This window comes from Vanellus vanellus (assembly GCF_965231255.1).
Source record: "Vanellus vanellus genome assembly, chromosome: 8".
In the NCBI taxonomy this organism is placed as follows: domain Eukaryota; kingdom Metazoa; phylum Chordata; class Aves; order Charadriiformes; family Charadriidae; genus Vanellus; species Vanellus vanellus.
This window is the reverse complement of record NC_138913.1, coordinates 29,786,379-30,042,958: the sequence shown is the minus strand read 5'-3', so window position 1 is coordinate 30,042,958 and position 256,580 is coordinate 29,786,379. Positions and strand designations below refer to the sequence as shown.

At 54.4% G+C, this 256,580-nt stretch overlaps 11 protein-coding genes across 17 annotated transcripts; 6 read left to right on the top strand and 5 right to left on the bottom strand.

Annotated features, from left to right (window-relative positions):
- The first annotated feature begins 15,552 nt into the window (after positions 1-15,552).
- Positions 15,553-34,956, top strand: BOK (BCL2 family apoptosis regulator BOK). Its single transcript, XM_082487454.1, has 5 exons — positions 15,553-15,776; positions 16,661-17,036; positions 21,044-21,172; positions 28,789-28,952; positions 33,829-34,956. Exons 2-5 carry the CDS (start codon positions 16,814-16,816, stop codon positions 33,952-33,954), a joined length of 642 nt encoding a protein of 213 aa, XP_082343580.1. The 5' UTR covers positions 15,553-15,776; positions 16,661-16,813; the 3' UTR covers positions 33,955-34,956.
- Positions 34,957-59,270: 24,314 nt separating this feature from the next.
- Positions 59,271-72,439, bottom strand: ETV5 (ETS variant transcription factor 5). Its single transcript, XM_082487432.1, has 13 exons — positions 72,359-72,439; positions 71,604-71,747; positions 71,383-71,470; positions 71,166-71,213; positions 70,990-71,040; positions 65,849-65,978; positions 65,438-65,689; positions 63,255-63,514; positions 62,426-62,485; positions 61,876-61,944; positions 61,391-61,560; positions 60,454-60,555; positions 59,271-60,293 (listed from the first exon to the last, which is right to left on the bottom strand). The coding sequence occupies exons 2-13, from the start codon at positions 71,646-71,648 to the stop codon at positions 60,072-60,074; spliced, it is 1,497 nt and encodes a 498-aa protein (XP_082343558.1). The 5' UTR covers positions 71,649-71,747; positions 72,359-72,439; the 3' UTR covers positions 59,271-60,071.
- Positions 72,440-77,566: 5,127 nt separating this feature from the next.
- On the bottom strand, positions 77,567-95,697 carry LOC309674728 (diacylglycerol kinase beta-like; the record flags this gene model as incomplete). 3 transcript variants are annotated; one of them, XM_082486842.1, is made up of 25 exons in its annotated part: positions 77,567-77,730; positions 78,032-78,092; positions 78,175-78,295; positions 79,734-79,935; positions 82,677-82,767; positions 83,672-83,736; positions 85,417-85,577; positions 85,867-85,956; positions 86,163-86,248; positions 86,337-86,411; positions 86,551-86,624; positions 86,722-86,835; positions 86,959-87,057; positions 87,177-87,293; positions 87,713-87,801; positions 87,987-88,104; positions 89,009-89,128; positions 89,233-89,307; positions 89,910-89,959; positions 90,069-90,239; positions 90,926-91,165; positions 91,614-91,676; positions 91,941-92,142; positions 93,418-93,494; positions 95,631-95,697. In XM_082486842.1, the coding sequence occupies 25 exons, from the start codon at positions 95,695-95,697 to the stop codon at positions 77,644-77,646; spliced, it is 2,715 nt and encodes a 904-aa protein (XP_082342968.1). In that variant the 3' UTR covers positions 77,567-77,643. The 3 variants fall into 3 exon arrangements, with proteins under 3 accessions (XP_082342968.1, XP_082342969.1, XP_082342970.1); XM_082486843.1 differs by having other exon boundaries at positions 91,941-92,106; XM_082486844.1 differs by lacking the exon at positions 91,614-91,676 and having other exon boundaries at positions 91,941-92,106.
- A 20,316-nt stretch (positions 95,698-116,013) lies between these two features.
- On the top strand, positions 116,014-126,383 carry PTTG1IP (PTTG1 interacting protein; the record flags this gene model as incomplete). Its single annotated transcript, XM_082487352.1, has 7 exons — positions 116,014-116,089; positions 118,486-118,538; positions 119,483-119,591; positions 123,391-123,529; positions 123,604-123,669; positions 124,044-124,090; positions 125,610-126,383. 7 exons carry the CDS (start codon positions 116,014-116,016, stop codon positions 125,651-125,653), a joined length of 534 nt encoding a protein of 177 aa, XP_082343478.1. The 3' UTR covers positions 125,654-126,383.
- Positions 126,384-130,770: 4,387 nt separating this feature from the next.
- Positions 130,771-135,189, top strand: SUMO3 (small ubiquitin like modifier 3). Its single transcript, XM_082487433.1, has 4 exons — positions 130,771-130,890; positions 131,214-131,342; positions 132,908-132,979; positions 133,658-135,189. The coding sequence occupies exons 1-4, from the start codon at positions 130,870-130,872 to the stop codon at positions 133,718-133,720; spliced, it is 285 nt and encodes a 94-aa protein (XP_082343559.1). The 5' UTR covers positions 130,771-130,869; the 3' UTR covers positions 133,721-135,189.
- A 483-nt stretch (positions 135,190-135,672) lies between these two features.
- Positions 135,673-157,661, top strand: UBE2G2 (ubiquitin conjugating enzyme E2 G2). Of its 2 annotated transcripts, XR_014269434.1 has the most exons (7): positions 135,673-135,737; positions 143,844-143,879; positions 143,974-144,019; positions 149,602-149,720; positions 153,514-153,654; positions 155,551-157,135; positions 157,582-157,661. XR_014269434.1 is itself a non-coding variant. In XM_082487075.1 (6 exons), the coding sequence occupies exons 1-6, from the start codon at positions 135,695-135,697 to the stop codon at positions 155,661-155,663; spliced, it is 498 nt and encodes a 165-aa protein (XP_082343201.1). In that variant the 5' UTR covers positions 135,673-135,694; the 3' UTR covers positions 155,664-157,578. The 2 variants fall into 2 exon arrangements, 1 of the variants encoding a protein (XP_082343201.1); XM_082487075.1 differs by lacking the exon at positions 157,582-157,661 and having other exon boundaries at positions 155,551-157,578.
- Positions 157,662-166,917: 9,256 nt separating this feature from the next.
- Positions 166,918-180,427, top strand: TSPEAR (thrombospondin type laminin G domain and EAR repeats; the record flags this gene model as incomplete). The annotated part of the gene is made up of 12 exons (XM_082486872.1): positions 166,918-167,011; positions 169,570-169,790; positions 169,877-170,115; positions 170,790-170,880; positions 171,479-171,635; positions 172,038-172,169; positions 173,701-173,933; positions 176,315-176,501; positions 178,800-179,029; positions 179,322-179,509; positions 179,854-179,955; positions 180,274-180,427. The coding sequence occupies 12 exons, from the start codon at positions 166,918-166,920 to the stop codon at positions 180,425-180,427; spliced, it is 2,028 nt and encodes a 675-aa protein (XP_082342998.1).
- Positions 180,428-182,629: 2,202 nt separating this feature from the next.
- On the bottom strand, positions 182,630-183,535 carry LOC309675189 (leucine-rich repeat-containing protein 3-like; the record flags this gene model as incomplete). Its single annotated transcript, XM_082487415.1, has 1 exon — positions 182,630-183,535. One exon carries the CDS (start codon positions 183,533-183,535, stop codon positions 182,630-182,632), a length of 906 nt encoding a protein of 301 aa, XP_082343541.1.
- Positions 183,536-186,988: 3,453 nt separating this feature from the next.
- TRPM2 (transient receptor potential cation channel subfamily M member 2) lies at positions 186,989-204,106 on the bottom strand (the record flags this gene model as incomplete). 2 transcript variants are annotated; one of them, XM_082487351.1, is made up of 32 exons in its annotated part: positions 186,989-187,114; positions 187,384-187,500; positions 187,936-188,037; positions 188,582-188,687; positions 188,874-188,960; positions 189,281-189,382; positions 189,476-189,552; positions 189,913-190,064; positions 190,483-190,570; positions 191,609-191,696; positions 191,816-191,948; positions 192,099-192,280; positions 192,566-192,749; positions 193,205-193,376; positions 193,519-193,651; positions 193,970-194,088; positions 194,662-194,875; positions 194,981-195,093; positions 195,253-195,398; positions 195,701-195,830; positions 196,457-196,594; positions 197,442-197,792; positions 199,137-199,258; positions 199,498-199,600; positions 199,986-200,186; positions 200,417-200,478; positions 200,998-201,178; positions 201,607-201,773; positions 202,161-202,341; positions 202,824-202,992; positions 203,467-203,552; positions 203,912-204,106. In XM_082487351.1, 32 exons carry the CDS (start codon positions 204,104-204,106, stop codon positions 186,989-186,991), a joined length of 4,527 nt encoding a protein of 1,508 aa, XP_082343477.1. The 2 variants fall into 2 exon arrangements, with proteins under 2 accessions (XP_082343477.1, XP_082343476.1); XM_082487350.1 differs by having other exon boundaries at positions 194,662-195,093.
- A 6,718-nt stretch (positions 204,107-210,824) lies between these two features.
- Positions 210,825-230,977, bottom strand: THAP4 (THAP domain containing 4). Of its 2 annotated transcripts, XM_082487261.1 has the most exons (6): positions 230,867-230,977; positions 228,925-230,081; positions 219,887-220,046; positions 216,826-216,935; positions 215,385-215,488; positions 210,825-211,153 (listed from the first exon to the last, which is right to left on the bottom strand). In XM_082487261.1, exons 1-6 carry the CDS (start codon positions 230,941-230,943, stop codon positions 211,034-211,036), a joined length of 1,728 nt encoding a protein of 575 aa, XP_082343387.1. In that variant the 5' UTR covers positions 230,944-230,977; the 3' UTR covers positions 210,825-211,033. The 2 variants fall into 2 exon arrangements, with proteins under 2 accessions (XP_082343387.1, XP_082343388.1); XM_082487262.1 differs by lacking the exons at positions 228,925-230,081; positions 230,867-230,977 and adding an exon at positions 225,679-225,761.
- A 725-nt stretch (positions 230,978-231,702) lies between these two features.
- On the top strand, positions 231,703-255,809 carry ATG4B (autophagy related 4B cysteine peptidase). Of its 2 annotated transcripts, XM_082486943.1 has the most exons (13): positions 231,703-231,757; positions 237,777-237,875; positions 238,402-238,473; positions 240,557-240,655; positions 242,358-242,459; positions 243,430-243,502; positions 244,556-244,635; positions 247,914-248,110; positions 249,117-249,195; positions 249,954-250,099; positions 250,746-250,802; positions 251,092-251,185; positions 253,953-255,809. In XM_082486943.1, exons 1-13 carry the CDS (start codon positions 231,748-231,750, stop codon positions 254,024-254,026), a joined length of 1,182 nt encoding a protein of 393 aa, XP_082343069.1. In that variant the 5' UTR covers positions 231,703-231,747; the 3' UTR covers positions 254,027-255,809. The 2 variants fall into 2 exon arrangements, with proteins under 2 accessions (XP_082343069.1, XP_082343070.1); XM_082486944.1 differs by lacking the exons at positions 247,914-248,110; positions 249,117-249,195.
- Positions 255,810-256,580: the final 771 nt, after the last annotated feature.

Here is a 256,580-nt window from a genome sequence, read left to right as displayed (position 1 = left end):
ATCATGGCCTCCTCAGAGCGCCCCACGCCAGCCCCCTCCACAGCCCCCTCAGGGCCCCTCTGTGGCGGATCCCCGCCCCGCACGGCCCCGGGGGGCCCTCCCGGCACCTACCCGGGCAGCCCGTCGCACCTACGGCCAACGGTCCCCGCGCGAAGGGCAGCGCGGTGCCATGCCGGGCCCTGGCATACGGAGCCGCCGCCGTCCCGGGCTGCCCTGGGACACCGAGCGCCGGGAGCGGGGCGGAGAGGGCCGGGCCGGGCCGGACCGGGCGCAACAACACGGCGCGGCGGGGGAGGCCGCGCCACGCTGCCTGCCGGGAGTTGTAGTTCTCGGCGCGGTGCCGGCGGCCAGCGGGTCCCCCTGTGGACTACAAGGCCCGGCATGCCGCGCGCGGGGGCGCGGCGGGAGGGGCGGGCGGGGCGCCGGCGCGGGGGATGCTGGGACGGCGAGTCCCGCGGCGGTGGGGCGGTGCGGGCGGCGCCGCAGTGAGGGGACTACACATCCCATGAGCCCCCGCGGCGGCACCTCCCCTCAGGCGGGCGGTGCCTCTCCGTAGCCCTGACGGGGCGCGGCGGGGGGCTCCGCATCCCGCGGGTCTCCTGTCCGCTGTCTGCCCACCGTGAGGGCGAGGGGTCGTCCGAGAGCCTGCTGGGGCCTCCCCACCACCACCGCCCCCGGCGCGGCGGGGAGCCAGGCCCTGCGCCGGCTCGCCGGGAGCGGGGGAGGCGAGAGCTATTCGGTCGCCAACCCCGGGGTTGGCTTTTTGTCTTTTGGGGCACTTGAGTGAAACCATCAATTAGCTAGAGGGCTGGTATGAAATACCCCTGTGAAACCGGCTATTAGGTATGAAACAGGCCTGCAATGAGAGGTTAGCTTTGTATTTAAATGAACGGTATCTCAGCTGGAAGGGTTTCGGCAGAGGCCGGACCTCTGGGTGGTGTGAGTTTATACCTGCAGGACCAGTCTTCTAGCCCCACGTCACCTGTCTTAGAACCCCCCTGTTCCAGCACAACGCCTTGCCTTTGGAGATCCAGGAACAGACACAGGAGTCCAAGCTTCCTTGTGGAGTGGGGAAGGAAGGAGAAGGGAGTTCTGCTCCAGCCCAGGACCAAGGGGTGACCTGCTCCCCATTGGCACGTGCAGTTGTGAGTCCCTCTGTACGTTGCACAGGGATCGTTTCACCCCGACAGCTCAGCTTTCCACCTTGTGTCATGGGGACTCGTGAATCTGGCCGTGTAGTTCCGTTCTTGGCATCAAGCAAGAGGGCAAAAGTCTCACAAAAAAATGTTCATGGTAACTAATGTGACAGGTGTGAACATACACCAAAAAGCTGCCCTGCTAACCTCACCCATAGACCTCAGGGTGGTACAGTGTCAGGATAATACTGACATGGAGCTGCTAATGACTGCAGGGAGGAGCAACAATTAACTTGTTTTGTCAGCTTAATTTAGGGTAAATCTTTAATAAGGGTGATCAGCATGTGGGATTAGCATTGCAGGTCCATCTTAAATTGCAAAAGCTGGCCAGCTGTTTAAGAGCTGGCCCAGAAGCATAGGAGGCTGAGAGGGGATTCAAATATAGGCTGACGTGCCTCCTTGTTTGGGACCTGAGGGTTGTTTGCCTCGTAGCAACAGGATCCACAGATGGGCAGGAGACGTTGTGTGGGAATTGTCCTCTGATGGCCACCCAGAAGAAACCGTATACGGGTCAGTAGCTGATCACTTTGGTTTAGACAAGTCACACAGGGCTGGAGGCAATTGCTCCCTCGTAGGGCAGTTATTTCTGTGACTTTCTTGTGTGAGGAGAGGATTGCTAATGTGCTCAAAAGAGTGTAAAAACAAATCACCAACCCCAGAGAAGCAGGCTTCCCTGACTTCTCCATGGCTGTCAATGGTACATTTGTGTCCATCACCAACTCCATTTCATCCCCAAAATATATCAACTGCACCAAAAGGAAAATAAAAGTGTCTTCTTACACTCCTTGCTCCCCTCTTTTTCAGTCGGTGCTGCATTCCTAGCAGTCTAGCTTTTTTTTTTTTTTTTAATGTTAGCAATTGTGATTACAGAACAATCATATCGGTGTTGTGTGTATATATATATATATAATTGTTGTTTCAGCACCCAGAAGCTACCTGTGCACTGTGCTAAGAACTGGACCTCCACAGAATGAAACCTAGCCCCTGCCTCCAAGAGATCTATGCTTAAAAAAGCCAGCTTAGTAAGTGCAAAAAAGGAAATATTTCTGCTAGAGGAAAGAAACAGAGTTAATTACATTCCAGAGTGCCCAGGCCTACCAAATGTCTGTCACTTGCTATTTAGGGTTAAAGCTTTCAGCTGGTGCTGGGCAGCAGGACTTGTTTTTTTCCTGACTCTGGGCATCAGCAGAAGCAGGCAGCTCCTTTTGGGTCTCTTAGGGTCATGCGGAGGATTACCTTGATCCTGAAGCAGGTAGGTATGAAAGTGGGTATTGCTGATGGAGCAGGCAGCTCCAGGAGCTTGAGCCAGCCTTGCTGCCGTCCCTTCTATGCCAGTTCTGACACTGCTGGTTAGCCTTTTCCCTTGTTTTATTGGTAAGTTCTTACCTCTTCTTACATTTCGCTTCACAAAATTGTAGGACCTTCGTGTTTTGGGGATTCCTACTCCTTTTCCTAAGCTAATTAAAATTGGTAAAAAACTATGAGCAGGAAAGAGTCAAATACATATGCATGTAAGCATGCAGATTTGGTATCCGCGTGTGCTGTGTGGCTGCTCAAGCCTGGATGCTGTGGGGACATAAGGCTGTGTATGTTGCTGGGGTTTCTTCTCACAATAGAGGAAAAAATAACTTTTTTTAAACTAGCACCTTCAAAGGGATAAGCTGGTTTAGTTAATTTTTTTCCTTCTCCCTTTTCTAGCTCTTTCTGTTAAAGCAGAGGGATAAACGTCCAGAATAAAGAAAAATTAGAGTAAAAACTGGTGACAAAAAAAAATGTAGTATTTAAACAAGTCTTCTGCTCAACACCATTTACCCCCAAACCCCACCTGAAAATTCTGAAAGCCACTTAAAAATAAGCTGTGCTGCAGTCCCTGTTCCCAGTTCAAGTGTTGCCCGACTGTGAAGCCAGCCCTGTTCCTGCCCACAGAACTGGAGCCTTTGTCGGAGATAAGTGGGTCAAAATTGCTTAACTTTCTTTCTCTAAAAAAAGTAATTATTGCAGAAAACTTATATTCTGCTGGTGGGGTGGCACAGTTCTGCTTGAGATAACCCATATAATCTTCTCATAACAGAGAAATCTTGAAGGAGGCATTTACAACTTTTGCCCGATAAGCTGATACACCTGGCTACATTTCTCTGAAGTCCAAAGAAAAGCGTGAATAGTTGTTACAAGAAGCTTCGACTGATGTGTTCTTAAATGTTCCACTAAAGTAACACAGCCTTTACTTTTTGCTAGGAAGCGTTGAGTGAATCACGAGGAGTCCTGTAGCCTGCTCTCCTGCCGTTTGCTGCCCTTCGCCAGATACTTCTGAGAACAAGAAACTCTTCAGTGACACCTCTCAAAGTTGCTTCTCCATGTGCAGGTAAGAGTGCTGCAGCTGGATTACCCTATCCCCACCTGTGGCATACTTACTTGGGTCAGACAGAAAGGGGGGGAGGTGTTAAAAAGTGTGATAAGACACCTTAAGGAGGGTCAGCCTGGAGCCCAGTCTACTGATAAAAGCAAAGAATGCCGCACTAGACAGCATCTAGTGCCTCTGCAGGCTTGCCTGGAGCTGTAACTGTTTATGGCCAAAACAAATCATGAAGAAAAGACCTCAAGAGCTATTGTTCTACATCTTAGAACTACATCTTGCTGCTCTACATCTGCTCTGGCTTATTAAAGTCTTGGAAGTGGCAGTTTGTGTTGGTTCAAGCTCTGATTTATGTTGTTCTGTACTTCTTGAGAAACTTGTTGCGACGCTGCTGTCGGAGAGGCGTCCCTTGGAGAGCTGAGCAGGGCAGTATGGTGTGGCCTGCTCTAGTCCCTGGGGCATGTGGCAGCTAGTCAGTGTTTGAGATGGGGGCACATGCTATTGTCCAAGTCCTGGGGCTGGCTCAGTCAGGGCTTTCCACCCAGTTCTCCCACGTGTGCCGGGGGTCTGGAGAGCCCTTCCAGCGCCTTCGCCAGACAGGACGTGCTTTTATGGTCCTTTGGTGGTCCAGGAGGAGCTTTTACGGTTCTCGGGGCTGGTTAAATGGTTTTTAGAAGCAAACCTGGTTTACTCTTTGTTGGTGCCACCAGGTGGCAACAGCGCATTGCAGCTCCGCGCAGGAAGGCAGCACACGGCAGCACCCACTCCTGCCAAATGCCCCTTACTTTGCTGCTCTCCCCTTTCCTGCGTGGGTCACGCCATCTGCCTCCCGCAGCTCTTGGTGGCGGTTCATGGAGTGATGTTCTAAGCCAGTAACTCCATGCTGCGCGCTCAGCTTTAAAGCCCCCATCTCTGGCTTGCCAAGGAGAAGGAAGCGGCTTGCTGGGGAGCAGGGGAGGTGCTGGCCGGTAGCTACATCTCCACCCTGCCACTCGGAGGTTTCCTGCCGCATGGCCCAGGCCAAACCTGCTTCAGTTTCTCACGTCTACCTCACGTACAATAATAGCGATTCGGGCACAGTGAGGGTAGAACGGCAGAGGACGTGTGTGTCATGCAGGGTGACAACAGCTGTGCGTACAGACGGAGACGGCTGCTAAGTGACTGGGTTACATGGTGGGTGGGTGACATCAAGTCAACCTTTTCTGTACTGCTCTGTGGGGTCATTATGGGACATTATTTGCAGCCGCGGCTTAGGTACCTTGAGCCTGGAGAGCCCTGAGAAGTGGTAGTACTTTCCTACCGTAAAGAGAGCTGTGGAGCACAGCAGTTAGCCTTAGAGGGTATGGTAGGTGTTAAGTGCTCTCCCCGAAGGTGGAGTGACTTAGCAGGATAGATGGGTTAAAACTTTAGTGTAAAAAGTGCAACAGAATAACTCTCCCAATGCTGCAGTGCTTGTTTGGAGAGGAGCTATTTCTAGCTCCATTAGTACGCCGAGAGGCTGAAGTGGTTCTCTGTATTGTACTTCTGGAGATCAGTGATGGGGAAGAGCGCTATTGCTGTGTTATGCAGTTAAGCAGTAATACTACAAGAATAGAAGAAAAGTTCTCTTCCTCACAAGAAGATCCTTTTGAATTTGTCACCTTCCCAAGCTGTATGCTTTTGCTCAGAGCGAAGTGGAGCTTTCAAGCTTTCCTTTTCAAGCCCTAGGAAAGAATGCACTTGTACAGAGAGGAGCAAGAGTTGGACTTCACCTGCAGTTTTCCTCTTTGCTGTGGTTTATAGTTGGCGTCTGGACTTGGCCACTGAGCTTCTGTATACGAGATGCTGCTCAAACTCATGCCAGAACTTGCAAGCTCCACTGACAGTTTTAAATGGAGATGTTCTTCCCACTCACCTGCTCCAGGCCTTAAACCTTGCTCCTTGTAGGAATGCAAGGGGGAATTCAAAAAGGAATCCGTACCTTACAAGATAGATCAGACTGAGGTGGTACTGTAGAAATCCACTTGCTTTGATGATAGCTCTTTGTCAGATCCCTGCTTGTATGGAGACTGCAGCAGACTGTTAAAGCTAAAGTAGTCTCGTTCCTGCTTTCAGACTGTATCGCTACAAATCTGGCAATACTGACTGCATGGGGCTTGCTTTCTGCTGATATTGTGGCTTTTAAGGCTGTCTTGAGCTTTCAGCAAAGAAAAGAGCCTTTATCTCCCAATTCTGCTGGCAAAGTGGAATAAGCGAGAGAGTGACGCTTGCAGCTGTAAAGCTCAGAGTGCAGCTGACTCTCTTGTTGGCTCAGCATCCCTTTGCTTCCCACAGTGATTAATCCCTAAATTAAACTAGGGTTCTTCCAAGCCGAGAGCATGGTGTACTTGTTCTTTCGAGCCATGTTCCTGTCTAGTGGCAGAAGACAGTTTAAGATGATGAAGCTGAATCCTCGGCTCTTGCAGACCTCTGCTCTGCCAAGGCAGGAATGGATGTGGCTAATGTAATACCTGGAGAGATTTTCACTTTCCTGCTGGTCTCTTCTGACTAGCCTAGAAACTGTATGCAGGTGAGTGGGTGGACCCCCGTTTAACGGAGTGACAAAGGATAGGTGCTGGCATACAGTTTATCTGAAGGATGGACCTGGCACTCGCTGAACACTTAGAGAGTGCGGTCTGGAACCATGGAGGATCTATGGAAATTAGTGTAAATGCTCCTTAAAACAGAGAAGAAAAAGCTCTGCTGGAACTGATGGTATGGCATTGTGCTTCAGTACCTACTGCTTTTAGGAGCCACTAAATGTGGTTGAATCCATTTGGAGTTACTCACCCAGGAAAATGAGGAGAAAAAGATGGCACTATCCAGAACCGCTGGAGGAAAGAAGCTTGTTTTAATTGCCTGTGCAGATTGGCCAAACATCTGCTTTTTCACCCGTGTCCAAACTGGGAACAGTACTACTCGCTTGCAACTCTGATAAAACCAGTGTGGTTATACTTGGGTTTACAAAGATCTCTGCAGTTAAAAACAATTGCCTAACTCGCTCTTCTGAGAGGCTTCTGACCCCTCACTCTGTGAAACTTCCACTGCTTTTGCTGTCTGAGCTGACCTGCTTTGTGAGGACAGCTCTGATGCCTGGGAACCATTTGGTGACTCCTTGGAAAGGAAACTCATGGTTTCATTTGTGTGCTGAGAACTAGAGTTTCTCCAGTGGAGTAAACCCACTGTAATGCTGATCTCTGCATCTGAGTTCAATATGCAAGGTCTTATGGAGAAAAACCCTTCTTTCTCTCCCCAGGTGACTTGACAGCTGCTACTCCCCTTGCTGAAATTTTTTCTTATCAGTGCATGTTTTTCATGCCATTGAACTAAAATATAACACTAAATAAAACTGATCGCTAGGATGCACGTACTTCAGAGAAAAGAACTCCCATACTGTGCATCTGAGACACCTTGTGGAAGGGAAAACTAGCAACCTATGTTTTGTTAAGGAAAGAGTCCTCTTTGCTCGTATTTGTTCAGAAACATTTTTAAATAGGAAGATCCAGAGTTACCTGATTGAGTGCATAGTTGCTAGAATTAGGATTCTGAAAAACCTTTCCTGTCCTCTTGTAAAACAAGAAGGTGCAAAGCTACCTGCTCTTTTATGTCTCTTTCTGATGACGCGTAAACTAGTTTGCTAGCATCAAACTTCTGTTTATTAACGAACACTTGCTTGGCCTCTGCTGTCCGGACCAATGCTACCATTAATAGCTCTATCATGTGAGTTTCGGCAAAGTTCCGTGATAATTTATGTGAGTCACTTTGTCAGTCTCACACTGCAGTAGCCTGATCTCATGGCTGCTTCTGGAACTGAAATTCTCCTTAAATCACAAAGATTGTATTTCTCCTAACACAATGCTGTATGTATGTTAGTGCCAGCAAGAAATTTTGTGCTGCTTTGGCTTCTATCCAGAGAAACTGGTCTGTGGTTACCAGGAAATGAGAAATCAGACCTTAAGTGAAAATACGCTTTGGGAGTGCGCAAGAAAAATAGGACATAGACCCTGTGCAGGTCTGTGTGAAGCTGATTTTGATCTGATAACTCACGATGAGCAGCATCTACTACTTTTAAATCAAGAAGCTATGTCTGTTAAATGACTTAGGCCATACATTTACCCAACTTTGTGACTTCTGCGAGAGGGGCACGTCTGTCCCTTAAAGAACAAATGTTAAGCAGGGAGCATGCAAGATGGGACAGTGGCTGCCTGTCTTCATCACAGAGGGCTGCGAGAGGAGCTGTGCTTAACTGCTCCCCGTGTCTTGGCTGTAGCAGAAAGCTCACTACCTGGGAGGCTTTCTCACATTGCTCGCTCCTCTCCAATGCAGCTGCTCTTAAATGTGTGATCTGATTGCGCATGTGTTATTTCTCACTGTCACCACACAGAATGATGCTGAACAACACCGACTCCCTCCCTTACAACCACCAGCCCTTCACTTACAATTACTGAAGGGACTCTGTGTGTCAGCTGAAGCTAGTCACTTGAATGAGATTCTCTTCCCAGAACTGTAGTTTTATGTATTTCTACTTTGTTCTTTGAAAATACTTCCCCTAATTCTGGTTTCACAGATTTCTCCTTGCTTGCTGAGTGACTTCAAATTTAAGATGGTGTTTCTTCTCTGTAGGAGCTGTGAGATAGTGCACTCTTACTGCCAGTCCACATGCACCTTCCTCTCGGATGAAATTTCTGGAATGTTAAAGGAACTTTTAGGGCAAGTTTTCCTTTAGCGTTTATTCATGTAGGTAAGCAAATATTTCATAGAATCGTTTAGGTTGGAAAACATCCCTAAGATCATAGAGTCCAATTTAAGCCCTTTTTTTATGTAAAACAAAAATATTAGATCTGTGAGCATCTGTTGAAATTCTGAAGTGATACACAGCACAGCGGAGTGATATGTGAGTGTCTTGCAAAATACAGGCAACCAGCACTGCTTATGTAGAGGTTATTCTTCAGGCTTTTTGTGAAAATTATTTAGTCTTGCCCAATGATTTTTTTTTTTATTTTACTCCCCCCCCCCCCCCCCCCTCTCTGGCTCCTCATAATCAAATTACAAATGGAAGTAGATCAATGAAAAAGACTTCTCTGAGATTGCAACTTCTCTGAAGTTTTGACTTCATCCCCAGAAAAGGCTATTGGTCTCAAGCTGCTTATTCATTTCAACAGTTGACTCATTTCAGTAGTTGAGTAAGAAGTGTACTGTGTTGTTGTGTTGTGTTTTTTTTTTTGTCTTGGGTGATTTTCTGCATTCTAAAAACCTTTTCAACTTCATGTTTGCTAGTTTAATTTATCACAAAAAGACATCATTTTATTTCTATCTTTTTAATTACATTTGTATGACCGTTCAAGGGGACAAACATTAGCAACAAGAAGTAAAAGTAGCCTACTAAGTAGAAACCACCCCGGACACATTCAGATTTCTGATTTGTATCAGCTGTAGAATTGCTTAAATACACATCACTTTCCTCCTTTATAGCTGAGGAGAAGAAACCCATAGCGTTTAGCTGTATTCACATGCAAATAAACACGTCTTAATTCCTGCAAGTCTGAGACTCACCCTCTTAGCAACAAATATAAACCCAGATTAAAATCAGTGACCTCAAACAAGATTTCCTGCTTGCTGATTCTTAAATATGATTAAAATTGACTTGAGTCACTTGGACTGAAGTGGGTCCACCCTGAGCATCTTTGGCAATACCTTTTAATACCTGGCCAGATGTTTACTGCTGTCACGCCAACGTGCAGCGCTAGAGCCTGATGCACTGGAGGAGATGTGAAGGCTGGGCAAGAAGCAGAGCACTGAGAGCTTCCTGGCTCTTGCTGAACTGATGGTCCAGGACCTGTAGCAGATCTTTCCTGAGAGCCCAGAAAAATAACCAGGGGTGTGCTGTGGAGCCTGGGAAGGGATGAGTAACGATGATGGTGGGGTTTTCCTTCTTCCCTGAGCAGGGGTGGGCATGTGTATCACCTCATCCCAAACTTTTAGAGTAGCTGCTGCACCCAACTGCCTTTCAGAGTCATGTAAACTCTCTGGCCCAAAGGTTTGCAGTCAAAGTAAGGGAGATAATGGAATTCAAAGTCAAAAACGTTAACCCTGCTTTGGACACCTACTTGATCAAGCTCATGTTTCAGCCAGAAGGAAGGAATTGCTTTTGTCCTGGTTATCGTACGTGCTTGATTCCGATATCTCAACGTCAGGTAACAAAAAGTTGCCAACTCTTTTATAACCACCCCACCCCCATTAGTTAAAGTCTCTTCTATCAGAACCCATGAAAGCTGTCATCTTAAAAGCGCTGGGAAAGCCAGACATGCTGAGCAATCATTGCTCTTGCAGAAGGATCTGTTGATTACCTTCTGTCAACATTTCTCCGTCTTCTACAGTGGACTAGGAAGCTCCAGATCACCACAGCTGCATTTTATATGCAGGAAAAAAAATACTAGTGCTGTAGTTTCATGGTCATTTGTCTTGATGTCAAACCTGAAATTGTTTCCTTCTGCTTGTAGCTACCTTGGCTGTACTAATACAACTCTGGATGTGCTTTGGATGAAAGGTTGATTGCATCCTGATTAAAAAACAACCAGCCAGCTCCCCGAACCAGTCCACAGTGCCAGCAAAGACAGAATTATAGCAGTGCAATTAGGAAGGACAATTTGGAAATGGGTATGAGCAGCTGGATGTGAAGGTTGCTTTAGCTAACCCTGCTGCTGAAAAAAACAGCCCTATACTGCCCCATCGAGTAAGAGGGGTAAACCTTGTTAACCAAAGGAGTCTTGAAGAAAATTTTTGTCAATGCAAAGTTCCACAAAGCCTTGAGGTGCATTGCGTGTGTAGAAACGCTTTGCTGGCAATCGGGGTGAAACAGCATCCTAATGGCCGAAGTTCTGTAAGGTATAATCAACTGTGTATGAAGCAATCGCACGCTCCGAATCTGATCTGTGCAGACTAGAGACATCAGCCTGCCCTCCTTGTCTGACAACTTCAAAAGACAGATATTTTTTTTATTTTTTTTTTTAAAGCATAGTTGCTGCCTTGCCCAGCACTACAGGTTAAGACTGAAGAGCCTCTCTGAAAGTCATTAAGGGTTTAATTAAACGTAGGGCTACAATCTGGATATATAAAATTTGAGTCTAAATCCCTTGGAGCGTGTTTTAGGGCATCGAGATGTGTGCAGGGTAAAGAGTCCTGCCTTGTGGTTATCAGATTCAGCAACACATTTGCCTGTGTAGGATGTATCCATGCACCAGCACGTGTCTCGAAGAAACAGATAAGTGTGTCAGAGCTCATAAACGCTGTTCAGCCAGTGCAGAAGTGCCTGCACCTACTTCAGGCTCTTGAGATTCCAGGATTGTTGCAGGCAGAGGCACCTGCCCAAACCTCGTGGGTGATCAGTCGCTAGAATGAGATGAAGGCTTATCCTCTGCCTTTGTGGGTTAGAGCTTGAAAGGGAAGAGTCCTCTTTGCTCTCTTGGGGATAGTGACCTCATTAGTGTTTTCTGCCTTTTCTATTTTGGTGGTACGGTATGTAAATATTTTATTTGTGTTTCAAAACAAAGCTATAGCTGTTGAACAACTTAAAACTTCTTATTTCTTCTCTGTGTCTGCCACCTTCTTGGCTTATGAGATGATCCGTGCAGTAAAATGTGTCATTTTGAAGCAAATCGTGGGATAGGAAACAACCAAAACAGTTGTGTTTATTCAATTTGGTTCTGAAGCTGATGACGCAGCCTCATCAAAATCCTAGATTTAGCTAGGAGCTGCTCTTTTACAGTGGGCAGCTGTTGGCTGGACACCTGAGAAGCAATGGTTGGTTAAACGCTTCTCAGGCAACATTTCCAGAATAAGATTCAGGAATACAGGTAGAGATGTTCTATGATTCAACTCAGAGGACCACGTGCTAACATTAAATTCATGCTACAGTTTCCCCTTCCCCGTGTACATCAGTTCTGGAGTACACCATAACAAGGAAGTTGTGGCTACAGTGGTAGTGACCCATGGCAGTGAGTTAAGAGAAGAAAACATTGGTTATGAGTGCTAATCTGTGTCAGAAACCTAAGCGATGGATCAGTTGCTAAACTTGATGCATTTAAGTCACTAGACCCATATGCTCATTAAGGAGAACTGTCTAAAGGCTGTGGAAGGTCAGTTCACTGTCTCACATCCCCTTTGGTCTGGCATGTGACACTTGGCACTGCAAAATCCTGCTCCAGGAAAGGTGCTCCAGGGTGATCCCATCACGCAAGTAATGCAAAAAACTGCTTGGCTTTCAAGGAGGCTTTGAATCAAGCCCTTCAGAAATGAGAGAAAGTTTCAAAAAGCCTCAGTGTTTTGCTTGGGTCTCATTTAAGCTGCTACTTCCATGTATTATTTTGCTGTTGCAGCTGGCAAAATATTTCTGTTTAAAAAGCAGTGTTTCTTCTAGCCTCCCTGCTCCTCCTGTGTGGCTTCGCAACCTAAAGCCTGACACTGTAGGTCTTTTCACTGTGGTAAGTGATAACTTCACAAACACCAAATTGAAGTATTGCTGCAAAAATCGGGCAGGAAGAGGCAGTGGGGAGAAGACAGTATGTTAAAACTGAGTGAGATAACGCAGAAGGTGGTCCAGGGATGGTTTGGGAGAAGGTTTTGGTCTGGTTACAGTGCCAATGTTTTGCCACAGCATCTTCTCTCTGAAGGGAAACTTCTTGCAGCAGGCAGGGGCTGGTTCCCAGGCTGTCTGACTATTAACTGTGTGTCTCTGGCATCCCTCTGCTTCTCTGCAGGTGTTTGAGAACATTGGATCTATGTGCTACAGTGTGTAGTTCCTGCTGGAACTGTTGTAGGCTACGTGAAACGGCTGGGATTGGCACTGTGAGGTGAAACAAAACAATACCTCTGATAGAAACCAGGCCGTGTGAACATAAGGCTGGAAATGACCTCCTAGGGCACTCGGAGTTATTCTCCTGCTATTGCAGGAAACCGTCTCATGCAGATCCTTTCATAAGCTTCGCGCGCTCACAATTAGCTAGCTATTTTGCTTCCACTGCAACTGTTAAAAGGCCCTTCCGGAGACTTGCTTCTCTAATGGTTAGACTATTTAATATTGAGCATAAGCTGTCCACATTTAGACTATTGCCGTGTTCTCGCTGGTGTGGTTTCTCCAGGGTTTGCTTCCACTTGATTATAAAATGTAGTCATATCTCTGTGGTCCCCTGGTTTTGCTAAATAAATGCTCCAAGCTCTTTTGGTCACCCTGTTGGAGATAGGCAGGAGCTGTGGTGTGGAGTCTGTTGTTCCAGCCAGAACACTCTCATGCCAGTAATAGCTAGGCTGGGAAGAGTGGGTTTGGGCGATAGAAGCTGCTTCTGCACTGTTTCCTGATACTCCTTTGCCACAAGGGTTTTTCCAGTGTAGATCTCGCCTCTACGCATTGTAGCCTAAACATACTATGGAAAAAGGGGTTCAGATTACACTGGCAGCTCCTTGGATTGTAACACCCTGTTCTTTTGCGGTCAGTTGAGCACTGTATGCTGTGGTTTCATCTATTTTTCCTTATAGAGGTATCTTTCAGTGTGAAGCTCTGTTTTTAGTATGTAAATAATATAGGTAGAATACAATGCGCCGTTGGGGGGGGGTATACAAATTTTTGTTTATTATACACAGCCTTAATGTTTCTAGTTTTTGTGCCTTTGCTAGAGGGTGGAAGTTGAGGGGGTGCTGCATGCTGTGACAGTCAGGCAGGGAACACGTGGGATGGGTTTGGCATCCGTGGAGAGCTGGGAAGCAGTGTGGCGCTTGCATATTTGCCAGAATTCTGGGCAACATTATCATTAGTTGAGCAATACTGATATTTAAGCACTCATCTTTGTTTCAGAGCTCTACTGAATAGGCACAGTTTAAATAGGACTACTGTTTCAAGCTGTCGGCTGCTGCAGGAAGCTAAACCATAAATTTGAAATTATTTTTCAGCCATCAGAGTTGCAAAGGCAGAAGTTATGATTTTCCAAGAGACGGTCAGGAGCAGTCTGCAGAGAGGGCGTGTGTTAGGGATGGGCAGTGGCACAGGATTTCTGGAGTCTTGATTCGGGGGCGGGCCTTTGTCTATAGCGACTATATCTAAATTTGAGAAAGGCTAGTGGATAAAAACAAATATCTGAGAGAATCGTTGAGCAAATACTTAGAATCATAGGATGGTTTAGTTTGGAAGCGACCTTAAAGATCATCTCATTCTAACGCCCCTGCCATCGACAGGGACACCTCCCCCCAGCCCAGGTTGCTCCAAGCCCCGTCCAACCTGGCCTTGAACACCTCCAGGGATGGGGCAGCCACAGCTTCTCTGGGCAACCTGCGCCAGGGGCTCACCGCCCTCAGAGTGAAAAATTTCTTCCCAATATCTCATCTAATCCCCCTCTTCCAGTTTGAAGCCATTCCCCCTCATCCTATCACTCCACGCCCTTGTAAAAATTCCCTCTCCAGCTTTCTTGTAGCCCCCTTCAGATACTGGGAAGCTGCTATAAGGTCTCCCTGGAGCCTACTCTCCTCCAGGCTGAACGACCCCAACTCTCTCAGCCTGTCTTCATAGGATATACTCCGGGTGCTGGAGGTGCGCAGTCGCTATTGCCGTCTCAACATGACCATAACGAGCTAAGCCAGGGGTCTCTGGCTGACTACTGCTGCATACCCATACCTCTCCTTGACCCCGCTTATCTGCCAGAAGAAGCCAGGTCAAAACCAGGATCTGTCGCCGGAGGGAGATCAGGCTTTCCCACGGCCCCCTTCTCAAGGCAGCAAAGCTGTCTCCAGCAATCCAGTTAATGGCAGACCAAACTATACGCTCTGTGCTAAGCCTGTGCGTGAGTTGCGTGTTGGATGCTGGCCAGAGTACTTGATGCGTCATATAATAAGGCTTTTTCATGCAGTTTGTTTGTTCCTTTTTTATTCCTCAGTTTTGAAACCAGCAGTGGTGCAGGTTGTGCTTGGGTGGGTTTTTTTTTGTGATCAACACCTTGGAGAGGTGTACTTGCCTCTGTCTTTTCTGAAAGACGACAAGCAAGAGATGGCAACCTCTTGCTTCTGGCCTGCTTTTGGACAGGCTGTATTTTGAACCTGCCACATACCCAGCAGTTGATCTACAAATTGTTATTTGTTGGGGAGTATTTGTGTTCGGGCTGGTAGAATTTCTTGTCTGCAGGAAACTTTTATTTCTAAAGCTTCTTTTGTTTCAAATCATAACACAAAAAAGCCAACGTTTGTATGTGGTCTATTGAGTTGAAATGGTATCACACACACGGAAACAAAGTTGAGCATTATGGCATCAATACAATAATGTTGCAACAAGAAGTTGATGCAGAAATTAATTTCTAAGTATGTTGGAACTAATTGAAATGTTTTCCTTAAACTTTGTATGTTAGTTTTCTTGACACACTGAGATGAAACAGACACGTTCCTGCAGAACTCTTCATTCTGGACAAAATATTTCCGATCAGCAAACCCACTGCATTTTTTTTTTTTTTTTTAACCAGAGTACTCATAGTTTGGGGGGAATGCAAGCACCACTTGCTTTCACCCCGAGCTGGTTCATCACCTCCATAGTTTTGATGGCGCCGGTATGACTAGCCCACCGCTGAAGTATGACCACCTGCAGTTCCCCAACAGTGCTGCCCTATGAAAATGACTGGCCAACATCAACTCTGCGAAAGCTGCCACAGGAATTCGCCAAGAGCCATTCCCGTTTCAGCAGCGCATTCGTCGCTGTCTGTTACACGGGGGTAACCTGGGCCAGGAATTCTGCTCCTGCCCTCGCCCTCAAGATGAGTCCTTGAAGGAAGCCCTGGGCGCTCGCAGAACAACAACAGAGAACCTCCTTAAGAGAGAAGAAAGGGGAGGAGAAAGCGTTGCTCTCCGGCTATAGCAACCCCACCTCCCGGTTATTTCATCTTCCTTACAAGGCTAAAGCTAGGAGCTTTCCTCTGCCGCTGGGTCCCTTAAAAGCAGCAGAGCAAGCCCCGAGGATCCCGGTGGAGCAGCCGGGATGGGAGGCTGACAGAGATGGGGAAGGATGCACTGGCGTGAGCCGTGCGGAGAGCAGGGCAGAGAAGGCTGGTGCTCTCCGGAGGAGAAGTGTGACAGTATCCTATGAATCCTAAACCAGGTGTTCACTGATGCAGCTCTTCCAAAGCAACACGAAACCAAACCCAAAAAGAAATCACTGAGGGGGGAAAAGTGCAACAAGAGAGGTAAATATGTTTTTCCTTGGGAAAACCAAAAGTAACTGGCTTCATTTCATTTGAAAATCATTATTGTAAGTAAATGTCTAAAACTGGGGACTGAAAAAATACATTTACTAACATCTGAATAAAGACTTTGGTCTGACTGAATTCAAAAGCAATACTGTGTTAAAAAGTCAGATCAACAAATGAATTCAGGTGTGTCTGAAGAAATTCTGAATTTTCTCTTTAGGCATTCACACCTGAAAACTTTTTTTTAAATATGCTTTTCTGTTTTGCTCTCTCTGCTATTGCTAAAGGTTTTTGAGAAGTAGTGTGCACGTTGCTTTGGAGGGGGGGCAAAAAAAAAAAGAAAGAGAAAATGTGGCAGAACCAAAACCTAAACTGAGAATGTGGTAAACTGTCTCCGGTGAGACATTTCAAATGCTCCCGTACTCCTGTTCTTGCAGTAGTGCTGTTTCTTCAGAAAGATCCATGACCTACTGAGCTGGAATGTCTGTTGACATCTGGTTGAGGTTACTGTAGCTGGTATTTGGGATTCAGGGTTTTTTTCCAGTTTAATTGAAACAAGCTGAGATCGTCTACGCATTCTATGAATTGTTTCCACGCTCTGACCATCTAGTCTCTCTGATGGGTAATTCTGGGACTGCTGAATCTGAACTGGAAAAGAGGAAACACCTTGATAGTTCAAAACTACAGCCCTTCTGTGGGTGATGCTGCCAGGGAAAGTCATAGTGGCTGAAGACTTTGCCCCTTGTCTGTAAGATGCACCGAGACAAATGTTTTGCAAATATGATACTGCTAACTTTAGCATAACTGTAAGTTATGATGCTTGGGCTTCTGATTTACATCTTTGCAATGCTAGAGGACTTACAGATGCTTTTATTCACCAGGTAAAATGAAAAACTGGCCTTTTGACAATAACTGCTGGGAGCTGTAACAAACCAAGAGACCAGAGGACTACACAGCTCCTGCAGATTCTCACCTAAGGCATCTGATCAGCCTTCCGGCAAGTGTATGCTGAAACGTGGGTTCAGCAGCCAAGGATGGAAGTGCTACGCCGTTCCTCAGTCTTTGCTGCAGAGGTGATGGAGGTTTTTGATAGGTCTCCCACTGACAAGGAGCTTGTGTCCCAGGCCAAGGCTCTCTGCAGAGACTACATAAATTCGAGGCTCGTTCGAGCGGGTGTCAGCTGGAGCAAACCCGAGCACAATGTACCAGTGCCTGGCGGTAAGCTGGCTGAGGTGTCCACCATACTGCTGCGACTAGGTAAGTCCCTGCAGGTATGGGTGTGGGAACTGAAACTATATGGGGCAATTCAGACCAGACTAAGGTTTCTGGAACTGATGAGCGCCAAGAGGCTTTGCATGTCATGATACAGAGGTTTTTCTTCTCTGCTTTGGGCATTTAGATTTGGGTTTGGTGATCTTCCCAAAACAGCTCCTTTACTTGCATTTCCTCAGTCCCTTGGAGCGCTGCTCAGCATAGTATTTCTGCAGAGCTACTTTTTTCTGAGTACTTGCTACAACTTAAAAGCATGTTGCAGTCCAAGAAGGCCCAACAGCAAACTAATTTGGTCTGCATAAGTCTCCAGCAGATTAACAGTTTTCACAGTAGTTTCAGTAGTCTTTCTCAACTTGGCATTTTAACAGGTATTGCAGTGTTTTCTCCAGACACAGGTGACTTTGCTGCTGTGACGCAACCCAAGCTGGCATCTGGGGCTACCTCTAGACGTGGGCTTTATCAGTTGCTTGCCCGGCTGCAAGGACATTTAATTTGGGAGTAGTGGCTTAGACCATGTGTGTTGGAGATTTTAGAAAAGCCACTTCTCAGGGTGTTTGATTTTCCTTTGCCTACCTTAATCATTCAGCAAGACATGAGTTTGTGTGCTTTTTGTTGGAGCAAGGAGGAGTTGGCTGATTTTGCCTGGCACATGCTGCCATTCAGTGCCTAAACTAGCCAGCCCCCGCCGTGGCCAGGTGACTGCCGGGGCTGCAGGGAGAGCGATTTGAAGGTTATGCCTGTAGGATGCTACATGAAGACATGCTCTGCAGTTGTGCTTGTACCAGGAGCACCCTCTAAATGCTGACAGTTGCCTGGCCTTTTGCTTTAGGTTTTAGCCTCCTGCGTGCTTAAGTCAAGCTGTTTGTCTTTTGGGATCTTGACACCCTCGTTCTTGGAAGTTGCTTCCAACATCCCTCTTTGCCTGCAGGCTGGTATATTAGTTCACATCTGGCTTGGAAACTACCACTAGCATTTGCATCTGATTTAATTACACCAAAGTTCAAATAAGTCTGGTGAAGTAACCTTTAGCTGGGCCTAACAAACTCAGATCAGGCTGGTCTCCCAGCTTTCTCCCCTTTCTTTCTATTTCTGTTTGATATTATGTCAAATTTCTTTGTAAGGCATAGCTGTTTATCTTTTGACTGACTTTTTTTTTTCATTCGTTCTTTTTCACTTTTTCTCTCCTATGCTGACTTTACTTCTATTTTTGTTTTCAGTTGTTGTTTGGTTTGGGGGGTTTTTTTTTCTTCTGTCAATCTTGCTGCCTTTTTGTCCTCCATTTCTTCTCTGCCTGGGTTTGGGGTTGAGATTTGTTTGCTTTCAACCAGATTTTTGTGGGTGGCCAGGAGCATGTTAAAGGGCAAACAGGTGGCAGACTGGATCTGAAGGCGTCTCCTGGATGACTTTCCTGTTACTTATTTGTGTCCAGATGGAAAGATTTGGCTGATAGTCGCAGGAACTTGGCGCCTTCTCTGAGCAAATCTGTTTGGAGAGAGCCATGTGGTACCCATGCAACAAGAACGGTGAGCAGTCCTCCTTATTAGGATGAAGAGCTGTTTCTGAACGGTTTGTTCAGAAATGTCGCCTGCCACATGGCCTGTCTCTTTCTTTTCCCCTTTTCAGCTATAAACCAGTACAAGGCTGAGTGGTATCCAGCCACCTGCCAGGAACAGTAGTCCTTAGCTGTTTACTAAGCAGTGCAACAAGCCAGACCAGTTTTTTTTTTTTTTCTCCACGATAGTGCTGACAAGCCTGTGGAAATGAGAAGTCAGAGTATTTCCTAGCCCTCTTGCACGTGCCAAGGCAGTAGAGAGTCTGATGAACTGGCTGGTGGGCTAGCAGTGGTGCCGGGCACAGGTGGTGCAGTTGCAAAGTCTTGGGGAGGGAGAGCCCATCAGCTCAGTGATGCTTAGCGGCTAATTAATGCAATTAACAAGTCAGAGGTGGTAAAACCTAATGGTATGGCCAAGTGAGACACCCCAGACCAACCTGCCATGTGTGTCAGAGGTCTGGTTTATCTGAACTTGTCTCTCTTCTGGCTAAGGCCCAGGGAAGTGCTGTTTCACTGCTGCACTGAGCTTCTGCATGTGGGAACTGTCACTGCTGCCCTACGTGTTCCTCCGTGATTACTGGAGGAAGGAGGAGAAATGCAGAAATTGCTCTTAAATGTTGCTAGGTGTGCAGCCGGGTGTCAGAACGTGGACACTGAAGACTGCCACCAGTGTAACTTGCTGCTGGAAGAGTCCTGGGGCCGCTGGGGCAGGGAGTCTCTGTGAGCCTGGGACTGCTTTCCTGTGCTTTTCTTCCTCCGCTGCCCTTGTCTGTGCTGTGTGTTTCTGCAGGGCAGGGCCCTCTTTAGCAGTACATGTGCCTCCAACCAAAACCTGATCTCATCTGGGGCCTTCAGGCACTGCTTGTTAAAAGCTGTAACAGTGGCAGGCTACCAAGTGCTGATCCCAACCTCCCATGCCTCTCTCTCAGCTAGCCACGGGCAGGGCTATCCCCGTTTCCGCACATTTGCAGGGAAGCCTGTGTGCTCCCTGCAAGGAGAAAACAGCTGTTGAGTAGTGCAAGTAATGTTTCCTCTTATCAGGGCTGACCATGTGTTGGCAGGGTTTCCTCTTGCCATCAGATTGTGTGGGACAATCCCACGCGCACAAAGGGCCTGGAGAGCTTATCTGTTGAATTCTGTAGATCTGAGTTTTGCCTGTGCTGTGCTGAGTGCCAGTGACCAGTTAGATGAATTAAGATCCAGTAGCTAATGACTCTATAACAAGCTTCTGACTGGGGTGTCATTTTCTTTTTCAGTTCCCATCTAAATGAAATTTTCAGGAGGACCAGTTGCCCTCTGACTAGGGGAAGTCATCTGGGTCTTGCAGTGGGATGTAAAGCTGTTGTGACAGCTCTCCTCTTCCCCTGGATGCTCCAGAGCACCCCTGTGCAGGAGAAGGATGCAGAGCAGTGTCCTTCTAAATCTAAACCAAATAGGACTCTCCATGCACAAAGGGCCTTGGTCCCATGCAATGTTTGTGTTGTGTAATGCTCCTACAGCAGCTGTGCACCCCTCGTTGACTATTTGTGAACCCCTATAGAGAGAGAAATCCATTGGAAACTGGGCATTATTAATCCGACTGCTCAAAAATATTTTGGTTTGCTATAGAGGAAAAGCCTTACTGCTGTTGCCCAAGCTCCATAGCACAAACACGTGGGAGGTTCTCTGCCTGTGTTTGGTATTTCCATCTTGGTCTTCAAGCTAGCCTAACACCTCCAGCTATATCCCAGCTGGGGAGAAAACAACCTGGAGGTTAAAGCACGTGTCTGTGTGTGTATGTGGAGAACCTTGTTGCTGAGGAGTCAGCGAGACAAATGAACATCTCTTTAACCCTTTGGAGGAGAGAAAGAACTCCAGATCGTCACTCTGTGCCTGTGTGAGCACAAAATAGCTGAGCTGATAGTCTCTTTGCTCAATGTTGTGCAGCTCTGGGTGGATCCCTGGCTTTCATCAGCCTCCAGCATTCTTGAGTCGCTCTCATCTCGAGGCTTTTTTGTACAAGTCCGATGGGGTGTTGAGAAAGGGCGTATCTCTCAAAAGCTTATGTCGATGTACATGATTCCTTTTCGCTTCTGAAGGAAAGTGAGATGGCCTTGCTTATCTGAGTCCCGTCTCCTGTTGGAGGAAAGGCAGGCATGCAGCCTGCGAACATCGTTTATATCGGAGACCACTGCAGCCACACCACTGGTAGAGGACCATTGCCTGTCCCCACTCCCTTTGGAAGTCCCGGGCACAGGGGATATTAGGAAAGCAGGGTGCAGGTGGCAGGAGGTTGCATCTAAATGACCCTAAGCACTCTGCTGCCTGGTTAAAATAAGGTGGAGCTGGGGTGAAGTCTCTTCAGCTGGAGGAATATGTGGGGTGGCCCCAGCTGCAATTCCTACACGGTGAGAGCAGGACTCAGTGTTCTGTGTGCTGACTCCTGACTGTTTGTTTCCAGGGGATGAGCTGGAATACATTCGTCCCAACGTCTACCGGAATATCGCCCGCCAATTGAACATCTCACTGCACTCGGAGACGGTGGTGACGGACGCCTTCCTGGCAGTAGCTGCGCAGATTTTCACTGCAGGTACTGTGCCCTGACAGATACGCAGACAGGGCTGGGCGGAAGAGAACAGGATGGAGCCACCTCTCTCTTGGAGCAGGCATGTTTCTGGGATGGCCTGCAAGGTGGGGCATGGTTTCTGAAAGGGCTGTGGGCAGTTTGGCAGTGTGCCCTGCTGTAATGATTTAATGAGAGCTCCTCTATGCTCTGTTGTTCTGGCAGGGAAACGCTCTGTTTTATTATATCCTCCTGGCAGGTTCTCGCTCATTCTAGAAGTCATCTCCTGCCCTTCCTCGTTAGGAGGTAGTGTTACCTCATTAGACAGGGAGTTCACTCATTCCAAGCTCCTTTGCTCACCATTGGCAACTGGAGAAGATTCATTACATGGGAGTCTCCCTTGTTCCAGCTCACGCTGCTGATGTTTGGAGCCAGAACCAACTCATCACAAGGGAGTTCCTCTCTTTCTGGCTTCCTTTTCCCCGGTAACAGCCGGATCTGCAATGGAGCCTGCTGGTTCCAGTTGCTGCTTCTCCGTTCTCAGAGAGACGGGAGCCCCGGCCCTCGCAGCTAGCTGTTCCAGACAAGCAGGTGCTTTGAGCTTTCTCACTGTTTAGGCGTGAATGTTCTGCTTCTGTCTGACTGGTCCCAGAGATGATTGTCAAAAGCAAAGGTACACTCTGTGCTGTGTTCCTGCAAGGGAACCTCAGGCTGCCTGAAAACAGTCCCTGCCTGTGACTGGGAACGCAGTCTGGGGCAATCGAGGGAAGAGAAGTGTTTTACATGGAGACTTATGTCAGGCAAGTCTTGACATGGTCCTGCAGTGTTTCATTGTGTTGTTCGTGGAAGGGAAGGTAGATGTTAGAGACTGGAAACAAACAAACAAACAAAAAAACCACAAAAAAACCCACAAACCAAAGACAGCTACTTGCTAGCAGCATAGTACTGTGAAAACACTGAATCCAGTGACATTGACATGGGAAGTGTCACAGGAAGCAGTGTTTCTTGTTACTTTGGGAGTAATTGGTATGGAACAGAAGTCCAGGTTTCTGTTGTACTTTCAGATAGGCTTCCTCACTCAAAACCTTTTTATCTTCACAATCGGCTATGCATCTTTATGCATGTGCACTGCACGGGAACCACTGACACCCAGAGGAGCCCTGTGTTGACATCTTGGATTTCAGATCTGAAGCGTGTTGTGGAGAACACAGATCCTCTCCAGAATCGCAACAGAAGACAAAATAGATCTCTGAGAGATACTGCAAAAGCATGGCTCCCAGCAGGTCTGGTAGGGCAGATTTACTCCACAGAAAACTGAAGCTGTGCTATAAGAAATGGATGTAACTGGATTCCACAGCAGCCCTCGGCATCCTTTCAGAGCATGCCTGGAATGCAGATTGCTTTTGCACTGGGCTGGCTTGGGAGGCAGTATGGACTCAGAAAGCAAGAGCTGGGCAAGTATGGCAGGAATGTCTGAGGGTGGCTGTGTTCAAAGTGCGGGTGCCCTGTCTTGTCACTTAGTGCTGAGCTTTACTTGCCTCAAGGCTTACAGAAAAACGAAGGTCAAGTTTGCGGGCACAGGTATTTGTATTGCAGATAAGTAGGTTATCTTCTTAGATGACTATAGCTGACTACATCAGAACTGGCGCACCTCCAAAACTGAAGTGACACAGGAAATTAAGCCAGAAAGGTGGATGGCTGCAGGTGGAGCAGACTGTGCGTGCTGCTATGCTACGTAAACATGATGCTGGGGAGAAAGCCCTACTGGCTTCTGGGGGTCCTGCACTCACCAATGTATATTGACAGATTCATTGAGAGCTGCATTTTTTGGTGTTTTTCAACTTCTTAGCTCAGGACTCAAGTGAAAAGTGTGGATCGCTTAAAATGTTTTTCATGAAAGTAAAGCTGGAAATTGTAACCCTTGGTTCTAAACTTGGGGTTTTCAGGGTATTAATAACGGGATCTGGACTTAGCCGGTTGAGGCTGTCAATTCTAGAGATTTTGGGAACATGGTAGAAGCCCAGGATCAAGCTGTGCTGCTAGCGCTGCCCCTCATCTGGGGACGTGATACTGAATAAGCGGCTGGCAGTTGGCTGGCAGCACAGGGGGCGGGTTCAAACCTTCCCAGTGTTCTGTATGCTCCCTTTTTCTTTCTTTCTCATCTCTGCCTCAGAGCAACTAACAGGATAACCTGTGAGCGTGAAGCTGGGGTTGTGTATTCTATTGCATTTATCAGTTCATTATTGTAATTTCCCTTGTTACGATGCTGCTGAGTGGCAGAAGGGGAAGAGTTTGCTGATTTTTAACATTCCTGGATCTCAACTGCAGTCTCAAGACTCGGCATTTAATGCTAAATCCAGTAAATCAGAGTTGGCTGTGGCAGCCAGACACTCATTCCTATTTTTTTTTCATAGTTCAGCGGAAAGAGGCTCTTATTGAGCAAAGGAAACCAGAGACTCAAGTGCAGTCTGAGTTTTTGTGCCAATTACCAAGAACTAAAGCATCTCAGCCTGTTTTTCACTGTCCAGTTTGTTAAGAAAACAGCTACAGCCTGGGCCTGCAGTGCCTAGACAGTCTGGGGAGCCCCATTAGTCACTCACAATGCCTTTCCAGCAAGGGAGTGGGGGATTGTGACCCTATCTTGCGGGAGAGGTTTTCTCCGTAATCTTTTACGTGATTCTCTTCCACACTCTGGTTTTGAGTCTTCACGCTGTAGCTCTGGCTGTGCTCGCTTCCTGTCCATGCTGTCTACAAGTCTTGATTAAGTACAAGCCCTAGATGGACCTCTGAAGAAGGCAAGACTGAGGACATCTGGCGTCCTTGTTGGTCCCACTGCATGGGTACATTGTGCTATGTTTGACTTTACAGCATTCTCCATTCAATTTGTCTCAGGTTTGGCTTTTCTCTAGTGTAGCGAGGACGGCTTGAATCCTAATTACAGCGATGTTAACAGCTGAGAATATAGGCAGAAGGTGAGCCGGTCACAGCGCATGGTAAGGCTCAAGCTGTATTTTGCTTCCCTGTTTCCATACAACCTGTTAGTTATTCAGGGTGAGGAGAGCCCATCTGTGTGGAGACTGGCACCTCAGAGCCCTGACCTGCTTTGGATGTTGAAGGATCTGCAGCAGCATCACCTCTGTGACAATACCGCTGGTTGTGGTGTGCGGTCCAAAGCTGCTCTGCGGCCAGCAGGAGACTTTCCACTGACTTTAACAGGCTTTGGATTGGGGCTTGGCTGAGCTGGTATTTACATTAGCTGTTTAAATAAATCCCAGAAGGAAAGGGTCACTTGGTGGAAAAATGGAACTAGAAAAGAGAGATGCATTTTCCTTTCCTAAAGGAAAGAGTTTCCTCCAGTTGGTAAGAGCTACTAGGCATGAGGGCTCTCTAAAAGCTTTCATCGTGGTTTTGTATTGGTTTAGGTGCTCGTCAGTTTTTAATCAAGAATGCTTGGGCTGAAGTGAACCCTGTACAACATGGTTTATGGGTTCTCAGGAGAAAATACTTCCCCCTGCAGGAGTAAATGCTGCTAGACATGCTTCCCATTGCTTCCTCATCCCTTAGGCCTTACGAGTTGAGCTTCCTGCCTTGCGCACATCCTTCTTGGCTTCCTTCTCTCCACCAGAGGAAAGTATATTGTGTCTGCTGTAGTCTCCCAGCTGTTGAAATGTAGCACTTGATCATGTTTCTCTTAGTTTGATTTGCAAGTTGGGCTTTGGTGCTGAGTGGAGCAGAGGGAAGTTTATTTGAGTAACCTTGGATAGTGTGGTGCTCTGAGACTCCGCACAGTTGTGTCTCATGGCTTCTTGAGCTCTCCCCTGGGGCAGGCGAGCTGATATGCAGTGGGAACGCTTTCAAGAGCGGTCCTCTCCTGCTAATTCATTTTCCCCTGGGCTCGCCAGTGTTTACATACCTTCAGCTCTATGACTGGCCTTGAGTCTGCAACTTGTATTTCTTATTTTTTTTAAAATGCCTTCTAAGCAGCTTTTCACTTTTTCCGTGTCCTTTTGTTCCATCTCTGTGAGCAGAAGTTTCAGAGAGGAGAGCCTCTGTTTTGATCACTCCTGTCTGGACCAGTTTTCCATTCCCTCTTACTGTTAGCTCCTGTGGATGCTAGTCTGCACAGTGGGAAGCTGTGAATAGATTCTCTCTCTTGGTGATGAGTGCCCGTCTCGCCCAATGTGGATGGCAGCCAGACCTTTAGAGGAATTTGGAGCAAGACAATGAGTCTTCTCTGCTCATGTGCACTGGCCAGATGCAAATCCAGCTTATGCCAAGGGATGCATCAAGCTAGTGTCACCCTGGCCTGGACATCACAGGGGGCAGAGGCAGTGCCCTCCCAGTAGATTGTGCTCCTCTGCCGCTGTCAAGGGAACCCTTGAGAGAGAAAAGTTAATGTAGTAGATGTTCTGGAAAGGTGCAGATGAGGGCTGCTGTGGCCTGTTCCCCTGCCCTGCCTGGGGCTAGGTGGCTGCTGGAGCCCTCCTGGGGCAGAGGGACTGGCCACAGCCATGGCCCAGCTTTGGTCTCGAGCTGCTGTTAGAGGTGTCTGCTCTTCCCTTGCTTCAGGGCTCCCCTACAAAGTCCTGTGCCAACAAGAGCAGAAGCTGTGCCCTGCTGTCTCGGGTGAGGAGACCAGCCTGGGTTCTCCATCTTCTGCCTCCAGCAGTGGCAACAGGAGTTTCCATGCAGAGAAATCAGGAGGGGACTTCCTCCTCTCCCCTCCCCAAGGCCAGCTCTGCTCGTAACAGGAAAAGCAGACTGAAAGATTGTTTTGACCCTTATAGGCATGCTCTGTAAAGAGGAAGGTAATGGGAAGTGACCACTGAGCCCTTCGCATCCATCACCACGACAAGCATTGGCCAACAGCTTGTCCTCCTTCTGCTGTCTGTGTGAGAGAGAGAGGGGCTCCGTCCCTGTGCTGGGGAAGCGTTCATCTCGTGCAAGTCCTGCAGCAAGCACTGCTATGTAGCAACCTTGGCAGAGAAGCCAGTGCTTTCTCTCCATCCTCCCTGGGAGGAGACCCCTGAACTGACACATCTGTAGAGCAAACTGCTTTCCTGGGTATTAGGGAAATCAGGGGTCTATTGAGCCTTTATCTTTCATAGGTTGTGGATACGCTTTTCTGTTGGAAAGAGAAACTTGGGTTTAAAACCAAGTTAAATCAAGACTGCAGCTGTCTTCCTCCACCAGGGCGGCCTTGGCCCCCTGTCAGTCTTAGTTACTGCCATGTAAATATCTGAAAGCTAATGAGCTTGCTTCAGATACTTAAGAAAGAGCACTGTCAGTAAAAGCTTGGGAATAAGCCAGTGAACTCTTCCCTGGAATTTTGGGTAACTTTGGTTCATGTAACTCAAAATGCAAGGAGCCATGCTTCTGCAGGCATGGAGAACTGTAAAAACTGACTTAGACTAAAGCTGAGCATAAGCCAGCTGAGGCTCTGGTCCAGGAGATTGCGGTCAGCAAGAGGTAACCCCTGAAAGGCTCTTTCACTGGGTGGAGAGGTATTGACCTGCAGCATGACAGCCTCTTTCTTGCCAGGAGAAGCCCTCTGTCTAATATTTTCTCAGGTGGTTTCATAGCCTCTTCCTGGCTCATTCTGCTGGCTGTCATGGTGACACGCAGTGTGAGAAAGACAGATAAATAGTGTGAATACCACACAGACGGTGAACTTCCTGAGTGGCAGCTCTGGGGAAGGCACACCGCAGGGCCTACTCAGAAAATAAAATCAGAATAAGAATAACAGCCAATTGAGCTATATTAATAACTTCCTCTGATCTTGGAGATAGTGCTGGTGAAGCACACAGTGTCACAGGAGAGACTGAGCTACTGCTGTTACTGTTGCTACAGAGACTCACAAAAGGATCATGTGTAGATCTTCATCTTACATCAGTCATGAGTGAAAAAAAATGGCTTTTTTTGAAAACTGAATGGATTTTCTTCAGTCTGACAAACCATTCCAGTGGCTGACATCTGAGAAGTTTCTCTAAAGAGTAGTATTTTTTCTTTTCTTTTCTTTTTTTTTTTTTTAAAAAGCAAGCAATTCCTAAAAGCATTAGTGTGATTGTCCCTTTTGAGGCCCTAAGTGGAAGGATTGTGGAAATGCCCTGAAACCTGCACATATTGTGAAGGAACGTGGGGAGCTCTGCTATGGTGTGAAGAGGTGTGAGGAGTAGGGAGCTCTGTCCCAGAGGGATGGGTCGGGGTGCCTGGGGACCTGGGAGTGCAATAAAGGAAAGAGGGAGACTCTTCACTTAATTTGAATCGTATTTAAGGGTTTGCTGTCACAGCTGATAGATTGCTAAGCGCATCCAGTTTTCTGATCACGTGTTTAACCCCTTCTGGTCCTTAGGTCTAGTGACTGAACTAATCTTTCCTTTCTCTTACCTGTTTTCTTTCTTGTTGCAACCCAGCAAGAATGGCTTTGTGTGGTTTTTCAATACTGAAACTTCCCCTGGCTTCTGGCTACATTTGGGAGAGACCTCGGACAGATTCCATAGAGACCTAACACTGTAAAATATTTCACAGTATGCTTGTCAAATACTGCTATTCCAGATAATAATGTAAGGGGAACAATTCAACTTCCTAGCAGGTGCAAAGAAAATCCACGTGCCATTGTGCTGTGGTAGTTCTGCGTGGCTGCAGAAGGGTTGCATTTCCAGGTCACTGGTCTTGATAAAAGCCTGATGAGGGACTGCTGGTCGCAGTGTTTAAGCGTGGAGGATTTATGCCCAGTGGTGTTGGCAAAACGTGGGGGAGACCCAGGAAGGTTGGCTGGGACCCAAAACTGGGCTCAAGTGCTTATCGCTAGCACTAACAGGAAGATGACTGCTGCTGGGAGAACTTCCATGGGGCATTTGCTGCTGGCAGGTCAGCCCAGCAGGAAGGCTGTTTTCTGGGAGATTAGATAACCAGCTGACACTCCATCCCTGCACTGCCTTCGGTGGGATAGGATATGCAATGTTAAGTATTGAAGGCAGAGTGGCAAAACTCTTGAAGTTACCTGGTTTTCAGGTGGAGACTGGGGTGTGCTCCTTACATCAAGGACACCAACCCTCTTGGCCCTGTAGCTTTACCTTGCTTTTTTGCTCTTGTGTTATGGTAGAACTAGCTGAAGATGCTTATCTCACGTGTGCTTTGTGTGTCACACTGGAATTCTCCTCTGATCTAGAAAAAAAAAAAAAAAAGATGCTTTGTATTAAGGGTGTTTAAGAGTTGTGCTGGTGACAAAATTCCCAGGTTGTTCAAACTCTTTGAATTCAATCGCCTCCTGTGCAGCATGTGCATGGCTGAGAGTTAATGGCAATATAAACCATGGTGGTGCTCATCTTCCCTGTTTTGATGATGCCTTTGGGCTGCTTTCTCCAAAGCCGGGCACTTAGTGCTGAGAGGGGGTGAAAGCATGCCCAGGTCAGAGCATTTAATTCTGCTTCTCCAGGTGGAAAGTTTTCCCCGATCCTCATCCCCTAGTATTTCTTTTCCCCCACGGTGAAGAGCACGCAGAGCTGTCACTGCACCTGAACTCTGAGCTGCACACAGGCAGCGTGGGTGCATGTAATGAAGGAGAGCTGTTTCCTTTGAGTATTCAAGACTGAGTTATGCGTGCATGTGTAGATCTGAATTGACCTTTCTTCTTTTCATAGGCATAACGTGGGGCAAGGTGGTGTCTCTCTATGCTGTGGCAGCTGGGCTGGCAGTGGACTGTGTGCGACATGCGCAGCCAGCCATGGTTCACACCATCGTAGACTGCCTGGGAGAGTTTGTCCGCAAGACCTTGGTGACATGGCTGAAAAGGAGAGGAGGCTGGGTAAGAGATGCTGTCTGATCAAGCTTGCCTCCACACACGTGGAGCAGAAAATAGCCCGGTTACTGAAAGTGCGAGTGCCCCCACTGCAGCTTTATACAGAAAAACATTGAATGAGACTCTCTTCCGCAGCCCTGTGGCCACCACCATCCTACTTACACCTGTGCTAGACTCCATATAGCTCTCTTACTGCCTCATGGTCCTATCCTCGACAACATCAGCTATTCTGGTCCTCACCTTCCTGCGTAGCTGTGCCAGACTAACTCAATCCTGACCTGCCAGGGCCTCTTCTGTTCCTGATGCGAACATCTCTGGAGCTGCCAGCCACTCATAGCAGGAGAATGTAAACAGGGGTCGTTGTCTTGGGCAGCTGTTTTCTAGAAACTGAAAAAAATGAGGCCTGCCAATTAATTCCCCTTTCACACGCCCCACAGTTCCCCAAGTCAAAGCTTAGTATCTTAAGGTGACTTGCCACTCTAAGGAATTTGAAGGATATTAAAACCTGGCAGTTTGTGCCATCTCCTGACCTGACCCTGATGATGCTCCATGAATAATTTCTTCTCATGTATAATTTCTTCTCAAATTGTAGCCTGCTTATGCTTTTAAGGGCACTCATAACACACATCAACAGTGGGAGGGCTCATGGCTCTGTCACTGGCCTGCTCAGACTGGGTAAGGCTGCTCTGTGTTGGAGTGTGGCTCCATATCCTATGGCTTTAAGCATCTGATTTCTTTGGTTCTCTCTATACCCAATGGGAAATAAAATGCTCCTGTGGAGGATGGCTCGCAGTAAGAACTTTGGTGCTGTGGAATAGCCAGACACCTTTCTAGTGACCTCCCCAGGAGACTGAGATGACTGGTTGGCTGTGTTTGTGGTTGGCAGCTGGGTGATGTACGTATGTACCAGGGTCTCTGTGCCCATCTGGCAGGGATATAGACAATCCTTGAGGCGATACAGCCAAAAACACTTTGGTGTACTGCCTGGCAGATGCTGCCTGGAGCTAAATATTGCCATATGACACCACTGAGCTCATGGGACATCTTGTTCCCAACGCGTGCACTCTTTCCAGACTGAGCCACAGTGGCAGAGTCCCTCCTTTCCAAGAGGTGATATTTATTCCTGAGCGTCAGGAGATGATGAGGCTCCCCCACCCTGCACAGACCCGGAGAGAGGGGGATGACGTTTGACGTTTTTCCAAACTGAGCATTGCTCCTCTGTGCTGAGACTTCCCAAGTGTGCCTCGTAGCTGATTCAGTCACCTAGTTTTCTCCAGGAGCGAAGGCACCTTTTTGATGAATGGCAACCAGAAAAGTAGCATTGGTCTGATTTTTGGATCCCTTGCATTTACTAAGTGTTGTTGCCACCTTAAATCATCCCTGCCCTCTCTAAAACTGTGACCTTAAGGCCAACTGAGTCAGGGAACTCTTTGGTTGGGCTAAAAAGAAACCTTTGATCTGAATGCCCTGGTCTGTTTCATTTTGAGTCCTAAGAAATAATTGTGCCAAGGTAGGTGAAGAGGATATCCTGGGAAAGCGACCAATTAAACAGCACTGTTCCTGCCTGTGAAACTGGGTACCTGTAGAGCTGGTTGAATTGTATTCCCTACAACAATTTTTCCTTTGGAAAAAATCCAGTTTCATTAAAGTTGAAATGTTGCATAGGAATGTGTCTTCTCCTAGTCTCCAACTAATTTTTTTCTTTGTTTTGGTAAAACATGCACGTTCCAATAAGTTAGCATCTTGTTTTAATTTTTGTGTTAGAGTTCAAAAGAGAGTGTTTTGATAGTTCCAAAAGGATATTTTTGGAAAGTTTGTTGCATTGCAAACAAGATGCAAAACCCCTTCCCTGACCAGAAGCGGTTCTTTGCAGCCGAGGAGATAAGTCCTGCCCACTACTGGCTCCTTCTGCTGATCATCCCTCTTTGGCTGGCCAGCGCGTTTCTATTGGAGTTGCTGAACCTATGCTTCTTGCTGTCGGGATCTAGCCCTAAGGAAGGGAAGCCAATCTCACTGCCCCAAACAAAACGACTGCAAAAGTTGCTGGGTTGTGCTGGTTACAGCCTATCTCCAGTACCCTTATCAGCAATTTTGGGCTGCAACAAGGAGATATTTTCCCTCTAGAAACGAGTGGGTTCCTTCAGTCTGGGGAAAGGCTGCTAAATCCTCTTGCCATTCTGTGCTGTGCTTCCCTGAATGTTCTTCCTCTTGATCTAGGCACTGCAGAGTGAAATTTCCCAGCCTCGTTCGCTAATGGGCCAGATGAAACACCTCTGTAGTGGGGACCCTTTCATCTGCTGCCTGACCTAGCTGGTTATTCGTTTGACTTGGCATGGAGTCCTTGTTTCCCTTGTGCACATGGCCCCCGTCTCTCACGCATCGGCTCAGGTTGAGGCTGCCAAGAGGAACCACTGTGCTCCAAGCTGTTTCAGAACAGCCACTGTGGAAACCTTGGAAAGGCATTTGAAAGCCTCCACTCAGCAGCAGGTTCCCATACTCCTTCCATAGGGTGGAGAAAGACCCTGCTCCCCGAAGCCCAACCCAAAACAAACCTCTTAGGAGAAGCAAGAAATGTTTAACCCTTTGAGGCATCATCTCTCCCTGGGGAGAGTTTGCGGGCTCAGTAATGGCTTTACAGGAGAACAGACAGATATATTATTTATTTTTTTTTAGCAACTGTTACATAGATTTGCTACAAGGAAGAACATGCAAGTGGAACTTATTTGAATAATTAACAGGCGAAGATCAAACCACTCTTGCAACAGTTTATCAGTGCCTCACAAGGCTCAAAGACCCATTTTATTAAGTAGCTTTGAAATTTTCAATTCCAGTGCCTTATCAGGTATGCTTTATTTGGATAACAATAGCTAGGGCAATTGTTAAACAGCAGAGCAATTTTGTTTATCTAAGCAAGCACCATACAAATTTGTGTTTCTGACTGCAGCTCCTCTTGATTAGCTGCCTTTGGGAGGGCATAGCACAGCTTTAAGGAGTTCGCACTTTCTCATGTGGAAGCTAAGTTAACCCTCTGCAGCTATAAATGTTTGGGCCTTGTTCACATGGGGCACTAAAGCCCTTCAGAGCTTAGGTTTCTTAGGATCAGCTACCCTAACATCTGAATACATGTTCGGACAGGTACCTGCATGTCTCAACTAAAGAGACAGCTTGACACAACTGTGTTTTAGGGATGTGCTGGTCCCTAAAATTGGACAGGACCTTTTGAAAATGCAAACAGGCTAAGTTTGCTAAGCCATCACTGAAAGCATTTAGGCAGACCCATTTTACTTTTCTCCACAATACAGATAAAGCACCTTATAACCACCAGTGCTACATTGCAGCATCTTCTGTTATGTGCTATCTTGGCTGCTTGCTGCGTTTTGCTTGTGCTTTTGCTGATTCAGCTTCCTCCTGTCACCCTGTTTCTTCCCATCCTTGAGTGCCTGTATTCATTCCTCCTGCGGTCTCTACTTGTCAGTTATTCGTGGGCTCAGCGTCTCCTAAGGCTTCCCGGAGAACAGCGGTGCAGGGTGATTCAGCATGCCAGCTTTTCAGACTTCCTCGTGAGGCTGGAACTGCATGGGAGGCTGTTGATGCTGCTGTCGATCGACCTTTGGTCGGTAGATGACGGTGGAGTCAGTTAGTGTGGCTGTACTCACTAACCGGACGCGGGGTTTTGTCCCTTCAGTCCTTCTTTTGTTTTCTTCTAATTATTACCAGGGTTGGTCGGGCGAGGCTCACCCATGTCTTGAACACAGGCGGAAATACTGGAAAAGATTATCAGAGTATTCAGCAGCTCTCATGTCCCGTCTTGGGGTTGAGAGTCTGACTTCCTTCTGCTTGGTCCATGAGAGACTTCCGTCAGAAGGAAACTTGGAAGACTGCTGAGCTAAGCTTGTAAAGAAAAAGCTTTTGGGGCTGATGAATATTTGCCCTCCTTGTGACCCAATTCTTCTTCACATTTGCCACCCAAAAGCTGTTTCTGAAAACCACATCGAGTTGATGTGCTAATGGTGCTCCCTCTGTAACAGAATCTCCCTGTGCTAGGCTGAAGTTTAACTACAAACTCAATTATATTGCTGGCAGAACTTTAATTTGTTTCCCCCCACCAGAAGAGGCAATTTTCTATCTACCTCTGTCCTGTTTGCTTTACCCTCCAGATATTTTCCACCTTCTCTTCCCAATGCCAGCTGAGATCCTGTCTTCATGAATTTGCCGGATTGTTGTTATTTTTTATTCATTGCAGGCCAGCTTCTATTCTTGTTAATACTTGAAACCAGCTGCCCAAGCGATCTTTAAATCAGGCCCACGCGTCTGGGAGGCATCTCTGCCAGCACACATATTTCCACAAACAAAGCTTGCATTGCTTTAGATTTAAATTGGGGGTTGGCTTGCTTGAATGAGTTCCAAAGAAAACATTAAGGCAAGAGAAAAAGTGCAAGCAACTTGAGCTGATATTAAACAGGACAACCTCTGGGAAGCATCTTGCTTTACAGAAAAGGATGAGAATGCTGATATTGCCAAGGCTTCCTAGCTCTTTTGAAAAGGGGAAGAAAGTTTCTTTTATTTAGCCATTCAAAATGGAGAATGCTTGCCAATCTTCCTGTAGCATTTCTTTCCCCAGGGGTGGCTGAAAAGGGGGATACTTCACCTTGTTGATCCAGAATGAAGACAGTGTATTCCGCAGAGCTCTTAAACCTGATTTAACATCTTGCAGTCTCTGGAAGCGTCGGAGCAAGCATTTGTGGCTGTTGACGGTGTGGCAAAGTGGTGCTGCAGCAGTGGGGGCACTGTGCCGCGGGTTGTGGGGCCAGGGGAGTCCGCAGCGGTGGCTGACGTGGTTCTGGGCATCTCTCTCTGATGATCTCTGTTCCCTCCTCATTAGGCGGACATCACAAAATGCGTGGTGAACACCGACCCCAGCCTTCGCTCCCACTGGCTCGTGGCCGCTGTTTGCAGCTTTGGTCACTTCCTCAAGGCTATTTTCTTCGTCCTGCTGCCCGAGAGATGAATCCGAGTCACCAAGCGCATCCCCCCCTTACCCCATCTCTTCCCCGGCTCCAGAAGCAGTGGTAATGGCAATCGCTGACGAGGAGGAGGAGAAGAATCGGGACAAACAAAAGGCTTGTTCTCCTCTCCCTTCAGCTGGGAGCAGATGATCAACCACAGTCTCCTTTTTGCAGCCACAGGAGCCTCTCTCACCATTAATCCTTTCAAGAGTCTTGTTTCCCTGGGTGACTTGTGCATGCAGCCTGGCCGTTGCCAGTCCCTGGGCACGCTGATTGCAGCTGCACGCAGCGTGGACTGTCAGATATCTGTTCCTTACGGCTGTGTTGCATGCTTATGCTAGTGCCAGGCAGAGGGGCAGAGGAAGGGGCTATTATTTGAAATGGAATAGAAAATAGGAGAGGGGGAGAGTCCCTTCTTTGCTCCCTGTTATTCTCCTTTCGGTCCTCGAACTTGCCTCGCGTCCGTTCTTCTTGTTACGTTTGTGCTTAAACTCCATCTCCTCCTTTATACCTAACTGACTTGCTGGGCTCTGCCCACAGCACAGTGGAGAAGATAACGCAGCTGTGGGACAACACACTGTTGTCGGAAGCTTCTCTCTGACATATCTTGGAAGTGAGACTGAGTGGCTGTGTGAAGGGCATGACTGGAGGGCAGTTGCACGTGCTGCAGTTTGCAAGTGTATTTTGTTGACTCCTCTTACTGTGCTCACGCGCCGTTTCGAACAGGAGAGCGAGGGGCAACGCCTTCAAGCAACAGCTTGGGATTGAATTTCATAATGAGGAAAAATGTTTTCTCCACTGAGATTTCGTCAGAGCTATAAGCGTGTAAGTAGGAAAGGCTGGGGGGCATGGGCAGGAATTAGGGAAACAGTAAGTGAACCGTCTGGTGTTGTGAAAGGGGAAAGCTGCGTCGAATGTAGCTGATTTATGTTTCTCCTGTAATGTCTTTGGACGTACGACTCTCAGTCGTCTTTGTGGCAAACAATAAAAGAAAATAGGTGGTGTTTCACTATTGCAAAGGGTATTGTATTTGTTTCCAGAGTTAAAAATTCCAAAAAAGGCCAGAACAGTGCAGAGACAAACACTCAGCCCATGCTAAAAATACTTTAGCTTTTCCCATGGTAGGACATGTTAATGTGTTAAACCTACAACTCAGCCAGTTCATGCTAGGAGTTTAACCCATGTTGTTATCATGTCAGAAACATGTGGTTTTCACGGACAGACGTGGGGCCTCACTGCCGTCTGCAGGGTAAGGCCATGGAGCATCTTCTCTGCCAAAGCCTCGCAGGAGACACCCTGCTCGCTGCCTTCCTCCCAAGAGCGTGGCATCGCAGAAAATGCTGTTCTGGGTTAAGAACATGTGGCGTTATAGGAGTTTTTGCTCTTTGGTTTTGTTGTTTGGTTTTGGTTTTTTTTTTTTCCCCTAATTTCCCTCCCACACCCTGTGTTTAGAGGGGCTTTACTGTTTCCATCCAGAAGTTACAAATGGGTTTGAGAATGAAGCAAAGCCTTTACTTTCAGGTTATATCTGTGCAACAGGTTTCTGCTAGGAGTTAGTAATCTTAAAAGACAACCCCCCAATCCCCCAACAAAAACACTCACTGCAAAGGAGAAAGCCTCCTGTTCCATATCAAAGCTGCGTGCTGCCTTTGACAGTGTCTAGGCAGACTTTGGCTACGCTATTAAAATTTGGGGGAGGGTTATACCGACAAAGTTCCCGGTGTGGATGCAGCTGATGGTGCCCTGAGGTTGGTGCATTTTTACGTGTGCAAAATTTCCCCAAATAAAACCAAATTACCAAAGAGTAATTTTTTTATGTTTGTTTTTTTTTTTTTTCTTCCTGACATAATTATATCGGTATTAGGGGTTTTGCTGGCACCTCTCCCACTTGGGGTTTTCTTCTTTAGATTCCTTATAGGTCTTAGACCGGGTAGAGTGTACGTGGTGAACTAAAGCAAGCGCGCTTTGAGCAGCACGGAGGGGGTCCCCTCTGCTCTGCAACGGAGGCAGCGAAAGCCCTATGGTTCATTGCAGGGGGCTGCAGCTTCCTTGTCTTCAAGGAGCTTATGGAAAAAGTAGAGGTTGGATTTCTGGAAATGCGCAGGCTTTGACTTGGACAGTTTCGCAGCTCATAAAGTCCAGCTTGCCTTATCGTGCTTAGTGTTTTATGAAGTGTACGTGAGTTAATGGAGCTCACGTGGCGGAACACTGGGACTGTCAAGACCTTTCTCAATTTAGATGCTGTTTTGAAATGTAATACTTAAGGCTACGACTGTTCTTTCAGTAAACAAGTGATATCAGAGGGATTATTAAGGAGCATAAAGAGTTAAATGCACCAATTAAGTGGCTTTAACAAAAAGATAATGATAAGCCAAATAAAGCAGCATTGCTGGAAAGGAATGTGTGTGGGTGGGAAGGGGGTTACGCAGGCAGGCAGACAAAGAGCCAGTCTGGAATCTGCTGATAATGAAGAGGTGGTGGAACTCCCCACAAATAGGTTTCAGACTTCTCTGGCTTTTGTCTTTCACGTAGGGTTTGCTAGTCCCCGCAATGTACGTACCCGAGCCGAACAGTGTCCTGCTCGTCTTGCACTTCATGTTAAACCAGGATGATACTTCTACCCTTCTCACTCCTCCTGCTATAATCACAGCAGCACCGGTCTTGCTACCAAAATAAACAGCAAACAGAATTGTGCACACCGCTGTGCGTTTGGGAAGCAACAGCCTTGAGCCTGATTTGGCCAGGTGTTTATGTTGCGTTCCGTTTTAGTTGTAATATTTAGGCATTTCAGAGTACTTCCAGAGGCTCTTTACAGTCTCAACAATTCTGTGACTCTGATTTTTTTTTTTTCTTTTCCCTCTTCTCTTTTGGCCAGTCCTACCTGATGGGAGACATCAGGGTTGGCTGTTTATCACCCCAATAAACACTTTCCTTTTATATGATTGGTGAAGGTCCTAGGAGTGCATCTAACTTATTTAGCTGTTAAAGAAAACCAAGAATAAGTACCAAGAATGTTAGGACTATTATGCGGCTTCATCTTGAAAACCTGTCTGTTGTTCCTCTTCCAGCATCAAAACCTGAAAACCCTCGAACAAGCTGTCTCACACTTTTTTTTCCCAGTGTTTCCAATTGCCTGAGAAAATGTCTTGTAGTGAAAGTTGCCTTTTTTTTTTTTTTTTTTTTTGAAGCTGTTTTGCTCACATAGAATGCTCTAAGTGAGACTCAGCTATGCGCAAACTGTCTTGGGGGGATGCTCCCCGTCTCCAGTTACCTTTCATGCCCAATTTCATCCCCTTTTGCTAAAAGACAGCTGTCACCACAGGGGCAGGGGACAGACCTCCTTTTCACGCCAGGAGGGGTGGCTGCTGGTTCACTCCGTCAGGCAGCAGTCACTGGGCGCAGGTAAAATCCAACCAAGCTTTTGCTGCCTCCTGCCTTGCTGTCACACCAGAACAGGCTGGGGGCACTGGGAGAAGGTGAGGCTGTTGCAGTGGGGGCCGGGTAGAAGTGTGGGAGGAGGGATGAAAGGTTTGGAGGGGGGAAATGACATCTGAAGTATTTTAGTAGTTGCAGAGTATTTTGCAGAGGAGAGTGGCCTGTGTGTTACTACAGCGGTGAATGTCAAGGTCAGAGAGTTGAGCCTGGAGGGACCTGAGCTTCAGCACTCATTTTTTCACAGAAGAACTTGCTTCAGTAAGAATTATCTTCCCCTCTGGCCCCAGTGCCGTCTTCATTCTCTGTTTCTTTGTAATAGACCTACATTCAGTCGTTGGAAATATTTGCTTTATCAAAAAGGTAGGGAGCAGAAAAGCTGTCTCAGCTTGGGTATTTCAATGACAGGTATTTGAGCACTGGTTATCGTGTCCTAGACCTGACATTGCTTCAACCACAGCATTACTTCTACTTCTCCCTTGTCAAACATCGGCAGTAGGTTCACCTTCTTCAAAGCAACTACAGAAACTGAAGTGGTCTCAGTCTTGCAGCACGTCACTTGTGTTCCTGCACTGCCTTTTCTCCTGTAAATGGAAAGAAAACAACTTGTGAAGCCCTTAATTTATCAGATGTGCATCTGTGTTATATACTGAAGTACGGAACAATAGCATCAGGGAGCGACACGCAGGTTTCCTGAAGAACCGCAATACCAAACTTCCTCATTTTCAAACTTGTTTAGATCCTGAGAAAAAGCTCTGCCTGTTATTTTTTTTTAATTTGTTCTCCTTTTAATGTGCAAAGTCTGCAAGTAGGGGTTTTTTTTGTGCACAATTAAACTGAATATGAAGCAGGTTTCCAGTCCCTTACATGGCTTTCTGAAAAGATCAGGCCCCAAAGGCATTCCAACGGCTTTGCCAAGAGCCTTCTTGATGTGGCTCTCATCAACATGTGGCTCCTTGAATTTCTTTGCTGCTGTTGTTTTTTTTTTTTTAAAATCTAGTATTTATCATTTTTATAGGCATAACTTTGCCACAGATTAATTATTCTCTTAGGGCAACATGAAAACAATGCACGCTAAATGAAAGACAAGAAAAGAGCAGTTTAATATACTGCTGGCAGAGTCTATAAATTTCTTCTATGCAAATGGTTTGACAGAGAGAGTTTAAATACTCCCTCAGAAAAGCCTCTAACCTCTTTAACTCTAAACATTTTGACCCACTGGGATTACAAGCCCCTAGCACAGCTAAACAGACTCATCCTTGGTTGAACTTTACACTGTCACCCAGGACCTGGAAGTGCATTGCACGTTCAAACAGAGTCTGTGGGAAATAAGGGTGCTCCTGGGTCAATCACACAACATGCAGTCCGTGGCCAGACAAGGTCAGATGGGAAAAAAAAAAAGCTTCCCCTCCCATAGGAGAAAAAAAAAACAGTGTTGGGAAGGGAATTTCCAGCTTCCTTACAAGCATATTTCAGAGCTTTAGCTCAGAAGAAACTTCATCACTTTTCTCTGCCTGTAGACCAGCTTAGAATCATAGAATGGTTTGGGTTGGAAGGGACCTTAAAGACCATCTAGTTTCACCCCACTACCATGGGCAGGGACACCTCCCCCCAGCCCAGGTTGCTCCAAGCCCCGTCCAACCTGGCCTTGAACACCTCCAGGGATGGGGCAGCCACAGCTTCTCTGGGCAACCTGTGCCAGGGTCCCACCACCCTCAGAGTGAAAAATTTCTTCCCAATATCTCATCGAATCCCCCTCTTCCATTTTGAAGCTATTCCCCCTCATCCTATCACTCCATGCCCTTGTAAAAATTCCCTCTCCAGCTTTCTTGTAGGCGCCCTTCAGATACTGGAAGGCTGCTATGAGGTCTCCCCAGATCCTTCTGCTGAACACCCCCAACTCTCTCAGCCTGTCCTTACAGCAGAGGTGCTCCAGCCCTCTGATCATCTTCATGGCCTCCTCTGTACCTGCTCCAACAGGTCCATGTCCTTCTGATGTTGAGGGCTCCAGAGCTGGACACGATATTCCAGGTGGGGTTTCATAAGAGCAGAGCAGAGGGGCAGAATCCCCTCCCTCGCCCTGCTGGCCACACTGCTGGGGCTGCAGCCCGGGATGCGGGAGGCTTTCTGGGCTGTGAGCGCACGTTGCTGGCTCACGCTGAGCTGCTCATCAACCAGCACCCCCAAGTCCTTCTGCTCAGGGCTGCTCTCCATCCTTCTCCACTCAGCCTTTATTTGTGCCTGTACTTAGCCTAGAGCCTGTCCTCTCCATCACTGTGGGAAGACTTGATGATATATCGCTATTTATGTCAAATACTGAATTGTGAAGCTAAGCTTAGAAAAAAAAGCACTGATGAGATCAATACCCTGTTGTTTAGAATTTCCACTTCTGGCCCTATCTCACGACCTTCGCTCATGCTTTTGTTAAGCTCTGCATTCAAGCGAGATAAGGTGTGATTTCTACCTCCAGAGGAGCCCCAGCCACTGCTGGAACATGACTTGCACTGGGCATCGGTCAACTGAAGAGAACTGGTTTGGACTTTGGAGGACTATGGGCAGTACTGAGGACCTCCATCTTTGCTACCCTGATGGGAGCCGAGAGGACTGGCCCCTCGGCAGGATCAGGCCCTGCAGTAGCTCTCCGTCCCGCAGCGCAAGGTGACCCCCCTGCAGTATGTCGCCTGACCTGCATTAGGCAGCAGCTGGAGATCCCACAGCTGAACCACTCTCCTGATGTGACACCGTCCAGGTAACATCAAGTGACCCAAAAGTTGAACCTGAAGCCCTCTCAGCATCGGGGTGTCACCTTTTTGCTCCTAACAGGGAGGTGTGAGTCGGGAGCTCCGCAGTGGCTGCCACAGGGACAGTTTGTTCTTGTTTCCCACCAGAACTGAGCGTGGATTTTCTGGTAATCTAAGAAGAGGATTAAAAAAAAAAAAAAAAACAATGACAAAACACCACGAGCCTTTTATTTTGATCCCCCTGGTACTTCAAAAGAAAAATTAAATCACCGGTACGCTGCTAGGACATACTGTGCTCCCAGTTCCTCAGCCAGGAGGTGGCCGGACTGCCCTTCTCTAAGCCCGACAAGCTTCTGCCAGTGAAAGCCCTTGGCTGTACTGTCAGGCTTTCCCTCTCGGCGCTTTCAGTGGAGGTCTGCTGCCAGAGACACCTTCCCCAGAAAGGTGTCTGACCCCTGTGGCCAGCTGAGCCAGCAGGTTGTCTTCTCTCCTGGAGAAGGCGACCCTTTCCAAACCGTCTGGTGCTAGGGCAGAGTTGGGTGCTACCCCGAACAGCGCGGTACCGGCAGTGCTGGCCGCATCGCCCCGTTTTGTTAGAGGTGACGGCACCCATTTATACAGGGGTGGCAAAGGAGAAAGCGCAAGTGGCGTTTGAAAGGGAGCAAACAACCCCAAAAGCCTCTCCCACCCACTGAAAGGGTTCGGGTACGTGCCGTTGGTAGTCACCAGGCGGACGCGTGCTGCGAGCCTGCGATTTGCAGCTAATGGTAGGTTACTTGAAGCTGGGAAAAGATGCTTTGAATATCTGTGCCCTTGGTTTTCGTGCCATAACTGGAGAAGGAGAACAGCACCACTAAAAATACTTAGGCGTTCAAGCTAACGTTTTGTCTCTGAGGGAGAGCGAAGGAGTCACAAAGTGGAGCCAAGGCTGTGTATTATCGCAAGCAATAAACCTACTGGAGTCTGTACCTAGCTAAATCTAAATTAGGAGGTGCACTTCCCAAACCCTGCAGCAAGCACATCAGCGGGAAGACTGGAAAAATTGCACAGCAGCTTTGCTTAAATCTGAGCGGTTTAATTAAAGAAAAAAAAAATAGTAGAACGCCCTGTGTTATTTTGACATTGCGTTCACAGACTTGAGGTTTTCTGTAGGGGTAGTGACTGATTGGAGTGAGGAAGCTGCATGGGGTAGCCAAGTGGGATGACTCTATGTTAGGCACATGAATTTCTGCTACAGTGAGCTGCTGTGAAATAGTTATACATCTGGTGCTGTGAAGGGGAGGTAAAAGTCACGGTAATATTGTTGCTGCCGTTGGCAGGACAGCCTGGCATCCAAAGGGACCGGTTCGGGGAGATGTTCTGTACTAGGTGACGTTTTCAAGGCTGCCTTCAAAACCAGCCAGGCTCTCTGCAAGCCGCCAAGCTGCACCAGGGTAAGGCGGCGTGGTAAGAGCATCTGGCAAGAGTGGGCTTGAACGTGAAGCTGTGCAAGCCGGCAGGAGAGATTCAGCCCCGGAGCGGGAGGGAAGAGCACCGCCATCCACCGAGGGGGCTCGGCAAGGTGACGTTGTCCCCATCCCTCCACGCGGGCAGGCTGCCAGTCCGTCTGTGCTGCACGAGGACTCAGGGTGGCGTGAACTTGTCCTCTTAGCTTGGAAAATGTTGAACCTGCGTGAGTGAATGCTCAAGTCGAGTTTCTAACAACTTCCAAAGCGGAGGAGAGCTGGGCTGGGGTTCCTGCGGTTCAGTCCTGAGCTTAGCGCACGTTGTAAGCTTGCCCTTAGCCGACCAGCAGAGCTGGCAGAAAGGTTGCCCTGTCAATTTTAGGCTTCAGCTCTTGTTTCAGAGCTAGAGAAGAAGGAGCGTACAACCGTCTGGGTGATGGGTAAGGGCCCGACGGCTCCCCGAGTGGCCGCAGCGGTGAGAAGGCAGCTTGGCACCCACCTCGGGGCTTTGGCCCCTGGGGTCGGTGCTGCCTGTGATGCCAAGGGGCTGTTTGTATTTGCCGTCTCCTGGGGCACACGCGGCACCAGGGCTGAGCAGAAACCAAGTCTTGGGGACAGCAGGAGCCTGAACGGACAGCGTGCTAAGATTAATTCGCTGTGACTTGAATCAGCCCGTTGAGGAGCACTGAAGGAAAGGAGAAGGAAAGGCTGTAAGGAGAGCAGTGTGGTCCAGGAGTGTCCCGTGGATTCAGTGTATTTTCCAAAATCCAGTTATCTTGTGCAGATAGCTTCTCGCTAAGAAGCATTTGTTGACTGCAGATATTTATGTCTGCAGACAAAAATTTCAATCAGCCCCTCTTTTGAAAGGGAAGAAGAGCAGCTGAGAAAACATTTGGCCTTTTTCAAAGAGCTTTATTTACGTTGGGATCAGAGTGATTCAGCACGGAGGCACCAGCCGGGGCTGGAGGCAATGCTGCATTTCCCTTGAAGATGGGGTCAAGGATTATAACAAGAGTGGAATTTAATCCTGCTATATTTCACTTAAAAGATTTAGCAAAGTGCCTCCAATTTACTTCAGCGACTTCTCCAAGGACAGTGATGGCCTCAGGCTTTGAAGGAGTGAAATACTGGGTAGTACGTGTGAAGGGAATATTTTGAGAGGTAGTTGTGGTCAGCCAGAGAATGGGAGAGATCTTCCCGTCCTTGCAATCTTTTCCCCGGTTGCCCCTGGCTGGGGCTGGTGTCTCGGCGTGGCTGCAAGGCAACGCTGTGCCTCTCGCCGGTAGCCGTAGGACTGCCAGCGTGCCAGCCTGAGCCCGAGCAGCCGAGGCTGTGTGGGCGTGCGGAGGACCGGAGGCGGGGGTAAAGCAGCAGGAAGAAGAGCAGGACCACATGCGAATGCTGTTTTCTGCAGGGTTTCCTGGCGTTTTCAGTGACTAGCGATGAACTCGCTGCACAGGAAAAGGCACGTTAAAAAGAACACCCAATTCGCCACGGTGGCTGGCTGCCACGTGGATGCCAATGAGGGGGCAACAACCTCTAAGCACAAGGCAGTTGCTTTCTGTCCCCCCCCCCTTATCTGACTTGAAGTTTAGCCTACAGAACACAGCGCTGGCTTTAAATGCTTGGGAAAAAATTATGAATATCCACCCCAGGCTGTCAGTGCCAGGCTGCATGGCTCCATCCGGCTTTGCACGTCCCTTGGGTGGCCGGGAGCCTCAGGCTGAGGGGTCGGACCAGGCATGGGGCGAAGCTGCTCAGAAGAGAATGAGAAGATGCTGGTGGCACTGGGAGACAACCGAAAGACAACTGAGCCAAAGCTGGCAAAATAAAAACCAAAAAAAAAAAAAACAACCACAAACCAACCCTCAGGAATTTCGCAGCAACCAGGGAACAATTTCCAGCAGAGAAACTATCCTCACCCTGCGGTTATGCGGTGTGCTGAGGACTAGGTGAAGCTGCGGCTGTGGTGAGTCTGTGGCAGGCACAGAGCTGCGGGGAGGAGTCAGGGTTCAGCAACGACGCCACACGTGAGCCTTAAAATGCTGGGGAGCATCACACAAGGCACCGGTGCAGCAATCCCACACAACAAGGATAGCACGACGTGGCCTTTCAGATTAATCCCGGGTGTAAATGTGTGTCGGCTCTTCCACGCCGATTTACCACCCCTGCCTTCTACAGAAAACCGACTTCCCTGGGTGCTGTGCAGAGGAGGCGCGGGGCTCTCGACAAGGTGGGACGTGGCTGTGTTAAGCCTTTGGGGGATGCTGAAAAACCAGCTCTTCCGCCTTCCTCCTGCCCAGCACCGCGCGCCGAGTTTGCTGAGTACCTCGAACTCGAAGGCAAGCAAAGGGCTCTCTGATGAGGGATGGGTACTTTGGGAATAATCACCTTGTGCTGTGCTGTTAAACCAACTGAATCTGGATTGGGTTTTGAATGGGATGAGACCAAGCAGCGAGGAGTCCTTAATCACGTTTTGCCTGGCTGACAGCTCCTGAGCGTGGATTTTGCTGGAGCACCAGAGGCAGAGAGAGCAGAGCAGGGTTTAACCCTCCCCTTTAAAATGGGCAGGTTTAAGGGGGCAGTACTACCTGCCTGCCCCTGCCCTGAAAGCCTGATAAAGAGCAGCAGAATCTCCTGGGAAGGCTGTGGGTAGCCTCCAATGAAGCTTCTCACAGCCGGAGGAGCCGGGGGAGAGCCCAGGGCCATGTCCCTGCAGACTTCTCACACATACCACTGTCCTGCCACCATTGGGCTGGAGAAGGCAGCGGCATCAACGCGTGTCGGGGGAGCACTCTGTCCCCGGCGGAGGTGTATATACATGGCACAGACAAATGGGATTTACAGGCGCCAGCTTCCTGCCCCTACTTTCCAAGAGCAGGAGCATCAAGAGTGCACAGAAGACTGAGAAAAACAGCTCGAAAGAATAAAAACATTTGCAAACCTGCCTGTTGTCCAGGCACTCCTGGGAGAACATAAACAGAGTGTTTGGAAAAAAACCCCGACACCTTCCTCTCCTCCTTTAGAAACAGTTCAGCCTGCTGAAAATATGTTATTTGACTTAAAAAGCAGTCTGGGAACCTAAACATTGCCCTCATCTGTGCAGCTCCGGTATCTCCCAGCCAGTCCTAAAGTCCGCAAGCAGTTGTCTGTCTTCGCTTCCCAGGCAGCAGCAGTGATGCTGCATAGACCCACCCGCCACAAGACGGTCCGTTTTCTTTTACGATGTTTATAATTAAGAGCGGCGGTTCCCTGGTGGTGTGTCTCCTATAAAGCATTAAAAATAAAGCCATTAAATAAAGAAGGCACCGTCACCGCTCTTGAAAAACAAACCAAACCAGCAAAAAACCCTGTGCGCTAGAAGGAAGCAGAGTTTGGGCTGCCTTTCCAGGCTCGGGATGCTGCTTCTGCAGATACAAACATTTCTGGGCGTGCGTTTGCGAACGCAATCGAAGCCGCGGAGTGGAGATACCACCCTGACATTATCCACCCAAACTCGAACCCTCAATTAAAGCTGGGGTTTGTGGCCTTCGGACGGCAGCCCCTCCCCCCCCCCCCCCCCCCCCTCGCTGGCCCAGCCAGCGCCAACGCTCAAGGAAGCAAAGCAGATGCAAGCACGGACTTGTGTCTGCTTTCGGTAATGCCCCTCTAGATTTTCTTCCTGCTTTTCTCCGCTGCCGCTCAGCCAGTGGCTCCAGCTCAGTGCTCCCTCCAGCTGTGCCCTCCAGCTGTGCCCTCCAGCCCAGTGTGCGGATGCTGGTGGTGGAGTTGTGGTGGCAGCCGGCTCTGCTTGCCACGAGCAGCCGGGCTGGTGCAAGCCTCCATGCACAGGCACCGTTATAGTTAGGAAACAGTTATGCTGTGCATTCAGTAGGTGTGACTCCACGCTGCCCTGAAGAAATGGGTCCAGAAGCGCTTGTCTACTTGCTTCTTACTCTTCCTTAGTCTCCCTTAAATGTGCCTGTAAAATCCCCGTGATGGGGCAGCACGGCCAGTCTGCGGGAGAGAAGAGCAGAGCTTTGGGACCCTCCGCCCGTGACCCTTGCTGTCAGACATCCTACAGGCTACTACGGAAACACGAAGCTCTTGCTCCAAAGAAGCTTGATATGACTCATCCCGGTGATTAGCTGGGGGAGAGGAATCCTGAGGGCAGATTTGCTCCTGCTGTGTGGGGTTATGCAGGCGTAGGAGAGCTGCTCCTCCCGCCTTTCCAACAGACCCCCTCGGTGGCTGCGTTTCAAGAGGAGAGAAACCACCAGCGGCGAGACCTGGGGCAGCCTCCCCCGAGGAGAGGAGCGCAGGCAGAGCCCGGCTGCCCTGAAGGCCCTTGGTGGAGCTCCGTAGTATGATCCATTTAAAACCAACCCAGAGAAACCTTCTTCACAGCCGTTTTGTTCACAAACAAGGCTCAACCATCATAGATTCTCTAATACATTTCATTCATAAAGCACCAAACCCCCATAATTTAAAGACGTAACTTATTTTATTGTCTTTTGCCTTGACCGGGATAGAACATTTCTCAACCCAGCTGATGCAAAGGGAATTTAGGACCCTCAACTCGAAGTTAGCAGAGCTTTGAGCCTCAAAGGAACTGCTGGTTCTTCCACCCCTTCTTTCCCAGACCTTTCTTCAGACACACAGACAATTCAAGGCAAATTGTCTGCAATGCCTCCAAACTGGCTTTGCTGTGTCCCCCCCGGCCCGAGCTGCTCTTGCATAAGAAGAAATAACAGGGACGGCCGGCACGGATCAGAGCTGGGAGCAAGATCAGAGCTGACAGCCCGGACCAGCCGCCACCGGTGGGACCAGAGCCAGGAGCAACATGTGAATGCCCTGGAAAGTCAAGCAGCTGCCAAAGCTTTCCAAGGCTCGGGGACCTCAGTGTGAGGGGAGCGAGCAGGAGGCAAGCACAAGATAATCCCGCTGATCAACCATGGGAAACTGCAAGAAAAGTCGAAGAATGAGAATCTCTGAAATTCGGGATATTTTTTTTTTTTTTAAGGTCTGCCAGACTTGTGCGGGAGCAGCTGTGATTGCCTTCGGAGGTCAGATCCAAAGTCCCAGAAAAAGCTAACCAAAGTTTAAAAATCCATACCAAATAATAAAAAATAAAATACACACCCATAAAAGCGTGACTACATTCGTGTAGCTATGAGATCAGACCAGGGGTCAGAGCTTGTTCTTGGACTTGTGAGGCTCCCGTGTGTCCTAAAGGAAAGCAATCTGCGGGGAGTTTTGCTATTTTCATTTTTCCAGAGACGCAACTTGTTCAAAAAATACAATAACCCTCAAAAGTTGCTTATTAAGTGGAAGGACTTATTTGCAGAGCAGAAGTGGAAGAGCCGGGAGACAGCTGGCGCTCCAAATGAAGAGAGAAACAACTGACACATGGAAGTCCACATCTCCTGCCCACCAAGCAGCTAAACCTCCTGGCACATGGGCAGATGACCGCGGGAGTGTTCCAGGGAGAGCTGCTGCTGGACACCCCGACCATGCTTCAACTCTGAGTCCTTTCAGAAGACCAGCACTGACAAATGCACTCAACTGCTGTATGAGGGTATTGAGGTAAGAGTTTCTGATTCTCTTCCTGAAGGATCATCCACTGACCACTGCTGGAGACGGGGTCTGGGCTGGACAGCTCTTTGGCCTGGCTCAGCATGGCAACTCTTGCTTTAATGATCCTTCCTCATCTTGTAATTTACGAAATAGCTTCTGAAGACAGTTACGGAGAAGATAAGCAAGGAGGCTATGCAATATTTCCAAGAGCTCCTGAAGGCAACGTGTAATAAGATCCAAACTTGGGCGTCAGCTGGACCTGAACGTTCTTTCATGTGCAGTAACTCGAATGAAATCCTTACCTTCATTCAAGGCACCGCTTCCAGACAGTGGGAGATTCTCCTAGTTTAGGAGACAAAAAAGAGGACCACAATGAGGTTAGGTTGTTCTTCGATCTTGCCAAGGCTGCAGCAGAAGAAACCACCCACCACGGCAGCCCCACCTTGGCAAGGCCACAAGCTCTACCATGCACCGTAGAATCAAATAGGATGAGTGTTGACAACAGTGGGATGTTAAATCTGACCCTGCTTAGAAGGAGCAGCTGGCCAAATATGACCGAAGCAATAGAAGAAGGACATCAGACAGAGGAGCTCATGAATCAAGGCATGCACCTCTGTTTCTACCACAGGGTCAACTGTGGTCAACTCATGGGAGCAGTGGGAAGATGCAGTGCTCTCTCCATCCATGTCCCTCCCAGGAAAGCAGAGTAGGGTACAATGAAGGTGGTGTGCATGTCACCAACCATCTGCCGTCTTGAAGACTCCAGCCTCTATTTGACTGAAATTCCTGCTACACGCTCAGGTGGGCTTTTTTGGTTTACAAACTATTTCTGGAAATACCAACCGATCATTTCAGGAGAGGACACCCCCCTCGTGTCTCCCGCAAGTGGTATTCTGATGTATTGTGACCAGAGAGCTACTGAGCCAAATGCTCCGGGCAAAGGCATGCAGCCAGTCCTGGAAACGTGGGGCTTTGGACATTAGCGCCAGAAAGGGCACACTGAACCCGCTGACGAGATACAGGGATGAACCCTTTCGAGCAGCCCAGTAATTTTCTGTATCACGTTGAAAACGGCACTAGAGAACAATGATCACCCTGCTCCTCCCACGGCACCCGTGGGTGAGGAGGACACCGGGCTACTCGCTGGGCGCTGGGCACCTACGGTGGCCACCTTACTCGTTTCAGGTTTGACGTGGATCAATCTACGCTTTTGGTGCTTTGCTTTGCTGGTTGCATGGAATCAGGGTACAAAAAATGCTGTAGTGCTGCAAAAAAAAAAAACCAACAACCCACAGTGCTTAGCCTGGTCTTGTCTCAGCGGAAATGCTTTTTTATTTAAACACGTGATCGTGCATAGTACTTAGATAATGAATGCAGGATTACAAGAAAAGTCTCCGTGTCTGGATACACCAGTGCTTTAGGCAACAGGAGAATAATATTTCAAGGTTGGAAGACATAAAAGTGAAAAAAAAGAAGTCCCCTTTTTTTTGCACAGCTAGTGCTTGTCGCCAGCCGTAGTTATTTATGTCCAGGCTCGGGATACTCCATGGCTCCTGAGCCTCTGGAGCAGCTGAGGAACCCCCCTGGGCAGCCTGACCTTTCACTGACGCCGGGGCTGCACTCTGTCCCAAATACTCCCTTTTCTCAATGCCTTATTTTTTTTAATTTTTATTTTATTTTATTTTTTTTAGCAGCAAGGCTGGCCTTTTTCATCTGTCACTTGCTGGAGGCAATTAGCCAAACAGATTTCTTTCTTTCCCGTCAAAACCAAAGGCTTTTGGCTCAAATATTTGAGCGTTCCACAGCAGCCCTTACGGCTGGGTGTTCCATCACCCATACCACGGCTGATAAATGTCACGTGTGAGTAAAAATGACGTTATAGTGCTACAGCACTATATGTCCAGGTCTCCGTTAATGAGGGCCAGGCTTAAATGCCCTGATGGGGACTGGATGCCTCCATACCCTACTGGCCTGGGCTTCCTCTACTACTATACCATTGTTATTTGCTTATTCAAGAATATTTTTGCTTTTCATCTCATTCCTCTTAGCGTTTCCATCTCTGCGTCCTTCTGCTAAATCTGTGCCCGTGACTCCCTTGTGCGATGGCAGTTTCCCCACGTGCCACTGGGACGTGCCTGCTGGAAGCGGCCGACACCAGTCCCTTTGGCCACGGTGACCTGCCCCGGGACTGGGGATACGCCGTAGCATCAGCTGCCGCCCCAATGGCAGTAAATGTGCAACGGACCCAAGAAGGGCTTGTCCAGGCACTGCCACGTGGCAAACTGGGTGAAATTACCCATTACTGAAACGTTCGGAGCTGAAAAACGGAGAGAATATGTTTCCTGTGTGAACTAAGGTATAATAATCCTCCAAAAACAATGTCTCCTAAAGGTTGACAGCTCAGGTCTGGCACAAAACGTCTCTGCGAGCAGTTTGTTCGCTTGGGAAACTGGAAACACGGTGGGGGAAAGCACCGTGAAGACATGCTGTTAAGGAGGAGTTTGGGTGCCTGTGGCCACTGCAGGCTCCCCTGGGGGAAAATACCCACATGACTCCTCCTGTTTGGCTTTGCCCATACACGAAGGATGTCTCCTCCTAACTGTGGCCACCCAGTTGTGCCAAGGGAGGGGAAGACTCCATCCCAGCCTGGGAGCTCCACAGCTGGTGAAGCCAAGCGTCCAGTGTCGTGGTGGGACTGTCCTGACTCCAACATGGGATGAACGTCCACAAGGCTTCTACAGCACGGGGGTTTTGGAGGGTGGCGGTGCCTGGCAGTGAGGTGGAAGCATCTCCATGGCTTTGGGAGGAGAGGGGTTTCTACCTCTTCACCGTCGCCTGTTTTCCTGACGCTTAAAGGCGGTTGATGTTTTGGAGCCGCATCTTCCCCCCCCCCCCCCCCCAAAAAAAAAGGTCTTTAAAAGTAGCCACCATTCAAACGTTGAAGGGGGGAACTGGCAGACAGAGGACGGTTGCTGGAGCTTTGTTTCCTTTGGAAACCATGCTAAAAATATCCCATTCCCAGCTGACAGCTCCCTCACAAGCAGCGGCGCGCAGCGGGAACGCAGGGCATCTCCTCCGCAGCCTGTCCTTCGGCTGATCCCTGCAACGGTGCACACCAGATCACAGCTGAAGAACCGCTGAACTTTCAAAGACTGTTTCCTGACCGTATTTGCTCAAGCGATAGCCAAGGCCATGCTCTGATACTTGGCTCCTGCTTTGTGCACCAAGGAAGCCCATGTGATGCCATTCTTGGTGGTGATGCCATTCTTGGAGGTGATGCCATTCTTGGCGGCGATGCCATTCTTGGTGGCGATGCTGTTCTGGCAGCTTTGGGGCTGCTGTAAGATACAGGTGGTGCCCGCAGAGCTCCACTTCTCAGCTGCCTTTCCACCACGTAACGCCCGAGGCTTCAAATTATGATCACCTTGCCGATCCTGTCCATTTGCGTCTCTTCCACCGCAAAGGTATGAAATCATTTTGAAAAGCTGAGATACGTGGGCATGCTTTTCGGCTAGCTGCCTGCAGGTGTGCAGCCTAAGACATGTTTCAACGCTGCTGCGAACAATCAGCAGTTTTAAAGAAAAATCAACTTATCAGGCCAGTTCTTGTCAAATCCTCTCACCCGGTGGATGAAATCTGTTTACTTTATTGCTTTAAAAAAAGAGACGTGAGCTTCTTCCAGGTGCTGGAAGGGCTTTGTTGTAGGGAAGGTCTGAGCGCCGGGTGCCCAGCATCCAGGCCAGGGGTTCCATCGGAGCGTTCAGCTGGGAACTCTCTGCGAGGAGAGGAAAGAAAGGAAGGGAGGAAGAAAATTCAGGGCTCTGTGCTCTGCAGCTTGCTGTGAGCTGCTTACAGCTGGGTGGAGGTGCACAAGAGGCACCTCAGAAATGTTTTTTGGGGGGTTATGTCAGCTCCAGACTACGAAGGGAGCTAAGAGCAGTCGTGGAAGTAGGTCTAGTTTCACGTGTGCTCTTGGTCTCGCACTAGACGCATGAGACAAGCTTCCAAAAGACCCGTGTCTGACTCCTGTCTCTGGTAGTGATTTAAGAAGAAAAGCTCGTGCGTGCTGGGGAGGAGCCGTACAAAACTGTACGTAGTGCATAAATCTAGTGGCCTTCACAGGCTCAAAAGTTTGGCTGTGATTTTTTGCAATGTCTCCCAATAGCTGGTGTGGACGCAGCGCCAGCCGTGAAGGGGTGTTATTTCTGCTCCTTCCTTCCACAGCCTCTCCTCTCCCCCAGTACCAGCAGGGAAGGAGCGATGGGTGGGAGAGGCATCGCTGAGTTGGCTGAACGGTTTTCTGAAGAAAAGATCTGTTTTGCAGGAGCGCTGGCCTCAGCGGTAGCTCCCCAAACAAGCTGCTGGCCTGCTACAAAGCATGGCATGACCACAGCGTTACCACACCTGCAAGCGTTGGGCACCATCGCATTCATCAGTTCACCAGCTTCAAGTTCGGTAGCTCACAGAGGCTTTCCCAGTACACACAACGGGACGTGTGGATCTCCTTAGCACCTCCCCGCCACGATTGAACGTGCTTCAAGCCATAAAGAAACACAGGAGTTCCTGGTCGGGTGCGCACGGAGCGGAATCAGAGATATGTGGGGGCTTCATACCAAAATGGGGTGAAAAGGGCCGGTCATCCCAAGAGGTGGGAATAATGCTGGAGTTACTCTGCCCAGGCTGGGGCTGGAGGCTGGCTGGCACCCGGGGCGCAGGCAGGGCGAAGCCCCGTCGGAGCAGCAATCTGTTCTCCGGCGTCATTACATTTAGAGAAACAACCAGGCTGCGTCTGGCAGAGTGACAAGGCTCCTTCTTTAATGACTCATTTCAGAAGAACAGCTTTGGTAAGCAACAATTTTGCACTTCGCTGTGATTTCAGAGGGTGTGAACTAAAAAAAAAAAAAAAAATAAAAATTTTAAAAAAATTAAAAAAGAACCAATTGAGCTCGACTGAGAACAGGGGCCTCATGGCTGCGGGCTCAGCCTCATGCCGCAAGCCAGGAGAGGGACACGCTGCCGCCCGCGTGCCACCGGGAAGACCGACACAGGCAGAGATGGAAGTGCCTGCAGCAAAAGCCAGGTTGGCTGCGTAAGGTGTCGTCAAAGCGGCAGCTGGGATTTCGGAGCGGCTGGGATTTCGGAGCGGCTGGAAGGATGTCCTGCTCCCACTCACCTGCTGCGTGACTCATCCCGGTGATCTCATTCCATAAAACCCAGGAGGGTGCTGCCAGCCCGGCGGGGCTGAAAGGCAGGGCGGCAGCTGCACGGGGAGGGGGGATGCTCACCTAAAAAAAAGTGATGCTGCGGGGGAAAAGGTGCAGTATGAGTTTCACAGCAATCAGTTGTGACCATCAGAGCGGGCTGGGAGGGAGCCCACGTTTGGGGTACCAAGGTGGAGAAGTAGAAACTTCCTCCATTTCCAACCTCCCCTTTTCAGGGGCGGCAAGCTCAGCGAGGGAAAGGCAGCCGGCGTGCCCGTGAAGCGCTGGTAATCATGTTTCATTATCCTGAAGTACTCTAATTGAAGCCACAAGAGCTGCAGAGCAAGATCTCATGGGCTTTTAGCCTCTCTGCAGCAGCATGAAGTGCACGTGCTGCGTGTTGTTGCCTGCACTTACCTTCCACCTCGACTGGGAACACCCCCAGCATCCCCACCTTATTGTCTGGTGCTGTGAAAAGCATCCGTACAGTGATCACCGATATGGAAAGAATAAAAGACTGCTATGGAAAGCGCTGACACTCTGGTTTGTTTTCAAAGAAAGACCAGTTTCTTTCCACTTCCACCTTGAAAGCAAACGTTTTTGAGGCCCCAGAGAGTACCGCCAGCCTACCCGCTGGGTTTGGGGCTTTTTGCTTGCGCCCTCCCTACATTGCTTTTCTTTCTGAGCTTTCTCTGAGCGGCTTAGGAGGTGAAGGCGAGCTTCAGAACGGGTAGCTGAGGCTGCAGCCTGGGCTGCTGCTGCCCTCTCCTGGGTCCGAGGCAGCCAAAAAGCCAAGAGATGATTTTTACTTTTTGTGGTTTTTTTTTTTTATTTGTTTTTTTTTTTTTTTTTTTTTAAAGAGATTCCTGTAAGCCTGGGTGCAGGTCACCCTCGGCACATCTTCTTGCAACATTGCCGGGGAAAGCATTGGGGTGGCAGGAGGGGACCGTCTCTCTGAGGGTGCCGGGCCCAGGGATGGTGCCCGGGCTGGTACCAGGGTTGTCCTGGCTGTGCCATTTGTAGACCGTCGATTGCTTTATCCCCTCATGACACCTAGAAAAGTTCGTGGCAGGAAGGTGGCCGGGCAGCTTGGCCACCCCTTGCAGGGGTAGCAGCAATACTGGGGGCGTTCATGGTTTCTGGCCTCAGTTGCTACCTGTTCTCTTCAGGATGGTATTATTTATCTTAAAAAGCCTTGAAAGAAGATGCTACAGCTGATTACTTGACAGGCTGAGAGAGTTGGGAGAGAAGGCTCTGGGGAGACCTTATAGCGGCCTTCCAGTATCTGAAGGGGGCCTACAAGAAAGCTGGAGAGGGAATTTCTACAAGGGCATGGAGTGATAGGATGAGGGGGAATGGCTTCAAACTGGAAGAGGGGGATTCGATGAGATATTGGGAAGAAATTTGTCACTGTGAGGGTGGTGAGGCGCTGGAACAAATTGCCCAGAGAAGCTGTGGCTGCCCCATCCCTGGAGGTGTTCAAGGCCAGGTTGGACGAGGCTTGGAGCAACCTGGGCTGGGGGGAGGTGTCCCTGCCCAGGGCAGGGGGGTTGGAAAGAGATGGTCTTTAAGGTCCCTTCTAACCCAAACCATTCTATGACTTGTACGCCAGACAAGTCCCCGGCTCCCTCGTCCAGTCCCTCGCCCTGATTTCATTGCCAGCTGAAAAAAACCCTCCCACTTGAACCTTTAGCTCTGCCTTGCCCACACTGTGGCTCTCACCCAGCCAGGAGCCAGTGCTGGCCGGAGGACTGTGCACCCAGCCGGGTGAGCACCCGGCCCTCCGACACGGGAGGGACCTCAGCCTGGCTTGCTCCTGCTGCAGCGAGGCGGGGGCATCCCCATCCTCCCCGCCTGAGCCTCTGGGAAGCTTCTTGTGGCTGCCTCTCCAAAAAGGGGTCGAGGAATGACGGAGCCTCCCCCATGGCACCAAAAGCATTTAATGCAGCAGTTGGCTAATGCTTTCAAAAGCCACTTAGTGGCTTATTACGGTATTATTGCCTTGTGAGTGGCCGGAAACTCGGCGCTGGAGGACTCAGACACTGCGAGGGATTTGTGCAGCCCCTGCTTTCTTTTCAAGGGGAGCACGGGAGAAGGTGGTTTCAGTGGTGTCCCTCTACCTGCCGCCTGCCCAGGAGTGGGAGACTCGGACTTGGTGATCAGTCTCCCATGAACGTCAGCCCGCCTGTAGCCTAAATGAGAATAAAGCCCCAGGACAGAGGCTGGAGCTGCAACGTTAGTGCTGCAGCCTGTAGGTCTAAACATTTTGCATACCAAAGGTCTTTCCAGCTGGGCTACCACCTTGTGCTCCAGGGCCCCAGAACACCATGGTGGCCGGCAGCAGAAGGTGGACACCCACAAGGTGGTGCCAGACCGATGCGAAGGGAGCTGAGCGCCCTGCACACCCCTGGGTGATAGCACGGCGCCTGCTGGGTGGACCATCCTCACCTTTTAATTACTCTCCAGCCCCAAATTTTTCCTTTTTTTTCTTTTTTTTTTTTTTTCTGGAGCCCACCCATACTGAAGTTGACTTCACACGTGCAGCCACTCATGTCACTCCAGGTATTTAAAAGCCAAATGAACCCACTGCTTGAAAAAATATCAAGTGTTTGAAGAGCTCGGAAAGAGAGTAGTTGCTGCGATGTGATGTACCTCCCTGGACGGAGCAGCCACACTCACAAGCTGCAAAGCCCAGGCATGAGGCCACCATGAAGGACAAAGGGACCTTGGCCAGGCGGGAGCTGTGTCTCGCTGCTCGTGCAGAGGCCCCGGCTGACCGCACGGCACCTCTGGTCCGGGGAGCCACGCCGGGCTTGCCGGTCCTGCCGGCTGCCCTAAGAACAAGCCGTGTAGGCAGGAATACTTCCCATAAGTGCTCTTCCAGTCAGGGATGGAAAACTCCATCATGGGCTATTAAATATGAAGTCCCCGAGTCACAAATCCTGCCCTAGATGGAAGTGCTAGACTATTTATACACTCTCGTATAAGAGCCACCGCAGACCTTTGGCTATCATCTCTGGTGCTTTTTGAGCGTTTTCCAGTCCAGCTCTATCCTTGTGAGAGGGGGAGAGCGGAAATGCACTCAGTGAATTATGGATGTGCAGAGCGCTGTCATGATGTTCTCCCTTTTACAGGCCCTGCTTTGCCGAATAATTTTTAACGCGCGCCTCGCATTTGAACAGCTTTCGGACTAGGTGGTAAAGCTGAGCTCTTATTCCAGGCAGGGAATAGCTTGGTGCACATTATAAGAGGGTAAAGAGAAGAAAATAGGAAAAAAACCCACATATATCCCCGTTGAATACCAGCTGCCATTTTATTATCTGCTCCCACAGGATCACAAATTGTTCTTCTCCCTAAATGACCGCTGGGCTTGTTACCCCACAACCTGAATGGGAGGTGGAAGCTATGATGCAGAGGGTTGGAGAAGCCAACACCAGCACCAGGGTCCTCCTGGTCCTCCCCAGCAGCCGGTGGGGAGCGAGAGGAAGGCAGGAGGTGTGCAAGGAGAGGACCGAGGCGGCTGGTCCTGGGGATGGAGCGGTGGTGAGCCTGGCCATTCCTGATCCCGGAGGGAAGTGGTGGTGGCCGCAGCGGTGCTCCCTGGCCTGGCTCCCCATCCCACTGCACGCCGGAGCGTGGCCGAGGAGGGCTCAGCCCATGCCCTGGAGAGGCGGTTGATTGGGCAGGAGGTGTGCAGGGAGCAGGGATGCTTTTCCACCTGCTTCCCCTCCATCTCCCCTATCCTGGCAAATGCTAGCCCAGGCTCTAGGCTGCCTGGGAACGCTTGTCCCCTTCCCCGGGAGCTGCAGGGCGGATGTTGGGCAGCTGTGGCTTGTCCCTCACCCTCGGGAAGGGATAAGTGGGACACGCACCCAAGGCAGCTCCATCCCCTCTGCACGGAGCAAAAGCCTCTTGTGTGCAGCAGAGGGAGGCGAGATGTGCTGCAGGATCAACCGAGGAGCAAATTAGAATCACAGAATCGTGGCGGTTGGAAAGGACCTTTAAGATCATCAAGACCAACCACCCACCTAACACTGCCCAAACCACCACTAACCCATGTCCCTCAGCACCACGTCTGCCCGTCTGTTAAATGCCTCCAGGGATGGTGACTCCACCGCTCCCCTGGACAGCCTGTTCCAGTGCTTGAGAACCCTTTCAGTGAACAGATTTTTTTCCTAATATCCACCCTAAACCTCCCCTGGTGCAACTTGAGGCCGTTTCTTCTTGCCCTATCGCCTGTTCCCTGGGAGAAGAGAATGACCCCCACTCGCTACCCCCTCCTTTCAGGTGGTTGTAGAGAGTGAGAAGGTCTCCCCTCAGCCTCCTTTTCTCCGGGCTGAACACCCCCAGGTCCCTCAGCCGCTCCTCATCAGACATGTGCTCCAGATCCCTCACCAGCTCCGTTGCCCTTCTCTGGACATGCTCCAGAGAAGTACCAGAAGAAATTCTTGATGCCCTGAGTACTTAAAAGCCAGTGTGATATCAAACCCTCTGGGGGTCTGAACCCTTTTGTCCTACATGTTCCCGGCGCCACCGGGTTGAGGTCCCGCCGTGCCGGGCCATCTGCCTGCCGGCAGCGCTGCCGGTGGCCTCATTTTCCCCTTGCTCTGTCCTGAGCACCAGGACTCAACCTGCTGCCGTCCCCATTGAGGGAGGGATTACTGGGCACTGTCACCTGGAGCTCCGATCGCCAACAACGTTTTTCGCATCCCCTCTCATTCAACTTGATTTTTGCGGTCTTTCGGCAGATGACAAAGCTTTGCAGAAAATAAAAATGGGATGGGGTCGGGAGGCCGGCACAAGCTACGGGTGTGTGCCCAGGTTTTGGGGGCAGAATTCACCGTACCGAGAGCCCCATGTGGGTGCAAAGTCCCTGCGCCTCCTTCCCACCTGAACATCTCCCTGCAGGTTTGCCCACGCAGGAGAATCAGGTAGAGCACCAGTTAGAGGCTCACTTGCCAAAAACACCAAGGCTTGGTGCCACGGAGCTCCCTTGGGAGCTGGAGGAGATGCCATCAGGGGCTGAGCAGCTGATTTAACTCCTGGAAGGCTTCACGCCGGGGTAGATTGGTTTCGCTAGGTATTTGGGACACTGCTTTGCCATGCCCGGGCTAGGAGACAGCCGCCCTTCTCCACTCAGCCTAATACCTCGGGCACGCTGAAAGAAGAGCAGCTCAAGGACCTCTTAGCAACGTGGCTGGCGGCCAGGAATGGATTGAGGTGAGGTGCGGTGTATAAAGAGCATCACGGCATGTAAGGACCTTCCATCTCTCCGCTGCCGCATCTAGGGATGGAGTTGGGCTGGGCTGTGAAAACAACCTGCGAGAGAAGAGCCGGCGGTGCCTCCAGCAGCGCCACCCCACCGCCCTGCCCTGCGATGGGGCTGGCAGCCGGTGGCCACCCCAGCTCTCAGCCTGCGTTGACCAGCTGAAGTAGAGGCCAACATTCTCCGGCGTTTGAGCATTTCTCCGGCCCGTCAGCAGAAACACAGACCCTCCACCAGGGTCAAGTCCTCCTGGAGCCGCCCTTGCCCTCCACCCACCTCCTGCAGCCTTTTGCAGCCCCCGTTGCTCCGTGGGGGTTTTGCCCAGCCTAGAAATGGGGCTGGGAAGCGGAGGGGGGGAACTGTTGCCAGGAGCTCCCAGAGGGGCTTTCCAGCTTTAGTCCTCACCGGCTTTAACCCGGCTTGATGGCAGGGGGCTTGAGGCTTCCAGGGGAGGGGGAAGGGGACAGAGGCAGCTGGACCCACTAGCCGAGAAACCCTTGGGAAGAGGCAATATTAAAGCGCAGCTCCCTGGGGAGAAGCCGCCCTGGTTTCAAGCGCATCCTCTCGCTGGACATGGTTTTGGGAAAGCCACGGCAGCACCCAGACCTGGGAGCGACAGCCCCAGGGCTGGGGCAAGGGGGGGGGGGGGAGAGGGAGGGGGGGCAGCCCCCACCTGCTGAAGCTCTGATGAAGGATACATGGCTCCCACCAGTCCCAAGCCCTACCCTGGACCATTTCTGCCCCCACCATCCCCATCCCCATCCCAGCCCGGGGCAGCACCGCAGGGAAAGAAGGGGCCCAGGCAGCCAGGGAGGAACAGAAAGCAAGATCCTTTATTGTACACAGTACAGAATGTAATGCAGCTTTGCAGGAGATACACAGCCCTGCTCGAGTAAAGGTTATTTCAAATCAGTCCTCAGATTAACCCCTTAAGCACTGCCACACCAGTTAAAACCACAGGGTTCAAACCCTGGCCCCACAGTGGGGTCCCTGCAACCAGTGGCTCCCCCTGGGGAAGAAGCCACCATGGGGCGAGCCACCGGCTCTACCCAGAGTTAATCTTCATACTTCTCCAAAAATAGAATGAATCAGTCGAAAAAAAAAAAACCAAAACCAAACAAACAATCAAAAAAAATTCAACCAAAGCTAACTAAAGAAGAGAAAAATTTTCCTATACAGCATTTACAACAAAAACATGTAGCCGGTTGGGGGGGGGGGGAGGAGGAGGCAGGTATGGATATATGAGTGGTGGAGGAGTGTTAGGAGGTGCAGTGGGGAGGGGGGGGGAAGCTGGAGGGAAGGGGGGTGGGGGACCCTGGCATCCCTGCCCACCCCGGCCTTACAGCCCAGCTCCGAGGCCGTGCCGAGCAGGGGATGGGATGGGGGGAGCGCAGCTGAGCCGGCACTGGGGTTCAGCCCCGGCTCCCCGGGGAAAAGAGAACTCGAGCGGTGAAATGGAGTGGACCAGATACTTCAGCAGCTGTCCCCGGTGAGCCCTGGGGGCAGCCGAGGGCTCCCCCGCCGCAAACGTGCCCCGGAGAAAAGCATCCCCGGGGGCTGCGGGAACAGCAGCCAGGCTGGGAAAAAATAGCTCTGCCTTAAAATACAAAAAATCTACAAAAATCAGTTTAGAAACCTTTTTTTTTTTTTTTCTCTCCTAAAACATCAAAAAAAAAAAAAAAAAAAAAAAGATATAAGTGTCAGGGTCTCCTCCCCTGAAACGCAACCCCACGGCACGCAGCCGGAGCTGGGGAGGAGGAGCGCGAGGGGCACGGAGAGGAGCCGGGGTGGGGGCTGGGAAACTGTTATATCAGGTTATATCACAAGGAAAAGGGGGGGCGGTTCGGGAAGAAGGCAGAAGGCTCCTCGGGGTTGGGGGGTAGGATGCTGCGCCCATCAGCCCCCGGGGTGCTGGCCCCGGGGGCAGCCCCCCCCCCCTGCATCCCTCCTCTGTGCAAATCAAAGCCCTTTCCACCACACAAGGCAGCTACGCGGATCGCGCTCGATGCAAAGCAGATTGTCGTGACAATTTGGCCAGGCGGCCACGCGGGCTCAGCCCAGTCCCGGGGCGCTGCTGGAGCTCGTCGGCCCCCGCCATGCTGGCGAGGAAAGGGGGGGGTGGGGGTGGGGGCCTGGGTCAGAGACTGCGGCTTTAGCTCCCGTCGCCCCCCAAAAAAACCAAACCAAAACAAAACCCCATGTCGCCGATGCTTGGCGGGAGGGGGCAGCCACGGGCAGTCCATGCACTAGCCCTTGGACAGAATTGGGCAGTGCCACACACCAGGCATTTTAGATTCCTCCAATTTGTGTGTGTATGTGTGTGCCCGCGTGCGGTTTGTTGTCATTTTGTTGTTTTTGATTTTTTTTTTTTTTTTCCTCCTTAAGAACAGCAAAAAAAAAAAAAAAAAGTATTCTTTACAAAACCGTGTTTGCCCAAAGCGGATGCGCTAGCGCTCGTGGCTCTGGCGGCCGGCCGAGTCAGTAGGCGAAGCCCTCCGCGTAGGGAAGGCTGCCGCAGGGATCCATCTCCAGGAGGTACGCCGGGCTGTCCTCGAAGTGCGTCAGCGGCACCGTCTCCTCCTCGGCCACCGGGCAGTCGGGCTCCGTCTTCAGGAATGGACGCTGGTTGTCGGGGTAAGCCATGGAAAAGAGGGCGTCGGGGTCACAGACGAACTTATAGACGTACCGCTCGCCGGCCACCTGCGAGGAAGAGGAGGAGGGATGAGAGGTGCCCTGCACTTTCCCCCGCTGGGGAGTAACACACCCGGTGCGACCGGTCCTGCGCCGTGCCCCGGGATGGTGGGGTGATGCCGTGGGACAGCCACATCCCCCCTTCCCCCCGTGACAGCGGCTCACTCGCCTTCTGCATGATGCCCTTCTCGTAGTAGTAGCGCAGGGAGCGGCTGAGCTTGTCATAGTTCATGGCCGGCCGGTTCTTCTGGATGCCCCAGCGCCGCGCCACCTGCGGGGAAAGAGAGGCGGCAGCCGTGAAGGCTCCAGCCGGGGCCGCGAGCCGGATCCTCGAAGGAAATGGCAACCCAAAGGTTAGGGTCGGGGTTCGGTTCTGGGGGTTGGAGCAGCCAGGGGTGAAAGCGTCACCGCGGTCCCGGAGCGATTCGCCGCCTGCTGCGATAAATGCTCCGGCTCCGAGCGCCAGCTGCCACAACGCCGCCACCACCGCCAAACCGGGGGCCGAATTCAAAAGACATTTGATTAGGGGAGCCTGCCAAAAAAGCCGCTTCAAAAAACCACAATTTCCATGCACGGCCTAAGAGATATTATGGGTAATTACCCACAATGCGCAGCTCGGCGCTACAGCTGCTTTCAATTACTCCCCAAACAGCTTCTTCCTCTGTGTCACCCTCCTGCAGAGCCACACGGCTCCGGCATGGCACCGCGCCGCCGCCGGAGACCGGCGGCAAAGGATCGGAGCGGTTTGGGAGGGACGGAGCCGCGGCCGAGCAGCAGGTCTCCGCCAGGCACCCAAGGTGCGGCACAGCGGCAACGCCACCGCGGCTGGTGATGGCCGGTGGCTCTGGGAGCAAAGCGCCCGCCGTGCGGAGGAGATTAGAGGCAAATTTCTACGGCTGCTGAGCGCAGACGGGAGGATGGCTTTTCCCTCCCCCCATCACACCCTCAAAAGCTGCCCGGGGAGTAAAGACACGTGTCTCGCTCCAAACATGAAGCACTGCGCCGCATGGGAAGGATCCGGCCACCCCCGCCCCGCGCATCCCCGGGGCTGCAGCCCCCGGCTCCGGCACGTTGGGCGCTGGGGTGGGACAACCCCTCTCCCGTACCTCCTCTGGCTCGATCAGCTTGAACTCCATGCCCCGGCCGGTCCAGGCGATGAAGTGTGCGTTGGCGGGGTCGTCCAGGAGGGTGACCAGGAACTGCCAGAGCTGCAGGGACCCGCGCCGCTGGTAGGGAGGGCCCTCGCGGTACAGGGTGGGCTCCTGCTTCACTTTACCTGCCCGCACCGAGACACGGCGGCTTAAACACCCCGGCTCTGCCCCTCTCCCGGGCTCTGCCCCCCCTGCAGGGGACACGAACAGGGATACTGGGCTCCCCCCCTTGCCCCGCACAGGCAGGCGAGGCATGGGGTGGGTGGCAGGGACGGGGACGAGGCATGGCAGCGATGCCGAGCAGCCGCAGGGGACGATGCTCGGCAGCTCGGCCAAGCACAGCTTGGCCTTAAAAGCTGGCTGCTGTGTAGCCCGGCCCCGAGTCTCCCTCCACGAGCCCCAGTCACCCCCCCAGCCCTCCTCTGGGGCCGGATTCTTACCCTCCAGCCTCTCTGGTACCACGCACGTGTCATCAAAATACAATCGTGTGTCCTTTTCATATGAAAATCCTACGGGGAAAAAAGATGCTCCGTCAGCACAGGGCACCTCCACCACCCCAGCCGGACCCGAAAACCCCCCAAGTTTGGCCCGTTCCAGCACCAAGACCCCATCCCCAGTTATTTTGGCGGCACCACAGCGGCTAAGCGCCACGCAGCTCTGTCGCCCCCCTCGCCCCGGGGAGCTGGGAGAACCAAAACCCTCTTAGCGGCTATATCGGGCACGTTAGCCCGGATTACACTGTGCCACCGTGCCCTCGCGGCACGCTCGCAGGGGCCGGCGGCTACGTGGCACCGGCCCTATTTTTAGCAGCAGTGCCGGTGCTGCTCGCATGCAGGCTCTCCCGGGCGCCACGGTGCTCTCACGGGTGTTTTTTGGGGTGCCTGGCAGCTCCGCCAGCCTTGAGGGGGGGGTCTGCCCGCCCCAAGGGAGGGATGGGATGGGACCCGCCGGGGATGCCGGTGAGTGGGAGAGGGCCGAGGGCGCACCCACCGTCATGGCTGCTGGGGAAGACGCCCCCCCGCAGGTACGAGGACTGGCAGTTAGGCACTTCTGCGAGGGAGAGGAAGGCGGTGTTAAGGATGTACATCCCGCGGATGCCACCGATGGCTTAGCGGCATCTTCCCCACCCACCCCCAAGCGTGCCCAAGCCTGGGCACCTGCACCCCCAGCACACCCCGGGTCACTGCGCCCACCCACCGCCTCCCCCCTGCCATTTTGGGGGAAAACCAGTATGATTTATGAGGAGGGGGGGGGACACACACTACATGAGCGCTGGGAGCAAGGTTTAAGTCAGCTTGGGTTTTCAGCATGTTATTCGGGCCCGGCGGGAAGGGAGGCATCACCGCACCTCCCCTGCCATCTGCTCGGCCGTGCCACCCTCCATCCCGAGGTCGGGGTATTTTTAGGTCCTAAGGCGATTAGAGGATTTTTTCCGTGATGCTGGTGGGGTCCAGCAGCCAGAAATCAGAGCTGGCTCCAGGCCAGGGCTTGGGGCAGGGGTTGGGGGGGGGGGGGGGGGACACACACACACCCACCGGGTGCCACAGGGCACCCCAGCCCATGGCTATGGCACAGACCACACCGCGCGGCATCTGGTGAATGCCTCCTCCATCCCCCCCCCCCCCCCCAGCTTTGGAAATGAAAGGGGGGTGGGGGTGGGGGGAGAAAGAAAAGAGACCATCTACCAGGTGAAGCAGCATCCCGGCACCGTGGGAGCCCCGGGGGGGTGACATAGCACCCGCTGGCCGAGGCTCAACCCTGCGCCCGCCGTGCTGCCCCCTGTGTAACCCACACCGCCCCGAGCACCACGAGCGCCCACCTGAGTCGATGCAGTAGTCCCGGGGCTCCTGCTTGATGCCCATGGGGGGCTGGAAGCCGTGGCCGGGGGGGCCGGGCAGGCTGGGGCCACCGTGCTCGTAGAGCGGGTCATGGTACTCCTGCTTGAATCCCTGAGGGGGGCGGGGGGTGGCGGGGCCGAGGGGCTCCGAAAGCTGCCGGTGGTAGACGGGGCGGCTGTCCCCCGGGACCGCGGGCTGCGGCGGGAAGGGGTGGCAGGGCTCAGACAGCTGCCTCTGAAACCTGGGGGGGGGGGGGGGCGATGGGGGGGAAAAGAGAGGGATGCGGCGTTACGGAGGGGTGTAGGGGGTTCAGCCCCACCGGCACACCGCCGGCTTCCACCCCAGACCAGGACCGCGTGCCAGCTCGGTGCCCTCAGCCCAGGGGGGTGCGGGTGGCCTTGCGTCCCACCCGCAGCAGGCCACGACCGGTCCTCAGGAGCACGGCCACCACATGGGCAACCCAGAGGGCTGCTGGCGAGCCCCGTCCAAACGCTGGGGACACCCCGGCGGGGAGCAGGACAGCGCGTGGGCCGTCAGTGCCAAGCGCCGCAGCGTGACGGCAGAGGGGATGTTGGGGTAAGAGGGGGGGAAAAAAAAAAACAAACACAAAACCAAACCCACCCCGTAACAGCAAATTCTCTGTCAAGTGGTACAAATTTCCCCCCCAGGGTGGGGGGCAGAGCCATGAGGCCCCGGGGATGCTACACCCGGGCCGGTGCTTACACAAAGCCAAATCCACTCCGCAGCCCCAGCTGGCCGCTAATCCGCCTGCGCCGCTGGGATTAAACCTTGAACTCGGTGGCAGGGAGCACTATTTTCGGCTCCGGGGTGCCGCCACCACCGGCTCAAGCCCCAGCGGAGTCTGTCCTGGCTGTGGCGGATCGGGGACCATCGCGAGGGGGTGCTGCCGCATCCCCTCACCCTCCGGCACCTTGAAAGGTGATCTCAGCTCCCGGCTCCTCTCGGCCGGCCGTGCGCCATTTGGCTTGGTAACCGGAGCCCTCCCAGCTGCCGGGCTGGGATTACTCCATTTCCGAGCCGTGTCCCTCTGCCCTTCCTGAGTGAAACCCAAGCTCTGCGCTGGCACGGCACTTCCCGAGGGGTCGTGGCCAGCCTCCCCCCCCCCCCAACCCACCCCCCCCCCGCATAGCTCAAAGGTCGCCCGGAGCCAAGCCCCGCTTTGCCAGGGAGGGATGCTCGCCCGCTGCGGGCACGTCCCAGGGTTTTCCATGGTCCCACCGCATGGCTTTTGCCGGGCTGCCTCATCCAGCCCCGTGCCCATAGGGGACACCCTACCGCCAGTGACACGGCAGCCATCACCGCAGCAAAGGGCATCCAGGAGGCCACGAGCAAAGCCAGAGTCGACTGTGACCTGCCCCATGCCACCTACAGATAGCGCGAGCAAACCCAGGGCGAGGGACCAGCAAAGCCGCCAGGGACGTGGGGGTGATGGGGGACAAAGCCACAGCTCGCAGAGGATGCGGGGAGCAGGGTCTCTCCCCACCACAGCCCCAGAATCACAGGGATGCTGCGCGATGCACGGGGGAGCTAAGGACCCACGCTCAGGCTGGGGGTGCTCGGGGGCAGGACGGGGATGCCCACAGCTCCCCAGCCCGGCAGGGCTCAGCTCGCATGGCAGAGAGCAGAAAGCAAGAGCCCTGACTCAGCACCATCTCCCGCCGCCGCAGGGACGGATGCAGCCGGCAGCCTCTGCCGCCCTCCCCTTCCCCCGAGGGGGAGGCAAAGGGACTGCCCGGCATCCCGGGGGCTGGAAGGAGCAGGTCCCCATTTCGCAGGGAGCTGCTCGGTGGGGAGAAAGAGCCACAAAACCCCAGCTTGATCTTTGCCGGAGGTGGGGCGTGCAGGACCACTGCAAAGACACAGGGGAGGATACAGGCTCACCCGCGCGGGAGGAGGTGATGGAGGACGTCACCCCTGGGAACATCCCTTTGGGTGCTCTTTGCTTGGGAACCAGGTCCCAAGTTCTGCCCCACTGGCTCCCAGGCAGCAACGTCTGGCCCATGGTCAGCAACGGCAGCAAGGGGACAGGCATCCCCCTTCCCATTCCCACACTTTGAAGCCGCCCATCCGTCCCACGAGGGCCAAAGTCCCCGTAAAGCCCCGGGAGACGCCGGCGCTCGCTTGGGCCAGGGGGAAGCCTTACCTGTGCTCTGCGGGGTATTGGTTTTCGGACATCATCTTTGGCATGTGCATGGGCGGGTGAGGCGGCCGCGGCACGGCGAAGGTCTGCTGCCTCTGCTCCTGCAGCGGGTGCGGGGCCGGGGCCGCCCCATGGGCAGCTGCCTGCACGGCCGGGGCCGGCGGCGGCAGGGCCGATCCCTGGTGCGCAGGGGACACCGGCGTGGCAGGCGGCGTTAATGGCTTGAACCCGGCGGGGGGCTTCCTGTCGTAGGCACTGCGGAGAGGAGAGGGGGCTGACTGCGATGCTAACGAAGACGCCGCCGCGCAGCGGAGGCTGACAAAGCGAGATGAGTCCCCGTGCCACGACCCGTGTTCCCGTGCCACGACCGGAGCCAGGGGTCTGTTGGGCAGCATCCGCCCTCCCGCTACCTACCAGCAGTTGTAGAGGCACTTGTCCCCATAGCCGGCGCAGAGAGCCTGCTCGTGGCTGCAGGACGACAGCTCCGAGGAAGGGCTGTGCAGCTCCCGCTTGATCTTTGCCGGAGGTGGGGCGTGCAGGACCACTGCAACGAGACAGGGGAGGATACAGGCTCACCCGCGCGGGAGGAAGCGATGGGGGACATCACCCCTGGGAACGTCCCCTTGGGTGCTCTTTGCTTGGGAACCAGGTCCCAAAATACCCCCCTCCAGGAGCATCAGGCAACCAAACCACAGCAGGACGATGCCCCGGCGGACCCTGACGTGGCGACGGACAGAGATGGGGTGGCAGAGGTGACTTCTGCAAGGGAGGGCAGAGCTGCCAGGGCTGGGACAGTCCCTCCCACCCCGGACATCGCTCATGGAGTGGGACTCGTTCCCCACTGGGATGCCAGAGGGGAACAGCACAGGGCGAGGGGGGCAGAGCAAGGGTTGCGAGAGGGGAACCGGCAACTCGACAACAGCCACGCACGAGACACGTGCTCAAACTGTGCCGAAAGCCCCACGGCGAGGGCAGACGAGCCCAGGCACCGCAGGCAGCGGCCGCCTCCCTGAGCCACGGGGCGAGGAACAGCCTTAGGGCTCCGAGAGCTTGTAAGCAGGACACAGTGACCCGCTGGCCCTGGCCGGGGCATACCCAGCTCCCAATTAGGTGGCCAGAGTCGGCAAGCAACTAAACGGGATCCACCTCCCCCCAGCTCCGAGGGGAGCCAGTCCCAGGGTCCTACAATCGTACCGGTCCGAGCGGCAAATGTCCCATTCAACCCAAATCCTTCCCAGCCGCCACCCCCCCCCCCCTTTCTGAGCCCACTGGCTGTATATAATTTTAAACGGAGTAATGTGTGCTTAACCTAATTAATTTCTCAAAGCAGGCGCTCCAGGAAAGGGAAAGCGCCTCGGAGAGCTTCAACCTAAACAGAGCCCGCAGAGGAGAGCCAAGACTAATCGGAAGTGGAGTATTAGCTTCACGCAAAGCCTAAACACAGCCCAGCTACAGCGGAGAGGAGCGTATAGCTCCAGGACAACTGTTCACAGCTTGCCAGGTAATTAGCTGCTCCCCTAATTTGTCAAAACCTTTAAAGAGCTGCTGACTTCCCCCCCCCCCGCCTCCCCTTGTACCCCCTCCCCATAACGGCCCAGCACAGCTGGTATCAAGGGCGCAAAACCCCACCGAGGAGGATTTGAAACACGAAGCCCAGCGCTGAGCCAACACAGCCTTCCACCCGCTCCCCAGCCGGATTTAGCCCCCTCCTCTTTCTCCCCCCTTCCCCCCCCCCCCCCATCCTCCCAGCGAGGTTTTGCCGCTCTCAGCATTTCTGGCCTTAACGGGGGGCCGGCGCGGCGGCGGCAAAGCCCGGGCGCCCCGCGAGCCGCGGGAAAGCGAAGAGGAACGGGCTTTGGAAGGGCTCCAGCTGCCTATCGCGGGCATGTTTCTCCCTAACAGGCTCCGTGTTGTTGGAGCGGGTTGTTTTTCCGCCAGCCGTACAATGGGGTCTGGTTATTCATTGAAAAAAAAAAAAAAAAAAAAAAAGAAGAAGAAAAAAATAAATAAAAAAAAAATCTCCGAGCAGGCACCACCCTCCATTCACAAACAATTCGGAGCGCTCCATTCATGCGGCCGGGGAGGGGAAAAAAAAAAAAAAAAAAAAAAAAAAAAAGAAAAGAAAAATTTCCCCCGAGCTTAGTGCTGCCATTCAAGAAAAGGGAAACGAGCCTTAAGATCCTAACAGAGACCAGCTGGCCAAGCCTGGACTTTGTGCAACGTTTGAATTCCTTACACAAACACCACGGGGCCGGCCGGCGCTGCTCGGCAAGCGCCGCCAAGCTCATGGCTGGCCGGGGCGGCGAGGCCGGAGCACCCGGCGGTGGGAGCCGAGGTTGGCGGTGGGCTCTCGGGGGGTTTTGGGTCCCCGGCAGGGAGTGGGGAAGGCTGCAGGAGGGTTCCCAGGGAAGGGGATGCTCTGCCCCAGCACCCAACGCTGCAAAGGCATGTTCGAAGCGCTCACGCACCCAAACCTTTCCGGTCCTGCGCTTGGCACTATAATTAAAAGCTAAAAAAAATTATAAAAATAGGCAGAGGGAGCAGCTTAACTATAGCCGGAGACGGAGAATACGCCTCGGCACACCCGCACCGGGACCAAGCCATGGGAGCGGCGAGAGCACCCGTGGGTGGTGAGAGCACCCGTGGGCGGCTGGCAGCCCCTCTCTGGGGGGCTTTAGCCCCTGGGAATGGATGGACCCCCTCCCCCCGCGGAGCCTGGGCAAGGGGACCGGCTACGCGTGGCACTGCTGTGCCCGGCCGGCAAGGTGGCACAACTGGGAGGGGGGCTCAGGGGTACCCCCTCCCCCAAGCCGGAGATGCCCCAAACATCGACCTTCAACCAAGAGGTCTCCTAACGAGAAAGGTGACACCCCAAAACCATTTGGGGCTTCGAATCGCCGGTGAATCCCTTAGTGGGGGACAGGGCAGGTTGTTCCCAACCACCAGCACGACAGGACCTCTAAGAGGCCGAGGCTGGAGGAGGCTGGCGTTGCCGGTGGCACCCGCTGCCCAAGCCACATGAAAGGTGACCAAACCACCATTTCCAGCCCCGCCACCGGCTGGGGACCTTGGCACCCGCTCAAGCCACCGTCACCTGGGAGCCGAGCTCCCCGCCTGCCCTTCCATCCCCCGGCGCTACAGGACGCACCCAAGGTCACGCCAGGAGAAGAGCCAGAAATAGAAGCCGGGCTCCTGCTTCCCTTTGTTTAAACAACCCCTTCCTCAGAAACAAACCTCCCTGCTCTCATTTCGGTGCGTAAGAAACCCCGCTCCGCGCCCTGCCCGTGGCTTTAGCCACGTGCCGCCCGTGCGGGGACCCACAAGTCCCCCCCCCCCCGGGAGCAAAACCCCTGCGAAAGATAAAAGCTTCTCGTGGTGTTAACTCTTAAGCCCGTGTCCGCCGGGGACCTCGGCTACAAAAATCAGGAGCAGCCAGCGGGCATCAGCCCAGCCGCAGGCAGCTGCTGTGCCATGAGGGCTTTTTAAGCAAGGCGAGAACGATGCCGCAGTTCGGAGCGACTCCGAGCCGGCACACGTGGCGGCGTTCCCCACGGCAACGGGGTCAGAAATGAGCCCGGTTTGTCCCTTTTCGCCGGCGGCGGCGGGGAAGCTTGGGCCGCTGGGAACGCCGAGGCCGCAGAACGGGAGAAGGTTTGCTCGGGAATAAAAAGAGAGCAGCAGCTTCCTCGGAGAAAAGGCAGGGAGCTCCGCAACTGCGGGAAGCGAGTCCAAGGCATGCCCGCAAACGTCCAGACAGACTAAAGAAGGATTTTCCTTCTCCCGGGAGCTAACGGGCACCGAACCCCAACGGGACCCCCCAGGCTGGGAAAGGACCAGGTCCCCGCGAGCGAAACCCGGGGGGGGTGGGGGAGGCTGCACCAGATTCATCCCTCTCTTTCTTCCTACCCCACACACGGTTCAAAACGAGAGTGAAATGAGAAGATGGGGCCGGAAAGCTGTAAGAGAGAGACCCTCTCTTCTTTAAACACTCTTCAGCGCTGGTACGGAACCCCTGCCCCCTCCACCCCGGGGTGAGCCCCCCCCCGAGCCGGCACAGCCCTCTGCATGACAGCGAGGGGAAACCTTCGCTTTCTCTCCCCAGGGAAGTTAAGGAAGGTTGTTACAGCGGGGAGTCACGCAGGGAGAGCTCTTTTCAAGTGACAAAGTCGTTTTGACGCCGGGTCTGCAGAGGCCGAGCAGGTCAGGAGAATGTTAAAAAGTCTCGACCAAAAAAAAAAATTAAAAAAAAAAAAAAAAAAAAAAGAGTGTCTTTCTCTCCCTGCATCGCCCAGAAAAGTTTGTCCCTTCTCTCCGAGCTCTTCAGGTTACAAGGAAACGAGAGACTGCCAAAAGGCACTGGAAACGGCTTCAGCTCTAAGAGCCACCCTCCCACGCACGCTGCAGTTTCTACCGCTCCAAGCGAGAGCTGCCGGGCTGCGCTAGGATGTCGACAGCCAGTTGTGTTTCTGACTCCGGGCTCGCCTTTTATCTCAGGGGAGACAAGGGGATAAAAAAAAAAAAAAAAAAAAAAAAAACCCAACCCAAAAAAAAGAAGTGCATCTGAAACTGGGGCTGTCTGGAATAGTTTAATGGCAAGCTTCCCACTCAGAAGTAATCAAAGAGCAATAATTAACACGCGTTTACTGTAGGAGAAGATACCCTTGCTGCATGCTGTGACAAAGCTGGAATGAAAAAATCTGTTCGACTGCAGGCTAAATTTGATTTCCTTTAAGTTCTCTAGCTGCCTGGCTCGGCAGCAAAACCCAGCCACCAACACCGAGTCACTACTTCGGTTTGCCAGATAACGACTCCAAACATCCCGATCCCCCCCCTCCTCCTCCTCCTCCTCCTCTCCTCCCTCTCCCCTCCAACCGAGCCTTCAACGCCAGGAGAGGCCAACGCCTGAGCGCCGCGCAACCACCACGCGCCATTGCCCAGCCCCTGCCCTCGCCGCTAACCCGTTCCGGCAAAGGAACCCCGGCTCAGAACCAACTCTCGCTCTTATGCAATTCAAGAGGGACTGCATTTTCACTGGCCTCCTTTTAAACACGCTTGCTTGCCAGTGATTAATGCTGCTTAAAGCGGCTCAAGTTTCACCGCTCAGGTCCGCTCTTGCCAACAGCGTTGGGCCAGGACTGTAAAAAAGCTCCAGAAAGTGCCGAGATTGTGGCTAACCGAGGAGCCCAGCACGGGTTCTCGCATCCACTTGAAAAGGAAAAGGAGCATTTATAACCAAATCAACATTACTACGAACAAGCAGCGAGTCTCAGAGGAGCCCAGAGATCAGTTCGAGCTATTTCCACGCCTTTGGCTCTCGTTTTCCCCCGGTTCAGACAGGACATTGCAAGTCTCATCCTGATGAACCCAAACCACACGTGCTTTCCCCCCCACAAAGTCCACGATTTCACGGTTTCAGCCCCGGCAACAACCGCTTTCCCAAGGCGGCGGCTCCAAACCCGGCGCCAGGTTCCACACAGGCACCCAAACGCTTCCCCCCCCCCCCCCCCCCCCACCCCCCCCCTCCCCGGAGAACAAAACCCAGAACAATCACTTACAGTTGTCAGATTGGAAATCTGGGACAAATTGTTCGTCATCGGGGACCTGAGCTAAAAAAAAAAAAAAAAAAAAAAGAAAAAAATAAAGAAAGCGGTTTTATGGCGTTTTCGGTTCTCAAAACAACATTCTCAACAGTGAGATTTTTACACAGCAAAAGGCGGAGGTGAAGACTTGCCTTCAGCTAGCCAGGCCTCTTGGAGCTGGCTGAGATCCTGGAAGAGCTCTGGAAGAGAGTGAAAGACTTATGCGCTCCGCAGAAGAATAAATAAAACTGCCATTATTCGTGGGATTATTTCTAAAGCGACGAAGGCGAGGAGAGAGAGAGAGAGAGAGAGCGGGGTCTCGCGGGGGCCGCAGCGAGGGCACGGCCACCCCGGGCCAGCCCTGCCTACCTTCCGAGTCGTGGGCCAGGTCGGTCTCCAAAAATTTCCTTTTCCTATCGGACCCCGGCCGACCTCGGCCCTCTTCTGCGCAGGACTTCTGCAACGAGAGGGACGAGAGCGGGTCTGGAGGGTGGCAGCCCCCAAGGACGGGGTGTCCCCAGCGCTGGGGTGACCCCCGAGGGGGGGGTGACCCCCGAGGACAGGGGAAGGGGAGCGCAGGGCAAACTTACCCCGGGGCCCATGAAGGGAACCTGCTGGTCGTAGAAGCCGTCCATGGTGCGGGGGAGGCGGGCAGTGCCCCCGGCCCGCTCAGCATCGACACCGGCCCGGGGAAAGGGGGGGTGGTCCCCGCCTGGGCTCCGGCAGGTGCGCGGCTGTAAAGGAGGGGGGGGTGTAGGGGAGGAGGAGGGGGGGGGGGGGGGGGGGGGTCAGGATCAGGCCCTGGCTCCTGCCGCGGCGGGTCGCAGCCCCCCTGCCTCGTAATGTCACCCAATTTCTATAGAAACGGCCGTGACATCACGCGCCGTGGGAGCGGGAGGAGGGAGAACGGCAGGTCGGGCCGGCGCCGCGCACGCCTCGCTGGTGGGGTGGCCGTGTGTGTGTGTCCCGTGTCCCGTGTCCCCCGTCCCCCTTCCTCCTCCTCCTCCTCCTCCTCCTCCTGGCCCCGCCTCCCTCCGCCCCTGCCGGTGCTCGGCGCTGCAGGGCCGCGCCGCCGCCGGGCCCGTTCCCACGCCGCCCCGCGCGCCCCATTCATAAACTCCGCCTTCCCCCCCTCCGTCCTCCTCCTCCTCCTCCCCCGCGCGCGCGCTCGCGCTGTTGCTGCGCTGCCCCCCCCCCCCCCTTCTCCTCCCCCTCCTCCTCCTCCTCCTCTCGCCATTCACACCGCGCGGCCCGCGCCATTCATAAACACCGCCCCCGCCCCGGGCCGCCCCGCTGCCAAAGCCCCCGCGTACCCAGCCGGGGAGCCGCGGGCTCAGCCGCCTACCGGAGGGGAGCCGGGGGGAGCCGGGGAAGGTGCCGCTCCGCGCACCGGGCACCGCGCTGCCGCCCTGCACCCACCGAGCGGCCCGCAACCCCCGAGCCAACGGCCTCCGCCAGACCCCGCCCCGCGCCGCTTGTTTACCCTCCGCGCCGCCCAATGGGAAGCCGTCGCCCGGCCGCCCGCGCCGTCTGATTGGCTGCAGCGCGGCGGCGCGCCCGCCCGTCCTCCTCTCCGCCGAGCACCATTGAGGCCGGTTTGGTGGGCGGGGTCGGCGGCAGCCAATGGGCGCGGCGAGATTTGCATGGCTCCGCCGAGAACGTTTTTCATTCATAAAAAAATAGAAGGGGGAAGAGGCTGGCGGGTGGGGCAGGGGCAGCGCAGGATTTAAAGGGGCCGCGGCCCTCTCCAGGAGGGGGGTTGGGGAGGGGGTTAACGGGCGGCCTTGGGGAGTTAGTGGGACAGCCCGAGGGATCGGGATCGGGATCGGGATCGGGATCGGGATCGGGGCGGGGGGGGAGGGGTACCTGCTCCCTGCATGCCGTGCCCAAGAACCTGCCGCACGGCAAGCTCTGTGGGTGGGATGGACTCCCGGCCTCGCACGCCATGGGGGTCCCCACTGCAAAGACCGTGGGGGTCCCCCCGGCTCTCTCAGGAGGTGGTTTGGCACCAGCAGGGTGGTGTCACACGGGTCGCCCTGCGAGCCCCGGGCTAACCCAAACCTGAGCGCTGCCTTTGGCTGCCTGTTCCCTGCAGGCACCCTGACGGCCGGTTTGCCTTGGGGAAGGGCTACTGTGGAGAAGGCCATAGGGGAAATAGTTCCCACGTGCAGGGGTTTTGGGGCTGCCCTGGCCACGGGTCCCCCCCCGAGCTGGTTCACGATCACAAGCCCTTGCAGGACTGCAAATAGCTCAGAGGATCGGGAATGAGCTTAGGATAAAGCCACACTGCTGGGGACCTGCCAGGCCCCCCACCCCGGCGGTGCTCTGCCCAGTGCCTCAGTTTCCCCATCCGTAACTGAAAGCGGGGAGACCCACCACAGAGACCCACCGCTCGTAGGGGACGCAGCAGGTTACACAGGGTAAACAAACTGTGCGGAGGCCCTCGCGGGTGTTGCGGAGCGAGACCAGGAAATTATTGCTGGAGAAGGGAAAGGCAAAGGAGAGCGCTCAGTTAAATGTTGCTCTTCTCAGCTTGGGAAGGAGAGGAGCCTTCTGCTCAGGCCCTGGGAAGATGCCCAGGGGTTAGGAAGCCGGTTGGGACGGGGTTGTCCTCACCGGTTTGAAATGCTTAGCCTCAGGTTGTGGGCTTGCAGGTGACCTGGGCGACCTGCCCAGTAGGGCTCTGGGCTGCTGGTGAGAATTTCTCTGTCGATGTTGGGGGGGGGAGAGGGGAGCTGATGAGCTTCCAGAGTCTGCCAGGGCCACCACCATCCTCCAGGGATGAGACTGGTAATGTCAGGTAGCTTTTCTCCCATCGTGTCCTGGGTGAAATGGGGGGGCGGGGGGCTGCCAGGATACACCACCTGGCGAGTGCCTGTGTGCTGGAGGGGGGGGGGGGGCTGGGAGAAGCACTCAGAGGGCACAGGGTGTCCTTGCCACCCGGGGAGCGCTCCCGGGGGGCTCTGCGGGCGCTGGCGCTCTCACTTCCCCTCTGCCATCATGATTAAATCACCGCTGGTAAAATTAGCAGATGACACACAAATGGGGGGGTGGGGGGGTGGCAAAACTCGGGCCGGGGAGCAAGGCGGGCTGCTGGGGACGGAGCAGGGTCATCGCAGAGCTGGGCACAACCAGCCACCCAAGGCGGCCGTGGGCTCACACCGTCCCGGGGCTGCTCAGCACCCCTGGGCCTCTTGCTGCCACCCGGCGCAGGGAGAGGTGATGGGGACAAGCGGGTGGGAGGCCGCAGGGGTGCCCTGGGAAGAGCCGAAGCCCCCGGAGAGACAGTGCTGGGCGGGGGGATGGTGATCGGCGCCTGCTAAATTTAGAACCCACTAAGGAGGAGAAAAAAAAAAAAAAAAAAAAAAAAATCGCAGGCTCCAAATTTAGTCGGTTGCAGCTCCCGCTCCATCGCGCTGCTGCTGACAACGCCCCTTCAGCTCCGGTGCCCCAAATCGGGCACCTCCCGTTGGAGTCCCTGAAGATGGGCACCCCATGCCTGGCTGGATATCGGGGAACCCCAGCGCACCCCAGGACCAGCCGGGTATTTCATCACCATCTTTATTGGAGGCAAGCCCACAGCAGTCCAGGTGTACACGGCAACACGCGCTACGCTACGGACACCATTTCCATGCAGGCAACCACGGCGACGCACACAGGGGGAGGATGGGGCTGGAGCTCCCACGGGAATGGGGTACCCCAGCTCTCGGGGATCTCGCACACCGGCCCTGGGGCTGGGGTGTGTGTATTTTGGGGGTCCCGCTCCATCCTACGGCCTTTTGGGGGACAAACAGGGCTGAGCTGGGGGACAGCGAGGGGGATGGGGGTCAGAGCGTTGTGTGCCCTTCAGCTGGGTGGCGTGTTCCTCCCCGGAGCCGGGGACAGCCGTGCTGGCAGCCCACCCCCTGTGGGTCCCCTCCGGGGCCGGAGACCTTTGCACCGTTGGACTAAGGAGGTCGTTAGCTGCCAGTCCCGTTGAACCATGGCTTTGGCACGGAGGGAGCGGATCGACGCTGCGTCCCCCCCCGGGGGGAGGTGGCAAGGACCGTCTCACTGATGATCACAAGGGGATGTCTCCATGGGAGCCAGTCGCTCTTGGTAGGGTGGTGCTGGTGTGTCCTGTTGGCCCGGGGTGGTGGCCCTGGGCTCCCCGTGCTCTGCAGGACACGTGTCTGTGTGTCTGCTCCCAGACCCTCACCTGGCTTGGAGCTCTAACCCGGGGCTGGGGGCTCTGCTGGCGGGGTGGGCACGGGCACGGACACGGCGTGGGTGCCCGCTTGCTTCCCCCAGCTCCGCCAGCGAACACCAGCAGAGACCTCAGCGCTGCTCTTTGCCCGGAGCCCAGCAAGCCGTGACCGGGTACAAGGAGCAGGGCTGTGGTGAAAACCGTTGCTGATTCCACACGGGCACTTTCTGACCGGAGCCCTGGGATAACACACTGGATGGATGGAGGCCGAGCGGGCGGGGAAACGGAGCCAAACCTGCTGCTGTAAACACCTCTGACCTCGTGTGTGTTGTCACCAAACCCACCACCGCACCTCCAGGCAAAGCTCTGGAGATGGCTGAGACTTTTTTTCCTTCCCCCCTCCCCAAACGCAGGGGCTGCAGGGCACGACTGCCAGCGGGGAGGGAACGGAGGCCACTGGCCCGCGGGCCCCGGGGGTTTATTTAGCTATTTAGCGTAGCTCCCGTACGCTTTCACCTGGCTACTCATTAACGGCCGCCCCGGGGTGACGCGGCGGGTGGATTTATACGCCATAGGTGGAGCGTGCCCGTGTACGCGGGTCACGGCTTCGGCGAGCTGTGGCGATCTCCGTGTGTGATCACCCCCTGCGCCCCGGCTGAGGGGGACGCGTGGGCTGGACCCCAACCGGGGCTGCCCCGGGGCACCGCCGCCGCCTCCTCCCGTGTCAGCAGGACCCCACGGCCGCTGCCAGAAATGGCCCTGAGCTCGAGCTTGAACAGGCACACAACAGTACCGTCCCTGCCTGGGGAGGGCGACCAATGGCTCCTTTTCACCTCACTGTTCACTCTGAAACATAATGATGGCAGCACCCTCTGCGCTGCCAGGGGGATGCTGTTGAATGGGGACCGGCAGCACGAGGAGGGACCAGGTGCTGGGTCACCGGGGAGGAGGGGGTGGCTTGTCCCAGCTGGGGGTCCCTGCCCTGGGACAGGGGCGTAGTGGGGGCACACAGAAGTTTTCCTCCCTGCAGCAACATCCAGCTCCCAGCTTGCCCCCGGTGCCACAGGGGCCTCCGCCAGACCGCAGGGAGCTGTCTGGGAGCGGGGGCTGATTCGGTAGCCAGCGTCCCCCCACGCAGGGCCACCGCTGGAGGCAGCGGGTGCCTGCAGAAGTAACCAGCAGCCCTTTCCATGGGCCGGTTCTGCCAACTCCCGGCTCCTGGGAGTGCTGTGAAGTGGGGCACACATCCAGACCACCACCTCCGCTGGGCATTTGTCCATTTTCTGGTCCCCGTCGCATCCTGGGGGGAAGCTGCGTCTGGTCTGGTGGGTGCCACATGGGTGATGTGTCCACTGATGCCACCAAAACCTGCCCATGCATATCGGAGGCAGCACCGGACGCCACGGTGAGAGCATGGGATTGGTGAAGCACATGAAGAGACGTGTAAAAAGGCGGGGGGGGGGACGGGCGACACACTTCCAGGTGAGAAAAGCTTTCGGATGTCTGTCCCCAGGGTCCCCAGCCCCTGGCGCAGGCTGGCAGGCTTTAGGAGAGAGGAAAGTCCGCGTGGAAGGAGGTGCCGTGGGGTACAGCCAGCAGAGAAGGGAGGTGGAGTTAGCGTCCAACCTGGGCTCCTAAAAAGAAGGTGACCCCCAAAGTCCTCTAAATAAATACATAAATATGACCACGCAGCCCAGAGCCGGGGCGTGGGGGGGGGAGGGGGTTCCAGGGTCGTCGGCAGCTCCTTCCCAAATCCCATTTTTGCCATTTGCATGTCAAAATACGGTCTCCTTCCGTCCACCCCTGCGCTTGCACCCACGGCCCAGGTACCGTCTGTCCCCAGCCCGTCCCACGCCTCGCAGCTCCCGGTGCCGGCGGCGAAGGCTTCAAACCCGTCCCAGAAACGTTGGCCGAAGGCACGGCAAAGACCGTCCCCTCTAGGCTTAAGAAAATAAATAACTTCTCCAATGCGCTAGGGTTGGTGGACAGAAAGCCAGTGCAGCGAAACATCGAGTGTCCTTCAAGAGGATTAAAAATAAATAAGTGAAGCTTGGCGTTTTCTCGGGAGCACGTTCGTTTGCAGCTCTGCCGGGGCGGGTTGGGGGGGGGGGGAGGTTATTTAAATAAAGGGAAAAAAAAAAAAAAAACAAAACAACAAAACAACCCAGTTCTAGCGCTGCTCCGGCAAACGTGCTCCCCGTGCGTCCGCCTGCCTTCGCCCACCGCTTCCGTCCCGGCTGGAGAAGATGCTTGTGGTGGTTGGGAAGGAGCCTCCAACACCTTCCTAGGACAAATCATCCCCGCCAGGCTTGGGTGGGGGGAGGTGGGTTTTTTCTTTCCCCACCGCAGAGCGGGGATTTGGGGACCCCCCCGGCAGCGGGCGGCTGTCCAGGACACCGGCTGCCTCTGCGCCGCGGTTCCTTCAACGCTGTTTAATCTCGAGTTCAGTTTCTCCTCTTCAGGAAGAAGAAGCTGCTCTTCTGGGGGGGGCCCAGCAGCATCGGCACTTGGCTTTTATGCGTAATTTTGACCTAAAAAGAAGCAAAGAACCCAGCTCAGTAAGGGGTTCCCAAGCTTTGAGCCCCCCTGGGCATCCCCCAGCCCGGAGAGTGATCCGAGCAAGCCAGCAGCAGCTCAGCACCGGGGCGAGGAGCTGCTGCCATCCCCCCCCTCCCCCCCCAGCCGGGTCGTTAAAGGCTTTGCTGCGTAGGAGTACCAGCTCTGGAATCACGTCCAGATTTCTCCTCCAGGCAAGAAGTCTGCGGGATGGTGGGGGACACCGCTGCCCGCCCCGTCCCACCGTGCTGCCACCCCCTGCCCGCAGGGACTCACGGTGCAGGACGGCTGCATCCAGGGCTCCCCGTCCACCTGCATGGGCAGCAGCTTGGATGTCCTGCAAGGCACAAAGAGAGGGAACGCAGGGTGACACAGCTTTCACCGTTGGTCAGGTGCTCAGCCAGGATGGGGACAAATACCTGATGGTGACGGATGAACACTGGGCCAGTCTCTTCCCAGCGCTCTTCAGCCCCGTGTAGATCTGCCCCATCTCCATCGCGCCCTCCAGCCCCACCACCTCCAGGAGGTGGTCGCTGAGGTCTGAAAGAGAGAGGGAGCTGAGTCGGTGTCCCCCCCGCAATCCCCGGGGATCCCCCGCCCGCCTTCTGCTGTCATCCCAAACGTCAAGGCCAGCACAGCGGTGGCAGCCTGGGTCCCCACCAGCCCCTCGACCGCTTGTTTGCAGTGCTGTATGAAATGGTGACAGGTCCCTCCCTCCCCACCCTGGGGTGCTGTGTCCCCCGCCCCCCACCAGAAGCCAGGATATATGTGGGAATCGTCCCCAAGAGGGATCTGTTCAAAGCCCAGGGCATCACCCCTTTTTCCAGCTCCTCCTGCTGCCAGCAAAGGCACCCGACACCGGGGCAACGCGTTCCATCTCTCCTTCCCTTCAGGGTCCTGGTTTCACCAACAGTGGACACCACCCACAGCAGAAGCCCCCCAACCCCCTCCCACGCCCTTTTGCCCACCGACCCCACTCCCTGTTCCCATGGGCTTGCCCAGTGAGGGACAGCCGGTGACAACCCGGGGTGGCCAGTGACACCACCGTCCTGGCAGCCACGCAGCAGAGGGGCTGTTTCCCACCCCAGCCCTGGGCTGCGGCGGGAGGGGAGTGGGAAAATAGGGGCGCTTGCCTTATTTTGCTGGCCGCTTTCTAACCCACCGCTCTCTGCTGGGGAACCCTGCCAGCCTTTTTGGCTGCCTGCTCTCTGCCCGCGCCCGCCGGGACGGCTGCGGTGGCCGCAGCAACGGGTACAAGATGCCAGGCGGGGCACAGCATGGGTACCGTGCTGTTCCCGAAGTCCCCAGCCGGGCTGGCAGCACTGCGGCGCAGCCTGGGAGGATGCTCGCGACAGCCCTCGGTGCCAACTCTGCAGCTCTGCTTCCAGCTCCTCCTCTGCAGCAGCGGGCGGCCAGCCCTGCCGCGGCTGCCTGCCAGCCCCGAGGGGCACGGGGGCTGCCCAGCCTCACGCCCGCAGGTGACGGGTCCCATCCGGGCACCTCCTGAGCCGTCAGCCCCAGAGGGTGGGGGGAGAGATGGGTGGCGGGGCGCGGGAGCCACGTCCTCTGCGGCCACCGTCCTCCTTCACCAGCTTGGCCAGGTTGGGGTCACCCCGGCACCCCAAAAGGCAGCGAGCTGATAGCAACCCCTTCCAGTGCTATTCGTAGAATCACAGAATGGTTTGGGTTGGAAGGGACCTCAAAGATCATCTAGTCCAACCCGCCTGCCATAGGCAGAGGACACCTCCCCCCAGCCCAGGTTGCTCCAAGCCCCGTCCAACCTGGCCTTGACCACCTCCAGGGATGGGGCAGCCACAGCTTCTCGGGGTGACCTGCGCCAGGGGCTCACCGCCCTCCCAGGAAAGAATTTCTTCCTGATACCTCATCTAAATCTCCCCTCTACTGCTCCTGCTGCCCCGCTCCCCTATGCTAACCCCGCACGCCCCCCCAAACCCCCCGTCGTGGTCCCGCCGCTCACCCTGCACGCAGAACTTGAGCTCCTTGGCATCGGTGACCACCGTGGCGTGCAGCTTCTCCGGCGCTTTCTTGCCCAGCCGGTTGTAACCGCGCTGTTTCTTGGTCTCGCCCCAGAGGTTGGAGCCGCCGTACATGCTGGGGATGTTGAGGACGGCGATACCCTCCAGGGAGGTGTTGCTCAGGTCGAGCAGGGTCCCGTCACACTGCCGGGCACACGGGCAGCGTCAGGCCACGGGGCCTGGGGGAGCTGCTGCTCGGCACCGTGGATCTCAGCCTCCTCTCCCCACCTGCCCGCCGAAGGAGCGGGGACATCAAGCGTGGCATGCCACCGGACGGTCCCCAGGGGCAAACCCGCCCCAGGGTGGCACGGGCAGCCCCGGGGCTGGAGGTTCGAACAAATACCGCTCCCTCCCCCCCAGCTCCGGTTTTGCTTTTCTGGGGCTGACAACCACCCTCTCCCCTTCCTTGTGCTGCCTTCCCCTTTATTTCAACCCGAATTTTACTACACGTCCCGCGACGGCAGTTTCAAAAAGCAACTTCCTACGGGAGCACATCGAACCTTGGCTCCTCTTGGTGCTGGGACCCAAAACAGGAGGCAATACCACCTCGGCCCTGGAGCGACCTCCAGCCGAGCACCTCCAGCGGGTGCTCCCCCACCTCCCCTCCTTCAAATTGACCCAAAAGAATCAGAAAGCCCAAAAACTAACTCAGGCCGGTTTGTCTTCAAGTGCAATTTGGAAAGGAGAAACGAGGCCGGAAGGAAATGATAGGAAAGGCGTCAAAGGAAAAATGGCAGGTTTGGAGTGAAAACCACTAGCCAGCACGCAGAACTGCTGGCCCGGGGTTTGCTGGCGTACAGCAGGACTGCCCCAGCTGAAAATCCCCCGTAAAAGGTAAAATTATCTGTCGCCTGTGGCTTTCCCCACGTGACTGGGAGCAGCAGCCGTGGAAATGGGTTTTTTAACTTCAGGTCTTCCCACTCTCGCGATACCCAGACGATGCTGGATCCTCTTTTTTAGGTACCTCCGGAGGAAGCAGCCGCTTTCCCATTCAACTGCATTTTCTCTAGAGCATCTGTATTTTCCTTTACGCGTCTGCTGTCTACCTGCCGTGCACCAGCACGTTATTGCCGTACATTTTGGTGATGCCAGGGCGTTTCTGCCCTCTCTCGCTTTGCCGAGAGGAATGCGAAGGGGCTGATGACCCCCTGCTGCTGCCTTGACTCCGGTTGCTTTTCCCCCAGCGTAGAGTGACGGTCTTGAGCTTATTCTTAATACACCGTCGGTAGGCGCTGAGCCCACCGGCCGCACGGCCGCGGCGCTGGGCGCGTGCACAAGCGAGCGTCTCTGTATGTTCGGATCCGCTCTGCCTCCCTTAGCACTCCGAGATCTTATTTTTAGCCTCGCGTTGAAAGCAAAAGGCAGGAATCCGCTGGTTTGGGAGTGAAAAGCTGCCTCTCTGAGGCTTGTAAAGGATGTCAATCCTTTCGTTCTCAATACATCTTAAGGATATTATGATTCGTGGGAACAGAGCCTAACGCTCTGAGCAGCGGATACCGAGCGAGAGGGCTCCGGTTCCTGGCGGGATGGACAACACATCCCACGCCCGGTCCGGCCGAGCATCACCCCCGACTGCAGGCATCTTTCCCGCCCGCCCGCGAGGCGGCGGGTACCGACTTGGCGGCGGTGGGATGGGAGCGAGTCGGCTGCCCGGGGCCGCCAGATTTCCAGGGATACCACGGGAGCCCGTTCCTGCCCCGGGGCCGTGCGGGGCGGGCAGGACCACGCTGCCCACGCACACACGCGTGCAAGGAGCGATTTCTCCCCGCGTTAGCCCTCCCCCGTTAGCGTGCCAGCGAGCTACAATGGGCTCTTTGAGCAGGGGCAGCTGACGGCGCGCTGGCAGCGATGCTGGAAGTAGAAATTTGCAGCTGGGGAAAAAGCAAATTCATTTCCAGGAGCTGTAGGGGAAGGAGTGCCAATTTCCAAAACAAAACTGCCATTTCTCCGCAAGGCTGACAGTTGCCTGGGAGCCGGAGGGAGGACAGGCTGCCGCTTTCAACTTCAAATACTGCGGGTTTAACGCTTTCCTGCCGGCGTGGCGCAGCCGGCGCTGACACGCGCCGCCCGGGGCCACCTCGCGAGGAGCAGGAGGGCACCTCGCCCCCATCTCCGGCAGCGTCGAGCCCCCGCGCACACGGAATTACCCCACCGCCGGCACGTTGGCGCGTGGCGGGGGGTGAGGTGGCCGTACCCCCTGCTCCCACCCCTTCCCACCAGCTGCCAAGGGCACCAGCTACCCACTTTGGGATGGGCTGGAATATCCCATGGAGAAGCGAGCTTCAAAAGTCCCTCTGCCCACGGCTGCGCCGCCGCCGTCCCTGCGCCCAGCGCGGCTCACACCAGCCCTTCGCAGCGAGCCCCCACCCCCCACCGCCTCCCCTCGCCCGCGAGCCTAAGTTATAAAAGGGTCGTTTATCCAGAAATAAAGGAGAGGCGGAAGTTTACAGCAAAGCACGGCCCAAACTCCCCCCTCCTCAGCAGCGCGAGCGGAGAAATGACAGCGCTCTTAGCAACACCGGGCCCTCTCCTCCCCGCTCTAATTAAAGGCTGTTTCCATGTCATCCAACGAGGGCCGGGAGCAGGCGCGGAGTTTACAGAGAGAATATTCCAGGCACGCTCTCAAATACAGCTGGAAAGGGGGGAAAAATAGAGGGCTATTCTTCTGCCTGCAGCTGGCCGGCTTCGCAGCGAGCAGCGCGGGGTGGAAGAGCGGGTCCCGCCAGCCACCGCGTCCTCCTGCCATCCTACGGGGTCGAAAGCTGCCCCACGGCACCCTCTCCCTGAACAGCCAAAAGCCCTGCCCGAGGGACCCGTGGGTGACAATCTCCCGAAAAGCCTTTTCGTGCCACAACCGGAGGCAGGGACCATCCCGGGAAACCCACCTCCACCTCGACGTAGTCGTGGAGCTTCTTGCAGGTGGCAGCAAAGGTCTCCGATGTCCCGAATTCAAAGTACCACAGCTTGTTCTTCATCCTGGGGCACAGAGCAGCATCAGCATCCCGCTCGGAAGCGGCAGCGGCATCGCGCTCGGGAGGATGCCGGAGGCAGGATGGGCTGCCAGAGCCTTTCTGGAGCCATTGCGATGGGGACACAAGCCATGGATGGGGACATCGACTGGGGAAGGACCACCAGTGGCACGGCCCCAGGGGGTGGCCCAGGCGGACCCCGCTCTGACGCCCTGCGGAGGGGCAGGGTGGGGGTGCTGGGTGGTCTCTCGACAGGGCTGCCAGGGACGGGGTACCCCACAGAGGGGATGTCCCCCACCTCAGCACCCTGCCAGGCAGCCCCGGACCACCCGTCATCCCCCGCATCCCTCGCTGCGCCGGGCTTCCAGGGGGAGCCATGAGCCCAGGGGAGCTGAATTTCAGAGCAGAGGCGGACACTTTGGGTCCGCTCGGGATTTTTCTCGCAGGTATTTCCGAACACGGGGGCCAGGGGTGGCAAGCCACAGCTCCCGCTGCCGTCGCGCCGTTTCCACGCACCCCGAGCAGGGGCGGGAGCGAGCTGCGACCTGCTGCCTGCCCTGCCCTCGCTGCCTGGCCTGCTCCTGCCGCTCCTGGAATTCGGTGCTAATTACAAAGCACAAACGAACGGAATTGGGCGCGTGGCCACCTCGGATGCCCACCGTGCCTGGCCCCTGTCCCCTTCCCAGGCCATGGCTGGCGTGTCCCCAGCCTGTCTCCTAAGGTTGGCCGAACACCGTGCTGCCTCCTCGAGGCCGCTGCCGGTCCCATTGGGAGAGGAGCGAGAGCGGAGCAGGCTCTGGCACATCCCCTCAGGGCGGCGCATGGCAGTGGCGGGGCGTCCCCCTGCACCCAGCTTTTGGGGACGCCAGGCAGCCCCGCGGCAGTGGCAGGGGACCACGGGCAGCCCTTACCTGCTGTTGAATTTCTCGGGGTGCTTTTCTCGCATGACGTGGAAGCGGTGGGCGATGGAGGCGTCCTGCGGGGAGAAGGAACGCAGGGACATCGGTGGTGTGGCAGGGAAATAGAAGCCCCCCCCCCGCCCCCCCCGGCTCTTCACCCCACCGGCACACTCCAGGATAAGGGGGCTCAGCTCTTCACCGTCGCCGCCAGCCCCCGTGGGACCGGGACGCAGCATGGGGGCCATGCCGAGGTGACGGAGGCTGCTCACAGAGCGTTGAACGGGCTCGTTAAGCGAGACATAATTAGTGCACTTGGCCTCCTTCCCTCATTATAGGGGCTCCGCATGGAGGTGATGCTGAGAGAGGGAGGAAGGGCTACTGGCGGGACTCCGGGGACACCCCAGGACCCTGCACCCCCACAACTCCCCTGGCAGGGTGGCACCTCTCCTGGAAACCCATCGCAACCCCTCCTGTGCAGGTTGGGGGGTGGTTAAGCCCAACTCGGAAGCTGTCACCAAATGCCACCAGCAGTGACACCCCCTGAGCTGATGTGACACTAGAAGCATCCCACAGCGCTGCCACGTGGTTGACCCACGTCGGATACACCGCTCAGGCACCCGTGGCCCAGGACGAAACCACTGCTAGCCCCCGGGAAGAGAAGCGCGTTCCACTCTGCTGCTCCCAGGATAGACCCCCAGGGCTGGGGATAGCCCCTGTGCCACTGGGCCACCATCCTCCCCGGGCTCCCTAACCTCCCAGGGTAAGGAAAACATGGGGGAACGCAGGTCTGAGCACCAAAGCGCGGCTTTGCCGATGGGTGCCATCTCAGCAAAAGCTTCAGGTGGGCTGTCCCATGGATCTCAACCCGTCCCCGGGACCCCAAACTTCCCTGAACCTCATTTAAGCTCCTCACACACTTCCTCTTGCAACATTCCCAGCTGGGAAGAGAGAGATTCCATGCCTCTTTACGCATTTAAGTGCTGCCATTACAAATGAGAATAGAATCATAGAATGGTTTAGGTTGGAAGGGACCTTGAAGATCATCTCGTTCCAATCCCCCTGCCATGGGCAGAGACACCTCCCACCAGCCCCGGTTGCCCAAGGCCGCGTCCAGCCTGGCCTTGAACACCTCCAGGGTCCAGAGAAGGTCTTCTCTGGTTCCAGAGAAGCCACAGTTTCTCTGGGCAACCTGTTAGAAGCAGAAGAACAATGCCAGGAGGCAGAGGAAGGTTGGGAACATGAACAAGGAAGAGCAGGGAGGGAGAATCCCTGGTTGGGGAGACTCAAGCTCAAATGTAGAGTTCCAGCAAACACTGCGGAAGGCTTTTGTGGTCCCGGAGGAATGTCACCACAAACCAGCCCCTGCCCCCGGGAATTAACTCCTGGCTGGCTCAGAAGAGGGCCAAGGATGAGTCTAGGAGGAGACGGGGAGGGCAGGGTGGGGGGCCGGCATCCCTCGAGTGCACCCACCGGGCTGGATGGCTTCACGACACCGCCTGTGTGGGAAACGCCACTGGGAATCCACTGATCCAGGTGGGTTTGAGGCTGTGGCTGTGCTGGGGCGACAGCTCCCATGCTCCGCTGGCCTCCAGAGTTCTTCCCTCTGCTTTGCCGTGGCCGGGTGGCTCCGGTGGGCATGGCAACGCTCCGGCCACCGATTACTAGCCCTGTGCTGTGCCCTTCTCTCTGGCTAAAACGCGCGTGTTCTGCGCTCTGGGCTGCCCTCCGGACCCATCCCTGCCCCGTGCGGTACTCACCACCCCGATGGAGAAGTAGTTGTTGATGATGGTGGAGGGGACAGGGTCTCCGTTGGCCTCTCTGTCACTGGGAATGACATCTATCTGCCAGCGGTCCAGCATCACCTCCGTGCTGTGCTCGATGTCTTTCAGGACCTTCATCAGGTTGCCTCCTTCATAGCCTGTAAGGCACAGAAGGTGGGCGTCTGAGGAGGATGAAGGAGGATGAAGCATGGGGTCAGTTGGGCGCCGAGTGCCCGGGGCGGCCTGGGGCTGCCGCTATGGCACCAGCGAAACACCTGGCTCGTCCTTGCAGCAGCAGAAGATTTCAGCTAACGGCACGGCTCTCCCAGATGAAATGAGATGCAGCCCCGAAAGCCCCGGGGGGTCCCCCAGGACAGCACCCGCCCAGCCGCACTGGGTGGTCCCCACGGGCCAGCCGCCCCTCGGGTGACGCTCGCCTGGGCTTACCTCCTCCCCAGCGCAGGCACCGGGCCAGGTCATTGCCTGTACCCAAGGGCAGGACAGCCACCGGCGGGTGCTTCACCAAATTCGCTTTGTCTGCAAGTCAAAAGAAAGAGAGGTTTGGGGCTGAAAGGGCTCATTCCCTTCTCCTCTCCATGTCCCTCCTCGGCTGGCGCCCCAGGCCGGGGGAGCCCGGGGGCGATGCTGTTGGCCCCGTTCTTGCCGGGGCAATATTGGGAACCCAGGGTAGATTGCCGAGGACGCGGGTGGCTGATGCTCTGCTGGAGCCGCTCCTCGCTCACCGATGCAGTCCAGGATCCAGCCCACCGTGCCGTCCCCTCCGCAGGCCAGGACGCGGAAATCCGGAGTGTCCCGAAAGAAGCTCAGCCTGGAGAAAGGCAGGAGAGGCAAGGGGTGACGTGGGGGAGCGGGGACCGGCGGGAGGGGGTAGAGGATCGGCAGCAGCATCTCCGTACCCTGGCGCGGGCCCGCCGCGGTCCAGGTTGTACACTTGGCGTGGATTGAGCAGGTAGTGAAATTTCCGGAGGACCCTGGGGAAAGAGAGGAGTGAGGGATGCCACGGGGACAAGTCCCTCTCTGGGAGTGATGCTGGGGCAGCCGGAGGGACCAGCAACCCCCGATCCCGGCGGGGGGCGGGGGGATGCTCTTCCCTGGCGTGACCCCACCTACCGCTCCCCTTGCCTTCCTCCGCTTTTGGGGTTCACAAGCACCAGGAGGGGGTGCGTCCCGGGCCGGGGGCTGATCTGGAGGGCAGAAAGGGCGGCTGCGAATATCCGGCCGCTGCGGGGCTCAGCGCGCACCCAAGGCAGAGCTTCCCGGCAGCCCGCCGCGGGATCTTACCTGCAGACCTTGCCCGTCCACCGTGGTGGAGTTGAACTTGAAGCCCTGGTTGTCCTCGGGGCTGGTGCTGGCAGGGGAGTCGCTCTCCGATCTCCGGCAGTGGGACTGCCTGTCCTTTGGGGAACAGAGGTGCGGATGCGCGCGACGCCCCAAGAAAGCAGTGCCGGGGGAGGCAGGTCAGCGGTGGCCATGCCCCGCTGGGACCCTGCACCCCGGCGGCGAGGAGGGGGCGCTTACCAGCACGACGGGGCAGATGGAGGAGGGCAGCAAGATGTGGTCCCGCAGCGGGCCCCCGTCGCACTCCGGCTTCACGTGGGAGGCACATTTGTTGTGGAGCTGGAGGGGAACGGGAGGAAAGGACGTCGGGCAGGGGACGGAGCCTCGCCTCCCCCGGGGCCGGCCATGACGGGTGCGCGGCTGGCTGCAGCCCGGGCTCCCCGCACCCACGGACTCACAGTGACTTGGCACCAGACGCAGTGCAGGCCGGTGATGCCCTGGTAGCACTTGATGCTCTTGTGGCATCTGTCGCACTTGACGGGGGAATTGCCCTCAATCCAGGTGTGCTGCATCCCCTGCAAGGCATTGGGGAGGGGGGGGGGAAAGAGGGCACTGCAGGCGCAGCACGCACCGACCCACTGCCATCCCCTCTCCGCTAAGGGCTGCCGCCGTGATTTTCGCCGCGCAGGGATGCTGCCTGCTCCGAATCAGCCCCTCGCAGGGCCGCCTTCCCTCCCTGCCGCTCCACACGGCACATCGGGGCCACCCGTCCCCCACCCGCAGCTGCGGCAAACCTCGCATCCCCCAGGGGATGGAGGGACCCTGCTCTGCTGGGCTCCGGATGCCGGGAATGCCCATGAGCTGCTACCCAGGGGAAAATCCAGGGCAAAACGCCATGGAGGACCAGGAGACCGAGGGGCCAACTGCTGCCGGTGGCACTGCCTCCAGGAGGGCAGACCCACCAGCTCAGAACCGTCGCCGGCCGCCTACTCACGCTCGTGTTTCTCTTGGATTTCACGTAGGTGCTGATGCAGGAGGCGATATCTTTGGACACGCACCTCTCGTGGACAGTGTACTTGCAGACTGGCAGGAGAGAAGAAGGTGGTGAGCGTCACCCCTCGGCACGGTCGCTGCCCCGTCCCCGCTCGCCCCAGGCACCCGCAGGGCTCGGCACCAAGGGGGACCAGTCCCCGCTCCCCGGGGCACTGGGATGGGGCCGGAGCTGATGGCTTGGGGGTGCGACGGTCCGGCAAGGGTCCACGACTCACAGGAGCAGCAGAGGCCCTGCTTGCGGACCCCCAGCAGCATGGTGCGGCAGAAGTTGCAGTAGGCGGGTTTCTTGAAGTGCTTCAGCCTCCAGGCGTGCTGCCCATCATCCTTCACGTTCTGCAGGGCAGGAGAGCGGAGGGCCAGGGGGGGTCACTCCCCTGCCGGGGGTCCTAACCCGCCACTTTTATCAGCTCTTCATCCCATAAAAGCCCACCAACTCGTCTGCGGGAGTTCGGTCCCGGCAGGACCACCAGCTGCCCCTGCTCCCCGCTGTTTCCCCGAGCATCCCTGCCGCCACGTCCTCCCGCTCCCTGGGCACGTCCAGCTCCGGGCACCAAGCTCCGGCTCCCCACGGCCCCTCGGCACAGCCTGGCTTGCCAGGGATGCTCTGCCAGTGGCCAACGGGAAGGAGGTGACTCCATATCTGGGGCCAGGTCACTGCCATCACAGGGTGACAGAAGCAAGGTGCTTGCATCTGGGTCTGGGCACGAGCCACTTAAAATCGCCCGTTTTCTTGAATCTTCCTGCCAGAAAATCTGTTCCCCTCTCTCGCCACCTCTCCGTGGGAAGCAAAAAAACCCACAGGGAAATAAGGGGGGGACGGGGGGTATCCCAAACCACCCCACCTCTGCTCCTTGAAGCTCACCCCAGGAGAGGCACTGGCATTTTAGGTGCTCAATCTCGTTTTTTGATTAAATATTCATCGAACCGGGGCACGCTAGGATCCCAAGGAGCGAGCCCAGCCTGCTCGGGCACAGCGGCTGGCAACGACCGCGGAGCTTGTGAAGATTTGGGAAGGGGGGGGGGGGGTGCAAAGGCCGGTCAGCAGATGCAGGGTGGGGGTGTCTGGAGGCTGGCGTGGGGCTGTGCGGTGCCGGACGGGTGTGCGGTGCGTTGCCGGGGGTAGGGTGCCCTCCCGTGGTCCCTGTGCACCTTCCAGCGCTGCCAGCACCGGGCTTTCCTCCAGGAGCGGGCACGGCAGCTGGATGCGGCCAAAGGAGGTCCCCGCGCGGGCACTCACCGTCTCCATCCCCAGGAGGACCAGTAAGGGGATGGTGGTCATGCCGCCCCGGATCCACTCCTCCAGCGTCACCGTCCCGTCGTGGTCGTAATCTATCTCCTCCATCATTGCCTTCAAGATCTGGAGGAGGTGCGGTGAGACGGCGATGCCGCCCGTGAACTCCAGCTGCCAAGACCCCCCGCGGTCCGCCCCCCCTCCCCGGCTGCCCCAGCCCTGGCACTCACGGGCTTCAGCTCGGTGGAGTCCCACTCCAGGTACTCGGCCACGTGCACCATCTGGTTGATGATACGATCCAGCTCCTGAGCACAGAAAGGTGATGGCGCCTGGCACTTAGGGACGCTTCGGGCACGGGCGGAGCATCCAGCCTCAAGCCCCCAAACCGGGGATGTGTGAGGTCTATGACCCCGATACACCCAAGGTGGCCCCGGTCCCCCACCCGCACAGGGGCCAGCGACACCCCGCTTCTCGGTGGGTGCTGGGTGCTGCTTTCTCCTCTGCCACAAAACCTGCAGTGGGTTTTCCCTCGGAAAAACTGCTCTGATAAAACAGATTTTTTTACCGGCAATGGGTTTCAAGTGAGATACCCAAAGAACAAAGAGAAGAATATCACGGCGGGGGGGGGGGGGGGGAGGGGATGTTGTGCACGATTTTTTCCTTCTCTGAAACGCCATGACCTGATGTAGAGCTACAATTACTGGTGGGTGGATGTTCTGGAGCTGCTACTGGATGCTGCTACTGGATGCTGCAGGGCCGCTGTGCCGCTGCCTTCCTCCTCCTCCTCCCTTCCCATAGCCCTGTTTAGCTCGGAGTGCCTCGCCGGGGTGGCGGGCACCCCAAAAGGGCCCCGCGTGTCTCCAGCCCCCCCAGTGGCCTTGGCTTTCTCTCCAGAGGGAAGGCTCACCGAGCTGTCCAGGAGGCCGTTTCCATCGGTATCGTAGAGGCGAAACATAACTGGAGGGAGAAGAGAAGCCGGTGGCCGGTTAGATCCCACCACTGGGGCACCCCGTGCTCGGTGCTGGGGATGTGGAATGGAGGTCCTCAGCCCCACGGTCCCACTTACACTCCAGCTTGTCCTCTGCCCGTCCCCTCTCCAGCAGGGACAGGTAGCAGACGATGTCCTTCAGATGGACCACCTGGGCCAGGGGGGCAGGGGACGGCGGCGGGGCGGCTTTCAGGGAGCTGTGGCTCTTCCGTAGGCTGAAGGGTAACCTCTTCTCCGTGCTCCGTGTGCCTGCAGGCAGGGAGTGGGGCGTGAGGGCCACGCACAGGGGGACAAGGAGCCGTCCCCAGCTGGGACACGGGGCCGGGTGCCATGGCAGGAGCAGGGCTGGGCACACGATGGGGCCACGGGGCCACGTGCCATGGCTGGAGCAGCGCTGGGCATTGCCAGTTGGGCGCAGACCCCCGCACCTCCGGCACTGTGGATGCGGGTGGGATGAATGCTGGGACCCCGCGGAGATGTCCCCTGCCGGGGCCAAGCACCCAGCCGGAAGGAGCGAGAAGCTCGGCTGGCGGCGGGGCGGCTCGCCGGGATGCCGGGACAGCCCACGCTGCCGGCGGCAGCCTTCGGCAGATGGCTGCTCCTGGCAGAGGGGCCCTTCCCAGCGCTCCCCTCCTCGGTGGCTGGCAGGAGCGGGGCTGGAGGCAGCCGTGACTCACCGCTCCGATCCCCCCTCGCTAGAAGCTTCTGCCAGGTAATTAAGACATTGCCCGGCTCTGCGGGATGGGACCGGCGGCTTAAGTTTGCAAAGCAAAGGTGTCAAGATGCCAGGAACCCATTGAGTTTGGAAGGTCACCGTCACCACACCGAGGACCCGACCGGCCACACTGCCGAGGCAAAGTGCAGTTCCACGGGTTGGAAAACCGGGGAGGGCTTGTCACTGCCGGTGTCCCCTGTGGAGCCCCAGCCAAGCTCACCTGGCGACTGAGGGCTGAGCAGCGACCCGGAGGAGATCTTCGAAGAGCCCGAGGAGTTGTGAGCAGAAGGGGTGCCGGTGGTGGACTTCTGGGAGGACGACCTGGACCAGCTGGGGGAGGCATTGGGGATCGACGCCGGGGTGAGGGATGCCGGCTGCGGCTCAGCCGCATTGCTGTGGCAGCTCTTGGGCTCAGGAGTGTGTCGTCCCAGGGCACTTAGGAGCGTTTTCCCGTTGATCCCTGCAAAGCCGACAGACGCCGGTGGGCAGTGTGACAGCAGGGCGCCCGTGCCTGGCAAACCCCTTCCTCCAGGAACCCTGCCTGCCTGTCCGTCGCTTGCCCTGGGTCTTCTTTGCTAGCCCCAAAGCAGGCTAGCATTCCAACCCCAGGGCTCTCCGAGTGGCCCTTCACCCTCCTGCCTGGCCCAGTGGCTCCCAGTAGCGCTCCCACCCCCAGGTGCTGGCCACCACGCTGCTTGGGACCAAGCAGGGAGGACGTGGTCCCCCACCACCGTGCCCCACCATGGCAGCTGAGCACCCGGGGAGGGTTCTCCCTGTTCTTTTGCAGTTTATAGTCCTTTTAGCAGATGTCTCCACGTGCTGCGAATCCACCCGGGCAGGGGCTGGGGGTGGCACGTGTCCCCTGCTCCGGGTGCAGCCACCCGCTCGGTGGCTGCCAGCACCGGTACCTGTGGCAGGGGCGCAGGCCACCTCGGTCTGGATGGAGATGCCGGCGTTGAGTGACATGGGCTCTGAACACGCGGAGGAAAGGGAGGAATCAGTGCCATGGCACCCTGGGCGTCCCCCACCCTGGGGAAAGCCTTCTCCTCCCCGGAGCAGCGCAGGGGTGCCGGGACCCCATCCATGGGATGCTGGGCTGGGTGCTGGCTCCGATGCCACCCACTGCGGGTGTCCCCCAGCAACCTTGGTCCCCCGTGGGGCAGCGTGGGAGAGAGCCCACCATGCCGCGGTGCCGCGGCGTGCCCGGCTGGGCGGCAGGGATGGGACTGGCTCACCGAGGGTGGTGAGCTGCGAGACGCCGGGGCTCTGGCGCTGGGTCTCGGGGGAGGCTTGGCATATCTTCCGCTTGAAGGAGGTGAAGAGGTGTTGGCAAAGCTCTTCGGGCACATCCGCCTCCAGGTAGGTCTTCATGAAGAGGCGAAAGCCCTCGTAGTCGATGGGCTGGGGAGAGGGACAGAGGAGGATGGTGGAGGTGACCTGGGCACGCCATGGGGGTGCAGAGCTGTCGGCGGGGGGGTGGGGTGGGGTGTCTGTGCCCTGGGTCCCCCTCACCGGGCGCATCAACTTCCCGAAACCACTCGGCTTCCCAAATCCCAGCGGTGGGATATAACCTAAAGGGACCCAGAGGCAGCAGGACCAGAAATCCCCGGTGCCAGCTGGCTGCCGGGGGCGGCTGAGCCGGGCCAGCGGCGATGGGAGCAGGGACGGGAGCCGGGGTAGGAGCCGGTGGGAGGGCAGAACCGGGGTGGGACGGCACTTACGGGCGGTGGGGCAGCAGCCGGCTCACCTGCCCGGGGGTCTGCAGCCAGCGGACCCCCTCAGATGGCTGCGGGGGCAGGAGGTTCTGCCAGAGCCGGGTGCTCAGCAAACGATTGAGGAATTAAACACAGCCCTTCCAGCACAGCCAAAGGAGGCTGGGGCGGCTGGAGGTAGAGGGGTGTAAGGAGCTGTGCTCTGAAAGCCTCCCGGTTCCCCCCCGGGGCAGGACACTGAGCAGCGGGACCCTCCTGCCCACCCCCAGCCCCTGGAGGGGGTCTATCATCCCCCCGAGGGCTCCTCGCCTCCTCCTTCCCCGCTGGGCATCCCCGTGGCATCAGGACGTTGCCTTCCCGATGGCGTTCGTGGCCCCAGCTGGAGCCGGGGTCCCGTGGTGCCCTTGAATAGCGGCGGCGTTTCGCTGCCCCTCCTCGCCGCGTTCAGCCCACCCATTTTATTTTTGTGTGTGTGTGTGTTTCGCCTCGTTTCTTAGTGATTACATCCCCCGTGCAGGGCTCCGTCCTGCTGGCACGCTAATAGGTCTCGCTGAAAGCACCGCTTGGAAAAAATAACCCCAACCTTCCCCAGGCGAGAGCGAGAAGGCACAGGGCCTTCCCCGCTGGCAACACCAAAATCATTTGCTTTTGGGGGAAAAGAGAGTAAATCCTTCCCGGCTTCTGCCTGGCAAGGAGCCGCCCCAATCGCTGTAGCCAGCACGGGACGGCAGCATCCCGACAGCATCGGTGGGATGGGGTGGGATGGTCCCCTGGCAAGCCTGCTCCCCGGGATGGCCAGAAGCCGGGAAGGATGCTCGCCACGTGTGGGAACACCTTTCCCGGTCCTGGGAGCACGGTCGTGGGGAGAGACGGGGGGCAGAGAGACAGACCTGCCTCCTCCCGGCTGCGTTTAGCTGGGGAAACTGGGCTGGGGGAGCTGGTGGGGGGGCGGGAGCTGCCAGCAGCGTGGGGGGAAAGCTTGGAGGGGACAGGGCCATACCTGTTCGGGGTTGTACCTCGAGAGGACGCCGTCCCCGTGGAACTCCTCCAGGACATCCTTGAGCTTCTTGGTGGAGTCTGGGGGGGGGACAAGGGCATCGCACTGAGCACGGCGCCGGCGAGCCCCCTTCACCCTTACACCACCAGGAGCGTGGTGCAGATGGGTTTATCTGCTGGATATACAACTCCTGGTCCTCTCCAAGGGCCACCCATGCCCTGCTTCTACACCCCCTCCCCCCCCCCCCCCGCTTTGAAGGTCAGGGCATATATGTAAATTTGGCTGGCAGGGATGGGTCCTCTTCCTCCGACCTGTACGTAAATAAATGCAGAGCCAGAATAAAGCTACACCACCAGGCAAGGACAGCCTGGAGCACCCCCCCGGTGGGATGCTGAGCACAAAGCCTCCCACAACCCCTCCGCACGGGTTTTGGGGGGCTGCCCCTACCCTAAGACACCGCTGGCACCCCGTCGGCAGCCCGAGCCGTCCCCGGAGCCGTCCCCGGAGCCGTCCCCGGAGCCTGCCCTGGGCTGCCCATCTGCATCTCCAGGACGTGCCGGGAGGGAGAGGACTGGGAGGCAAAGGGGACCTCATGAGCCCCCCCGGGCTGTCCTAGGGGCTGCTGAGCATCACAGGGCGAGGTGAAGCGGGTCAGGACATAGAACAGAATTGCCCCGTGCAAACTTCCACACAAATGGTAAACGGCCCACGAGTTTCCTTGGCTGGGCATCCTCGGGGCTGGAGGGACATCGGTCCTTCCGAAATAGAGAAATAAGGGAAAAACGGAAAAAAAGATCAAGGGGAGGGAACGTTAAACCCTGACCTTCAGACACATATCTCCAGGCACATCCATTTAAAGGGCTCTGGGACACGCCAGCCCTGTTAATTACTGTGAAATCCTCTCTCCGCGCGGGGGGGGCTGCGCTGGCTCCTGCTCCCCCCAGATTTCCGCTGGGGATGGAGCTCGGCACTGGACCACGACTCTCCGGGATGCCTGGGGCAGATCGGGGGGGTCACAGAGCCCGACCAGGGGGCCAGCGTGCACTCAAGGAGGTGGTTCTTGGCCCCAGGGCTAGGGGGGAGCCTGTGGGTAGACCCCCCCAGCCCGGTGCCAGGCCACCCTCCCGGGGAGGAGGCAGCTGCCCGCACTGCAGCCTTGCCCGCCAAACTTTCATCAACGGAACCAAGACACCGTACGTGCTCTGAGCTCAGCGTTGCAGATGGCATTTTGCGGTCCGTGATTCCGGCAAGCAGCGCCCGATCTGGGGCGAGGCAGGAGGAGACGCAGGCAGCGATGCTGCGCGCACACCTCTGCCCGCCCCTGCCTGGCGTATCTGGCAGCCCTGACCCGGTTCACATCGCCCCTACGATGCGATGCGCAGCGGCCCCCAGGACAGCCCCCGGGGGTGGGGGGTCCCCTTTGCCTCCCAGTCCTCTCCTGAGCAGCCGCAGGAGCCCGCTCACCCCCCGGGGCCGTGCCGCCCCTGCAAAGCAACACCCCTGAGATTTTACACCCCTTCTCCCTTCATCCCTCAGCACCTCCCCGGGCTGCGCCGCTTCTCCATCGCATGCCGCGCACCCGCACGCCGGCTCGCCGGCAGGCGGGGGGGACCTTGAGGACCTGGTTTCGGACCCCTGGGTTTTGCTGAGGGTCCCTCCCCAGCCGCTGGCAGCCCCAGGGACCCCACGGCGGTGGCGGCGGTGGCGGCAGCGCCAGCGCCGACCTCCTCTCCTCGGCGGGAGCGGCGGGAGAGGGCTGCTCTGCAAAAGCGCTGAGTGAAATTACCGCAGCGGGTTGGCAACCCGAAGCGAGCCGTGGAGCAGCTCCGCTTGTTTAAGGAAAAGCCAGTCTGCTTTCCTCGTTGGCATTTCGCTTCGTTAACGAACGTGGGAGCCGGCCGCCTTCGGAGGGACCGAGCCGTGCTCACGTGTGCGTCCCCTAAAGCAGCGGGGTTTGTGCTCAGCTAAATCCTCCCAGGCGCCCAGGCACGGCCGTGCCCCCCCCAGCCACTGCGGGGGGGTGGGGGGGGGGAGTCGGGGACCTTCCCAGCCTCCCCATCCAAACCCTAAAAAGTCATCTAGTTCTCCAGGAGGAGACCAAGGACGCGCAGGCCACCAATCCGGCACAGATCCACAGGACTTTTAAAACCCCTCTCCCTATCCCAGGCGGGGGGGTGGGATGCGCATGGGGGGGGGGGGGGGCACGGGGTACTCACAGTCCGTGTACTGCTGGAGCTGGGCAAACTCAGTGGGGCTGAGCGAGATCCACCCGCCGTCGCTCATCTTTGGGCGGCGGGGCCCCAAAGCAGGGGCCACGAGCCACTGCGCTCCCCGTGCCGGGTTTGGTGCCGAAGGTCCCGGCCCGGCCGCTTGGTCACATCGGCACCGTGAGGGGCTCGGGGGGCTTTCGGCCGGCTGGCACCATCCCACTTGAGCCCGTGGGCAGCGAACCCCGGAGCTTCGGAGCAGCCGGTCAGCACCTTCCTCCCTAGAGAGGGGATGGAAAGAGAGGAGGGGGTCAGCGGGGGGCTGGCAGGACGGGGCAGGAATTGGGGAACTCCCAGCTCACGCCTCCACCTCCGAAGCCGGTGCTGACCTTTAAGCCGGCGGCTCGGCCGCCGCCAAGAAGCGTTGGTAAATGAAAATCTGCCTTCGAAATTGGATGAGAGGGGAAAAACCCGCGCCGCGGAGGAAGCGTCAGAGGACCTCCAACCAAGCGGCCCTCTCCCGCCCATCCATTCGCGGGCTTCAGCATTTATTAGCTTTTCCACTTAAGTGAATGGGTCACCGGGGAATGGGCAGCATCCCGAGGAGGCGGTTGCTCTTCGAGGAGCAGATGAGAGCAATCTGATCTCCATTTTAGGGCCTTCACCCCGCCGAATGTTGCCTCCCGGTTTCCACCAGCCTGAGCTGACGGGCCGGAGAAAGCGGAGCGCGGGTGAGCTGGGAAGGGACACGCGAAGCTGTGGCTGCCCACGGCGCCTCTCCGTTTGTGGGAAAAGGCATTTGATTAAGGCGAGCAAGTCATTTTGGGGAGCTGCCGGGTCCCACGTGCTACGCCACCCCCGGCCGGTGTCCCTCGGGAGGGTCGGTCACGCATGGGGTGCAGCAGGGGCAGGCACTTAACCCCTCACCTTCAGGATTTCCCCCCACGGTTGTCTCTGGGGTAGACCTTCTCCTTCACCCCAGCCGCCGAGGGCAGCCCCGGTGTCGGCAAGGAGATGGGACCACCTTCACGGGGTTTTTGGGGATGCAGTCAGGGGAGCATCGCTGCCGGGTCCTCAGCAAAACTAATTTTCTTCACTCGTGTTATTTTGGCTTCAACTGCAAGTTCTCCAGGGTGAGACCACCACTCAAGGGCACCTGTGTTGGTGGAGGGGGGAGCACTGCAAACCCCTCCTCAGGGCTACGGGGAGGACAGCAAATTTTGCCAGGTGTGAAGCCGTGCCCTGCCGGGGATGCTGCTGCCAGGGGATGCTCTCCGAGATCCGGGCAGATATTGCTGCCTGGAAAAGCTCCTGACCTTCTCCCTTCGCCTCTGCCAGCAGGGACAGCCCCAGGGGTGGGGGGGGGGGACACAGCCGTCCTCGTCCCACGGAGGGGGACTTCTTGGCTCCAGCGCAATGCGGCTCCGAGGCTGCCGGGAGCGCAGCGGGGGCTGAGCTGGCAGGGGCTTGGGGACCTCCCCCCAAGGTCATTCTGCTGCCCGGGGTGGCAGGGGGACAGTTGCCCCAGGGCTGGGGGGGGGTGGGACACGATGCCACATGCCTTCACTGCTCTGCCCTGAGGGCACTCGTGTAGGGGACAACGCACAACCCCAAGGGAAATGTCCCCCCCGTGGCAACTTGCCTCGGCCCCACAGCCGTACCAGCTCATCCCAGTGGCTCTTTGTCCCCATGCCACCCACTGGGGACAGGCTGGACGCAACGCTTTTAAGGGCTAGAAAGAAAACTAGCCAACGTCTTGCCATCAGTTTCCTGGGGATCTTCACCTCGGGGACAGGACAAGCAGGAATACGGTGTTTGCACCTCTCCAGGATGACAGCTTTGTCCCGAGGTCTCTCCGAGGTCGCTCCAGAAGAACTCAAACCCTCCAGGAGCGCACACAGGCTTTCTGATTCCTGGCAAATTAGCTGTTTGGTTTGACCAGAACCTGTTTTTTTTTTTATCCTAAATTTATACAAGGAGAGGCTGAGAGAGCAGAGCTAGCACAGCCTTGCAGAAGAAAAGGCGAAGGAGGGGACGCGGCCGGCTCCAGCTGCCCGAAGGAGTTGGGGTGCGTCGAGCCCTCCCGCGACGGAAGGCAGCAAAAAACATCCCTCGCTTCTTTTAGCAGCGGGTTACGGGGCGGCATGAAGCAATGGAAGGAAAGCAAAGCGGAGCTAATTGGGCCATCCCAAGGGGCTTTCCCCCCGCAATTGCTGGAATAACAAATGCCACTTCTGGCACGTCAGCCTTGGATTTCAGGAAGGGCAGGAAAAAGCCTCCTTAGGAATCCAGCTGCTGCTCGTTTGGCCGCCCTCTGAATTGTCAGCGGCAAATTATGTTCTATTAAATCAAATTTGCCTCTCTCTAAAAATAGCTCCCCTACTAGTGTTACAAATAACACCGGATTGCCCTGCCTGAAAGCGCTTACTGGGACGCAGCCCCTCTCCCCCTCCTCGCTCCGTGCCCGCCAGCCGCGCGCGTGGGCTTTGCCGCTCTGCCGGCAACCGGTGGCGCGCCGTGACTCAGGGCGGCTGAAGTGGCCGGGGGAGGATGGAGAAGAGGGAGCCGGGAGGGTTCCAAGCACTTCCCAAACCCTCCTGGGGGGATTAGCTAGCGGCGGAGCCCTCGGGGAAGCCCCCCCGGAACCGAGCATCCTGCCAGCCCCGGGGCCGGGCGAGGGAGCTGAGGGTTGGGCGAGGGGTGATGAAGGAGAAGCATCGGCGGGTGCGGGCAGAGGTGCAGCTCGGCGGGAGCCAGGGCCCGGCCATGTAGGGCCTGAAACGCTCACGTCAACAAGGGAGATGCCAGGCTGAAGCTGGCGATGGGCCAGTCCCCGGCCGGCCAAGCCACAGGCAGCGGGCACGGCTCGGTAGCCACGAGAAAGGGCGGCCCACGGGCACCCCCCGTGTGCAGGGCTGGGGGGGGAAGCTCCCGGGAGCAGCGACGGGACGGCAGAGGAGCTGTGTTTCCAACTAGCCACCCCCGGCCACGAGCCTCCCAGCCATCCTCCGGCCACCCCAGGATGGAGGACCCGGCTCCTGGGCTGCTCCCCGGGCACGCAGCACAGTGCCATGGGAGAGTTTGTTCCTCCAGCACCCGCCTGCCCTCGCCGGGACCGGCGTTAGCGATGGGGACCTCATTCTGCCCAAGCTCGGGCAGAAAAAGCGTGAGTGGTGGGACGGCAGCCGCCGGGTGCTGGCAGAAGAGCGGCCGCTCTCGCAGAGCCTCCGGCTTTTGACCGGCTCCGCAGGGACGGGGCTGCAGGGGCATGCCCTGCCCGCGGGAGATTTCTGCTTCAGAGGCCCTTTGGGAAGGAAAAACGTCGGCTCCTCGAGCTTCGGGAGACGGCGTGAGGAGGGAAAGCTCCTGCTGTGCATACACACACTTGCACGCGCAAAGGCTGCGGCTTTCCGATGGCAGCGGGGTACGGCACGGCTGGGACAAAGCCGGACTCTTCCCTGCATCCCTGCCCGGGTCTGACGGAAGCCACAGTCACTCGCGACATCTTCTCCCGGGGGTAGAAGCGCGGTGGGTCCCTGCAGGAGAGGCATTTTCCAGCCCACCCGCCCCATCTTTCGGAAAGAGCAGCCTATTTTTGCGTTGGGCTGAGGAGAGGCCCCTGAGGCGGTGGGTGGAGTGTAAATCCCTCCTGTCCCACTGCAGCAAACAAACCCCAACCGAGTCACGCTCAAACTATTTTCTGCGGTGACAGGAGAACGCGCTTTTCTGCCTTGCACCAGCCTGAGAAGACACTCGGGATCTGCTTTTTCCATTCTCCCTGCCTGTTGCTCTCTACGCATTCCCCCGGCCCTTCGCCCACCCACCCACGCAGAGCCAGACACGCTATCCGGGTACCTTGCACCAACTTTGCCGTGGGTGCCGAGCACCCTCGCGGCACCGGAGCAATAAAAGGCGCTGGCAGGGTTGCCCGGAGCACCCGGGCAGGCAGCTGCCTGTCAGCCCGTGTCCGCCGGCTCCGAGCAGCTCTCATGGGAGGAGAAGTGCTCCTTCCCACCTGCTTTTCCGTGTGTTGTGCCGGCTGCCCGCTGCCCTGCCTTCGGCAGTGGTCCAGCAAACACAGAGGGGTGCTCATCCCCGAACCCCGCGTGCGTGCGCACGCACACATCTGCCAGGAGCACCTTGCCAGGCCTCCGTGCCCGCTCCCGGCTGCGGGGCATCCTTCCCCGGCAGCTTTCGAGCAAGCGAGCAGCGTTTCACTAAGAGATGCTCCCCTCTCCCTGACTGCTGTGTCAGAGGAGTGGCGAAGCCGAAAGGAAGAGACATCTGCCACCGCCATGCCCAGCGGGTGCTCTGTCCCGCACAGGCGGGCAGTGACACGGGAAGGGGAGGGTGGCCATGGCTGACCCTCTGGCCCCAGCATCGGGCTGCGGATGTATGGATTCCCAACCGGGAGCTGGGAGAGCTGGGCTCAGCTCAGCTGCGTGGGGACAGCGGGGACACAGCACAGCCCCCCAGGAGCTCACAACCCACCCACCCCCCCCCCCCCCACGTCAGCCTGCCAGGGCCAGGGCAGCTCGGCTCACACCCTGGGGACACCAACAACTTCCCGACATACTACTGTTGCCTTTTTAGAGAATAATTTTGCTGGCTGAGTTCGGAGCGGGCTGGATCCAAGCTAGGACGCTTTTTGAGCAAGACCCATCCCCTCGCCACCTCCCCTGCTGGTCCCAGTCACACCGGAGCTTGTCTGGCAGAAAAGCCCCTTCGCACAGCAGACGAGGAGGCAGTCAGCGACTGGTCCCACAGCCCCGGGGGGCTGGGATCCTCCCCGGGATCCTCCCCGGGATCCTCCCCGGGGCTCCCGGCTCCATCACCTCACACCTACAAACACACCCAGGGTTTTCCTGCTGCAGGCACGGGGAATCCCGTGTCAGCGAGTCCTACGGGTTAACAGCACCTTGTGTGGGACAACGCTTCTTTCCAGTAGCTTTGAAATATGTTCTTCTCCCCTTTCAATCCCCTGAAACAACCTGAAGAACAAGTTGCAGACAGCCTCTTTCCGCCAGCCCGGAGTACCGAACACCTCCTCGGTCCTCCTGCCCTCCAAAGCAAACGGCCCCAGCAATTTTTACTTAACAAGAAAGACACTAACGAGCTTTTCCGGCCTGGCAACGCCGGGGAACGGCTGACTCGGGCTGTTTCTCTGCCCGTGGAAAGGCTGTGCGGTTTTAGAGCCAAGCTGAGAACCAACACACGTCGAGACACCGGTGAAGATTGCATAGCCTCCCCAGGCTGCCTTAAAGGCTCGGTGGCAGCCATCTTCTCCACCCTGGGGGGACAAGGGGACGCTGCCCTGTCCTTTCCGACCCTTAGGGTCCCTTTTCCCGGGAGCCGAGCCCCCCACCCGGTCACCTGGGCCCCCCCCGGCTCCTGCGTCCCGGTGCTGCCCCGCTCCTTCAGCGCCTCTCCCCGCTCCCCAAACCGCTTCGAACCCAGTCCAAAACCCTCGGGATGGGATATGGGGGGGTCGCGGACTCCGAAAGCGACGTGCGGGATTGGGGGAGCGGGTGGCAGCGAGGGTCGCCAAATCGGTCGCGGCCGGGGCGGGAGGTGGCGACTGGGCGAGCGGCGGTCCCGCGCGGGTCGGTCCACGGCTGGAAACGAGCGAGAGCCCACGCTGGGTCCCCGGTGTGTGTCGTCGTGTGTCTCCCCCTCCCCCCCTCCCCCCCACCTTGCCGCAGCCCCGTGTCCCCACTCCGATGTCCCCTTACTTGGAGGTGGCAGCGCGGTGCCATGGGCGGCGGGACCGCTCGGGTCGCTCCGGCGGCGGCGGCGGCGGCGGCGGCTCCGGGGCTGCCGGTTACCGGCCTGGCTGGGCAGCCCGGCAGCTCCCCCCGCTCCCTCGGTGAGGCGGAGCCCGGAGCCGGAGCCGGGCGGGGGGATGCGGGGGGATGCGGGGGGATGCGAGCGGGCCCTGCCCGCGCCGCGCCGCGCCGCTCCGCTCCGCTCCGCCCGCCTCCACCGGCACCGGCGGGCGGCCGGGGAAGGGAAGGGGGGGGGGCTGGGGGCTGGGGGGACGAGGAGGAGGAGGAGGAAGAAAAGGAGGAGGAGGAGTTGGAGGGAAGAGCCCGGCGGCCCCGACCGCGCCCCCGCCCCTCCCCGGGTCCGGGGCAGCGTGGCGGGGAGCAGCCGACCTGCGGGGAGGACCGGGAGCCGCGTTTCCATCATAAAACTCTTTTATTATCAATTCCCACCACCCCACCACCCCCCCGTCCTACAGAGGCAGGACTTTCCCCGTCTCCTGCCGGCCCGGCAGCTCCACCACTCCCCATCCCCATCCCCATCCCCATCCCCATCCCCATCCCCATCCCCATCCCCATCCCCATCCCTATCCCCATCCTCATCCTCATCCCCATCCCCATCCCCATCCTCATTCTCATCCCCCTCCCCATCCTCACCCCCATCCCCATCCCCATTCTCATCCCCCTCCCCATCCTCACCCCCATCTCCCTCCCCATCCCCATCCCCATCCCCATCCCCATCCCCATCCCCATTCTCATCCCCCTCCTCATCCTCACCCCCATCCCCATCCTCACCCCCATCCCCATCCCCATCCCCATCCCTATCCCCATCCTCATCCTCATCCCCATCCCCATCCCCATCCTCATTCTCATCCCCCTCCCCATCCTCACCCCCATCCCCATCCCCATTCTCATCCCCCTCCCCATCCTCACCCCCATCTCCCTCCCCATCCCCATCCCCATCCCTATCCCCATCCTCATCCTCATCCCCATCCCCATCCCCATCCCCATCCCCATCCCCATTCTCATCCCCCTCCTCATCCTCACCCCCATCCCCATCCTCACCCCCATCCCCATCCCCATTCTCATCCCCCTCCTCATCCTCACCCCCATCCCCATCCTCACCCCCATCCCCATCCCCATCCCCATCCCATCCCCATCCTCATCCCCATCCCCATCCCATCCCATGCCATCCCATCCCCATCCCCATCCCCATCCCCATCCCCATCCCCATCCCCATCCCCATCCCCATCCCCATCCCATCCCCATCCCCATCCCCATCCCCATCCCCATCCCCATCCCCATGCCTGTCCCACTCTCTTCCCTAGTTTTTTTTTTTACCCCTCCCTTGCACCTCGGTCTCTCCTGCTCTTGAGCGCTTTCACCCATGGCAAAGGTTGCTCTTTCCTAAGGAACGGAACAAACCGCCGAAAACAAACAAACAAAAATTGCCAAAACAGATAAAAAGCATTTTTATTTTCTTTCCATGACGCGTACGCCTGCCTGCTCGGGGGTGACACTATTTCAGGCATGTCTATTATTTATGTTTCACTATATTTATATTAATTAGAGACGCCATCCATGTACGTAGTTCTCCAGCTTGAAAAAAAAAAAAAAAAAAAAAACAACACAGGAGAAGGGGACTGACAGCTGAGACTGAACTTTCTCGAGAGAAACAGGCAGAGAGGAGCAGAAGACACAGCTACAGCTGCACTCTGCGTGCCAGTCCCGCGTGACGTCCCTGCTCTCCGCCTGGGATCTCGCCAGTCCCAGCCCCGCTTTCCCTCCTTCCCTCCTGGCTGGGACCCCAGAGAGATGGGTCGGGGCTCCTGGTTGGGATGCTGAGGATGACAGAGTCCCCCGAGTCACGCCAGTTTTAGGGGAGACAGTGGCACTCGTGTCATCTGTGCCCGGGCAAGAGGAGCATCCCTTCAAAGCCCCCACCCGTCCCCTGGTGATGAGCTGCGGCGAAGCAGAGAGGAGTCTCACCTTGCGGAGCAGTGGAAAACGGGCCCTGAGCTCAGCAGCTCCCACCTACGCCAACTGCCCCCCTCGGGAGTCGTAACCTGTGCCCACACCTAGCCAAAGCCTCTCCCCCGAGATGAGCGTCCCAGCCCTGTCCTCGTCCTCTCTGATGGCTCCGGGTCACTTCTCCTCCATCCCGGGGAGGTCTCTCCACAGGGAGGAGGAGGAGAACGGGGAAGGCTCCTGCCTGGACACCCGCTGTTGCCTTCGCCCAGGGTACCAAGCTCCGGGTTGGGAAGGCAGAGACGCGACCGGAGCTGCTGAAATACCTCCTGCAAAGGCTCAGCTGGCAGACAGAGAGTCCTTTTCCCAGAAAGAAGCCTCGCCTGGCTCAGGGCTGACCCCGGCCCCTGCGGGAGCGATGCACTTGGGATGCGCTATTACCTCCAGCAGCGCTCCCTGGCCGGCAACGTCCCCCTGGCGCTTTCCAGATGGCTGAGAGTTCCCGCGGCTTTTGCCAGAGGCTGGAAATGGCCCTACCCGAGTGGTGCAAGAATATTTTTTTCAGGCAGAGGAGTCCCCCCCCCTGACCAGGAGGAGCCGATGGCCCAGCCGAGACGCTGGTACTCCCCCACTCGGCGGCGGGTTTGCGACCGTTCCGCCCCGGCTACGGGTAAAACACTCCCAGCACAGCCAGATGAGAGTTTCATTCTTTCCCCGCGTCCAAGTAGTTATTCCTTCCAGGGATTAATTAGTAAATTAAAACGGTAGAAAGACAAAGTAGTTATGATTAGGCACAAACCTCAGCGACAATGCCTCTCTCTTGCAGATCCGCGTGCTGCGTCCCAGCACATTCCCACCTCCCTCGAAGGGCTGCGGGCAGCGGATCCACCCCCCCCAGACTCATTCTCTTAGTGGGAAAGATGCCGGGGTGGGGGGCTGGGTGGATGAGAGCTACTTTTGAGTGCCTTAAACACCCATCCCCGGGCTCGAAAGCTCTGACCATGGGACCCACAGTGCTCTGCACCCGCGGGAGAAGGAGGGTCCCTTTACTGGGGCAGCAGCAACCGCCATCTGGGAGTGCTGGGGGCAGCTGCGAAGCCTTTGCCGGCGTGGGGACGCTGCCCAGTTTCGCAATCTCCCCTTCTCTGGGGATTCTTCATTTCTCCTCAGTCCCCATCATTTTACCTATACTCTCCCTGCCGTGGGTCAGTGATGACCCACCACCCAGTGGAGACCCCGCGGCCGCCCGCGCCGCCTCGGCACAGCCCTCCTGGCCAAGCCCTGCGCCTCCAGAGCGGGGCTGGCTGAGCCTCCCTCTCCAGATTAATGCGAGCGACGCGCCGAAAGCTGCATCGATTAGAGCCGCGGCCCCGTTTTCTAGCCCCGTCCAAAAAGGCCATCACGTTTCGCCTGGCAAAAACTGTCCTTCTCAAACTAAGCCGCTCGTTCTCACGCTCGGGAATTTCTTCATTTTCCCCGCTTCCCCCCTGGCCGGGGTCCAAACCCCGGCGGGGATCAGCAGGCAAAAAGGTGGGCAAAGCCCACGGCTTTTGGGGTGAAATCCCATCCCTGCCTGCTCTGCCCGGCACCCACGGGACTCGGGTACCCGAGGAGATGGTTGCTCCGTTCAAGGCGGGCACGGAAGCAGGGCAAGCCTTATTTTGGGGCCGCCCGAAGGGAAGAGGATGCTTTTCTTGGCGCAACAAACAAAGGAGACGTGAAAAGTGACTTTTCATCGTCTGGGCAGATTCAGGGGATTTTTATCAGCTCTCTTCTTGTTTTAACTCCGGTTAATTTGCCGGGGGACCGGTGACCCAAGGCAATGCCGAGGTTTGCTGCTAACTCAGTCGGAGTGCCGCCTTCCCCGCCTGCGCTCTGTTACGTAGGGGAGAAGGAATCCCTAGCAATTACAGCTTGATTATTTTACTGAACGTGTGTGATTACAAATGGGAACCGCAGAGAGCCCGTTAGGGCTCTGAGTAATGAGCACCGCAGTCAAAGACACAATTAAAACGAGCCCAGGAAGCCGTTCGCCCGCCCTTCACCCCCCACCAGTTATTTCTCAGTGGCCGAAGGAAAGATGGTAAAATTTAAAAAAAAAAAAAAAAAAAAAAAAAGATCCACCCCAAAAAACACTTGAGAAATTTCCAGGCTGGTTTTTTTTATTATTATTATTATTATTTTATTTTTTTTTACAGCTTTCGTCCTGCGTGGCGGCAGTGCCCAGGGCACGGGCAGGGAGAAGGACGAGCTCTCCCGCTCCTGCCCATGGGTGGTCGCCAGCGTTATATTAAGTGGCGGTGAACCTGGGGAGCAGCAGATTAGGCTGGAAATTAGAAAATGCAGCGGGAATGGGATGTCCCCCGAGAGGCACTCAGCCGCAGAGCTGGGAGACGCCAGCGTGACCGAAATGGCCCCTTCTCAGCCGCCGGGCATGGGACGTGGGGTGCTCCGGGGCATCGTGCCGGCGGTCCTGCGCCCAGCGAGCCGAGACCACGGCCGGACAACCATCCGCTCGGCCGCTTTCATTGCCGTGCGTTCTCCCAGAGAACTTGGGGGTCACCCCAGCAGGCTTTTCCCAGCCTGGAGGTGCTGCGTGCGGCAGGGGAAAGAAACGGCAGCGTCTCCATCCCCGCATCCCGCGCAAGCAGAGCAAACAGCCCGGCTCTGCCCCGCAGCGCGATTTTTCAGCAGGACGGCATTCTGGAGGGTGAAATATTTCTACTCGTGGAATCTCTGGGGCTGGCGTGCCGGGGGAAGCGCTGGCAGGCAGGGAGCGAGAGCTGCAGCGATGCAGTCGGGGAGGGGGGGGGGGGGGAGATGTGCAGCAGTGCCAGCAGCAGCTCTCCAAGGCTGCGCAGCTCTCGCCCGAGCCCGGCTCCCGCACGGAGCCAGCCTGCTGTCGGGGAAAGATGGTGCGAGTGAGTCAGGGATTTGGGCGAAGCGGCGTTCTCCCTGAGGCTGGAGGAGGACCTCACGTCCAGCGGCACGGAGCCGGCGAGTCACCAGCTCCCTCTGAGGTGGGGTGCTCAGCGTGGGCTGGGGAAACTCAGGTGGGAGGGAGCTGGGCGACCAAGAGCGGTGCTATGGGCTGAGCGGTAGCACCCATGGGTGCTCTGCTAAACATTAGCCCTGCCCTGTTTCCCCTTGGGTGACCTCGAGTCTGCAGAAGGCGATGAGGACGGTGACAACACAAGGGCTCAGAAAGGGACGGCATCCACAGTGCGTCACGGACGGCGTCAGAAGCTGTCAGCAGCGAGCGCCAGGGATGGCCGCGCACCCGAAATGCGCCTTCCCCTCTGTGTCCCAACCACGCTGCCCCCCCCCCAAATTACATCTTGGCAGCGTAAATGCAGAGCGAAGGCATGAGGGATGCTTCGGTCCAGCCGTGCAGGAGGCGCCCTGCCTCTGTCTGCTAATGTTGGTGCGATATCGTGTTATTAAAACATGTAGGAAAGTGTGCTGCAGACTGCCGGATCTGCGCTCCCGGCGGTTATTTTAACTCGAGCAGACAGCAGGATGAAAAATAAAATAAAATAAAAAAAAAAATAAAAAAAACCTATCACACATTCAAGGAAATATATGGAAAAACCCTCTGGGAGGGAGATATCGACGGACCCATCTGCAACCTGAAGCGGCCGCCGCTGCGGGTTCACGGCACACACCTTGGGTGCAGCTGGGTGCCTCCAGCAGGGAAAGGGCGGTGGGAGGAGGAGGGCAGGTTGGGGGCAGGAAGCAAATCCGGGGCGCAGGAGCCCATGCGGAGGCAGAGCCCCGGCTCCGCGCTCTCGGGGCAGGCGTGGGAACAGCGGGCTCCCGCCTCCCCTCGGCTCTCGGCTCAGGCTGCCGCCTTGCTCGGAGCAGAGCAGGGAAGGGAGTCAAAGAGCTGTCAGGTGTTGTTAGCGGTGTGACATCTCTTAATAAGACCCATCTGGTTGGAAGGCAGCGGATCCGGCAGGATTTCTGCAAACCTGATGGCGGATGCTTTTGCCAAGGTTTTACAATCAGCGTTAATAAACACGCCGGGGCGGCATTTGGCACCGCACGCTCAAACTTCCCAAGCTGAGACGGAGAAAAACCAGAATTACAGCAAAAATCCTCGCCGCGCAGCAGAGCGACTCATTCCACCTTTTTGGGATGCGCGGATCCCGCGCAGCCTGCAAACACCCACGCAGCTGGGGGGGTCATATCTGGGGGGGGGAGGGGGGGGGGGGGATAGCTGGTTCCCACGGGTGCCCCGTCGTGCTGGGAGTGCGTGCACGGATCCTGCGTCCTTAACCAAGGGGCTGGCTGGGCTGCCCGGCTTTTCCACCAGCCTTTCATCCCCCCCGCAGAGCCATCCGAATCTCCATCCCGCTCGTCCCGCGTCGCCGCACCCCAAGGGACACGAGCGGCTGCGTGGGGCGACAACCACCGGCGTGGAAAAACCCTGTCCTCCGGGAAGAGGGATTGAGGGGAGACTGCGGGGATCAAACCCGCCGTGACGAACCTGCCTGTCACCAGCAGGCACATGTCGCGCAGGCAGCGGGCGCTTTTTAAGGCACGATGGGACTGTATCGAAAGCGTCTGGGAGGGAACAGCTGGACCCGTAGGTGTGTAATAGCGGCAGAAAAAGCCCATGTGATTTAGGGAAATGCCGCATTCGGGGACGATGAAAGGGTAGAGCCGAACCGAGTGGCTGCCGATGAATCACAGGGCTTTAGGGAACGTGCTAGCGGGTGTTGAAACTACTCTGTAGAGCTCGGCTCGGTTCTGGCAGACGTTTGGGCGTTGCGGGAACGGGCTCTGCCGCCCATTCCCGGCTTCTCCCACCCGAGCCAGGGAAATGGCGCAGGGCAGAGAGGGGAAGCCCCCGACCACCACGGTGCCCGCGGGGGACCCCACGCGCTGCCGCCCCCCAGGCAGGGGAAGGGGCCAGGGGATGCGTACCTGTGGCCGGAGCACCAAAGCACGCGGTCCCAGGGCGGCGTTCTGGCGTGAGCCGAGCTTTGCCGGGCGCGGGGGGCCGCGGAGCCGGTGGGGAAGCACGGAGGAGACAGCTGCCGTCGCGTGGGGTCAGAAGGAGCTGGCGGTTCTTCGTTTGGTGCCGCCTTTTCTGCTCCCGGCTGTGCCCGCCAGACCTCCAGCCTCGGCACGGTGCGGCAGCGCTTACGGCACAAGGAAGGCGAGGGGCGGCAAGGCTGGGGTGCCGCGAGACACCCGTACCCCCAAAGCACCCCAAAGCATCCCTCTGCTCCTGCCTGCGCTCCCGGGCCCTGCGGAGCCATCATCCCTCGGGTGCTTTGGCCTCCCTTAATGAGCTGGATTAAATCAGCCTCGTTAGAAACTCTATCAGGCTGAGCCCCCGGCTGCAGGGGACACCGAGTCTCCCCGTGGCAGGCCTCGAAGGCGCTGATCCCGCGCGTCCCCGCGGATGCCCATCCCCTTATTCCCGCAGCCGGTCCAGACCGCGGTGGCTGCTCGTCCCTGGGGTGGCGGTGCTGGGCTGTGGGGCTCTCCCCAGAGCCTGCCCCAGTGTCCCCGAGGGCCGGCCGGAGCGCTCCTCGCTGGGCGCGATAAGAATCACCGCTCTAGAGTATATACTTCCTTAAATGCCTTGAACTCCTGAATTAAAATAAGGATGTGGGATTCTAAGTCGGAAGGGTTTGAAGCAGATATTTTTGTTATACATCATCATGCATGTCACGAGTCTAAAATATTTGGAAGGGCTGTATAAATAGCCGTTTGATCACCTTTTCTCAGCTGGCTCCCGCTTCCCTCTATCTCACAGCTGCCACGGAGCAGGGAAACGCGCGTGGCACGCGGGAACCTGCGGTTTTACTTTCGGTTACTTTCTGTGTTTCCATGCGAGATGCTGTCACAAGCCTTGTTTCATCCAAAATAGAAGAGAGGAGAGGGGAGGGGAGGAGAGGACCAGGACACATGAGGATGCTGCTTCCCCGAGCATCACTCGGACACCCGCAGACCGTCAGGATAAAATTGTTGGCACCGAAACGCCGTCGCGTTACTGGGAACTACGCCACGCTCTGGGCGATCGTTGTGTCAACCCCAGAACTCCCGGCGTGTGAAACGGGGGGAATTTTTTGTGACATTTTCAGTGGAGAGCTTGACAGCTGAACCAGGCGGGAACAGTTTGGGGTACCCTACGTCTCCCCCCCCATCGCCCCACTCCCAGGCATCACCCCAGGCCAGTGCCTGATAGAGGTGCCCTGAGGTTTGCGCCCCGAAAACGCCCACCAGGCACTGGGGACCGGAGGCAGCTCTGACGCTCTCGTTTTGTCGGTTAATTGTTTTTGGTTTGTTTTTCTGGTTTTTTTTTTTATTATTTTTAAAGCTATGTCAAGAAGATGTTTCCATTAAAAGACCTTCTGGGTCGAAGATACGAATCCACAACCGCAGCCAGCCAGCTTGTCTCGGTTTCAGCTTAAAACCCTCCGCTGCCGGGCTGCCGGGGCCAGCGCCGCAGCCACCGGGAGATGAGAAACATTTGCCATATGCTGAGGGATTACTGTATAAAACCGAGATGCTTGGCTGCACGCCAAGGTACAGGGTTTCCAAATAGAGTCTGAATCCTGGACAGAAAAGTTCCAACTAAATATAGCCATGACAGCCTCGGAGTTGACTTCTTCTTTTTTTTTTTTTTTTTTTTTTTTTTTTTGGGTTGAGTTCACTGAAAATAGGCTGGGTTTGTTTTTTTGGTTTGGTTTTTTTTTTTTTTTGGAGGGGGCAGGTAGAGGTGTGTTTACAAACAGAATTACAAACCCAAGGAGATAGCGGGGAGAGGGAACGTTGTGCTTCCTCCCGCCCGCCCTGGGATGCCCCTTAGGGATGGAGGGGATGCGGGTGCAGAGCCCCCGGGCTGCCTCCAGCCCCTCCGAGGAGGAGGAGGAACGAGGGGAGGCAGCTCTGGCCTCCTCTTCCTCGCACCCTGGGCTCTCTGCCTAAAAAACCATTGCAGGGAACCAAAAAACCTGGAGGGACAAGAGACCAGCCGGTGGTCCTGGAGAAAGGCGGGCGCCTGCGGGGGCTCTCTTGCACGTCGCTCAGCAAGAAGGAACTTTGCCGGGTGGTTTCGGCAGAGCTGGTTGCGCTGCCGGGAGCCGGGAGCGATGGGAGGCCGAAAAAATTTTGGCGAGGAGATGGCGCTTTTCGCTTGAAAAAGGCGATTTGGATTTTCTAGGCTGCCAGCTCCCTTGCTCACGCCTTTCTGAGACGTGGGCTGGATTACTCAGCCGCAGACCCACGGACGAACGCAGAAACAAACTCGAAGCCCCGCAGCGGGATGGAGCAAGGGGCCGGGATTTCAGCGGTGCCGCGCACCGGCCGAGCCAGCCCTCGGCTTTGGGATGGAGCAGCTCTGGCTGCGATAAGCAAAATAGTTTCGCAAAAGCCCATAGAAAAAGAAAAAAAGAAAAAAAAAAAAAAAAAAAGCCTAAATATATGGGATGGGAAAGCAGGAGTCGAATGCGCTCCTCACACCGAGCACAGCGTGTTGGAAGGAAGTGTCGGAGAGAAGGCGGAGCGAACTCATCCTCGGGAACACAAGCAGCATCGCTCCTGCTCACGAGCCGGCCACGTGTGCTCGAGGCAGCGGGATGCTGAAACTCGTTAAAGGGCTGGGGGAGAAAACTCACAGAAAGCCATAAGCCGTTTTGCTATATAATAGACATATAATATATGCAATATCATAAGATACTGTTAATAAGCTTGATGAGAAAAAGGGGGCGAGACAAGGACCTACATGCGCGTTGGTATCCGCAAGAGCCTTCCCATGCCTTTGCATTGCGGGCAGTATTTTATGTACGGGTTCACAGCTCTGAGGACAGCTGATGGGAATATAATTTAAGCAGATGCCCGAGACAGGTCTTAAAGGAGGGCAGCCCTGGAAAACACGGGACGTCTGAGATGGGCGAGTATTGAATAATCAGAAGTTGTCCAAAAGAAAAACAAAAAAACAAAACAAAACAAAAAAAAAACAACACAAAAAACACCCTGGGTTTGTAAATTCTTAGGAAAAAGCAGGAAAGCAGCCCGAGGTGTGATCCCGCTGCGGCGGAGGAGCATCCCGCAGGGAGAAGTCTGGCTCTGCAAAATTCATGTTCCTAAACAACGGCGTTGGGGAGGTCGGTGGCATGGGGGAGGTACGGCTAATAATAACAAATACCGCCGGAGTTATACCTTACATAGATAAAACTGCCACTGGAACCAGCTTTCTGAGAGCCCTGTGAAAAGCTTTTGTTTAATTTATGGGGCTCAGGCTATATTTAGCCGGCAGATCCTTGGGGTTTTATCTGGGATCGCTGCTCCGAGCCAACAGCTGGAACATTTTAATTGTTTGCTCCGGGTTTGGGTTTTGGGTTTGGGTTTGTTTGGTTTTGGGGTTGGTTTTTTTTTTTGGCCAAATGGCGAAAAAAGAAAGCAGGTTCCAAAGTCTGACCCCGCCGGCCTCCCGACGCCCTTGGCAGCACCCCTCGGGGCAGGGAGGGCAAACGGGGCCTCGGGAAGACTCTCTGCCTCCCCGGGGGGATTTTCCGGGAAGGTGCTGAGGGGCTTCACAGGGCGAACCCTGTCCTCCAGCCCGGCCGGGACCCCCGCGTTCATCCCCCGCCCCTGCCAAAGGGCAGCGCCCAACAGGCGAGAGCGCAGGATGGAGGGACGGACAGGCAGACACACACATCACCGCGGTGTCTCCCCATCCTCGGGTTGCTACGGCGATTTAAAAATAGCCCGGGCCATCCGGCGTGGAGAGAGCATCCCCTTTTTCCAGGAAAGTGAGAAGTGCTTGCTCCAGGCCTGGGAACGTGCCTGCGTTCGGTGGCGGGGGGGAGGGTTGTTTTATTTGTTAGGAAAACCCTTTCGGTGTCCGCCTGGAGCGTGGATGTGAGAGGAGCCATCTGCTCGGGGACAGGCGGTGTTTATGCCGCCGCGCCAGCCCGGGCAGAGCTCTGCGGACGCCTGGTCCCCAGCTCCCATCGCTCGGCCCCGCTGATGGATGCAGCCGTCTCTGTTTAGGAAAACACCCGCTCCGCCGCGCCGGGATCTCCCACGGCAGCTCAGGAATATCCCCCCCCCCCCCTCCCGACGGGATGGCAGCGGGGACAGCCGTGTGGCGGGGATGTCCCTGCCGTGCGGGGCACTGGGCACACCGGCAAGCCCCTCTCCGGAGACGTGCCCCGTTTTGGGGGATGCTGCAGCACAGTGGGTGTTTTGGGGGTTCCTGCTCCACCGCCGGCGCTTGCAGCCGCAGAGACCGCTCGCTGGGCTCAAGCGAAGGTATTGGCGAGTTGATGAGCCCGAAAGGAGGTAATTAAAAGCAAAACGAAGCACCTCGGCCAGGCACACGCTCACGGAGGGGGGGGCTCAGGCATCTTTGGCCCAGCACTCAGGGTGCTCCTGTGCTGACCAGAGGGGACGCGGGGTTGGGAATAAAGGGAGAACTTTGGAGAAGGACAAGAAAAAAGAACTATTTCAACCTCACTTTCCCCCCCACACCTTTTTTTTTTTCTTTTTCTCCCTACAGAGTAAATCTTTTTTGTTTGGACCCCGCTGACATAAACAAACTCAGGTTTTGCGCCGAAACGCTGGCAATTGCCCCTTTCCATCGGCGGCCAGCGTGGCGAGCTAATTTTATCCTCCCTGGCCCCCCTTTGCCCCCCCCCCCATCTCCTGGAGATTGTCCTGTTGCAGCCAGGGAGTGCTAGAAAATAGCACATCGCCCACTCATCCAGCCTCCTTCAAGGGAAATATTTATATTATGCCAAAGAGAGGGTTTCCATGGCAGTGATGACTTTAGCACCGTCGCCTTGGAAACCACTTGAGGCCATCTTGAAGGGCTTCAAAATACCCTTCAGAGACAAATAAGGAGCGGGAGCGGAAAGGCCGGCGGGATTAGAGCGGTGTTTTGGTCTCCCCCCTGGCTTGCCCGTGGGCACCGTGCCCACCCGGGGGGTGTCACCCTGGGTCCCTGCCCGTGCCGCCCACCGGGATGCTCCGTAGCCCAAGCGTTGCTTCATGAATGAACGCGGGACAAACGAACCAGGCACTTTGCAAACAGGAACGGTTGGGGGTGACCGCTGCCTCCGGCCTCCCAAGCCATCCGGCAGCGGCTCTGGTGCCGGGGAGTTGCTCAGCAAGTGTGGAGGACCTGCCTCCAGCCCAGGCGGTGGCTTTGGGGACACCTCCCTGGGCCCGCTAACACTGGGGCGATGCCAGTGCCCACCCAGCCTCGGGCGCCAGCTGCTTTTGGAGGAACAAAGCTCCGGGGTCCCATATCTTTTTGGCACCCCCCGAGTCCCCGTCACACGCAAAAAGCCCCGCGTTTCTCCCGAGGAGCTGCCGAAATCTGCACCACCTGCTTGAGGCTTCTGCTGGCGTCAGAGCGCTCGCCTGCGCTGGCCAAATCCAGAGAGGTCTGTTCCCTCCTCCGCATCACGAGTCTCCCCCGCGGTTCGGCCCCCCACCATCCCACGGTTCGGCCGACCTAACGCTATCGGCCATTTACTCTCCCAGCCTGCAGGAGCCCTGTCACCAGCGGCCAGCCCATCTGGCTCTCAAGGACACCGGGAACACGGCAGAGGAGAGCGAAACTTTCCGAGCAGATGGACGATGAGCTCCACGACAAAGCCGGTGGCGGCAGGGGCGGCCAGCGATGCTGCCCGCTCAACCTACGGGATGGCTTTCTTCAGGTTTTGTTCTCCGTTTTGCCGAAAAACATTAGTCGCCTTCTTAATTTTAGTTTTGGGCAATCCAAAATATATTTCCTTCCATGCCGAGGAGTCAGTTATTCACCAAGCCAGAGCTCTGCCCTCGGCACCCGTGCTCAGCTCTGCAGTGCATCCCCAGCGCTGCCGGCTGCCTCCCACCCACGGGCACCTTCACGCTGCCCCACGGCCAAAACCGGTCAGGCACCTGACTCATCCCGTTTTCCCGCAGAGAAACAGCCACACCGTCTTTCCACAGGATCCCAAGAGTGAACCCGACCGTGGCACCGGCGCAGGGCTAGTTTGTACCTCCCCATCCCTGCTCCTGCCTGCATCCGCCCAAGGAGGGGCACGGTGCTTTTCGGGGGCGCAACAGGGATGGGCTGCCGGCGTCAGGGCGCGATGCCCTCTGAGGATGTGCAGCCCCGTGTCTGCCTGAAAAAAACAGGGTCTTGTTCTGAATCAGCCTGGCCTGAGCGTGCCTTTACGCCGGAGCCCGATGCCCACCCAGCTTCAAGGGACGGTGGCTTCAGCCATCACTGCGGGGCAGGGAAGGGGGGGACCAGTGGGGACACAGCACCCAGCGGTCCCCACACAGGCCCAGATTGCAAACCGGGATGGGTGCGCTCAGAGGAACGGTGGTTTTGCCCTGCTGCTGCCAAGAAGCCCACGTGCAGGTAGTGATCCCTTCCCGAGGGATCTGGGGCAGAACTCAAGAGCAGTCCCACGCAGGCAGCATCGCAACCCTCCTCGCGGTGACCGTCAGGGACCCGTTTCTTTGGGGCTGTCTGCAGCGCTGGGCATGAATGAAGCAGCGCGGAGCTCTTTGGCTCCAGCGCAGGAAAGCACTCAGCGTGGGAAAATCCCCATTTATATCCACGGAGTTTCTCACGTCTCCAACGTCAAACGTGCGGACTTGAGGCCAGCAAACGTCTTGCTTCGCCCAGGAGGGAGACCCCAGCACCCCGTGTGGCACGAAAATTCACGCCTGACCCGTGCCGACCGGGGCACGAGGCTGGGATGCACGGCACGGAATTACACGGGTAACTATTTCTTCCTGCGTATGAGGCGTCGCAGCCAAATCAGGGGCACCCGAAGGGGGTTTTACAGGGGGTTCTCACACACCCTTCAAGCAGCCAGGTACAACACGACTCGACTAATCGCGAACGCCCACGGGCGTAATTGCTAATCACCGCGAAACTCTTCGAAGTCGCTCGATTTCTGCAGTGGTCAGTCTCAAGGCAGTCCGGGTTTCCCAGACGGGTAAGAGGGCCCCGGTGCGGGCGTTACCGTGGTTTTCCTGGGGTATCCTTTATCCGTCAGGGAGAGCTCTGAGCTTCCCAAGTCCTTCTTTCCAGGGCCGGGCTGTCCTTTAGTTTGTTTTACTTAAGCATGAACAATACCAGAGTCCCCAGTAAAATTCCACTAACTGGTTACACCGCGGCGTAACGTGCCAATTAGTATCGTAACAGAGCTCATGCGATGGGGGCTGATGTAGCCGCCAGGGAAGGGGATTTGGGGACCCTTTGGGGTGGGGTTGGGGGCCACGGGAAGGGTCTCCTTTTTTCGGGCTCACCACCACCCGAACCCGGGAGGATTTCCCGGGAGGGCGGGTACCTCCTCCGCCCGGTCCTCCTCCCGCAGGGGTCTGGCCCCCTCCTGCGGCCGGGCCCGGGGCTGCGCTGGGGGGTGGGTGTCCGTGTCCGCCCCCCCCCCCCCGGTGGGCTCCGGTAGCCCCGGGGGAAGGGGAAGGGGGGGGGGGAAATCTCTCCGGGAAGGGATAACCGGGCGGGCAGAGCGCTTCCAGACCCGCCCCGTTCTTCCTTCCCCTCCCGCCGGTGCTCGCTCCGGCCCCGGGACCCGCCACCGAGGGGCCGCCCCCGGCCCGCCCCCCTTCATAGGCGGCGGCGCCCGGTGCCGTCCCGTCCCGTCCCGTCCCGTCCCGTCCCGCCCGGCTCCGCCATGGCCCCGGCGATGCGGCTCTGCGCCGCCCTGGCCCTGCTCCTGCTGCCCGCCGCCGCGCTGGACGTGGCGGGAGGTAAGTCCCGTCCCGGTCCCGGTCCCCGCGGGGTGACACCGTGGCACCCCGGAGGCTCCCGCCTCCGGCCCGGGGGGCTCTGAGCCCAGCGAGGTGCTCCCCCTCCCCCCGCAGGGGATGGGGATGGGGAGCAATGCTGGCAGAGCACCCCAAAATCAGGACTTTGGACCCCACGTGGGAAGCGGGTTGTCACTCCAGACGTGCGCCGGGTGGCCACTGGCCAGGGGGCCCTGTGGCCACTCGGGATGGGGACGGGCAGTGGGAGCCGGGAGGGCAAGTCCGGGACGGCAGGACGGACGGCACCCTGAGGTCCTTCTGAGGTCTGGAAGATGCGGTGCTGGAGGAGGGGCGTCACTTGCTGCTTTTGCAGCAGCCACTGCAATGTCACCGTACGTTGAGTGATGCCATCGGCTCGGCCGGGTCTCAGGTGGCAGTTCAGTACATGTCCTGGGCAGGGGGGGGACACTCGCGGGGCAGATCCTCCTTCAGGACAGGTGAGACTACCCGGGAGAGCCTCAGGCTGAGAGCTTCAGACCAGGAAGAAGAAAGATGGGTGCCATCAGATCTGGGTGAGGAGCAACGGGTGGCCGATGGCTCCTCCTTGGTGGGTGGAGGATGTAGCGTAGCCCCGTGGGTGCCATGCCAGGTAGAGGAGATGCTCTAGCAAAGGGTGGAGACACCCCCCTTCAGGGGTGTCCCAAGAAGCCTGCCCACTCTTCCGGGAGAGGAACTGTTCTCCACGTGATGACCAGTCCTCTGACGGCTGCACAGTGGCTCTGGCTGGGAGGAGAGTGAGAACCAGCGTGTATTTTGCTGTCTTCTTTCCGCCCCAGGCCATTCACTTCACTTCTCTTGTTGCCAAGTGGCAAAAGGATTATGCAGGAGGTTTCTAGCACAGCTCTCCCACCCCTGTCCCCAAGGACTGCGGTGCTTCCCGGGCCGTCCTGTGCCAGTGGGATGATCCCCTGAGATCACACATTCGGACAAAACCCCCAATCCTGAAGGGCCGCGAGGTCCGGGAAGCGACCCGTTCCCCTACAGCTGTGAGAGGGTGGCTTTGACTTAACAGCTCTGAGGGTGAAATCAATCCCACGTGTGCCAGAAGAGGGGACACCCCCCGGGGGAAGCAGAGTGTCCATAGGAAGCCCAGTTAAAACCACAGGCTCTCCTTTTGCCCGCCGGTGGCCTCCTGCGGTGTGAGAGGGCTGTTTCGGTGACTCCTCATAAGCAAAGAGTCTCGGGGGCAGCACAGGCGCTGTGATGCTTTTCCGGCCTGGGCTGGAGAAACGGGGAAGATGCGGCTTCCTAGAGTGTTTCAAATCTGCAATCTCGGCCTCTCCGGGCGGTGTGTAAACACCCTTATCTGAGCTATGTTAATAAATTGCCCGGTTGTTTGGAGGGCTGCGCGGAGCATGTGACTGTTGACAGTGGGTCACAGCTGAGGGTTCCTGCCAGCAGGAGGGAGAAAATGCAGCTTTGCTGCTTGTGAGCGTGGAAAACAAGCACCTCCGGGACTGATTTCTCTTCCTGATTAAGGTGCCGTGAAGCGGTGATCCTTCTTCCAGCGGTTACTGAGTAGTCAGGCAAACTGGGTTTGTGTTTTGGGCTTTGAACCATAGTCAAACAAGCTGACACGTGGACTCTTCAGGCGGGGGTGAGGTTTAAATGGCTGATCCTCGAGGGCTGGCAAACCACCTCCCCAGGAGCTGGGGGAGCACACCAGCGAAATGGCAGGCGACTATCCTGCAGGAGGACTTTCCCGAAGAGCTAGCGCTTGTCGGGAGCTACAGGCAAGCCCGGGAAGGTGGTTGGACTTGGGCCACCTTGTCCTGTGTTCAGATCTGCTCCGTTCCCCCCACCCAGCTGACCTGCATCCTTTGGGGACGCCATCATCCACAGCGGCACTGGTGCCGAGGGAGGGTGCGGGCTCCCACGGGGACCGGAGCTGCGTGTGTCCACCCCCCCCCTTGTGCTCCTCTACTTCTGCTTTTCCTGGTGGCAACTTCCTTGTCTGGGGCTTGTTTGCTTGAGCTGCTCCGTCATCCGGTGATATGGGACTGCACCGCCTGCCCGATGCTTGTCCTTGTCCTCACAGGGTCCCTCTGGACCGACCCCAGCTGTGTCCTCCAGCCGTCCCGCTGCCTGCCGGCCACAGCAGATGGCTTTTAGGAAAATAAGACCTGGGGAGAGGATCTCACAGCTCGGGGCTTCGGGTCGGTGTGGGCAAGGCAGGTGACTTCCATTAGCATTTGGGCTTCCCGCTGTGCCACCACGTGTGCGTTTTGAAGCTGGCAGCTCTTGCAGCAGCATTACGCTGGTCCCACGGGAGCCACAGTAAACCCAAAGTTTTAAACCAAAGTACTGAGGTGTCTTTTTATTTTCCCCCCTTCCTGTAGGTTGTCACCAATATACGAACAAGAGCTGTGAGGAGTGTCTGAAAAATGTCACCGTAAGTAGCAGCAGTTAAAACTCCCAACTTCTTGCAACGCCTGGAAAGGTAGCGTGGGCTTTGCCGGGCTCTTATGGAGCATCGTCCCTCCTGGCAGGGGGGCAGCTCCCCTGCCCTTGTCGTGAGCGCACTGCAAATGCCACCCACCCATGATGGTGACATGGCACAACCCCCCTCAGTGCTCTGGGAAGAGATTGCTAAAAACCGCTTGGGCTTTCTTGTCCGTTTTTCGAGTCAAGTAATGGAACTGCCGAGCTCCTCCTCGCGGATGGGAGATGGTCTCAGGGGGACAGTGGGGTGAAGGAGCTGAGCGGGCTGGACGGGCTGGTCCTGCTGCCCTTCCACCGGTCTGTGGGTGCCACGGCACTGGGCGGATGTGGGATGCCTACCTGTGTCCTGCCAACCTCCTCCACCGCCTTTATCTGCGCTATCAGCAAACTTGAACCAGTTTGACCGAACCCAGCCGAACGCTGGCACTGGGGGTGGGAGCCACCAGGAGAGGAGGGTGCAAAGCTGCCATGGGTAGCCTGGCTGGGAAGGACTGGTGAGGGTACCCACCAACCTCTCCCGCTCAGCAGCTCTGTGTTGGGCACCTGGTCTCAAAGGCTTTCTTCTTGTCCCAACAATGCCACATGTAATAAACACGAAGGATTCGGTGATTACTGCTGTCACGCAAGCCAGGAGAAGGGTTCTTGGCATCTTTCCTTGCCCTAGAAACCTGCGCTCTCCTCGCCTGCCTCTCCCGGTGCAGGCGAGCCAGACACAGCCCCGTGTTGACCGAACGCCGCCGTTCCTCCCGAGCATCCCATCGCTGCTGGGTGGTACCTGGCTCGCGGGAGCAGGCGGCGGTGGCCCCGTTGCCGCAGCTAACCAAGCAGAGCGCGGGTAACCGGCAGCGCTGCCGTGCACCAGTAACGCCGTGCTGCCTGGTTCCTGTGTCCCAGTGCCTGTGGTGTGCCAGCAGTGGGAGGTGTGTGGAGTACCCCGTCCGGAGAATCCTCCCCCCGGCTGACCTCTGTGAGCTCCGCTCTGCGCGCTGGGGAGTCTGCTGGGGTAAGTGGACCGTGCTCAACCGATGACCGCCCTTGGCGCCCGCGCTGGTGGTAACGGGAGGTTTCCCTTACCTCCCGTTCTCGCTCCCTGTGTAGCAACAGTGGGCTGAAGTCTCTCAGGGTTCTGCAAACTTCCTGACGCGTGGGCGAGAAAGCAGAGCGTGAGCAGCTCCCTACCTTCTGGCAAGAAGGACCCGTGGGGTTTTCGCTACTCTAAATACATTCCTCATGCTTTGGTGCGATCACAGAATCGTTATGGCTGGAAAAGATCGTTAAGATCATCAAGTCCAACCGTTGTCTAACTCTACAGGCCCCACTTCTAAACCATGTCCCTGAGCACCATATCTAGATGGCTTTTAAATACATCCGAGGATGGCAATTCAACCCCTTCCCTGGGCAGCCTGTGCCAGTCTTTGATAACCCTTTCAGCATAGAAGTTTTTCCAAATGTCTAACCTAAACCTCCCCTGGCGCAACTTGATGCCATTTCCTCTTGTCCTGTTGGTTGTAACTTGTGAGAAGAGACCACCACCCACCTCTCTACAGGCTCCTGTCAGATAGTTGTAGAGAGTGAGAAGGTCTCCCCTCAGCCTCCTTTTCTCCAGGCTGAACAACCCCAGTTCTCTCAGCCGCTCCTCATCAGACTTATTCTCAAGACCCTTCACCAACTTCGTTGTCCTTCTCTGGACCCTCTCCAGTACCTCAACGTCCTCCTTATACTGTGGCGCCCAAAACTGAAGACAGTACTCAAGGTGGGGCCTCACCAGTGGGAGTACAGTGGGACAATCACTTCCCTAGCCCTGCTGGCCACACTGATCCTGATATAGGCCAGGATGCCCTTGGCCTTCTTGGCCACCTGGGCACACTGCTGGCTCGTATTCAGCCAGCCGTCCACCAACACCCCCAGGTCCTTTTCTGTCTGGCAGCTTTCCAGCCACTCTGCCCCAAGCCCGTAGCGCTGCGTGGGATTGTTGTGGCCCAAGTGCAGGACCCGGCACTTGGCCTTGGTGAACCTCACACCATTGCCCTTGGCCCATCGATCCAGCCTGTCCGCGTCCCTCTGAAGAGCCTTCCTACCCTCAAGCAGATCAACGCTCCCACCTAACTTGGTGTCATCTGCAAACTTACTGAGGGTGCTCTCAATCCCCTTGTGGAGGGGATGTTAATAAAGATGGAGGCTTCCACACGTGGCCAGTGCCGAGGAACAAGAGTCGAAGGTGCTGGGCAGGCAGCTGCCTGCGCAACCCTTCCTGGGGCTCAAAGGGTGCACACCAGGGGCTGACTCTTCACCGGCTCTCTCCTCTGCACCCCGTGCATCGTTCCTTGCACGGCTTCTGGCTCTTCCACCTTTAGCACTGCGGCTGCTGTCCTCTTAAAAATTCACGGGGGCTCTTGGAACCAGAAGCGAGGTGACTTCTCCAGAGGCCTGCGTGGGTTTCTTCTAGTGTTGAGCGTGCTGCAGTCCTGCTCAGGACCCACCTGAGAAAAATACCCTCTTCCTTCTTCAGGACCCACCTGAGAAAAATGTGCCCAGTGTGCCCAGCTGGCTGCCCACAGCCAGGTTACCTCCGGGAGCGTTGTGTGACTGTTGGCTGCCTTTCCTCCTCGGCTTCTCTGTTTCCTGGTGGGTTTCTGGAGAGATGAGCGTCTTTGTTTAGACCAAGCACGCTCGTGCTCAGGCGGGACCCAGCTTTTGGGGGCTGAGGCAGCTGGGAAGCAAGCTGGGGCTTGGTTTCTCTCACCCGTCCCCTTGATGGGGAACTTGGAGTTGAATTGTGGTCGCCTGACATCTGTTGTGCTCGCGGCTGGGCTCTCTTCTCTACCCACGAGAGTCAAAGCCGCTCCCATACCTTTGGGGAGGAAGAACCTCCTCTTTGTGAGCACTCCAGTATGCTTTTCCGAAACTTGTGTAAGACCTTGAAATACTAGTTTGTTGGTTTTTTTTTTTTTTTATGTGAGTAGCTTCACAAAAGGTTTCATTATAGAAGAACGCATTCCTTAGCTTGTAAAACTCGCTTTAGAGGAGATTAGTCCTGCTGGAGATTAGCTCTTAAATGAGTCTGCATTTTGTTTGTGTGTGTGTGTGTGTGTGATTTAAGCCTTCGTCATCAGGCGGAGGAGTGCCCGGTGCTCTGCCACGCACCTCTCTCTGTGGGAAGGGGTGATCCGAACCCCAGGCTCACCCCGAAAGCCAAGCTTTCAGAAGCACCAGTACAGACGTGCTGGTGGAGAAAGTCGCTTTTGAGCTGAAGAGCCCGGGTGGGTTTGTCTCCCCTCCGTTGACTTCTGACCTTCGGCCTTTGGGCTGTCGCCTGCGTGACTCCGTGGGTCTGCAGCGGCGCAGCCAGGGAAAGCTTCACGTTGCTCCGAGGCAAGACAGTGCCGTGGACGGTCAGGTCTCAAATACCATCTTTCTCAAAGCCTTACTGGGAAGGTGGACCTGCAGCCCTCTCTGCTGCTGGGCGACTGCTGGGGAGGCTGTCCGAGCCACCCCATGGGGACAAACGCAAGTGCCTTGCTGACTTCTGGCCTCACTGGTGACCTGCAAGGCCATGGCAGCTGTCTGTGGTCGGTACCTGGAACCACATTCCTCCCGTGGTGCTTGCGCCACCGTCGCCCAGGTAGGGGAGCGGTGTGATTTGAGAGTCAGATGGCACAGTTGTGGGCAGCAATGGAGCTCTCCGCCGGGAGCAGGAGGCTCGGAAAGCAACTTCGGTGGTGGAATCAGCTCAGCCTGCAGCACCCCGCTGAACCTGCTACCGCTGAGTCCCTGCAGCGAGGGGACGGGCTGGCATCTTCTGAAACACCCCGAAATGCACCACCTGCGGTGCTCGGGCTTTCTGCTGGGCTCAGGGTCTGAGCCGCGTGGAGAAAAGGGATCAGAAGTGCTCTGCGCAGGCTCAGGCGCAGGAGGATTTCGGTAACTTGGCTGCTGCGTGTGAGCTGGCTCCTAAACAAATATTTCCACGGGCCCAAGGCTCTGAACAGTCTGAATCGTGCTTGGAAGAAACCTCTCTTTGTTTCAGAGGATTTCAGGTGACGTCTAGATATGTCCCCGCGGGCTGGTGTCTCTGCTGCTATTACTGCAGGAGCCGAGATGGACCACTGCCTCCCTGGGGCTCGAGGCTGCTGCTCCACCACCGCCTCCCAGCGGGTTTTGTGCTGTGCGTGGGCGAGCAGACCCCCTCCAAGCCCTGGGGGGACGTGGTGGGGGGTGGTGGTGCAGAAAGCAGCCTTCTGCGGCACCGCTGGCCCCGAGCCGAGAAATCCCAACGGATTTTGTCTCGCTTTGTCTCCTGCCCAAGGACTCCAGACACCCATCAAGTGCCTCCGGTCTGCTGTCATGACATCTTATAGATGAATTCTGAGGTTGGCTCCTGTGGGCAGCAACTCCACTGCCAGCTGTGGCCTTTCCGTTGGAGGTTGCTCCTCAGCGCTGAAGCCTCCAGGTTGTTGGTTTTTTTTTTTTCTTTCCCCTTGATGGGTTACCGTTCACCTGGATTAGTGATTAAGACAGCTTTGCTCCCGTTTCTGCCGGAGGAGTTTGACCTGAGCGCACGTGTTACTGCCTTTCTTCATAGCCGGTAACTGAGTGCTATAGTTAGCAGCTACATATACTCTGTCGGTGTGTACGTGCTGTGCCAATGCTTGGTATATACCTATAGAAAATGATGTCCAGCTTGCTTTCCCAGGCTGTTACACGTCTCTCCAGCCCGGTGACTGAACTATGCTTGTAACTATTGTGGTAACTCCGGGCGGCCATGTATTTGTGTGCTAAATGTGTTCTGTCGCATCCTCTAGTGAACTTTGAAGCCCTGATCATTGCGATGTCTGTGGTGGGAGGAACGATCCTTATCATGTTGGGGGTCTGCTGCTGCTGCTGCTGTTGTAAGAAAAAGAGCAAAAAGCAAGTATCGGAGGGGTTCCCTGTTTTCTCTGAGTAGCTTAGCCGCAACCACGTGCTGTTGCAGCACTGCGTCCCAGGCACTGCTAACGGGCTCTTCTGTCTGTCAGGCCAGACAAGGATGACGAGAGAGCGGCCAGGGAACGGGAGAAGAGGCGGATGCGGCAGGAGGAGAGGTGAGGTTGCCCCGCTGGCCCTGCTCCTCAGGCTGCTGGACGATTCGCCTCCTGTCCGTACCCTCAGACGTGATGCCAGGAGGCACGTGGGGGTCGACACGTGCAGCCAGCGGCTGCTTCAGCCCTAGCTCAAACGTAAACCTCACGAGCAACGTCTTTCTGGGGGGACTCATGGATGCAGCATCCCAACAGTGCTGTGTATCCCACTCCCCGAGGGCTGCTCATGTGCTCTGGTGGTCCCCAGTGCCACCGGGAGGTGGGCGGTGTGGGGCTGAGCTCCCCGGGTTGGGAAGAAGCAAGGAGCTGTAGCTCCTCGTGCCTGGGTTTGTATCGCCAGTCACCAGCTCCTGGGTTTTTCTCTTTGCTTCTTGCAGGAGAGCAGAGATGAAATCACGGCATGATGAAATCCGAAGAAAATACGGTACAGTGCTGACGCGAGCGATTCAAACTAAGCTTTAGATTGAGCAGCCTCGGTAACTGGTGCTATGGTGACAGCTACAGAGGAGACCTGGGCAGCAGGGAAAACGGTTTCTGCTTCCTCCCCTCTTGGTGAATCGCTCTCTTGCCCTCCGGGAGCAAGTGTAGAGACGCTTGGGTCATGGCGTGTGACCCCGCGCAAGCGCCGCTGCTCTTGGGCAGGGAAGAGGGAGTGTTTTTAATGGGACCTGTGTCCTCTGAACTCACCCCACGGGAGAAGCTGCCGGGGCTTGACTGGAGGGGAGAAGCAGGAGCTGGCAGACACGGCACTAGCCGTAATGCTGCTGCCCTTCAGGCACGGCCCTCCGGCAGCCCTGTGGCCAGCGAGCGGCTGGGGAGCTGGCCACTTGGGGTGGGGGGCCAGGCGGGAGCCCACAGCGGCAAGAGCAGAGAGCGGGCACCAGCCTGACCACCGAGCGGGTCCTCTGTGCCGGCGGTGGGTCCCCGGGAGGTGGCTGAGTCCCCTGGGGCTGGACTGTCCTTCAGGTGAGTCCTACGGCCCCAGGGTGGGTGAGGACCTGCCTGAGGGGGGCGGCAGCCAAGAAGGAAGGGGGGAGCAGCCAGTCGCTCGGAGCCGGTGGAGGGGTCTCTCCTGCCTGCCCGTTTTGGGCTGCCAGGGGCTCTCCCAGGGTGACCATGGAGCAATTTGGCTCATCCACACTGAGCGTGGTGGTCTCTGGCTTTGAGGGGGCTGTAGGGAAAGCTGGAGACCCTTCTTCTGCCCGCTGCAGGTCCAGGTTGGGCAGGAGATCCAGGGGCCTCTGGCTGGGCTGGCTCTTCTGGGGGAGGAAGAGCAGGCAGAGCGGTGCCTGAAGGAGCCCATGGTGGGGGAAGCACCTGCTCATGGAAGTGGAAGAGCTGTGCTCCAGGACTGTCTTGCCATGCCAGGGCTCTGTCCTGCCCCAGCCTGACCACGGAGTTTGCAATCTCGTCCTTTCCGGCTGTTCCTCCTTAAAAGTGTTGGGCTGGGGTGGGGAAAGCAGCCAACAGAGTGGCCCGGGGGCTTGTCACTGGCCCAGAAGTCAGCCCCGTGCCCTGTCTCCCAGCCTGAGGATGTAGGAGAAGGGGAGGAAGTCTAAGAACAGTTTTAATTCCTGGCTGGGGCTATGTCATGACAAATTTGGGTCTGGGCTCTCTGCTTCCAAGTCCAGTCCAACAGAAGGAGCGTGCAGAAGGGGTGGGCTGGAAGAACGGTCGTGCTGCTTTACCTGGAGCTTATGTGGACTGCCTGGGAGAGGAGCCTGCAATCGGGTCAAGCTTCTTAATGGATCTCTCCTCTTGTGCACAGCAGGAGAGTGAAATAGCGCTGATTGCACGCGCAGCTTGAGTATGAGCAGGTCTTTCGGAAGGACTGTAGGACAGGAGGTTGGATGATGCAGGGATGGCAAACCAAGAACTAGGTTTCTGGCCGGCCGTGACTGGCACGGCAGCTGCTGTCTGAATGAATCTCTCTTATCTTCTAGGCCTGTTCAAGGAAGAGAACCCTTACGCAAAGTTTGAGAATTAGCATCTCTGGACCTGCCCACCCCAGTGAACAGTGCCTTCCCGCAGAGCTGCAGGGCTCCGCGCGTCCCCCGCCACGAGGAGACCACCATGGTGCCACTTCCCTCTTCAAGCTGCCGCAGAAGATGAGCCAAATGCTTGGTGACACCGCTGTCCCCACTCCAGATGCTCAGTTTGCTCCCGAGCTTTGCTCTTGATCTGCTGGTGCAGGAAAACGTGGTGGCAATACCAGAGGATGACACGTTTCTTCTCATTCACCCCTGGGGTGGTAACGGAGTCCAAAGCAACGCAAATAACAGTCCTTGTCCCTGGCCAAGGGCAAAGGCAACCTTATGCATCTTTCTTGCTCCTGCCTCACCAAATACCCTTCACACACAGAGCCAGGCTCTTCTCTCCCCTGCTTTCCTTTTCATTCTTTTTTTTTATTATTTTTATTTTAGTATAGGCAAAAGCCAGCAAGAGTTTCTTGACTTGCCGGTCAGCGGGAGGCCTTGGCTGTTACTCCAGGCGCCTGTACTCCTCCCAGCACATTAGCATTCCTTGCAAAAAGCACACGTTTCTGGTTATCTCGGGCCTCCAGGAGGAAGGTCCCACACACACGTTCTCACTTGTAACTAATCTGGGGAAATGCCCCAACACTCCTACCTCTCTGCGCCTTTTCTAGAAAGTGGGCTCCTGGGCGTGATGGCCACGGCGGATAGCGATACTGTAGGATTCAGATGCATTTATAATATGGTGACTACATATTAAACCGATTGGATTACTATCCTAGCCTTGAAAGAGTTTAATTCTGCTTCCACACCAGGCGTGGGTTGGCAGCGATGGCTGATGGAGCTGACACCGTTACGTGGCCCTGGCTTTGTTCAGGCCCTGCTGGTGTAGCTGAGGGAAGCAGAAGCAAGGCTGCCTTGAACTCTTGCTGGGTTTGAAGGGAGGAGTCTGTTCATGGAGTTGGATAAATGGCTTTAAACTAAAAGAGAGTAGATTTTGACTAGATATAAGGAAGACATTTTTTCAATGAGGGTGGTGAAATACTGGCCCAGGTTGCCCAGAGAGGTGGGAGATGCCCCATCCCTGGAAACATTCCAGGTCAGGTTGGACGGGGCTCGGAGCAACCTGATCTAGTTGAAGGTGTCCCTGCCCATGGCAGGGGGGTTAGACTGGATGGCCTTTAGGTCCCTTCCCACCCAAACTATTCGATGTTCAGTTGTTAGGAAAAGCTGGGTGTTGGGAGTAATGCTGCTCTCTAAGAAAGGAGCTGGGTGTTTCTGCAAGAGCTTGGCCTGTGTCACCCAGCACCCCTGAGAGCCCTCGTCGAAGCGGGGTGGCCGGGGAGCTCCTGGCAGTGTCAGGCACAGACTAAACCCTGTGCTGTGCTACCTGCGTGAGGGACCCAGTGGCGGGGAAAGGAGGATGGGAGCTGACTGCTCTTACGTGGTCCTATACTTGACCAAAACTGGCTGTGCAGTCTGAAGGAGCCTTACATGGAAGTAGTACATCTACCTCGATAGTTTTATCTGAGAAAAGCTGACTATTGCCTTCTGCCAGGTGGGGTGACTCGCTCCAGGCCGCAGAAGGTAGCGTTTCTGTGGGCTCGCATAAAGCACTCTGTTTGCGTCGCCAGGCTGATGGCCCTCGGACACAATCTGCTCGAGCTGAACTTGTGAAGCTAAACCAGCTGTGAAACCTTACTCCTGCTGGCTGAGCTGTGCGCTGGCTGCCAGAATCTGGCTGGCTTTTTTTTGCCAGGATGGTCAGAGATGCAAAACTCGTAGGTGAATTTTGATGCTGCCAGAAGGTACTCGGCTTCAGTTAGCAGGAGCGAAGTGAATGACTCTGTCAACGCTGAAAAAGAACCTGGTCTGTAACCTGGGCTTCTCTTTGCGTCAACTGGGCTGCAGCACTGGGAGGAGGGCTGAAAGGGTCAGGTTGCCAAGCTCTCATGGCTGCCCTCCCATCTTCTGTTCTAATCATAGAATCACAGAATGGTTTGGTGGGTTGGAAGGGACTGTAAAGATCATCTAGTTCCAACCCCCCTGCCCTGGGCAGGGACACCTCCCACCAGCCCAGGTTGCTTCAAGCTCCGTCCAACCCGGCCTTGAACACCTCCAGGGATGGGGCAGCCACAGCTTCTCGGGGCAATCTGTGCCAGGGGCTCACCTTCAGAGTAAAGAATTTCTTCCTAATATCTAATCTAAATTTCCCCTCTTCCAGTTTAAAACCTTTCCCCCTCATCCTATGTTTCCCCTCCCTGGGGAGGAGTCCCTCTCCAGCTCTCCTGTAGGCCCCCTTTAGGGATTGGAAGGGGCTCTAAGGTCTCCCCGGAGCCTTCTCTTCTCCAGGCTGAACGCCCCCACCTCTCCCAGCCTGTTCTCCCAGCAGAGGGGCTCCAGCCCTCACAGCATCTCCAGGGCCTCCTCTGGCCCCGCTCCAACAGCTCCGTGTCCTTCTGCTGTTGGGACCCCCTGAGCTGGAGGCAGCACTGCAGGGGGGTCTCCCCAGGGCAGAGCAGAATCCCCTCCCTCGCCCTGCTGGCCACGCTGCTGGGGATGCAGCCCAGGGTGCGGGAGGCTTTCTGGGCCGCCAGCGCACATTGGTGGCTGATGTTGAGCTTCTCATCAACCAACACCCTCAAGTCCTTCTCCTTAGGGCTGCTCTCCATCCATTCTCTGCCCAGCCTGGATCTGTGTTTGGGATTACCCCGACCCACATGCAGGACCTTGCACTTGGTCTTGTTGAACTTCATGAGGTTGGCACAGGCCCATCTCTTAGGCCTGTCCAGGTCCCTCTGGATGGTATCCCTCCCCTCCAGCGTGTCGACTGCACCACACAGCTTGGTGTCGTTGGCAAACTGGCTGAGGGTGCACTCAATCCCAACATCTGTGTCGCTGACAAAGATGTTAAACAGCACTGGTCCCAGTACTGACCCCTGAGGAATGCCAGTTGTCACTGGTTACCACTTAGACATTGAGCCATTGACCCCAACTCTTTGAGTGTGGCCATCCAGCCAGTTCCTTATCCACCAAGTGGTCCAGCCATCAAATCCATGTCTCTCCAACTTAGAGACCGGGCTGTCATGCTGGACAGTGTCAAATGCCTTGCACAAGGCCATTGGACTGGCTGGGCAGGGGTTGCATCCCTGGTGCTGCTGCTCAAGAGCTGTTGGGAGGTGGTGACAGCATCTTATTCGTGTGTGTGGGACTGGGAGATAATGCTTTAAAGAAATCCCCACTGCCCTGGGGACTGGGACCAGTCCCTTTGGGCTACCTGAGCACTTCCACTGGCCCTGCATCCAGCACTAAGGGGTGGTGCCTCCAAAACCAGCAGGGATGGGGGACCCCTGCAAGCAAGTTCCCCTCGCTGGGCCCCCACTCGTTACAGGTTCTGTCCTCTGCTGAACCAGGGCAGCAGAGGAGCCAGCTCCGCTGGAGGAACCAGGTCCCTGCCTGGATGGAGCGGAAACCATGCCCTGGGGACAAGCAGAGGGCAAGGAGCTGGATAGGTGCTGTATCCTCTGCTTCCATCCTGGGCTCCAGCATCACCAGTTCCAGGGCTGCCTGTGATGGAGCTCCTGCGAATTTTTCTAATGACTCCTGTGAAGGTCACTGCGGGCAGGTATCATGCAGCTGATGTGCTGCAAAGCTGGCGATCCCTTTGGCTCGGCTGGCCCGCGGCGGGGAGGTGAAGCTGGGTCCTTCAATGGCTGAGATGCCTGCCCAGGTCTGGGAAGAAACATGTCCGCACTGTAACCAAGAGCTGAGCCAGGAATCTAAAAAGACCTTTCAGGAGGATTAATTAGGCCTTTGCGAGGCTGCTGTGCTGGAAAGGCTGCCCTGCTTGGGGCAGGGGGAGCAGATGGCGATGGGGATGGCACGGCCGAGGGGGGCGACAGTGTGCCTCACTGCCCGTGGGCTGCCTGGCCAAGGACGATGAGCACAAGTAACAGAAAAGGTGGGACAGAGAGCCAGCACCCTGAGGGAGGTGAAATCCTTGGGTAAAGGCTGAGCTGTGAGCAGGGGCTTCCTGCCTGCAGGTGGAGGATGACCGTATTGGGGTGGCCCGCCATCATCCTGGCTGTGGTGGTGGCAGCAGCCGGGCCCCAGAGGGGCGAGCACAGCCCCGCAATGCCCTGCCATCATGTCCCAAGCCTGTCCGGGCAGTGGGACAGCGATGGGCACGGACAGCCCTGCTACAGGCTGGAGACGAGCAAAGATCCACCATGGCTACAGAGGGCCCAGGAGGAAGAGGGGACCACGCACACCGCCTCCCCTGGCTCTGCTTGCCAGTGGGGCATTCGGGTCCCTGGGGTCCCTCTGAAATAAAACCGCTAGGAATGCTGAGAGGGGCCGCGCCTGGTCCCTTCCCTACTGCTTTGCTCATTGCTGCAGAGCTGGGGTGAGGGAGGGATGCGGCCCTGGGAACTGGGGGAGAGGGTGGGGTACGGCTTAGGAACTGGTAGAGAGGGATGTGGATGTTGGGACTGGAGGAGAGGGGCCATTACTGGTTTCTTCCACCCCTGTCCCTAGGGGATGCACCCCAGGAAGGGGAAAAGGGAAATAAGGGGGAGGGAAAGGGGGGAGTCCCCTGGGCCTCTTCCAAGCAGACCCCCGAAGGGGCCAGTGCCTGCTCTCCTGCAGGCCAGGGCGAGGAAAGAGGCCGAGAGGGAGGTTTGGGGGAGACCCTCCTTTCCTCTCCTGGGCCCGCACCCCCCAGCGCTGCGGAGGGCTGCCATCCCGCGGGGAGACTCTGCGGGCTGGGGAAGGCAGCCCCGGCCGGGCCATGCCTTATTGTTTCGGGAGTCTCCTCTCCAGGGAAGCCCGCAGCCCTTCCTGCTCCCCTCCGACGCCGCCGGGCCGGGCGGGCGGCCTGCGCCCAAAGGGGGACCTGCCGCCCCAGGGGGCCGCTCTAGGCGCGGCGGCGCACAGCGCCCCCTTGCGGCTCGGCAGAGCCCCGGCTGTCCTTGGCCCCGCCCTTCTGCCTCCGCCCCCCGTGACGCACTTTCCCCGAGCCGCCGGGGGCGGGGCCCGCGCAGGAGCCCGTGACCGGGCCGTCGGCGGCCAATGGGCGCGGCGGCGGGGGGGCGGAGTTGAAGCGCGCGCGCGCGCGCGCGCGCTCTCGCGGGCGGCAGGCGGCGGCGGCGGGAGTCGAGCGCGCGGGCCGCTCCTTCAGCGCGCGCCCCCTCCCTCCCGCCTTCCCTCACTCCCTCCCCTCCCCGCCGCCATGTCGGAGGAGAAGCCCAAGGTGAGGCGGGGGTGGGGTGGCGGCCGGGACCGGGGCGGCGGCGGGGCTCGCAGCGGCGGCGGCGGCGGCGGGGGGGCGGCAGAGAGAGAGAGAGAGAGAGAGGCCTCACCGATGGGCCCTGGGGCAGGGCTGCCGCTGGGGCTCCGCCCCGCCCGGCGGCGTGCGGCGGCCAAGATGGCGGGGTGGGCCGGGCGGGAGGAGGAGGAGGTGGAGGCCCCGCGGAGCCCTGGGGGGGACCTGCCTGCGGGGCCGGGCTCTGAACCCGCTTCTTCTTCTTCTCCCTCCCACCCCCCCGCAATCCTCCTCAATCGTGTTTCATCCAGGAAGGCGTGAAAACGGAGAACGACCACATCAACCTGAAAGTGGCGGGGCAGGACGGCTCGGTGGTGCAGTTCAAGATCAAGCGGCACACCCCGCTGAGCAAGCTGATGAAGGCCTACTGCGAGCGGCAGGTGAGGGCCCTCGGGGCGGCGGGGGCTTCCTTCTCTTCGTTCCCCTCTGTGGGACACTGGTGACAGCGGTGGGTGACAGTGGGGCAGGAGGGCTCGGGGTGCTGGCGGCTCCGAGGCCTTAGAGGTTTTTCTCTTCAGTCAGGGAACGCTGCCTATTCCTCCTCAGGCCCTCCTGGAGCGCTCGAAACGTCCCGCGACAGCGCTGCCAAAATACCTTGAGTTTTGAGGCCCTTGATTCACTCTGAATCTTTAGCCTTGTAACCCTCAGTTCTGTCATCTCAAGACTCCACCAGCTTTATGCAGTACGTGTTTTCCGTTTGGAAAATGGCACAGAGCAAATTCTCCTGTGCTGAGACTTTCGCTGTGGGGTTTTTTTTCTTCACCTGTCTCTCCCACTGCGCAGTTTGGCCTTCTGGATTCTGCAGGTGGTGGTTGGCTGCTCCATGTCGCTGGCTGTCCCTTGGTGCCACCCTGAGCTAAACAGGAGAGGGATGTATCCCCACAGCCCAGTTCCTGAGCCAGTAGCCCTCCGTGCCTGTGCTTCTGCACTGAGAGATTGTGCAGAGCAGAGGGTGTGGGTGCGAATGGCTTTCGGTGCTGACATTTCCCCTTGTCTGTTACTTTTGGGCTTCTTTCTTTGCTTACCTGAACCTTATGCTCTGCCTTGTCCCGTGCCTGGTACAGCATAATGCCTCTCAGGCTGGGAACGAGAATGGAATACATGCGGTTTTTGAAGAGGCATGGGGAGTTTTTGGGTGCGTGTGGCTCTATGGCTGGAGGTGTGAATCATGCAGGGATTTCCAAGGATTTTAGAGGGCAAAGCAAAGATCTTGATCCCTGAGGCAGGTAATAAAGACAGCCTCATGCGATTAAATGCTGTCAAAACAGGATTAAGTCGTGAATTCAACTCGGGTTTTAAGGGCAATATTAACTTGCTAACATTACACCCCAACATTTTTCTAATAAACCTTGCAAGTAAGAATCTGCCTTAAGTTCTGCAATTCCTCAAGCAGTTTTTTTCATGGTTCCTTTTTTCGTCAGGAGATAAAGAAATAGAACTGGGAGCAGATGCCTGGCATGAGTGAAGACTTGTCTCAACTATGGGTAGTCGCTGCTGATAGCTAGTTACACGAAAAAGTAGTTTTTTCAGATTTTTTTTTTTTAATATTTTCCTTAATGTATTGTTACTTCTCTGACTGCATGAGAAACAATTGCTGCTCCCTCCTGCCACGTCCTCTGAGGCTTTATAGAATGGAGTATTGATTGATCGCTTCTTAAATTACCTTTGTAAATTAACTTTTGCTACTTGTGCCTTGCAGAGCAGGATCAGAACCAGGTGCCAAGCCCATGCCTGTGGGTCCATATAGAGTCCTTGCTGTGCCGGCAGCGCAGCGGGATGTCGCTCGAACGGCTCCGCTTCCTCAATTGATGTAGCGAGATAGACGCACTGAGTTTTCTGTCTAGTTAATTTATGAATATTTGTTCTGACAGTAAATCTCTAGACGTTCTGGTTGGATTAAAAAACAAAAGTGTGGTTTCTCATATTAATTCCTTTAAACTTGCAGGGCTTGTCGATGAGGCAGATTAGATTCAGATTTGATGGACAACCAATTAATGAAACAGACACACCTGCGCAGGTATGAAAAATACTTTTACTGCAAATTGCTATACAAATATCTTGATGTCTATGTGTGGATCGAAGGGGTTTGAAATCAAAATGATTCTGAAATAGTTGCTGTTAAGTTTAGCATGTTCCAAATTTGTCTAGGGTGGGTTTTTTTAATTTTTTTTTTTTTTGCCTTGAATGTTTTCACTGTTGTGGGGCGGGAAGAAAATGTGTAGGTGCTGAACAAGCCAGCACTGGAGTGCTGGTGTGGAAAGGACCCATGGCAAGTGGTGGTGGTTTCGGCTCTGTCCTACTTCTGTGTCAGCCTGTTCAGAGCCAGCGCTGAAGCTGCAGCTGCCATCGGCGCTGGCGATGCCGGGAACGTGGGGAGTTTCTTGGGCTGGCAGGGAAGAGAGGAGACGCTTGGCTGGGTGGTTTGTTGTAGAAGATGCTAAACTGCCGCGTTTGGTCTGGCTGACAGGCGTGCCTCCGAAACCCACTTTGGTGTTGGCAGTACTCCGATGGGAGAGACGATGGAGCGTCCGCTTTGGAGTGACTGACAGAAAGCGTTTCATGTGTTAATTAATTAAAATTACACCTTAAGTGCTCTGTTATTGGTACTGGTTAGGAGCAGAGAGCGAAGTGCTTTTGTAATGATGAGGTTGTGTATTTCCAGTCTGGTATTTTCAGTATCTGTTACTCTTAACAGCTGGAGATGGAAGATGAAGACACTATTGATGTGTTCCAACAGCAGACGGGTGGAGCGTGCTAAGACGTGCCGTCCTTACGAGAAGAGGAGTTTAAGGATCCTCATCGCACCTCACTCTCTCATCTGTCCTTGGATTTGCTATTAAATAGTAAACGAATGAACATGCCAATCACACGGGATTCTTCTCAACTTTAGAGGACATTTACCAAAATTGCTTGTTGTCTTTGACGTACTGCGTGTGCAAGTCAAAACAGTATCTGCAGGGATTAATCTAGATCTTAAATTGGGCCAATTTGATTTAAGTTCAGATTAAGTAATATGCGTTGTCTCTCTGCTGTTATCTTCTTTTTTTTTTTTTTTTCCCTTTTTTTTTTTATTTCTTTAAACCTGTGGCCTAAATATTCATCCATGTGTTAGGACATGGAGTGTTCATTCCTGGCTCTTGTCGGTCTTGCCCCTCTGGTTTAATTCTAATCATGTAAATAATTCAATATATTTTCATGCCAATCGTGAGCATAAAAGTTTCCTTTTAAGATATGCCTCCGGGAAGGAAAAGAGAATGAAGTTTTTAGATTTGAAGATTTTAGCGCATGTTGCAAACACAATTACTTCAGGAGCCGTTAAGCCTGTGACACAAGGCCGGTACATGCAGATACAATGCTTAGTCTAGCGTCGGAGTTTAAAATATTGCAGATTTACATGTGCTTTGTCATATTATGATGAAGTCGTCGGAAATATACTTTTTTAATGCAGAAATTAGATTTGGCCTGAATTATTGTCAGAACCGGAGTTAGCAGAGCAGCTGGTCCAAAAAACTTAACGCTCGTGATAGAGCAGCGGTATTTTTATTTTTGTTGTTGTTGTCGTGCTCGTTGTTGTGCAAGCTTATAAAAAGAGAAATCCGTCGCTGCGGCCTCAGCCGTGTGCCGGGCAGAACCTGTCGCCGCCTTTCTCCTGCTCCCTTCAGCGCAGCTCTCTGTTTCTCACTTGGTACTGGAAGTGTGCGGCCTCAGGTTTCTTTTTAATACTTGTTTTTGGTAGATAAACTTGCTCTATAAATGAGGAGCGGGTGAAAAGGAAAAAAAAAAAAAAAAAAAAGCCTTTTAACGTCCCCGAGGTGTATGTGCAGAAGCTGTCAAGTCTCTGGTGAGCACGGAGAGAGATGGGCGTGTGTGTTCGAAAAATAATCATCTGCTCTACTGCCTCCCCAAACTTCCCGGGTTTTAAAGGCGTTTGTGTGCTGGGGTTTGAGCTCCGCCTGCCGCGTGGGGGCTGTTCCAGGTGAGTTTTTGCCACAGCCACCCCGTCACCCCGTGGCAGATGCGTGCCATGGGACCTTTGGCTCCTGTTGGATCACCTCCCGCTTGCCGGAAAGGCCCTTTTTTTTTTTGTTTTGTTTGTTTGTTTTGTTTTGTTTTCTTGTCTACGGGCCGGGGTGGGGGGTCCCGTAGATCTCATTGTTTATTCACCAATTTGTACATTTATTTGTTGTCCTTTCCTATTGTATACAGTAAATATAGTTTGGTACTCTGTCTCCTGCCTTACCCTTCCTCCGCCCGCGCTCCCCTCGCCGTGGCCTGTCCTCGGTGGACGCCGTGGACGCCCTTCAGACATCCACCTCCGAGACTCCAGAGGCGGCACAAGCGTCCGTCCCCGAATAAATCCCGGGGTCCGCGCTGCGCCCCCGGTTTGCAGCTAATTTTCCCCGCACGATATGACTTTTTGCACTCTTTTTCTCTCTCTTCCTTCCCTGCGGAGCGGCTGCAGTTTCTCCCTCCGCTCCTGCAGCCTCTTTCCTAAAGGATCACCACCGGGACTGCGTGTTTCACGCTGCCTGAACTGAATGTTTTGGCTCTAATTGAGTTTTCCCGCCCGGGAAGTGTGCTCGGCGCTGCGCACGCGCCGCTCTACGCATGCGCGGCCCCAACGCTCGGAGGACTGGCGGCGCACCATAGAGGAGGAGGAGAAGGAGCGGCGCGCGGCCGGCCTCTCTAGCAGCCCGCCCGGAAGTGGTGGTGGGAGCGGCGGGGCCGCGCCATGGCGGGGACGGCGCTCAAGCGGCTGATGGCCGAGTACAAGCGTGAGTCGGGGGAGCGGTGGCGACCTTGGTCATCCCCCGCGCTGCCCTTCCTGACGGGTGCTTTCTTAAAGCCCGGGGGGGGGGCTCGGAGGAGGCGGGCCGGGGAGGGGGCGGTGACCGGCGGCGGGACAGGCCGCGGGCCTCCCTCGACCCGGCGACCGGGGCACCTCCCTGTGCCCCGCCGGCCACGGTTTACCTGCCCCCCCCCCCGCCGGCTGCTCTGCTCCGCTGGGCCTGCAGAGCTCTCCCTGCGTCCTCGCAGAGACACCAGCGGTGGGGGCTTTGGGATGCGGTTGTGGGAGCGGGTAGTCAGGGCTAGCACTGCTTCTCTCTTCCAGGTTGTTATCCCTTTTCCCTTGCTGCGGAGGGACCGTCCTGCGCACTAGGCCTGGCTGTTTGGGCTGGGACACCGAAGGGCGGTTTGTGAGCTCTTGGGATTCCCTGACACAGGGAGCTTAGTCACGGGGGAGGCCTGGGAATCTTGGGCAAGTGGCTGGTTCTTCTTATTTTTGCCCAGGTAAATTTTCCAGGTGGAACAAAATGCAGCCACGGAAGCCTCTGTCACAGAGATTTGTTTCCTGAAAGATAATTAGATGTTTGTCAAGACCTTAACAGAAGCGTGGTGGTTGGTAACTGGAAGTTAGCGATCAATGGCATAAACTTATTTGTTTGCTTAAAAGTCTACGTGAGGTGTGACTCGCAGGGGGTGGCAAGCAGTGATCTTTGCTGGCCCCACTGCAGGGAGCAGGGACCTGCTGCTGTGGACTGGGTTCCTCTGTGACGTCCTGTTCTGCCCACCACTGCGCTTGCCAGGCGTCCAAAGGTGCCTTTTTTTTTGGCAAGATACACTTTTCTGTTGCTGCTGTTAACCCAGTTCCTTTTGGCCTCTGATATTCTGGCTTTTATTTCAGGCAAGGAAGTAGAATGGGGAAAAAAAGCAGTGTGTGGTAGGTGAAGGACGGCGTTAGGCTGTAAGAACTGGCCTGTTCCACTGAGGATCATTTACAGAGCTGCCGAGGTTGTCCAGGGACGAGGACTTGTTTCTCGCTTTGCCATCGTTTAGCGGAAGACTCCAGCCTGTGTAAAACAGGGTATTTATAGATGCATGTTTCCTGCCAATACTGTGTTTATTCTCAGGCCGCTCTGGGGAGCACAGGTCTCTAAGCTGAACCGCCACGCAGGTGTCTGTGAGGGCCAGGGCTGGCCCGCGGCCCTGTGCTGCTCGGGCTGCTGCTGGGGACAGAGAGCGAGCCCCACCAGCGCCATTGTACGGGTGAAGCTTGTGCTGACAGTGCGTCCTAGAAACCTGCGTTTTCCAGTTGTAATCCAGAAGCACTGACCTGAAAGGCAGCTGCAAAAAGACTTGGCTCTGCTTCTATCTGTTCTCTGACATAAATCCTCTTAGTTCCAAAAAGCGTTTTTGATCCTTTGTTGTTGAGAAGCTATGAGATCTTACTAGAATGTCAAGTATGAATGAATTCTGTAGGAAAAAGTGATATTAGATAGCATCAAAAAGGATTTGACTTAATGCTACAGGCAGACATTACATGAGTCCTCTCTGCGTAGTTTCCCAGGGTAACACTTACCATGAATTGAGATAACATCTGTTTTGTGATCTTCCTCTGTACATACTTTCCCAACTGTAATAAAACATAGCGTTGTAAAAAACGAATGTAATCTACAATGATAAAGTGTACAGTGCTTTGACTTCTGGAGACCTGTGTTACAGAAGCAGAGTAAGCGAGACTTTTTTGTTCCTGTGGCCGCCTGGATTACCCTGTGCTGTCTGTGCATTTCCAGGGCTGTTACTTTCCTTTAGTGGGTGCTCTCAGCTATAAAACCCAGAATCAAGCCTGAATTATAACGAAAGACTGGGCAGTTAGTTGTAGCTCTTCAGAAGTTGTTTTGTCCCATAGACATTTTAAGCAAAAGTTATTTTGAAAAATAAAAATAGTTCCTAGTTGTAGGCAGTTCTGCTGCCTCTTTTTGCAGAGAAGGAGAAAGTCCTGTCTCGGGACAGGGCTGCAGTCTGAGGGTCAGCTTTGCATGAATTTTCAGCTCCCTTCCAAGGACGCGTGTTCCTGATGTGGGCGTAAGCACTGTGTGGCCCTGGGTGAATGGGAATGGTGAGGCGACTTTAAATGACTTCTTCCTCCTGGTTGCCCACCTTGGATGAAATCTTGTATACATCTATGTGTATATTTGTGCACACAATTTATTTTTTTCTTTAATTTTCCTCTTTCTTCTTCTCTATCTCTTGCCTTTAGCTACTTCTAGTCATGACAGAGATGATTGTCAGTCAGTGCCTTGCTGGTGGGTGTATTTTGTTTACCAAATTTCTAATTCTTTCCTTACTTGCTTTATTTTTTTACTTTTGGTCTTTTATTTCCTCTGTGTATGCGCACATATGTGTTTAAATCTTTCTTTAAAGGTTTATTGTTACCTTATGTGAAAAATGTGTGACGTTGTGAGGAGTTTCTACCTGCTGGAGCCCAAATACTTTATTCCATTTTAGGAGAGGCTGTGAAATCGCACTGTTTTCCCTTCCTTGGGGGGAAGGAAGGGAAGGTGTCTGTGGCAGCCAGATGAGACGGATTTATTTTTTGTCCTCATTTAGATCTTTGTTTGCGTGTTTGAGGTGTGATTACTTTTTGCTGTCTCATATTTATTCAAGTATTTTTCTACTCTGCCATAACTTAATTTAGATAACGCTTTTGAAAAAATCAGATATAAAAAAAGAACATCAATTCTGTTAGAACATATGTTTGTTATTAATTCTAGATTTAGAATGTTTAGTAATATTAAAGCCTGAAATTAGTCTCTCAATAGCAGCTTATGCTTCTGAGAGTTAAGAAATGGAAAACTTCTTTTTCTACATTTGCTGTTTCCTAGCTGTGTGATCTTGAAGATGTCACTGCTGGACTTTTAAAATCTAAAATAGGTGACTTTGAAAGTATTAAGTCAAATCTGTAGAGATGCAGGTATTGTGGTGTCTAGTCATATGCACTGTATTTCCTTTCTGGTACGAACAGGTAACAGAGCAGTGGATTGTAATGCCGACAGGTATCATTGGGAGTGCTGTCGGGTTAAAAATATGATATTTAAGTTAATTCTGAGACTTCAGAGTTCACAGAAAAAATACACCTTCGTTGTACACAACAAAATCTGGCAGCACTTCAATCGATGCTTCTTGTCCTTACTGCTTGGAGAGAGTTCCTTTGAGCTGGAAGAAAACTCCCGCTGCGGTGGGATGGGTTGTGATGAGCTGCTCTTTCTTGGGGGGGGGAAGAGAGGGATGAACCTTTGTGGTATGCCTCTGCAGCTGTCCCTGTCAAACCTGCTTTGAAAATGCTCTTTCCTAAGGGTTATGCTTCGGAAGTATCTCAGAAACACACTGCGCCGTGTGTCTGTGTGAGCTCAAACTGCCTTATGCTGATCGGATGCTACGTCAGAGAAGAGAGAAGAAAACAGAATTTTTGGCAGAGTAGAAAGAGCAAGATTCTGGTTTCAAGCATCTCAGTCCAGATGCTGTCAGATACTGAAGTGAGCACGTGCCCTTAATGTTTCCTGAGCCTTGTGTGTTTAGTCGCCTTGGAGATATGCTAAATCGATGCAGTTTTTAAAAAGCATACTGTTGAGCTTCTCTTTTATGAATGTGATCAGTCTGTTTATTAACCTCTTTAACAAGGGGGTGTGTTTTCAGTTCTCCTCCTTTTGGCCAAGGCATAATAGGCCTATAATGACTCCATAAAGAGCAGTGGAATGGAAAGGGAGGAATTGATTCTGTGTGCACCCAAATCTGCCCCAAGGTCCTAATAGGAGCGTTGCACTTCTCGTTTCAGCTCAGTTTCATTCAGTCTCAGCTTACAAGCAAAGCTTTACGGTAAGGTTTATCTATGGAGCTACTAGCTGGGACTTCATTGCATTTCAGTTTGGGAGCAAATCCCCTGGCTGCGTGCAGCAAAACCACTCTGCGAACTGAACAGGATGCCTCGTGTAGGATGCAAAGGTGGAAACTGCTCTCCAGTGCTTGAGAGACGTTGCTTTGAATCATAGAAACATAGAATGGTTTAGGTGGCAAGGGACCTTGAAGATCATCGAATTTCAACGCCCCTGCCCTGGGCAGGGACACCTCCCACCAGCCCAGGTTGCTCCAAGCCCCGTCCAACCTGGCCTTGAACACCTCCAGGGATGGGGCAGCCACAGCTTCTCTGGGCAACCTGGGCCAGTGCCTCACCACCCTCAGAGTGAAAAATTTCTTCCTAATATTTAATCTAAATCTCCCCTCTTCCAGTTTGAAGCCATTCCCCCTCGTCCTATCACCCCATGCCCTTGTAAAAAGTCCTTCCCCAGCTCTCCTATAGGCCCCCTTTAGGGACTGGAAGGGGCTCTAAGGTCTCCCGGGAGTCTTCTCTTCTCCAGGCTGAACAACCCCACTCTCTCAGCCTGTCCTCCCAGCAGAGGGGCTCCAGCCCTCTGATCATCTTCGTGGCCCTCCTCTGGCCCCGCTCCAACAGGTCCATGTCCTTCTTATGTTGTGGGCTCCAGAGCTGGATGCAGTACTTCAGGTGGGGTCTCAATGAATGAACTGAATGGGCTGCACCACTGTGGGGTCCTCCAGCGTGCACCCAACACATGTGCCTGAGTAGAGAGCTCTCCCCAAACCCCAGACCCTGGGGCACCCTGAAGTGGCTGTGGTGTTGTATAAGTGACCTGGTGCCTTATCTGCCTTCCCTTCCAGCAGCAGCTGCCAGCCTCAGCTTCGCCCTGTGGCTCTGCTGCTCCTTTGTTTTCCGCAGAGACTTTTCTTGGCCTTCCCCTTTACCTCTTTCAAAACTGATTCCTTTTCTGGCTTTCCTTTTTTTTTTCATGTTGACTGCTCATCCTTCCACCTCTCGGAATCCCTTAATAGGATGTTGGTGCTTGTGCATTTGCTCCATAGGAACCCTGAAGGCTTTCCTGGCAGTAGGGTGCTCCATGGGTGCTTTGGGAGGCTGTTTTATCCCACAGCTCCTGCTGATGGCTGCTCTGGTAGTTAGCATCGTGTAAAATAGCAGCCCAGGAAGGTGGTGGCCTGGCTCTGCCTGCCCCAAAGAGGGCTATCTGCCTGCTGGTGTTGGGAGAAGTAGTGATGCTCTGCAGATCAAGGGCTGAGCTCCAGCACAGGCGTGGGGTCCCACAGCTCCAGGTGAGGGTGATGGAGCTGTGGTGCCAGCGTGGCAGGAGACCCCCTCTGTGTCTGATGGCTCTGCTTCCACCTCAGTTGCCCGACAGATCATGAGGTTCCGCTCCTTGGATGTTTTTTCCTAGACCCACAGTCACCAGTCAGCCATAAACAAGGAACTGCCACATCAAGGGTCTTGCAAAGTCTTTCTGCGAATCTTGCCCCTTGGAGAAAGGGGACCGAGGGAGGTGGCTCACAGTTTGTGCGAGCTGCCTCTCTCACGTAGCTGGTGTAGCTTCTGAGTCCGCGTTTCCTCCTGTCAACGCCTTGTGTTGGATGCTGTCCACACTCGGCACGGGCAGAGACCTCAGCTCCTTGCTGTCACTGGGAAGCAGTGCACGTGGGAACAGAAACAGCGTGTCAGCGTTTGAGGCCGTCGGGTGATGGTGGCTGGGGTGTGGGTGTACGCTGGCACGCTGCTGTCGTGGGTGGATAGGCAAGCGGATGGTGTGGTGTGGCAGTTGCAGAGGGGAAGAGCTTTCCTTGGGAAAGCTTTCAACTACGTATGGGGGACAGTTTCCTGGCCAGGAGGCCAAACTTGGGCTAGCCAGGAGTTCCCCCCCAGGCTGGATGCCATGGAGAGCAGAGGCTGGGCTGTTCCATCTGCTTCCCTGCTCCTGTTGTGCCACACGACTTGCTTGGGAGGACAGCCGCCGAGCGACAGGGTGGCAGAAGAGATTCGGGTGAGACGCTCTTTGTCCTAACTGACTTGTCAAAGTTGTTCTGCAGTGAAAGGTTATATAAAAAAAAAAAAATGCTCTGATCACATGCTTTTTGCTGCTCGCTCAAAAATAATTGGAAAAATTTCCCCCCTGACATTCCATTAAAGTGACCCTATTTTGGAGGCTCTGGTGGGACTGAAGCAGCTGATGCTGTGTCAGCTACTGGCAATTCATGCTGTGTAGCTCCCAAATGCTGTGCTCCCAATTTCTCTTTGAATGGCTCTAGTGAAATCACAGGGTAGGACATGACCATCCGCATGGAAAAGGGGTTTTTCCTTCCTCAATGACCAGGTGTCGTAGCAGCCACCCCAAATCAAAGCTCCTGTGCCCCTGCGCTTTGCCTGAGTCTTAAGGATGGAAGCCTCTTTTACCTGCCTCCGAGGGGAGAGCTGAGCAAGGTGAAGTGGAGAATTGAACCCCAGTCCTCATAAAGACCCTTTGCTTGATGGGGTTTGGCTCTTGCTTCCCGTTGCCCTGGTTTTCCTTGGGGGTGGAGAGCTGCACGGCACACCTCTGCCTGGCTGCCCACCGCAGGGGACACGCAGATGCTGCCACCGGGCAGTCGCAAGGGCTGTCAGACTTTTCAAGGGAAACTGTGGGGAAATATCAGAGGGATTTTCTCATTAGAGTGAGCCACAAGATGGAGCAAAATGATTCCAGGAGCCTCCTGGGTTTGACATCTCCCTCTTCCTGTCTAAAAACATCAATGAGAGAAGCTGTTAGAGACCCGCTATCAAGCTGGAAAAAACAGCTCCTTAACATCAGGTTGTCATGGGAAACCTTAAACGCTGAGTTTCAATCTGCTGCTGTGCTTTTGAGTTTCAGTTGGAGAGGTCTGTGCCAAAGTTAATGGCAATCTGAGGGAACTGAAGACTATCGCTGTCTCTTCTGTCGGCGTATCTCAGCGCATTTTTGCATCCAACAGTAACTTGGCTGGTTTAAGACAAAAATTCATGTGCTGTCTTGTGCGCCACTACCCACAGTTTTCACCTATAGCCTAGCAGAAATTAGGTCAAGCGTCTCGTTTACGCATTTGTGAATTCCCGCATGCTCCGAGTCCGCATTCGTGCTTGGTTTTGTGCATGGGAATGTGCGTGGCATTTTCTGCTGCTGCGTTCCCTGTGTCACGGGCCACTAGTAGTCCACAGGCCATCGGTTAGGAAACACTGTTCTAGATAAGCAGCTCAGAGCCCTTACTTAAGTTGGCTTAATTACTGTCACCTCCTCCAGTCTGACACCCTTGAGTGTCGCCACTGGTCCCGACGTCTTGCTCAGAGCTGGGGGGTGGGTGTTTGGGCCCCCGCCAGGGTCTGCAGGGCCACTGGTTGCCTGTGCGTGGCTGAACTTTGCCTCGCTAGCTGCTACCACCCCGCAGGACTTCGGAAGCTGATGGTGGTTACACTAGGTGGTAGAAAAACTGGTTATGATTTTATCAGCGCAGAGTGCTGGGCTTCAGCAAGCTTGAAATGAGGTACTGACGCTGAAGGTTATTGTAGAAATTGGGAATTGTACCAGTTTCCTACAGAAAGTGAGTGCTGATGGATCCAAACAAGCATGGCTGCTTTATTGCTGCTTCTTTTTTTGCTCACGTTTTCCAGGCGAGTAGGACTGAATTCAAGGAACACGGCTGCTTGTCAAATATCTTTCTTCTGTTTCTCCATCTTTTTTGCGTCATTTGGGGTTTTATATTGAGGTCAAGTCTGAATTGGTGCAGAGCGATTACAGGAATACAACCCATTTTCTCTTCAGGCCGTTGAGTTTGTATCTGCAGACACCCCAGTGTTCCAAAAGGAGAGTGTTTCCAATGCTTTGTTGAAGGAGTTTTGGGTTTTTTTCTTCCTTCTCAATTTTAAATTGTTGCTCCTGGGAACACTAGTTCCCCTGGGAGCCCGAAAAAGCACAAAGCGCCAAATAGTTTTGTCTAGAAAACTGTCTTGAATTAAGAAGTTAAATTGTCAGCAGTGAGATACTGGGCCTTCTGGATATGGAGTTTCACTCAGTAAAGCATGGCCAAAACGTTCCTCCCGTGGTGTCCTCAAGCTTTTCTCCAAGGGGGTTTGCTGGTGGGGCCTCTGTTGTAGGCTGTGGCCACCCAAACGCTAGCCGAAACGCTTGGGCTTGCGGGTGGCGTTAACCTTCCTTGTGTTTTTGTTTTCACAGAGCTGACGCTGAACCCACCAGAAGGAATAGTAGCAGGTGAGGAGCCGAGCAGGGTTTGGGCACAGTGAAGTTGTAGCCTTGCGTTCAGGTAGGGCTAAGCATTGTTTTGTTCTTTTTTTTTTCTTAATAGGTCCCATGAATGAAGAGAACTTCTTTGAATGGGAAGCTCTGATCATGTGAGTCAATACCATTTTGTATCCGAAATCAGCGCTTGCACGCTATGATTAGCTTCTAGGAGAATGAGAACGTAAAAAAATATTATCAGTTGTGCATAACATCAACCTCAGCCTACCTTTGGCTGGAAACTTCTTTTCTGACCCAAACAGTGAGTTATATTTGGAATTTAAACAGCGTGACAGAGGCAGGATTGGGACTTAAGTGACCATTTGTTGTGCAGGTGTCATTATGATAAGCAACATTCAGCATAAATAACTTGCAAATTTGACAGGGATCCTCCTTTGGGCTCCCTGGGATATACGTTGCATGTACAAACCCTGTAGGAAACAATTAATTGCTTGTAGGTCACACAACCTGTTGGGAACATTACTCAACTGCAAATATAGGGCAGGTTTTTCTCTTGTTTTAATTGAGCAAAACACACAGATTCAGTGATAGGAGAAGACAGTTAACGTCTAAAATCAGTTGACTTTACTATTCAGATTCTTTCTAGAAAAATGGAAGGGGATTGATCTGAGAAAGTATTCAAATAACAAAAAAAAAGCAGATTTGTTTTGAAATTCTTTACACTTCAGGAATAGGCTGGTGTTGTAAAGACATTGGGTGCAGTGGTTCTGTGTAGAAAGCTCTTCTGTTGGTGAATAGCGCTGATCGCTACCGGTTGTGTTTTGGGGGGTGACAAAGACACACAACTGTGTCCTCCCCCTTCCACTTTCCACTCCTGAACAAATGGGTACAGTTGTTCATAGCAAAACTTGCCATGAAAAGACGAAATCTTACCCAGCATCTTACAAGTTGTCTTCTCTCTTGCTTATCCTCTTACTCGTGCTGTACTCTTCTTTGGGAAACTCTGAATACGTGGAATAACTGGTGATTTTTACAAAATAAAGTTCTAAAACAGTAGGGTGGAGGAAGAGAGACTATCGTTACTCAGGTCTGGCAATTTAGGCAGATGCTACGGAATTAAAAGATTAAAAAGCTCCTGACCGCTAAGTCTGGCCTGAAGCTGGTGGTCTGTTGTTAGAGTAGATCCAGACTCTGTATTTCAAGGTTCCTTCAGTAAGAGTCGGTGACGTCCTTCCTTTCCTTCAGCCAGGGCCAGGGGGACCTGGGGGCCGCCGGGGACAGCAGGCAGTGGCCCCGCTTGCAGCGTGCCTGCTGCGCTCTTGGCAGGTTTGCGCTGCAAACACCGGTGCTGACTTAGGAGATTCTCAGCTAGCGGGGGTGGCAGAATTTTTCTTAGCTAGTGTGTTGTCTAGGGATGAAAAACAAGACTTCCGTCTCTTGGGATCAGGCACGCAAGCAATACAAAAGCATCCCAAGCTGTAGCATATCACCTGTTCCACACAAGCTGGCTGCGTGGGTGATCCTACTTTATGGCAAGCGTGAGCCTCTGAGTTATTTTAGGCCTTGGTAAATGGAGATTTGGATTACCACCGCCTGTTTGCTGATTGATATGAAGAGCTGGCAAGTGCCTCTGCTTATGTGCAGCTATTTATCCTGTGATGAACAAGTTGTACTTCTTGTTAGCCCTGAAAACAGACACAAAAATAAGTAGTTTGTTGCCTGACACCAAAGATTTTGGCTGCGGTGGCTTACGCTTTCTCTTTCTGCCTGCCGGAATAGTTATCGCTCTTCTGAAACTTGCGCTTGGTGATGTACCAAATTTCAGTTCAGGCAGCTGTGCGTTGCTTGGAGTGTAGAGATCCCAGAGGACTTAACGCACTTCTTGGAATATGGAAGGAAGTTCCTGCCTGTCGGTACTCTCTCACAGCAGAGATTGTGTAGTTGAGTAGAGCTTTCATAGGGGACATGCAGAAGTATTTTTGGATTTGATTCATTACCTAGAAAATACTTTTTTCTGATGATTCCCATAACAAATTTTTAAACAAGATTCCCATAACAAATTTTTAAACAACAGATGAACCACTTGTAGACTTGAAAGCCTTTTAAAGTGCTGAGTGTTGAGCTTCGGGTCTTTGTCAGCGCAAAATGAGAGGCGGAGGTGCTTTAATTTTGGTTTCTGTATTGTGTGTGTCATAATAAAGTTATATTTTAAGATCTGCTACATTCTGAAGCTGTGGTACAATAGAAACATGTTTGCCCTAAACATGTTCGGTTACTTTCATCTCTTTACGAAACTCTATTAGTAGAAGTGTTTGTGTACGTTTGGAGAGCGAGCTAAATGACTTGTTTATATTTGTCTGTGATAATCTTCTCGAATGTTTTGTAATCTCGAATGTGCTCTGTGAGATTATGGGAATGAAAGAAGTGCAGATGAGGAAATTAAAATAAAGTCGGCTTCAAATTTTTAGACAGGTGAAGTGCAAAAGGGAAGCATGTAGCGTAATAATGAAGAAGAGAACAGAATGCTTTATTTTTTCTTCCTTCACTCAATTTATATAAAGCTAGAGCATGTGTAATGGCAAATAAATACCAAAAAAAAAGGGACCTGAGAGAGAAAAGACATCGCCCATTTATCAGTTCAGAGGTGGGCTAGGTAATCTTACACAGATTGATGTAAGAGCTTGGCTCGGAGAGAAAATAATGCCTTTTACAATAATGGTAATAATAATTTGTATTTCTGGTGTTCTTGCCTGCAGCAGCAGTGTTGGATAAATGTTAAACGTACAAATGTTAAGGCTGTATTGACATGTCTGAATGATAGAACAGTTCTGGTGCTCCCAAAGTGAGTGTAATAGATCCAGAACTGAAAATACAACCTGGTAATCTCTCTGAACTGTAAAGGTTCGGAGCCTGGTGGGAAGCGCACCCTTTTGATGAGACGTCAAACAGTAGCTGAGTTAGAGTATTTATAACAGCTGAATCTCTGCAACGGGGCGACTTATTCGTGACGATAAATAGTCCCAGCACATCACGAGAGTTTACCAGAATGCCTCTCGGTTCTTTAGTGCTTCGTGAGGTCCGGTAGGCTGCTCTGTCTTGTGGAAGTTCTTGAGTTTAATGTTTCGAGACCAAGTTTTGCCGCCTTTGGTTGGCATATGCAAGCGTGCGTTGCTATTAAAGTTTATCCCCAAGAGACACAAAATCATGTAATAAGAGCTTTATTAGCCTAAAGATTGCTTGAAAACTAAACAGTATAACTAGAAGTCAACCTATCAAAAACCTGTCTAGAAAGGTAATTAGATGTATAATTAGGCTTAGGACTTCTGTTTAGCACGGAATTCCCCATGTCAGCAGCTCATGACTGTGGGTTTTGGTCTTTTTCCAGTATCTTTGTACAAATAAGAAGCCATTGACAAATGTACGTGAAGCTATGATTATAGAATTAATTGTCCTCGTCAGTGCGCTTTTCCCTCCTGTTTTGGCAGATACCTGCCGTCCCTTTCTTCCCCTTGCCTAAGTAATAGCCAGCTCATGGAGTTCAGTGTTTCTTATTTTCATGTTATGTCCTACGTCAACAAGAGTTGTTCATGCTGTCTGTCACACAACTAAACAGTCTGGCTGTCTAGCAAGTCATTTAATGCCATGTAACGGCTGGAGGAGAACTGACATCCATTCCTCGGGCATCATGCGCAGAAAACGATGCAGCAAGTGCCTGCTTTGCAGGCTGTAAAGAGTCTTAGATGGGTTTTTCTTAGAGTTCTATCCCTGGAGCCTGCGCAGAATGAGTGCTTTCCCTGGGCACGCGGTTAGTGATGGCAAGTGCTTGGCTTCTCTGGGGTACGGGAGCTGCTTAAGGCGACTGGCCGATTGGCTTGGTGGGAGCGGTGTCACCACTGCGTGGTCTGGGTGTTTCTTGGAGGAACCCGACTCAAGTACTCAAGACTTCGAGTGGCACAGCAGCTCAGAGGAGGTCATGGCATAAGGCACGGAGGTTTTGAAGGTGGTGTGCTTCGGAATCTTTGAGGGACGGGTGGTGCGATTGCAAAAGGTGCTGTGCCGTGTTCCCTCCCTGGCCCTGCCGATGTCCTTTTTGAACTGAGAGTGATGCTGTCAAGTCCAAATGTTGCGGCCTCCCGAGTGCTTTGCAGTTGCAAATGCTGTCTTGGATTAACTTTAATAATTTCTTTGAAGTTGATCCTGGCAGCAATGAATGCCTAAACCAAAAGCGTTTTGCTCACATAATACAGGGCCTAAAATGGAGCATGTTGGGTTAACGTATTTGACAGAAGAGCCCTTAAGGCTGTGTGTTTGCTCTCAAAACAGAACATCAGACACCCACCAGCTTTTCAATGCGTGTATGTACATACTCTTAGAAGTTCAACAATAAGCCTTTAAAATGCAGCTGGAATTAAAATGTTCATGAAAAAATGCATTCAGTTTACTCTCAGATGTGAATTGAATCCCGACTAAATTTAGGGAAAAGGCCAGAAAGGGAACAAAACGGTTTAGCTTTCATTCTTGCAGCGTGTCGATGCATTTCTCTAATCGTACCTGCCAGTGTCAATATTCAGGTTTAAATCACGGAGTTCTTAGGTTTATCTGTCAGCCGAGTCTTTTGAATCCCAACGTTTAAGAGAGTGAGCCTCTTAGGGCTTTAGCTTTTGCTGGTCTCGATTTTCTTTTTCTATAGGTTACCAACTGCAGTCTGAGGAGTCCTTGAACTTTTATGTTCTTTCTGGCATGGAGAATGTGGATTGGAAGGAGGAGGAGGAGGCATGAATATATTCCTAAACCTTATTTCCTTGACAGTACAGCCCTTGTTTGAAGAGTCTTTTACTAAATACATGAGGTTTCCTTGGCTAAGATTTTCGGCAATGAAGCTTGTTTCGTGATCTTTCCAATCAGGGGAGATCATGTTTGTGTTATAACTTCCAGATGGTTCATCAAGTTTGAATAAATCATGTCGAGTAAACTTTTTTGCTCACCTCCCAGAAATGTTTTCTGTAGGGAGGGTAAAATAGTTGTCTTTATATTCTCCACTTGATTGCACTTTGAACTAGATGATGAACACAATAAGGAAATGTTTCTACAAGAACCCTGACGAAGCCGTTTGTTCTCCGCATGCACTTGAGGGAGTGCAAACTAAATACCTTAAGTCTGTAAGTCTGTTGTCCTGCGTTCAGCAATTATGGTCCCTGAGCTGTGTTTTTACTTTTACAAAATGTTGCTGTGTTGTTTTTTTTTTTGCATCAGATAGTGATAAGTGTTTATGTGTGGTTGTTTATGTGTGGTTATGCTCGATACTGGGAGTTTGAATCTCTGTAGGTTTTATAAATTATTATTGAGCTCCAGCGTTTGACATCTGTCTTGTGCAGCATAACAGTATCTTCAAAGGCACAGGAGTCCCACACCTGCCTCTGCTTTCTCTTGACGTGCAGACTCTCAAATCCTGGAACATGCCTTGGAGCCAGATACTCCTATTATATCCAGACACACCCTGCTAATTAAGCAGTGTTGTGACCTTCCTAGTAATTTAGTGTGCAAGCTTTGATTTCCCCCTTCCCTCCCAAACCCCATATTTGGATTTAAGTTTATGAGGTGTGGGGTAAGAGTGTGTTAACCCTTTGCTTTCTGGAGAAGATGTTGCAACCCAAACCTCACTGTCTCATTAGACAAGAGTTTGGGTGAAAGAACTATTTAAAACTCTGGTGAATAGCTTTTTATCTGTTTCTAGGGGTCCTGAAGACACCTGTTTCGAATATGGGGTTTTCCCTGCTATTCTGAGCTTTCCACTCGACTACCCGTTAAGTCCTCCGAAGATGAGGTTCACGTGCGAGATGTTCCATCCGAACAGTGAGTCTGATGCAGCAGGACGTACGGGGGAGCGAGCTGCTTGTGCACCTTAAAAACAAACTTTTGCAACAGGAGAGCTGACATCCTTACCGAGGGTTGTTCTCTCTCTCCCTTTCCAGCCTTGAGTACGCAGTGGGAGTGTTCAGCTGTCCAGCAATTTTGCTCTTTATCACGTTATTCCTCATATACCTTTTGGTCATAAACAGTCCAACAAAGTTTCCAACAATTTCACTGCCTTTAAGATCGTTCTAAGAATGCTTCTAACTAGTCTAAAGATAAATCTTCTGTACGTGATGGGAGATTTAGTGGCTTTTTAAGGAGTTTGCTGTTATTTCAATTCATATTCACCAAAGTGTGGATGCAGCTTTACTAGGCAGCATGGCTTTTTCCCTGTTAAGTCATGAGTTTAGTAACATATCTGATGTGATCTTTCTGAAATACAGAGTGTCCCTGTCCAAGCAGATGACACATTTGCAGGCGTTTTAATGTTAAGACTTTGCTGTCCTTTTCTCTGCAATTCTGTTGGTGACAATATGATCTTCAGACTTTTCAGTGGAAGTAATTGAAGTAACAAGTTCAGCTAACAGATTTGAATCTTGGACAGGTAAAAACCTTAAAGCCTTCTTTCACAGCCTGGAGCAGTACTCTCTGGAGCCAGCCGTGGCATTCATCATAAAATTGTTGCTTATGACATCTGCTAAATCAATGTGGATTGCGTAAAGATCGTTTATCATCACCCAGATTTGATGGGCTATTAGGTCTCTGCCACTTGAGAACAATAAAAGGAAAATGCTACCCTCCTGCCTAATGTTTCCTTCCCAGCTGACATTCCTGCACTTGCATAACACAAATCTTAATCTCAGCTGGGAATCAATTTATTTCATCCTATTCCAAGGCATTTTGCAATTTCTTGAAGTTCTTCCGTTCTTCCCTTCTCAGAACACCACTGATGCAGATTCTTGCCTATTTAATCCACATCCTCTGTCCTGTGGAAGACACACCTGCGCATCACAGGGTAGAATTGTGCGGACATGCCCAAGACACTGTAGCATCACCTCTGAAGCGCTGATGTCTGCAGCAGTGCAGCATTTGGCACCTGCAAGCAGTGTGGCCGCATTGGCACCTTGCTCCGGCTGAACTAATTCACCCAAACTTCTTGGCAGGGCTGGTCTCCGTGAGCAAATCCTTGTCCGCGCAATACTTTGAGCTCCGGTTGTGGCCTTGGCTCGAGGTTCGCAGCTCACAGCTGCTTTGTGTGCAGCGTAGCCAGGAGGAGTGGGGTGCGGAAAAGCACAAACTGCCTGACCTTCATATGTTATAGAGTTGCTTTATACATGGACACTTCCTCGGTGGGGTTAGCTGGAACATACTGAATGGTCAGCTCAGCTTTTTAAAGTCCTGTAACTCTGGGTCACGTTCAACTAAAGTTGAGATCGCCTAAAGCAGACACTTGAGTCTTTCTAAGGTGGGATTGTGATGGTCTGGTTATAGCCAGACAGGCTGTAGAAATGGGTGGCCGTGCTGTGCTTTTTCTGTTCTTTAAGTGCTTACTCCTCCACCTGTGAAGAATTGCAAGGAAAAAGTTTTAAAAGTCTGCTGTGTTCCCTTATCTTTGCAGTTTGTGTTATGTGCAGGGGGAATCGAGACACCACAGAGCTATCTTCTCTTAAAATAAAATTACGTTCGTGGGTGCTCTGGCAAAGATAACTTCAAAGTAGCGATTAATGGGAAGTCTTGCATTAGCACTTAGTGACAAAGTGGGAAGATGCGTACGTCTTCCCGGAATCAGCCATTGCTGTTTGACTGCAAGTCAAGATCAACAAGGGCAAGTGTAGGGCCCTGCACCGATGGAGGAATAACCCCGTGCACCAGTACATGTTGGGGGTTGACCTGCTGAAAAGCAGCTCTGCAGAGAGATACCCGAGAGTCCTGGTGGACAACAAGTTGCCCACGAGCCAGCAATGTGCCCTTGTGGCCAAGAAGGCCAATGGTCTCCCAGGGCGCATCAAGAAGATTGTGGCCAGCAGGTCGAGCAAGGTCATCCTCCCCCTCTACTCTGCCCTGGTGAGGCCACATCTGGAGCACTGTGTCCCATTCTGGCCTCCCCAGGTCAAGAAAGACAGAGAGCTACTGGAGAGTCCAGCAGAGGGCTATGAAGATGATGGAGGGACTGGACCACCTCTCTCATGAGGAAAAACTGAGACCTGGGGCTGTTGAGCCTGGAGAAGAGAAGGCTGAGAGGGCATCTCCTCAATGCTTATTGATATCTAAAGGATGGGTGTCAAGAGGATGGGGCCAGACTCTTCTCAGTGGTGCTGAGCGACAGGACAAGGGGCAACAGGCACAAACTGGAACATGGGAAATTCCATCTCAACACAAGGCAAAACTTCTTTACTTTGGGGGTGGCAGAGCACTGGCACAGGCTACCCGGAGAGGCTGTGGAATTTCCTTCTCTGGAGATATTCCAAACCCGCCTGGACGCCGTCCTGTGCATCTGCTGTAGGTGCTTCTGCTCTGGCAGGGGGTGGGACTGGGTGAGCTCCAGAGGTCCCTTCCAACCCTGACCAGTCTGGGATTCTGTGACTGTGCTGCTGTGGTCCAGCTGCTTTAAATGAGGCACGCTGCATAAAAACATCAGAGTAACTTACAGGTGAAACGCCTTCTACCAGCGTGTTCCTAACTTGCAAGGAGAGGTGCTGATTCAGCACGTGCTGTTTTCATCTCTTCCAGCTACGGCGAGACCAGCTCCAGTCCCCAGCCTGGGGCTGCAGGAGGGGATGTAAATAAGTCTTCCAAAGCACTTGCACGTTGCAGGGTAGTGCAGACATTAGCTGGGTGAATAGAAGGAACTGGAAAAGAGCAGAAATGCTTCCAGCGGCCGTTCCCTCTTTTTGTTTTGTCTTGTTTTCCTTGCAGTGGCACAGATTTGGTCACCCAAGGGATAGCACAGCACTGAGCTACAGCTGTGATTTCTTGGGAGGCTGCAGAATTAGGTCGTGTTGCTAAAGCAGAGTTTCGAACTCCGTTCTCTTTGTGTCTCCTCTTCAACCTTTCTTTGGCCTCATTATCGGGTCAGTGGAGTCCAGTGCCTGTGAAGATGACTTGTAGTGTTGCAGGTGCTTTGTTTATGCTAAAGGTGGGAGGGGAAGATGTCTGTGTCCTTAATTGATAGGTTACTTTTTTTCATGCGTTTTAATGCAGCTGAGCTTTAAGCAATATTAAAAATAATTAAAAAAAAAAAAAGTGGTGTGAACTCCTTCTGGTTGCACCTCAGTAATGTTCCAAGTAAGATCAATTCTGTTGTTTATAACATACACCGCTTGTCCCTCCTTGCTGCAGCGGAGCAAGTTTGCTTAATTCTTTTTACAGTCATGGTGCAGTGGAGGACTCCAAGGCGCATTCAGGGCTGTGTGACTGCTACCCTTTGATTTAAGTAGGACTAGTTACCTATTTGGAGCTGTGTCTGTGCATAAATACTTGCCTTGTTCCGCCAGGCTGCCTCTCTTATTTTTTTCCATGCAGCCTGTCTCTTGGTATTAAACGATACGACTGCTCCCAGCAGGCTTCTGTTGGGGCAGGACGACCCAAGTTTGTTAGATTTGCTTAAAGGAAATTTTTGCTAGATTTTTATCTTGCAGATTTTGTGTCATCTTGCCTTTGGAAGAGGAAATTTAAAACTGGGTTTAGCCTCAGTCATACGAAGGCCAAGTCCGAACATTCATCTGTGCTAAAAAACAGGAGAGGCAAAGCGTTTCCACTGAGTAACCATCAATCCCCTGTACTTCTCGTGCAGTTTACCCGGATGGGAGAGTTTGCATCTCTATTCTTCATGCTCCTGGGGATGATCCCATGGGATATGAGAGCAGCGCTGAGCGGTGGAGTCCCGTGCAGAGCGTGGAAAAGATCCTCTTGTCGGTCGTTAGCATGCTGGCAGGTAAGGACTGCTGTTTCATGAGACAGCAGTTACTGAGTTAGCTAGAGCTGCTTCTTGCTGTTTGATTTGTTAAGTGAGCAAAGGATGTTTAAAAACGCTTGGCACCTACCAGAGTTCATTAAGCCCTAAGATTTATTAATAAAAACGTTGTCTGAAAATAATTGGGGGGGTGGGGGGAAGGCTGAATTGTTAAATAGGTGTTTCCAGCTCTGCGAGGAACGGCACTGCTTTCCTCCCAGGTCAGCGGCAGCCAAGCAGACAGCGATGGTCAGGTGGGTCCCGAGGCTCAGCTGGTTCCCTGCTCCTGCACAAAACCTGTGCTCTGTCTTCGCATTTGCTACGATGTCTGTTCAGCTTTTGCAGGTCTTAGAGCTGTTGCAGCCTGTGTTGGATTTGGCTTTAGCAGCTGAAGCTTTACTGGCGAGATCTAACCAGTATGGTAAACTGGAGTCCATGGCCTGAGTCATAAGCCAGCAGCCCCCGTGTCTGTTATTTGCCAGCTTGGGAACGTACCCCATTCTGCCATCTCTGATTCGGAGGAAGGCTTCTTGAGAAGAGGGGTGGGGTGAAAAGCTTTCGGTGCAGTCTTTTAAATGGCTTTCCCTAAATCCAGCAAGGGCTATAGATCAGCTCTGTCGTGTACGGCTCCCTGAAAGACGGATCCTTTTCCACATAGCAGACAGAGCCACTGAACTGCCTGAAAAGGGCGGAGCTGCGTCCTTTAGAATCGGTTTTGAAGGATAAGAGGTCTTGGAAGGTTTAGAGCAGCAAGGTTGATCAAAGAGCAAGCAACAGATTCTTACGTGTGACCGTTTTAGCTTCAGAATAGCGACCTACCGTTGGGAAGCTCTGCAGGCAAACAGTACCTGGCTGGGCTTCCAAGAACTTAGTTTGTGGTGAAACCTTACCTAGACTAGGAGTCACCTGAACTCTCTTGTTTTCTGCCCGTGCATCCTGTTTTCCCATGGCTTTTGGAGGAATTTAGTCTAAACTGTCAACGATCAGCTTCTCTCAGTGCTCCGCAGGTAGCGTAAGCCCAAGTTTACGAAACTGGGTGACCTGCGCATCTCCTGTCCCCACTACTGGCTTTTAGGGGCAGACCATCAGCATTGTGTCGAGAAAGACACGAGCCCAAGATGTCTGTCGTGAGCTGGGCTGGGCTGGATTTGGACTAGTTTGTGAAGCAAAATGGGCAGAGTACGTTCTGTCTTAGTGACTTGTGTAATCCCGTGACTGTTGTCCTTCCGTATGCTGACCACGGACCTGATAAATCCCATGCCTCGGCTCACCTCTGTACAAAATTAAGTGTTTTGAGTCACAGGGGCTTAATGTACTTTGCCAAACGCTCTGAAATCCTCGGATGAAAGATGTTGCAGAAATGAAAGCATTCTATGGGTTTTCTTGCTTTGTTTTGTTGGTTTTTAATAGAACAAACCATCCCAAAGAGTGACGGAGCCTGTTTGGGTGGCCTGGTCGGGAGGGCTTTGTGTCTGTGGAGCCGCAGGACCAGAAAAAAAACATTTTGCAGGGAACAGCGTGCAGTTTTAAAAACCCTTGACGGCACTGGTGGTGCCGCGTTGTGTTGTTCCGTGTGCATGCCGGGGCTCAGCTGTTGAGAATGTAAGCAAAAGAAAGTCTTGCTCCTCTGCCACTTGTGTCTTACCTAAAACCTGACCTCGCTGTGATATTCTCTTGTGATCAGTTAAATCGGGACCATTTGGGAATCAATCCATCAGCTGTCACTGGGTTTTCTTTAGTGGTGTTCCTGTAGTCCCAAGCAGGGGAAGGGTACCAAAGCCAGAGGGAAGCGGCAGTACAGAGGCATTATTGAGAAAGCGCGACGGTCTTGCTCCGTGACCTGCCTGCCCGCCTATCTTTCCATCTTTCTCATTTCAGAGCCAAATGATGAAAGTGGAGCCAACGTAGACGCCTCCAAGATGTGGCGGGAAGACAGAGAACAATTTAACAAAATTGCCAAGCAGATTGTGCAGAAGTCACTCGGACTTTAAGCTCACAAAGAGACTGAAGTGTTTTGTATTTCTCTCCACCCGAAAAGGAGCAGTGCTCAGTGCTGGTACCAAAAAGGAAAACTTTGCAAAACTATCGGCCTAGTTCTTTTTATCATTCGTTATTTATTTACCATGTCTTTTCTTCTTCCGCTGCTCCAGAGAAGCCTCTAGTTCGCTCACGGAATTATGTGGAAAAGGGATTTAATCGTAGGGGGGGGGGAAGAAAAATATGGAGACAATGCTGTTTCAAAGGCTGCTTGTTGCTACCTCACTTCGTGGTGTGGAAAGCTTGGAGACTTTGCAGTCTGCAGCCTGCCTCTGCCGATCTGCTGTTTGAGAACGGAGCTGGTTTGGATCACCTGCCGGAAGAATTAGCTGTATGTTTTTATGGGTGGCGTTACATCTGGAGCACCAGTAGACGGGAAAGAATCTTATCAATTTTATGATATGTGCTAAGTTAAGGACAGCGTTTGCGGTCAGAACCGATTTGAAGAGTATGGTTAGCAGGAGAGGCTAAAAAACCAGGATGCTTTAGCAAAGGAAGGGGTAGCGCAGCATGTAACTCTAAGAGAAGATCTAGGGGGTTGCTGTCAGCGATGCTGGGGGCCTAGAATGGGCTGCTGTTCCCATGTAACACTGTGAGTTTGGATTGAGCCTTTGAGTCAGTGTTTGCTTGGAAGAAATCCCAAGAGCTGCTTTATTACTCCTTAAAGACACTCAGTTGTAAACTTTACATTCAATTAGAGGTGCAAGACTTAAAGACAGGATTCTTAAACGCTTTTGGTCAGGTTCGCCGGGGGCGAGGTAGGTCATTGGCAGCTTGAAGATCCAGCGAGAACGTGTCTGCTCCGCTGGGCACATGAAATATCTCTGCAATAATGTCATCTTCTCTTGGCGTTGAGAGGATTAGGCACTGCTGTCCTTTGGTCACCCGTTTTTCAGGTGAACGAGCGAAGATGGATTTTGTAAAATTAACTGTAACTTTTTTTTATGCTGACTGCTCTTGTGTATTTTAAATATGAGTCAGAGAAGACACGCAACATGTTTTCTAGAGGGGAGTACGACGCACGTTTAGAACTGCAGAGTATTGTAGCCGACCGCTGGTGTGGAGGGTGCGGGAAACACCAGCCGCAACGATCAGTTTGTGAAACTGCTTAGGGACCACTTGGTGACCTTTGTGTTTTGCAAGCGAATCTCTTGCGTAGGTCCAAATCTTCTCCAATTTACTACAAGCAATAATGTGCCCATTGATAGCACACGGAATCAAATTTTGTTGGCAGCTTTAAATGGACTAAATTTGAGAAGGGCTTATTTTATTTTATTTTTTTTTCCTTTGAAAAGCTTGTGACGTGGAAGGAAGTCGCACCGTGGAGAAAGCTTTACAGAGGTGATTGTGTGCATGCGCGTGTCTACAACTCGTCAGTATTCGTGTCTTGCTGTCCGTGCTGCGTATTTGCGTGCTGCAGGTCACGGTATGCCGTCATTCTGCACCTCTGAAGAGTTTGTATTGCTAGAACTTGCTGATTTTTACCTCCTTGTAGAAGTAATTCTTCTTGCTTTGGCGTAAGGGTGGGAGGGGGAGCCGACATAGTTTGGGGGCAGAGATGATGAAATAGTGTTGTTGTACCTAACTAGTATTTCAAGGCATACAGGAAAATGTAGCACTTATATGCAAAGTGAGAGGGGTTTTTGAATTGTAGTAGACGGAGCATTGCTCCTGGGAGTACTGCAGCCGCTCGCGGAAACAACGCTGGAGAGGGGCGCGCGCCACGTGGCAAGCGATGGATTCTGCAGACGTGGCAAAAATGGGCGCTTTTTAAGTGCGGAGTATTTTATTCATGTGTGCTCACTCATTATTTTATGGTGGGATTTAGTCTGTATACTGAAAATAAAGCGATTCTATTTTCTCCTTTCATAGATGTATGCAAATGTATTGCAGTGGGTGTTTTTTATGGGTCACTCAAGAGAGTCCAATTCTGACTTGGTCCAAAGAAGCTGAATGGCTGATGACAAGAACTTGGTAATGCGAAGAAAACTGTCAAAATCTGGCAGCTGGCAGATGTGATGCAGTTTGCTTCTTACAAAGGTCTTGTTACGATCCGCGTGTCTGATCTCGGAAAGTCTTGTTATGGCAACAGGTGAATCGTGAGTTTTAATGTAGCATTCAAAATCCGCTGATGTTAGCTCTTGGGTTTGAGAAGGACAATTCGGTCTCTGATTCCTACTGAGAATTTTTATAGTCCCCAAATCTCTGTTGCTTAGAAAGAAAATAATTTCTTTTTAAGTGACTGGCATGCAGTGGGCTCGCTAACTCGGGAGTTTTAAGCCACCCAGCGAACACATGGAGCAGTCAGTCTTGCAGGTGACAGCACGTAAGCAGAAGGCCACCCCAGAGGACTGAAACTTGCCTTGTTGATGTGAGAAGAACCATCCTGACGATGGCTGTTTGCATGGCTCCGTCTGTGCTGCCGAAACCGGCGCTGAGCATTCATCTCCATTGAAAGGCTTAAACGCGGCGCTGCCGTCGGCGTTGTTAGATTCCCTGTTTGTTTTACAGGGAAAGCAATAAAACTTCTTCCTCGTTATCCCCTAATAAACTGAAGCCTTGCGCGCAGCACGAGGGTTCCTCTCGCCCGGCTCCGTACCTGTGCGGAGGCGGGTAGCCTCCTGCCGTGCCCGGCTCACCCCAAAAAGGTTTTGGCGTGCAGGCAGCTTTATACAACTGGGGAACACCTGGGAGTTCAAGCCCATAAAGCTCCTGTGTCAATCCCGTGATAGACTTCCCTGAAAGGCTTAATCCTCTCCCTTCGTGAAAGGGTACTCACCTTGGCAGCGTGTGTAACACTCGCCAGTAGCAATGTTTTTCTGAGCAGTTGCCTTTTTCCAGTCTGAAACGGTTACTGGAAAACACGTTCCTTGGGGAGTGTCGGAGTTCTACAGGTGTTACGCACACAGGTAAAGTATTAAAGACATTAAAAAAAAAAAAAAAAACACAACACAAACCTTTCTCTGGATTATATTTGCTTTAGGCTTTTATATTTAAAAAAAAACAAAACAAAAGAAACCCCTTCAACAAAGCTGTAAAACTGCAAGCAACGTCCTCTTTAAAGCCTTTGTATATAAATACATACACACACGCACGCTTTTTTTTTTTTTTTTTTTTTTTTTTTTTTTTTCTTCTCCTTGGCAAACGGGGCTGTGGCAGAACACACACAGTGGGATGCGAGACATTCATTAATTGTGTTTTGTGTGCCTGTGTGCATGCAAGCGGTTCTTTGAAAGTGCGAGCTGCCGGGCGAGAGGCAGTGGAGCCACATGAAACGGTTGCAGCTTCGGGGCAGAACCAGCCCCAGGCTTCTTTCCAGCTTTTTTTTTTTTTTTTTTTCCCTCTCCTGGCTAGAGCTATATCATGACTTGGAAAGCGGTGTGCTGCCTTCGAGACGAAATGGTGAATGCTCTGCGTCTCTGGAAGATCCTCGTTTTCCTCCTGAAGCTGCATCTTGGTGAGGATGCTGCGTATGTTTTTCCCCCTCTGTGAGACTCGAAAGGAGACCCGAAATGTCTGGCCCCAGTGCCGGCCGTGCTGCTGAGACTGGGATTGTCTCGGATGTGGGATCGTTAAGAGGTGGCTCCAGAAAGGGGCTGGAAGCAGCAGCCTCCCCTGCCCCATGGCGAGGGCTGTGCTGGTGGAGCCCCGGTGAGCCGGGACAGCCGCAGGGCATGGGAGGTCCCCGCGCTGCCCCGGCCGAGAAGTGACACTGGTTACCTGCCCCGTGTTGTTTCTCTCCTAAATTTCCCTGACTCGGTGGAAGAAGAAAATCACCCTGTCCTTCAGCAAGCTCGAGGGCTGGGGGGAACGCCAGGCGAGGGGTGCTGAGGGTCTCGCTGCCAGCTGGTGGCGTGGTTGGGGGTGGCAGAGGGAAGGGGAAGGTGTGGGAATCTGGAGAATTCCTGGAGCACCTGAGGGGCTGATTGGGCTGAGCGGCCGTCCCCGCGTGCTGCCTGAACAGCAGGGTGGCCCAGCCCCAGCGAGGGCTCCCGGTGTCACCTCTCCCACAGCACCATTGGCGTCCCGCGGGCAGTTACGGCTGCGAAAGGCTTCCCTGGTGCTGTGGAGGGCGTTCCTCAAGACACTTAACGCTTGGTGCTCCTGCATTACGTGCTCAGGTCTCTCGTGGTCCCTCGAGAACACGGGGGTGGGCTGGAAGACCGGTGCCTTTCCCGTGACTCCAGCGCTGGTCATCTTCTGGCCATCCCGGCCCCGACCTTCGCAGCCGCCTGCCGGGACCCTTAGTCCTGCCTTGGCCACCAACCCCTCTCCTGGGGCGGGAGGTGTGAGAGCTGGAGGAGAACCAGCCGGGTGGCTTTTGAAAGCGGCTCGCGCCCCTCCGCGCACCCCGAGATGCGACTTAGCAGCAGTTATGATTACGGGGTATGTTAATATATAATTAATGGTAATGATACGGACGGTGGGTTATTACAGGGCAGCTGCCGGTGTTAGCAGCGTGTGCGTGCGCTCTCGGGGAGCGATTTGCGAGCGGGTCTGTCTGGTCATGTCATTCCTGAAGGAGGGGTGTGTTTGGGAGGAGGGGGGGAGGAGATGAGCCAAGTCCTGCACCGCGTCCCCTTCCTCTGTGCGTGGGGCAGGGATCGCTGGGGGGAGGGGGCACCTCGATGCGTTTAACCAGCGGGAGAAGCCGGCAGGAGTCAGGCGCGTTGTGACTGGAAGAGCCCGTGGCTCTGCGCTGCTGTCACACCAGCCGGAACGGGTGACGGGGTGACCGGGAGGGTGGGTGACCCGGGAGGGGACTGCAGAGCGAAGGTGAGCGCACCCCCTCCGGGTGATGGCGGGAGGTGGGTTCAAAGCGGCGGAGATGCAGGATGCAACATGCCAGGGGGGTGCGGAGGGGGGCACCCACGCGCTTGGGTGCTGGGCCCAGCGCGGGGAAGCTCGCCGCCTACGCGTGGGTTGAGAGTTTTGCCCCAAAACAGTTTTTCCCACGCCAAAACAATTTGGCAAATCGAACCCAAATTTGGGCTGGCGTGACGATATTAGGTGGATCAGGAGTTTCTTCGCTGAGTCTGCCCGCGATGGGTTCGTGCGGGCTCCTCTCCCTGCTGAGCTGCTCCACCAGGATCCATGTCTTCCTCTGCCGGTCCGGTCAACGCATCAATCCCTCCGAGCTGGGTTAACGGCAGCGATGGAGGAGGGGTGGCTGAAGGGTGGGAGTCTTCAAATCCACTTTGGCTGGAGTGGCAATTAGAAGTTGAGTTTTGTCCTTGGCTGGGTCCTGCTTTGACTCAAGATCTTCTGCCTTGGAGCCTAGGTGTGGCCTTGGTGGGAGCGCTGGTGTTTGAGGGCCTTGTTAAGGTCTTGGGGCTCTACGTGAAACGTGGTTTTATGAAGACATCAGTACTGTTGCTGAAGGCGCTTGTCCAAACTGTCCCTGTGCAGCCTCACTCTTGGCATTTGATGCTCTTCAGCATCCGCCCTCTTAACACCCGGTCAGTAACCAGGGGGCATCTGATTTATGTTACCAATTAATTGCAATCCCCATCAAACGAGACTTGTGTTAGCTTGAATTCCTTCTCACGCGTTAGATACCTCCTCCTTCTGTAGACACCCTTCTGTGGACACCCTTCTGCTCCCGCTGTGGGACCTGTGGAGTCCCATCAGCCCAGGGCGATGCCACATGCGGGGCGCCCAGGGCGGCAGGACCCTCCTGGCTCTGATCCCGTGGGCTGCACGGGACCAGCGAAAGGGTGGCCGAGCCAGGTTCCCTGCGGCAGCGTGCTCTGCACTTCTCCTTCCCGACCACTTTGAGCCCCGTGGGCTGGGATCGCCCCTTCCCTGCTGTTGGCATCGCGCCGTGGTGGGTAGATGGGTAGAAGATGGATGTCCACGTGCGTGAGCATCTCCAGGTTGCCCCATGGTGCAGGGGGAGCGCGGAGCGGGACCGGAGCTGCGGTGCGTGGGGTAACCACGCCGGCTCCATCTCTCTCCGTGCTAGCGGGGACCAGGCTCTGACGGTTGGGGACAGTGACCGCGTCCCCACCGGCGTCTGCACAGCTCCGAGCACAGCGGGGCCACCGCGCCGCAGCCGGAGTGGCTGGGCAGCACCACCGCGCCGGAGAAACTCGCCCCGAAGAAAGTCTTGGAAAACAATAGCAATTGTTCTCTGCCTTTGTTCCCTTCCCTCCCCGGATGTCGGAGGAGATGGAGCCGCGCTCGGCTGCCGGCGGGTGGGCAGAGCGAGCGTGGCTGCCTGTGCTGCCGCCTTGGCACCCGGGGAGCCCTGCGTGCCCACCACCCGCTCTGCCGCCCTCCCGCTCCCGCCAGCTCCTCCAGTGCCGGAATCATCGCTAATAGAGTAATAAAAGCTCTACGGTGTCATATGAGCGAGCAATAAAATTGGCCCGTGATTCTCTGTCACGGGGCCGTTCCTGCCTGCGGGGCGCTCAGCCTGCCCGGGCTCCGGGCGGTGCAGCCTGGCAGCAGGGAGGACCCGGCCCCACAGCACCTGGGGTGGGCACAGGCGCCCCGGGGGGGGCCTTTCCAGCTTACTTGACCAAAATGGGAATGTTGCTTCCTTCCTCTTGGCCTGAGGAGCCGCTCTTTTATTCCCTTCGCGGGGAGATCTCAGCTGAGCTCGGGGGCTTTTCCCTGGCAGACGGAGCAGGGGGTCCCAGGTCTCCTGCACCACTGCTGAGCGACGCGTTAGCCCCCCCCGTTGCCTCCGTGTAGACGTGTAAGACCTACGGAAAATACCCGGAGCTCCCTTTGCATAGTTTGCGCGCTCGTGGTCGCTTTGGGTTTGATGCCCACCGTCCATACGGAGCCACCTTGCCGGAAAGAACGTCTGGGGGTCCTGCGGCCGCGGGGAGGTGGCTCAGCCCCTCGCAAGAGGTTCGGGCGCGCTGGGGAGAGGTGGCAAAAAGCCAAAAAGCCATTGTCACCCAGGGAGAGGCAGTGGTAGAGGGCTGTTTGTCACGTGCAGGGGCGGTGCGGCTGCTGCGCGCCCCATCCCGAGCAGCTCCAGTGCAGAAGCGCCGCCTTGAAGCCTGTCTTCTTGCTGGTACTGGCGAAAGTTGAAGTGGCTGCTTTTTTGGACCCCCTTTCAAAGCCTGCTGGCTCGGCTGCCACGTGTCCTCCAAATGCGGGGCAGGATGCTCGGCTGGCTCCTGCCTGCCTGCGAAGGGACCTGGGCTGCAGTTCGCCAACCTTGCCTGCTGCCCGTGGCCAAAACCGGGGGAGCCCTGCCAGGCTGGCAGCGCTCCCGACTCCTTCGTTCCCGGGTGTCTGGCCACGGAGGGCTCTGGGATGCGAGCGGTGCTGGTGGGTCACCGCTGCCCGGCAGGGATGGCTCCCGAAGGCAGCTCCGTGCCTGGGAAGCTGGCAGCAGGACTCGCAGCGTTGGGGGGCGGCTTTGTGCTCTTTTTATTTTTTTTTCTTTTTTTTTTTTTTTTTTTTTGGTGGTTTTCCTAAAAACGGTGCCTTTTGCAATCCTCCCAGTCCTTCCACAAAACTTTTCCTGGCAGAACCCCTCCAAAACTTCTGGGAATTAAGTTCTTGAAAGACGATGGGGGTTAAAGACATTTACACTTCTTCTACGATGCTGACAGGTTTCCTGGTGGGGAGATTTCTTGTGGGAACTCCAGTTTATGGCGGTGGGTTGGGCTCAGAGAGCTGAAGTTGCTCCAGGTAACGTGGGGAAGATTTTCAGCCTAGGAGAAAGGGCAGAGGAGACGAGGGAGATGCATTGGAAACAGCTGAGGATGGAGACCCCGTCCCTCCCCGTCCAACCATCCTGGGGAACGTGTTGTTCCCGGTGTCCAACCTGAACTGGGATCTGGGGAACTGGGGTCTGGGGTGTTGCTCTGAGAACGATTTTCCCCTGTCCTCTTCGTAACTGACGCCGAAGGGCTGATTCTGACCCTGCTCCTCACATGGGCGAGCCGGGCTCCTTGTGCTTGCCGTTCACCTCCGGCTCCATCCCCGTGGATGTGTGTGCGGCCGTGCTTGCCCGGTGGCCAGCTGGGCTCGGCCGGCTCCCCTGGCCCTGCCGCCGCGGGCAGGAGGACGGACATGGCGCTGCCCGCTGCCGGTCGGAGCCCGGGCTGGGGACACCCGTGAGATGGGCAGTGCTGCCGTTGTCTGTGCGTTACGTGTAGGGTCCCTCCAAGCTTTGCCACGGCCGGTGCCTGTACGCGCGCTGCGTTTCAAGGGAGAAAGCTCTTGCAGATGTCAGGAATAAAGACTGAAATGAATAGGGCATAACAAGCCCTGAAACATGACTTTGTGTCTGCAAATAATAAAGAATGAGTTACAGTCTTGGAAAAGCAGGAACATTACCCCGTGCGCGGGGTCCGGCCTGTCCCTGGCGTTGATTAGGTGCCCTCTCCGCACTGTCCTCCGCGTGGAAATGTATTGTCTACAGATGGGTTTCTCAACCTTTCCTAACCCAGGGATGGCCAAACCTTTTTGGTGGCAATCCAAGGACCATTTTGTTTGGAGCCGCCACATGGTTTTATTTATGACCCATGCGAATTAGGCAAACGTCTCGCTGTTTGTCTCTTTTATTTCATCCTCTCGCGCTTGCTTGTGCGCGTAGGAATGTGCGCGTGTGTGTGCTTAGGAACAATTTTGCAGACCACTTCCTACTGTCGCTGGGACGTGGAGCAGGTCCCGGACCCAACGCGACAGCGGGCAGTGATGGGCCCCTGTCCTTATTGCACATCGCAGCTGGTTTCCCTGGGCAGATCCTCCTGGGGAGGGAGGAAAGCGCCGGGCACTGCCCAAACCGCTCCACAGTCTTCTGCTCTGCCGGGCTTCCCAATGCAAGGGTGGAGAAAAATCCTTGAGGACCATCAACGTCCCTATCCTCACCAGGAGACTGTTCGTTAACGGCACGTGGCTGAAAAGCAGCATGAGCCCACCATACTGGGCTGAGTACCTCCTGGTGGGTCCTCCATGCTCATCGACGGGGACAATCTGGGCTGGTGGGAGGTGTCCCTGCCCATGGCAGGAGGGTTGGAACTCCGTGATCTTCAAGGTCCCTTCCAACTTAAACCATTCTGTGACTCTATGACTCTATGATTCAGTTCCTCCACCTCCTGCCTGGAAGTCCCCAGATCCCCATGCATCTGGAGGGGACACCCATGGCTGTATCCCTGGGTCTGGAGGTATCCCCACTGACCAGCTTTTTTGGCTGAGGAAGCGCTCAAAGGCGGCTGCATCCCCTTTGGAAAAAAACAGTTGCCCCGGCATCCCTGGCAGGACTTTTCCTCCCTCCCCAGGAGGAGTCGCATGGGCTGCCCGGACCCTCGCAGAGCCGGGGCTGGCCTCGGCGGGAGACTTCCCAAAATCCGGCCGCTTGTGCGAGTCCCCCCGCTCGGGGCGGCGCTGCCAGCTCCCAAAGCCACGCTTAACTTGACACATGTGTGCGGCGCCGGGAAACGTGGCGGCTCTGATTCTCATTTGTGCCGCCTTACCCCGCGCCAACCTGCCGGGAGGCCCCCCCCTCCTCCTTCCAACCCACCCACCGCTCGGACGGATGGACGGACGGACGTGGCGTACTGGAGCCTGCTCCTGCCAGCAGACGCGGCGTGGAGTCCTGGCGAGGTGGCTGCTCTCAGCCCCGGCTCTGGTGGGCGTCCCCGGGGCCATGGGGAGCAGCATGGGGGGGCCAAGCCCGGCAGGGGGGATGGGATGGTTTGCAACTCCCGTATCCCTCGTGGGAGCGTTTGGGACCCCCCGGTTTTGGGCGATGGCCACACCGGTGGGGTACCGTCCCCGGCGTTGGGATGAAGAGGGATGGGGAGCAAGCGGGTCCTCACCTCTGGTGCTCTCTGGAGAGAGGTTAAGCACCGCTTAAGCGTGATCCTGGTAGGACCCAAATTTGGGGGATGCCCAACAAGAGGCTTTGTGGGTCAGGGGGGGTTCTGCACAGCCCTGCTCGGTGCAGAGCATCCCCGGACACGCACACGGCCGCTCTCCCAGGCTTCAGGGGCTGTTTGAGACGGATGCACCGATGGCGTTTGGATGTCTCCGGTGGCGTCTCCTCCCAGAGTTTGGGACCGCGGTGCAGGGCTCTCCGCTCCGCCACGCACCCGCACCCCACGGGCTGCGCCCTCCTGGTCCCGGCGCAGTGGGTTTGGGGCCGGCAAAGGGTGCGGACAGACCGGCGTCGGGGCACGCCTGTGGGTCCGGCTCCGGCTGTTCCTTGCTGATGAAACACCCCCTACCCCACCCCCTCCCAGTTTGCGACACACAATTTTTTTGGCGTTTCGTCCTGGCCATCCGCTTTCTATTCTGGCGCTCGCCTGGCAGGAAGGCTTTGGGGACGGAGGGGGGTGGGAGCCCCTTTCAATTGTTCGGGGAATGGAAGTAACTCGTTTTGCGGCTGGAGAAACGTGCAGGGAGTTTTTCCACTGCTGTCTCTCCCATTTCAACAGCGTAACCTCGAGCGTTTCCGAACCGGCGCTCGCCACGCTGCCGCCCTGCGCGCGGCAGAGCCTTTGGGCTGGAGCATTGCCCGCGGCGTGGGCTGCCCATCACCTGCACGAGGCCGTTTTGGGGTAAAAATATGTCCCTTTGTGGGGGTCTGAGTGTTTTTTGGGCAGAGTGGAGTGGACGAGAGGGGACAGAGGATCTTCCCAGTACAGGCTGGGATTGTGTTGCCGAAAGCTCAAGGCTTTTAGGGGCAGGAAGGTTCCCACCTTGGTCTCGTGGGGCTGGGGGAATCTCCCACCTACTCCCACATGACCCCGGAAAAATGAATCACCGAAAATGCAAGGAAGCAAAGGAAAAAAAAAAAAAACCAAGAAGAAGAAGAAAAAAATAATATTAAAAAAAATCCCTCCCCAAAGCCGCCTTCCAGAGGGTTGGGCAAAAGATAAAAGCTCTCCAAGGAGCCGGGACTCCTCCTCTCTCCCACCACCGACTTCTCATTTAAATGTCTGCGCGCAGGCTGCGGCCGGCACTGGGGAGCTCCCACCGGCCCCCCCCGTCCGCCACCCCCGCCGTGCCCCCGCTGACGATGCCCGCGCCAGGGGACGGCAGAGCCGGGGCTTAGCACCCAAAACCCAACAAAGCAGAAGCAGCCCGGGGTGGCACGTCCCCGAGGAGGTGGCCCCAGCGGCAGACTATGCGAGAGCCCCCGGGGGGGGCTAAGCCGAGCGGTGCCTGCCCGGACCCGGAGGAGTGGAGGGCAGGGGGGTCCCGGTGGATGGACCCCCTGAGGTCGGCCCCCCCATGTCGGCTCCACTGCTGCTCTGGGTCGTCCTCCTCCACTGGGCCACCGGCGGGGGCTTCGTCCGGGGGGGCAGGACCTGGCAGCACTGCACAGGTAGGAGCGGAGGGGCCGGCGGGTGGGCTGCGCCGGGAGGGAGGCGTCGAGGCAGGCGATGGCCATGCCAGGAGCAACGCTCCCGCAATTGGGATGTCCCCCAGCGTGCTACATTTTTGGGGGTGGGGGGAACAGGACGTGGCCGCTGTAGGGTGCCCTGCATGGGGTGGTCTCTCCCTGGCAGCCCAACCCCGGGGTTTCGGTGCCGGCGGACTGAGTCTCAGGGTGACAGCGCGGCGCGATGCCTCGGGCGCTGCCGCTGCCAGCACCCTGTCTGCATCCACGCATGGCAGGTGGTGGGGTCATCCCCGTGCCTCCAGCCCCCCCGGCGTGGGGAGAGCTGTGTGCCCTTGCGGCACAAGCGTTGTCCCAAGGTCTGCTGGCCCTGGGGAGCGACGCGCTGGGAGGGGAAGGGCTGGAAGGAGAAGTAGAGGAGAGCCATGAAGTCCCCCCCCATGGAAAGTCCCTCCCGCCCCGGACTCTCCGGGGCACCCTGCGCTCTGCCAGACACAACCTACGCCCTCCCGGCAGCAAAACCTCCCCGAAAGTTTCCATCCCCCCGCCCCCAGCTGAGGAGCTGGCAGCTCCCACGGCGTTTCCCACAGGGAAGCGCTGAGAGCAGCCCGAGCCAAAGAAGGTCCCCATCCCCTTGGCTCTGCCTTCCAGTCCCTGTCCCCATGCCACACGGTCCCTGCCTGGGCAGTGAACCTTCAGCCCAGTTTTGGGGCTGCTCGGGCCCCGGCTCCGTGTGTTTGGGGCTCTCCTCGGTTTGATGGCGCCTGTATTTACATTTTATTACAGCCCGGACGGCGGTGAGAAGGAAAGCGGGGAGAGACCCGGGGAGTTTCTGCCCGCCACCTTCTCCCCTGGGTGCGCCAGTCTCTCTGGGGACATCCCCGCTGTCCCCAAGCAGCCTCGGCTGAAGGGGTCCTGGGGGTGTCAGCACATTTAACCACCCCTACATCCCTGCTGCCGGCACTGCATCCAGGCTCCCGGCGCAGCCCTGATGCCGTCCGGCTGCGGGCAGCCACCCCACGGAGCGGGCAGCTGCCGGACACGTGCGCTGCCCGAAACACCCCGGCTGTTCGCCCAGCCGTTAACCGCCCGCTCCACTCTGGTCGTTAGCAGCGACCGATGCGGGATGCAGACGGGGACGCGCACCTTGGGCTTTAGGGACTTTGGTTTTAGTTTTAGGACGTGGTCCCCAGCCCGGCCCGCAGCCTCCGGCGGTCCCCCCGCTCATCCCAGTCACCCCCAGGGCTCCGAAACCCCTCTGTAAATCCAAACCTGAATTCGGTTCGTGCTTTTTGCTGAGAAAAACGGGAACCGGTCATTCCTCGAGTTGCCGTTTTCCGAAATAAGTGGTTTGAGTTAAACCTCCCCCATCAAGGCTTTAGGAGCAGCTTAAACTGGTGGGGGGGGGATGCCAAGCTGGCAGGGAGCGGAGGACCTCGCCGGTATTCCTGCTCTGGGCTGGACGGAGCCACACGAGCAGATTCTTGCCCTGCCCATCAAGGTTTGGGCTGGCTGGGGGTGCCATGGCGGGGGGAACGCTTCCCTTCTCCAGCTGCTTTGGATTCGGACAGCCGCCAGACCAGCTTTGCTCGCGACCCCCTCCCGCTCGGCTCTCCCGCGGCGCGCCGGCAGCCGAGATTTATTAGTACAAATCGGAGCTAAAAGCCATCACTCACTGGGGATGGGACTGACTCAGGGAGTTTTTTCGGTCGAGCCGAGCGCTGCTTCGTCCTCTGGGCATCACCAGGGAGCCCCGCTGCCCTTTGCCGCCGACCCCGCGATCCTGCCAGGGAAGCGTTAAAAAGAAAAGCCGCGAGGGTGCCGAGGCGGGGAAGGTCGGAGAAGCGCCCGGCACGGGTACAACCCTCCTCGGCGGCTGCCGGCACGGGGCTTGCTGAGACGCGGGAGCGACGGGGAGCCTGGCGCTGTTATGTGGGGATGGTGGTGCTGTTCTTCACCTGGGCGATGCGCTGGGGCTGGGCACATCGTTTTCTCCTCTGGGAGGAGGATAATTATTTAATGAGCGGTTTTGGTGCCTGCTGGGGGAGTACGTGCCGCGTGTGCGATTAGGGCTGGGTTGGGAGAGCTTGGAGCGGGACTGGAGGGGGAGCGCCGTGCCCCATCACCCTGAGGACGGGGATGGGTGGCCATCTGGCGAGCGAGCCCAAGGGTGCTGGATCCCCCCCCGCCTGCTCTCCCAGCTCTGGGTGAGGTTGCTGGTGCCGGTGGATCCCAAGGAAGTCGGTGGCGTCCCCGCTCTGGGGATGGAGAGGGCAGCCTCGGTGCCTGGAGGGCAAACCCTCCCTGCGTTGGCTTGATGCGGACCCTGGGCAGGGAACGGTGGGCTACCAGGGTACACTGGCCCCCTCCGCTGCCGTGGCCAGTGCTGGAGATGGGCTGGCAGATCACCCCGCAGCAAGGTGACCACCCCGTCCCACAGCGGGATGGGATGGGATGGGATGGGATGGGATGGGATGGGATGGGATGGGATGGGATGGGATGGTTGCCGCCGCTGTGATGTGCTCCGCTGTCTCTCGGCACAGACCTGCACCCGCTGGACATCCTCTCGGAGGTGGTACCCGCCGGCAGGCTGGCCCGCGGCATGAGGGTGTTTCAGGTGCAGGGGCTGCGCGGTTTCCAGCTCGCCGCCTCGCGGCCCCGTGCCCTGGCCTTCCCCGCCTCCCGCCTCTTCGTCCACTGCGACCGCTTCCCCGAGGAGTTCTCCATCATCGTCACGCTGAGGGTCCTCAGCGTCCCCGCCAGGGTAAGCGCCGCCGGCCGGGCAGGGAGTGGGCACAGCCCGGCCCCGCAGCTTGTGGCACGCAGGATTGAGTCGGTGCCCTCCCGCAGAGAAACGAGTACATCTTCACGCTGATGGCAGAGGAGAGCCCCAGCGTGCTGGTGGGGCTGCGCTACGCCCCCCACAAGCTCCACTTCCTCTTCTGGAGCCAGGAGCGCGCCGGAGGCTGGCAGACCCGCGTCACCTTCCCCAACGTCTCCCTCTCCGACAACCAGTGGCACACGCTCGTCCTGGCTGTCTCCGGCCAGTCCTTCTCCCTGACGGTGGACTGCAGCGTCCCCAAGGACGTGTAGGTTGAGGGTGGCAGTGGGGGGCTCGGGAGGGTTGGCAGGGTGATGTTCTTCCACCAGCATCACCTTCAGCCACCAGCTGGGTGTGTAACGAGGGTCTGATAAACATGCATGAATCCCTCAGAGGCTTCCACAGCTCAAGAGGGTGGGCAATGAGCAAGTGTCAGGAGAGAAATCCAGGGCATAAATCAGCTGCAGTTTCCATGTCTTGGTCTTGCTGGACTTGTTCTCCATCCTGCTGAGAGAGCTGGGGTTGTTCGGCCTGGAGAAGAGAAAGCTCCAGGGAGACCTTAGAGCCCCCTCCAGTATTGAAGAGGATACAAGAAAGATGTGGAGGGACTTTTTACAAGGCCATGGAGTGATAGGACGAGGGGGAATGGCTTCAAACTGGAAGAGGGGAGATTTAGATGAGATATCAGGAAGAAATTTGTCACTGTGAGGGTGGTGAGCCCCTGGCGCAGGTTGCCCCGAGAAGCTGTGGCTGCCCCATCCCTGGAGGTGTTCAAGGCCAGGTTGGACGGGGCTTGGAGCAACCTGGGCTGGTGGGAGGTGTCCCTGCCCAGGGCAGGGGGGTTGGAACTGGATGATCTTCAAGGTCCCTTCCAACCTAAACCATTCTGTGATTCTATGGTTCTTTGAAATCATCCCCTGCCTCTTCTCTGGTCACCCGCAGGATGGTGGAGACGCCGTTTCCATCCTTTCTGTCGGTGAAAAGAGCCAGCTTCTACCTGGGCAACAGGAGGAGAAGGAAAGGCCTGTTCACGGTAGGTGCCCCATGGTGTGGGGCTGCCCAGGGCCGCTCCCAGCTGACCATGGGGCGAGCTGCAGCCGCCTCTCAGCCCCCCGTGCTGGCAGGGCTCTGGCCACAGCGCGGGCAGCAGAGATGGCCGGTGGTCCCGCTGCCGGGCTCGGTCCCTGGCCGGCTGTGGGCCTGTAAGGGGCAGTGCTGGCGAGTGGCACTGCTTTGTGAGACAAATGTGTTTTTAAGAGGACATTGCCAGCGGAGCGGTGCCAGAAGGACGGCTGATGGCACAGTCTCGTCGATATAAAAGTCAGGGCAGTGCCTGATCCCCACCAGTAGTGAAAAGTGGAGGTGGCGAAAGCCGTCTGCGGCTAATGAGCCCCTTGCCAATCCTGCCCTTGCACCAGCTGTTAAATTGCACGGGATGAAGATTTTGGCAGGCTTGGGTGTGTAACGAGGATCTGATAAACATGTGTGAATCCCTCGGAGGCTTCCACAGCTTGGGAAGGAGGGCAAGGAGCAAGAGTCAGGGGGGGAAATCCAGGGCATAAATCAGCTGCAGTTTCCATTTCTTGGTCTTGCTGGCCTCGTTCTCCATCCTGCTGCTCCCACTTTCCCAGGGCTTGCTGAGACAGCTCATCCTCCTGCCAGGAGCCGATGCCACCCCTCGGATATGCGCCGCCAAGAACTTTAAAGAAGCGACACTCTCTGTCCCCGCTGTCCTCCAGGATCTCCCCGCGAAGCCGGCGAGCAACGAGGTGCTAAAATACCCCTACGGTCAGTAACTCCCCCCTTCCCCGGCACGGGCTCAGTTGGCGCCTTCTGCTTTTGTTGAGGAAGGCTCTTTGCGTGGGACTGGGCAGGAGCAGATGGGAAGAGGGTTTCTCAACGTGTGTGGGGTGGGATCCCCATGTGAACCCCCCCCCCCCTCCTCAGAGAGCCAGGGTGTCCTTTGGCAGCGCTGGGCTCATGCCCGTAGCCCCACGGGTGTCAGCCCCCAGGGTTTTCTCAGCCGGTGACTTCCCAGCTCAGGGCTGGGATGCTGTTTTCCCCGTTCCCTGCTGCTCATCGTCACGATGGGACCGGGACGGCCAACCGTCTGTGGGCACGGGGACGAGCCTCGTTGCTCCTTCATCGTGTGCCCTAAGAGGCGCCCGCCTTCCTCCTCTCCCTGCCCAGAGACCGACACGAAGGTGACCCTGGGCTCCCGTCCACCCTGCACCAAGCAGGAGAAGGCGCAGTTCTGGTTCAACGCCTCCCGGCGAGGGCTGTACCTCTGCAACGGCAGCGCCTGGGTTTCCATGCTGGAAGGTACTGGTGTGCGATGGGCTCCTGGGGATGGAGGGAGGCTCTTACAGCAGAGGAGGAGAAGAGGTTTGCCATTGACAGCAGCTTGGGGCAGGAATCAAGTCAGGGAACAGCAGAATGGTGGGGTTGGGGTGTCCTCCTGCCTCTCCCCTGCCTGGCTGGACTTCGCTTTGCTCTCGGTGCCCATGTTGACGCTTCCAGTGCAGCTCTGGATTCAAGCGCCTCTGTGAGCAAACTCCTAAAGCCATTCACACAGTGCCCATGTTGTCCGTCCGTGTTGTCCGTCCCTCCTAAGGCTTCTCTGACCAGGAACAAGCCCTCGGTCTGTCCAAGCAGGACAGCTGTCCCCACAGGGAGCCATGGCCGTGGTGCTGGAGTGCTCCCTGCCGTGGGGTCCCCACGGCGCCGGTGCTCCCAGTGCCGAAGCGCTTGTGGAGTGGACAAGAAGGAGCAGAAAGACTCATCAGGTGCCAGAGATACCTGAAGGAGTGTGGTGGTGGAGGGTGGTGGAGGCAGGTCCCCATGTCATCCCAGCTCTGGTGGCCTTTGTATTGTGGGGCAACGTTGGAGCAACAAGGTGGCAAAGCAACCAGAGCCTGGAGGGATGGACATTATTCGATACCAAAATGGATTTTGCCCACGGGCACTCTCCTGTTTGCTCCAGGCAGTCTGCCCGGGATCCCTGATGAGAAACGGAGGATGAGGCATTCCCGCAACCGAGCCGTCCTTTTCCCCTCTCCCAGGGTTTTTCTTACGCTGGTGCCCACGTGGTGGGTTCGGATAAGCCGTTTGCTCCCCACAGGAGCTGGCAGTGGCTGGACTCCCCATCCGTCCCTGTCTCTGGAAGTCATCAGGATTAGCACCATGTCCTCGTTTTCCCAAGGAGACCTCGTGCTGGGATCTTGCTGACCTGTGCCTCTTGGTGCCACCAACGCTAGCCCTTCTTGTAGCCTTTCTCCTGCCATTTGTCCCTTCCAGTGCCCACCCATCTGCCACTGGGACCAGTCTTGGCCTTTCTGTTCTAATTTCTGGCATGAATTTTGTCTAAGTCTTCTCTAACTTCTTCCAGAGCTCATGCTGACTCCAGCCAGAGAAAACATCTGGTGCAGGGCTGCTGCAGGTGGGTACGCGTTAACCCAGCTGGTCTCAGCAGCCCAGGCCCTTGCACCGTAGGTCTCCTCTTCTCCTCCTCGTTCTCCTTAGGACAAAATATATCAACCCACTTCGTAAGAAGCAATCAAAATCCATGGCGTGTCCTTCTCCCCTCCCCTCTCAGAGCAGCATTTTGCAGCCCTGTCCTCTGCCGGAGAACGGGCAGGGGCAGATGGGGCCAGATGCGCTGCCCAAGGAGACCGAGTCAAGCCTTTTACCACCCTCTCGGGTCTTGGCCCTTCGCCACCAGCAACACCACAACCTTCATTTTCCCCCCGTAAAGCAGCAAGCGCTGCTGAGCCTGTTCTGCTGTGGACCTCTCCAGGGAAGATCATCCGGTTTTAACCTCAACCCTCCTTTTTTTTTTTTTGCGGTCTCCCAGTCAAACAAAAGCTGGACTATGTGGAGGAGTACCAGGACCTGGTGACCAATTCTGAGACGATGGGAGTTGAGGTCTTCACCATCCCAAAGGTGGGATTGTTCGCAGCCACTGCCAACCGGTACACCCCCCCAGGATCGGCCATCTACAAATGGACCGACGGGAAGTTTGTGCCCTACCAGAACATCCCCACCTACCAAGCTCAGTCCTGGAAGTATTTCACCATAGGAAAGAAGGTAAGCCTGCCTGGAAGGTTATTTCAGAGCCTTAATATTTCAGTATATTAAACTGCAATTGCCCGACTCTGGCTTCTCTTCACCTAGCCCCGAGTCTCGGGCATGGTTTAGGGGGTGAATCTTCCTCTCTTCTGTCTTTGGGGTCACGCTGATACACATGTTCAGCCAGTAAGGGTCCGTCCTAGGGACTGCTGGCTGATCTGTGAGCTGCCCTCTGTGTTTTCCTATTTTTGCTGAGACACAGCTACATCCACCCAGGCTGTTTTCAACAACTGATGCTCACAGCGTCAGTGCTCAGATCTCTTCCCCGGGGAACCCCGGGGTGCCTGCGAGGTCAGCCTCCAAAGCCGGCTCTTGGAGCTGGATCCTCGCCGTGTGTCCGGGTTCATTTCTAGCAGGTTCTGCCCATTCCTGCCTCGGGTGTAGTCAGTGCCGGTGTCCAAACCTCCTTCGCGTGCGGATGCGCATCGTGCAGCCCGGTCTTGGTGTGCTCATGGTGCAGCCTCCACCCTGGCCAAAGGCTGACCCCTCCTGGGAACCAGGCGGTGGCTGTGGCATCTCTCTCAGAGTCACACAGCTCCTGACATGGGAGCACAGAGAGCAAAGCCCCCCCCCTAAGCTCTGACTGTGGCGGGCGTCCTGCCACGCTTAAGGTCCGCTCTGGTCTCAGAGATCTACCCGTGGCCTTACAGAGCCATCGGAACCCGTAGCTCCCTCCCTGTGAGTCCAACCTCCTGCATTTTTAAGCCCTCTTGCTTTTAAATCATTCCAGGACTTTGGAGCCCTCTGTCCGCCCCTGGGCAATCTGCCATGGGACTTCCGCAGGGTCTCTGCTTGGTTTCTTTCCATGGGGAGGTCCTTGTCACTTGGCCAGGAGCCCCAGTCCAGCCAAGCAAACATCTGCTGATGCTCCACACAGAGCTCCCAGGGGAGTTGGGATCGTCCCCTCCTCCAGCGTGACCCCTTCTGGCTTCATCACCAGATGCCACGCAGGGTGGCTGCAGGGCTCCCCCATCACGAGGCCACCTCCTCCAGGGTACAGAGGGGTGGGCAGAAGCCTCCAGGCTTGGTGACACCAACAGTCCTACCGTTTGGATACAAATGGACCACGTCCCCCATTACCTGCCTGGTGGTGGGGTCCTGCAGAAAACCTAGCCAAGCCCCGAAAATGCAGCTGTGTTGCAAAGCCGGCTTTGGGCTGGGAACGCGCCTGCCATCCCCAGCGCTGTGCCTGCTCCGCAGAGCTCCAGCTGCACCCTCGTGGGCAGGAGGTGGGAAGGAACGTTGCTGGCTGGACCTATCCGCTGATGGGAACCACCCTGAGACTCCCCAGTGTTAGTCTGCACCCACAACACCCCCTTGCAGCGACGGCTGCGGGGGGCGGAGAGGACCACCAGGCTGGGGAGTCCCAACTCCCCGTGGGTCCTGCGCAGTGAAGCACCCGTGTTGGTGCTCCCCGAGGGTCACGTGCTCTGGGTTTGCCTTCAGGTCTTCACCAAGAAGAACTTAGTGAGGCTTCCTAGGCAGGATGCACAGCTGGGGACAGGTTTTCTGGTTGGGGCTAGCTGGGTGCTCCAGAAGGGTTGGGGACAGAGGCAGGCACCCTGGGTGCAGCTGCCCCTGCTCGGTGTGTTTCTGCCTGGACATGGTGACCAGAGAGGTGTTGCAACAGCGACGGTACAGCCCTCTCCAGGTAGCCTGGGTTCCTCCCACGCATTGCAGGTGTGATGCACCTCTGCAGGTCTCCAGACGTTGTTACTGCACCAGGACCCACGGATGGTCTGCCAGGACGGGGTGAAGAGCCCCAGAGGGCAGGGCCGGGGTCTCCTGGTGGCTCCTGTCAATGGAGATCAAGGGACCTGCAGGCTCTTGAGTTGCTGAGTTGGGCCCAGGACTTTCTCTTCCCTCTGAAGCTGTGTTTCTGGGGATGCCCTGAAGGGACTTCCTGGACTGGGACTTGCAGGAAGAGCTGCCCGGCGCTGGGGATGTACTTTCCCTGGAGGGATGTGTGAACCAAGCCCAGGCCACTGCCGAGGGGGAAAGATCTCCATCCTTGGGGGTGGCTGCACCTCAGCTGGACAAAGCCCCAGTCTGGTGCTGGTGGGGGTCCTGAGCTGGGCAGGAGGCAGGAGACCAGTCCCACTGACTCTTTTCTGCTTATGGGCTGTGTCCCTGTGTGCACCGTCCCGCTTGGGGGGGCAGCTCGGGGCGGGGGGTCCCTGCCAGCCAGGGTTGTCTCGCCCCACACCAGCCACCTCGCTCCCTGGCCCCGCATCCCGTAGGTGCCTGCCCCCACCCACCCCATCTTTCCCCCCAACCCGTGCTTGCCCGCGCCCCATTGGGAGAAGAAAACCAAGATGTCCTGGCTTGTTATTTTTCAGATCTTCCTAGCAGTGGCTAATTTTGAGCAGAATGACAGGGGTCAGGAGTTCTCTGTAATATACAAGTGGAGCCGCAGGAAAGAAAAATTCATCCCGTACCAGAGGATCACCACGCACAGCGCTAGGGACTGGGAGGCATTTGTCATTGAGGGAGAGGCTTTCCTCGCAGTGGTCAACCACAGAGAAGGTACCCAGCCCTTATATTCCCTACCGGCCCGGCTCAACTGGGGCAGGCAGTCCTCCCTGGGGTGACGCTGGGGACCGCGGTGCCCCGTCAGAGCATCCTCCGGTTGCCGTGGCAACCCTGCAGCTCCCTGCGCATCCTCTGCCAGAGTGCAGGGCAAAGCTGGGGAGTTGGTGCCCGTGGCTCAGAGCGCCACGTCCCTCAGGAAGCCCGAACCCTCGCAGACCCTCTCATTTTAGGAGAGAAAAGCACTCGGGGAAGTGGTGGACGTGGTCCCCCTCTGGGTTTCTGATGGCGGGGGACAAGGGCAGGAGTGGGGACGGTGTCTTTGTTGAATCTCTCTGCTTCTTTTCATTTGTTCCCCCAACGCTACGGAACACGGTGGGGCGCTGAGGGAAGCAGCTGCCTGGGTTTGCAGGGGATGAGCCTTTTGAGGAGCCAAAATGTTGGCCTGGTGGGCATCTCGCCCTCCCCGGGGACCCTGCAGACGTTCTGGGTCGGGGGATGAATGGGTCGATACCACAGCCCTGGATGTCCAGGATGGTCCCAGCCAGGCTCGGACGCTGGGCTGGGGGGCTCCTTCCCTGACCAGGCTGGCTCCTGGGGCATCAGCTCCTCTGGTGCCGGGCTCAAAGCTGGTGGCAGGTTGCTTGGACATCACCTGCCTGTGAGCTGGGCTAGAAACTCATCTGTTGGACCCCACCACGGCCAGTTTGGATGAGGCCTGTTCCCATGGCAGCGGCAGCAGAAAGGTGTTTCGGGGGCCATTGCACATCACGCAGGGGTTAAGAGCATCATGGCCAAGCCAAACTGGGAATGCTCCTCTTAGGTGGAGGGTCAGTCCATGAGGAGGTGCCACTTATCCGTGTGGCCATTTGCCACACGCCCTGCTCTCCCTGCAGCCCTTCTTGCCAAAGTCTCTTCCGTCGTAATGAAGGTTGCCCATAAACCCATTAACACATGGTCCTGCTGCTGCTCAGCCACCAGGAACACCAGTGGGGCCAAGCTGAGTACAGCGGAGCTTAGTGAGTGTGGGGTGGAAAGGGGCTGGTGGTGCTCCCCCCCATCCTAAAGCAGCCAGATCTTTATTAGAAGAATGGCTCTGGCTGGAGGAGTCGTGCCAGGCTGAAGATGCAGAAAAGTTTTTATCTTTAAAGCCAGCTGAGTTCCATGTGGGCATGAGGTTGAGATGCTTGGCTAGAGCCCAGGAGCTGGATGGAGGATGTGCTGTGGTGCTGGTGGGCTCAGCCCAAGCGCTCAGCACAGAGCGGGCTGTGGGCTGTGGCATCCCCTCCCTCGCTCTGGAGTTCGTGCCGTCGGCGGGATCAGCACGTGGAGGTCCCTGACCAGCCCCAGCACTCAGGAGCTAAGCATGGGGGACCTGGCAAAGGAGCGCTGAAAAATGTCAGGGTGGTGCCGTTCCAGCTGTGGCCCCTCTCCCAGATGTGCAAGCTTGTGTGCGAAGGGTGACGGGGGCCCGTGATGTTGGTAGCTTTGGGACTCAACTGGGCAGAGCTTGGCTAGGAGACTCATGAAGACGCTGGGAGGGCTGCAGCCCCTCTGCTGGGAGGACAGGCTGAGAGAGTTGGGGGTGGAGAAGGCTCCTGGAGAAGAGAAGGCTCTGGGGAGACCTTAAAGCCCCTTCCAGTATCTGAAGCGGGCTACAAGAAGGCTGAAGAGGGACTTTTCACAAGGGCATGGAGTGATAGGACGAGGGGGAATGGCTTCAAACTGGAAGAGGGGATATTTAGGTCAGATATTGGCAAAAAATTTGTCACTGTGAGGGTGGTGAGCCCCTGGCGCAGGTTGCCTAGAGAAGCTGTGGCTGCCCCATCCCTGGAGGTGTTCAAGGCCAGGTTGGACGGGGCTTGGAGCAACCTGGGCTGGTGGGAGGTGTCCCTGCCCAGGGCAGGGGGTTGGAACTCAATGATCTTCAAGGTCCCTTCCAACCCAAACCATTCTGTGAGTCTGTGACTCTGTCACAGTGCCTCCGGTGTGCTGGTCGCCTGGGGAGACGGCACCCTCCCGTCCCTCCTCTGCCAGGGGCTGCCACAAAGCCATCACCGCGCGCTCAGGAACAAGGTGCCAGCGTGGTCGATGGGGATGGAGGCTCTATGTAGGGGTGGAGGCTTTAGTGTCTCTGGCTACTTCTTGGGGAGTGATCAGTCGCTAGCAAACAGCCCAGCAACCTGCCCGCAAATATTTCCGTAGCTGGACCTCCTTCTGGGTCTTGTTTCTTATGAGAGACAGATATTCCTTGTCCTCACCCTGCATGTCTGTCTGTCTGTCCGTCTCGTCCAGGGAATAACCACAACATAGACAGCGTGATATATAGGTGGAACCCCAGGACGGGGTTGTTTGAAACCAACCAGACCATCCCTACCTCTGGAGCCTACGACTGGGAATTTTTCACCATCGGGCCGTATTCCTTCCTGGCTGTGGCTAACACATTCAATGGCACATCCACTAAGATCTACTCACACATCTACATCTGGCTCGGTGGCTCTTTCCAGCTCTTCCAGTCTATCCTGGTAAGGCTTGACCACGATCAAACTCTACTCCTTGGTCTCCCCTCTGGGTTAAGACAAGCCAGGGAATAATCACGCATACAGCCACTCTTCAGTCCTCTGGAAAGGCAGTGATAGCTTCCCACCGATTCTCCCATAGGGATTGACCAAGTGAGGTTTATTTTTCCCTTTGGAGGGTTTTAGGAGTGGGTAACTTCCCCACTGCACCTCCAGCAGGTCCCCCCCACCTCGTAGCAGCCTTGCCTTGCAAAGGCACATCCACATCCAGCTTCTCATGTGGCTTCATCCCCCACAGACTTTTGGGGCTGCTGACTGGGAGGTCTTTCGTATCGGGGAGAGAGTCTTTCTGGCCGTCGCGAACAGCCACAGCTATGACAGCGGGGTGCCGGCGCCCTCTAACTTTTACGCCATCAACTCCTCCATCTATGAGCTGAACATCACTGCCCAGATGTTTGTCAAATTCCAGGACCTCCTCACCTACAGGTACCTGTGCAAAGAGTCGGGGTGCTCATCAGTCCACGTCCTTCCCCTGAGCAACCTGGAGGTCTCCTGGAGGATTCATGCAGGCTTGCACGCTGCCAGGGACCGAGAGTGGTGGGGAGGGCAATGGGTGACAGGTCTTTGGCACCGAATCCCAGTGGGAGCTAGAAGAAGACCCTGCATTTGGGAACAAGGGTGGATTTCCTTTCAGGAATGCGGGTTTCTGTGTATCATCGGGGCAGCAGAGATTGGGGTGGGGTGGGCTCAGCCCCGTGGACATGCGGCCCCTTCCTCGGCTGGCCAGCGAGAGCCCACCTCACCTGCCCCTCTCCTTGCTTCATCCCCAGTGCTCTGGATTGGGAGTTCTTCTCGGTCGGAGATGACTCTTTTCTGGTGGTAGCAAACTCCTTCGATGGCTTCACCTTCTCTGTTAACAGTATTATCTACAGGTACTGCTGCAGAAGGGGGGCAGGGTTGGGGGTGGGGGTGGTTGTTCCCAGCAGGAACAGCCCTGCTGGGACCCCAGTGCGGGGGCAACATCTGCGGATGCTGGTGCGTCTGCCCAGGTGGGACAAAGAGGACTGCTCCCTGTTTCTTGGAGAGGTTTCTGGGCAGGAATGAGAAGCCTCAGTGAGGGACATCCCACCCTGAACTATGGTGGGTAGGTGGGAGATGCTAGCCCCACGCGGCTCGGCTTTCCCGCCCCCTTCCAGGTTGCCCAGCTTGTGCCCCAAGAGCTAACCACCCCACCCCCCCCCCCCGTGCAGGTGGCAAGGCTACGAAGGCTTCGTGGCGGCTCACCACCTTCCCACTGTCGGCTGTAGAGACTGGGAGGCGTTTCACACCACCGAGGGCTCCTACCTCCTCTACTCCAGTGCCAAGGAGCCTCTTTCCAAGGTGCTCAAGCTGAAAACCACCTGAGGTGGCCAAGACGCCCTCAGCTCATCGCCAGGATCGGGGCGAGCTGGGCATCGAGGTGGAGATGAACCGCAGCGCCCGGGGATGGCCGCAGCATCAGCCCTGCGGCCGGCTGATTGTGCACTCCGCAGGATGGGGAGGAGGAGGAGGAGGAGGAGGAGGAGGAGGAGGAGGAGGAGGAGGAGGAGGAGGAGGAAGGGAGCTCTGGGGTTCCCTGCAGCCTTGTCCAGGGGCTGGCGAAGGGGCTGTGACCCTACTTTTGGGCTGTTTCTCCTGGCCAAGCTCTCCTGCCACGCTCCAGAGCCACGGTGCCTCACTGGGACCCCGGCACTTGGCAGTCTCCGGCCAGGAGGGACCCAGAGGTGCTGTTGGTTGCGGCCAGAGCTCGCGCAAAGCCGGGGAAGAAAGAGACTGAGCGGAGCGTGGGCTGCCAGGGTGGGCGCGTGGCGGTGGGGAGAAAACGGCGTGTGAGAAATTGGAGGGAAAAAAAGGTGGGTTCGGGCTCGGCTCTGGCTGCCCGGCGCCTTGGGGCTGCGACGCTGCTGAGGACCCATCTGCTTCGCGTCCGTCTTTGGTGGCCTCGCCACCCCATCCCACTGCCGCAGGCGCTGCTTACCCCTCCCGCTCTGCCAGGGCCAGTTTTGGTCGTCCTTGCCGAGTGATCTGTGTATGCTGTACAAACCCAGAGACGCGGACGGGGACCGACGCCGGTCCTTGCACCCCTTTGCATGAGGTTAGCGACTCCCACGCAAACCTGCTGTGCATTGGGACCCATCCAGCTACCATAGGGATGGGAAAAACATCCCCTCCCCCTCAAACTGCTCCAGGTGAAACTGTGGCCTCTTTTCTTTTCTTTGCCTTTGTCTGGGGGAGTCTTTTGCTTGACCAGAGCTCTAATAAACTGTGTGCACCCGCACTTCGTCCCACGTGTGAGCTGCGGGTACCCGAGCTGCTCTGCCCATGGCAGAGGCTTCCCCCCACTCAACAAGCCACCCCCTCCTGAGGGAGATGGGGCCGTGTCCGTGGCCACAGGGACGAGGTGGCCCTAAGCACAGCGGGGTGCTGGGGTGAGGGTGTCCATCTGCCTCCCCCCACCCAGGACCTTCTGCCTCTCCCGATGGACCCGGAGCATCGCTCAGCCTTCCCCGGCCCCGGGTTTCCCGCTGGGTCTGGGCCACCCGCCCTGGCACTGGGGACCACACAGGAGGTGTCACCCCTCCAAGAAGGGGCTCCAGGCTTGGGAGAGCCACCGTGGGCAGCCCCTGCAGCCCTCCTCCCCCCCCGCTTTCTCCCCCAGCCCGGTCACGGCTGCAGCTGGCTTTGTCGGGAAGGACCATTTCTTGCTTGTGAAAGAAGGCGGAATTCGATTTGCTGCCATCGCGCTTAGCCGCGAGCAGCGGCGCTAATTCGTCCCCCGGGAAGGGCAAGATAAGGTGAGATGTACCAGATGAGATGCAGAGGCGCCGTTTGGCCAGCTGGCCCCTGCTGGAGGCGGCCCCGGGGTGAGGATGGAGGGGGTGTAACTTAACGGGAGTCGAGCTGGTACATTGAATTTAAGCTTGTCTGCTTTGGGGGAGATTGAATTAGGACAAGCGCAACCCCATCGAGTGCCACCGCCCTCCCCGGATGCCCGGCTCCCAGTGCAGCGCAAACCCTGAGGGCTTTTCCTACGCGCGGGGCTTTATTGAGAAATCAAAGGTTTGGGACAACATCCCCGGGGTTGCTGGTGGCAGGCAGAGGCTGTCGGGACGCTGCGCAGGGGCTGGGACCCATGTCCTGCTCTCTGCAAGGCAGGTCCCTCACTGGAGCCAGGACGAGGTGTCCCCCTCTGCGCCCCAGGCGCTGGGGACCTCTTGGCCCCTCCAAGATTCCCCACCCTCATCTGCCTCCTCAGGGGTTTGTTCTCTCCAAACCGCGGGCACGTGGCTGGGGGCTGCTCTCCCCGCCAACCCGGAGCTCTGGGGGGGAAGAAGGGGTCTGCATGTGTGTAGGGGTCCTCCCCGGGAACTTGGGCTGCGTGGGGTGTCCCCACCATCCCTCCCCCATGTCGTTGGCTCACTCTCAAGTCCAGCATCGCTGGGGAGGGGGCGAAGTCGGTGGCACTCATTGGCAGGACCAGAGCAAGCACTGGAAAATCCCACAGAGAAGCTTTGTCACCGCTGACTCCCTGCAAAGAAGGTGGGAACGGGGCGCCCCAATCCTGCGCTACAGGGCAGTGCTGGTGGTCTCTGCGTGGCCCTGGGTGCTCGGCAGTGACTTCAGGTAGTCCACATGCTTGCAGGTGTCCTCTCGGTTGTGCCGGACGTAGCAGATGACGTAGACGATGACCATGGTGAACCAGCCGAACATGGTGATGAACATGGCCACGTCCGTGGTCCTCTGCCGCACGCTGCAGAAGTTGACACCAGCATCCAGGACCTGGAGCAGCGGTTTGCCCACGTACTCCTCCCGCGGGGCCGTGTGGCAGGTGATGTCCTGGACGGAGTCGGGGTCCAGCCGCGCCTCCCACAACACCTCCTGCAAGGCGCACTCGCAGTGCCAGGGGTTGTTGGCCAGCCGGAGCTTGGCATTGAGCGCCAACAGGGCCTCCTTGGGGATGCTGCGGATGCGGTTGCTGGAGAGGTCAAGGGTACGCAGCCCTGCGGCCACCCCTTTGAAAGCCGCCCTGTCGATCTTCTCAATGGCGTTCCTGGAGAGATCGAGTTCCTCCAGGTGGGAGAGGTGCCGGAAGGCGTTGCTGGGGATCCTGGTGATGCTGTTGGCGTCCAGCTTGAGGAACACCGCGTCTTTGGGGATGTCCTTGGGGATCTCCTCCAAATGTCGAGAGCTGCAGAGGACGGCCTTCGCCCCTGCCCGCTCCGTGCACTGGCAGCTGGGGGGGCAGGAGCTGCCCCAGGGGACGCACAGCAGGAGGCAGAAGAAAGCCTGGGCGACGCCGGCTGCTGGCGTGGTGCTGAGGGTCATCTTGCACCCGGTCAGCTCGGCGTGGCTGCTGGCGATTCCCCGGTGGCTGCAGCAGCTCCTGGGCAGCAGGGCGGCTCCTCCGCGCTCCTGCAAAGCCTCTGCCATTGCTGGAGGGAAGCGGCGGGTGGAAGGGATATGACACGGCATTATTTCCTGGAATGCCGCTTACGTCTCGCGTGTAACGTGCCCTGGCAAAGCAGTGAGAGGTTGGGCTCAGGAGCCCGGAAAAAAAGGCGGAATGATACTGGTTACCCTCTTTTCCAGGGCAGTTTAATTTGGCTTAAGCTTAATTATACTTGGACATAGAGCTGCAGAGATTAAAAACCCCTTGACCCCCCCCCCACATCTGGGCACAGACCACCCAGGCAGGCAAAGGGTGCTGCCAGGATGGGGATGTTGGGACGGGCACAGCCCTGGGAGCCTCTGCCCCATCCTGGTCCCAGTTTCCACCATGGGCACGGTGATCTGCTGCTGGAAAACAGCAGCAGTAAATTCCTATCTCACCAACCCCGAGTGTTTTAAAAAAAAAAAAAAAAAAAAGATGATTCAGACTCCCCGGATCATCAGACTGGCTTAATCACCGCTGGGTTTTTAAATAACAAGATGTGGAGTTCTTTTGCTTTCCCCATCTGGTCCGTGAGCTGGTACAAGTCACGTTTCTAAGGACTTTGCCAAAGCAGGGGTTGGGAGGTGTCTTCATTTTTTTAAAGTAAACAAGGAGTATGGTTTAATAGCCCGACTCCAGGGGCTGGAGCTTAAGAGAGGAGCCGCTGACTGTCACAGTAAAGGGGGTGACTTGGGAAGCCCAAGGGCCACCCCAGCCCGGCTGGGGATGAGGCAGGAGGTGAAGCAGGTGGACCTTCTCTCCTCTGCCCCGTGGTACAACTTGCACCTCTCCTGCTGCCTTGGTCAGGCTGGGGAGGGGGAGGGAGGGAGGGGGGAGAAGAGATCCTCATGGAGGGGAAAGTTGGGGGGGTGGGACCCCTGGCAGGCCCAGGGAGCCTTTCACCCCAGAATGAAGTTGTCCATGGTGATCTCATGAGGAGACCAGCCGGGCACCGAGTCGTTATCCCTCTGGTACCAGCATCCTTCTGATAATGGCATCCCCCTGGTAACAGCATCCTTTAAGTACCAGGTATGAGCATCCTTAGGGTACCACTTGGGGGGGATGCTCATACCCGAGGGATGCTGCCGGTGCACCTGCCCAGGGGTGTGGGACTTCCAGGGGAATCAAAGTCATGCTGCCGGGGAATCCCTCCGGCCCTACAAATGCTGCCGAGGTCTGCCAGCCCAGTCTCTCCGGTGGGAAGGAAGGAGGCACTTTGTGGTGCTGGTTCCCACCGTCCCTGGAAGAGCTCCCGGGGGCGACAGCCGCCCCCTCCCACCGCCCAACCGGGGGTGATGCCCAATCCCAGACCCGGTGCCAGAGCTTCCCGGGAGAGGGGTTTGGAGACCAGAGCGGGGGTTCTCCATCCGCAGAACCGCCCCCCACCGCCACGGAGCCCCGAGGGGCGGAGGTGGGGGGGTGGTGGTGTCTCTTACCGGTTCCGCTTCGGTTCGGCTCCGGCGGTTGCGGTGCGGTGCGGTGCGGTGCGATGCGATGCGATGCGATGCTCGGGGGCGGTCGGGTTCAACCGCGGCCCTCCCGGTGCCGTCCCCCACCTGTTGGTGCGGCGGCTGCTGCCGCCGCCGGTGGCCCCGGGACGGGCGGGCTCCGCCTCGGCGGCACCGGGCGGGGCGGGGCGGGGGCGGGGCGGGGGGAGGCGGGGGGGGACGCGGGGTTGGGGAATGATCGGGGGCCGGTGGCAGCCCGAGTGGGGGGTGGTCCAGGCGAGGAGACCACCGGAGCAAGGCGGTGGGGACCCGGGTGGTGTGGGCAAAGCTTTTCTGCGCTCTAATTGAGGGATGCTAATTAGGTTTCGGCAATTCTTCCTAGGCCGTGGTTGCTGCTCATTGGTGCTTTATGAGGTGCTGGAAGACAGGGTGGCCTCTGCTTCCCCCCCCCCCCCCCCAGCTATGTCCCCAGCACAGCCCTCCCTGCGCCCGCGCTGGCTCTCAGGCAGCGGTGGAGGACCACCAGCAGATGTCCAGAAGGCCAAAAGCGATGGGAGAAAGTACCGTGCCACCGCCTCGCTTCCCAGCAGTTCCTCACGTTGACTCCAAACGTGTCAAGTCATCTCTGCATGGGGAGGGGGGGGGATGGGGGGGATGGGTGTGATTCTGCAAGCAAAGGGAGTTTGTGCAACAAGAATAGGGGGTGGGAATGCTCAGACTGGGCTCATACTGGAAGCGTGCTCCAAGCACGGCCTCCAGGAAGGGCCCCTGGTGACACAGCCGTAACAGACCACCAGCCTCTGCTCATTTAATACATGGTTTATTGAGCTGGGTTGACTAAATTGCCACTCAGACGCCCTCCCCCTCCCCACCCCCCTCCACTCGCCAAGCCCCAGTGCATCACTGGTGAAACTGCAGTTGTGCTGTGATGGCCACTGGTGTGGGAAGAGCAGCCCTGGCTGACCAGTGGCTGATCCATCGGGAGAGGGTGGGGGGAACTGAAAGCCCTCCCTGAGCAGTCCCAGGCATAATATGCCACCATGGGCTGTTCTGGGCTATGGAGAAATGTCTCCACTGTGCCTTGTTGTCCCCGTGGCACGCAACAGAAAAGGTGAGTGAAGGACCCCTTAAGAGCAGAGATGTTTGGGATGGACACACTGATGTCTCTCTTCTGTTCCTACCTGCCCAAGGGACCACAGAGCACAGATAACCTGGGTCCCGGCAAGCTGCCCCTTTCCGTCCATTCACACAGGGGGATGGGACAGGCAGGGGACATTTAGCTGGCGCCTTGGCTCAGGCAGAGGGAAGGAGTTCTGCTACAAGACGGTGCTCAGCATACACACGCAGGATCACGTAACAGTATGGGACATGGGGGGGTGGATGCGTGTGGAGCTATGAAAGCATAGGTATATAAGCCAAGAGCTGCTTGCACCTTCAGAAGTGCTGGATCACAGCTCAGGACCATGTTGTTGGGTCTGAGGCAACCAGAGATACGGGGACAGCTGCCACAGGAGTGACCTGCAGAGCAGTCAGGAGCTTTAGGTGCAAAAGCCCCCCCAAAACCTTCTCCAGAGCAATCCCCTGGGACCTGTGGCAGTGGGGCTGCCAGGGCTCCGAGCGGGAACAGGGGTGCCCAGTGGGTATGCTGGGTGGAGGGGTAGCTGGGGCTGGCAAGTCCCCAGTGCCCCCACCAAAACAAAGAGCGGGTAGGAGCTGAGAGGAGGAACACCTTGCAGGAACAGCCCCATGGCTCTGCTTGGCCCAAACCCTAGCAATGTGGAAGCACTGAGAGACGAGCTGGGGCTGAGCTTGGTGGCTTAGGTGACCAGGATGCTGTGTAGGCACTGCCCAGGCAGCCCCTGCCCCTGGCTGATGGGGAGGGGACAGTTTTCCTCCCAGAGACCTGCAATGTACATTCACCCAGGTGATCAAAGTACCTAGGCTCCAGTAGCTGCCCATGGTCTCACAGGTGAACTGTGGTAGAGCCGCAGGTCCCAACCAGAACCTGGTCTGGGGCAGCAGGAGCCCTGGCCTGCGCTTGAGGACTCAGTAGTAGGCACCCAGGAGAGTTGAGACCTTGTGCAGGAGCTCCTTGTGGTTGGCGTGCAGGGGGATCCTCTTGTCCAGCACCTGCCAGCGGATGCACAGCTCCGGGTCGCAGCCCTGGAGAAACTAGAAGGGGACCAGAGATATCACCTACATGCTGCTGGTGAGGGGACATGCCAGCCATGCTCGACAGCACCTCCAGTCCCCAGCCTCCTGCCCTTTCTTTCTGGAGCCCTCATTGCATGCCACCCCATGTTCATCCCCATGTTCTTCCTCCACCACATGAAGCTGGAGAAGCCCACTCTTGATGAGATGTGGGTCGGGAGATCTGGCTCCTCTGCCCCATGCCCGCTGCGAGCTGGGTCAGGGAGCTGCGGAGGCGATGGAGCCCATACCGAATTCAGCCGCTTCATCTCCACATCATTCTGGTTGTCGAAGTGCACACTGACGGCAACTGTCTCGACCCAGGCGTTGTCTGTGTTGCGGGGGTCATCAAGGTACCCCTTGTGTATCTGTGCAGGGTGAAGGAGTGCCACATTAGCAAAGCCCTCACCACCTCTCTGGGGGCACAGAGAGGCCCCTTGGGGGGGGGGGGGGGCATCACCCCAAAGCTCCTCTGCCCCGCTGGAGACCAGCGTCCTGTTCCCACTGCAGCTGGAGCCATGGAGAGCGATTGCAGCAGGCACAGGCACCGGTGTGTGCAGCCCACCCCGGGGTCCCTGGGCTGCCTCCAAGCACCCTGCGTGGTGTGAGGCCGTCACGGTGTGTCTCCACCTCCCCCAGCCATTCTGCCCCGGTGGGAGCGGTGGCCGAGGGGTGACGCACCCTGCCCCTGTATACGCCGGGGACACCCACGAGCCCCTGTGCCACCATGGTGTCCGCATGTCTCTGTACTGGAGTGATGGCCCCATGTGCCTGTACCGCTGTGTCACCCGCATGGCCCCCACCTCAGTGCCTTGTTTCAGCAAGTTCTGGAACTGGGGCCAGAACTCCCGGCGCAGGATCCACTTGAGCTTCAGTGGCAGCGTCTCGCCCGGCTCCAGGGACCCCTGCATCAAAGTAGATGTCAGCCCTGGGGTCTGCCATCAGCCCTGCCTCCCTCACTGCCACCAGCTTGGTTGTCGGGTGGTTGCCACCACCGCAGAACACGCCACAAGCTCTGGTAGAGTGGATCAAGCAGCAATGGTGCCTCCCTCCCTCTTCCCTCTTCTGCCAGAAGTCCTCAACTGTGCCCAAGCATGTGCCTGAGTTTGCCTGATTCAACGTCTGGACCTCTCTGTCAAAGGACGCTTTGCCAATGGCTTATGTCATGAAGGACATGTGAGACCTGAAGCCATGGAGAAGGAGGAGGAGGGAGAAGCAGGAGCCAGGGGGTCAGGGTGGGTGGGGGTATGTGATGGGACCACCACTCCCCCTGCACTCCTGGCAGCACAGCCCCACACTTGGATGCTCTGCAGGAGGGGTGGAGGTACCTCCTCGGACAAGGCTGAGACACCCGTCTTGTGTTTCTTCCTTTTCTGCGGGGCATCCAGCTGTCGGCTGGTCCCCATCTCCCCAGACCCTTCTGCACCAGCTGCTTACACCAGCTCTTACCCCGGGCAGAGCCCAGACATCTGACAGCGGGTACTGGGCCACTAGGACTTCCAGCATCTTCTTCAGGCTCTTCCTTATGATGGACCCATCCAAATTCCTCCTCCAGCTGCGAGAGAGGCCCCTGTTATGCTGCAGCCGGACTCAGCTCCCCCCTGCCCAGCAGCGGTTGAACAGGCGGCAGTGGCTTTTGCCAGGTCCCAGTCTCTCTGAGATGGCTTCGTGCCCCCTTTTCCACTCCACCTCCCCAGCCCCCTCCCGGAGCGAGGACACCCCTCTGTCCCCACGCACTCACCGGGTCACCACGGGGTGCAGGGCATGGTTGGGCCCAAAGCAGTGCAGCCTCCCGCGGCCTCGCAGCCCTGTCCTGCCCATGGGGTTCCTGGCGGGGAGAGAGAGAGTGAGCAGGTTGGGATGGCACCGGGGTCCCTCCGTGCACCCCCCGTGATGCCGATCAAAGCCCTACACCGCTTCCCCAAATTTCCCACCGCTGCACTGCACCTCTTCTGGGGTGCTGCGGCTTTTCTGGGGGCAGGGACAGCCCTGAGGATGATGCGTGCCATTATCCCTGCCCCGCCATTAGCTGTAGGGAAGCAGGAAGGGGATGGATGCACCCACCCCCCACCCCCCCTCCAGATTCTCCATCTCCCCACTGCTTTGCTTCCCACCGAGCCAGTCTGCCCCCATGGCGGACACACTCACAGCGGTAGTCCATCCTGTACGGCGTAGAGGCCGTGGAAGCTCTGCCGGTCGATGAGCCCGTCCATGGTGTTGTAGTTGATTTTCAGGAGAGACTCCAAGGAGCTGGGGGGGGCGGGAGGCAGCCCGGCAGGGAGGGCTGGCTGTGCCGCCCGGGGCAAGGGGCAGAGGAGCGGGGAGCCGCAGGGGGACACTCACGGGCTGAAGGGGTCCTGCACGGCCATGTCCTTGTGGTCGGCTGAGTAGGCGGGAGGGTCGTAGAGAGGGAAGTCCACCTGCAGAGCACGTGGCTACATCAAGCCCCCCCCTTGCGTCCCGGCTCTGACCCTCAGCCAGCCCCAACTCAGCAAATGTGGAGGCGGGTGGTTGTACCCTCCGTCCCCCAACCAAGCATCCCCAGGCAGCCCCAGCACTGCAGATCCCAGCAGGAACGGTGCCCCTTCACCTCTCCTTGTCTCTTGGGAGGGCCTCGCGGAGCAGCTGCTCCAAGAAGCCACTTGTCCCAGGGCAGGGGAGAACAGGAGCTCCCAAGCGCAATGTTGGTGCAAGGATGGGTCCATTCCTCTTCCCACCACTGGTGGATCTGCCCCACGGTCCCCTCTCCCAGCCCCACCGCCCACGGTCACAGCTCCTACCTCCCAGGGCACCTTCTCATCTGGCACAGGGAAGCGGAGGGTGTGAGACCCTGGGTACAAGAGGTTTCGGGCAAGCACGTGGTACGGGGGCTGGCTCTCCTCGGCTTTCCCCTCCAGGTCAACCTCCTTCATCTCCGAGGGTTTGCTGGAGCCTGCAAGGCAGAGACGGATAGCGAGGCCCCTCAAAGAGGGGTCCTGAGTCCAGTGCTGCAGGCCACGGGTCTCCTGAGGGGGCTGGCTGGGTCTCGCCATGGGGATGCCGATGTCCCTTAGGGACACGGCCCCCGACATCTCTTCCAACAGACCCTGGAGGAACTCCCCTGGGGATGTTGGAGTGGAAAGCCTCAGCCGTGGTCCGCAGGGAGGGCTCTGGAGTGGAGGGTGGGAATGGCCACAGGAAGGGCTGGACGGCCTCGCAGAGCCCCCAGACCTCCCTGGGCCAAAGGAGCCTCTGCTTCTTAACAGAGGGGTGCGAGGGGCTGCTCGGCCCTGGTCCACAGCCCCACAGGTGCCAGCATGGGGACCCCGGGTTTGCCCGGTGATGCCAGGGGGGCAACGGGCTCCACTTACCGATGGGTGGCATGTCCTCCCCTGAGGCGAAGCCGTTGCCCTGCAGCGCCTGCATTATCCACCTCAGGGCCTGGGCACTCTGGAGCACCTGCGTGGGACAGGAGGGGATCAGCTCCCCCTGGAGCCCAGTTGTGCCCCGGGGCTCCCGCGCTGGAATGCTGCCGGATACGGCCCTGGCAGGAGGCACTGCTGCCCTGGGCTCCTGGCGGCGCATCGCCCTGGGCAGCAGCGGTCCTCCCTGTGCCCTGACACTCAGAGTGGAAAACCACCTCCTGGGAAACATCTTTTCAAAGCAGGTGGGAATGCTCTCCCCCCTCTGCTCTGCCCTGGTGAGGCCACATCTGGAGCACTGTGTCCAGTTCTGGGCTCCTTGGGTCAAGAAGGACAGGGAACTGATGGAGAGGGTCCAGCAAAGGGCTACAAAGATGATGAGGGGACTGGAGCATCTTTCTTGTGAGGAAGGGCTGAGGGACTCGGGGCTTTTTAGACTGGAGAAGAGAGAACTGAGGGGGGATCTTATCAACGCTTATAAATCCTTAAAGGGAGGGTGCCGGGGGGATGGGAACAGTCTTTTTCCAGTGGTGTCCACTGATGGGACAAGAGGGAACGGGCACAAACTTGAACATAGGAAGTTCCATCTCAACATGATGGACTTCTCTCCTGTGCGGGCGGCAGAGCACTGGCACAGGCTGCCCAGAGAGGGGGGGGAGTCTCCCACTCTGGAGCCATTCCAAACCCTCCTGGACGTGTCCTGTGCCACTGCTGGAGGTGCCCCTGCTCTGTCGGGGGGTGGGACTAGGTGAGCTCCAGAGGGCCCTTCCAACCCTGACCAGTCTGGGATTCTGTGATTCTGTGAAGCAGAAACAGCAGCCGTGCTGCAGCCGTCTCAGAAAGGAGATGCCAGAGCTGGGTCAGATCTAACTGCTTGGGGTGACCACCATCACTTTGGAGTCAAACAGAACGTTTCCCATAAGCCTTTTCCTCTCAGATGCTATTGTTTTGGCAAGGAAACTCAAACTGTTTGAAGGGGGATTGATCCAGGGGGGCTTTCTCTTGTGCTCTGGTTCAGTTGACTCAGCCTGGAAAACCTCACCTTTCTTAGGTAGTTGCTCAGCTTTTGCCTCACCTGGTCTTCTAGAGATGCCAGTCTCTGCTCCACCAGCCCCGTCCTCTTCACCCGGTCCAAGTCCAGCATCTCTGCCAGTACGTCAACCCTTGGAGGGACAGTGCAGAGAGGAACCCCCTCAGCAGCCAGCCCTGCACTAATCCCAACTCTTCCCTGTCCAGGACACCAGCGGGCAGAAGGATGTCCCTGTCTCAGGGTCACAGGTACCTCTGTGCAATGTCTCGGATCTTCTGCTCCGTGTTCTGCTTCTCCTGGCACTGCTGGTGCTGCAGGTAGTTCTCCTTCAGGTACATCTCCCAAGAGAGGAGGGCAGCTTCTTCGTTCTTCTCCAGCTTCTCTTCTGCCAGAGGAAGGGGACAGCAGTGCTGTCAGATCCCCAGGCACCCCAAAGCCCGGTACCGCAGCCCAGACACCAAGCCTTGTGCCTCGGTGCACGGTGCCATGCTCTGGGGAGGGGCAAATGGGCAGGAGGGGACATGCTGGTCCTCACTGAGCTGTTTGTGGTGCGTGGCCGGCCTGCGGAGCAAGCCTCGCCGGACCAGGATCTGCAGGTGGTTGAGGAGGATGAAGGGTGGAGGTGCGGGCGGGCGGCCGTGGTACTCCTCGATCAGGTCGTGCCGCTGGAACTTCCAGATCTGGTCCGTGTGCTCCTGGACCTGCTGGAAGGTGTAGCTGGGGCAGACCCCAGGCGTCAGCCGTGCCATGGGGATGAGGGGCCACATCGTGTCTGTATGGTGCCCCGGCTCCTACCCATCTCCCTGATCAGCCCTGGCCTGCAACTGCTCCTTCCACCATACCTACCCCCCCCCACCCCCCAAAGTGCCCTGTGCTCTGGTCAGCATGTGCCCCAGGACCCTCCTTGTGCTTCCTCAGCATGCGGTGCCCTGGCCATGGCCAAGCCCACAAGCCAAGCCAGCTCGATTCACTGTCAGGACCATGGGGCCAGGTCAAACTCACTTGAACATGGCGATGAGGAGGTTGAGGAGGAGAATGTTGGTGAAGAGCAGGTACAGGCACAGTAAGATGACCGTCAGCCACTCTGGGAAGATGGGTTTCTTGTTGTCCTCATTTGTCTCGGGACACTTGGGCTTGTAGGGGTCAGTCCCATTGGGGCTGCACTGGTCAATGTTGAAGTTGACCCCTGCAAGAGAGCACGGCGTGACTCTGCTGCAGCCAACCCTCGCGGTGGCCCATGGAGCACGTTGTGCTCTCTGAAAGCAGTCTGCATCACGGGAGCTGAGCACCAGGCAGGGATTTGACCTCCACTTGCATCATCCCAGGTGCTCTGCTCGCTGCCACCAGCTTTGCAGCTGTGGCACAGAGCTGGATTGACTCATGCTAGTGTGCTCTCTTGACTGCTTGGACAGATGCAGTCCCTGGGTTTGCATTGATGGCAACGCTCCCAACGTGCTGGAGCAGGGCTCCATCCCCATGTCCCATCATTGCTTCTCTCCCGGCCTTACGTTGTGCTTGGAGAGGAGCCCTGTGCAGGACTTCCACGGGCCAGCACGGCAGGAGCTAGGCAGACCACGGCATGAGCTTGGTACCCCTCAGCCTTGTCACAGCCACCCCGCGCATGCCACGCGTGTCCCTTACCATCGATGTAGGAGGGAATCTGACCAAAGATGGTCAGGTAGGAGTGGTAGACCACGCCACGGAAAAGCCACTCCACGCGTTCCTCGTTGTGGATCAGGATGGCCTGCTTGGCAACCCCAAAGGACACCACCCACACTGCTAGCAGGAAGAGGAAGAAGAAGACATCCTTCATCTGCAAAGACAGAGGGGAAGCAAAACCGTGTTCTGGAGCAAACCCTGCGCCAGGATAGGACAACACGGGTGGCACATCCATCCCATGCAGGCATCCGGCTGCTCTAGCTGATCACCCTGGCAGGATGGAGGGGAGCTCTCACCATGCGCTTCACAATGATGATCTTGGGCCCCAGCGTTTTACTGACAGTGAAAATGTGCATCAGACGCAGGCAGAAAATGATAAAAGCCAGTGACAGTATGATGCGCCCGGGATATAAAGTTGACGGGATCAGCCTGGGCACAGAAGAGAAGAAAGAAAATATCTCAGCACCACCAGTGTAAGGTTGTGGTTTTGTTTCTGATCTCGCAGCGTTACATTTCTGCAATTATCAGTGAGCTTCCCCAGAGTGCCGGGTGAGAGCTGCGGCATGAAAAAATGTCTCTCCTAAAAGCAGAGGCAAATCGGTCAGAATCAACCACACGGTCAGGAAAATCTTCATTGGCCTTTGGAAGAAGAAATCGCAATTAAAAAACCTGCGCAATTCTCACACTAGTTTTGTAGCCCCCAGCCGTGGCTTGAGCCTGCCCACCGTGGGTGGCTCTGCAACTCACCTGCAGGTCAGCCCAGTGATAAAGACCAGGATGGCGCAGATATCCAACTTATTCCAGAAGTCCTTGAAGTACAGGGAAGCCATTTTCACCACCCCAAACCCATCTGGATCATACAACAGCTGTTGGGGAGAGAAGAGGTGTTGGTGTTTCAGTGAAAGCCTTGCGAGGTACTCACGTGCCTTGTAGAAGGGAGGGACCACACAGACCTGCTGGCCGTCACTGGACCCTCTCGCTCACCCAAAGTTAACGTGAGCCTACAGGGTTTTCTCTAGGGGCATGGAAGGAGCGTAGGGAGAGATACCTGAGACATGGGGCTCTTTAGCCTGGTGAGGAAAGGCACTGAGATGCTGAAGCAAAAGCTGAAAAAAATCAAATGTCAAGCAAAGCCTGGAAATGCTTCTGGGAATAAGTGCCCAAGGAAGGAGGTGGTCCCTCCATCTCCTGATGTTTTTAGCTCAAAACAGCATGTCTTTCTGCAAGTACCCAGGCCCAGGCCAGGCGCAGCCAAGGAGATTCTCTGGCCTCAGAGACCAGAGGATCTGGCAGTCCCTTGTGCTGGGACCTCTCCGAACGGATGGTGACATGAGAAGCAGCACAGGAACGTGAGTTACGCAGGACCTTCCAGGAGCACCTGGAGGGGTGTCTCTCCCTGCTCTCACCTCCTCCCAGCCTCTGCTCTGCCTGCTCCGTACCTGGCGGGTCTCCTCACACACCAGGGAAAAGAGCCAGAAGTAGATGAGGTACTCCCACCAGGATGGCAATGGCTGGAAGTCAACCATCAGGACGTAGGCGAAGAGCAGGAGGAAGGTGAAGTAAGAGAGGATGTTCATGTGGAAGATGACGACGGGGGCCGTGAAGAAGGCTCGGAGGCGCGTCAGGCAACCCACGGGCTGCAGCCTCTTCTCCCTGTGGGGCGCAGGGGTGGGAGTGGGGCTCAGCCGCCCAGGGAGGTGCCATGGCAGCTTCTCCCAGCCAGCCTTGGTGCACGCAAGGCCCGGCTGCAGCAAGTACCTGAAGGTGATGAGGCTGGTGTACAGAAGTGGGAAGAACAGCATGCACGCGATCACCCGCCAAAGCCCATTGTCCACACACATCTTCCCCCACCAGACTTTGGTTAGAAAGGCCTGTGAGGAGGGAGGAAGAGGAGCATTGGTTACAGAAGCCCCCCCCAGGTCAGAACAGGGCTGCAGGGCAGAGCTCCACTGCTGCCGACAAGGAACCCTACATCTGGGGCAGGGGACACTTGGGCACTTCGCTTCCAAGCACCACTGCTAGGAACCCACCTGGACACCCCCATGGGACACAAAATTCATGTTCTTGGCCTCCAACGCCAATTGCAGACAGGTTGTCTTCCCCCAGGCCTCAGAGACACGGGTGAGGAGCTTCTGGGCTCTCTCTTCATCCTTGCGGTAGCACTCTGTGAACACGCCTGGCCCAGCAGGGACCAGGGGTAGAAGGCTGAGCTCCAAGGGCCAGCTTGGTGCTCAGCAATGTGCCCGCATAGTCACCCTTTGCAGCAGGATCTGGGCATTGCACCATGCAGTGGCACCCTCTGCGTTCCCACCACCACCCAGGCACAGCCCTCTCAGCACCACCACCCCAACTGTGGCAAGGACACTCCTGTTCGGCACCATCCACCCCACCCATCACCCCCAGACACCTCCTGGGCAAAGCGAGCCATCCCTGCAGGGGATGAGAGCGGTTCTGGCTTGCTGGTCCCCTCCCACTCACCGATGGCCTTGTGCTCATACTGCTCGGCCAGGGCCAGCATGTCATCCGTGGTGTCGGTGTCTTCCTCCTCCTTGGCGAGCTCCTTCAGGATTTTGCTGCAGGCCAGCGCGGCTGCCATGCAGTCCTGGCTCTGGAGCAGAAGAGACAAGAGAGAGCGTGGGGCTCTGCGCCCTGTCCTCCATGTCCTGGCAGTCCTGCCAGGCCCTCCATTGGTCCCACTGGAGGGAAGGAGGGTGTCCCAAGGAGACTGCTGCTCAGGATGGACAGCTTGCCGTGACGAGGGCTGAGCTGTGCTCCGCTCTGGGTGTGGGGGTAACCTGCCTCCACGGGGAACCCGGGGACACCCCTGATCTCCTAGCGGGAAGCCTGGGGTGATGGGATGGTGTGACTCCACGGCTCTGCACGGCACGCTCGCCATGCCGCCAGCCGCCCTGGGGATGCTGTTTATGGGTGGAGACCTTCTCCAGCCCAGCTGCCGTGCCCCTGCCTCCTGCCTGCGACACGCTGAGACTTCTCTCGGCCTTTGCAAGGAAGAGCACACTTCTGGCCCAGCATGTACATTTTGGCCAGGAAGGGAAGGACCTGGCATCACAGTGTGTGTCTGGGGATGGATATCAAGTGTCCTCAGGCTCCCCTTTGGCCAGTGTCAGGCTGCCATGGGCCACCTCACCTGCAGGCCAGTCTTCCTCTTGGGGCTGAGAGGTTTGGCTCCATCTGAGCCTCTCAGTTGTGACCGACAGCTCTGGGCTGTGATACCTGGGCCCAGATGATTTCTGCCAGCTCCTTGCGGTTCTGGACCACAGCCCAGATAAGCAGGTCGCGGACCGGGTCCATGGTGAAGGCGACTCGGACGGTGGAGCGCTTGTAGAGGGACCGGAGACTTGACCCCTGAACCTGCAAGGTGTGCAATGGTCAGATTTGTTCTCCCGCGGAAAGCAGACAGCCTCTCAGCACAAAGCCACCCCTGAAGCCTAGGTGCCTGCCTCCACCACCCATGGAAGGGCCTTCACTGCAGATAGCACAGTGGCCAAGGCTGGACTTATCCTGGAAATACCATTTTTTCTCAGGCCGGGATCATGAAAGGCTGAGGGACTTGGGTATTTTTAGTCTGGAGAAAAGAAGACTGAGGGGGTATCTTATCAACACTTATAAATCCTTAAAGAGAGGGTGCTGGGGGGATGGGAACAGTCTTTGTTCAGTGGTGCCCAGTGACAGGACAAGAGGAAATGGGCACAAATTTGACCATACGCAATTCCATCTCAACCTGAGGAGGGACTTCTCTCCTATGCGGGCGGCAGAGCACTGGCACAGCTGCCCAGATTGGGGGGGGAGTTTCCCACTCTGGAGCCATTCCAAACCCACCTGGACGTGTCCTGTGCCACTGCTGGAGGTGCCCCTGCTCTGTTGGGGGGTGGGACTGGGTGAGCTCCAGAGGTCCGTCCAACCCTGACCATTCTGTGATTCTGTGACGTGGGGATGTGCCCATCCTGCCCAGTGCACCCACCCCACGGGGTCCTGCCTACCAGCGTCACGCAGCCACGTGGTGATGTGGGTGTAGGAGGGTGGAAGTCGCACCTCGAATGTGGGGCAGATGACTTGGGCAGGGCTTTAAGGAACTTTAAGTGGGATTCTTGGGCAGGCAAGAGGACAGAGACCCGGTTGCAACCTCCAGCATAGTTTCTTGAGCCAGCAACCCCCTCCCTAATGCAACCCTGCCACCACATAACCTGGAGATGCGTACGTTCAGCTTGATGTGCGGGACGGGGATGGAGAGCCGGGGCCGCTCCGTGTGCTTGGGCTTGGGGTAGAGAGGCTGCGTGGAGCATCCCAGGAGCTCCCGCAGCACCTGGGAGACGTGGTGCAGCTGGATTCTAGGCATTTTGGAGCCCGCTGTGTGCTCTCTTTCCTCCAGCAGGACCTTCTGCAGCTTGCTGTGGAAGAGGCAGGATGGTGCCATGTTGTCGTAGAGGTAAACCAGGGTGTCCCAGGTGACAAACTCCTTGAGGCGCACTCCCTGCTCCAGGAACAGCTTCACAAACTCTGGTTTGTTGGAGATCAGGGCGGCTGCCATCACGGGGTGGAGATCTGTGGGCTGGCAGGCCAGAGGCAGAGGTGAGGGCCTCCATGGCCTCAGAGCAGGACCCCACCATGCTCCTCACTCAGATGGGGGAAAGTTTTTATCCCTGAGAACACAAGGTGTTTCTGGGTGTGAGACAGCAGCTGGGAGGTAACGGGACCTGTGGGACATCCCCCAGAGATGCACTTCTGGGTTAGTGTGCCCTCTCCTCTGGCAGTGAAGTCCTCTGCTCTCTTGGCTGCTGGGTGGAGGGCAGACCCTCTCCCCAGCTCATGAGGATGCACCATACAAATGAACAGGACCTCACAGGCCTGTCCTCTATGCACAACTCTTCAGCCGAAGGATCATGGTGCTCCCAGTTGGATCTCAGCCATGGGGAGACTGGCTGCTCCTGATGGTCACCCAGTTTGTGGGGATTTCCTTTCCAAGGCAACATTTATGAGGGTTCAGAAGTGCAAACAAAGCCCATGGGTAAGGGGGCACACGTCTGTCCTCACAAGAAGGTACCTGCTGACTTTCTGCCACAGCTTGGTTTCAGCCTCAGCTTTTCATACCAGCCACCTCAGTCCAGGGCTGCCGCAACTCGTAACAGCCCTGACGTGCATCGGCAAATCTGAGAGCCTGCCTCGTCCTCCCTTCCCAACAAAAGTGTAGATCGTGTTCAGGCTGCGCGTTTTCACACCATTAGATATTTCCTCTTCAGGATCCTGGTTCCCACCAGCCCTTCCCCGTCCCACAAAAGGCGTGTGAGTTGGGGGAATTCAAACTGTCAAACGAAATAGGAAAATCCCTCCCATGTCCCCCAGCAGAAAGGACAGAGAACCCTGCTCGGCTTCGACTTTTCACCAGTCGGATCGGGCGTGGGATGGCAGAGCTGGCTTGTGCTGCTCTCTGCCCCACTCCCTAGTAAAGCGTGAGCAGGGGAGTGCCAGGCTGGGCGAGATGAGTCCAGAAACAACTTGCCGTTTGACAACATGGCATGAGCAGCAACCACAGGGCAGAGCTGGCAAGAGGTATTTTTGGCTCTAAGTCGGTGGATTGTCTTTAAAAGACACCAGTTTTGAGCAAAATACTGATCAATCAGCTTAGTAAACAATTATAAGCCAAACAGGACCTTTACAAGCCATGAATTGTAGGGTGCGCTCACCTCTGTTTTGGGTGTTTGAGTGCACTTTTGAAAGAGAGGACAGAGTAAGAGCCCCTGGCAATGTGATGGGAGTTTAGGGTCCAAGAGAAATGCCCTCAAAAACTCTCCTGAGGCACAGCCAAGGTGAAGAGTACCCTTAATACCCACAGTCTTCAGATGGGACCTGGCAAGCTGTAAGCCAGACCAGACAAGCAGCACAGGTACTCCCTTACCTTCCACTCATGGTCATCCGTGAAGATCTCACTCCGAGCAATGTCCACCCTGTTCCAGGCCACAGCTAACTTCAGCTGGTGGTCCCAGTTCTCACGACCAAAGTGGTCCTGGTTTCGGGATGCTACATGCAAAGTGCGTGTGTTAGAATAGAGGATCATTCGCAAAGTGAGAAGATACCACCTGGAAGCCCCCTTGGAGGCCTGACCCTTTGGGACAAATGTCTCTCCCCACTCAGTTCAGCATCACAAGGTCTGGGGACCCCTTTGCTGACCCCATAAGTCAAGCAGCTGCAGGAGGTGACTTGTGACCCCCAACCCATTCATCTTGCCCCATCCTCCCAAGCAGCTCCCCACCACTCACCTTTGAACAGGGCCTGGAGGATGGCCACATCCACGTCCTGCTGGCCATATTTGCCCTCTCTGAAAATGGTCAGGAGCTGCCGGCTCCGCACTATGTCTTGGATCTACAAGGAGAGCCGTGGACAAGCAATCAGCAGCGGTATCTCCTCCCTGCTGCTTCCTGCAGCCCCCTGCCCTTCGTGGGGCAATTTCTTGCTCCCCTCGGGTTGCCTGCACACCCCCTGCGCTGGGTGTCCCAGCCTGGCCGGGGCTGGTCCCAAATGGTACCGCTCTGCCCAAAGAGAGCAGGCGGTGCAGGAGCAGAGCTCAAGCCCTTGGCATGCCCACCAGGGCAATGCAGAACATGGCTAGGGGGCAGATGGTTGATCGGCGGAAGATGAGCCTTAAACTCCACGCTAGGAGCCTTTCTGCTCATGGGCAAGGACCCCGGGGACCCCTTTGATCTCCACAAGCTCAGTGAGTGGAGCTGCATGCCTGTAAGAGGCTCACCTTCTTGGTCCACTCCACCAGTTTGCTCTCAGTGAAGAGCTCATAGGTGTCATGGAAGAACACGCTCAGCTTCTTCTGGATCAAGGCAATGGTTATCTTGGACGCAGGCAGGTTGGCCACCTGTGCGATGACATCGGCCACACGTCCAGACCCTTCCACAATCACACAGGGGGTCCCGTTGGTGATGGCATTGTAAATGGTCTGCAACGGAGCAGAGAGGCTGGTCTTAATCCCACCCAGAGGCCAGGAGACCCTCTCTGAGCCTGAAACCCACACTGCCACTCCGCAGCACTCCCATCCGGCTGCATTTCAGCTGGCGTGGCACCACACTCGCACCGACACCGGAGAGCAACACCCCAGGCAAGGAGCTGCCCCCTCCCACCACCACCTCCTCTCAGCTCTGCTGGGAGCGGGCTGGACCATCTCCTTACATCAAGTGTCCCGGGGCCTCCTTCCAGCACCACGCACACGATGGGGATCTTGATGGCGACACCTGCGGGGAAGCAGAGCCCAGGGTCACCTCCCTGTGGGACAAATCACCCTGCCCCCCATGCAGCTGAATGTGGTCCCCTCTGAGCAGTAGGGTGTGAAAGGCAAAGTGGGAGCACCGCCCCTGATGTGTTGGGCCCCAGGAGGGATGGGAGACGATCTCCTGGCAGTCTGGAGCACGTGTGTGCATGTGTTAGAATAGAAGATCATTTGCACAGTGAGAAGACACCACCTGGAAGCCCCCTTGGAGGCTTGGCCCTTTGGGAGAAATGACTCTCCCTCTCCAGCTCAGCATCACAAGATGTGGGGACCCCTTTGGTGACCCCGTAAGTCAGGCAGCTGGCAGAGAAAGGCTCTTTGGTTTGTGTCACCGAGGAACCAGGATCCACATTTATCATGATAATCCTCTCAACCCCCTTGCCTGGATCCTCCAGAGAAGCCACAGCCTCCCCTCTCACCACAGGCCAGGATGGGCACCACTGAATGTCCCATCCCACCTCGTGCCCTCCCCTGTTGCCATTACCTCCTTTCACCTTGGTCTGCTCCGAAATGAACTTCTCCAGTCTGGTCCTCAGGGGGATTTCCACCCCGTACCTCCCGTGGGTCCCGTCATCCACCAGGATGAAGTGGGAGTGGTTGCTGTCCAGGCATGAAAGGCTGCCTTGGTTCTCCTCATCCAGTATGTACTCAGCCGGAAAGCCACCCTGTAAGGTGCAGGAGGAGTGGCTCTGGGAAACGCCTGGCAGGGCTGCAGAGGAGCACCAGATGCCCAAAGCAACCAGCATGTGGACAGAAACAGGCCAGCACGTGGACAGTCTGGCCAAACAGCCATCCCTGCAGTCCTCCCGTCAGCCTTGCCCCGTGCTCCTTTGTCTCTGCTCCACCTGCCCTCACACCCACAAGGGTCCTCCCAGGAGAAGCACAGCACCCACACAAGACTGTGTAGGGTAGAGGGGCTTCTCAACAAACAGCAGCTGGGGACCATCACTCCTGGTGTGGCTGGGTTTTACCAGGGCCACCAGCCACAAGCACGTCTTGAAGCACCCGTTCCCACCACACAGTCTTTGGCAGGACTTGCCCAGCACTCCAGGCATAGGCAAAGCAAACGCATCTCCAGCTCTGCCTGGCTCACCATGGGGCAGATGAGGCTCTCTCGGTTGTACACGGTCCCCCAGGTGGCTATGCCAATGGTGACAATCTCGCCCTCCTTGTGGCTGCAGCTCAGGATGAAGTCTCGCACTGCCTCTCCCACCTGTTTCATCACACCAGCGTGGGACCCCCCTGTGATGATCCAGGCCCCTGGGGGTCAGAGAGGGGCTTGGGAAGGGAGAGGCTCCACTCGCAGCAATCTCCTAGTGTCCCCCTGTCTGGCTGCAGGAACACCTGGTCCTCAGAGATGTTCCATCACCCGGAAGATGTCTTCCCTGCCCACTACAGCAAGCCCTGGCACCACAGGAGATGCCTTTTTCAGCAATGTTGCATCTCTCAGTCCAGCTCCCTGCGAGCCTGTTTGCAGCCATTGAGCAAGAACAGTCCATCCCTGGTGGTTGTGGTCCAGACATGGACCTACTGGCCTCCTGGGCCAGCTTGGCATCTCCACTGCAGCCCAACTCACTGAACCTGGCATGGCCAGATGACAAGCCCCTCTCCTACCACAGTCGCAGGGAGAGCCTCTGCGTCTCTTACCAGTGGTCTGGGCCACTTTGACCAGCCCTTGCCGGAAGATGTTCTTCAGCCTTGGCTTCATGATGAAGTTTTTGGCTCCCCCGGTGACTGAGATGAGCAGGTTGGGTGCATCGAGGCCCCAGTGCTGTGTCATGAGGTGGTAGATGACCCGTGGAGGAGTATCCGAGGAGACACGCACATACTGCGAAAAAGGAAGCATACACGCGTTTTGGGTAAAAAACAACAGGCTCAGGGTAACAAGGCACCTCCACCACAATTTCTCCTGTCCCAACAACAGAGAACCAGGGGCTTCCCACTCCATTTCCCAGCAGAGTCCTCTTGCTGCTTCCCCAGGCCTTTGTGCGTGACCCCGTTCCCCTGGGACCAAGCGTTCCCAAGATGAACCTAAATGACGAGGACAGGGAACAGCCACTCCTTGAAGTGTGGGTCTCACTGCATGAAGATCAGTCTCGTGGTTTCAGAAAGGGAGTAGGTACAGGGCTGGGAGAGAGGAAGGATCCTGTCCCACCCCCATCTCCTCTGCTTGGGTCAGGGTTGCCTTTGGGGCATTTCCACGCATTCCCGACCTCCTCTCATTCAGGAGGGAAATACCCGCATCTCATCTGCCACGGCAAGACCCGAACACCGGCTCCCCATCAGCCACAGGCAGGAAAAACGGATCACCTTCCCCATCTTCTGTCCCAGGCCCGTGAAGTGGATATCACCGAAGGCATCTGTCGGCATTTCCTGGATGTGCCTGCTGGGGTCCCATTCCTTCCCCAGGAAGATGGGAGGTTTGGCAGCATCTTCCAGGTGCTGTTCCCTGAGATAGCCGCACTCGCACACGATCCGCCTGCAACACACACCGCCAACAGTGCCCAAAACCGCCCAAACCCAAAAGGCAAAGCCCAGCCCTGCCTCGGCCCAAGCAGGAGGTGGTGGCGTTCTCGTTAAGAACACCCCAGGCACCGGCACCTCCCGCCCACCTCGTCCTCCAGCTCACAACTTGCGCAGAAAAAAAAAAAAGGCATTGTTTGGGTGGAAATAGCCAAAAATTGGTATTTCCGCCTGCAGAGGTTTAGGACAGAAATATTCAGGTCGCTCTGGATGAAGCATGGGTGGAAATGACTGCACGCGAAAGCATCGGGAAGGTTCCTCACTGGGAAAGGGGATATCAGGCACGCGGTGGCACACAGCAGGGTGAAGAACAAGTCAAAAAGGAGTTTGTGAATCCCCTCGACGCCAGCGCCCTTGACAGAAAGGCGGGATTTTCTGGTGCTGTAGCTTTGTCACCAAACCTGGCAGGGGAAGGGGCTGAGGGACTTACCCAGAATCTGATGTCTGGGAGCTTTCAACAAAGTAGGTGCACTCCTTCTTCCGGATGTTTTCAGGAATCCACGAGATGAGATTTTCCTGAGGGAGCGGGAGAAGCAGCAAGGGGTGAGGGTTTCTGCAAAGGGCCAGAAGTTATGCCGGGGGCCAGACCCCCCGGTGCTTGGAACATATCCGGGGGCTTCTTTGGATGTGAAGGAAGAAAGCTCCATCGCTATCTGCGAGGACAAAGCCAGGCGTACTCCAAGGAGAGGAGATGTGAACCCTGGACATGTACCTCAGATGTTTGGGGGGGGGGGGGGGGGAGAGGTCTGCCTGTCCCTAAAACTACAGTGATCTGTTATTAATGCTCCCGCGTAATGAGTCACCGGATAACCCATTAATGCTCTTCCCTCCTGCGTGCCCAACCGCCCCCTTCTTCCAGCACTTCCTGAACTTACCTTTTCATTGCTGCCGGTGGGGAAATGTGCCTTCCGCCGGCTCTTCGAGACGCTGCTACTGCTCTGTTGGAGGTTGGGGACCACCTCGAAGTCGCTCATCTTCCTGGGGTGCGTGGGGGGTTCGTCTCCTCTCTCGGGGCACACCTTGTTCAGTTCGGAGGGGAGCACCTTGGTACGCCGGCCACGCACGGCCATGGCTTGCCCCGCTTGGCCTCCTCTCTCCTGTTCCTAGGCTGGGAGGTCCTCAACATCTCCATCCTGAGTGTAGCAGAAAAGAAGAAGGATACCCGTGGACTTAAAGCACCGTCCATCACTCCCTGGGTGGAGAGGGGTCCCACGGGGAACCTGCCGGCCCCTCGCCACGGTCCTGCCACAGGGGCCGCGTGGGTGGTGAACCAGCCTCAGCGTCCACCCCAGGGAGCCCGTCAGCTTCCGAAAATCGCCGCTGTCCCCCCCCCCAGCCCGCAGCTCTCCTCCCATGCTCTCTGCTGCAGGCGCCTACGATATTTCTGGCAGCGGGGAAGAGCAGAAACCGGGTCTCCTGCGCCAAGCAGCCCGGAAAACCCGTATCAGCACAGAGACAGGGCGCTCCTCTGCCGTGGGGTGGTCCTGTGCGCCCCCCACGAAGGTTCCCTGAGAGCTAAACCTGAGGTGCTGCCCTCCCAAACGCTGTCAGCCCCCACCGCTGAGCTGCCGAACCGCTGAGACGGGAGAGCTGCCGGAGCAAGAGGAGGAGGAGGGGGAAAAGCTCCCGGGTGCCTCGGGAACCCTAAAGGGAATGATGCCCCTCTCAGAGGAGCTGCAATGAGGTGCTGGAGGAAGCACAGCCCCCAGGTGAAGCGTTGGGGGGGGGGGGGGGTCAGTTTAATGAGGATTTTGGCTGCCTCGCTGCAAGCCACACTCTGCATCGCACCCACGGGGGGTGGGGGGTGGGGGGAGCTCTTGGGAAGGACAAGCAAAATGTCCCCGTCCCCGGGCTCAGCGCTGCTGCACGCAGGGAACAGAGAGGAAAAGCCCATTTTTTTGTCTTTTTTTTTTTTTTTTTTGTCAGTCTCATCGAACCGTAGAATCATTTAGGGTGGAAAAAACCTTTAAGTTCATCCTTCCCGGGGTGCATGCAGCCCTGACCGTAGGAGCCGGGTTTTTGGCCATGCAGCTTTCTGCACCGGCACAACCCGTAGCAGAGCTGATCACTTGCGAAAGAGCGGTCCAAAGAAGGTCAAACACACCCTTAACTCTTGCCCCTGCTTCCCCCCCCCCCCCAGGGCAGGCTGGTGGGGGTACGGGGCACGGCCACAATGCAGGAAGAGCTGTCACCCCGGGTCCTCCATGGGCACCCCGGGGGGAGCAGCCCATAAAACCCCTGGAATATGTGTCCTTAATGGCTCCGGGGCCAAGGGCAGAGCATCTCCGGCGGCGCGCCCTTGGCCAGCACCGCGGGAGGGGGACCACCTACCCCAGGTCACCTCTTGGTCGCAGCACCCATGGGGACAGGGGTGCACAGCCCAGACGGCCTGTGAGCCACGCTGCTCACCCCCCCCCTTGCCCCTCCACCGGCACGACCCTCGGCGAGTCTGCCCGTACCTTCCCCGCAGCATCCTCCCGCCGCATCACCAGCTCCGCTGCTCCGCGCCTGTCGTCGGGATTCAGCCCCGTGTCCCTCTCCTCCGGCGGGTCATTTCGGTCACGGGAGACGCAGGCGATGAGCGGAGGAGAATAAAGCAGAGCTGCCCGCAAGCTGCCTGCAGAGAGGAGGAGATGGCAGGGCGGCTGGCAGCCTCCCAGCAAATCAGGCTGCAGAAGCGGTGCCTTGCCGAGGAGCCGCAGCGCCCAGGCAAAGCCCCGAGTTTGCTCGAGTGGCTGAGTCACGCTCCCCGCCGCGGCGATTTCCACCCGCCGCTTCCGAAGGCACAGCCTCCCCCGGTCCTCGGCCCCACACAGGGGTGTGATGAGCAGGGGATGCTTGGGGGACACGGTGGTACCCTGGCACACGGATGCTGCCGGAAAGGAGCAGCAGCCCGGCGGCTCTGATGGAGGTTTGGCAAAGCGTGATGAAAAATCCCTGCCCTAACTAGCAATATCCGTCAGTCTTTATAGTCTAAAAGTGTATTAACTTTGGGTTTATATATATATAAAATATATATATTAGTTATATATCACTGTGATGTGATGAGGTAGCGGAATTTTACTGGAGACTCTGGTATTGCTCATGCTTAAGTAAAGCAAGGCCCAAGCAAAGAAGGACTTTGCTTCAGGGAAGCTCAGAGCTCTCCAGGAAGGATAAAGGACAGCTTTATCCCTGGGACAACCGAGACAACGCCAGCATCCCGCCCCCTCTGACCCGGCTTTGAAACCCTCCCAGCATCGTCTGGCGTCACAGATCCATAACTCAAGCAAGACGGACTCCAGGGACGCCTGGATCAATAGACAAGCAGTGAGACCGCTGCAGAAGTCGAGCGGCTTCGCAGAGTTTCGCCGTGATTAGCAATTACGCCCGTGGGCGTTCGCGATTAGTCGAGTCCTGTTGTACCTGGCTGCTTGAAGGGTGTGTGAGAACCTTTGAGCCAGTGCTTCCCCTCTGCCCATTTCAGGTCGTCTCCTCCTCCCGTTATGCTCCGTGCCCTCAACGAAGTGGCTCCTCCGCTGGATTTGCAGCCGCTTAACTTGCGTTTGCCGCAAAATGCGCTTAACAAAACCAGCAGTCATCTTCCTGGGGAAACGCGCTGAGCAGCAGAACCAAGCCAGGAAGGCAGCCAAGGCTGTGGACGCTGCGGCAGCCAGCGGTTTGGCTGGCTGTGGCTCAGCGGCAGGTATGCCAGGGCAGCCCGGGTGACCACGGCTCGGAGCCAGCCGAGGGCCCTGCGGCCGCGAGCCCCGGCCATCCCCGACGGCTCTTGCTGGAGAAGACTGTAGAAGATGACAGGGCAGCACCAGGAGGTGGCTGGGGAGAGAGATGGTGCTCTCATCCTTCAGGTCTGGAGCAGAGGCCCCATGCCCCTCGTCATGCGGCCATGGGCTTGGGCGCTGGGGCAGCCCGTTAAACCAACAACCAAAGGCAAACGCGGTGGGGCCACCACGGCCTTTAGCTCGCTTTCCACCTGAAGCACGTAAGGTCGCGCGGGCCATCTACGCCACGGGTTCTTCTGGTTTTCCTTGAGCAAGAGCAAACAGCTGAGACGTTTCGTTGAGAGAACAGATGCCACTAATAAGGCAGCAAATAAAACCCATGTGCAATGCTTTACGGTTCGGTTGTAATTAACTCCGCGCTGCCAAAAGAACTGAAGCCAGAGCTCCGCATTAATTACGCATTAATGTGAACGTTGATCCGCTCTCGGCTGGCGAGCTCTCTGGAGACTGGGGCTTTTATTTCACTTTTGCATGTGCCAAAACCACCATGGCCCGCTGGGACCCATGTGGAGCCAGCACGCTGGGGCGGTTCCTGCTGCTCCTCCTAAAAGACCAGCTAAAACCCAGCAGGGCTGAGAGCAGATCCGGGCAAGTTAACATCCAGTTGCAACAGCGGGAGGAAGGAGATAGGAGCACGAAGGGCTCCGGCCACTCGCTGGGGGTTGTGCCCACACACGCGTCCCATGACCTGGGTCAAATTCAGCCAGATTGAGGTTTGTGGACCAAAATGCTTTTTCCTGCCAGCGCTGCAGAGCCTTTGCCAGGATCAGCCCGTTGCTCCAGGTCTCCCTCAGTGGTGACCAGATGACTGTGTTCCATCAGAACATAGAATAGGTTGGAAAGGACCTTGAAGATCATCGAGTTCCAACCCCCCTGCCGTAGACAGGGACACCTCCCACTAAACTTCTTTCCTTTGAGGGTGGCAGAGCACTGGCACAGGCTGCCCAGAGAGGCTGTGGAGTCTCCTTCTCTGGAGATCTTCAAAACCCGCCTGGACATGATCCTGTCCGACCTGCTCTGGGTGACCCTGCTCGGGTAGATGGACTAGATGATCTCTAGAGGTCCCTTCCAACCCCCACCGTTCTGTGATTCTGTGACCCTGGCTCTGTGGGAGATTCGGTCCTCTCAGAAGCCATCGTGGTGCTGCCCTGGCACGGCCAGAGGCCATTCCGAGCCAGCGAGGAGGAACTTCACTGCAGAGCAGGGAGGTTGCCTCCCTCCTCAGGTTCAAATGACCTGGTGAGAAAGGACACATGCCTTGGTCTGCCAGAGGAAGGGGGTCCCTCCTGCATCTTCCCCCTGCACCCCAAAGGCACCATTTGGGCCCGTTATCTTCAAGGAGTTCCTATGAAGGATGTCTCCTTCCAAGGGCCTTTCCTGAAGCGATGCCTCTTGTCCGGTGGAGACAGAGCCCAGCACAGGCTGGGAGGAAGGAAATTACGGGGTTACAGCACTGGTAGATACGGGGAGAGCAACAGACATCACCTACCTGGACATGTGCAAAGCGTTTGACACTGTTCTGAGCAACACACTGGTCTCTAAACTGGAGAGACACAGATTTGATGGACGGACTATTTAGTAGGTAAGGAACTGACTGGATGGTCGGACTCAAAGAGTTGCAGTAGACAGCTCGATGTCTAAGTGGAGACCAGTGATGAGTGGCGTTCCTTGGGGGTCAGTACTGGGACTTTGTTGGCAGCATGGATGTTGGAGTGCACCTTCAGCAAGTTTGCGGATGACACCACGCTGTGTGGAGTGATTGACACGCTGGAGGGGAGGGATGCCATCCAGAGGGACCTGGAGAGGTGGGCCCGTGCCAACCTTATGAAGTTCAACGAGGCCAAGTGCAAGGTCCTGCATCCCCGCAGGGGTGAGCAAACCAGCACAGAAGAAACCAGGCACGGTCACTCTCAGCATCTCCAGCACCGGTCCTGGAAATAGCAGCTCGGTGGTTTGGCTCCAAGCCTCGTCCCATGCCTCAGGCCAGTGGAGGACGGTCAAAAGCTGGTCCCGCTGCCTGCCCCCAGGCCAAGTTTTGGGGACCGAGGAAGGGTTTCACACTGGCCGGCACAGCGGACAAGTACCGACGGTGGGGGATCTTTGGCAGACGGACCTGCCACACCACTACCCGCACATCTGTTACCGAAATCCAGCCACACTTGTGTTCCTTCCCTCCACCGCCATCCATTATATATGTCCGGGATGGGTTAGTGGGGCTCGGTTACACGTGAGAAATTCCATCGAGGGGCTGGAATAGAATCAAGAAGCAGCAGATCAAAGCCTTTAAACACCGATCACCCGGCAAGGATCCGTTACAGATTCAGCCTCTTAATCCCTCCCAGGCCCTGGCGTGGGCTGATGCCCAACAGAGCGGCTCTCGCGGGGGGATGAGCTGACGCCACCCTGCAATACAGCCGCAGCACCAGAGCGGGTTACGCTGTGCTGTAAGGGCGGGGGGGATTTTGCCGAAAGCCCTGTGAGGGTTGGATCTTCCTCCAGGCATCAGAAAGCCGCTCACAAACGTCCTGCCTTTCCCTTTTCCCCTTCCTGGGGTGCATCCCCACAGGGACAGGGATGGAAGAAACCAGTAATGGCCCCTCTCCTCCAGTTCCAACATCCACATCCCTCTGTACCAGTTCCTGAGCCGTACCCCACCCTCTCCCCCAGTTCCCAGGGCTGCATCCCTCCCTCACCCCAGCTCTGCAGCAATGAGCTCGGAAGCGGATCCAGGGGAAGCTGCGCGTGGTCCCCTGAGCCCGGCTCTTCCTCCCATGCCCTCTGGAGCCATGATGGAACATTGCTGGTCTCCAGCAGGTAGCGGAGCCGGCTCCTGCCAGCTCCTGCCTGGACACCTCCAGTGCTGCTGCAGGGGCTGGGTGTCCTTTCAACTGCTGGCTGGACTTGATCTCTCGAGTGTGGTGGCAGGACTTGAAGGATGTCATGGTCTCCAGGACCATGACAAGCTTCTGTGCTACCATTTATTGGCCCCAGTTAGCATTTCCAGCTTCAAATACAGGAGCTCAGGAATATAATGGTGGATTGTTTGCCTCCTCTGCTTTTCCTGAGAATACTGTTGTAGCACGACATGCTGAAACCACCTACCTGAATCATTTTGCGCTTCCTGCAAATACACTGAGGACACCACCACGAAGCTGAAGAGAAGGTCAGGGAGCCATCAGAACAGACATTTCCCGAACAGCAAAGGCTTTAGATCCCTTTGGCCAAGGTGGGTCTTGGGTGCCAAAGGAAGGTACAGGTGCAAACCAGACCCGTTGTGGCCTCACACACAGTTTCTGCACAATGGTTGGCATCAGAAAGCTTGTGAGAAAGAAATGTCACCACCAAGGCCTCCCCTAGAGCCGCACACCAACCACAGAAAACCTTTGGAGACAATCGATGAAGAAACTCAGCATAACCATCTCTCCTACCTCTGCTGTAGACCAGAAGCAACGCTAGGCCTTTGTCACCTTCACTGCCAAGGGACTCGGTGACAGATTTCGTGAAGGCCACATCACAACTCCTGAGTTAGAAAAAAGAACTGCCAAAATCCATCCCCACTGTTTACAGTGTCTCCTGCTGCCCACTGTCCCACAGTTGTCACACAAACTCTTGTGATATTCCACAGCAAAGCTAGGTAAGGTCCAGTCCTGACATCCAGGACTGCCCCACGTCCTTCCAAGTCAGCTGGACGGCACCACCAGGATGGGGTCCGGCGACAGTACTCTCCGTCCCACAGCAAGAGGTAGGCACTCCCTCGGAATATTTAAGCCGAGTGTCATTAGGCAGGAGCTGGAGTTCTCAGGGTCTGTCCCCATAGTGCAAATCCATTCCCAATCCTGCTGCTTCCACGACGTTATTCAGGTTGTGGAGAAACATCCAGGAGGTTGGATCCACAACCCAACACCTACTAACAAACAGGCATCAAAAAGCCCCTCTAACCACTGCCAGAGCAGAGGGAGGCGCAGACCATTCTGCAATCATGCCCAAAGACACAGCCATAAAAATAAAAGCTTTTTATTTTTTTTTTTTTTTAATATACCATTACAGAAACATCTGAGTAACATTCTCAACAGGACGGGCAGCTCCACGGCCCCGGGGGCGAGCGTCGGCAGCCAGCTCCGGGGTCTGCCATGCCATACCCCTGGAGCTGCCACTGCTCCCGGTGCACGACGCCCCGCTCCTCGCCCTCGGTGGGGAGACCCGGCCCTCCCGGTGTCAGGGCGTCACCTTTTTGTAGGTAATGTGGAGGTGCTGAGTCATGGGCTGCGTAGTGGTTGCCATCGAGACAGTTTGTTCGAGTTTCCCATCGGAATTGAGCCTGAATTTTCTGGTAATCTAAAAAGGAGGGGAAGAAAAGAAATGAGGAAATTAAGCAAACAGCATCCACAGGCTAAATTCCTTACTTGAGCTTTCTACCTTCCCTTTGCCGTCCTTGTGTTTGTGTCAGCGCATCACAGATGGAAGGACATGCTCACTACTGCCATGCGAGAAAATGAGAAGTTTTCTCCCCTAACAAAGGAGCCCTTTCCAAAATAGCAGCTCCCCACCCCAAGACCATTATCCACAGAGCAACGCAGTGTCCCGGCCCTACTACTGACATCCCTCCATCACAAGAGCAGCTCCCAGCTGGCGGCTCAGGGGGATGCTCTGGGCTGGATGATGTCCCAAAGGCAGCCTTGGGCTCCACTCGGCTCTCTGCTGGTCACCACATCATGCCAGAGTAAGGTGTTGCAGGGGCTCCACAGGCAACATCATCCCCATCCCTCCACCCCAGCATGCTGTGAGTCAGTCTGCGCTGCACCAAACCTCAAAAGAGGCAATTTGGTGTTGCCCTCTAGAGCTGGACCACCCGGGACCCATGCAACCAGACACTTGAAGCCAGGGTTCAGCAGCTTCCAAACTGCAGGAGGCAGCAGCTAAACACCCAGTGCTCAGCACAGTTTGTCGGTCTGCTCCTCGCTGTCACCAAACTAAAGGAGAGAAGTGGGACCACCTTTTTTGAACCTCAGCTCACCTCCCAGAACAACGCTCTGGAGGGTGTCACTCCAGCATGAGAAGGGCCACATAACCGTGTGGATGACACCAGGGCACAGCAGCTCCCCGAGCGAGCGCTGCTGTACAGAGGCAGTTTGGCACTGACCCATGCACTCGGCCCTCCGCGCGATTTCACCACAGATTGGCTCCACATCATCCCGAAGAGCTGCTTATACTGCCTGGTGGCCACTTGCTGCTTCCCAAGCTGAGCACAATTCCAGGGGTGAACAGAAACATTCTTTGTAGTGTTCCTCAAATACCCCAAGTAGGAAAAGGCAATTAAAAGGAATACAAAAGACACTCGTCTTTCACAAGAAATTATCTCACAATGTCTGACTTTAGCTCAGGGTTTCTGAACGGCTCATTTTTTTCCTGACTGGACCACTGTAGGTCAGACAACAAAGTCTGAATGCCAAAAGAAGGAAATTAAATGAACTGGGCAAAAAAAGAAGCGGGCGATTTTCTCTTAAAAGCAAGCGTCAGTCAAAGGCTGGCTGACGGTGCTGTGGGAGGGCAAGCTCCATGTACAGCCGAGATGCACAGGGAGACTGCAACTTCCCACACAGGAGAAGAAACACGAAGCACTGGGAAAGGGCCATGGGAAATTGCTGAATTCAAGGTAAGACACATCCACTGGTCTTCCCTTGTCCACAAGTCCAGTCATTCTATCACAGAAGACAACCAGGTCAGCCAGGCACTGTTTATCCATGGCAAAACCATACTGACAGTGCCCAATCATCTTCTACTTCGCACGTGCAGAAATGTCCAGGGGCTGCAGTGAAGCTGACCAGCTTGTAGCTCTCCAGGTTGACATTCAGGTGCTTTCTGAAGGTGGGTGACCCCCGTGCCACGGGTCTCCAGTCATCAGGAAACTCCACTGACCTCCATCACCTTTCAAAGATAACACAGCAGCCCTGCAGGCGCATCAGCCAGTTCCCTCAGCACCCACAAACTGTGAGGACAGTCCTGAAGTCTAAAAATATTTGAAAACCTGTCTGTTCTCCAGATACTCGCAGGGGAATATGAGCAAGGTGTTTGGAAACAAATCCGGTCTAAGAGTGCTCCTCTGCTGCCTGTAGAGCATTTCATATCTATACACGCAGGCTGGGAGCTAAGAGCCGCTTAGGTTGGAAGGGACCTCAAAGATCATCTAGTCCAACCTCCCCGCCCTGGGCAGGGACACCTCCCACCAGCCCAGGTTGCTCCAAGCCCCGTCCAACCTGGCCTTGAACACCTCCAGGGATGGGGCAGCCACAGCTTCTCAGGGTGACCTGGGCCACTGTCTCACCACCTTCACAGTGAAAAGTTTCTTCCTGATACCTCATCTAAATCTCCCCTCTTCCAGTTTGAAGCCATTCCCCCTTGTCCTATCACTCCATGCCCTTGTAAAAAGTCCCTCCCCAGCTCTCCTGTAGGCCCTCTTTAGGGACTGGAAGGGGCTCTAAGGTCTCCCTGGAATCTTCTCTTCTCCAGGCCGAACACCCCCAACTGTCTCAGCCTGTCCTCTCAGCAGAGGAGCTCCAGCCCTCGCAGCATCTTCATAGCCCTCCTCTGGCCCCACTCCAACAGGTACATGTCCTTCTGCTGTTGGGACCCCCTGAGCTGGAGGCAGCACTGCAGGGGCGTCTCCCCAGAGCAGAGCAGAATCCCCTCCCTCGCCCTGCTGGCCACGCTGCTGGGGATGCAGCCCAGGATGCCGGAGGCTTTCTGGGCCACCAGCACACATTGCCGTCTCATGTTGAGCCTCTCATCAACCAACATCCCCGAGACCTTCACCTCAGGGCTGCTCTCCATCCATTCCCCACCCAGCCTGGATTTGTGCTTGGGATTGCCCTGACGCACATGCAGGACCTTGCACTTGGCCTTATTGAACTTCATGAAGTTGGCACAGGCTCACCTCTCCAGGTCCCTCTGGATGTCCCATCAGCATCCCCTCTAGCAGGGGCTGCTCCTCTCTGTCCACACATGGAGCTCCCCACACCTCAGCACGGCCAAGCCAGCAAGCGCCTGCAACACAGCCCTGGCACAGGGAACGGGTCTTCTTGCCTGAATTATGGCTCCGTTGAGCCACAGCTGTCCCGAATCACTTTTTTCCAGCAGGAACACAACATTATGGTGAAGTTTTCTCAAAATGAGCAACTAAAGCAGCAGCACACATGCCCTTCTCACAACACTTGTGGTCTTTGTTTCCATGGGCAATTTATGCTGTTCCCCCTCTCCTCCCGCCAGTCTATCTGCTCAAATTTCAGGCAGTGACTCTAAGAGAGTGGTCCATTTTATTTAAATGTTTGTAATTAAGAGCTCCGCTGCCTTGGTGACATCTATAGTATTTAACGGCTTTATTTCTCCTGCTATAGAAAGGAGGCAATAAAGCTGCTCCTGGGAAAGGAGAAACCCAACAACTTAAAAAAACGCATCCGAAGGCAGGGGAGTTGGGACTACCTTTCAGTTAGGACATTGTTTGTGTAGGCACATACAATTGTTGGCACATTAGTGAATTTAGGGAGCACGCTTGTGACACTGGCTGCATCTGCACAAACTTGTGCTCTCGGTTATCTATGGGTTGGTTTTATAGCACATGAAAAAAGGTTGCAAAATTAAGGCTTAATTCCAGAGTAAGACCATACTGTATTTGCCCCGATCAAAGTAGTGTCTTCTCTCCCGAGAGCCACACCTCACTTGTCACACTTCAACAATTGCGGTCCGTCACTTGGTTCACACGTGAAAACAAAACGGATGCAAGAATGTGCCAGTACCTACTCTTTGTGCGAGCTTGTTCAACCTCGCTGTCTTTCTCAGCTGCTAGACAGCCGAGACAACTTCATAGGTGACAGCTAGGATTCCAGCGGTGACCTCAGTATGCCACACTAACTCCAGCAGTGCCATCTTATGCACAGCTGGCTGTACCCCATCCAGCTGTGTCAACAACAAACCACCGCTACACAAAAAAGAAAAAGCCAAAACCCAGGAAGCAGTCAACCAGAACTAGAGCTGACAGCAGGCGCCAGTCCTGCCAAGCAGCCACGGATGGGAAGAGAGCCCATAGCATCTTGTGAACGTCCTGAAAAGCAAGCAAGATCTGCCAAAACCAAGGCGGAGCCCCAGTGAAAGGCAGCCACTGCTGATGAGGCCCAATACTGGACATACCTCACGTGTGCACCCTCATACTGCAATTAATCCAGAAGAGCAGCATTGAGAAGTAACACCACTGCCGTGCAAGGGTATATAGACAAAACTTTCCTATTCCCTTTCTTAAGGACCTGCTACCGGCCACTGCTGGAGACAGGATTCTGGGCTGGCTGGTCTGATTCAGCACATCAGTGTTTATCTTAACGATCCCTTTGGGTCTTGTAATGTATGAAATAGCTTCTGAAGGCTGTTACAGAAAGGATAAGCTAGGATGCCATACAATATTTCCAAGAACTCCTGATGGCAATCTGTAATTAAAGCACATTAATCAACCTGTCCTCTCAACTAGACACCTTCTGGGGCCAACAATGCTCTGTGAATCACTCACAGCGTGTGCACTCACCTGCTCTACATGGGGCTTCTTGGCAAAGGAGATCCTGGCTATGGAGTGAGAAGCTATAGAAAGCTCTTGTCCGTTCACCTCCCCTTCCTCCACCTCCACCAGGCCTAGTGAGAAGCAAGGGCGTATATAATTAGGCTACAAAGGTTACTTAACGATGTCACAATTATTAGGCTATGTAACAGACCACCGCTCTCCCTTAAGAACGGTTTTATTTGACCTAGCAGAAATCGACAACTGCAAATCCACACAACCTCAGACATATAATGCTGCTTAGAAAAATCTAGCAGACTTACTCATACCGTGTGGGATGAGTATCGCATTGCAACTGGCAGTTTTCCCTTCAGCACCTGCTCTGAGTTTTAGACGCAAATTTAAGCATCAACTGGGTTTTAACATGCACTTATTATAATTTAGATGTGGTTCTCTCTCTCGTTCAGTCCCTGTAAGTTGTGTAACAAGTACCAAGGCACTACATCCAGGCAGCAGGGAGATTCTCCTCGTTTAGGTGCTAAAAAAAAAAACAGACTGCACTGAGATTACTCTCCAAAATCATTAAGGAACAGTAGGAGAGCAGCTCCCCTACTCCAGTGCTGCGGAGGCTCTTGCTAGTGCCACAGCCCAGGCAGGGTCTCTAATAGGGAACCTGCTATACGGGTCACACCAAACACTCCTGGATGGAGAGGCTGCAAAGGGGGTTTAAAACCATCGCAGCCCCACAGGCTCTACCCTGGCCCCACAGAATCAAATATGGCAAGTGTTGACACTGGTAACAACAGTTTAAGTGGAAGTTAAATATGACTCTGATTAGGAGTAGCTGGCCAAGTACGACAGTAGAAGGAGGACTCTATACCCAGGAGCTCATGAACCAAGGCACGCACCTCTCTGTTTCCACCACAGGGTCAACTGTGGCCAACTCACGGGAGCAGTGGGAATGGAGCATCTTATCTGTACACATTTCCCCTGCCGCCCCACAAAAAAAAAGACTAGGATGTTACAAAGACATCAAGAATGTCACCTGCCATCATTAAGGCTCAGACTGCAATTCTTGTTAGAGGCAGGGCTTCTTTTGGTTTACAAAGCTACATCTGCAAATACTACCATATAATTTGAGGAAAGGATACCCCTCAAGCCTCCTGCATGAGCGGTATTTCGACTTGCAGTCCTTTCCTGTCACAGAAAGCTAGAAAGCCACACTGTGTGGGCAAAGCCACATAAGCCAGTCCTAGAAACCCAGTGCTTTTGACACAAGCTCATTTATTAATTTGTTTTCTCTGTAGCTTCAGCGCCAAAGAGCAGCATCACTACTCTTTGGCGCTGAAGCTACAGCGAAAACAAATTAAATGGAACTGTGAGAGGTGCAATAATTTTCTGGAGAAGTGATGAAATGGCACAGCAGGGTAAGGACCTCCTCTTTTCCCCAGCACAGATATCAGGGGTGTACCTGTGTTCTGGGCACTGATGAAGGCCACCTTATTAGTGTCAGGTTTGAGGCGGATGAATCCACATTCTCGGTGCATGGGCTTCCTGGTGTCCGGATGGAAGGCGTTGAACCTGAGGGGAAATCAGAATACAAAAGCTGCTGTTTGTTGCACTGAAAATACAGTGTTTGGCCTCGTTTCCTCTCAGAGGAAACTGTATTTTATTTAACCGCATGATTGCCTGCAGTATTATTTGAAGAGTGAAAGACTGACAACGCTTCACGGTTGGGAGATGTAAACATGTAAAAGTGCAGTTACTTTACAGGCACAGCTATTTCTTAGAGCAGGAGTTAGTTATTTAAGTTCAAGCTTCATACTTTTCACAGCTCTTGGGTCCTTCTAAGACCTAGCTCTGAAACTCCCTCAGGAAGTCAGACATTTCACAGATGCTGAAGCCATACTCTGTCTCAAATACTTCCTTTTCTCAAATCAATAACTAGCATTACCATATCATCTTTATTTAGCTTTTAAACCTGGCGAGTTGTTGTTTTTTGTATATTACTTGCTGCAGGCAGTAACAGAGCAGACTTATTTCTCCCACCACCCTCGTCAAAAAGAAAAAAAGTTCAGCTTAGGTTCTTATTTATTCTTCACAAGACCTTAGAGTTTTATGTTTGATCACCCATTACGTGGGTGGTTATATACATCAAGCACGTTCACACATTACATTAGTGCTACAGCAATTCCTTAGTCTACACAGGTAACTGAATTAAAGAGCAGCTTAAACACAACAGCAAGCTAGGAATTTATATAGTGCAGGGGACTATCCTATTGGTGTTTCTTTATTCTGGACTAATCTCTTCCTTTTTGTACTGTTTTTTATAGAATTTCCCACTCTGCATCCTTCTACGGGAAAGGAGACAGAGTCAACCTCAAAGCTGCTGCTGCTGCTAAACGTGCAACCCAGAACTCCCTCATGCAACAGCAGTTTCTATACCTGCCTCTGTCATGCAACTGGGATGTGCCTGCTGGAAACGGCAGCCGACACCAGTCCCCTTAGCTACCATGACCTGTCCTGGGGCTGGGGATATGCTGCATCATCAGCTGCCACCCCAACGGTAACAAGGCAAGTGTGCAAGAAGAGCGTGAGCAAGGCGCTTGTCCAGGCACGTGGTCTGTGGCAAGCTGGAATAGTTATCTATTAAAGAAGTACTGAGAGCCGAAAAGCCCAAAGCAAGTGTTTTCTATGTGAAGTAAAATATAGTGACTCACACAGAGTCAACATTTCCTAGAAGACCAGCAGCACAAGGTGCAGCACATGGCACAAGAAACCCGTAGGCTCCAAAGAACTGGAGACAAAACCCCTTCTCCCCCTTAAGCACACCTAAGGCATGCAGTTAGGGAGGCATCTGGGTGCCTCGAAGCTGCATCTGGCTCCCTAATGTCCTCTGGGTACAAATACACAAATTACTCCTCCTGTTTGGCTTTGTCTCTGTATAAAGGATGTCTGTTTTTAACCATGTGGTTATAGGAAGAACCAGGAACCAGACTTCTATCAGCAATGCAGGGCCGCACCCCTGCTAAGGGCTGCCCGAGCATCTCGGCCTCTGTGCCCTGCAGCGAGTAAAGCCAGGTACCCTACAGAGTTGTGCCTCATGGTGGGATTATCTAGAATCAAAGGAGAAATGAACTCAAATCAGGCTTCTTTCCATGCTTGGAGTATTCAAGAGACATAGGGACTGTCTCAGAACAGTCAAGTGGCACTGCTCCAGGAGCTAGGGAGGAACAGGGTCTCTGTCCTCCAAGCCTGCTGCCTATTTTCCTGACACTTCCCAGAGCCCAACAGGTCTGAGCTATAGATCTCCTTGGCACAAAAAAAAAAAAAAAAAAAAAAACAACAAAAAAACCACAAACCAAACCAAAAAGGCAACTCAAATCAGCAACTGTTCAAAAGTTGGAGACAGAGATCTAAACCGAGCAGGACTGTCAGAGCTTTGTTTCTTTGGGAAACTGGACTATAAACGTCACATGCTGAGCTGGCAGCTCTGTCACAATGAATGCCGCACACCAGGAACAAGCGTTGGCATCTTGTAATTATTCTTTTCTCTGGTTTTCAAAGCAACAAACTTTCCAACTCACCCCTCCCAAATGAATTTTGGAGCAGCACTGATCAGCTAGCTAACATGTCACTTCTTTTCCTCCAGATTTCTTTTTGATTTCTCTTTGAACAATTACCTGCAGCCAAAGCAGTTCAGCTGTCTGCCTCCTATCCCATATAAGTTTGTTAAACACGTTAACTTTTCTCAGATTTTCAGTGGTGAAGACAGAGGACCACAGTCTAAAATGGACACACACTTGGCAGCCACGCCACAGCGCCTTCATTTATTAGATCTGTAAGTGGGAGTTTCACAAAGCAGAATGACAGCAGTCGTAATGCTGTTACCTGAAGATTCATTTCTAATCAGACAGCTACCACCAGAAAGAAGAATGGTGGGGGTTTTTTCTGGCCATGAGGACAGTACATCTTTTGGCTAACGTGCACCCAGTGCACAGCACATGAAAGTGGAAGGATCACTGCTCTTTCAAAGGTAGGTACAGAATTTGCACAAACAACGGTGATGTCCACGCTGGGGCCATTCTTTGTACCATAAGTTACTCTCACTATTGTAAGTTATAGTCACTTTCACACCACCCTGAGTTACTATGCAACCCTCACAAGAACTGTACGCTGCACCACGGCCACAGTCCCAATCCTGCACACGTGTGCTTCTGCACGAGTTCACAAGTGTGAACTCACTTTTGAAAAGCTCTGCAGAAGCACACTGTACTCTGGGGCTAGCGAATCTTCAGTGATTGCAGGTGTGCAGCCCTGGGTATGTTGCAACAGCATGCCAATTAATCACAAGTTTTAAAGGAAAATTAAAGTCAGACCACGCAGTTGCGTATCATTACAGCGCCTCATTTGGTAGGTGAACACTCGTTTACTTTGCCGCTGGAAAAGGAACTCAACCAACAAATCTCACTGGAGCCATGCCTGCTCCGATCCAAAAGCTGCTGCCAACACAGATAAACCCATAGACTTACGAGAAGTTGAGCATGGGCTGACCAACATGAGAGATGTGCACTTCTTCCAGGTACTGGAAGGGCTTCATGGTAGGGAAGGTGCCGTCTCCTGGCGGGTCTGAGAGCCAGGTGCCCAGCATCCAGGACAGGGGCTCCATCACAGGATTCAGCTGGGGAGTCTCTGTGGAGGAAGAAGAAATAATGAAGAAAGAAAATTCAGGGATCTGCTTACCACCGGGTGGAGGTGAACACCAAACACCTCAGAAATGCTCCAAAGCAGCAGCATCGCTTTTCTCTAGAGCAGCGTCAGCTCCAAGGTGCAAGGGGAGACAGGGAACAAGGAACAGTCACAGAAAGCAGGTCTGTTTTCAAGCTTGCTCTTGGCCTTACGTAGAGCACTATTTCAGGTAGTCCATTTCTGACTTGTCTCTGTAGCTTGATCTGAAGAGAAAGCCCCCTCCCATCTACACACAAGGAAGACGACTGAAATCTCAGCATAAAGAATTATCGCTAAATGACAATTACATCTCTAATGCTCTGGCCTGATTTTTCTCAAGCACTGAGTACATATCATTCCCATTTGTTTCAGAGACGAAGGAAATGAGTCCTCACTTCAGAGGAAAAAGAAAATCAGGCTGCATACATAGTCAAGATCAAACTTTGACTGGTTTTTGGTTTTTTTTTTTTTTTTTTAAGAGGTTAATAATGACCTGCACTTCTACAACGAGACAGGAATTGTTCAGAAGTTGTTCTGCTTAGGTCTGGACTAAGGCTAAGTAAAATGTTTTACAAAGACTAGTGTGCCTGCAAGTTAAAGCGCAAATGGAAGAAGAGAAAGCTACTTCCCTTTGTCATTGCATTTATTACGAAGCAACAAAGGTCTGTTTCACAGAGTTAAGACTTCTTTAATGAATCACTTTAGAAGAGCTTTGATAAACAAGTTTTCCATTTGGCTGTGACTACAGAGGGTGTGACCTGAGAGAACAACTAAATCAGAGAAACGCAGACAATTTAAAACCAAGTGAACAGCAAAGCAGACCCATTCCTAAGGTGTAAGCAGGGAAAGCGATACAGCATCAACATGATCTCAGGAAAGACCAATACCAATAGAAACAAGGTGCCCTCTGTTCTAGGTTAGCTATGTTATGCAGACAAGCACGACTGAAGTATACTTAAAGCATGTCCTCCTCCCACTCACGAGATAAATGACTCATACTGGCAGGGTGGGAGTTGAAGGGGGTTGTTTTCCACACCTAGCGATATCACCTAATACAAGAACAAGCTACCTGTCCAGCTGGTCTAGAAGACACAGACTTAGCTGCAGGGAGAAATTATGACCTGAAAAGGTGATACTGCAGGTAAAAATTTGCTTGATCTGTCCGAGTTTCACTTTGCTTACTCCCAAATATCAGGCTAAAAAGACTGAGCGAGGACAAACGATGGTGAGTCCACACCCGGAATGCCAAAGGAGGGGGAACAGAAACTTTCCCAGGTAAGAGAGAATTACCACCCATGTTATTTATTCTCCCACAGATAGCAGGTTTAGAAAGCCAGCCGGCATGTCAGCGAGATGCTGCTGATTACTCTTCTTTCTCCTCAAGTATTTTACAAATGAAGCAACATGAGAAAACATGAGAGCTCGCTATGAAATAGGTGATAAACATCTACAGCATCAGAGCCAGCCTTTGCAAAGACTGTCCTGCCAGCCTGTGCATTCACCACCAGCTTACCAAGGTGTTAAGAAGGGGTTCCTACAATCCTTACGGCAGTGTTTGTGTACCGGACAGTATTTCATTGTACTTAACCTTCCACCTGTACTGCAAGCAATCAAAGCAACAGACTATCATTTTCTGGTGCAGCAAAGACCTTAACACAGTGATGACCCATAACAAAAGTCCAAAATTATTGCTACAAGAAACCCCATATTTCTACACTGCTTCTTAGGAATCGGTCTCCCTTTCTGCTTTCATGTTGAGAGCACGCAGTTTTGCCAGTAAGGAGAGTATCGCTACCCCGTCCAACTGGTATTTGCCTTTCACTTGCATACACTGCATTTCTTTCCAAGCTTTTTTGCAGGCTCAAACTCCCACCGTGGGAGGGAAGAGCAAAGCTTTGAAAAGCTAGACGGGACTGCAGCCTGGGCTGCTGCTGCCCTCTCCTGGGTCAGGAGGTGGCAACAAAGCCTAGGAGCGGGATGTTTTCCATTACCAGAGCGCTTGTAATAGGGCACTTCATTTCCTTCTGCTTACCAACCTCACAGCTTTTCAGGAAAAAGCATCAAAATGACAGATAAAAAAAAAAATGGCGTTAGCTATTTCCACTCTTTAGACTAGGTTATAAACCAAGAGAAGCCAACCGACCGTTTCCAGCACCCACAGCTTGACCCCATTGCCTTGCTGTGCAGCGTCCAGCCAGGCTGGAGGTGCTTGACGGGCCAGGCTAGTCTCACTTCTAAAGAGCTGGACTTCCAGCCACCTGAAAAGTGAAGATGTGACTGTGTATCCTGAAGTCTATGGTATCTGGGTAAACAACACAGCCAACCGTCCACTACTACTTTGCCAAATTACCTGGATGGCAGCGAAGCCAACGTGAGTTTTTTAGTTCTTATGTTGCTTGGAAAAGCTGAGAGCAAAAGAAGTGCTGGTGGGAATAAGGACCAGAGACTCAGGGAAGCGCAGAACAGTAAACGCATCCTGATCACATCCTATGCAGTGCTCTTCTTACCTTCAATATTGTTCTCCGACTAGTGAACTAAGTCCTTTTTTCTCCCTGGCAGTCTTCAGTGCCAGAGGGCTGAGCTGAGAGACTGGAAAAGCGAGAGTGGGGAGGCAGACAGGAGAGAGGCTGATTGAGTCCATCAGAAAAGAAAAAAAAAAAAAGCAGTGATTTGAAAAGAAATTTACTTCTTAAGTTGTGGTTGGGATGGGTAAATGCAAGACTATTGAGGCAACAAAAAGTAGAGTTTAAAGAAGAAAATATCTTTGTCTGCGGAGCTGCTTTGTTTCAAATAACAGGTTTATAGATGTAGTCACCGTCAACAGGAATTTCACTGACGAAGGAGCATGTACTTGCCTTTTTGAAGATCTAAACTCTTGGCGCACCACTTTTACAAACAACCTGCTACTATGGCTTAAAAAGTAAGCGTGTGACGATATCGGGAATACAAACCACGTCTGAGAATTTGTGGCGCAAGAGACATTGGCCACCCTTCTCCACATTTACAGCTTCACACTCAGATGGGGTCCTCTTAATCCTAGTCTCTTGCCTCCTCATGCAGAGTTTCTCTTTTACCTAATAAGAGGGAAGCTCACACTACAGACTCTTTCCTAACAAGAGCATTCCTGGACTCGCTTTTCCCTATCAGGTGATACATTTTCTTGAAGCCATTAGGGACCCAGCATCTTCGAGACCTCGGCTCCTCTATGAAATCCAACAGAAATCAGCCCCGACGCTCACAAGTTGCAACAGCTTGGGAGGCAAAAACCACAGGCACATAAGCAACCTGATCACCTTGAACTCTTTTCTTCAGGAAGCCACTCAGGCCAAAACTGCTGTGCCCAGGTCCTGGGCACATGAGTCAGTTCCGTTTCACCATCTGACCCCACTTCATCCCTCGGAACTCGTGGATGAACTGTTTCCACATCTTTCTCATTCACAGAGGGGTTAGAAGTCAAATCCCTCCCTGCACTGTAACAAAACCAGAATGTAACCGGCTGTCCATGCTTTGCAGCGGGAGATGGCGAGCTCTCCCTGCCATGAGACAAACCAGACAAAGCGGCTGGACAACCCCCTCGGGCCATGTCTACACAGGCTTCAGCTAGCGTGGCTCTCAAGTGGGATCCCTGGCACAGAAAGCTATGCTGGCACAAATTCCTACGCAGCTTTATCAGTGAAACAAAAAACAAACCGACTCACACAGCAGCTTCTCAGTCTTCTCAGGGTCTACAGCAACAGCTGGGCAGCCTCCTGCAGTCCTTTCTTCCACCGAGTTGCTTACTGGATTTAAATCATCATCAAGGTTCTAGTAATTAAGGAGCAGCCTTGTTCAGCACACTTTTTCCATATTTAAGTATAGAAGGTGGCTTTGTACTCTGCTGCCCTTCCCTGAGCGTTACACCACTTTACGCACTTTGATGCTCCCCCAAAGTAAACCAGTAAAGCACTCCCAGCACTGGCGTGCTCTGGCTCCATCTCTGCTCTAAAAAGGTGGGAATACAGTTATAGTCATGAATTCTCATCTTACGGCCTATCTTCGTAATTAATTTCAGGACAAAGCACCAATATGTTACTGCCTCTGCGGTAAAACACTCCCGTGTCTGTAGTCACTGCCAGAGTTCTCCTGCACTACAAAATACAGAGAAAACATTTTTAAAGTTGTACACTGTTATGAGAAACTCGAGCATCCTACCTGAGCTTGCTTCAAAATATTTTACTTTCTCTCACATATACCTTAGTTATCATTTTCATTGCTTCCTAGTTAAAAGCTGGTTTTCATTGTGAGTCATTGCCGACTCACCGCAGAATTAAATGCTTAATGCGCAAGCTGTGTAGGCTCTTAGGAAAAAAAACCTAGAAAAAACAAGACTGAAAAAAAAAGGCACCAGCAGAGCAAAAAGTCTTGTTTACCCCCTTTCCAGCTGCCTTTCCCTCCGAGGAGGCAGTGAAAGAACCATCTCCCTGATCAACCACATCCCAAACTTGCTGCGTGTCAGGTCGGTGCCTGCACGCTGGCTGCTCCCGTGCAGAGCACGAGGCAGCTGACCTCCCACCCACTGCAGGGCAGCATGTGCTGGGGCCACAGGCGCTGTGAAGTCTCGCTAGCCTCTCTCGTGATACCCTCTGCCACAGTTTCAGCCCCGCTCCTCACCTGTGTGCACATATTCCTACTCCTTATCTCACTTCCACCTTACTTTATAGCTCCCTTGTTCTTTGTAACACCCACTTTATTGACCAGCCTTCTAGCCTGGCTGTTCCTGTCCCAGACGAGACAGAAAAAAAATAAAATCATAAGCAGCACCTGCCATTCCAGAATAAAAGCATTTTTCTGCCAAAATCATTATTCTACTTCAGAAATATGGGTGTTATTTTCTCAAGAGAGTTGCCTGTAGGGAGCTACTTCTGCGAAAGCAATTCTAGCAGTTTCCCTCAACAGCCACGTTCCCAGCTCCACATTAGCGTGCAGCCGCCAGGTTAGCAGAACCTGCCCTGGTAGAGGCAATTTTTCTGCCAGCGCATCTCTGTGACTCATTACAATCATTTCATTTCGAAGCTAAACCGCACAGGGACCTGTCCTGCTCGGACAGATGAAAGCACAGCATCTCGCATCCTCACACAACCCCATTTCTCACTGCCACTGAGGAACATGATTTTGCTAATTGTTTTCTGCAACACAAACAGAAACCTGTTGACCCCTTGATGGGAAACACCACCTCAGGCCCCACAGACATCAGGACTCCATCTCAGCACAAAACGAGACATTTAATGTTCGACTCCTCCTGCGTGTCCCCAGACTTCAGCAACCATGCTTCATTCACATGTAAAAAGCATTATAAACAATGGCACTTCTATGTGGCTTTGTACAAATATTGAAAAAGAAATCTAAGCTGGAAGGAAATACAATTTCCTACAGATTCTTAGCAAAATTCTAATCATTTTCCACATGGACCCATTTTGCAAACTCTCCTGCCTTTAATATGACCTTCATGGGAGCAGACATGGAGTTTGGAAGAAGCTCCACACACGCCCAAGCGGCTGAATTTTAACAGCTTCACCTCCCTGATAAATACGGCTACTTCAATGACATCGAATCATACCTGCATTCGCTCCACTGCCGGCCATAGTTTGCAGTTATTTTTCTATTGCTTGGTCTAGGCTCTCTAACCCCCTTTGCTCACCAGAAAGTGTTTTGCGCAGGGTTGATAAGATGGCTATAAGGGAAGTGATCTCATGATTAGGTAAGACAGTTGTGCCAGTGCCTGCTGGGAGATGTAGTTTCACAAAAGAAGCGACCCTAGAGCATGCTAAGACAAGGCGACCTCGTGAAAGAAGCATCTCTGATCTTCTCTCTGGGCTAGCACCGGGGGAGTACGATGCAGCAGAGCTGCGAAACCTTCAAGCAGAACAAGATGGTCAGATGGTACTTGTGCGTCCGAGGAGAGCGCTGTCAGAATAGTCTCCCCATCCTCAGGACGCTGGATCCATATTTGCTCGCTGGCTCGCCTTAATTTCTCCCAGTGCATCCTGTTGTTCTCCAGAAGATGCATTTAACCTCATTCTGCCTGGCGCACTGTGCCTAACCATGCTCCTCTGCTGGAATATTCCTCAACCTTTGGTCCACGGACCTCAGAAGCGGCCCGTGAAACAGAAGGAGACATCTTCCCATCAACCAAGTGAGCAAATTCAAAGTTTAGCATGGAAAAGCTCACTGTGGCAGCTGTGCGGGAAGCAGCCCACGGCTTCTCCTAAAACCAGTTAGTCGATCCCCCTGTTGAGCCAGGTTGGGAAACATCGCTTAAGCGCACCGGGACAGTTCAAGCAGTCTGGGTGAGTTTGGCTCACAGCGTGAGTCACCAATCCTCAAGCGTGGCTGGCAGGGACTGCGTGTGCAGCAGTTTTGCAGAAACCTGCTCTTTCCAACTGGTTGGAGTTTGGGTATAGCCAGCAGAAATTTACTTGTCTCACTGGAAGAAAATACCAGTTGAGAACTAGCAGCAAAATGAAGATCTGCTTAATGGGGTGAGGGCCTAAAGCTCATTTTTCTGCTTGCAATTTGCTGGAAGCGGCTGAACGTCAGGCAGCAGCAAAGGGAGGTCCCGCCACGCGTGGGGTTGGGATGCAGACACGCAACAACCTGCACGGTCAGTCCAGTTGGTTACTTCACTTACACTCCCCATCCCCAAGGCACCGACTTTGGAAGAACAAAATACGCAGGCTCAGGTTCACAGCTAATAATACCACCTCAACTACACATCAGCTGATTTAGGACAACTAAAATGTAGCTACTACCACAGACTGTATTATTAACCTAATATGTTACTTGACTGTATTTTTTATGAATACCAAAAAGTCCTTCTTTAATTCAGCTTTGGTTTACAGTAAAACTTAGTGTCTAGGCATAAACCAGACTGCCCAGCAGCAGCCAGCTGCACTTAATCAGGTATTTTGACTTCCATAAACTATTACCATGAAAACACAAAAAGCAATGCAAGGCAGAAGAGCACCAAGATTAAGCTAAAAAAGGAGAAAAAAAAAAAAAAAAAAAAAAGGCCAGACAGCCACCAACAAAGCCTTTAAAAAAAGTCACTAGCCAAAGGGTTGCATAAGAACTTCCCATCGCACCAAGCTACAATCCCAGAAATGGTTCATTTTGACATATTGATGTCCAGATGGCAAGTTGGTCAATTCATTAAAAAAAATAATTACATTTTCCCTTAGAAAGTAGAATAAGTTCTTATAGATATAGAAGATATTCTCCATATATAATTCTCACGTTCTGAAAGATGTATGTGTAAGAACATCCATCTCAGGAAAGAAAATAAAAACCATAGCACCTACTAGAATAAAGAAAAACATCCTGCAGGACACTCTTTTTGCAATTAGTATCTCAATGAAGGTATCCCAACAAAGCTAGACACCCCTTTTATATACATATATATGAGTGAATGACAATTATAGAACCCTAAAACTGTAATCGCTTATTTTCTTTAGTTTGACACCAAACCAATACAAAAATACAGACCAGAAGGTACAAATAAAACTATGCTGATTTCCTGTGGAGGGAAAAGATTTTTTTTTTACCCCCTCTACCCAAAGCATGAGTTTTCCCACGCTGGAAAATAAAAACACATGGAAAAAGCAGCGTTGGGTATCGACCTTCAAGAATTTTGTCAGGATTTATGTTCTTGCACTTGAGTGAGGAAGTAGGCCATGCTATAATAGTCTGGAGAACTTGTCTTTCTATGCCACTATCACATTTCTGACCATGTCTGATACTATATGGCTTTAGAAAAAGCTGTGAGGTTTCTTCTTTAGGAGGAGAAACCTCAGAACGGATGCAAAAATTAACCATGAGGGGACACCTAACCATCCACAGGTGGCTGCTTCTTCAAGAAAGTCCCAAGTCATGCATCCTTCACAAGGCAACCCTACATTTTCTCAGCATCAAACATCATCAGATGCCCCCAAACTCTTCCCCCAAATTATATCGTGCAACAAGAGTCATTGAGCAAAAGTTTTATCAGTATATTAAAGCACTCTCTCTCTTGCAAAAGAGAAGGTTATGGCCCGATTCAACTTCTCTGCAACAACCTTTTTACATGACCTCATCCCCCCCGAGTTCCCCTATGTTTTCAGGTGTCGTTTTGGTTTTGTTGTTGTTGTTGTTTTCCAAATCGATACAGAAGTCATTCTCCATCTCTCCCCACTTTATTATCTGTTTCCTGACTTCCTCTGCCTTCCAAGGGAGGAAATGACCAAACCAAACACGGGCACTCAGTCACAAAAAGTGACCTCACTGTATCATGACATTGTCATGTTTGATACCTACCACCTCACTTAGATTTCATATATCCCGAGTACTCGGTGCAGTATATGAAATCTAAAATCAGAAGTACTTCTTACATCACTGGAGAAGACAACAACAGCTTTCCCAGATACCTGCTACCTATGACAGCTCATTAAGACACCAAAAAAAAAATCACAGGCACACTCTAAAGGAAGGCTATCAAGTAACAAACAAAAAAGTTGAAATAATCCAGGAAGGAAAAAAAAAAAAAAAAATCATCAAGAGAGTTGTCTGCAACACCATGACCAAACTTCCCATTCCACACCAGGAATCGCCTCAGAAACTCGGGATATAAGAAATAGCTCATGCACCCCAAAACCCAATTCTTTCACCTGTATCTGTTGGTCTAATACAACTAATACTATTCTCCTTCCAAAAATGTACCTTCCTCATACCTTCTACCCACCACATCTTTACGACCTCTAACTTAAACAGCTTCTTATTGCTAAGAAAACGGGGAATTCTGCCTCAATGCAAGGCCACTGGGGATACTGACCACAGTCCTGGGATAGCAGGCTGTTCAAGTAAGGGAAACTGATCCTCTTCAGCTCATCTAGCTTCTCCTTCAGCTTCCTGACTTGACTGTCAGAGCGACTGATCCTCTGCCTCAACAGTTTCAACTCTCCGTTCTTCTTTTCTACCTGCTCACGCAAGCAGCACACCTGACTTTTGCTCTGCCTGGAGGAGAAACAGTACGAGTGGAGGGAGTCGATGAGCTTGCAAGCTCCCGAGGCCGACATGATGACCTCGTTGATTGACATGGGGTTGGCATCCGTGTCACCCTTCCGCCCCACCACAGCCTCAGCGGCAGGCTGAGGGGTAAGGTCTGCTGGGGATGCCGACAAACCCTGGGAAGGTTTCTGAGGGGTCGCCGTGAGGGATGAAGTAGGGGAGCCTTCTGCTACGGCCTTATCGTGTCCCATGAGATGGCTGCTGCAGCTTGGTTCCACGTCTCTCTTTGGCCTTTTCCTTTCTAGCTGCTCTTTTGGGAAAGATGGCCTCTCTCTGGCATGCTTAGAGGAAAAGCTGTAAGAATGCAGGGAGCCGATGAACTTGCAAGCACCAGAGGCAGGAGGTGTGAAGTCGTCGACCGAGACGCCGCTTCTGTCTGCTACCCAGCTCCCTGTCCAGGTGGCTTTAGGACAGTCCTCCACAGAAGATCTCTCAGGCTTTTTCTGAGGTCCAGGCTTTGCAACCAAATTATCACCTAACGTCCTTCTCCGAGGGCCGTCCAGCTGACCGCGGAGGTTCTCTTCCTCCTTGGACATCGATCCAATTTCCGCTTGCAAAGTCGCCTCCTCCATCTCTTCTGTCCCTTGAATCACCATGAAGTCCTGGCCAGAAGACGAGGTCCTCTGAACTACCTCACAGCCTCCTTCCCTTGGGTCTTCTCCATCCTGCTGCGGCACCTTGCTCGCTATTTTTCTTCTGCTTCTGACATAATCCAGGTTGTCGTGTTTTTTCTCTGCAAGCTGGAAGATGGTGGGGACAGCAGTGGGCTTCAGCAACCGGTGCTGGTCTTCCAGCCGCTTCGAAAAACTGTCTTTGGTGAAATGCTCGCTGCAGAGAAACGAATACTTGGTGGGAGTCCAGTTGTCTCTCTGAACAGCTTTTAGCCACTGAATCAGACGCTTTGAATCCTTCAGAGGGAATCTGAAAAACAAACAGATAAAAAAACATTAAAAAATAAGCCGCGTTTTGGAAAGCAGAAGGGTTAGCCCTCTTCGGTTTAGGAAATTCTCGCGAACGCTGTATTTGAACAGGTTACGCTCGCTTGAGGATTCTTTTCGCTTTGGTCCGAAACGCTCGATATTTGGTCCCGCTGCTAACGGCCCAATTTCACACACAGCACCGAACTAAAAAGAAAATCTAAAAAAAAAAAAAAAAAAAGCTTCGTTTCCCATTTTCCACCAGCAACCCGCCCGTCACTCACCTGCTCATCTACCCCTACCACCAACGCCGAAACCCACCCCCGGCTCAGCCAACGCATCGGCCGCCTCCGGGACCCGCTTGATGTTGACGCCGAGTGTATTTAATACGATGCTACTGTAACACCTGGGGCTCTCCCAAAACTCGGGCGCCTCTCCCAAAACCTCTCCGGCCGGCGATGAGGCGGAGGGAGGGAAGGAGGGAGGGAGGGGGCCAGGCCTCGCCCTGGGCCCGGGCCCAGGCCCCGCCGTGGCCGGGGGCAGCTCCCCCGCCCGCCACAGCCGATCTCCGCCGGCGCAGGGGAACCCGTCGCCGGTCCCCGGCGCTGAGGGAAACAAAGGGCGGCCGCAGCCTCTCGGGGGCCCGCAGGGACGGGCCGGCACGGCGGGGCGGGGAGGGGGACGCCGGCCGCCCCCGGCCCGGCGGGGGGATGAGGGAGGCCCGTTGACGGCACCTGAGGAGGGGCCGGGGGCGGCGGGGCTGAAGCGGGGCCGGGCGGCCGCCCTTACCTGTGGAAGGAGACGGCGCCCCGGTGCGCCTTCCCCTGCCGGTTGGAGCAGTTGGCGGCGGCGCAGCAGATCACCATCTCCGCCCGCCGCCGCCGCCGCCGCCGCCGGCCGGGCCCGCCCCGGCCCCGGCCCCGGCCCCCGCCCGCCGGCCCGGGCCGCCGCCAGCCGTACAGCAAGATGGCGGAGCCAGGTCACCCCGGCCGCCCCTCCGCCGCTGGGGAAGGGGTTTCTGTACGGCACTGCCGTCAACCAAGATGGCGGCCGCCCTACGGCCGACGCCATTTTGACCGGGGCGCCGCCGTACGGCAAGCGATGCTGCGGGACGGGTAGGGAAAGGGGGGATCGCTCCCGGCGCAGCTCGCTTGCCTCCTCGGCGCTGCAGGGCGTCCGCCTCCCGCCAACGGTGTCTCCGGGGATGGGGATCGGGATGGGGACTGGGATGGGGGGGAGTACCCTCCCGGGGGAAAAGGGGGTGGGGCTCGGTCGGCTCCGTACAACACAATGGCCGCGCCCATGTGTCAGAACTTCTCCGGGCGTACGTGTCACGGGCCGCTCCCGCCGGCGTCGCGCGGAACGAGCCGAGACCTTACGCGCCACCACCCGTCAGGCTCGGCTCCGCTGCCGCCCCACCGCCTCTCTCTTCACCCGCGCCGCCTCTCCGTACAGCAAAATGGCAGCCCCCACAGAGATTGTAGGAAGCCGGGCGGCGCGGCGAAACGTGACGAGCGCCGCCGGCAGCCAATCGCCGCGCAGGCCGGGCGGCCAGCGGCGCTCCCCATTGGGCGGGCGCCGCGCTCGCGCCGGCAGCCGCGCAGGGCCGCGCCGGGGCGTATGTGTCGGCGGGGACGGCAGCGGCCGCAGCCCTCGGCGGGGCCGCCGCCATGGACGCAGGTGGGTGGCGGCGGCGGCGGTGGAGGCGGCCCCTTCCCGCGCCGCGGTGAGGGGATGAGCGGCCGCTTTCCGCCTCAGGAGCCCGCGGTCCGGCCCGGCGGCCGTTGGAGGCCTTGCGGCTTCCTGGGGCGGCCTAGGCCCGGGCGGCCCGCAGCAATGCGGCCTCCCCCGGCGCTGTGAGGGGCGGCCCCCGCCCGGCTGGCAGTCACCTCTCCGCGGCCCTGAGGGGCCTTGGGGGGGCCCTGAAGAGTCTTGAGGGACCCCGAGGGGCCTTGGGGGGGGGGGGTTCCGGCCGCCTGCCCTGCGGGGGAAGGCGGTGGGTCGGGGCGGCCCAGCGGTGCCCGCCGCTGCAAGGCCAGAGCCCTCTCAGCAGGGAGGTGAATCCCTCCTGCCCTTCCCAGCCTGGCGTTCACTTAAAAAAAAAAACAAAAAAAAACCCCAAAAAAAACAACCCACCCCAAATGAAAGCTCTTCGGCATTGTTTGGTGGCATAGCCTGGATGGGACTGCCCGGGAAGCGAGGTGGAGGGTGACGGCGGCAGGGCAGGTGTCCCTGTGCTCTGCTCCCCGCTGTGGTGAGGGGTAAGGCGCCCTGACCACTTGTCACCTTTACGGTTTGCGATAGAGGGGTTGTTTTCATACAGGGGAAGGAAGGAAAATAAAAGAGCGTGTTGGCACTTGGGTTGGGACTCGCTTCCTTCCAGCCTTCGCGTAGTAACAGCTTTCATCCACCCTCTGCAGAGATAAGTGTTGTTCCATAATAAATGTCTTCCTGTGCCGCGTGGGCTCCTCCTCCGTGTATGTGGAGGGAATCTATAGCTCCTGTCCCTCCAGACTGCTGTTTTGTCTTGGTTTTGTCCTTGGTGCAGGTGCTGCTGTTGTCAGTGTTGATAGCATCCTGACTTGCTGCCTGGTGCGTCTTTGCATGTCGTTGCATCCAGTCTCTCATGCCTGGGAACCAAATGCATTCCAGCAAGTGAACTTACACAACCTGAGCCAGGAGATATGTTTGCTTTCCCTTTGCGTAAGCGTTACCAGGCTTATCGAGGGAAGGAAAACCTCGCTGTGATAGACAGTGGGGCTGAACCTCTTCTATGCAAAGAGGAGGTTGGGTCTCTGGAGGTCTCTGGGCTTTGGAGCAATGAGAGCTCAAGCCCCTTGGTGTCCAGCCCTGCTCCTGAGATGTTCAGGGACCTGGTGGGCAGACTTTGAAGTTTGCTCTGGGCCTCGAAGAAAGCAGCACTCTCCAGTTGACTGACTTTCCTCCTTGGCTGTCTCTTAACTCCCTGTTGTTGCTTAGATAATCGGGTTTTGTCTTGTTTGAAAGAGCTTAGGGGAAAGAAGAGACTTAATCTTTCTTCTGCAAAGGCTAGAAATAAGGGTTCAGGCTGTTCTTCGGTTATCTGTTTTCTAGGTGTGTTTTCAGCAGAGCTTTACTAATACAGTAAATATTCTACATACAGTAGCTTTCCTTCTTTCTGCTATGCGTTTGTCAGCTGGGGGAGGTGATTGTCCATCCCTTTTCTGATTCTTTTGTGGTGGTATTAATTGGAAGCTGAAGGACTTGGTGGGGGGGAAAGGTGTCTCAGCTCTTGTGGACACTGCCTGAGGGGTGTTATAATGTCGGAGAGAGAGGCCTCTCTAGAGACTGGGGGAAGCCCAAGAAGCAATTTGGGAAGTGAGTTTTTGCAAAGCCTGTTTTTCCTTCAGTGGGATGCTCCAAATCTCTGCTTCCGTATTTTGTATAAAAAGTTTTTCAACAAAACATCTAAGCTGTGCAGGCAAACTGTAACCAAGATGATTCATGCTGGAGTGAACATCAGCTGTTTTGCTGGTCAAACCGCAGGGAAAATTACTGGCCATATATCTGTTTGAGCCATCAAAGTTTTGACGTGTTGTTATTTGTTTCCCAAAGTTAGCAGAAAAACAAGTAGCTTTGGTTTTGGTAAAGCAGGTAAAGTTAGTGGCTGTCAAGGACTTAATACTCGCTGTAAGCACATGTCTTGCCTTCAGGCAATTGCAAACTGACATCACTAGTCAGGGTCTGCTTGCTGATGCTTGGCTGCGCTCCTGTGTTTGATTATGTGAGAGCTTAGTAAGGGTTGCATTGATGTTTTTAGCCGGGCTTTTCGCTGTATGGCTTAAGAATATAAGGAGGCAAGATTTCACCCTCTACCCTAATTCTATGTATTGAGACGGTTTTCCCTCGTCTCTGTCAAGGTGATGCTATATAGCTTTTCAATCACCTTGCACGTACTCACGCTTAGTAAACTGATATTGAAAGTTACTGGCAGTGCGGGCGCATGCTGGGTGCCTCAGGGGTTGGTTCCTTGTGCTTCGTACAAGGCAGGCTTTTGTGATGTGGCCTGTTATCTTATAACTGAGTAGATCTAACCACACTCACAGAAGTGGAAGAGAACTCAAATGTTCAGGCTTAATGCTGTTCTTTAATGCGGGTTTAGTTTGAACGCCTTTACCTAGGTTCTTTAATATAGGTGTTTTCTGTAGTGGCTTTGCCTTTTCTGTTGGGGCTTTCTAGGGAGTGTGTGGGCTGAGAAGGTGTTCTGGGATGCTACAGCAGACCCAATGGAAGGCATGCTTGTGGGGCAGAGATCCAGCCGATCTCGCATCATTCACAGCATGCCTGAGGCTTCTGGAAAGTGAATCTGCTTTTCTAAGGCTGTGTTTTGCAGGCCTGAAATGCTTGGCTTTTTAATTATAAATCCATTGTGCAGGGAAGGAAGTTGAACTGTTGTATGTGATATGCGCCCAGATTTTCTGCAGAGGCTGCTGCTCTACTCTCCTGGATGCTCAGAGGTCGGTATTTAAAATAGATTGAGGGCTTCTTGAAGGTGAAGTTTTGGAGTGCTGCCTGAGAAATTTGCTGAGCTCGCCCAACTTTTGCAGCTCTGAAGGGAGCATCTTCAAATAGGATTTCTGCTTGGTGAAATTCCAGTTATGTTTATTTTCAGACCCTTTGCTTCTAGGAGGGAGAGAAAGGCTCCTGTGCAAGTTGTGACACTCTTTGTACCCCTGCCTGAATTGTTTGGATCCCACTGGCTCCTATTTAGCTCATCTGGGTTGTAGTTTTGAAAAAGTGCCAAAGCATATGAAGGTAGATGTTTGTAAAGGAAACAGTGTCTTCAAGCCTTGTGGGGAATTTATTGCTCCCATTATAAAATTATTGATACTAACTCAGAGCAATCGCTTGAATTTTCCTCCCCGTGAAGGTGAAACTTTAACTCCTGCCTTTAACAGTTGTGCCTTTTCAGATGCTGGCAAGTGTTTTTTTCCATAAAACCAACATACGCACTAATGCCTGACAGCATCTTTCAGATGCGTCGCCAGACCTACAGGACCTTTGCACAGAGCCCAGATGTCGGGCATTCGGCTGAAGGACTCTAGGTCTGGGACTCTCGTCTCGAATGTGCAGTGTCATGGCACTTGCTGCGTTCTCTCAATACGCAGCTGGTCCAGCGGGCAGCCTGGGAATCCCTCCCACCTGCTGACCCCTTCCTGGCTTTGATTGAAGGGAAGAGACTCCAGCAGATCCTTGCCGTGAAGCTGCCAGTTGCAAATCCTGTGCTTGCGAAGGACCTGGTGCCCTGCGAAAGGTGGAGCCGCAGAGGATGCGGCAGTTGAGAAGGAGAGGAAGTGTTGCTAGGAAAGAGAAAGAGGGATGGCAGGTAGCTTGATAGTTTCTGTATAGCATCCTTGTTTCAGCCATTTTATTTAAGCACTTTCGGGCTCCTTTGACAGAGAGCTGGATTCATGGCAAGCTTGAGAACTGACAAAATAAACCACAAAATATTCCTTGGAGCTTTAAAACCTATCTGAGAACTTCAGTTTTTATGTTAAGACCATATCTGGTAACGCACTGAATTAAAAAAAATTCCTAATGACTGGTGTCCCTTTGAGCTGTCAGAATAAACCTGTAGTGTCTCATCCCAAAGGGAAGCTTTGAAGATTACGGGAGAAAGTAGAAAGTGATGCTTGCTTGGAAACATCTGCAGAAATCACGTTGCTTTCTTCCCTGGAAAGAAATCTGCAACATTGGGCAAGAAAGGGGTGAAAGCAAGCCAAGCTATTAAGTAAAGATAGACACAGACAGCATGGACAGCTGGGGATTTGTAAAGTTTGGCTAGTATATGGCAAAGAAATTCTTAATTTCCATGCTAAATTTTGTGAGAGGAAAAGACTGCATTAGTTTGCTGGTACTTTTCTGTGCAAGCAGAATTGCTTTGCTTGCTGTTGAGAAGTCACATCGCGGGATGGGAATGGGAACACATGGTCCACGCTATCCTAGGTGTGCCTGAAACAGTCTATAGACTAATTCACACAAGGAACAGGCTCTTAAATCTTTTGGACTAGGGTTAGGACCAGAGTCTAATTCGAAATTTGATTTAGGAGCCTATTTTCATTTCTGTTGCCAGGGTTCCTGCTTAAACAGGAGTTGGTCTTGGTGATGGTGTCTTGCTGCCACTACTTACTTATTTTTCTTTGACATTTGGAATTGGAATTTCAGGTCGGAGAGCCCTGGGGCAGAAGGCTGATGAAGTACCTACAGGAGGCCAAAATGCCTTTGCGTAGCTTGTTTGCCCGAGCACAACATGGAATATCCTAGATGTCTGGAAAGAGGGGGAGCAGAACCTTGTGGTGACTTTCTGGAGCCATCATTGATGCAAATCAACCGAGTTGTTATTTACTGGTGCTCCAGATGACGCTTTGGAAAGCTAAGCAGGGAATGATTGGGAGGAAAGCTCCTCTATGAACGTCTTCGATTTGTGAAAAGGGCGAGGTCTGCTACGTAGGTGGCACCCGAGAAAAGCAGCAGGTGACTCGTCTTGGGAAGCAAAAAGTGAGGTGTGCACCATGGAGGGTGGTGGCTTTCACAGAAAACGGGGCTGAGGAGCTTGTGGTCGTTTAGTCCATTGCCCTGTTTTAAACTTATGTCGTGTTACTGCAGATTTTATTGCATTTGCCGTGAGAGATATTTTCAATAATCGCTTTAACGGTTACAGAAGAGTCTGGCTTGGTTCTGCTTTAAATTTTGTAGGCCGTTTGTTAAAAATCGACACCTACAAAATTAGATGGTTTGTTTCCAGAGTTCCAAGATCATTTGAAAGTACCTTATTTCCAAATACAGACCTAGTGGAGCACAGTTTATCTAACTCTTTTTTTTTTTTTTTTTTTTTTTCCTCCCCTCCCCTCCCCATCACCTGAGTGTTTTGCACAAAAGCTTAGGCTGCCCTGATCCGAGGGCAGCCTGTGCTGCCGAGTTGTTCTGTAGCAGTCGCGTAAGAGGAGATGCATCTCTAGGCACCGATGGATGCCATGCTGTGAAGGGAGCCAGTAAAATAGACCTAAGGTTTGCCTGTTGCCTGTGAACCAGTACATCTCTGCACAGCTCCGCGTTCCTCAGATTTTTAGTGTGACATCTATAAAGGCAGTGCTGCTCCTTGGGCTGCAGGCTGTTTTCAGTGCAGGTGATGACTTCTGCTGGATTCCTTGCCTCTCGAGGAGGGACTGACTTGCGGAGCAAGGTTTAGTTCCCATCTTTGATGTGGTCTGTGCTTTTTGTGTTCCACCACCAAATATTCTATCCTCTGGAAGAAGGAGTTGAATCACTTTGCTCATTTGAAAAGAGGATCTCGACATCGTTGCGGAGAACTGCACTAGTGTGCATGATGGTGCCTGTTCTGGGAAGCTGAGCACAGCTGTTGGATGAAGTCCTAAATGTTTTCTTAACTGGGCAGAACCTGGAGCTGCCCTGACCAGGAAATCCCTCTGCTTTTCTGCTTGTGGAACAGCCAGGAGCGAGCCAGGGCTGCGTCGGCTCTCTGTGCCTTCCAGAGTTGGTGGTCTCAGGGGGAGTCGCACCGTTTCTTGCCAGCTAGAGGCAGGTGCTCTGGGTGTGTAAGTTCCTGGTTCACAGCAGCTCTGATTCTGTAGTTTTGTATGATTTTTAAAACACAAGGAAAAGCTATGAAAGGTATGTAATTTCTTCTTTCTCTTTCTAGCTACTCTTACATATGACACTCTCAGGTTCGAGTATGAAGACTTCCCGGAGACCAAAGAACCCGTTTGGATCCTTGGCCGGAAATACAGTGTTTTTACAGGTATTTTGCATGCACAGTGCAACATGCTCTAATGCTCCAGAGGACTTTGTTAGCGTTGCACTTTGTTTTCTGAGCAGCGAGGCAACTACAGTGTGTGTCTGTTTGCTGGCAGAGCGTGCAGACTCTAAGTGCCGTGCTCCTCTGTCTGGCCATCTCTGGGGGCTCTGAAATATTCTTGTGCAGAAAGTTACCGTTTAGTAGTTATTGGGACTTGCGTCATGGGGCCAGCATGGTTGAGGCAAGGGGATAGCTTGGGGAAAAGGTGAGGAAATGATTTCCTGCTTCATAATTTGACTATGGCCATGGCATCTTCTTTGGGTTGATTGCAGCTATTTCAGGGAAAAAAGGAGGTTTCTTCTGCCCTGTGGCACTGTCTTGTTCCTCAGCCAGATTTTGCCTCTCTGGGCACACAGACCGAGGGAGGAGCAGAATGCTGTTGTCATTAGGGAAGGCAGGTGAGGGATGGATCCAGCTGTGTTTGGTGTTATCCTCATGTGTGTGTCTTTCGATGCTGAAAAATTTTCAGAGAAAGAAGAGATCCTGTTGGATGTGACCTCTCGGCTTTGGTTCACCTACAGAAAGAACTTCCCTGCTATCGGTATGTACTGTGGATGAGTCTAAGTCCTGGAAGTCATGATAATCCGTTTATCTCTACCTAATAAAACAGTCCCAACAAGCATAACATTAGTTCAGTTCTGTTTATAGGAATCTGAAATGCATTTCATTTAATTGGTAGGGTAGACTTATTGTTTCTCTGATAATGAGAATTCCTCATCCCCTTAGATATGAGGAATAACAGTGATTTTTAAAAAGGACATAAGAATGAGTTTGGGAAGCCTACCTATCGTTTCTTTGAGCAACATGAGAAGATTTTTGTACTTCATGTTCATTAAGTTTCACATATGTCTAATTTTAAATACTATTTAATGATTGTCTTGGGCTTGAAGTGGATTAAAGACAGGAAAGCTAGAGCTGTGATGCAGAAATTACTGCCTTTGTGCATCTGCTCTGGACTATGTGGGGGGTTTTGTTTGTTTGGGGGGGTTTTAAATGGCTGAAGTGGCTGTTACTACAGGAACAGTAGTAATATGGGGAACATTTCCCTGTGAACTCGAAGGAGGATGTCTTGGTTCCTTAGTTCCTATTCTGCGTGGTCTCTTAATTGGTGTGGTTTTGGGTACTGGCTGGAAGGGGTATCGGAAGAGATCTGAGAACAGGTAAATGGGATTCCAAGTCCCACCCGTGTCCTCACTGAAAATGGCTCTGATTTGGAAAAGACTTCTTGGTAGCTGGTCCCTGTGGCTTGTTCTGTTCTTTCCCTACTGGGAAAGTGTTTGCCTAACAAGCTATGAGACATCTTTGATGCAGTTTAATCCCTTTAAATTCACGTTTGTGAGCCATAGTTAAACATGTGTTGGAAATTGAAGGGTTAGTATGCGTTTAACAATGGCTGACAAACATGATTGGGGTTTCTGTGCGAGTTATTAGAGGGTGGGGGACGGGAAGAAATCCCATTTTCTGAGTCATTTCCCATTTACAGTATAGATGTGGTTTGCATGTCATACAGTAAACCTTTTCCTTTTTCAGTCTTTCTTCTCCCAGTCATCCCTTTTATTGTTGGCCACTTGTCTCTGTGTTCACCCACTATAAATATTGTAAGCTCCTCAGAGGGTAAGGGGAATGTCTTGTGCTAATTTTGTAAAGCATTATCAATTTTGGATGTTGTATATGTTATAAATTTCTGGCCAAATTATAGAAGATAGCTGCTGACCATCCAGAAGTTGATTAACTAGTTCTCTTGGGTGATTTTTCTCCCTGTGCTTTTCACGCACAGTAGTTGCACGTTATGGAAAGAAAAAAGCAGCATGACAAAGAACTTCTACTAGTTGTGCTGAGGCACAGCTGACTGCGTGCTTGTAAGACAGCTAACTGGTATGGTCACACTAAACATTTTATCTATGAAGCTTGCAATAATAGCCAGAGCTTCAGCGCAGGAGCAGCAGTTTCCTTTTGAAGTTCTGTAAGGGAAATACTTCCAGCCTTGAGGCCTTTGTCTCAGACTTTCCAGCATGAGCTAATATCCAGCTTATTCTCCAATATTATGTAGGATGTGGGTTTTTTCATTGCTGGGGTGGGGTTTTTTGGCTGAGGTTGGGTTTTTTTTTTTGGCCTATGTTGTTCGCTTTGGAATCTCATCCAGCTGTAGCTGCTTATGATGTGGGAATTCTTTGGGACTGATTTGTTTTGCATGATGAGTTGCCTTCTCAAGGTGAGGATTACAAGACATCACCTGTAACAAGCACCTCTGTGCAGAGATGTGTCTCTGGATTGGGCTGAGAGTCTGCAGCTAGGCTCAAGGGCTGTTGAGCTCCTGAGAAATTCAGCTCAATTTCTAGTTGAGTTGTTTGGATTTCCGTTTGAAGGGTTTTTTTTCCCCTTTCAGTTAGTGTTAGAGGGTTTTGTTTGATTGTTTGTTTTGAAGGGATGCCATTCAAGTTACTCGCTGATAACTACATTTTTGTTTCTCAGCCTTGGGTATGTAAGCTGAAGTAGTCCATATTCCCTGCCTGATTTCTTGGGTGAACCTGCTACCTGTGCAGGCTTTCAGCGCTTTCATTTCTTCTCCCTCTTGGCACTGCTTTATTGTTCATTATGTATTTATTTTCTGTCCTCGTTTACAGGAGGAACCGGTCCCACATCTGATACTGGCTGGGGCTGTATGTTGCGATGTGGCCAGATGATCTTTGCTCAGGCCTTGGTCTGCAGGCATTTGGGAAGAGGTAAACCAGTGCACAGCCCATACTGACTTCCATGGCCGCGTGCTCCCACAAGTGCAGGACTTGTAAGGACCGCAGATAACAAGGGCACAGCTGGGCATTGTTGAGGGCTCTATGCCTTTTTCTTCAGTCTTCTCAAGTTCAGGGCTGTTGAAAGAAAAGTCTACTGGAAACCCCCCAGCAGGTTTTTCCCTGCTGTCTACAACTGTACATAAATATAGTTGTCCGAGCCTTAAAACAAAGCAGAGCCCTGTAACATGTTAGTTAAATCCACTGCGGCCAAGCACGTACTAGTTTTTTCTTTAAGCGTTTTTTATATAGCTGACGTTTAAAACAACTTAGTGGATTAATTCTCATTTATAGTTCGGTTTTGACACAAAGCCCTCACTTTCTGAGAGTAGTCTCCTCTCCCTGAATACTTCTCTTGTGCTTGGCCCGTGCTGGGTCTGTAAGCAGCTATACTGGAGTGTTTTTTTTGATGGTGGTTGATGGCCTTTGAATTTGTGGAGGATGATTTTTGTAGTGAGGTTGTTAAAAGGAGAAGCTGCTGCCCGAGCATTCACACACATATCACCTGAGTCTCTAATTGCGCAGACCAGGGTCCCTTCGCAGTGGGCGACTCCAGTGAGCCAATGGGTGCCCCTTCCGACTCCTCACACACACACTTACTCTTGGGTGCACTCCCTCCTTCTCCAGGCTTGACCCTAGGTTTCCCGCAGCAGAGTCTCAGGCATCAGATTTTATAAAAATAAGTAATTTAATTGAAGGGTACAGCAGGAAGGTCAGCCTGGGCTGGGTATCTCCAAAAAGGGAGGGACCTCAAACAAAGAAATCCCTGGACAATTACACCTATGTGATCTTTACACCCGCCCCTCACGCGCTGTTCACGTGTCTGTTAGTCCAATGGTGATTTTTGGTCTGGGGTCTTCTAACACCTTATTGGATTCTTTCTCTGTGTCCAGGCGGGCTGTTGACTGCTCTTATCTTGTTGATTTGCTGTCTCTGCTGGCTGTTGTAGCCTCCTTATCTTCTGGTTTATGCTTCTTGTGCACCTGCGCTTGCTGGCAGAACATGGGGAACTGAAAAGTCCCAGACTTAGGGAAAACAATACCAAAACATCAGTGTGTTACGGACATTTTTCTTATACTAAAAGACTAAACACAGCACTGTACCAGCTGCTAGGAAAAGTACTATGAAAATTAACTCCGTTGTGGCCTAAAGGCTTCAGCAAATCTAGCTGCTCATGCTAAGTAAAGCTAAGCAAACAGCATAAATCGCACCATATTATATCCCTAAGTAATTTATTCTCATTAAAAGTTACTTATTTAAACTAAACAACTAGTATCTCTCAACAGAGGTCACATGTTTTTTCTCAGAATATGTAGCTCATGCCTGTCAATGAGAAATTGTAATGCTGTTTCCCATCTGTGGGCTAGAGGTACAATTTGTGTTTTCTGATTATTTTTTTTTGTTTGTTTATTTGCTTTTCTGTGGATGATAGTCCTTCACCCCAGCTGTGAGAATGCTTACTGTTCTTTTAAACTTAATCCTTTAGTGTTGGGAATGCCTCCCATGCCTAGTAATAAGATAGCAACATGAAAATCAGGTCAGTTGATTGACGCCCAGGGAAGAGAATTGTAGTTTGCAGCCTCTAATTGCTAATAAATATTGTGTTTTGTTTCATGTATCCCCTTCTCTGCCTTAGACTGGAGGTGGATAAAAGGGAAGAGGCAGATGGATAATTACTGCAATGTTCTTAATGCCTTCATTGACAAAAAAGACAGCTACTACTCCATTCACCAGATAGGTAAGAGTCTGGGTGCTGGAGACCGTGGAGATATTCAGTCTGGGTTTCCCATGAGTTTAGAATATCACAGTGTGTTTGCTTACTATCTTGGCCAAAAAAAAAACCCAACCCAATGAGCAGGTCAGGTAGTACGTGATACTATGCTGCTTGTTTTCTGACGTGATGTAAAACTATCACTCTTTATTATGGATTATGATGTTTTTTTCTTCTTCATTCCATTAAGGCCGTCAGGCTTTAGGTTATATTCAGCATCACTTTCCATATCCTAGCTAGCTAAGGTGAGAGGAGCGCATGTGACTGCTGTTCTCACTAGGACCTTGTGATACGAGAAGGTGATTGAGTGAAGAAATTCTCCGAAGTAGCAAATGGGCTAAGGAAGGATCTCGCTTTGATATAAACTTCCCCGGCAAATAAAAGAGAAGCAGCCTGTTCCACTTTTTCCTATAGGGTGTTAAGGCACCTATAGCTTCAGCGAACAGAACTGCAGATTACAGGGGTGGTCCTGGTAATCAAACACTCTAAGTAAAACTTTTTCTGAGGTAACATTAATAATAGAATCACAGAATGGTTTGGGTTGGAAGGGACCTTAAAGACCATCCAGTTCCAACCCCCCTGCCCTGGGCAGGGACACCTCCCCCCAGCCCAGGTTGCTCCAAGCCCCGTCCAACCTGGCCTTGAACACCTCCAGGGATGGGGCAGCCACAGCTTCTCTGGGCAAATGCCTTTTGAATTTCTGTGTTATTGCCTTTTGGGGAAAGGATTTGCTTTAAAGTCCTTGAGGATACGCTTCTCTCTCCCATCTACGCTAAGATACCTCATGAAAGGGTAGATTCTGCTGACTCAAAAATGTTTCCAAGTGCAATTTCTCCTCTATTAAATAGAAACTCTGATTAGGAAGGGACACAGTGTAAATGAAATTCTTTGCTAAATTATTTTGTTTGGTTGGTTGTTTTTTTTTCCTGTGATGCAGCCCAGATGGGAGTTGGAGAGGGAAAATCCATAGGTCAGTGGTACGGACCAAACACAGTCGCACAAGTGCTCAAGTAGGTGCTGCTTTTTTCCTTTATGTCTTTTGAACCGCGCAATCGGGTCATTTGGTTTGCAGTACCTCTTAGCTTACAGGTTTCTGCCTGTTGACTGAAGCACAGCTTTATGTTTTCATGCTGTTAGCAGGCAACCTGCTTGAGTTTATCAACCTGCTTGGGCAGGAACTTGCAAGGAGCCCTTCTGTCATTCAGGCGCTGACAAAATGTGAGAGAAAACAGGTTTTAAGTTGAGGACAACCCCCAAAAATCTCTTTCCGCGTCCTGCAAGTAATGTGCTTGCCACTAGAACTGAGTGCAATGATCTGCAGCAGATGGGAAGCAAGGGCCAGAGCAGATGACTGTTGCTGTCGTTTGGATCTCTGCTGACCTGACAACAGCATCACTTATCAAAAAGCTGCCAGAGAGCTATCAAGTTACTAATGCATTAGCACGAAAGCATTAATATTTGCAGCCTGGGTTCCATGGTGACAGGCAGAGGATCAGAGCAGTGCTGGAGCATGGAATGCCTTTAATAAAAGACATGCAGTGTTTTGGGAAACGGTCTCCCTCCTGTCACCATTCTTTCCTCACTTTGATTAGGTGAGCAAGGCGCTCCCTAGAATTGCCTAGGATTGCCTAAAAACAGCTTTCCCAGGTCGCACCATATGCTGAATTAGCCCAGGATCTGATATGGGTGATCAGGACATGTTGTAGGGAAAGTAAAGTGATTTTTTTTTTTTCACTTCTTATTTATTTTTTATGCTGTCTCACTTTCTGGTAACTGGCAGCTACAGGATTTGAGTTGGAGATTGTATCAGGGCTCTTGTACTTAGTAGCCGCTGAGGGACAAATTCCCAGGTGTGGTCCCATTTGCAATGTTGTTTATTCTTCTGGCCATAATAACTAGTGGCAACAGAGTCTACAACTCTGATACTTGTATAAAAACATACTATACCGTGTAACTGATGAAAGCTAATTTCTCCTAATCCCGTTTCTCCTCTTTGGTACACCACCATCTTTGTCTTGTAATTGTAACTAATCCTTGCTTACTTTTTTTTTTTTTTCCTGTAGAAAACTTGCAACTTTTGATACGTGGAGTTCACTGGCAGTCCATATAGCCATGGACAACACAGTAGTGATGGAAGAAATCCGTAAGTATCACGTGGTGGTAGAATGTGGTGTATCCTCTGGCAGCAAGAAGCCAGAAAAACACTGGAGAGCCTATACTAGTACAACACAACAAGCATGGAGTAAATGTTCTGTCTCAAAGTTGTGGCTAAGAGTGCTAAAACCAGATGAGAATTGCTGTTCTAGGGCAAGGAAGTCCCTTGTTTGACTCTTGCTTCATCTAATAAAGCCTCTGACTCGGCAATGTGGCCTCTGGATCTGGAGGGAAGGTCTGGTGACCTTCAGAGGGTAGGCAGGAGCTGCTTGGAAGGTAGCATCAAACTTATTTATGGCCACAGGTAGCAAGCAGTAAATGGCTGCTTCCTCTCTCATATAATGGGGTAGGAGTGTCTCTGCTATTAGGCAGAGTAAGAAAACTAGAACAGATCGCTGAAGAGCCAAATGAACAAAATTGGCAGGGAGGGCAGAGAGGAGAAGGGAATCTCTCTGGAGTACATCTTTCATCTTCTTTTAAGGAGTGCTCACTCATTGTTTCTTTTTTTTTTTTCTTTTTTTTTCTTTGTTTTTTTTTTTTTTTTGTGCATCCTGACAGTAGGATGGCTCTGGGGGCTGAGCAGCTGTGCAGTGTGTTCATCCCTAGCATGCTTGCTCAGGCTGCAGTAACCAAAGCTGAATGCCTGTGTTGCCGGTTGCTGCAGTCCTGCATGGTCCTGGTCACACAAGCCTTCCCCTCGCTTGCTTTAGACTAACTTGTGAGGCAGTGCGCTTACCCAGCACAAACCCATGCAACGATTTCTGCCAGGTTAGCGTTCTGAAATGGCTCATAGAACAGCCTGGTCAGCGCCGGAGCTGGTGCAAGGTTACAGGTGAGACCGTAGCAGGCATCATTTAGGCTGGCTGTGGCTGCCATGGAGCCAAAATCAATTAACAGGCCATTTGTCCCTAGAGTGCAGGACAGTCACTTTACAAAGTCACGTCTATTATCAGGCAGTCTCAACTGAGAGGCCAAGAAGTGTAGGATCTGATTGAGAAGTGCCTGTCTAACCTTACGTACACATAGTCCTGTGAAGGTGTGTGCTGATGCCCTTGGCTTCAACGAGGGCCAATGTGAAGACAGAAACTGGATTTATATTTCATCTTTAGCCTGAAAACATTATTTCTAGAACTGAAGCATGCTGGCTGCAAGGCTTGGGTACGTTGCAGGCTCTTGTCTGTGTGGCTTGTGTTCGTCACTGACACCGCTTCGAGTAATGTGTCCGTACAGCTTGTGTGTGTGTGGGGGGGGTGTGTTTGTTTATTTTCCTCAAATGTGAATCATGGTGTACCCATTCAGGGCCTGAAAGTCACTATATGAGTGGGTCATGTGTGTTTTATGTCTGTAAATATGCGTTATATATCTTGTGTCCCGAACACCTGTCGATAGTGAAGCATTCAGAAAAGTTAATGCTGTTTCACACATCTTAAGTTCGGTCACTAATACTGTTCAGCGTAAGGTGCGTAGGAAATACGTTTTTCTACAGCAGTGAAGAAAACATCCATATTTATCCCTTCTGAGTCAGGCTGTTGTATGAGAAAGGGGCTCTTAGTTGCGTGTTGGAGGATCCTGTGCCTCAGAAAGGTGGTGAGAAACCAAGACAGTAAAGCCAGTACCTGACAGCAGCCGCAGCAGGAGAGGTGTTGTGTCAAATCTGTTGGAGTATGTTTGCAGTAAATGGTGTGGATCCAGCTGGGAAGCTTTAGGCAGGTTCCGCTGTGCTGTGGCACCAGTGTTGCAAAGCCTGTCAAAGAAGTTGGGTGAGTTTAGTCTCTGCCGAGCTCCCTGCTGCTTAAACGGGGGTTAAATATGTTCGTATCACAGTGCGGGGTTGTCAGTTGCTTTGCCTGATGAGGAAACCTGCAGTGACACCCCAGGCAGCAACAGCCCTGGCTTGGCAGCTGATTTCAGATCATCAGAACAAGCAGGCAACTGCCAATGGAAAAAAAAAAAAAAAAACACATGATCTTTACTGTTTTAACTGGATAAATCACTGCGAATAACCACTTTCCATTTTCTCAAGACGTCTGGTCACTATAATATGTCTGTGCACGAGAGATGAGCGTATACACCTTCTCCCTCCTTGTGGAGACAGTATAGGGGTGACCTGCAAACCCTTCAATGCAGGTTGTCTCTCATACTGAGGCGTTAGATCAAAGCGCTGTTTCTTCTACCTTGGGTGTAACGTCCTCTGTGTTCAGCGGGGTTCGAAGCTCTCAGTAGCGAGCAAACACCCTGCTGAAATTGCTGGTGATGAAGGTGTTTGTTTACATTGTGTCCTACCTGCTGTAGTGTCCTGGCATTCAGCTTAGGCCAGGAATACATTAAAAGAGCCTCTGGCATTTTGTCTAATTGCCTTGGCTTCGTGATTAAAGTGCTGTGGGTTTCTTTGGGGTTTGGGTTTTTTTTTCTTCCCACGCCCAGCCAGTAATGAAATTAGCCAGTGAGACAGGTAGGCTCGGAGATGTTTCTGTGCCAGAATTTACATAATCTGGTTGCATTACAGCCTGGCTGTGTGTTTGTCAAGCCTGTAGAATGAGGATGCACAGCACGTATGTCCCACGTATGCCCCAAGGGGCTTTACTGCCCCATACCTTACAGGCAAAGCTCATGCTGAAATTGCAGAGTGTAACGATCACCCTGTGTTAGGTCTGTAAAGTAGCTTCTGAATGATCCCCGATAAAATTTGTGAAGGCTTTAGTGAACTTTAAGAAAATTACAACTCTAGACAGACACCATGTTTGTATCTTGTTACAGTCCTAATTACAGGTGAATAGTTCCTGTACTAAACCGTAACACTTTCCTCCTTCAGTTCAACTGTCTTCATATCCTCCATCAACTCCTCTGGAGTTGAACACTCCAGATTTTTCTCTTTCTGCCTACATGCTCTCTGAATTCTGGACCCTTGCCTGACCTCCTAATCAACTCGTTTGACCTTGTTGGCACAGGTTGTTGCTTAGCTTCTCACCTGCTGCAAGAGTTTGCTTTTTAACAGCCCACCAGATGGTGGATGTGAGTACAGTGTGCTTTGGCATAATCTTGATGTAAGCTTAGATGAAATGCTGAGCCCTACCAGAATCCCTGCAGGGAGTACATACATCGCACCATCCCAGCACCGGACTTCGTTAAGATTTTATTTATTTTTTTTTTTAAAGCGTTGTAGGCCTTTAGTAAATAGCAATTCTGATCAGAGCTGGAATAGAGGTACTCAAGGTCTAGAAACGGAGGCTATTTCTGATGCTTTCTGCTCATGTTCCCTTTCTGTAGGGCGGTTGTGCCAGTCCAACTTCCCGTGTGCTGGAGCTGCAGCATGCCCTGCTGTGGAGGCAGACGTACTCTATAACGGGTACCCAGAGGAAGCGGGGGTTAGAGATAGGCTCTCACTGTGGAAACCATTGGTGCTGCTGATACCTCTCCGCCTTGGGCTCACAGAGATCAATGAAGCCTATATTGAAACACTAAAGGTAGGGGACATGGAGCTCAATTCTTGGTGTTCTGATGCTTAAGGGCCCTGTTGTGAATTAAGTCATTTCTGGAATTTGGTTTGGGGGTGAAAATACTCAGAAATAATTGTCCTATTTTCAAAAGAATGTGTTTAGAGACAATCCTCGTCAGAGGGCAGGATAAGGGTTCTTGCAGGCTTTAGTCAGGCAAATGTGTGGGGCTTTTGGAGGGTTGTGGTTTTTGGTGTTTGGGGTTGTTTTGCTGGGTTTTTTTAGGGATCTTACTTCACAACTTAATCTCAGTCCCTCTTTGCATTTAGATGGTAACCACCCTGCTGAAGCATTTGTCCAGCACAACTGTGCTGTGCTTGGGGGCAACCTGAGCATTAAAGAATGCAGTGTTGCAAACTCCCTACGGCTCTGATGCTGGAGCTTGTGCTGCAGCCTCAGGCTAGAATTCGGCTCAGGGTTGCAGTGTGGAGTATCAGGAGGCCGCAGAATTTAGGGTGTGCAGAGTACACGCGCAAGAGGACGGTGCACATTGTCTTGCTGTACTAAAGCTAGCAAGCTCTGAGCTGCTGTAAGTGAGCTCCAAATTCATGTGAGGTTATTTGCCCGTAACTCAGTAGATGGTACCTGGATACTCCAGATGGATAAGGAACTTGTTTCCTGAATGATCGTTCCCTCCTGAGAGCACTAGTGATGGCTCCAGGGCATCTTGCCACTGACTGCACAGAGCCAGGGCTTGCCTGGACTGAGCCCTGGAGTAGTGCTGCTTCTTCTATTTGGTCCATCTGTCTGTTCCTGTCAGCAGGTAAAGGTGGTTTTGAGCTGCTTCTGTGTTACTTGAAAGCCCCGTGTTGCAGCCTTCAGCCTTCCTGGCGGAGCTTCTCTCCAGAAATGGCTGTTTCTGCTGCTTTTCAGTGTCCCTGTCTTTCTTTCCCACTGCATTTTTGGATGTTTGCCTTTGTTGCCACCTGCTGTCTCACTGTCTGTCAGCTGTGTGTTTTCTGTATTGCTTTTCCAGCACTGCTTCATGATGCCCCAGTCCCTGGGAGTGATCGGAGGGAAACCAAACAGTGCTCACTACTTCATTGGCTATGTAGGTGAGTGCCCAGAGTACTGCAAAGACTTTCCAAGCATCTCCCCCCAGCTAAAAAAATATTTGTGGGAGCGGTACAGCTCTCCTGCTTGGTCTGTGGTGCATGCTGCAGGGTTCCTCTTTCCTGCTGGGAAGCATGAAAGGCTGCTGTGGACTGAATGTCTTTGTGAGGATTCGAGTGATGTAGCTTTGAATGGTGGCCATAGTACAGGCTGTAAACTTCCAGTGTGTAATGCTAAATCCTGTCTCTAAAGAGGTGTGCATAGAGACCTCTTCCTAGGTTCAGAGCTGACCTCCCTTTAGGGGCTTGGCTGGATTTAACTGTCCTTTAGTTGTCCCCTTCCTGAAACTCTAGAAAGCGTTGTCCGTTTAGTCTCCTCCTTCCCTCTGATTTTTTCTCTCTCTGTCTGAGACCTCAATCTGGTTGTGCTTTGGATTTCTGGGACTGACTTGAGCTTACACAGGACACTGGATAGCACGGGCAGGAACAGTATCCAAATAGTGCCTGTGCCTCGAGCCCAGGCAGTTGCTGTGGAGCGGGCGCCATGGTTCTGCTGGCAGCTGGCTCTTTGCCTGGATGAGAAGCATTTGGGAAAGTGGCTGAAAGCAAGTGGTCCCTAAGACGTGGGGTTCCTCTGTGGGGTTACGAGAGCTGGCTCTGTCATTGGTCTTCCTCCTCTTTGTATCTCACCCTTTGCTTCTCAGAAGACCGCCTTTTTGGAACAGTTCTTCCTGTTCACGTCTCCTTGCCTGTCTGTCCAGGTGAGGAACTCATTTACCTGGATCCCCACACTACGCAGCCTGCAGTGGAGCCCAACGACAGCGGCTGTCTCCCCGATGAAAGCTTTCACTGCCAGCACCCTCCCTGCAGAATGAGCATTGCTGAGCTCGACCCCTCCATTGCGGTGGTGCGTTCCTGCTGCTTGTTTCTGATCGCCTGGAGGAGCAGTGGTGGGGTCCCTCTGTTTCACAGCTGTCCCTTTCCCCAGGGAACTGGCAAGGGCAGTGGTGATGGGTTGGGTAATCTCCAGGCATGCTGTGCTCTGGGCAAGTGCTGCCGTGGGTTTCGGTAACGCTGGTACAGAAGCTCCCCATGCAGGAAGCGGTTTGGTACAGGGAATTCCCCCTTGCATGGCAATTAAATGCCATTCTTCATGGGGCGGTATTCTTCTCTTAGGTTTAGTTCGAGCTTTGATTCCTGCCTTTTGATGGGCAGATCTGAATCCATTCCCAAATCCAGATTATGATTCGGTGTGGCTTGTTTTTTGTTGAACCTGAGATGCCTGCCCTTTGTTGCCACTTGGTTTGTTGCTGCCCAATTTTTCTTCTGCAGTAGAGCAGACCAGTAGAGCTTCCAGTGCTCGGATAGTCTGGTCACATCAAGCGTATGGGGAGTGTTCAGTTTAACGGGACAATGTAAGCCACAGTTTAAAAGCAAAGCAATTAGGTGGTGTAACTTCTCGCAGTCCTGGTCCGGTTGTTTGGCATTAATACAGGGCCTTAAGACTGAAATGATCAATCTACAATATATAAAAATAATTATTTTTTTTTCAGGGCTTTTTCTGCAACACAGAGGAGGACTTTAACGATTGGTGCCAGCAAATCAAAAAGGTTTGTGTTCATATCACCAGGAAAGGAATATAGGGGATTGTCTTGTTTCAAACCGCTGCACAGAGAGCATGTTCTCTGCAGTGTGATCCCATTTTAAAGCATATGAAAATAGTTTATTAAAATACCAAAAAGAGCATAGCTCTGAAATTCTGCTGCTGATGCAAGTCAAAGATTTGAGAAACATTTTTTCAGCCGCAACGAAGTCTCAACAGATCATTATTGCCCCTTAAAGACCCAGGGCACTGTGAGTACAGAGTTGGTTCTCATGGCTCTTACTCTTGCTCCACAGCTGTCCCTGGTAAGAGGAGCGCTGCCGATGTTCGAACTGGTCGAACGCCAGCCGTCGAATTTCTCCAACCCTGATGTCCTGAATCTTACACCAGGTGAGGCCACGCAGGGAGGTGGAGCCAAGGGTGAGCTGGGCCCTATGGTTTTCCGCAAATTGTGCGGAATTGCATGGTGGCTTCTAGTATGTTCCTGTTCCGCCTGGAGTTTGATCTGGAACTCTTAAGTCAATTGATTTAGCTCTTTGGCTTTTGACTAGCGGTTCACAGATCCCACAGTGTCTGAGGATGATTTTTAGAATGAGTCTGTGAACGATGATGGTGACTGAGGGGAAGAAAAAACAAGTTTGTAGGCTATCACAGCAATGTGAATCTATGATTTGTAAAGGGATGCTTGGAGGAATCAAAAGGGTCCGTTAAAAAGGCTGAAAACTGAGTTTCTAGGTAATGAAAATAGTCAAAGACAGGGCTGGTCAATCTTAGTTCCAGTGTAAGGCACCCCTTCCCTGCGCATAGAATCATAGAATGCTTTGGGTTGGAAGGGACCTTGAAGACCATCTTGTTCCAACCCCCTGCCCTGGGCAGGGACACCTCTCACCAGCCCAGGTTGCTCCAAGCCCCATCTAACCTGGCCTTGAACACCTCCAGGGATGGGGCCTCAACAACCTCTCTGGGCAACCCGGGCCAGTGCCTTACCACCCTCAAAGTGAAAAATTTCTTCCTAATGTCTAATCTAAATCTGCCCTCTTCCAGTTTAAAGCCATTCCCCCTTGTCCTATCACTACGTGCCACAGTAAAAAGTCCTTCCCCAGCTCTCCTGTAGCCCCTTTAGGGACTGGGAGGCTGCAATAAGATCTCCCCGGAGCCTTCTCTTCTCCAGGCTGAACAGCCCCAACTCTTTCAGCCTCTCCTCATAGGAGAGGTGCTTCAGCCCTTGGATCATCCTCGTGGCCCTCCTCTGGATGTGTTCCACCAGGTCCATGTCCTTATGTTGGGGACTCCAGAGCTGGATGCAGTACTCCAGGTGGGGTCTCATGAGAGTGGAGTAGAGGGGCAGAATCCCCTCCTTTGACCTGCTGGCCACACTTCTTCTGAAGCAGCCCAGGATATGGTTGGCCTTCTGGGCTGCGATCGCATACTGCTGGCTTATGTTGAGCTTCTCGTCAATCAGCATCCCCAGGTCCTTCTCCCCAGGGCTGCTCTCCATCCATTCTCCGCCCAGCCTGGATTTGTGCTTGGGATTGCCCCGACCCAGATGTAGGACCTTGCACTTGGCCTTGTTGAACTGCATGAGGTTGGCTTGGGCCCACCTCTCCACCTTGTCCAAGTCACTCTGGATGGCATCGCTCCCCTCCAGCGTGTCTACCTCGCCAAAGAGCTTGGTATCATCGGCAAACTTGCTGAGGGTGCACTGGACCCCACCGTCCATGTCACCAACAAAGATATTGAACAGTACAGGTCCCAGAAAGGAACAAGTGCTGGGCGGTATCTTGGCTGTCAGGCTCTGCTTATCATGTTAATAACATGCACAAACATTGCAGGAGATAAAATGCGATTGACAGCTTCTGCCAAGAGGAGTGAGTATGCGTGGACAAACTTACCCTGTCACCAGGCATTGGACTCTGTCCCATCACTTGCCTCCTACACCCTGTATTTCCTTGCTGTCTTTCTCCCTCCCTTAACCTGAACTTTCAAAGCCTTCCTTATCTCACTGTCCTTTTCTGTAAGAATGCTTGATTCCCTTAAACTGTCGGTTGATCTTTGCCTCTATTAAATTGTCTCTAATTGCTGCCTTTCTTACTCTTCAAAATGTTTTTGTAATGGGCTACTTGTCCTTCTCCCTCTTCCCTAGAGCCTCTCCCATCTGCTATGGCCATTCTGTTTCTCTTACAGTCCTACCCCTCGCTAGAAGGATTAATTGTACTCATCAATGTCCAGCCCCTTGTTTTTCTTTTCCCCAGACAGTTGGGTTCCCTGCTGCGTTACTGAAGGTGAAGGGGGCTGCTTCTCTGGAAGTTGTGCTGCCAGGACCCACGGGCACTGCAGTTTGCTCAAGAACAGTGACACTAGGCCTTGGCACATGCTACTATGGCATTAAAACTTGTCACAAAACGTTCAGGGGGATCTGCAGCCTTGTGTCCGTGTGCTCCTCCTCTGTCCCCAGCCATCAGTTATTGCTGTTTAGCTTTTGGCTGGCTGTTCTGCCAAGTCCAGCGTGTGCTTTCTTGAAGCCTGAGTTAATACAGGTTTCTCCTTTACTTGCCCAGTGTGCCCATATGTTCTCACCTGAATTTCCCCTATGGTAAAGTTGCTTTGTCTTTAGGTGTGTGCTCCCTCCTCACCATAGAGTTGGAAGGATGGATGGGAGGGATCGTGTCCTTCCCTCACAAAATGGACTGTACTAATTGCTTTTGGGAGAGTGCATGTTGTGTAAGTGAGCAGTTTTAGCCAAGTCTGGCCTTAATTGGGCCAGAAATCTTCATGGATAGTAGCCCAGACTTGGGTCCGTTCTCCTATTTTAAGCCTCTTGAGAGCAGAACTGTTTTCTGCTAATACAGAGCTGCTGCGCAAGGAAGGTCGTACAAAACAGAGCACAGAGTTGCTCTGCACCAGGGCTGTGTCTGGGGTCTGTGAAACATGGTGCGCCTTCTGCGCACCGAATAATTCCCTTCAGCGCATTTGCCATCCGCCTGCTGTGTGCTGTTTCTCATCCCTCCTCAGAGCCTTCACTCAGGCGTGTCACGGAGTCTCTTGGAAACTGTGGGCCCGTGACACTCAAATCCTGCTGCCCTCCAGCTGCTGGTCTCACTGACGCGGAGCAGTCAGTGCGTCCCATGGAGGTAGTGCTTTCTTTTTTGTCTTGTAGACTCCTCCGACGCTGACAGATTGGAAAGGTTCTTTGACTCGGAAGATGAAGACTTCGAAATCCTATCCCTTTGAAAACAAATAAGAAACTGACTCTGCAAATTTGTGTTATGTGTGGGGAGAAGGGGGGGGAGGGAAGCTCCTTCGAGAGCCTGGGGCTACCGGTTTTCATAGGTGCTTGCTGCCATCCCTGCCTCTTGTCCATCCTGGCATTCTGTGCAGCCTCTAAGCGGAGCGCGCATTGTCTGCGGTGGGATGAAGAACCAAGTGGGTGTTACAGCCTTACTGGCTGGCAGTCGGAATTTCTCAGCAGAAAACAGCCGCTGGAAGTGGATGCAGTGGTGCTTAGGAGTTCAAAGCCTATCTGGTACATCAGCAGGTCAGTTGGCCTTCCGGGGGAGGCATAGAAATCATTAGAGCGCTCCATCTTTACCTGGGGACGCCCCTCTGAAGCTTAAATAGAGCCACCCGTCATTTAGCAGGTGCAATGCACAGTTAATTCCTTTAGCAGCTTCTCTTCTCACTGGCCAACTTGGACTGCAGCTCACAACGCAAATGAACAGCAGACAAGTCCCGACGAGACAGCTGTGAAGCCCCGGGAGCGCAGGTGGCCGGGCTTCCTACAGTACAACTCCTGTTCATGCTTTGCAGGACGCAGCGCGTGCCGGCAGGTGTGGTACCCCTCTCCGGCTCACATCCTACGAAAAGGAAGTTGAGGGCACTTATAAGTGACTGGTAATTCATTCAATAAGCAAAGGGCTGGCTGGGAAAGCGGCGCAGAGCCATGCTGCTGGGGAGGAACATCTCAGTCTTGGTTTACGTAACAGCAGAAAGAACGTAAGGAGAGTAGAAAATGTGCACGTTGTTGCTTGGTGAGTCGATAAAGCATTGTGCTTCTACACTACAGCTATTATCTTCAGGAAAGCTGCTTTAGGCAGAGAACTGGATTCTATAGCCCTGGAAAAAAACTCCAAGTCCTCAGCTGGGAGAGGCAAAACGGGAGAGCCGACATCTGCCAGCGGCGTGCCTGCTTGTTCCTGCGCCCCAGTGTGCTGCCACAGCGTCTAGGGAATTAATCTTGTCGGTACTGAAAATGTGAGCTATAAAATCCCTTGAGGTGTTATCAGTGGGTTGTTTGGCAGTTCCTCCAATTACTCCCATTAGACATTCCCTTTCCAAATCAGAAAAGGTGCCTGAAGGTCAAGTAGGCTTCCCAGCCGCCTGGGTACCTCTCCTTTTGTCTTCTGCCAGCTCCCCCCCCCCCCCCCCCCCCACCGCAGAGTATGCACAGAGGTACTGTAGGAGCTAACCCAGAGTAACCTGTTACAAGCAGTCATCCCAAAGAGGGCAGTAAAGACAGAATGCCTCGAAAAGCTCCAATTTTACTGGAAATTGTAGCTATTTTAAGATGACAACTCTGCCCAGGGCCCTTCTCCGCACAGAATTCGGAGAAGGGTAAACTGTGGAGGAGAGCTGGCTTAACGCAAACTGCGATAGAAGCCGCTGAAGTAGCTTCCTTAGCGCATGCTGCAGATCGCAAACCTGTTGACAAGGCTTTGTTTTGTACATTTAGGGTTGGAACCCGTCAGTTGATGATTTTATGCCCCAGGGTGGTGACAGCTGGCTAGAAATGACCTGTTTCCCCCCCCGTGACTGACCTACTGATGCTCTTAACTGTCCCTATGCTATCCAAAAGCAGAGGTTTGAACTGGGAACCACAATGCTTCTGTCACTAAATTATTATTTGCTGCTTTCTGCCTGCTTCTCCTCTTCTCTCTTGTAGTTAGGGGAAGAGGCAGCAGAGGAAGTGGGGCTGTGCTCCATTCATCTGCTTTCAATTTGTATCTGAATAAACAGATCTAAAACCTTTGCCTGTCCTACTGTTTTTTGCATGTGAATCCAAGGCGGTGGCGGGCGGTATCTCGTAACCCTGCAGCGCGGTTGGGAATCCTGGCAAAACCATTGCGGTTTTTACCCTGTTAGGGCAACAAAGGCAGAGGAGAGAAAAAGTCAAACTATGGGCAACGGTGATTTGATCTTCCTTTTTTTTTTTTTTTTTTTTTTTTTTTTTTTTGGTATATCCCATAGAAGAGAGGCTGCTTGGGACCGCCGAGTTCACGGTCTTGCCCCAGAGGGTGAGCACCTGCAGCCAGGCTGGCAGAAAAGGGGGGGGGAAAAACACTTCCATAGCAATCCTGCTACTTGAATTTTAAGCAGCGCAGCATCTCTCCACTTCTAAAACAGTGTAAGCCCTTCCAGGGTAGGACATGGTGGGTTTTTTTGGTTTTTTTTGGTTTTTTTTTTTTGGTTTGGTGAGTCTCTGCCAGATGTGCTTTTGAGGTAGAGGGGAAAGAGCCAAAGCAGAGGCTCAAAAGTTTCACGTTGGCAGGTAGAAAGTGGAACTTGTTTCCTTTAAGACCTCGCGACGGCTGTTCAGCTATTTAACTGATAGCTTTTCCCAGCATCAGTTTCCAGCTAACCCCAGCTCTGCGGGAGCAGATGTTACAGAAGTAAATGAATTCAATAACCCTTTAATTTGCGTTTTGCCATGCAGGAGACAGTGCTTGAATCGTATGGCTGTTGCCATTGGCAGGTCTTCTTTTGCTGAGAGCTATAATCACTCAGGCTG

What these genes read in the sequence shown, in the direction of transcription:
- BOK (XM_082487454.1), top strand. Translation starts at nt 16,814, where the DNA reads ATGGAAGTGCTACGCCGTTCCTCAGTCTTTGCTGCAGAGGTGATGGAG. An exon ending in TGCGCAGATTTTCACTGCAG is followed by an intron (nt 21,173 to 28,788) that starts GTACTGTGCCCT and finishes TTCTTTTCATAG; the next exon opens with GCATAACGTGGGGCAAGGTG. An exon ending in TGAAAAGGAGAGGAGGCTGG is followed by an intron (nt 28,953 to 33,828) that starts GTAAGAGATGCT and finishes CCTCCTCATTAG; the next exon opens with GCGGACATCACAAAATGCGT.
- ETV5 (XM_082487432.1), bottom strand. Translation starts at nt 71,648, where the DNA reads ATGGACGGCTTCTACGACCAGCAGGTTCCCTTCATGGGCCCCGGG. An exon ending in AGAGGCCTGGCTAGCTGAAG is followed by an intron (nt 71,041 to 71,165) that starts GCAAGTCTTCAC and finishes TTTTTTTTTTAG; the next exon opens with CTCAGGTCCCCGATGACGAA. An exon ending in CTTCCCCAGCAGCCATGACG is followed by an intron (nt 61,945 to 62,425) that starts GTGGGTGCGCCC and finishes TTTTCCCCGTAG; the next exon opens with GATTTTCATATGAAAAGGAC.
- THAP4 (XM_082487261.1), bottom strand. Translation starts at nt 230,943, where the DNA reads ATGGTGATCTGCTGCGCCGCCGCCAACTGCTCCAACCGGCAGGGGAAG. An exon ending in GGCGCCGTCTCCTTCCACAG is followed by an intron (nt 230,082 to 230,866) that starts GTAAGGGCGGCC and finishes TTTGTTTTTCAG; the next exon opens with ATTCCCTCTGAAGGATTCAA. An exon ending in CCTGCTATCCCAGGACTGTG is followed by an intron (nt 220,047 to 228,924) that starts GTCAGTATCCCC and finishes CTTCCTCCACAG; the next exon opens with AGACTCCCCAGCTGAATCCT.
- SUMO3 (XM_082487433.1), top strand. Translation starts at nt 130,870, where the DNA reads ATGTCGGAGGAGAAGCCCAAG. An exon ending in TGTCGGAGGAGAAGCCCAAG is followed by an intron (nt 130,891 to 131,213) that starts GTGAGGCGGGGG and finishes TGTTTCATCCAG; the next exon opens with GAAGGCGTGAAAACGGAGAA. An exon ending in AGGCCTACTGCGAGCGGCAG is followed by an intron (nt 131,343 to 132,907) that starts GTGAGGGCCCTC and finishes TTAAACTTGCAG; the next exon opens with GGCTTGTCGATGAGGCAGAT.
- UBE2G2 (XM_082487075.1), top strand. Translation starts at nt 135,695, where the DNA reads ATGGCGGGGACGGCGCTCAAGCGGCTGATGGCCGAGTACAAGC. An exon ending in GAATGGGAAGCTCTGATCAT is followed by an intron (nt 144,020 to 149,601) that starts GTGAGTCAATAC and finishes ATCTGTTTCTAG; the next exon opens with GGGTCCTGAAGACACCTGTT. An exon ending in CGAGATGTTCCATCCGAACA is followed by an intron (nt 149,721 to 153,513) that starts GTGAGTCTGATG and finishes CTTCTCGTGCAG; the next exon opens with TTTACCCGGATGGGAGAGTT.
- ATG4B (XM_082486943.1), top strand. An exon ending in GAAATACAGTGTTTTTACAG is followed by an intron (nt 237,876 to 238,401) that starts GTATTTTGCATG and finishes AAAAATTTTCAG; the next exon opens with AGAAAGAAGAGATCCTGTTG. An exon ending in AAAGAACTTCCCTGCTATCG is followed by an intron (nt 238,474 to 240,556) that starts GTATGTACTGTG and finishes CCTCGTTTACAG; the next exon opens with GAGGAACCGGTCCCACATCT.